Source organism: Sceloporus occidentalis, unplaced genomic scaffold (genome assembly GCF_023333645.1).
Source record: "Sceloporus occidentalis isolate IW3139 unplaced genomic scaffold, rSceOcc1.0.p SCAF_5, whole genome shotgun sequence".
Taxonomy (NCBI): Eukaryota; Metazoa; Chordata; class Lepidosauria; order Squamata; family Phrynosomatidae; genus Sceloporus; species Sceloporus occidentalis.
Window position 1 is genome coordinate 140,725,521 of NW_028316985.1, and position 278,355 is coordinate 141,003,875.

A 278,355-nucleotide genomic window follows, 5' to 3' on the forward strand; every position below is an offset into this window, starting at 1 on the left:
TTCAGTCTCAAATAGAAACCTTCCTAACCACACAGACAACTGTGTTGTTTTAAGGCGGTTAAGTAGCAGCTGTATACAAAAGTGGTTTCATTTACTGTCTGAAATCTGTAGAATTCAGGATCGATCTGGCATATAATTATTGTCAGCCATCTCATGGCAGTATAGCCTAGTGAACACATAGGTGTGCTTTCTCCCTCATAGGCTGCATGAGGCTCCCAAGACCATTTTGAGATCCACTGAAATTTCCTGGCACCCCACCATCACCACCACAACATTTTAAAATGTTTGCTAAAAATGTCCCTTTCTTGGTTTCAACTTCCATTTTACTTCCTGGTTGAAAAAAAGTGCTCTCCTGAGCGTAAAACAGATCAGGGAAACCAGAACTCATTGCCTCAGGAAGGATTTCTAGTGACACTTTAAAAACTTTTAAAAATCAGGGGCATGACAAGGGTGTGAGCCAGGGCCCAGTGGGAAGCCAGTGCCCCTCAGTGGTTGCCTATCCTCTTCTAGAACCTCAGATCGAAAGGCTTAAGATGAGGAGCAGAGTTCCTTTGAATGTAGTCTTGGGCAATGATACATCCCCAGTCCTTCTGGGGAATGATCTTCAAGCATCTGGTTTCAACATCAGAAATTGAAACCTGGCAGACTGGAAGAAAATAATTCTGACAAACAAACTACAAAGTTCAAAAGTAATTCTGATAAATGAACTTCTGACTGAAGAACTACAAAGAATTCATGTACTTCAAGGATGAAGAAAAAAGATGTCCTGGTCAAAGTGTGACATTTCCAGGAAAACGTTGGCCCTGACTGAATCTGTACACACACAGAGATACACTTTCTGAATCACCAAGACCTAGAAGGCGTCAATTCTCCCTTGAACAGGGATTTTTTAAAAAAACCTCACACTGAGTATATTAGCCTGTTCATTAGTACAAGTATTATCCCGCAGGAACGGTTGACAGGGTCATCTGTAACTAAGAAGATTATCACACTATCGGCTTTTTCCCATCCTGGGAACAGGCTGAGACCAGGCTGGGACCATGTCTTATTGCATGGCTCCATGCCCAGATCATTACCATCCCATCCTTCTCCTGTCCCTGGCTAAAAACATGTCTTTTCCATCAATGGGAGGCATTGGGGAACGGGATGGTAGTGATCTGGGCACGGAACTGTGCGATAGCACATGTTCTCTGCCCTGTCTCAGCCCATGTCCAGATTGGGAAAAGGGGGATGTGATTATCTCCTTAGTGTTGTAACGCAGGATAACACTTCATACACCATATGAAGTAAATAATAGCCTTTAAAAACATTTGCTGTAATAAATGTGTTAATCTTAACATGCTACAGGACTATTGGTTTTTGTTGCTGTTGTTGTTGTTGGTGGTGGTTGTTTTTTTTTGCAGTAAAACAGGTGTCCCTCTAGATTCTTAGAGACCAATGTTGTTTTAAATCCAGTTGTCAGTCCCAACTTGAGTAAACACATGTTGACTCACCATTCAACAATTGATTGAATATGTTCCAAACTCTAGTTTGGGCTAACCAACAAGCTATTGTTCACAGCCAGTGAAAACAGCTCAAAATCAAGTCATTTTGTATCCTAATGTTAATACTGGTGACAGATGGATTAGTGACCTTTGCAGCCTAAGCTGCTTCCTATATGTACTAGAATACTGTTTCCCTGACTAGCTCTCCTTCAACTTCCCTCTCTTTCCTCAGTTGTCTTCCTCTACGTAATACAGATTGTAGGCCTTCTGAGTAGGATGTATCCTCTTTAACACAGTAAGGTCCATTCATATTGGTGATACCATGATAGGAATCAAATTAGTCCTAGACACATGCTGCAAATCAGGGCCTGGAAAAGTAATGTTTGGGCAGTATAGCTTCCAGAAATGCCCCCTCTAAAAAACCTAGCAAGGCCACTAGACAGAGATGTCCAGGTCAGCAACCAGTCTGGCAGTAATAGCTAAAAAATGACTTGATATTTTACACTTCTGGGAAATCCTTGTCTGGCACTATCTGATTTGATATGGGCACCTAGCTGCCACCAAGGGGATAAAGACAAGAAACAGTCATGAACTCTCCAGTAAGCAGTCATCCTAGGGCCAAACCACACACTGTGCGAAATATATATCATAATTAAAACCTATACTTCAACTTTTTGGTGCTCAGAATGTAGTGGGTTATTCAGCTAGTTCAGTACACGCTCAAGGCAAATCAAGGGTTAGCACATAAGCCTAATTATTCAAGATAATCTCTGTTTATGTAATAACAATGACAATTAACTTCTTTAGCTATCAATATATAAAATATTAACAAACGGTAAGAAAGGGCCCGAACAGACAAGCCAAAATAAAGCTGCTTCGGGTCACTTTGGAGGTATGTTGTTTAAATGACACATCCATCTTAAGAGGCCAGAAGCTGCACCAAAGCTGCGCTACAGTCCTTAGGCTTGGAGCGTGGCTTTGGTGTGGTGTCCGGCCTCTTAGGATGCATGCATCATTTAAACAGCATACTCGACAGTGACTCGAAGCAGCTTTATTTTGGCTTGTATTCGTGCCCAAAGCTACCAGTGATGTAGTAGAGGTCCCTACATTTCCCTAAAGTCCAGGTTTTGAAAGCTTGCATGATGTATTTTTCGCATTTTGGTTGACCAATAAATAAAGGGATCGCTATGGACTTTTGTGGATTTTGATTTTGTTTTGTTTTTTCCTGCATGACCATTACAGCTATCCCTGAATATGTTTCCTGGATTTGAAGATATTGAATTTTCCTCCAATATGGGAAACTTTAACAAGAAGGAACAATGGACAGAGATGTAATTCTTAAAGCTTTTTACCTCCAACAAAGGTAAAACTCTCATTTGGACTGCAATTAGCAAGTCTGACCTATACATCACCTAAAAAAAAAAATCCAGATGTTGTAGTACAAGGGCATCTTGAGAAATTCAACATTCTCTTCCTAAGAAAGAAGCAGCTAGTTTCAGACAGGACAGGAGCAGCCTGGATTTAAGGAAAAGTTATTTTTCTGTTGCTAATGGAGTTGAAATTTTATTATCTATTTTTCATTGACCTTTGTCCCAGGTCCCCACATGGCCAAAAATGGCAGTGGACAGTTCCTGCATCGAGATTCTTAGATCATCTTAACTGACAACAGAAGTAACATCTGAGACAAAATGTAGGCCTGAGACTCTTAGATTACTACACATGTGATTAAAACCAGAAAAAAGCAGCTTTGGCAATACTTTTTGCACAATGATCCCTCCGGCCAGTAGCTATCTCCTAAGCACAGTTAAGATGTCCCTTTTCATTGATGAGGGCAACCCGTCAATGAGTTCACAACTGCGCTAGTTTCCAGGTGTGAAATGTCAATGCTGGGGCAGTTGCAATATTGTCATTCATGTGGTGTCCGTAACTCCTCCTCTCCCCCTTTCCACCTCCCCCTTAAAAAAAATCTCTTTTTTTACAACTTAAATTGCATTAGCAGAACTCCAGAATTGTGTGAAAAAATAAAAATAAAAAATACCGAAAGGCACATTTGATAGGGCATAGGGCAGGGAGGCAGCGTTATGGGGGAGTCCAGAAGAGATTGTGATGGCAGCAGCAACCGCAGTCATGATAGCCCTTGTGAATTGCAATTGTGAAGATGTGGAATAATGGCTGCTCTGGAACTGGTATGTTTCCTTTTTTAAAACTGAATGTGAGAAGGGGGCTCATGTGGTAACGCCCTAAGATCACTTTTTTCTCCTGCATGATTTTTAATATATGTGCCTGATGAAGACGACAGTGTAGCTTCAAAAACCTGCATGATATATTTTCTGCATTTTGTTGACCAATAAAGATATTGCTCTTTTGTGGATTTTGCTCTATGTAACTTAATCTTAATATATAGAAATGATTCTGTACCAGACTGAGTTTTGTTATCTCCTGCCACGATTGTTTTATTACTGTCCAAATTTGTTGTGGAGCTGGGAAGGGGAATACAGTAATAGGAACAATAATGACATATTAGTTAACATAAGCAGTTTGGGAAATTTCATTACTGATGCTATAATCATTATCATGGAAAATATTTCAGTGCCTGGGCCCTGTAACACTTGCATTTTAGATGTGGTTGATAAGAAGGTGAAATGTAAAGGAAACAATTCCATGCATTTGGTTGCGATAAAGTTGTCAGGAAGGCTATGATCTCAGGCTAGACAAACAGGCAAAGCTAACTTTGGATACTGACAGCTCCCTCTGTACAAACAAGGGCAGCCGGTGCAGAAAGAGGTGTGCCAAATGGGAAACCCATCTGAGTCACTCATAGGCTATTATTCCATCAAGCCCTCAGTAGATACTGGGTTGATGGAAACTGCATGGGAGAGATCCATTTTCTCTTACATAACTCTGCTGGTGGCTTTATATTAAATCATGTTGCTTTTTGTCCATATTACTCATGATGTACTGGACAGACTATGTGCTACATAAGAAAGTGAATAGAGACCACTCTTAAGCAGGCTCGCAACAAACAAGTGCAACCTAACTGGCACATCCTTAACAAAGACAAAGCACTATCTTCCATCTCAGAAACTCAAGGGAAAACTGGAAAGATGAATTTATAACCAGTCTCTGGAGGGTTGTTGTTGTGTACCTTCAAGTCACTTCTGACTTACGGCAACCCTAAGGCAATCCTATGTCTGGGTTTTCTTGGAAAGATTTGTTCTGAGGCTGAGAGGATGTGATTTGCCTAAAGTTGCCCAGTGGGTTTCCATGGCTGAGTGGGGATTTGAAGTCTGGTCTCAGAGTCGTATTCCTTTACTGAAACTATTATACTACACTGGCTCTGGAAGGTAGCACAGTTAAACTATTCCTCTACATCAGTAGTTTGAATCATGCAGCCTTCCACTTCTTGTTGGACTAGAACTTTAGCATTCTTCAGTTTTGGTTATTTTGGCTAGAGCTGCTGGTAGCTATAGTCCAACAACATTGGGGAGGTCAGCATAATTCCTGCTTCTGTTGTATGAAGAGCCTTCAGAGGAGAAGTGTCAAAAGTAGACACTAATATAAGAGACCTCACTATTATAACAAAACTAATATAAGAGACCTCACTATTATAACAAAAAATAATCTTTTCAGAGAAGAATTCAGTCTTCTTTAAGTAGCCTTTTCAGAGGGCTATCAGGAGAAGGTGGGGTAAGAAATTCAACCTATTCCAAAGCTTGGAGAAGTTACATTTTTGGATTATGATTCCCAGAGTCCACTCAGCCAGCACAGCCATACTGGTTGGGTGAGCCTGAAGACTACAGTCCAAAAAATAATTATTCCAAGCTCTAACCCTCCAGACCCATCATGTACATGGATCCAGCTCCATGTGTGTACAAATTCATACTCTTTTCTATTACATTTTAAACAATACAGCTATTCTTATGTGGAATGTAGTTTAAAATAATAGAAAATCCAAGTGACTGAATAAGTAATCTAAATAATCAAGTAATTTTTATTATTTTGATCAAGTAATCAAAATAATCAGGTACAGTGAAAGGTATAGCAATGGTGTGTTTGGATACACATATAAAAGAATTCATGTTGCTGCTCTGCTGTAATGGTGTATTTTTAGTGTTTGCCTTCAATAACACTCTGAACTCATGACCTATTTTGTTTTATGATGACAATAGCAGAACAAAAAAAGAATAAAGAAAAGAAACAATTTCATGCCTGGGAAGCAAAATTCTCATAGCAAAACTTAAATCTGTGTTATCGACAAGTGCACTTTTGGATCAAGTTCATAAAGCTAGATAAAGAAATGGAAGCCAGCCACAGAGGAGCGGAAATGGCAAGATTGTTATTCCATGGTGTAGGAGGGGTGAGAGGAAGAAATAGGAAGTTATCCCCTCCTTTCTTTGCTAGCCAAGTAGACACTACATGAGTTGTCTCCCCACTTGAGGAAACAATGTATTCTTTCATAAGATGCAGGTGTCTGATGGTGCAGAGAAAAGGCGCATTGTGAATGAAGCAAGACAGCGGTGGCTACATCGTTAAGAAGCCCTCCAGTTCCACATACAATGGCAAGTTGCTGAGAATATTGCTGTGGCTTGAATTATCACTGAAAGCGCCTCTCTCCCTCCCTCCTCCCCCTCTGGAATGAATGCAGTCATAAAAGAAGAATGAAATAGGATGTGACCAGCATATACACTACTGGTTACTTATGTAATCAGGACCAAGGGTTACTCTTAAACGTGATTCTCAAAGATGAGGCCCTAGAAGGAATCCTAAAGTAAGCAAGGGTCTTCAAGCAATAATGCCCCAAAATGACTGCTTGCCACATTCACACTTGATCTAGGCACGGGCGGGGGGTGGGATGGTGACAAAAAACAAATGCCAAGAACTCTTGCAACTCCATCCTAGAGGTACAAACTAAAAGAAATAAGGTTGCTAAAACAACCAGCCTCTACAATAATAATAATAATAATAATAATAATAATAAAGTTTATTTATATTTCCTGCCTCTCCCAAAGATCGAGGCAGGATTACATCATTAAAAATGATACAATAATACAAAATACAATCAATAAAACACTAATACTGAATTAACCAACATTCCTATTAGTTCTCTAAAATGACAATTCATCAATAGCCAACAATCATAGTCAGTAGTGGAGCAATTATCATAACCTTTTATATGGAGTCCGGTGGATAAGCCCGCCAGAAGAGATCCGTTTTGAGTTCCTTCTTAAAGGCCTCTAAGGTAGTGTTAAGACGGATCTCTTCTGGTAGGCTATTCCATAATGTTGGAACCGCAGTAGTAAATGCCCTATGGGAAGTTGTCATTAACCTAGTATTATGATGTTCCAATAAATACTTCCCAGATGTGGATTGTGTAGGGAGAGGTGTTCCCGCAAGTAACTCGGGCCCGAGCCATGTAGGGTTTTTAAGATAATAACCAACACCTTGTACTGCTCCCAGAAGCTAACTGGCAGCCAGTGAAGATATTTCAACACTGGTGTTATATGGTAAAACCTAGATGTACCGGCGACCAATCTGGCTGCCACATTTTGAACCAGTTGAAGCTTCCAAACTTGGTACAAGGGTAGCCCCAAGTAGAGTGCATTACAGAAATCTAAACGAGAGATTACCAGTACAAGTACCACTGCTTCAAGGTCCTTTCGGTTCAGGTAAGGACGCAGTTGGCGTATCAAGCGAAGTTGATACCAGGCACTCCTGGCCGTTACATCTATTTGAGATGACAACTGCAAAGACAGATCCAGGAGTACTCCAAAATTGTGAACCTTGTCCTTTAGGGGAAGTGTGACTCCATCCAGGACTGGTTGACAAAGATCCATCCCTGGACTTAGGGTACCTATCGCAAGTATCTCTGTTTTCTCTGGATTCAACCTGAGTTTTTTTTTATATACCGCTTTTCCACATTGATCAAAGCGGTGCACAAAAGCACCCCTCATCCAGCCCATTACCGGCCTTGCACTAAGCATTACCTTCTCTGAACCCAGAAGCAAAAGAGTAGAGATGGCAATTCTGTGTCTTTGCAGCAGACCCTCCATGTCTGTTTTAGATCCTAGATTCATACCTTGTCAAAGCAATTTCCCCATTGTCCTCTCCAACTATGTGGTCTTCCTCTCGCTTACCATATGGAGTCTGTGCATTCATCCATCTACAGCTTGAAAATATTACAAAAAAAATTAATACCAGTAAACAAACCTTGATTTTGCCATTTTATATAAGGGACACCATTTTACTATTCTTTTTAATGGGACTTGAGCATCCACAAATTTTGGTATTCAAGGGGCCTCTGGAACCAAACCCCAGCAGATACCAAAGACCTGCTGTAATTTTCTTTTGCATTTTTGACCCTTTGGGCTTTATCACATGATGGGTTGTTATTTGATCTTTCCTTATTACACAACATTGTGACACTCCTGTTATTGCATTACATTTCCATAATTATTGGATCACATCTTCTTATTGATGGGACATCCTCACAGTTAAAGTGATGTTCAAACTGCATTATTTCTGCAGGGCAGAGGCAGCCAACAAGTTGGGCACCTGGAAGACCAAGCAAAGAGAGAGCAGTATAATAGGCTGCCATACACCAGTCTTCATCTAACTAGTATTGATCACATTCACTGATAGCAATTCACCTGCCAGAGATCTTTCCTAGTCCTATCTAGAGATGTAGTTAGTGACTGAACCTGAATTTGTCTACGTGTGTAAAACCTGTGCTATTTCACTAAGCTATAGCTCTTCTCTATGAGTTCAGCCCCCATGTGAGAAAAAAGTACTCAAGGTTGCAGTCTACCAGGTTGGGAAAAAAAGGTTGGGGAATGTCTGGCCCTCATATTTGGCACAGCCACTGTGTCACTGCCATCATGGCAACACTTTCTAGGCCTAGTTGGAATTGCAATCTGTCAACTTGCTTCATGTCTGATATAATGTTATTATAGGGACCTAGAGCCTGAGAAAAAAAGGAGTACCATAATTGGCACTGCTAGACATTTCAAGCTGGTCCACTTGCTAACATCAGTCAGTCCTAACAAAGCCAAATTCAAGTATCACTGTCAAGTTAGTTTTTTTCCTCAGAACACTGACCTGTTTATCTCACATCAGCTCCCTTGCCTCACCCTAGCTCAGCCTAAAGCCTAATTGCTGGGAGTTAAATCATTAGCAGCAGTCAATTAATGGGACCCTTAATTTCTCGGCTGTTTTAGACGTGCCTTTGCTAGAGGAAAAGCTACAAACAAAATTTCCAGAAGTGTGAAGCTTCTGGCAACGATGGTGAATTGAGATATATTTTATTAAAATCCCAGCAGCTGTGAAGCTCCTCAGCCTAAGCAAATTAGACTGCTTATTAGATTATGGTTTCAGTGGAGATTTTGTTTCTTGCATGTGCTCAAAAGGCCATCTCTGCCTCATTCATTACCAAGGTGAGCTGAGACAGCAAAAAAGAACAAACACACACAGAGAGAAGAAAACCCTAGACACTGTTGTAACCTGCATCTGAGAGAACAAGTGTATGAGCAATTAATACCATTCCCTTACACTACTTCAAATTCATCCAACTTTATCCTTCATGGCCAATTATTCATGAAAGAGTTGCCCTACATGGATGAGTGAAAAATCAACCCCAAAGAAATTAAGACAATGATCTAAAAGTGATTAGCACAGATGTGCATTATCTGAACCACAAATGTTCAAGGTTTTTTTGGCGAGGGAAGGGATCTGCTCCTAACGTATGCTGGTATTACTGGCACCAGTTCAGCAGGCTCTATTTTTGCAATTTATGCAGTCAGCTGAATTGTAGCAACACTGTTTCTGTTTCCTGACACACTTTCTAAAATCAGTGGTGGAAATCATGTGGCCCTCTGGATGTTGCTGGACTGCAGGTCTCTCCACACTGGGCTGATTGGCAATATGTAAATACGTTCATCCCTCCACATTCGCTGGGGTTAGGAGCACAGGACCTCCGTGAATGTGGAAAAACCACAAATAAAACACTTTTTACATGAGAGAACATCTCTCTAGGAATCTCTAGGTTCTCCAGTACAACTCTGTGGTCAACATCTGCCAGACACTGACCATAGAATTGTGCTGGAGGAGATACAAATGCCTAATGTGGTGCGACGTTTGGTTAAAGCTGACCATAGAGTTGTGCTTAACAAGATATTCCTAGAGAGAAGATATTAATAAAATCCATGAATAATCAAATTCATGAAAGTCAAAGTGGCAAATATGGAGAGATGAGTGTATAGCACTATATTTCACTTCAGCTGCCACAGCAATACCCTGTGGAATCCTGCCATTTGCAGTTCTTAATTTTCTGGGAATTTTAAATGCCCCTCCCTAAACTGTCAATTTAATAGCATATAGGATATGGCAGTTAAAGTTTCTGTAGTGCTATAACTGTTTAGTGTGGATGGGCCCACTGGATATACTAAGGATGTGCAAGTTGCCCTCCGATAACATCTGGAGGGCTGCCTGATGCCAATTCCTGCTGTAAATTTAGATTGGTTTTCTTCCCCACATCATCAAAATTCTTGGAGAAAAGGTTCAGGTATTTTTCATTTTCACCATAAACCCACAGTTGGAAATAAACTATCCTATGAGCTATATGTGACCCAGAGATACATACTGCCGACAGAGGCTGCCACTGAAAAAGAGATCAGTCACATAAAGGAGAATTGCAACTCCTGGAACTTTTTAGGAATGGTTATTCTCATTTAAAATAAGGTTCAACCTCCCTAAACCTTGTTTTTCTCCCCAGCTCACCTGCAAGTGGTTTTTATACAACTGAAACTGGTCTTTAGATCATTTCAATTTTCATTATATTTGAAGGGTTATTATGGAGATGATGGAGCAAACCTATTTTCTGTTGGAGTCAGATCCAAAATGATACGAAATACCAAAAAAAATGTACAAAGTATAAACATAAACATATACCTAAGAGTAGAACAAAATTGTCTCAGAAAGGGATGGATTCTTTCCAGAGAATTTTAAGTAGATGATATATAACAAGAAAAGGGAGACAGGAGCTGAACCAGAACCCTGAATGCAACTGTTCAGTGACCACTGCATAAAGATAAAGAGAATTACTATAATAATCAATGTGGAGGAATTGGGAATGTGTCATTTAGACAACTCACGCACCCACTCTGGCAGAAAGCCATCATGAAGCCAGCCACCTGACCACATGCTTTGTGGCATGGTGCTTATATGCTGCATGCTGCAGGAGCACCACAAAGTCGCAGCAGCGGCAGAAAAGCCAGCTTTTTGCCTGCTCACAAAGGAATGCCTTTCTGCCGCTTCTTTTTGGACCGGCAAAAAGCTGGATCAGGGCCATGGCATGTAATGTTTTGTCCCTCAGTTGAGGCTGTGTACTTCAGTCACATCAAAGAGAAGGCAGGACTCACTAGAAAAGACAATAATGCTAGGAAAGGTGGAGGGTAGGAATACAGCATATCAGATGGATAGATTCAGTCAAAGAAGCCCTGGCCCTGAGCTTGCAGTCTCTGAACAGAGACTTGGAGGTGTCTCATTCACAGGGCTGCCATGAATCGAATTTGACTTGAAGGCAGTTAACAACAATATGACAGAGATGGTATTACAGGGTTTTTTTAAAACTCTACAATGAGACTGCATGACTTTTAGGAGCTTTGGCAATAAAGACGTTAATATTATTTGCACATTGAAATGTTTGCATGAGAATCACAGGTTATAGAAATAACTTGTTTTTGTAACTTGTGAAGTCCTTAGCTACTGGTGGTACTAACTTTGAGTACTTTGGGATTTATACACCCAAAAGTAACTTCTAAATGTTCTGATGAGAACGTCAGTTTACTCAAACTCACTGATAGATGTAGAGTACGTTTTTTAGGAGAATGATGGAGGGAGAGGATGTTTTTCAAAGTGCAGGCCAATTAATGCATTTCAGTCAGACCCACTTACTTCCCAGTTGTTGCAAATCACTACTTGAGGTTTGAATTCTGTCTACAAATAGATGGAAATGTTATTTTTGTGATGATAAATAATATGGGAAAGGAGTGACAGAGACAGAGATCATTGGCAGTTAACTCTTGTTTAAAGACAGCTTTCTGCTGATGCAAGACTGGGCCCAAAAATTGGGACTGGATATGGTTTTGCACACATCATGCCCAATGTATGCATTTAAGCCTTCTGTAGTAATTTCCACCATCGTTTTGCAGCTGCACGCATTATCTATCACTTCATGGGTGTGCATCCTACTTAGACAAATATGATAAGATCCTTGGCCTGGGGATCTTCCAGTCTAGTAACGACATGTAGCACAAGTGCAAACACCAAACCACAAACAGGGAGTGGGGACAAGTTAGGGGAGAACATGAAGAAATTATCTTTGGCTCATCAAAGAGCTGGAAGAAATCCATCAACGGAACCTTTAAGCTATTATCCATTTTAAGTAGCGAGATAAAATCATGAATAATTAGTTCCTGCACATGCATTGCTGAAATTGTAGTAGTGGGGATTTTAGGAACAACCTCCTTTCTGATGTTTCATGTCAAGAAACCAAGAGTTCCTAATGCAGGTTCACATTTCTGTACTTTTGTGTTGCACCAGAGCCCAAAAACGATTTGGAAGGGCAAATGTGCCAGCAGCAGCAGTCTTCCTTTGCATCCTGAGTTGCTCACTAACTTCCTGGATTCAATGGGATTTTTGAGTCAACAACATGCTTAGAATTGCACAGGGCAGCTTTCAGTTTTCCTGATAAGCTGTATGATCTTTGCACACATATGCACCAGGGAGCTCATTTAAAAGGTGAAAGTGTTTATCAACAGTGATGTTGACTAGACCAGCTATTGCTTACATCTGACCTAGACAATTTCACAAGTCTTGCAAACTGTGTACAGGAAGACCAGATATCCTCCTTTTCCAGGACATGCCATACATTTCAACCTTCTGTCCAGGAGGAATTCCAAAATGTCCTTCATGACTAAGAAGCATGAATTTACATTTATATCAGTGTTTTTAGCTTTTATTTTTGTAATAGACTACATTTTTCTCGAATGTCCTACATTCTGTGGTGCCTTGTTCTCCATTGTAGTCATGACATCTGGTCATTCTGACTGTGTAGAATTATGGAAACTACAGTATCTGCAATGAAGAACTAAGAGTTTTCACACATAAATAAAAAACCCTCTCCTTTGTCTTTTGTTACATTTGTACTCTTACCAAGGCTAAAGCTGCAATCACAGCAAGAGGAAAAAATCTCCAATTGTTCTAGCGAAATTACAGTCTGTGTACAACAACCTGGAATGAAATCTTTCTCTCTCACTCCTTTCCAAACTTCTGTTTCTCCATATTTTAAAAAAATTTTTTTGTCCTTCACTCTAAATACAGGTCACTTAAGAGTAATGTCAACAGTATGAAGGAGTATATTGCGTGCAGTACAAAATGAAAGGAGTGGAAGCGTGTCAAGAACCTACATGAAGCCGGAGTTCTTGATTAAACACAGGCAATACTTTTGCGTCATGATTTCTTCGTCAGTCTTTCTATGCAAACATGGCCTCACTGGCTTTTATCTTTTCACTTCTCAGCCGCAGGTGGGACTAGCCTCACCAAACATCTCTGCAGACTAATGGCACAAACCAGAATTTCATGAGGTTGAGGAGAAATAATACATTACATCCCATATAATGAGACAGAACTCAAAAAGAGACTAGCACTTGCAGTACAAAAAGGACTTTAAAGTAAAAGAATTTTAGAATTTCAAAGATATTTTATTTAAAGTTGAAAGCGATGGAGCAACAAATAATATGGAAACACTAGAGTAAAACAAGGAGCTAGTTTTAAAGCATGCTAGATACATAGCAAGTTTAGTAAAGGAAGCTTAGTTATAGTGCAGCAGGGAATGCAGATAAAGGTACTGGTTCTCTACAAAACAATTCAAAAAGAGAAACATGTTTTTCAAAGTTCTTTTGTACATTTACTGCAAATTGTCCCAATGCATTTCAGAAAAGAACATGCCTTCAAGAGCCCACCATAGCTAAAAATTAAAGACACTGAAAATAAATGATAGCTGGAATACTGAAGCATATTTCAGATCACAATACCTGAAGGCTTCATATATTACTATAGCATATGAAGCTCCATGCCAAAAACAATGTCTTCAAAATATGAATAGGTAAAAATAAAACATCCATTTAATTTACTGTAAATGAAAGCCTCTTACAAACCTTAGAAAATGTAGCTAAAGACTAAAACAAAACACCTACCCCCCCAAAAAAACCCTGCTAACCATGAAACTACCCTTTAGCCATATATACTATGAGTCTTTTGTCAACCTGATTTTAAAAAGCCTATGGAATGTCAAATAGTAAAGCCAAAATCTGCATGTGAAACTACTCATATTTGTTCTATTGATATACAGATATATGCTATCAAACTAATTCCGTGCATAGCTGGTCATATGAACTCATGAGTAAACTCTTCACACTAAAACTCATTATCCTAAAGCAAATGGAGATATAAACATTGACAAAGAGTAAAGAATGATATTCTAAATCCCCATTTAAACACCTAAGGGAAGAACTATTCTGTCTGAGAATACAGAATACCTTCCTTAACAAATGTTTTTCTTCCTTTTTGTTCACTTTCTGCACTGTCTTCAAAATTCAGTTGATTATTGTATGACTATATTTTTAAAAATACTTAACTGAAGGTACACCTATTTTTCCCCCTATGGTTGTTAGATTAATATCTGTCTTTTAAACAGTCTTGTGGCCTTGCCCACATATATATCCCCACAGGGACAATCAATTGCATAAGTAATCCATGTGCTGCTGCAGGCGGAAAAGTGGCAAATAGATAGAATGGATTTACATAGGCATGCTACAAAACTGTATTGTTGTGATACACATAATGGCTGCAAGTCTTTCTACTACTAGCTGAACAGTAGGCAGCTCAAAGACAGGCAAACCAACCTTAAAATGGGCTAACCCCTCCCATGACAACATGAAATGAATTAGCATCTATTCAATTTCTCACTGTGTGTACCAGACAATTATACACCTTCTATAATCACTGGATGCTCATCCAACACATAAGCAAATTGATACTTTCCAATTGTGTTAAGTTGAAAGTGAATGTTCTTAGTATAGCTTTGAGCAAGTCTAATGACTGGGCCCAGGTTTTTTGTATGAAAATAATTCTACCTGATTAGATTTCAAAGTTGAAAACCTGTCTGAATTCAAGAAACATGCATTACACTCCTCAGCTCCTAAGGGCAAAAGTTAGATGAGATGTCATTCCAGTCAGTATTTCTTGTTTTGTAAAACTTCATGACTAGAAAGGCAGGCAGGAAGGAAAAACCCTTCTGAAATGGGATAAAGTGTGGCTAAAGTTCCCCTGCTCCATAGTGTAGTTCTAATTCAACTGTCTACTTATTTTTTTATTTGCTACTTGGGTGGACAACATATCTTTAGCTAATGCATATTCTTCTTTAGCTGATTACTTCCTTTAACATAGGGGAATGAAGTACAATTTTGTAATTGTTGTTGTTAACTGCCCTCAAGTTGATTTTGACCCATGGCGACCCTGTGGATGAAACATCTCAAAGATTCCCTATCCTCCACTGCTCTGCTTAGTTCCTGCAAAGTCATACCATGACCTTCTTAATAGAGGCCATCCATCTAGCAAACAGCCTTCCTCTCTTTCTACTTCCCCTCACCTTTCCTAGCATTATTGTTTTTTCTTTTCTAATGAGTCATGTCTTCTTATGATGTGTCCAACATCAAATACAAGTACGACAGCCTCAGTTTTATCATCTTGACTTCCAGGGAGATTTCTCACTTGATCTGCTCTACGACCCATTTGTTCGTCTTTTTGGCTGTCCACGGAATCCTCTGCGGTTTTCTCTAGCACCACATCTGAAATGAAGAGGCCAAAATATTTCAGACACAAAAAGGGGGTTTGCATCATCAGGAACATTTTGGTGATGTAGATGGAGGTATCTGACTAATATCACCAATTGTTTGTTCTCCTGTTTGGTTTGTAACATCTTGCCTGATGAAGAAGCCCGTGGAGCTTTGAAAGTTTGCAACAAATGTATTGTGCATTTCGGTTGGCCTATGAAGGAATCACTGATGGATTTTTGCTTGTATTTGTTAAATGGTCAACACAGCCAACCTTGCATGTTTTCTGTATTGTGAGATACTGCATTGTAGCTGCAACAGGGGAACCATGTAGAGTAGCCTGTGGACTGGGTCTGCAACCAAGGTAAAAAAAAAATTCTTTAATTTGAACTGAATTTGCATGTTTTACCTCTACATCACCAAAATGTTCCTGATACAAAAACATGGAGACTTCTTGAGGAATCCATTGCTCTCTGCCTACAAAGAGGCCTGTGGCCTTACTGGAATGGAGACATATTGGATTGCAAAAGAGGGGTTTCTATCGACTTTAAATTTCCTGGACTTTGAAAATCTCCGTATTGCTGCATGGCCAGAAGGAAGAGGAGGCTGCCTGAAAAAGATATTCTCCCCATCATAATATCTTTACTAAGGACTGAAACAACATGCAGGCATCTGACTAACACCTCCAGTTGTTGTCGTCGTCTTCTTCTTCTTCTCCTCCTCCTCCTCCTGTTTGGTTTGTAACATCTTGCCTGATGAAGAGGCCCATGGAGCTTCGAAAGACTGCAATAAGTATATTGTGCATTTCGGTTGGCGAATAAAGGTATCACTGATGGATTTTTCTTTCTAAACTCTGTAAGCATTACCCAAACAGTCCTGACAACAACCTTGCAAGACAAGCCAAATTGTTGTCTCCGCCATCTCAACAAGCCAAGGCTACAAGAATGTAGCTGAACTGAGGCCACCCAGCTTGCCTGTGCTCTTAACTCTCCCTCTCACCCACCCCCAAGCTCCAGCTCTTTGAAAAAATGGAACAGAATAACTTAAGACCAAACAACAGATGCACCAGATAATCCTGCTGATCCTCCTGCCGGTGGTGGTAGTAGTAGTACAGTAACTAAATTGCCAGCTGATGGGGGTTGTGTGTGCCCTGTATCTGATGTGTTGGTGTATTGAAAGTATTTCAGGAGGGGTCAGTGTTTATGTCTGTTACATTAACTACTATGAATTTATACAATAATTGCTTGGATGCAAATGTAGGTGGTGATGCCCACACCCAAGTGTGTAATCCTGCCTCTAGCCTCCAGGTTTGAGCACGAATTACCTTAATTCACCCCTTTTATCATCCTAGCTAAGTGCTAATTAGAGGAGACTTCCAACGTCTTCATGCTAAAGTGTGGTACAGTGAATCACAATGTGCGGTTTAAGCAAATATAGCTTCAAGAAAGGCAGGAGTTGTGTTTTACCCCAATGCTGATTTTTCTTACTGTTAGGAAGGAAGGAAGGCTATGGCCAAAAATGTCCTACTGGTAGATTAAACTTTTTTGGCCAAACTACTAGAATTAGCTGGGCACAAAGAATTTGAATTGCCAAACATTCTTCCTCAGGTGGTTCCATGAAAACAAAAAGTATGTAACAGTTTGCTGTGTAAGGCAATAAATAAATAAATAAATAAAAAGATATCTTCATCCCCAGAATCCTCATGTACAAAAAGGGACTGGTCTAGCATTTGAAACTTAGGGCCCGAACAGACAGGCCAAAATAAAGCTGCTTTGGGGCACTGTGGAGATATGCTGTTTAAATGACATGCATATCTTAAGAGGCCAGAAGCTGCACCAAAGCTGTGCTCCAGTCCTTAGAACTGGAGCGTGGCTTTGGCGTGGCTTCCGGCCTTGAGGATGCATGCATCATTTAAACAGCATACCTCCAAAGTGACCCGAAGCAGCTTTATTTTGGCCTGTCTGTTCAGACCCTTAGCTAATGTGGTGCTGTATTCAAAGTGTTTTAGTACTGGAAATATTGGGAGCCATTTCATTCTACAAATTGATAGAGGTATGATTCCATTTAACTGCCATGGCAATAGCCTGCGGAATCCTGGGATTCATAGTTCAGTGAGCCAGAAGAGCATTCTAAATGTGTCTGTATCTGTACCTTCAAGCCAACTGTTGACGTATAGTAACCCTATGAGTTGCATAGGGTTTCCTTAGGCAAGGAATACTTAGAGGTGGTTTCCACAAGTTCTTCCTCTGAAATATAGGCTACGGCACCTGGTATTTGCTGGTGGTCTCCCATTCAAGTTGCCCATCCAAGTACTAACCAGGGCTGACCCTGCTTAGTTTCCAATATCATATGCATCTGGTGCCTTTAGGCCATTGAAGATTCTAAATACTCCTCCACACTTTCAAATCCATGGGATATGCCATGGGAGTTAAAAGTGGAATTGTAGATTATAACTGGTTAGCATAAAAGGGCCCCAGAGCTCAGGTCCTGAGTCTCAGGGCCTAGGCTCTCTTCTCTATTCCATGGGGTGATTGAGATAAATATCAGAGTGAAAGCACTGCTTTTCAAAGTGTGTGCATGTATATGTGCATATCTTCCTTGGTATTTTTATTTGAATGGCATACAGTGTACAAATGTGGTTGGTGCTTAATGTGTCATGTTTTAGCTTGTACATCTTTGGCAGAACCCACTGTTTTGGGTTGTTTTACTTATAAAATGCCATGTATGTTCATGGTTCTATTGAAATAAATGATGACAACAGTGAAGATAGTGAACAACAACAACAACAACAACGATGATGATGATGATAATATTTAATGGACTGATCAGGGGCTTCTCTTGTAATCTCACCTGGATCTGCCTTGTGATATCACAAGAGTATATCCCTAGATACCAGGTTCTGATGCTAAAACCTTAGGGCCTGGAGCAGTTCTGACTTGGAAACCAAAGGGGAGACCCACATTCAAATCTACAGTTGGACATGAAGTCCACTGGATAAGCTTTTGGTCAGCCCCTGTCTCCTAATCTAACCCTGTGAGGTATAACAGGGTTGTTGAGAAGACTAAAATGGAGACGAGAACAAAACACCACCTTTTGTTCGTTTGTTTTATTCAATTAATGTCTTGATATGAGAGCCAAGTTTGCTTACCCCATGATTAAAACAAATTGCATCTGAAAACTTGATGATGTGAAAAAAATTAAAAAATGAAACAAATTATTTAAATAAATGGGGAAATTTTTTTTACAAGTATTAAAACACCACTAATTTAAAACAGTATAAGTTCATTCAGAATACATAAGAATTAAAAAAGAAGAAGCACAGTACCCAGAACCCAGTTTGTTGCTGTCATTATGCACTGTTAAGTTGACTCTGTCTTATGGCAGCTTTATCAAAAGGTTTTCTTGGCAAGATTTGTCCAGCGGTGCTTTGCCATTGCCTTTCTCAGCTTGAAGAGCGTGAATTATCTAAGGTTAACCAGCTGGTTTTCATGGCTAAGTGAGGACTCAAACCCTGGTCTCCCAGAATACTGGTTGAAAATTCAAACCACTACACCATATTGGTTCTTACAACTCAGTTAAAAACCCTTCATCACCAAATACCTGTTTAAACAAAAGGGGTTTTACCTGCTGGTGGAAGATGAGCCTCCTGTGGGAGGGAGTTCCACAGCGTCCGTACAGCTCTAAGAAGACTCTTTTCCATTTTCTTACCAGATGGGGCCTTTGACAGTAGTAGGATTAAGCAAAAGCCCTCCAAGGATTTCTTAAGGCCTTAAGAATCAAGAAAGCTCATGTAGATCTTTTACTCTGAGCTCCTTGGAGGAATACTGAGATATAAAAGTAACAAAGTAAACATATACAATAATAATAACAACAACAACAACAACAACAACAACAACAACAACAACTATTTCACCATTGATGGCAGGATAGCATTCTCCATTGCAGCAGAGGTAGTGGATCTGCAGTCAACAGGGAATGACAAAGGCAAAGAACTAGACCAGCAAAGACACTGACTGGATAGTAGTACAATTATAACAGTCTTGTGGTCGTGGTTCCTATCTAATCCAGACAATAGCAGGACTCTTCTCTGGAGCTTGGGAAGTTTTAAAAAAAAAAGAATATGGCTCCTAGAATTCTCCAGCAAAACGTATTCTGGGACTTTTAGTCTGAAAAAGAAACCTTTCCAAATTCTGCTTTAGCAATTCTTGATTTGACTTGTTCTACCCCACCACATCAGTGTCTTGCTGCACTCAGGTTGGCCTTGCCCCCAGTTTCTTACCTCTTGACCAGGTAAGAAAAAGCAGATAGAGAAACCCAAAAGGAAAAGAGGAATTCCCATCTCAGCTCACTATTTGGCTGCACCTGTAAGTCCGTGAGAGCGCTGAGATTTATCCTGTGTCCCATGTACCAGCTCTGTGCATCATTCTGCACTGCAGTTTGGGACTAGAGTTATTGTGCACCCTTGCTTTCCTGTTTGAGTCACAGTTCATTCCATTTCTTTTGTATTGTTTTTGTTATTGCAGGTATGGCAGAAGAATCCTGTGGTTTACATCCAGTGCTCCCAATCCAGTTGTAAGTGAGGGCCTTCACACTTCTCATAATACAACTCTGTTAAAGAACAGAAGTAAATACTTGCATCTTCTGCTATTCACTATTTATTTAGTAATAGTGTGTGTGCATGCGTTCAAGTCGCCTGCTGACTTATAGAAACCCTATGAATCTTCTTAGGCAAGAATTACTCAGGGGAGGTTTTGCCAGTTCCTTCTTCAGAAATATAGCTTACAGCTCCTGGTAGACCAGGGATAGGCCCTTGCAATGTCACAGAAGCAGAGCAAGCTAGTATTGGCAGGCCAGCCAGAACTGCTTCTGAGGTCAGCTAGTTATGGAAACAGACATGAGAGCAAACTGGGTAAATGAGCCCAGAATTTGGATAAAACCCAGCTAACCAGATAATATTTTAAGCCAGAGCCAATAGTGTTTGGAGTTTTCTTTTGCAGGCTCTGTCCTACTGCTGTCAAGGCTTTTATAACAAGGCTGAGAAGCCATGCAGCAATTTAAAGTCCATTTGCATCTCAACAGGGACCCCTCTTTTGCAATCCAATATGTCTCCATTCCAGTGAGGTCACAAGTCAGTGAGTATATTGCCCAACAAAAGTATCATTGATGGATTTAGGTTGAGAAGCCACAGTGATGGGCTGCCTTGCTGCAAACATAATGACAGACCCAACTGCATGTACACTCCTGGCTTTTTGGTGCACCAACATTTACATAAGTTCATCATACATAGGATGTATCAATACCGCAGAATTAAAGCAGATTGACACCACTTCCTATCCTACAGACTCTATCCTACAGATTTCTGAGTTTTGTAATTTGGTGAGATATTCAGCTTGGTCTGTCAGACAGCTCTGATGCCTCATGAAATTAGAAATCCCAGGATTCTGCTGTTGGATTACAACTCTTATAATTTCACTAGGCTGAGGAAGGCTGATGTAAGGTAAAGATTTTATAACAGTGAAACAAAGAAGAATTATCTTTTAGTTTTAAGGGACTAATTGTTGTTGTTGTTGTTGTTGTTGTTGTTGTTAGCTGCTTTCCAGCTGACTTCGACCTATGGTGACCCTTTGAATGAGGGGCCTCAAGTTAACCTAGTCTCAACAGGCCTCTTCGGGTCTTGCAGACTCAGGAACTTGACTTCCTTGGTTGAGTCTATCCATCTGAAATTCAGTCTTCCTCTTTACCTACTGCTCTCTATCTTACCAGTCATGATAATGTTTTCTAGTGAATCATCAAAGTACAGTAGCCTTGGTTTAGTCATTTTGGCATCTACCTATGGAGAGTTCAGTCCTGATTTGCTCTAGGACCCATTTATTTGTCTTTTTAGCAGTCCAGGGTACCCAAAGAACTCTTCTCTAGCACCACATCTCAAATGAGTTGATTCTATTCCTATCCACTTTTCAGTGTTCAGCTTTCACAACCATACATGGAAACTGGAAATATAATGGTGAGGATAATCATAACTTTAGTATTCAATTGATATATCTTTACACTACAGGATCTTGTGTAGTTCCTTCATAGCTACCCTTCCAAGTTCTACTCTTCTGATTTATTATCTGCAGTCTCCATTCTGAGCCAACGTATGAAAAATCTTGAACTATTTCATATCTTTGTTGTCTACTTTAAAGTTATGCAATTAATCTGTGATCATTTTTTTCTTAACGTTCAGCTGTAAATCTGCCTTTGCACTTTCTTCCTTGACTTTCTTTTGTGATCCTTCCAAGTCTTTGCTATTTTCTGGTAGTAGTATGGTAGTATCTGCATATCGTGAATTGTTGATGTTGCTTCCTCCAATTTTCATGCCTCCTTCCCCCAAATATAATCCTGTATGAGATGTTCAGCGTACAAGTTAAACAGACAGGGTGATAAAATGTTGCCTTGCCTGACCTCCTTGCCAATTGGAAGTCTTTCCATTTCTCCGTATTCTGTCCTAATAGTAGCCTCTTGTCCTGAATACAGATTATGCATCAGGACAATCAAATGTTGTGGCATACCCATTTTTTAAAAGAGTGATCTATAGCTTTTTGTGATCTATGCAAGCAAAGGCTTTGCTATAGGAATTAAACATACTGGCAGCTTGGAGCAGCCAGAGGTCACTCCAGCCCCAATTGACCCCCTGATTGGTGTGGGACTGTAGCAACCAGATGCTGCAGTCCCGAGGCCAGTTGCTACCATGGTCTGGAATGGACTGTTGGCAAGGAGCAGTTTTCCCCTGCTCCTTTTGCAGTCGGGTTTGGCCTACATTAACTGGCCTTGATGTGGTTTGCGGCCAATCTGGGGGCAAACATCATCTGCATGCCATGCCCCCAGATTGGCCTGAAGGAGTCTATAAAGCACATGCCAATTTTATTTCAAAAATCTTTAGTGCCTTCCATTATCTAACCTATGTTTGCAATATGACTCCTAGTGCCTCTACCTTTCCTGAACCTAGCTTGGAACTCTGGTATTTCTCAAACACCTTTGTTGCAGAATTTTGAGCATCACTTTGCTTGCATGAGAAATTAATGCAAGGTTCCTGTGGTTACTGAAATTCCAGTGTCCCCCTTCCTGGGGTGTATATTGAGCATTTCCAATCTGTGGACCATTGTTTTATTTTCCATATTTGTTGACAGAGCTTAAGTTAGAACTAGAGTAGATTCTATCCCTGTAGACTGAAGCAGCTCTGTTGGTGTGCTAGATATTCCTGGTGATTTATTTCTCCCTAGTATTCTGAGTACAACTTCCACTTACTAAAACTGGATGTTCATCTTCATATGGTTCTTCCTCAAATGAATTTGTCATCGTTTCATCTCTTTTATATAGTTCTTCCATTTATTGTTTACACATCTTCTTATTTCTAATTGGTCATGTAATGACTCCTGCTGGTCACAAAGCATCGCCATTCTTGGTTTAATTTTCACTTTGATTTCTAGGATCTTGTGGAAGAGGTCTCTTGTTCTTCCTTTCTTGTTGTCAACTTCTGTTTCTCTGCATTGGTTATTATAATAGTTCTCTTTATCCCTGCACACAAATCATCACACAGTTCACAGTTGCAATCAGAATTCTGGCTCTATTTCTGTCATCTTTCACTTTTACTTCTCATCTGATCTTGCCTGCTTTAAGAGTTTCATCAGTCATCCATGGAGGCTTCTCTTTCTTTTTGGCTGCAGATAGTGTTTTTTACATTCCTCCCTGGCTTCAGTTCAGAGTTCTTCTGGCTCCATATCAATTAGGCTTAATAGTGCAGATCTATTTTTCACATTGTCTTTAAGTTTTATAGGGATGTTTTCTAGGTTGGATTTCAGCATGATTGTTGGTTTAGTGTTCTTCTTTTGCTTTACTCTTTTTGCTGTTAGTAGTTCATGGTTTGTGCCACAGTCCTGGCACAGACTTTGGTCTTGTTTTTGCAGAGAGAATGGAGCTTCTCCATCATCTGTTTCCAATTATGTAGTCTATTTGATTTCTGTACTGACCATCAGGTGATGTCCATGTATACAGTTGCTTCATGGGTTGCTTGAAGACTGTGTTTGCAGTGAACATCTTGAAGGCTTTGTGGGCCTCACAAAATTCTGTCAATCGGTCTCCTGCCTGATTTCTTGCTCCTAGGCCAAAGTTTTCTACAAGTTTTGATTCTGCTCTGTTTCTTATTTTTGCATTCCAGTTGTCTATGATTAAAAAGAAATCCTGATTTGGTGTGAGATCAGTTTGCTATTTAACCTTTGCATAGAATCATTCAGTTTCTTCTTCTTCTTCTGTGGTTGGAGCATAAACTTGGATTATGGTTCTATTAAGGGATTAGTACGTTTTCCCTGAAGTCTTAATCACATTAATAACAATTTGCAATTAGGGAAGCACCAACCTAGCAGGTTTTCTCAAGAAAGATATCAGGTTACAGGCATTACATCATTTATACCCTGATTGGCTGGATAAAAAACAGGAAAATCAAGAGGTGAGTAATTCTATTGGGAGATGCTGTCATCAGCTGCTTTAAACAAGTTAAAATTAAGATATGGCTTCCTCAATGAAATTATGTTGACAAGTAAATAACCCTTGACCAGCTTCTACATATTTTACCAACCTCTATCCACCACACAGATAACGAAATTATTTCAATTAACCTACATTGCAAATTTAGCCATCTTGAGGGCTTTGAGTTTGGGGAAAAGGTGAGGTATAGATGATGATGATGATGATGATGATGATGATGATGATGATGATGATGATGATGAGTACTTGTGTGTTCTCAGAATCAGGTTTAGTCTGGGTTTATGCTTTCAGTTATCATCATATAGACTGCTGATGTTCTTTCCCAAACAAAATAAAAGTTAGAATTGTCAGGTAAATTAGCTGTCTCATCTCCAGCTGACTGTACAATTCAGTCAGCTACATCACTTTGTCATCTAGCCATGATAAAATTCATGGCCTATCCATTGTGTCACTAATCAAAGTGATGAGCCTTTGTTCAGGACTAACCATGGATTTTTACACTTTGATTTTCCATTATAGAATCACTGAATGGTAGAGTTGGAAGAGACCACAAGGGCCATCCAGTCCAACCCCCTGCCATGCAGAAAATTTAAATCAAAGCATCCCCCAACAGATGGCCATCCAGCCTCTTTTTAAAGACCTCCAAAGAAGAAGACTCCACTACACTCCGAGGGAGTTTGTTCCACTGTTGAACAACCCTCACTGTCAGGAAGTTCCACCTAATGTTGAGGTGGAATCTCTTTTCCTGTAGCTTGCATCCATTGCTCCGGGTCCTAGTCTCTGGAGCAGCAGAAAACAAGCTTGTTCCCTCCTTAATATGACATCCCTTCAGATATTTAAACAGGGCTATCATATCACCTCGTAACCTTTTCTACTCCAGACTAAACTCTCCCAGCTCCCTGAGTCTTTCCTCATAGGGCATGGTTTCCAGACCCTTCACCATTTTAGTCACCCTCCTTTGGACACACTCTAGTTTCTCAATGTCCTTTTTTAATTGTGGTTCCCAGAACTGGACACAATATTCCAGATGAGGCCTGACCAAAGCAGAATACAGTGGCACTATTGCTTCCTTTGATCTAGACACTATACTTCTATTGATGCAGCCTAAAATTGCATTGGCCTTGTTAGCTGCCGCATCACACTGTTGACTCATGTTCAACTTGTGGTCTACTTGAACTCCTAGATCCCTTTCACATGTAGTCTCCTTAAGCCTGGTGTCCCCAACCTGCATTTCTTCTCTTCCCCATTTCACACTGGGGTTTGATAGAGTTTGTGCTTCATTCCCCTGCAGAGTAATTAACATTTATTTTGGTATAGACCAAAGTGTTTTTGTGCATTTTTAGAGAAAGCATTTTAACTTGTGAACATTTATTTTAATATAAATCAAAAAGGAGAAAAAATGAAGCCAAAAAAACTACTACTTTTGGTTTCTTCCCAATAGTGATAAACTGAAAGATATGCACATGCTTTTACTGACCATGAATTGGACAAATTCATCTTCTCAAAATCATTTAACATGAATTTGTCAGTCTGCTGCTGTTCCTTCACAATACTAAAGCAACTGTTCTCAACCTGATGCTCTCTACCTGTGTCGGACTATGATTCCCAGCCATACTTGCTGGGAATGATGGGAGCTGTAATCCAAAACATCTGGAGGGCATCTACTTGGACAAGACTGCTCCACAGGTTTGGAAGACTATCCCATCTTAAACATTACTGTGAGAGAAAGTGTCCCAACTTGGCTTTTGTCACAATGAATAATGCATTCTTGCAGGATTACATATAAATGTTTCCTTTTGGAATGGTGCTTGTTCCTGGCTGCTCACCCAGCTCTACATGTGACCTGGCACATGTTTCACCACCAAATGGTAATTATATCATCCTTCTAGTAGCCCAGGAAATCAGGCAAGTCTTCTCAAGCTTCAGTGAGTCACTCTGAATGTGCCTGGTGTGGTTCTGGCAAAGCAAACCACCCTATTACTCACCTTGCTGTTGACTAAACAAATGGATTTAAGATCAGGTTGGCAATGGAACAGGCTAGTTCAGAATGGTGTTTACCAAAACCAAGGCACTCCAAAACAACAATTAGCAAAAGAGCCCCATAATGCCTTCCTCTTTACCACATTGTTCCTCACCTCCCAGCACTGAAGATTCCCGAGATTTTGACCATCGACGTGGTAGTAAAGAGCCATAATAAGAAACCACATAATATCACCTGGTCAAGAATTGCAAGATTGCAGGAAGTCCTGACTACAGCCACATACATTGTTTCTGCAGAAGTGTTCATGTTGGATGACAGCACTCACAAAATAAGAACACCCAAGAAGTAACAAATGGCCAGTGTCTCATCACTGGGATCTGAATACTGAATATTGAGGAAACAAAAATAACAATTAGAAATCAAACATTAACATTAACATGGGTAATGAAGAAATTGAAATTGTTAATTTCTATAGATTTCCTATAACTTGGTTTACAGATTTTCAATACCTTGGCTTAGTCATTAATCAAAATGGATATTACAATCAAGAAATCAGAAGAATAAGGTGTCATCTACACTGTCCAGAATACTCCAGTCTTCTCCCAGAGTATTCTGGCCCCAGAGCTGCTGCAGATTCCCCCCCCCCCCGCTATCTGCACACTCCACAGTGACGCCAGGCAGCTGTTTATACATGCATCCCCTCTGTGTTACCCACCACAGCACTTGTTGTTGGCACAAGTAGTTCCCTCTGAGATCAGAAACAAGGCGCCCAGCGTTGATCACATGGCTGGGTGCCTTGCTGTGACCTCAGAGGGAGCAACCTGTGCCAACAGTGGTGGTGCCATGAGAAACAATAGGTATGCATGTGTAAACAGCCACCCACCATCAGTGTGAAGTGCCCCAAACTTTCCTGCAAAATCTAGAGCAAATAGTATGTTATTTTATACTGGTTTAAGGGAAGGAAAGGGCATATTCAGTGCAAAACTGGACTTCCATCATGAAAACAGTCCACAGTCAAATTGGGGATTTGGCCCTGCATCGTGTGGACAGGTCACCATGAAGATGTGGATAAACTGGTTTAATTGGCCAATGTAGACATGCCCTAAAACTTGGAAGAATTAGATAAAATCCTCCAGTGTAAAGCTATTTCATTAAATTCCAAAATTAGAATCCTCTGTGCAATAGTGTTTCTAAATTTTATGTATGGTTTTGAAAACTGGACAGTGAAGAAAGCTGACAGGAAGAAAATAAACTCATTTGAAATTTGGTGCTGGAGCAGAGTTCTTCAGATACCATGAACTGCTAAGAAGATAAACAAATGGGTCCTAGATCAGATCACACCTAATTTCTCAGTAGTAACTAAGTTGACTAAAGTGAGGTTATCATACTTTGGACTTATTATGAGACAAAATCACTCATTGGAGCATATGATAATGCTCAGTTTATTTAAAAGAGTAAGAGAGAGTGGTAAAAACATCCCTTTTGACAGATTTTTCCAGCTTGGAAAAAAGGACACTTTGCAACACTTGTATGACTCTCTCCCATGCTTTTATGACTGGAAGAGAATGAAAGTGCTTTAATGTCATGTGGAGACAGACAAGATAAACACGCTTCTCTCCGTTTGCTTGCTGGGTTTGTTTTAATGCTATAAGGCTTGAAGGGAAGTCAGAAGGGGAAAAAAGGCCTCACTAAAGTGGATTGATTCAACCAAGAAGGTTACAGCCCTGAGTTTACATGACCTGCCTGAACAGGGCAGTTGATAACCAGAGCTCTCAGACGTCCCTCCTTCATCAGTCATCATAAATCAAGATCAAATTGACAGCAAATAACACAACAAAACAAATGGCTGTCCAGATCAAGGACATTCTCAGAAAAGAGCCGAAGAGCATAAAAACAGCCTACTATAAGCAGTGACTTGGACTGTGATTTACAGACCCCTTTAACCAGCAATAAGGATTCTAGGAGTTGCAGTCCAAAAGAAGTCATCATTCCAAGCTGGGATCTAGGACAATATCCTGCTTCCTACAAAACCAGCCAGAAAAACCACAGTCAGGGCATCAACATCATCACGCTTTCTCACTGTTTCCCCACCCACCACTCCTTCTGCATCTTGTTCCTTATTGCCAGCATTCACAGACTACTGATTGTGGAGGCTTGATATTACCACTGTGACCAATACATTTAGCAATGGTTTCTCCTCCATGAATTTAGTTAATCCCCAAATTTATCTAATTCGCCAGTTCCATTTAGATGTGCCTAATCTAAACCTATTGACTATTGTGTCACACCTTGTGGCACTCCATTTTATTAATTATTTTGATTATGCAAAGAAAAGGGCTTGTTCATGTTACAAAAGTAAACACACATTACATTTAACGTGATGCTACTCTGGGACTTGTACTATTGTACTGATGCAAACAATTTTGCTACACATCCTCCACTCCATTTCCAAATGTAAGAATCAGGATTCCTTGGAAAAAAGCCAAGAGAGTTCAACAGTCTTACATCTGTGAAGCAGGCATATTGAGAAGGAAGGAGGGAGGCAGAAGGAAAATCAAAAGGGAGAGAGAAAATGATTCTGACACAAGGCAAGAGAGCTAGTATATATATAAAAAAATAAGTTTAAAATTGGTAGGATACTCTTTCAAGTCCTTTTATTTGGGGCTTCATCTGCACTGTAGAAATAATCCAGTTTGACACCACTTTAACTGCCATGGCTCAGTACTATGGAATTTTGGAAACTGTAGTTTTGTAACACATTTAGCCTTCACTACTGCAACAAATTTCATAGCATGGAATCACAGCAGTTAAAGCGGTATCAAACTGGATTATGTCTGCAATATGGATGCAGGCCAAAATTAATCTGGATAGCTCAAGGTTTCCCCTTAATGAGAACATGGGTTAAGACAATGAGTGACACAATCATCTTCATTAAAAAGATAATCACACATTAATAGTTTTGATACTCTTCTAGTGAGTGAATCCTGGCTATAAATCTTGGAGGGGGAGGGGGAGAGAAAAAAGACTGTCAGAAAGTGATATCATAAAGCAAAGACATAGAGGTATTGAGGTGTGTGTGGACATACATGATTCCTTCATGTATGCTCCCTGGAGAGGGAAAGGAAAAAAGGCAAACAGAGACTTAGCTCGCTTTCTAAACAGCCTGAGGTGGGGATTTTATTCTGACAGCTGTTGGGTTTGCTTGTTCCAGATTCTGCTGTCTTTGTTAATGTCATGGATTTTTCAACAAACAGAGTTTATGACAGATTTAGCCCACGTTCACTTGCTATGGATAGGGAGAGAGGGAAAGCTGGTAGACACAGTATGACATAAGTTTCAGTGACCAAATAACACTTATATGAGCCAGTAACTGAAGTTATTTTGCCTTAGCGCATTCTGTGTAGCATGTACATAGGCACTGTGCCTAAGTGGATAGACTAACAGAAACGTAATTTGCTAACGAGCATTTTAGCACATGCAGAATTTGATGTAGGCAGAAAACCAATCCGATAAATAATTATTACCTCTCTTTCTCTCTCTCACACACAGAGAAAGAATAATAGAATCATAGCAGTAGAAGAGACCTCAACGGCCATCCAGCCTGTTTAAAGTCCTCCAAAGAAGGAGACTCCACCACACTCTGAGGGAGTGTGTTCCACTGTCTAACTGCTCTTGCTGTCAGGAAGTTCCTCCTAATGTTTAGGTGGAATCTCTTTTCCTGTAGTTTGAATCCACTGCTCTGTGTCATGTTCTCTGGAGCAGCAGAAAACAAGCGTGCTCCAACTGAATATGACATCCCTTCAAATACTTAAATTGGGCTATCATATCATCTTTTATCCTTCTCTTCTCCAGACTAAACACGCAGTTCCCTAAGTTGCTCCTCATAGGGTACAGTTTCCAGACCCTTTTCAGTCCCTCCTCTTTCAACATCTTTTTTGAACTGTGGTGCCCAGACCTGGACACAGTACTCCAGGTAAGGCCTGACCAAAGTAATGATATTATTACTTCCTTAGATACTATAATTTTATTCATGTAGACTAGAATTGCATTGGCCTTTGTAGCTGCCATATCACACTGTTGACTCATGTTCAACTTGTGGTCTACTAGGATTCTTAGATCCCTTTCACATGTACTGTTGTCAAGTCAGTTGTCCCCCCTCCTATATCTGTCCGTTTCTTTTTTTTCCTGCCTATATGTAGTACCTTACATTTGTCCCTGTTGAAATTCATTTTGTTAGTTTTGGCCCAGTTTTCTAAACTATTAAAGTAATTTTGAACTTGGATAATATCCTCTGGGGTATTAGCTGTTCCTCCTAATTTGGTATCATCTGCAAATTTGATAAGCATGCCCTCTGTTCCTTCACTGAAGTCATTGATAAAGATGTTGAATCGCACTAGGCCCAAGACAGAATCCATGCCACCCCACTGGTCACTTGTCTCCAGGATACAGATGAACCATTGCTGAGCACCCTTTGGGTTCAGCCAGTGACCAATTAAAAATCCACCTAACAGTTGTTTTGTCTAGCTCACATTTGACTAGCTTGTTTGCAAGAATGTCATTCTTGGAGACCTTGTTGAAGGCCATAGTGAAATCAAGATATGCTACATCCACAGCATTCCCTTCATCTACCAAGATTGTAAGTGTGTGTGTGTGTGTGTGTGTGTGTGTGTGTGTGTAAGTCTGGCATGACTTGTTTTTGAGAAACCCATGTTGACTTTTTGTGATTATGGCATTCCTTTCTAAATGCTTACAGATTAGCTGCTCTAGAATCTTTTCTGTTATTGATGTCAGACTAACTGAGGGGGAGGGAGAGAGTTACTTACTTACTTACTTAGTTAGATAGTTAAATCCAGCTATGCTTATTTCAAATTTCTAAGTTCATCAGACCCACCAGGTCACACAGACAGTAAATATGACCCTATGGGTGTATCTACAGGAAGGGGCAAAATGAGGTTGTTGCCTCTCTAAATAAGAATACTGTCACACCCCCACAATCTCTAAATTTCCTTCAATAAAATTTTCCTTCAATCTCTAAATTTCTAGCACTGCAACAGCCTAAATTTTAGTTGAGGAAAGACAGTTTAGGCATCCAAAGTAAATGGGTAGGCAGAGTTACCAAAGGAATACAAAGACAGGTGTTAACAGCCTTCAGTGTCTCACTCTCTGCAAAGCTAGAAATTTGGGGGCTGAAATAAAATTTCATTTGGGGGAAAGAATTTTTATTTCAGGAGTAAGCATTTAATGTTAACCCCTCTCCCCCCAATAATGAGACCCCTGAGTGATCCCACAGTAGATTTTCTAAAAAATAAATACCGTCACAAATATCATTGGTACCACATTGATCAGGCTGTTTTGGTTTATTTGTTTTGGTTTACCACCATAAGGCAAGGCAGTTCAAGGGACATGATAAACACTGCTAGTCTTGACATTGCAAGAAACAGGAAAAGTGATAACACTAAATAAGCACTGGTTGCATTCAGTTGTGGTTGCCCAGATTTCTTCACAAATTGTAGTGGGAGGGAGTGTTGGCATGTATCTTGGGATAAGATAAGAAGTGACTGATGTGTTAAGAGCGATAGTGTATGTGAGTGGTCCATCATCTGATCTCCCAGGGTTCTTGACTGTGTATGTATGGAAGTAAAAGTAGCTGGGATGTGTGGATGTTAAATTGGGGCTGCAGCCCTGGGAGAATGAGCTACACTTCTATGCACTCATGTAAATCTTCTCTGATTAACTGGTATTAGCTGTGAGGAGTTGGAGGGACAGGTACCAATTTTCCCATATATTTATGTTTTTTTCAAAAAGATTTATTGCTTATACAACCCAGTTTATACTATATGGTGTTGCATAACAGTCACCACACAGCATTCTTGCACAGAGAAATGTTTCGGGTCCCACCTAAAATTGCATTTTGATCTTTCCTTGCATGCAGTGCGATTATCTCATAACATTTTATTATGGGAAGTATTCTATTTTTCGACTTCTTTTCCATTTTTCCCCCTGGGAAATATTGATGTATGAGTCTACCCAAGCTTTCAGATCTTCCCCTCCATCTCACAACCATCACAGGCACATTTGGTGAGAACATGGGAGCAATGACATAACTAGGATTGGCATCACCCGGTGCAGAAACTCATGGTGTCACCTGCACTGACCTGCCCCCATACCATAGAATCCTTAGTAATCCTTTTTGTATTGGTGTTACTCATAAATAGTAATTCACTGAATGTAATGGCAATTGTTGTGACATAAACTGCTAGCAAAGTTAAAATTATACCTTTAAATTGCAATATTATACACACAGGCTAAATGTATTTGTACAAAGTTTCAAATTGTGGCAAATGGAACTTTTAATTGGACGTGTTATGTTTCTATTCTATTATGTTTAAATGTGTTTTGAAAATTGCTTTTATTTTGTATTTTTAACTTATTTTTAAGTAGAAATCTGTTTTGAGTTCTATCTTTTATATTAATCATTTGTTGTTCTTGTGCTGTGCTTTTAACTGGTTGTATGTTGCCTTGAACCCCATGCTGAAAGAAAGGTGGGACAGAAAACAAATAAATATTTCACACTACTATCTTTAAGAACTTGTGGCTGTTTCACAGAAGATCAGTGTACAAAAGAACATTATATTGCAATAAGAGATTGAAAAATTACTTTTAGGGACTTCAGCTCCCAGAATCCTGGTCATGCTGGAGTTTTTTGGTGTCGTAACTTAAGGGGGGGGGGGACCCAAAGCTTTCCCACACAGTCTGACACCAATACTAGATTCATAAATCAAAGCACTGTCTTGAATTTGTAAACACTTTTAACAATTTTTTAAAAAAACATTTTCCTGCAATATATAAAAAGAAACCCAGCTGTGTGTTTTATTGCATTTTTAATCAATGGGATACAGTAGAAGGCTAAGGGTCCCCCTCAAGACACCATGGAGGGACACAGCTCCACTGCACCCATTTCCACAAAAAATATCACATTTTGCCCCCAATATGCCCCTGAACAGCTTCTAGAGAACATTCTCACCATGTCTGGAGCGCTTCTTAGGCTCCTAGAGGGCATTTTGGGTCATTTTGAAGCATGCGCACGCACACACGCACACACACACGAAAAATTCTACAAAATGTTTTTTAAAAAAACCTGAGGACTACTATATTAGCAGACTTGGTGGAAATGCCCTCCACATGCTCTAAAGGTCATTTTGGGACAGCTTGGAGCCACTTTTTAAAGCCCTGGGACCACAAAAACAGCTCTAGGAAACCACATGTGCTCTGTGGCCTACATTTTGCCCATCTCTGCTTCATACAGTGGACCCAAGCTTTATGCAGGGGATGTGTTCTGGAGCCCCTTGCATAAAGCAAATTCCATGCATGCTCAAGCCCCATTTAGATGAATGGGGTGGATTCCCTTGCACAGTGCATGCACCATTAATCTAAATAGTGCTTCCCATCTGCATGACCTCAAGGCTGCATATGGGAAACCCGCATATAGGGAGGGCCAGCTGTACTCTAGCTCTAGCAAAGTGTATCTGATTGCATATGTCTGATTGTATGGCACAGTTGTGGTTGTCCACAACTACAGATCAGTGGTATTTATGAAGATGTTATAAACCTGCACAGCTGTGCTTAAGGAATCTATAACAGAAATGAATGCAAAAGTGACCAAATAAAATTATGCACTTCACTTGGTGTAACCAAAGTTTACGAGGCAGGAGAAACAAAGAGAAGATGAGCAGTGGTGGGTGGGGAGGGGGAGCAAGTATAATTATACCGATCTGTAGCAAACCTTGAAGGAGCACTTGGTGGTCATGGTGAAAAAATGAAACCTCTGAGCCATTGCCAAAAACTTTGTTGAAGGCAAGGGTGCCATGTCAAGTGCCAGTAAGAAAAAGTAGGGAATTTTTAGTATGTATGTGATGGGACAGAAACACAGAAAGACTGAAAGAGTGTCTTTGGCAAATTTAACATTGGTTTAAAAAGCATATTTCAAAATATTTTACATTTTATAATACTCACAATAATCAGATATATGGGAATTCCTGGAAAGTATGGCTTGCCTCAAACACTTACCTAGATAAAGTTGCAAAACTCTTACTAGAGAATAAGGTACATTAAATCCAGTGAAATTTACGTACGTGTAAAGATGCTGAGAACCAGCATGGGGCAGTGGCTTGGCACCTTGGACTATGACTCTGGAGACCAGGGTTCAAATTCCAGTGAACCCACTGGATGACCCTGGGCAAGTTACAATCTCTCAGGCTCAGAACATGGCAATGCCAATCCCCCCCCCCCCAAAAAAAAAAAAAAAAAACTTTCCAGGAGCTACACTTTCCTGTCCTCCACTGTGTTTACAAGGTTGCACGCTGGGCCCTGCCTTGGTTGACAGAAACTTTGGAGTCCTGTTGGATGATTGTCCATCCCTTTATTGGGACAACTGCTAAGGCATATAATTTCCATCTTTTGAACATCTGTAGGATCCATAGGTTTTGACCATCAAGGCTGCCCATTTGTTTGTCCAGGCCTTGGTTGATTCACAACTGAACTTCAGTAGCCTACTGGCAGGTTTGCCTTCCTGCTCTCTTACTCCTCTGGTCTTAATCCAGAGCAGTGTTGTTCAGGTTGTCTTAAACCTCTCCAAATATTCACACATCTCTTCACCTTGTAGATTTCTCCACTGGCTATCAGTTCAGTTCAGGTCTCATGACAAGACTTTGATCCTAGTATTAAAGACCCTGCACTTTAATCTCTCTCAGTACTTGGTAGCTCGGCTAGCATGGTATGTCTCATCTAGAAATTTAAGATCTGAAGACAAAGGATTGGCTCTGTGAAGGCTGTGAGTCTTTCAGGATCTGGCTCTGCATTTCTGGAACAGTCTTCCTTTGCATCTTCAGCTGGAGGAGGATCTTACCCACTTTTGCAAAGCATTGAAGAACTTCCTCTTCAGTTTGCCCAGTTGCTGAGTTGTTGAGTGTGCCTACCGTTGCCAAGATGGCCACTAACTGATAGTGAGTTGTTTTAGTATATTAGCATGCTATTATAGCATTTTTATTGTCTGTTTTTGCTTATATATGTTTGATGTTCCGTCCTTTGGTGGAAAGAGCATTATAAATAAACATTGTTGTTTTGTTAAAACTACATGATAGGGTTGCCTTAGGGTTGCCATAAGTCAGAAGCAACTTGAGGGCACACAACAACAATAAAAAAATATGCTTGCTATGGCACTATGAGGTTCACTCTCTTTCTTCTGTTACCTTGCACACTTTTCCATTTATGTTTTTTTTTTTTTTTTTTTTTTTGGTATACTAAAGATTTGTCAAAACCAGCAAAGATTATTTCAGCTTCTATATTTCAAATTAAATACTTTGATAGCTGTCTCTAGGTACAGGGGGAAAAATGAATAAACATTGTCTATACACTTTACAACGAGCTAAGCCATGAAGGGAGCTATTAGATCCAAGAAAGCAGAACCACCTGTTCTCCAATATGGTAACAACAATTCCTTTCCAAGAGATCTATAACTATGACAGCTTTCCTTTCATCTGCTTCCTAGTCTATTTTCCAAAGTATGATGTCATTTCCAGATTTTGGAATATAATTTTTAAAATTATAACTATCACATTAGCATTTGGTGCTACCTATGCAAAATGGTGCACTGCTTCTTGTTTTAAGAGGAAGGTTGACAACATAATGCTAATGTATTGTTTTACAGTTATTGTTATTTTGGGGAAAATTTCTTGTAATTTACCCTCTGAAATGTTTTATAATAGGTAAATATTACTCACTGCACACAATGCTTGTCTCCATGCTTATTACTGGTTACTTTACAAAAAATAATGTTATTATTCCCTTAATGGGTTGCTACTTGTAGCACATCATTTAATGTACATGAAACCACTGTTTTAAATTTTCCAAGATACTTTGAGCTTTACATTTGGGGAGACTTGGGAAATAAACATAACAAAAACAACCTTCCTTTTAACCACTAAGGTTTTTTTTTTGTTACATTGCTGGAAAGGATAAACACCTAAAAGTAGCTGTCAGGCACTGCGATTTTTAAGGAGTCACAAGGCTGCAGGTTTGCTATGAAACTCAGGGATACATTGGCAATATTTATATAACTGTAAAATGAAAAACAGGACCAACTGGGTTACTAGCTATTTCCATGACAGCCAGTATTTTTAAAGAGCTCCGTCAAAGGGGGAACGTTCAGCCAATGAAGCTTTTCCTGTCACTGCATCTATGTGAGATAAAAAATTTGCATCTATGGAATTCCTCCCTGGGGAAGAATATCAGAGATAGGCTTGGTTCTCAAATATTTGACAAATAACATTTATCTTATTTTCTGCACGAGGAGTTTGATGGTGTCTATGTATGGGATATTTCTCCATTTAGTACTTTCCAGTAAGATGATAGTAAAGGAATGAGGTGGCAGATACAAACTGTAGGGAATTCCATATGGATGCCAATTTTCACCCATTTCACTCACGTCTCAAGTGTAATTTTCTCTTCAAGATGGTTCACTTTTGCCCCCCCCCCCAAATAGAGCAAACTTTGAAGTCCCTGTAGTCACATAAAAGTGCTGTTAGCACTTGCTTTAGCAACAAAACCCACCTTTTCTCTGTTCCATGTGCCATGGCAATTTTTGGGATACCATGTTCATTTTGGGGGGGATATAGTAGACAGTGGAAGGAGTGGAAACATAAAATCAAAAGAATGGTGGCCAGTGTGTAAAAACCACAGGCTCATTCCTTAAAAGACAGCTCACAGAAAGCACCTATCTTCTAGAGCAATGGTTCCTAAACTTTGGTCTTGAAGGTGTTTTGGACTTCAGCTCCCAGAAGCTGCAGCCGTAGAAGAATGTGCCAAGGAAAAAATGGCAAGGCACTGAGTGATGGCATGCTGAAGAACTCAGCATTCTACACAATTGTACACTACACAATTAAACACTACACAGTTATAGTGCTATGATTCCACATTCACAGCCATGGTTGCATCCTATGGAATCTTGGGAGAGAAGCAAGCAGGAGATGCCTACAGCCATGTGTTCCTCACACACATCACCAAACACTCCCTCAAAGGAGGGGGGAAATATTGTCCCACAACAAATACAACTTCATGATTATTTCTGAGTGTGGAGGGGAGAAATCCATGTAAGAATGGCAAATACCTCAGATCATGGGTTTTAACTGGATCACCTCAAAACCAGCTGCAATGTCTGATGCCCAACATCCCACAAAGTGAACTATAGTGAATTATTATATTTTTTTAAACAGGTGGTCAGTTTTAATATTGTAATAGTTTAATTCTATTTTAATGGTCACGTTTGTTATTTTTTTTGTACTGTGCTTTTAAATTATAAGCTGCTTTGAGTCCCAATTTTTTTCTGGGAAAGTGGGATATTAATAATAATAATAATAATAATAATAATAATAATAACAATAGACATCAGCATCCTCCCTCTATGTACCTGTTGTGCCATAAATTGTGTACATTCCCCCCTAAATGCCCCCCTCCTCTCCTCAAGGTGAGAAGATTTCAGTCAGTCTTATACATCTGAAAATAGGCTATGAGTATTTTAGTTCAAAACATGAAGTATTTCTGGTTATGTCAGCTGAGGGAAAGGGGGAGGCTGTGGGGTGACATGCAATGTTCCAATATGAACAAATAAAAGGTAGGTTACAGCAACACAGCTTTTGAAGGAAGGATGGGAGAGGGAAAGACAATATATGGAATGGGAGTGGGAGGAAACTGCCCTAGACACAGTTAACGGAAGGGTTGGAATAGCAGAAAAGCAAACCAAAATAATGGACGGGGGAAAAACTGTAAAGCTTTTATGTAAACAGTCTAAAAATACAGCTATAAACCTTATGAGTTTTATAATAAAATGTGAATAGTTTTCTTAACAATTTTGCTGTCAAAGAATTCAGCATTCATACAAGATAGTGAGCTTGTAGCAACTACTCTGAGAAACTTCACCAGTGTTTCCCACACTGCAGAACATAAGACTAATCCAGAGATCAATAAAAAGCTGCAAAATGCAAATTAGGTAAGATGTAACCAGTATACAAAAGTTTGCAGTTGCTATATGTAGCACCCCACACTTGTGTCAGACTAGATTTCCCATCATTCCAATTGGATGATGGGAATTGCAGTCCAATGCCTCTGGAGGGTGCAAGCTTGGGAAAACATGACATCTGAGTAATAAAAATTATAGTAATCCTCATAGTATTCCTAATTAATGATTTATTTAATATATTGCCTTTCTCCAGGTATGGGAACCAAAGTGGCACACAATATCTAAAAAAACACAATACCGTTTTTAAAACTCTTACTATAAAAGTTGAAATACAATTAAACTGAATAGTTTAAAAACACAAATTAAACTGCACTAAAAGGCATTTAAAACATTATGACATTTTAAAAAAATTACACCCTCCTCCCCATTAAAAGCTCTATCTGCTTTTAATGTTCTGATTAAATGGATTTGAAAGAATGTCCACTGGGATGGATTTTATTCATTCATCCCTAATGTTGTTTTTAGCTCTACCCAGGATACTTGAAAAGGCACTCAATGGCAGCAAAACTGCTGGAAGAGACTAGAAATGCCATCTTTATCTTGAGACTGGCAACTTTCTGCTGACAGTAGATCTGCAAGATGACCATCTGGACTGCTTTCAAAGGCAGGCTGCTACATAAAATTCCTCAACAATCCTGTGCAAATTATTGCAGTGATCATCTGCTTTAAGTATTGAACCTGAATCAGGCCTAGTACATCTTGAATCTATCAGCTTTCAATTAAGTTGGATAAACAAGGTGCACAAATAGCTGCTAGATCAGTGGTTCCCAACCTGTGGGTCGGGACCCCTTTGGGGGTCGAACGACCCTTTCACAGGGGTCGCCTAAGGCCATCAGAAAACACATATTTGCATGTAGCAATGAAAATAATTTTATGGCTGGGGGTCACAGCAACATGAGGAACTATATTAAAGTGTCGTGGCATTAGGAAGGTTGAGAACCACTGTGTTAGATTAATCTTTGCATTCAGAAGCACACATAGGGCTGGTGCTTGGTTTATGCATCTGAGACATGAGCTATGAGAATTAGCATATAGGTAGTCTGAGCCAATTTGGTGCAGTGGTTTGAACACTGAACTATATGACTCTGGAGACCAGGGTTCAAATCCCCACTCGGCCATGGCAACCCATTGTGTGACTTTAGGCAAGTCACATGCTTTTAGTTTCAGAGGATGGCAATGGAAAATACCATTGAAAAACTTGCCAGGAAAACTCCACGATAGCATCCCCTGGGGGGGTCACCATAAATCAGGTGATTTATATGCTGGCAACGATTTGGAAGGCACACAACAACAGCAACAACAACGTGTGTATCTAGATATGCAAGTTTTCTGGGCAGGGGTATTACACCAGGATAGTGAATTCACCACCATCATCATGGACTTGAGCTTAATTCCAGGGAACAAGGGCTGAAAAACTTCACAGAAAAGCTTGAGTCTGATTAAGGGTTTGAAGCAAGGGGTCCCAGGTGTCCTGAGAAGTAGGTCACATTATAAAAGATATTAAAAGGGAAAGCAACTGGATAAAGTAGGAGAATCATACTATTGCTGAGGCTGCTCTGTTTTGCTGTTTTCCCTTACCAGTACGCTGAAGGTATTGCTGATGTAGCTTTTTAGGTTGCCTGAATCAACCCTTAGCAATTAGGAAATATATGTAAATGGGATGAGGTGAGAATGCCAAATAAATCTTAAAATATGACAATTGCTCATGTCATTATGTTGGCTAAACTTAGTTTTACATTTCCTGTTCATGTTGCTGTTGTTGTGTGCTTTGAAGTCATTTCTGACTTACAGTGATCCTAAGGCAAACCTGTCACAAGGTTTTCTTGCAAAGATTTGTTCAGAGGGGGTTTGCCTTAGCTTTCCTCTCGGGCCAAGAGAGTGTGACTTGCCCAAGATCATTCAGTGGGTTTCCATGCTGAGCACAGAGTCAAATCCTCGTCTCCAGAGTCATAGTCCAACACTCAAACCACTACACTACACTGACTCCCAACTTGATACCCATGGTTTCCTTCCCTCTCCAGTTTAGAAGCAGCTTCCTAGGGATTCCCATATAGCAGGAGCCCAAATTTAGGAAAGGTCTCAGAAGCCATCTTTCATAGCAGATTTGATCACGTGCATGGATGGCACCAAAGCGAAGAGCTGGGCCAGGTGTAATTCTTATCCAACTGGATGATTTCCCACCAAACATACAATACACAGCTTGATTTTAGGCATGTTTACTTAGGAGTAAGCCCCTGTTCAACAGCTGGACTGCAAAGCAAGATTCAGCTCTTTGCTATAGATTTCTATGATGTACATGAAGACTCAATTCCACATATTTTTAAATAGTCTCATATCTCTACAGTTTCTGAGCAGAGATCGCAAGAGAAGAAAACTTGCAGGCTGTATACAAAATCCCATTGGGCCACATCCGGTCCATGACCAGAGGGAAATTTCCTCACTTTAGCAGTATAGGGTGTGAGAATGTCTAAGAGTGTCTTGTGTCTTCCCAGCTATTACTAGCTTTTGGAGGAAAAACTCTTCTCTTTGACCCAGCTATGAAAAAAGTAACTGGTTGGGTCAATAGGACACCCTTTGCATTTGCACCAGCATTATGGAATGCCTTAGTGCAAAGCTCCGTTTCTGGTTGCCTTTCAGAAGATTTTAAGTTTTAAGTTTTTGAAATTTAAAATCCCACGTTTGGCAAGCCACGTTGCTTTTAATGGAAAACCACTTTTAATGTGCTGTGTCTATCCTGATCAAATTTTCTTACACAGTGAGCCCTTGGTATCCACTGGAGTTTGGTTCCAGGACCTCATGTGGATACCAAAATTCATGGATGCTCAAGTCCCATTAAATACAATCATACTAAAGTGGTGCCCATTACATAAAATGGCAAAATCAAGATTTGCTTTTGGAATGTATACTGTATATTTTAAAAAAATATTTTCAAGCTGCGGATATGTGAATCCGTGGGTAAAGAATAGAGGGATGACTGTACTACATAATACAAATTGGAGATTGTGATGTCCTGCCAGGACTATTTGAATCTCCCCCTGCATTTTCTTTCGTGTTGGTTCAGGCCATAGAATATTTTAGTGTAGGAAAATTCATTGTTTTAGTTGTGGGAGGAGCTGTAGGATCCCCTGCATTTTTCCAGGTTTGGTTTGCCCTTTCCCAGCATGCTCTGCTTTAGCTAGAGGCTTTTTAGTTTGGAGCAGTCTTTTGGTGGCAAACAGGCCTAGACAGCCGGCAAGGGCATTTCTTACACTTTAGCCATTTTAGTTACCAAGAACAAGTTAGCCTTTTTAGTTACCAAGAACGTTAGCTGAATCAGTTACCAGGAGTTAGCCAAATCGGTTACCAGGAATTAGTTACCTATTTCAAGTCAAAGAATTCAGGAGCTGAAAGACCCTGCACCAGCTCCATTGAGTGAGGAGATCAAACCAAGATCAAACCCAGAGAGATGACACCTTGAAGATTGCTGAAACTCAAACTGTAAAGTATCTTTTATCTAGAGCTGGGGAAGAGAAAACTCTTTATTTTTGTTCTTTAAATTAAACTTCCCCCTTTTTTGAACTTTACATTCAGCATCAGAGCCTTTTTGGGTAGAAGAGTTTGATCTTACCAGGGTACCGGCGTTGCACACCCAAACCTGCCACCACCTTTAGTTGGGTGTGTCTTCACAGAGATTGTTACTCAAAGTCAGTGTGGTGTAGTGGTTTGTATGTTGGACTAGGACTCTGGGGACCAGAGTTTGATTATTTGGCCATAGAAACCCACTGAGTGATAGGATGAGTCACAAAATATCATTCCCAGAAAACCCCATGATACATTTGCCTTAGGGTCACCACAAATCAGAAATGACATGAAGGAATACAATAACAAACTCAGATTTTTGTATAAGATCTAGGTTTTTATTAAAATGTGACTTAAACAGATGCAAGCTGTCTACTACATCTATAGAAGAAATGCAGAATTTTTAAAAATAAAAATAGAACAACAAAAAAAAATTAGGCACTCTAGTGTGCTACTTCATTTAAGTGCAAATTAATCTATGCTTCTAAGAATGATAGACAGATTATTATGTGGTTGCTTTCTTAGCTACACTCTAGTGACTTTTTGGCTGGGATAGGAAACCTTCAGCTATTTTATGGACTACAATTTCTGTAATCCCTTCCATTGGCTATTCTGATCATGGTGAAACAGAGGTGTAACTAAAAATATCTCCATTGCCACAGTTGCCCTCCGATGGTTTATGACCTAGCTCCTACTGGTTTAATGATTGGGGCCATTCCACACTACACAGTTGTAGAGCTGATTCCACTTTAAATTCCATGGTTCTATTCTATAGTATACTGGGATTGGCAGTGTAGGATGGGGCATTTACAGTTGTTCACCTGAGAGGTCTCTCTCTCTCTGGCTTTGCTTCGCGAACGAAGATTCAGGAAGGACTCATCCCGCGCTTTGTACAAGCATGTTGGTGACTAGAAAGGCCAATCCGGGACAAACAGGTCTGGTTGCAGAAAGCACAGCAGAAAATCTCCTTAGGTGATGTTTCCGGGTTGCGGTTCTTTCTGCGTTGTCGTTTCTCTTCAAGATTCATTCGCTGTGAGCTTTCAAAAAAGGCTGCAGCATTGTGGATAGTGCATCTCCATGCCTCCTGATGCGAGGCCAGGGCAGACCATTGTTGGTGATCAATTTGGCCGAGCCTGAGATGTTGTTTCAGGGAGTCCTTGTATCTCTTCTTTGGGGCGCCCCTCTTACGCTGATCCGTGGCGAGTTCACCATAGAATACTATTTTTGGGAGGCGATGGTCTTTCATTCTAGAAACGTGTCATGCCCAGCGCAGCTGCGTCCTCAATAGCATGGCCTCAATGCTGGTGATCCCTGCTTGCTCAAGGACAGCAACATTTGTCACATAGTCAGTCCAGTGTATATTTAGAATTGTGCGTAAACAGTGCTGATGAAAGCGTTCGAGGAGTCGTAGGTGTTGGTGATAGGTGACCCATGTTTCAGACCCGTAGAGGAGAATAGACAGTACAATGGCTCTATACACACTGATTTTTGTGCTTCGCCTCAAGTGTTTGTTACTCCAGACTCTTTTGTGAAGCCTTCCGAATGCACTATATGCCTTTGCCAGTCTGTGATCAATCTCTTTATCAATCTTGGCATCTGAGGAGATGATGCTTCCCAGATAGGTGAACTGCTGGACGGACTTAAGCACAGATGTGCCTACAGTGATGTGGGGATGGTAGTGTTCTTCCTGAGGTGCCGGCTGGTAGAGAACTTCCGTTTTCTTCAGACTGACTTCCAGTCCAAAGAGCTCTGCAGCTCTTGCAAAACAAGATGTTAGGTGCTGCAGAGCTGCTTCCGCATGGGCAACAAGGGCAGCATCATCAGCAAAAGCAGCTCATGGACTAGATAGTTTAGAGTCTTAGTGGGGGCCCTCAGGCGGCTTAAGTAAAACAGGCTACCATCAGTATGGTAGTGTATATAAATGCCGTCTTCTTCTTTGAGATCTGCCATAGCCCTTTGGAGCATCATGCTGAAGAAGATTGTAAATAGAGTTGGAGCGAGAACACAACCTTGTTTCACACCATTAGTTATTAGAAAGGGCTCCGAGAGAGCATCACCATATCTGACTTGACCTTGCTGGCCTTCATGTAGCAGGATGATCATTTTGAGGAATTTCGGGGGGCATTCTAGTCGTTCCAGGATCTGCCACAGACCTTTTCTACTCACAGTGTCGAAGGCTTTGGTGAGGTCGACAAATGTTACATGGGCGGGTTATAGACTGCCCATTTGCGGCGGTCTGGACCCGCCCCTTTCCACGGAGTATCGGGGCTTCAGCGGCTACACCAGCAGCCGCTGAGGCCCCGATCCGCCGCTTTTCAGGCTGCGGGGAAGCAGCAAAATGCCGCTTCCCCGCAGCCTGAAAAGGGGTGTCCTTGGGGCTTGAAGCCCCAAGGACACCCCGCGGCGGCGGGGGTGTAGGGGGAGAAAGGGGCCGCTTGGCCCCTTTCTCCCTTGCTTCACTGGGTGCAGCCGTCTGAAGGCTGCACCCAGTGAAGCAAAACGGCGCCGCGGACCAGGAAGGAGCTCCGAAACGGAGCTCCTTCCTGGTCCGCGGAAAGGGCGCCCTAGGCGCCCTGCCGTGGATTGAGGACGTCACGTCCGCGCCGCCCCGTCTAGAGGTGGCGCAGCCGTGACGTCCTCACGGCGGCGGCCGTATGGAAGGGCCGCCGCCATTTAGTGTGTGACGGGCACACACTAGGGTTAACCAGTCTTTGGCGGGATACATACCGCCCTTTTGTAACCCTAGTGCGTGCTCGTCACGCACTAAAGTGCCGGTGTGTAACTGGCCATAGAGTCCTTTGTACTGCTCTCTACATTTCTCTTGCAGTTGTCTAAGGGCAAATGCCATGTCTGTAGTGCTCCTATTAGCTCTAAAGCCGCATTGGCTTTCAGGGAGAAGTTCTTCTGCAATAGCAGGGACTAATCTGTTCAGCATTATCCTTGCAAGGATTTTTCCAGCAATGGAGAGCAGTGTTATACCTCGATAGTTTGAGCAATCCGATTTTGCTCCTTTTTTCTTGTACAGGGTGATGATGACTGCATCTCGGAGATCTGATGGCAGTTCGCCTTTTCCCCAGCAACTCACAAGGAGCTTGTGGAGTTTAGCATGGAGTACATGACCTCCGTGTTTCCAAGCTTCAGGTGGAATTCCATCAATCCCAGCAGCCTTGCCATTTTTCATCTGTTGTATAGCCTTAACGGTTTCTTCCAAAGTGGGAACTATGTCCAATTCCTTCTTTATTGGTTGTTGTGTCGTATGTTGAATAGCTGAGTCTTGGACTACTCGGTTGGCACTAAAGAGGCTTTGGAAATGTTCAGCCCATCAGTTCAGAATGGAAGCTTTATCTGTGATTAGTGTTTGACCATCTGTACTGTATAGGGAGCTTTGGATCTGATATGTAGGTCCAAACACTGCTTTAAGAGCTTCATAAAATCCCCTGGAATCACCCAGATCTGCACAACGCTGTGTCTTTTCTGCTAAATTGATCCACCACTTGTTTTGAATGTCTCGGAGTTTTTGTTGGAGTTGACTACATGCGAGGCAAAAGGCTGCTTTTCTTACATGGCAAGATGGCTGGGCGAGGTGTGCCTGGTGAGCAGTTCTCTTCTTTGCCAACAGCTCCTGGATGTCTTGGTTGTTTTCATCAAACCAGTCTTTGGCGGGATACATACCGCCATATAGTACGTCTTCTATACGTACTAGGGTTAGGAAGGGGCGGTGCTTCCGCACCCCCCTAACCCTAGTACGTATAGAATACGTACAAGATGGCGGCGCCCCTTCCACATGGGCGCCGCCATCTTTGCGTATCGGACGCTGAGCGTCCATACGCGTCGCGCCGCTTGTGACGTAGCGAGCGCGCCCCTGGCGCCTCGCTACGTCGCAAACGCGACGAAAAAAGAAGCTCCATTTTGGAGCTTCTTTTTCGGTCCGCGCGGGAGTCGGGCCGTGTGAAGGCTCCGGCTCCCCCGCGGACCTACTGGCGGCGGCGGCAGAGCGCCGCAAAGTGGCGGTATGTACCCCGCCATAGTTTTTCTTGAGGGAAAACCCTAAGGATTCTTCCACAGATTGCAGGATGCTGTTTTTGATATGTTGCCAAAGCACTGTAGGAGAAGAGTCTACAGGATGGCCTTCAAGTTTTGTTTGCAAATTTGCCTGAAAGTTGTCTCTTATGGCAGCTTGTTGAAGATTGTTGACTTGGAGTCTCCTCTTTAGGATGCCACCCCTCTTAGGTTTGAACTGAAAATGAAGATTTAGTTTGCATCTTATGAGGCAATGATCTGTTTGACATTCTGCACTGGGCATCACTCGGGTATGACGGACATTGCAAATATTTCTCTGGCGCACTAGGATATAGTCAATGAGGTGCCAGTGTTTGGATCAGGGATGCATCCAGGTTGTCTTCAGGCTATCTTTCTGCTGAAAGATGGTGTTTGTAATAGTCAGCTGCTGTTCTGCACAAAACTCTAGCAGGAGGCGTCCGTTATCATTAGCTTCCAACACCATGCTTGCCTAAAACACCTTTCCAGGCTTCGAAGTTCTTTCCTACTCTGGCATTGAAGTCACCAAAGATAATGATTTTGTCTTCTGCAAGGACTTTTTGTATAAGGTGGCATAGGTCTGAGTAGAATTGTCTTTCTCCACAGGGTCGGCTTGCATAGTTGGGGCATATATACTGAAGAGAACAACATGTGGGAGGCGTAAGGAGATAATGCGATCAGAGTGTCCTGCTGGCAATGAGAGCTCTACTGCCTCACAAAACTGCAAACCACAGGATACCAGAGCATGCAGCCATGGCAGTTAAAGCAGAATCACTGTGCTATAACTGTGTAGCATGAAAGGGCCTCAAGGACTGATTTCTTCTACTTTTTCTTCAAACAGTGGGAAAGAGTGCAGAAGAAAATACAAACCATTATAGACACAACTGTGTTTATTCTGCCTGCCATTTTTATTGCGGTGTGATCCTTCCAGCTGCAATTATTGTAGCCTATTGCTGCTACACAGGCACCTCTACAATTTTGCTTTTACTTTCAGACACTTAGTTGCTACTTGCATTTATGTTCAAATCCAGCTAGCCATTTGAAAATAGCCTTCAGAGTGCTTAACGTCCTTAGAACAGGACAGGAAGAGACAATTTTGGACCTTGTGCAAAAATCCATAGCTGAATATGCAATGCCACATTTTCTAACAAAGCAATAAAGTTAACATGGAATTTTCCCACACTCTCAGATTGGTAGGAATTTCAATTGAGTTTTTGCAGTTCTGCTCCTGCAAATTCTGAACAAGGCCACTCTTGCTAAAAACTGATTCAAAGTTTTCAAGATCCCTCCCAACATGAGGTCACTATGCTAATAGTTATCTTTGCATTGAAATCCACAATCCAAATCACATGGAATGAGCAACAAAGGAAAGGAAGTTACCACTTTAGAAGGGGTGTTTTTCATTTTAAAGTTTCTTTGTTATAATCTGTTTCCCAAAGACAGTAAACATTTGACTTTTCTTCTTTTTACATCCAGATTAGGCAAATTGGCCAGAGATGCCAGTTTGACCATTAAAAGTTCCAGGAGCTAATGCAACAGTTTTCATTAAGTATTTCTAGTATATAAAAATCTCACTTGGAGAAGATTCTTCATATAAAATACAAGGGCCATTTGAAAACCAATATGCATCATTTGTAAAATGTTTAATTCTATTTTAAGGGAGGGAGGGTTGGGGGATATGATTTGTATCATTTTTAATGCTGTAAGCTGTTCCGATTGCCTAAGTGGAGATGGGGCTGGATATAAATAAATTTTATTATTATTTCATAGTACTGTTAACATTTTGATGTTAATTGCCATCAAGTTGGCTTCCACGTATGAACTGATGACTGAGAGACCTCCAAGGCCCGTTAGCCTCCAAGAATGCTGTTATTAACAGCCAGCTGCCGGGATTTCCTTGAAAACCATTTGCCTTTTTCAGAAACAGTCCTACCAGACGAGCATGCCCTCCAACATTTCATTCACAAATGAAAACCAGAAGACCTCTGGCCAAGCACCGGCAGAGTGTGGTAAAGATGACAAAAGTTATTAATGAGGAAGAACCAACAAGCTAGGAAACGCTGCCGCAATTTGCTTTTGCCTAAGCCAACTGGAAAGAACAAGATTCTGACCCTCCTCTCCTCCCCCTCCACTGACTTAATTGAGTGCAAACTACTTTTGCATTTTGAACTCAGTTTGCAGCAATCAAAGTAATCTGAGGCAAAAGTGGTAGGAGAGAGCAACTGAGACTGCATCCACACTGCAGAAATAAGGGATTAAATTAAATTAAGATTCAATAGGTCCAACATATGCAGATACTTCTAAACGTTTGGAAATCCCTAAAAGCCTTTTTAGAACTCTTAAACGCTGTGGCAGCTTAAAAACATGTGCACATTCACTTCTGTTTTTTCTTTTCTTTTAATGCTAACATGACAATAACATAAACATTTGAAGTGCACATCCATTTTATATCCTGTCCCCAACTTTCAACAATGGTTATATGCATATATTAACTGGAGACTAGGATACAGATTAAAAATAGCACTAGTACTGGTTGAAATCATTTACTGTTGTTTTGGTTGGCTGGGAAATCTTTGATTTTGTATGCCTGTCCTGGGTTCATGATCTTTCATTGTTACTTGCGTGTCATGGTAGGACTATGTGTAGACCTTTCACCTGATGCCTTTTGTTAAAGATGTGTTTGTTGCTGTTGGACTTTGGATTTCCTGGCATTTAGGCATTCAAAAGCAAACATTCACCTATGTCCTACTATATTTGGGTTTTTTTATATATAAAAAAAGACTGTTAGTAAAATATTAAGGTAGTTCATAAATGTATTTTAATTTTCAGGAAACCTTTTTAATCTAACAAAGATGATACATGCTTTTAACTAATAAACCATTCAGGAGTGTAACATATTAGGAAGAAACTGTCAAATTCCATAGCAAGGGAGACTTACTCCCTCCATCATTGCTCTTACCCTTCAGATACCAAGCTTAATAGGTTGCCTCCTATAAGGGAGCGTTTGGCTGTTTTAACATGTAACCTGACAGTGCTCAAACCACTACATCACAATGTGTGGTAGTTTGAGCATTGGACCACGACTCTGGAAACCAGGGTTTGAATTCTGGCTTGGCCATGAAAAATTAACTGGGTGACCTGGGCAAGTCACAGCCTCAGGGGAAGGCAATGGAAAACGTCCTCTGAACAAATCTTGCCAAGAAAACCCCATGATAGGTTGCCATAAATCCAAATGACTTGAAGGCACACAACACACACACACAATCTTAATGTGTTTCCCCTGCAATGGTTATGTATGTTTCTTCTGGTTCTATTGGTTTGTTGCCATGTTTACTGTGCAAGCGTGTGTGAGAGACAGCAAGATAAATGTTTTTAATCTGTATTTTGGACTATTTCCATTTTGAACCAAGTGACTGAATTAGTGCCACAAGCCTCTGCCACACCCTCCAAACAAGTGCATAATTCCCTGACAAACTCCTTCAAGCCGTGCAGCAAGATTTCCCAATAAGGTGTTCGAAGCTAATAAGAACAAATGCAACAGCAGATTCAGACTTGTTGGCTTTTAAATATTAAAAAGGCAAACTTAGCCAGGACCTAGGGGTGGAGGAAATGCCTTAGCCAGGCTGTTTATATATTATGCTTCAAAGAGCAGAGTATGATGTCTGGCATTCTTACAATCACAGCTTTTTTAAAAAAAGAAAGAAAGAAAGAAAGAAAGAAAGAAAATAAACGAGGGGAGCTCAAATTGCTATCTGTTCTGGTTATGGAGGAAAACGTGTGAAATGCCTCTGGAGATTATGGAATGTGACAATAGGTGACCTTAAAATTCAGAGTTCTAGCCACAGAACTACATTCCCCTGACCCTGAGGCTTAGTAAGCCACAAAGCACTCCTGTTTGCCCCATTTTATCCCTTTTGACTATTATTGGAAGAAAAAAACATGTAAATTTCAGATATTTTAAAAAAAGAAATCAAGTGCCATCTGTTTTAATTGGAGGGTCCTGCCATTTATTCATGGAATATTGACGTGATTTGCACTGACAAATCCTCATTCAGACAGTTTTCTTTTCACATACACACCCTGTTTTGTCTGAAGTTGCCATCTAATCTTGATAGAATTCAGGTCTTCCTGAATCACCTCAACAGTTAGCTGCTTGGTTCTAGGCTGCCTTATGCACACCTGTAATAAGCAGATCATGGTAGCCAGAAGGGCTTCTAGGGGCTATGGAGCCAATGAGACTAGATCAGCTCTGGGAGCATGAAGAGATGTGAAGCAGGTAGAGAAACCAGACATAATGGTGTGTTTCTGAGAAAACAAGCATACAGCATGTAATACTGATGGGTACTTTACTATTTTCTTGTCCTTTCATTTGATAAATAATTTGGGTATTTGGGGGGATATGCCCTACTTACTAGATATTATGGATGTTATGGTACGTCAGTGACCAGAGGTAGTATGACTGAATAATAGTTGTCAGAGAACTCTTTCTGGCCTGTGGGTTTCACAAAGGCATCTACTGGGCTGAATACTGGGAGGATCCACCAGGTTTACTCTTATTTTCTAATACAGTATTAAGGGTAAGAAAAGTGTGGCTCTCCAGACACTGTCAAACTTCAGTTCTCACCAGCTGTAGCCAGTTCTGAGAAATGCTGCGACTTATATTCTAACAACATGTGGAGGGCCACATGATTACCATCCATGTCTTAATGTTAGGTGATAGGTACATGCTGTTCCTCTTGGCATACCAAACATAGGCCTGTTACAGACTGCCAAAATAAAGCTGCTTCGGGTCTCTTTGGAGATATGCTATTTAAATGATGCATGGGTCCTAAGAGTCCAGAGGTTGCACCAAAGCCACACTCAATTCCTAAGCACTGGAGTGCAGCTTTTGGTGCAGCTTCCGGATTCTTAGGATGCATGCATCATTTAAACAGCATACCTCCAAAGAGACCCGAAGCAGCTTTATTTTGGCAGTCTGTAACAGGCCATAATTTCAGAAAGGTGGTCTACATGTGTTTGATCAACCAATATGTATTTGTTTCTTTTCTTAAGCATGTCTTTATTTCTTTAAAAAAAACCAAAACAAAACACCAAACTAAGAGTGCTCTGCTCCAGCATGGGGCCTCAGCCAGACTGTTAAATGACATTACAATGGAAGAATGAAAAATATAGCACAAACCCCATAAATGGGAACTTTATTAAACTAGCAAGGTAAACTCAGAAATGTATAAATTGGTCCTTTAAATACATCCAGTTCATTTTTACACATACTTATCATATAGAAATTTACTTACAGTTTCCAAACATGTAACATTTAAATTATTTTCTCTTTTCAAGCTTACTACCATCAAAAGGTAATAAAAATTCACCACCTGCTTTTGCAGATGAGCACACACAAAAAGGATACAGGCAGGGCCACATGGACAGAGTACAGTACTGCATTTAACTTATGGACATCTGATACAGTAACTCAAGAAGCTTGTAAAAAGGCAAAATTATTCCATTCAAAAGCTTATTACTATATGAAAGGTGCTAAGCCAACTATCCATCACACTGAGGTGGTCAATTGTTTAGTGGGCACAGGAAGCACTGTCATGTTGGTATACCTTCTAGGGAAGAGTTTTTGAAACTATTTCTAAAATAGAAAGAAAAAAAAAGATGAGGCTATGAACTGCAATAGTGAAATAACCCAGTTGATTTGAGTGGAAGTTTTTGATTCCATTGTCACATCTGGATCAGTGACCTGGTGTGACTGATACAGCAGTGTTAGATAAAAGAAAACAAAGTGGGCATGCTGAAGAAAAGATTTCGTAACTAACTCAGTATTATTTGCCCAAATATTTCCACGGCAAGATATTAAAAAAAATTCCTGTATGAATAAGATGGCAGCTATTTAAATAAAAAGACTAAAAGCCAACTGGTTTCCCTACCTACATATATTTACCTGGAAAGGGACCAAAGGGAAGGCAGAACACGCAGCAACAAGTTGTTCCTCATCTGTATTTCAGCCTGACCTTTCTGCAATGAATTATTTTTCAATTTTTTTAAAAAAAAGCTTATCAAAAAGTTTAAAAATAGTGTTAAAATCCACATCTGAAGCAAATTAAGCTAAATTAAAAAAAAAAAGGCTTCTATCATGCATAAAAGGAACCTGCATATTTCATGCCAACAGTTTTGACAAAGAAAGAAGGCAGCAGGAAAACCAAAGGCTTTTCCTAATTAGAGCCATAGCAGCATTTCAAGTCATTTGACAGTAGTTAGAAACCAGTGGAAACAAGAATCGGCAGGGAAAGTGCTCTATGAAAAGCTGCAGCCCTCACATGTTTCAAGCTGCATTATCTGTGGTGTGTATTATAAATATGGCACTTTTGTATACCAAAAGCTGGCAGGTATGCAGGTGAATGACCTGCAAGCCAAGTCACCTGTAGTTATTTTCCCTAAACTAATATTTGTGGTTTCGGAAAGCCATAACCTTCAGCTAACCCTACTAATTCCAGCACCAGTCATCCCACTGACTATTCTACTTTCACATGCAAAGCAGTTCTGCCACATTCATGGAGAAAAAAACATTCTGCCCAGCAGAGTTTCCCCTCCTTCCTACATACACACACAATTTAAAGACACACTGCAAATTCTTCAGATGAAATTAAAATCCCATCCTTCCACCAAACAGCAGTGTTTTGTTTTCCCATTTTGTGAGCCAGCGGTTCTGCATGCCCAGCTGCCAGCAACAGACTCTGCAAGAGACACAACTTATTCTTGGACTCAAAAAATTTAAATGATCCACATCAACTTCTCATACTTTTCCAAAAAGCAGCTCATTTTGCATTTTCAGAAAAGAGTAGTCATTCAATAACTGGCCTTATCCACTAGCTCTGTTTTCCTTTCTTTTTGCTAGATTAAAAACATTATTTTAGTGCAGTCTTCTCCATCCTGGATTTCTGGACTACATCCCTTATTCATCTCAAGCTAGCACAGAAGCCACGCTGGCTGGAGATGATGGCGGTTGAGCCACCACATCAACAAAGAGGGAACTCCAGGCTGAGGAAGACTTGCCTTAAATTTGTAACATTCATGTAGAAGAACTATCATCCAAAAGCAAGGAAACTTTGTTACAGCTATCCCATCACAGTAGTTTTGAATACATTCAGTTCAGACCTACAGCAGGATCCACACAATGTACCTTAACTTGTATGTAATGCTATTAATACATTACTGTCTGGATATTCCACAAAAGAAATATTCAGTGTTGAAAAAGTTTGTTTTCACATTCTATATTGCCAAACAGCACAACCCCCTTTATTTTCAAAAGTGATTCAGTAGTTTTCCTATTGAAGTTTGGTTTCCATCTTTACATTTAAGGGATGCTGATCTTTCCATTGTTATTTGTTCCCTTGGCATGGGCTCTGCTTTAACACTTAGAAGTTCACTGTTGTCAGTGTTCCTTTTGATAATTCTAGCACTATTTGCTCTTTTCAGTGTGCTTCCACCATTTTCCTTTGGATTAGCATCATCAGAGGCTGCTGTTATTCTCATCCTTGGCAGCCTTTGAGACAAAGATCTTGTGAGGGTTGGAGTTTTGGAAGTAGAAGGCATATCCACCTTTGCACATTTTGAAGAAGAGGCCACTGTGTTTCTTGCAAAGCTTGGAATGGGAGCTGGTGTCTTGGGAACAGTGACTGTTGTGCTTTTGTTAGTATCTGTAGGTGACTGGGGTTTGGGCAAAGAGCGGCACATTTTGGTTTCATCATTTTTTGACTTTGGAACATATCTGACCGGTTTAGAGCTTGGCTTTTTGAAGGAGCCTTTCTGCTGAAGTGGCTCCCTCTCAAAGTGGCCACTGCTAGAAGCTGCTGTTCCTCGCTGGAATTTTGGCTCCTCTACAGATACGCTCTGCCTATACTGAGGTTTTGGCATGGCATCGGTGATACCCCTGATGGAGTTGCGCCGTGACAGCCGCGTTTCAGCTATACTAGTGTCCCGAGGTGCTGGCTTAGGTTCTGGCTTTTTTGTACAAGTGGGGGGTGCTGCTTTAGTTGACCTGGAAATAGGTACTACTTTTCTCATGCTTGCATTCTCTGATATATTCAGAGTTCTGACAGGTCTTGGGTGATTTGAAGGACCAGTGGTGGGTTTTGTAGTACCTGAAGATTTCTCTTTCAAAGAATTTCTTTTTGGCCCAAAGGCATCTTTGCTTCTTCCTGATTTTTCCTTCAGAAGACCAGGCTTGCCACCAGAGTCTTCTTTATCATTAGAAAATGAGCTCAGACCTAAAAGGGTACCATCATCTGTTTGCAGGTCACTCATAAGGTGGGCCATGGAACCATCTTTCCTGTTTACTTTGTTGACACCTAGCTTCTGATTATTTTCTTCTGACAGATCAAGTGTCAAAGAGCATTCAGATATATCTGAAACACAGAACATTGGCCTTTGTGCCTTAATTTCTGAAACATTACCATCTGAAGAGGTAGGACTATGAAGGCTGAGCCCTGGAGCTTCATTAGCATGACCTGCCCCCTTGGTAGCATGTTCATCCTTATAAGGAGCTTCTTTTGACTTTCTACATGCTGGTATTGGACGAGTTACTATGCCAAGAGAGTATAAGCTTGAGTCACCCAGTGTCTCCATATCTCCTACACCAGCCTCAAAATTAACTTCAGATGTATCATCCATATTATTTCCTTCATGGAAGTCAAATTTCTGCAGCCCTGGAACAAGATCACTGTCTTCATAAGATACATCCCAGGGGGCTGTACCTGTGGCTTCCATACAAGGCACGCTGAAAGTGTAGTTGTCATTGCCAGCACTGTCTTCGTTATTACCGAAGTTAGCATGGTCATCATCTAATGCCTCAAGGTCATCTATGTGATCAGACTGAGATGGAGGCAATGGGAAGTAACTGCATTCCATGCCTTCTTCAGGTGCCTGATTCAAGTGCAAGTCAGTCAAACCTAGATCTCCAGGCTCTTTAGATTCAGTCCAGGCTACAGTGGGCCTTGCTTGACAAGCATGTGCACGAGGAAGACTGTTGGATTTGTGTGCCTCGTCACCTTTTGAGGTCTCTAGGAAAGTCAAGAGCTCCCGGTCTGCAGTGACTCCCAAAGAATGCCGAGAGCGCCTGGTGCTGGCATTTCTGTAAGAAGGGCTCTGTGGTCTATGCTGTAAGAAGGGTAGAAATTCTTCTAGTCCTCTCTTTGTCAGTGTCCCAACGTCATTTTCACTGCTGCTTCTGCCAAAAGCTCCAAGCTCACCAGCAACCGATGACCGACGTTTTTCCTCCAACTCCTTTAATCGCTGTAGCTGCTGAAACTCATGGGCCTCTCTATCCTTATTCTCCTGTTTCAAGACAAAGAAGAAAAGCACACCACATTTTAAATTATGGAATTATTAGCATTTAAAAAAATAGAAACAAAAAATCCCTACACACTTCTATATCCATCCTCTACGCTCTTCTGTGTGTGGCTCTTGAGTATGAATTGCCATGGCAACCCTTTTCTGGTATCATACCAGATGAGTGTTTAACTAAGGCACTGGGATTACAGGGTTTGAATCCCCACATGGCCATGAAAACCTACTGGGTGATATCTGGGAACAATTAAGCGTCTCAGACTCTACTAGATACTTCTCTCCTCAACAGAGAGAACAATTTGGAATATAAAAAATCTGAAAGCTATTTTAGGAATTTAATTTGTTCAGTTTGTTGCATTTTTATTTGGGGAAGCAACACTTATTTCATTCCCCAAAATTTACATTAGGTACCCCTGCTTCATAGAGCTGTTCACACACGTGACCTTTTGGATTAAAGGAGCCAACACTCTTCAGTACACAAATCTGTCTCCAGGCACTTTTGCCTATTGTCACTGTAAAAGCATGACAAAGATTACAATGTTTGCATGCCACAGGCACAGAGGTTAAGCATGCAATCACCTGCAGTCTATTTCAGGAGGAGGGTTGGTGGAACCTCTTTCTGACCCCCCAAATGTAAGTGGAACTGCTTAGAAAATGGATCTAATAATTTCCTCCCCTTACTTAAACACAATACAATTTAAACAAGATGTGTCAATATTTTTTAGGGAAAGCAAGAGGAAGCCCTAAACTGATTCCAGCAAAGAGTCCAGTTCAATACTTATAATTTAGTAAAATATTTGTAGAAGCAAAACCTTTTGCCTTGAAACTGGAAAAAGGCAGCTTTTTTAAAAAATTTAGAGTGGAAAATGTCCCAAAAATATGTAGCCTTATTCCACTGTATCATAGAGGTAAAAAGGGATTAACACTAAAAAATGAAATTATAGTAAACCAGCTTAATTGTCTAACAACTGATATATGTCCCTGGCTCTTCAAGGAAACATATTCTTACCTTAACTGCTTTGCTGAACCTTAGGCAAAAATCCCTGAATATCTGAAAGCACTCCTCCATTTTCATAGTTTCCTTATCTTCACACAAGAAATCCATAAGCGCATGGGCCTCCTTCAACAAGTCGCGCTTCCAGTGTTCCAACTCTTTAAGTTCTTTTCCAGCAAACTTAAAATAAAGGCAAAATACATTTTAGAGCCAAAAGATTGACAAATGCCTTGTTTTCAACATACTATATACACAGTGCTAATTTCAGCATCAGTGAAATCCAAGATTAAAATAACTGTGGCTAGAGACCACAGAACTGTGGCACTGAAACTGGTATTACACAAGCTTAGCTGCCATTGCTGTACATAGGCTCCTTTATCCGTCCAGTCCATCAGGTTTTGCAGGGTTTTTTGTTATGGAAACACTTCATAAACCTGCAAGGCCAGTTGATTACAAGCAATAATGGCATACACTGCTCAATTAATAATGTTTCTATACTTCCATCTCCATTAACAAAATCCAAATATATTTGTGATAAGGTGGAAAGCTCTACATACTAAAATGTATGATTCAGGAGCAGCTAGGTCAGACTGTGCCACAATCTATTGGCAAATGCAGAAAGGGAGCATTTAACAACACCTTAACCTAATTTCTTGGATAATACTGGAGAATTTTAATTTTCTTAAGCATATACAACTAGTTTTCCAAAAGTTTTTTCCTAGTTAGAATGTTAAAGTAACAGGATGCAAAAACCTAAAAAACAATCTGTTACAAATTCCTTTGCCTTGCAGGATAATAAGACACATAAATAAAAAGGCACATAATGTGTGGAATAAAGGGAGCTAATGGAAGTTTTAAATAAATCAAAAGAAGTGAAATAATAATATGAAGAAGCAGTTAGCATCAGAATAGTTCCTTCCATTAGAACCAATGATTATTCTACCACAAACTACCATCCTATAGCTTTTGGGGGAAGTTGTGAATGATCAAGAAACATGACACTGATATTCAAAATTACAGAGATGTACACTTTGGATCTTCACTTTTTCACAGCTATAGCTGGAATTCCAAATGCTCAGAAGACATTCAGCTCTGGAAATTTTTCAGAGCACCCTACATACATCTTTAAGACAGACAGAAAATGCCAATGCAAGACATTTTCAGACTGAAAAGTGACTTGTGAGAATTCACTCTTATATTTACCATTACAATTGTACTGCCTTTTAAACAAGAGCCATTGTGGTGTCATGATTTGACTATGACTATGGAGTCAACGGTTTAAATCCCCACTCAGCCATGGAAACCCACTGGGTGACCTTGGGTACATCACACTCTCTCAGCTTCAGAGGAAGCAAAGGCAAGCTCCCTCTGAACAAATCTTGCCAAGGTTTGCCTTAGGGTCACCATTAAGTCAGAAATGATTTGAAAGCACACCACCACCACCACCACCACCACCACCACAACCCTTTTTAAAAGGTATGGGGAAAGTCTACCCAGAAGCCCTTAGTGGTAGGTGGCCTTGTGAAAGAAAAAGAATAGTACGCTTTCAGTTTTGGGCAGAAGCTAGTTTGGATCTGCATCATTTACTCAAGAGTCCAGGCCAATCATGGGTTAATTCAATATAGTTTTATGTTTTTTTTAAAATCAAGATGTTCCTCTGTGTTCAACTGATAAATAATATTAGTTGAACACATTTATGCTGATTTCACTATTCAAAAAACAAGAGCATAGGGAGGTACCTGATTACCACTTGCCTCAATTGTACATTCAGCCTGGTATTGTCAACAGTGACAGGCAGCAAAAGAGTCTTCCCTTAGAGATACCAAGCTTTGAACCCAGGACCTTCTATTTCCAAACTATTCTATTTGCAAACGATGCACTTTACAGTGAACTACAGCAGTATAGAGAAACACATCAGAATCTGCTTTAGAGTTTGTATAACCACTTAAAAACAGTTTGAAACTCAAATTCAATTTGAAATTTGACAAATACAGTTCAAGTAACAATTGTTTGATCAAGATTAGAAGCTGCAGCCATAGGTCTTAAGAAGATTAAACTGGTTATTTTCCTATTCCTCTTTGCTCATAAAAAGCATTCATAGGGGGACTTAGAGAAACAAACAAGATGCCTTTAGCATTTTCTTGCATTTAATAAAAGAGCATTCTTTGCAAATGAAAAAAGTCAGTGCCAGAGATGTATTAGGCTTTGTTTTCTTGGTGGCTTCTCTTACAAAGCAAGAACTCAACTGGAGAGCCTAGGGGTTTTAGACTGGGTGGGGGTATGTAAATGCTGCCTTCAGAAGAAGAGATAATCTTAGCTTTGTCAGTCATCCAAAAAGAAAAAAAAGTAGCATCAATCCTAGCTGTGTCAGTCATCCTAAAAGAAAAAAGTAGCATCACTCAACAAAGCAGTTATAAAGTTTAGCTAACTAAGGAACATGAAAAAATGGCTCCACCTTTTATATTAGTAGCTTATTCATGTGGATGAGAGAAGCCAGTTTTTAAGTCAGGTACTCACTATTTTGAGGAAAGAAACATATGATGTGTACCTTGCAAAATGGACTAGAAGATATATTTGGAATTAACTCCAAATCAAGTTTGTTTAAAAAGAGAGAGCACATGCACAGAGAAGCTAGAAGAACCTAAATGTGCCCCAGCACTGCAAATGTGATGACAAAAGAGAGAATACAATAGTTGTGGTAATTACTGTAAGCAAAATACAGAAGCTATCTATTTGATGAAGGCTAAATACAGTTCGTTGTACCTAATTCTGGTTAGGAATGACTCAGCTTATCACTGTTCTGGGATGTAAACCATAACACTACAGTTATAACTATCAACACAAGTTTTTAATTACATTATTACATGAAATCAGTTATTAAATATATCTTTCAGTGAGAAGTAACAGATTTAATCCAGGCTCTGTTAGTCACATTTTTGAGTCCAACTGAAATCAGTGGAACTAATGTTGATCATAACTTTAAGAAAAAAAAGACAAATCCAGTCCAGATCTAGCCCCAAAATCTGTAAGTACAGGAGTCAGAGTGCTCACTGTCCCAATGCAGAGAAATACAATGTAGACATGTCCCAATGTAGTGGGTCATCGGTAACCTCTGGGATTTGTTTCCAGGAAACCTTTCTCCCACTCTGCCACAATACTCATTATAAACAATGGTGCACTTAAAGGATGGCCTTATATAAAATGGCAAAATCAAGGTTTGCTTTTGGGGTTTAAAAATATATATATACATATGTCCCTCCACATTTGCTGGGGTTAGGGGCACAGGACCCCCATGAATGTGTGGAAAAACCACAAATAACAAAAACATTATGTTTTTACCTGAGAGAACACCATTCTAGGATTCTCTAGGTTCTTCAGTGCAACTTTTGGTGAAAGCTGACCATACAGTTGTGCTGGAGGACCTAGATATTGCTATTAATAAAATCTATGAATAATCAAATCTGCAAAAGTCAAAGCCACAAATGTGGTGGAACGAGTGTATTTCCAACTATGGCTGGTTGAATCTATGGATGCAGAATTCTAGGATATAGAGGGCCAACGGTAATGATAAGCCATGGACATATTTAATTTAACAATGGCGGGATACAAACGGGCAGGGGAAGACGTCTTGGAGGTGTATTCTGCTGAATACGGAGCCTCCAGACCGCCCGCCCCGGGGGCGTGGCTCAGGAGATGGGGCTTCCACATGGGGGGCAGTGAAGACGCCTCACCTGGGGCCATTTCTGACCCGCAGTTTCCAAACCGCCACCTCGGAGGACGCTGCAAAGAGAGAGGCAGCTTCCTCACGGACGGCCAAAAACGGGGCTTTTTTTTTTCCTTTGCCGGCTGGCGGATGCGCAGCTGCAGCGCTAAGCAGCGGCGGCAGAAAGCCTATGGGCACATTTAAAGTGCCCAAGCCCCTTTAAAACTTTTTTCCCCGCTCTGCCCAAGAACAATGGTGGTCTCCTGCCAGCTGGTGATCAACTGGTGTTGGCATCCTTGTCCGCTTGCACTTTGCCAGTGTCACCAGCATCATAGATGCCTCCTCTCCTTTGGTCCCCGCGCTCCTGCTGAATCTGCAATGCACAGCCACAGCTGTCTCCGCTGCCACCGCTGTCCCCCTGCCATCCCCCATCACCTCCCTTGTATATATGTAAATATTTACAGTTTTAGCGGTTTTTATTGTTAGGTGAAAATGGCACAGGAATGTGTGTAGGGGCTCACTTTAAAGTCCAAACTTTCCAAGCAGCGCATGCGTACATGTTGCTCTAGGGTTAGGGTTAGGGTTAGGGTTATGGTTAGGGTTACGAGTCTTAAAATGCGCTGCAACTGTGCTGCAGCTTCCACACCTGCATGGCAGCTGATGCTGCAATTAAAGCCTGACTGCAAACTGCGCATGTTCCAGGACCCCGACTCATTATGCGACGCAGCAGACATGGAGCTTTTAAATGGGCAACTTAAATTCTGACGTACCGGTGCAGCAGCTTACAGACAGAGCTGCGCAGCTGCGCATCAAACGGAAAAGAAGCGGAGAAAAGCAGCACCTTTTTAATGCCGCCTCTTCCCGCTTGGGGCGTGCGGGGGGCGTGTTCATAGCGGCCTTCAGGTAAGGCCCGTCTGAAGGCTCTACCTTCATGACGTCATGAATACACCCCTTTTTGCCCGTCTGTATCCCGCCAATGTGTTGCATTCAGTGGTCCATCTGAATTCTGAATGTGAACACAAAACAGCACCCAAAACTACTGCTTCAACTGAGCCTAGAGACTCCAGGTTGTGATAACCATGTTTATATATTGCATCTGCACTAAGCAAACCAACCCTAAGATAGTTTCCAGATTCTACAGTCCTTTACCTTGCAGGGTAATAAGCACATCTTGCTCTCATCTCCATAAACTGAACTATGGGTTTGACAGCATGTTTTGAATTTGAACCAGGTTGTGGTAATAAAACATAGTTAAAAGTTGTCACTATATGCTAGGACATTGCAAATATAGTTTGCAAGCCCACTTCCAATGTCACAACAGAAGACAAAAATACACTAGCCACTTCTGCATACTGTCAAAACTAATGCTTCTGCAACTGTCATTAGTAAACCATGCACTATAATTGAAGTTTACTCTGTGTTCTCAGCCACCACAGACATGGTGACAGTCAAATATTCTTCACCATAGAAAGTTTAATTCTGCTACACCATCAGGAATAGAATGAGGCAAGCTATGAAAATGTTGAACCAATAAGCCAATAGAGTTTGATCTATTAAAAGCACAATATATTTAAGCAGGTAACAATAGCTGATTTGAGATGTTGTCACTTCTAAAGGGACCAAATTCCATCCAATCTTAGAAGCTAAGCAGAGTCAGCCCTGGTTAGCACTTGGTTGGGAGACTGCCAGTTAATATACCAGGTGCTATATGCTGTATTTCAGAGGAAGGAATCACAAAATCACCTCTATGTATTCCTTGCCTTAAAAAAACCTATGAAATTCATAGGGTTACCATAAATCAACAGGCAACCACCACACCATGCTAGGAGAGTAATTATTACTGTCCCAGGACATAGACACAAGGGGGATTGACTGCTATCCTAACCACTCTGTATCAAGCATTTTATTAAGAAACAAAAAGCAACCAGTCTATTTCTTTGTAAAACTGGGAAAACTACAACTTTGTTTCTCTACAAATGAAAGGTGGGAAGTTAACTGAGCCCCAGGACAGCAAGCAAGAAGCTAAAACATATTACTCACAGGAGAGCGCTTATGTTGCAAAGCCATGTTGCCAACTGAGATGTTTATGAAATTAAATATTTTCAAATTTATCAAAGCCATTTACAAAGCAGAGTCAAAAAGCAACACAGAAGGAGGTATATGTGGTAGACAAAAGGTTTTTTTTAATTATTTGCTTTCTAGGAAGAGAAAAATAGCTTACATCTCTTATATTAAGATGCAATACATTCAAATGTTTATACCTTCCTACCAATTTGTCATCAAAGCATTCACAAAAATGAAAAAGGGATCTGTCAGAACCTGACTTATTACTTTGTTTTTACAAAACTTAATTTCTTTTAAACAATCCACCTATCTTCCGCTAGTGGAATATGAGGAAGCTAACTTGATTTTTTTTTTTAAAAAAAAGATACAACTAAAACACATTTTTAAAAAGTATAGGGTTTTTTCAGAAGCATACACACACAGTCAGAGTTACTTTGACTTTTCCACATTTATTGTTTTACAGCCTGGAATTGAAATTTTTAATTAGCATTGTTACCAAAAGACGTACATAAGGTACTCGGCACTGTGAAAAGTGGAAAATATTTTTAATTCTGGCACAAAAGGCTAAGTAAACAAAAACAAATGGACACTTCTTGATTATGTAAGTATTCACCTCCCTGAGTCAACAGGTGAAAAAATCACCTTTGAGAAGCAACTATACCTGCAACTCTCCATGAGTAAATTTCTATCTGTTTGTGCATCTGGGTCTTGCAGTTTCTGACCATTCTGGAAAAAGTCAAAGGGGGTGTGAATACCTCTTCAAACTACTGTAAGTGTCCATCACTCACATGCATTTTAAATGTTTCTAGGTGTCTGTCGTGGTGTTGAGGTGTTCCTTCAAGTTATTTCCAATTTTTGGCGACCCTAAGGTGAACTGGTCACTGAGTTTTCTGGGGCTGAGATTGTATGACTAGCCAAAGGTCACCCAGTAGCTTTTCCATGGATGGGAAACTGAACCCTGTTCTTCAGAGTCGTAGTCCAACACTCAAACCACTACACTACATTTTAAACAGCAGCATGTGTGTAACTGTAGTACTATTTTAAGGTAAACAAGAATAGTGTGGCCTTTTTAGTACCATGAACATTCAATTGAGCAAGGCAGGTATAAAGAAGAATAAAAATGACAAGAATTGCAACAAACCTGGAGGAAGCCTTCCATCTGGTGATAGAGTTCTGAGTCCCTTCGAATATTCTCTTTAAGAGATTTTGTTTTGGTTGAGAGTGAATGTAGCTCAGCTTCTATACTTTCAAGAGATATCCTATAAGAGGGGGAAAAGCAATAATTTAAAGCCATTTTTTTAGAAAAGAACCATTCAGTTCTGTAATATCTTAATTTTTAAAAACCTGACTTCTTGTAACAAACTACCACTGGACATGCCTACATAATACATCTTCCTTTCCACTGTAGCAGTTGTAGCCTAATAACTTCCCATCCCTCCAGCTTTTATTTTCAGTGATCAAGGTTTCTGCCTTTATTTGCCAAAGCAATTTCATCACTATGTTACAGCAACTGATTTAGTCCACAGGACAATTGTTATCCTAGGTTATCAATCATGTCCTATGAGGAACGACTTAGGGAGCTGGGAATGTTTAGCCTGGAGAAAAAAAGGTTAAGAGGTCATATGATAGCCCTGTTTAAATATTTGAAGGGATGTCATATTGAGGAAAGAGCAAGCTTGTTTTCTGGTGCTCCAGAGAACAGGACCCAGAACAATGGATGCAAGCTACAAGAAAAGAGATTCCACCTCAACATTAGGAAGAACTTCCTGACAGTAAGGGCTGTTCGACAGTGGAACACACTCCCTCAGAGTGTGGTGGAGTCTCCTTCCTTAGAGGTCTTTAAACAGAGGCTGGATGGCCATCTGTCAGATATGCTTTGATTGAGATTTCCTGCATGGCAGGGGTTGGACTGGATGGCCCTTGTGGTCTCTTCCAACTCTATGATTCTATGATTAAATGTTTTGAGATTTTTAAATTATGAGATTTGTGCACACAGATGCCTTCATGATAATTCTGGGTACAGAGTACCATTCTTTGTATAAAAATAAACAAAAAAGTGAAACAATCATAATCAACAACTATCTTAACAATAGTCATGGGAACACTACCAAGACACCCCCTCTTATCTTGGTAATGTTTCCATGACTATTGTTAAGATAGTTGTTGTTGATGGTTATTTCACTTTTTTGTTTATTTTATATAAAGAATGGTACCCCCCCTCCAGACACACACACCAGTTAAGGCATCCCATCATTTGCCTAGTCTTCTCCTTGAAAAGATTCAGATCTTCCAATTGGCAATGAAGAAAGAAGAAAGGCAAAGGAACAGATATATTGCTCCCTTCCCCTCAGCAGCCAGATCAGAAGCCTTCTCTGGCTCATAGGACTATCTGCTCTCAATTCTATCATCTCTCAATCTGGCTAACAAGACTATCCCCTCTCAAATCCAGACTGAATGAGCAGAAATATCCTAGTATGTGCAACATGACTTTGAGTTTTAGTATTCCATTTGTACAATTTAGAATTTCATACCAAATAATGGTGATAGCTCTCCAATTAAATGGGTTATTCAAGGGACACAGTTAAATCACCAACCATGTAATTATCCCCTGTTAATACTGATACTTACCATTTGATCTATCAAGAAAATTATGTATACACTAACAGCCTCTAACAAGTTAGCAGTCATGCTAACCTCTCTTAAAGATTAACTCATTAGATCTCCCCACATGAACAAATGCTGCAGGCCTCCTTCTGTTTGCAGTGAAAATGAAACCCCTGAGTCTATAGTAAACACTAGTCAAGATCTCAGTTTTCACATTGAAACTCTGCACATGCATTTAAGTGCTTCACAAAGAAGTTCCCAATGTTCTCAGTTTTCGTGCTCACCTGGCTGCCTCATGGACGTGCTTCAATTTCTCTGAAAAGTTCAAAAGAACTCTGTCCTTCTTCTGGGCTTCCTGAAACAAACAAAATGTCCCCATAACATTCCACTCCCAGGCTGTACTCTATGGCACATCAAATGAGGTCTTTTTGAAATAGCAATTAAAAGGTTTCTGCTTTAAACCACCATGTTTACTTTTAGAAAAAACTCTTTAAAAGGCTGGGAAGGATCTAATTTAACAGGTTAAAACGACAATTTCTATTTCAGAGACTCTGAGCCTTAGGGAGTCTCTCTACTGAATACAATCAGGATGCACTAACGAAGCCCATTAAGCAAAAGCAATGTACTAATGCCTTTTGTGCAAAGCTAATACAACATTTCCTTGTTAATCTTAACCTAATATCCATTCTTCCCCCTGCCTCCCACCTTTCCTACAGCTCACGGATTAACTCTTAAACCATTTGACACATGGGGATGGGAGAGGGGGGGAAGTGCATAAAGTCACAGAAATGAATGCTACATTTTACATTCTTTGGAAAAGAGCAACCTAGATAAATATTAAAAGTCATCAGTATCAAGTTCACTTAATTGCAAGTTGAGAATTACACAGGTGAGGAAAGAAATCTCATCTATGCAACCAGTTTCAAAAATAAATAATAAAAGGCCACACACACCCCCCATTAAATATTCAGAGAAAGCCACCCCTCCAAAGTAGTACAATTAGTTTTGACAGCTTCTGTACAAGCACTAACTGGAGACTAGACTACCTAGGTAGACAAATATTCTGGAACTGGAGAGTTTAAATACAGTACTAGAAAATATAGGAGTCTGAACTGTATGCTTTCTCACCTTACAAGTATACAAATCTAAACATTACAAACATACATTAATGAAGAGAAGAACAAAGGCAGTGAAAGCTGAAAGGATTCCATTTTGTTCTTCAATTCTACAGCATGTATCTCTCCTACAAGATCCTATCAATCACCTGTTCCTACTGCTTAGATGTCTCTGTTCTCTTATCTTGGAAATGGCTGTTATTTACATACCAAAGCAACAAAATGAAGCAGATTCATCCCAGGCTTGTTTGCTTTTGTATCTGCCAACTTGAGTAATGAGGATAGCTTAAAGCCCACGGCATTGCCAGCATAGCCTCCCTATAGAGATGGAGGAGGAAAAGCAGAAGAGCTATAAGATGCTACTAGTTCACAACCCTGGAAATTCTGCCCCCCCCCCCCCGCCCCTTGAAGCTCATCCACTTACCGCATTCATAATATTCCCAGCTTGAAGGACCAAATGCAATATGGAATGTAGCTCTTCACAGCACATTAGCTCTGTAAAGACATAAGAATCTAAATCCATTGGTTATTTGTTCAGCATGCAAACATTTCTAGCACCACTTTCAAACTGATTCAACACAAGACTTTATTGAGATTGACTCCAAGCAAATAAAAAGTAGTGTAAAGGTTATTTAGGATATGAAATTAAAATTGAAATATCCAAGGAAGTGGAAGTAGGAGCCACAAACCAAATGACAAGCTTTGTTCATAAGAATAAGTTGGATCCAAAGAAAAGTGTGCAGATGTGAGATGGCAGAAGTTGCTGCTTTCCCCAACTGCTCTGCCTACACTTGCTTGGCCCTCTCCTATTATTTTGGTTTTTTTAAAATTTATATACCACTATTCCAAAGATCATAGTGGTGAACAGCAAGTAAGCTAATTAGCAAATAAGCTAATTTGCCCCCAACAGTCTGGGTACTCATTTTAGCGACCTTGGAAGGATGCAAGCCTGAGTTGAGCTTGGGCCCTTTTGCTGGTCTTGAACTCGCAACCTTGTGGTTTTGAGTGAATGGCTGCAGTACAGGCATTTAACCACTGCGCCACCAGGGCTCCTCTGAAATTTCTCTTCTGTAACTTGGGAGACCCTAGTGAATGGGGTAGGGTGCAGTATAGGAAGCTGAAGAGCCAAGGGATCACCCCCCCCCCAAAAAAAAAACCCAACAATCAGGTAACTCCACTCTCCCATTTTCCATATGCTACAGCTCATCCTACTGAATAGAATCCATGAGAGATATTTTAGAGTGCTGGGAGGCATGGTGGGTGAAAGAGAAGATTGGGAACTGTTTATTCCCAGGCTCATTATGCACACCTTTCTTTAGATCCATCCCTGTTTCCAAGACATGCATCAGTGGCACAATGGATATATTAGAACCAATTCTACTAAGACAGTCCAGTGATTAAAGAGCAATCACTTACAGCTATCTACAAACCAGAACAGCATCAGGTGCTTGACATTATCGATAACACAAGTATACCCTTATAGAGGCTCCAGACTATAAGCATCTTACACACTATTTTATTCATTTGTGCAGCAGATGACTGATACAAAATCTGGGAGATTATTTCTTGTTCACTACTAGGACCAGTTCACAGAAAAATGCCAGTGGTTAATTCGGACATAGGAGATTTGTAAAGGGAGTTGTAATTGTAGTACCACAAGCAAAAAATAAGCTATATGCAATTTTTAAAAAAGCATGCCAGAAGTTTTTTTTTAACATGCTGTTTATGTAAGTATTGCCAAATATTTTCTGATACTCTCTTCTCCTTCAAGACTCCTTCCCTAAAGCCACTTGCTCCTCAATCCCTGAACTATTCTCTTTTTGTCATTATACAAACACCCCTTCTCTTGCACTTGGCAAGTAGCTAGCATTAACAACCAAACAGCTCAGCATATAAAGCAGATTTAAGACAAACTGGGCACTACTTCCTACCAAAAGTGGCAGGAGATACTCAGTATGGGGATAAGACGCAAGGTATTAAGAGACATAATGTGTGTGCATCTATACAGCATAATGGCCTTCATTTGGTAGGTTTGGGGCTGTAGTATATGGTAAGTCACAGAAGCAACATTAACACTACAAAAATATATGGTTTAAAAGAAATAAAATATAACTTTATGATTTGATATCTGAAAAGACTAAAGACTACTGGAATGTTCCCATTAATTCAGAAAGGAGAAATGATTTCAAATTAGATGATGTGATGGAAAGAAGGCTGCTGAACATACATAAAAAGCAGGAAGATCAGGAAAAGAACACCAACAACTTGGTTCTGAGAGTAGAGCAAGAAACACAACACAGTAAGACACCAGACTGATAACACACATGCACACCCTTATGGAATGTGTCAGAGCTGGCTTGCTTCCTTTAAATAGCTAACAGGTACCTGAAATTCCAGATCTCATCTCTCTAGGTAGGCTGATTAACCTGCTAAGAAAAACAAGAGCCTAATGCATGCTGAAGCATGTTTAATTACCCTTTGTAGCCATTCTTATAATTGTCATGTCTTTCTGCAGAGCAGAACAAGATGGGGAGAATTCTTTTTTTAACACCATGGCTTCAAGTCGGAGTGAATAGCTGAAAACAAACAAAATAAGCTTTAGAATTAGCATACTAGAATGTATTAGTTTATGGTGAAAAGGATGGGGTTAGAATTTCCTTACTTTGGCACCTGGATTAGCAAGTACATAAAAGAATCTGCTTGACACAGTTTTGATATGTCTCCACTGAAATCCTTTAATTTCTTTACCTGTGGGGAAGGAGAGGAGAGAAACATTCACATACCTTGGATATATCAGTCAAAGACTGAGCATATATTATTTTTTTTTGTTCTTAAGCATTTACCACAGCTATTTAATACTGCATCAGATGGCTACATCATACATTGCAATGCACCTTGTATTCCACCCAACTTCCCCTTTCCCAGTTGTTCAGTACATGTCACACATTTTATCCTCTACCAGTTTACTTGCTTGTTATTACTTGCCAAGATGGAAAAACTAAGCATGACATCATGCCTACATTTAGTACATCTAGAAGTTTCCAGCAAAGCAGGGAAAGTAAAGAAGTGGTTCCTGTTTCCTCCAGTAGCCTTTCATCCACTGTAACATCTTATTGAAGCCCAAGATTTGTTGGAAGTCATTTCTGACTTAGGTCAATCCAACGGCAAACCTCTAAAAGGTTTTTCTCAGCAAGGTTTGTTCAGAGGTTTGTTTGCCTTTGCCTTCCTCTGAAACTCAGAATGTGTGACTTGCCCAAGAGTGGGTTTCCATGGCTGGGCAGGGATTTTAACCCTAGTCTCTAGAGCCACAATCCAGGGCTCAAACCACTACACCAAACTAACAGAAGCTTGAAGCCCAAGATAATTTAACTAAAATATTCATATTCTTGCAAAGTATGACAACATACATGTACAGCAATCTTCCCTCCCAAAGTTGTGACCTAGAGTTCCCAACAGCTCTGTTACACAAGCCAATGGTGACAGATCAAAGGATATGATGTCCAAAACTGGAAGGCACCTCGTTGGGGAGGTTGTTCCCCAGATACAATAAATATGTCAGTTCCCCCTGCTTTCTGTCTTGTTTGCTTTGGGGTAACAGAAAAAAGTGTAAATGAGCAAGCGTACTAGGAAAAATAGAGATTTGGTTTCCATAAGAATCCCCCCCCCCAAGATGACAGCTTGTTGTCCTTTAAGTGTTCTGTCTGACAAGTGTCAGGACTTTAAAATACTGTAAGATCAATCTCCATGTTGTCACAAATCTGGCAGAAATGCACACACACCTGGTAGTTAATAGCACTCAGTAGTAAAAGGCAGCATGAGACAGCCTGCCAACTCATTAGCAAGGAAGAGGTAAAAACAAGTTGTGTCTCATTTTCTCTCTCTTTCTGCATATCTCCTTTAGGGGGACAATTTTGCACATTCTTGGCCTCTGCTCAAATGGGGATACGTTCCTTTCATTATTTTTGGAGCATGTAAGCCTCTTCATTCAAATATTTTACAGTCTGACACCAGTTTACAAGAATGTGAGATGAAAATTAAAAAGAAAAATAACATAAAACAACAATCCAAAATGATAGAACTCTGCAATGGCTTTCCATAAAAGAGTATTGTTAGTCATTCAAAAATCTAGGATCAAGATTCTAGTCATTCTAGAATCTACATTTTCCAAAGATCAAAATGTGTGTTGCATATATCATACCCTGAAACACATTACTAAATATGCAGCACATTAAAAAAAAGAATAACCTGTGCATAAAAAGAACAAACTGATAAAAGTAACAATTGCTGTAGTAGGAGACAAAATCACTCCTACTCAGTATATGCAAACTATCAAAAGTAAGATGTGTTGTTTATGGCTTCATCTGTTTTTAGTCTTTCAGAGACAGACTGTGGAGGCTGCAAGTACACAGACTCCCTATGCATATGGTACTTTAATAGATAAATAAAAGTTGTAGACAAGTGAAGACGATATCTTTCCAAAATATTACTGGAACATCTTGTTCTTGTTGTGTGCCTTCAAATCATTTCTGACTTATACCAACCCTAAGGCAATCCTATCATGTTTTTTTTCTTGGCAAGATTTGTTCAGAGACGATTTGCCATTGCCTTCCTCTGGGGCTGAGAGTATGTGACTTGCTCAAGATCACCCAATGGTTACTAGATAAGAAGTACCAGGACAAAAATACTTTCTAAAGTGTGACGAACACGCATAAAATCAGCGCGATAGCCAGCTGCATCCTCCTCCACCTCCTGTTACACAAGCCAATCTAGTCTCAGCTCATCCCAACCCTTTCACACACCTGGTGCTGTTTTCTAAAATTGCAGGTGCCAGGCCTGCCAAGCCTGTCAATAAGCCAGCCCTTCCCAACCTGGGGCCTTCCAAATATATTAGAGTTCATCCCTCTTCCAGGGGTATTGCAGTGCAACATCTGAATACGCACACCCACCCTCAGGCTTCCCTTTCTACTGAGGTTATTAACTGTAGTATGGGAAATAAAGTGTATGATATCGGTACCTAGATATCACATCAGACATTACTTCTGATGGTAGGAAAATGTTGTGTGGGGGAACTATGCTCCATAAGCTACATATGGCCCCTGAACACCATTATTTTTGCAGCTTTAGAAGCCCCCTGAAACCCATCTCCCCATGTTTTTTTTTATCACACCCACTCAGATTATTTTCTCTGTCGAGATTCTCCCAAATCACCAGAACTGTAAGCTAATGCTGCAGTCTGCCTTCCTCTGAACAGCTTGTGAACACATTCTTTCAGGTGAAAATGGCAGCCAGAGGTGACAGGACCTGATTTCTGGTGCATTACACTGATGAGGTTTGCAGGGGAAAGAATTAAAATTGGCCCACATTCCTTGTACACTTCTCTATTTCTGCACTACAGAGACCATCTATTTGATGAGAGGCATGTTACAAACAGAATGACCTAGGTCTTTGCAAGTTATTATGTCCACCATCCATTTAATTGATCAGAATGTTTTCAAAGCAGAAATGATGACAGAAAGTAGGAGCAAGAGTCAGTAGTGTGTGTGGTGGAGTGCAGGAAGCAAGAGAGGGATGTGTTGTAAGTGTGAGGCAAGTCAGGCAAGGGAGGATGCAGGAGGGAAGGGAAAGTGACCAGTAAAAGCAGTGAAGCGCAAGGAGCTATGGGGGTACATTGTCAACTGCAAGGTGAGGAAGAAAGTAGAATGGAAGGATGAGTAAGCAGCATGAATGGCACAGTGCAAGATGCAAGGGAGGTGCACTGCAAGGACAATAGAACTGAGTAGAGGGAAGGGGAAAAGAGGGAAGACAGGTGAGAGGTGCAGTGGAGAAGTGCAAAGAGTAGGATGCATTAAAAGTGTGGTAAATTCTATGCAAAATTCCATGACCAAGGAGAGATTTGGAGTTGAATCTCCCTGTTTCAAGTCCAGCACTTTCAATATTACTCTCTGGTAATATTACTGGATCTCTCAGTTGTAAGTGTAAAAATGTTATGAAGGTTGAATCACATAGAAGAAAGAAATGCAACTACAGTATTAATACCTGTATTCCCAGCCTTTTTCATGCCAGTTTAAGACAAACTTCAAGACCACTGGTACCCTTCCTGCCAATCTCACAAGCCACTGACAAATTAAAACTGTTCCTGAGCTGCTTGAGAGGTCATAAAATAGTGTGTTTCTCCTTAAGAAGTTGTTAACTACTAAGGCTGAGATATGTATTTTGGCAAATAAACTGCATAAGCATTGGAAAAATTGTGGGGGCTGTCATCTTTAATGAAGTCCAGAGACTTGACTAATTTTGAATCAATGTAAGATTAGCTCTAACAAAATGTAAAGGAGATCTGAATAAACTTGAGTCCACAAACTCAGTTACTATGGGAACTACCTGTTCTCCTGCCAATCAGCCCTTGTCTACACCTCCAACTACTTTTGCTTCAAAAAGCAGGTAACTCCCTGCCTCTTTCTGGAAACTGGAACTTAGTTGGTAGTAGCCAAGCTTTGCTATATTTCAATTCAACTTGAATATTGAAGACATTTTGAGTGCTTCTGAATTACATTATGAAGTCAGGTTCTGAGATTCCCTCTTCTCTGTCTTCTGAGAATTAGTGAGAGACACAAAATCTGTAAATATTTCTAGGGTCATGCTAGTCTGCTACAGCAAACAACTAAGTGTCTAAAGGCAACTTGTAGACTTAAGTAGGATTTGGCATAAACTACTGTAGATTGCTCAGACATAGGCGCCTGAGTTTAAAATATTCCAATACTTTATACAAACAAAGGCAGATTGAAGGATACCAAAGATTCACTTCTCTCACTTTCCAAAATACCTTTATATTAGAAAAGATAGCAAACCAAAATGTTTAAAGCTTAAATGTTTTATGATTCACTTTGTATCCAGTACTGTAGTTTGCACATATTTGTGGCACAGAGTCAGACTGTTTTATCACACTAGGGGGCAAACAGGATTTAAACAAGAGTTAAACTAGAGAAAACCAGGAAATGTCGTGTGATAAACATCAGGCATTTCCTGGTTTTCTCTAGTTTAACTTTAATTTAAATCCTGTTTGCCCCTTAGCATGATAAAGCAGTTAGGGATGTTAAGATCTATTCTATGCATAGTCTTTGTTGCAATTTTAGCCTGCTTGTTAACATGCTAGACCCCAGCATGCTCAATCATTAATTAAGACTTAACACTTCAGCGAAAAGCTAGCTTGTGGTAGGGAGAAACCTGTGAATATTTTAATATTTCTACAGTACAGCAATATGGTGCTCAAGTCAAAGCATACTACTATCTAGTTAAGTAGAAAGCATCCATGATGTGACAATGTCCTGTCTAGTAGGGTGCTTTTTGTCCCTTGTTCCCTGGATTTGTAGTTTTCCCCCTTCTTGCCCTTGCCAACACACTTGGTCCCATCTGGTGGTCATCACCTTCAGCAATCCCTCTCTTTAAGGGAACAGCAGAAGCCTTTATAATCTCTCTGTGTATATGTGCCTTCAAGTCGCCTGTTGATTTATGGTGACCCCACAAATTTCATAGGGTTTTATTAGGCAAGGAAATCTCAGAGGTTGTTTTGCCAGTTCCTTCCTCTGAAATATAGCCTATAGCACCTGGTATTTATTGGTGATCTCCCATTTACGTACTAAGCAAAGCTGACCCTGCTTAGCTTCCAAGATCAGACAGGATCTGGTGCCCTCAGGATAGTTAGGAAAGGCTGTTTATAACTTATTGCTTTCATTATACAGTTTCAGGAAACTCCCATTCCCATGGCTTCTCCTACACAAAGTGTATTCTTAACATTCCATACTTCCTTCAGACCCATCATCTTTTCCTTTCCTTTCCTTAAGAAAAGGAGGAGGATTAAATCTCTCTCCCTGTATGCTTGTCCTTGCAACCCAAACTGAGTATGGAAATCTTGGCTGAAATGTCCTCATTAAAAAGCATGTAAACACACACAATCCCTGTTAAACCATCATTAGAGAAGTTTATTTTTCTTTGTTTCCAAACATGCCACCATGGCAACATGTTTAACTCCACCCATTCTTTCTCTGCTCAAAACACAAGCTATAGGAAAAAATCTTTTATTTTTACATCCTCCATCCTCCACCCAGGTATTTCAAAGGTATTTCACCTTTTTTTCTGTTTTGTATCTCACTGATGAATAGTTCATCCCATTCTTAGAACAGCAAGCAGCCTCCTCCTCTCTGGTCTCTCCTGAAGTGCTCTCTCCCACCCCTCAGTTATCTTTGCTGATCACTGAAATGTTCAAGGAGCATAATTTAAAATTATATAAGTATAGTTTCTCCATATGAAGGGGGAATTCTGATGTGAGGTTGCTAAAAAGCAATTCAATGCAAGAAAGAAGAGCCACAGGACTCATGTTCCATTGGAGAAGGCCTTTTCTCATATTCATATTCAATGTCCAATGTTCTCCTTATCAGCTTCAGGCTTCTGCCCTTACACTGAAGGCCTTCCACCATTCCTCATCTATTTCCTGCTAGATCTTTTCCCTATATTAATATATCAGCATTTTCAAGCCCTTCTGTCACATTTTTATCGATGAAGTGTATCACAATGGAGGCAAAGTGCCCAAATCCTGTGAATAAACGGGGATTAAATTCGGGACTATCCCACAAAAGTAGGATTATTTTCAGATGATGTTCCCAAATGTTGCTATTATCCTGGACTTAACCCATGATTAAAGTGGCCAAAATGTACCTCTTTTTACTTTGGGATTTCCCCAAAAGTAGAAAGTGGCTAAAAGTGGACAAAACCTGCACTTTAATAATGGTGACATCAGGGGATGTCATCTGAAAACAATCCTGCTTTTGTAGGATATTCCCAAATTTAACCTCCATTTATCCATGGGATTTGAACACTTCTCTTCCATGTGATAAACTTGTTATGTTGCTCTTATGATTGGAATAGCCCTCCATTTCTACTCATCAGGCTCCCTGAGCTATTTTCATTTCCTCTTTTTTGCCTAGCAGCCCTCCCTGATCTGTTTACCTGCAACTTGCTGGCTATTGCCTTGCTCCTCCTAGGTGTAGCCTTTTTCTTGGCCTTCAGCAGTGTTTTGTCACACACACCACAAACCTACTAAGCAGGACTGAATGCTTAATCAAAAGGTGTTTCCAAAAGATGTTCAAGAGCACAACAGGAAAGAATTAACAAAGCACCCCAATGTATATTGATAGCTCCTTTACAAATATTTACAACAAGACTGCCTAAATACTACTTACCAATTTTAGTATTGCTGCAAGGCTGTTGTAATGTTATATTTTGTGATGTCAGAACAGCATGCCCCAAGCTAAGCACTGTATTTTGGTACAAGATTACACATTGGCCAATAGCAGAAGTCCAAGGATACAGTACTATTTGTAGTAGGTACAAATGACAGCTCTTTGTGTCTGCTCATCTTATACATAGTTATCACATGACTCCCTTCCTCCTTACCTCTTCTGTTTCTGGCAGTAATTTGAGAAGTTCACGTAGGATCTCACAGCTATAGAGATCACTTCTTCCTGAGTGAAGATCGTCAATTATGGATTCAAAAGATCTTGGCAGGGAGGTAATGTAAACAAAATACACTTTAGTCTAGGAAAGGTTTAATTTTACAGACAAAAACATTGCAGTGCTTTCACCTCCAAATGCAACCAAGTCATTCTGTGTCAAATACCATGATATTTAATTATGAAAATATTTATATCCCACTGAGTAGCAAAGATCTCAAGCAGGCATACAATAAAATCAAAGTAAAAAATTTAAAGTGAAATCAGTAAGAGATAATTTATTGTCTAAAAGCATATTAAGCTATGCAACACATTGAAAACAATCCAATCAGTTGTTTATAAGTTAAAACCAGTATAGGTAAAAATACAATCATTAGATCCTTAAAACTTTAATAAAAAGCCACAGTGCCTACCCGAAACTGACACTGGTGCCAAATGGACCTCTAATGGGAAGCATTTCCATAATGGAGAGCTCTGAAGGTCCTTCCCATACAATTTGTTGTCCCCACTGGTGGATCATAATGGAAGACCCACTTCAGCAGGCCTCAGTACTCAGGTAGGCATGTATAGCAAGACCTGCTCCCTAATGCAATATTAATAGGGAGCATGGCCTATTTAGATGCTGCCTATCTAGGTTCAACTCAGAATTAGACAGATAACCTATACTGTACTTTTAATGTTTAAGAAGCATAGTGCAGTCTTGCACCATCTTCACGTATGGAATAATATTTTCTTTTAGAAAAATGGAAAACCAGTTTAAAAGATTACAGCCATCTAGCCCTGGACAGAAGTTATAAATATAATTTTCAGGTTAGTTCAGATTTGGTTGTGGAATGCTCAGCATTGCAAATCCAGTGCTGAGAACTGCAAGATTACTATCGTATCAGTGATGGTGAACCTTTTAGCGGCCAAGTGCCCAAACTGCAACCCAAAACCTACTTATATATTGCAAAGTGCCGTGTCCCTTTGGCTTTCTAGTAACAAACTGGCAAACTCTGTGCTGGGGTGACCACAGAGAGGGCTCTGCGTGCCACCTCTGGCATGCGTGCCATAGGTTCACCATCACTGGTATATGCACTAGGAACTAGGGGGCCAGTCACACTTACATTTTTTTCAGAGAGATTCACTGTTTCCACTCTGTTTTAAGGCAGAAAATCTCTCTGTAGCATTTAAATCAGATCTGAAGTTCCCATTCACAACTGTTCTGGATCAAAATTCATTACCTGAATGGTGGCTGCATGATCTGAATTGATCTGACAGCTTACTCACACTATCGGAGATGCAGGTCATTGCGGTTCTTTAAAAAAGAACCACTAAAGGATCTGGTGACAAATGCACTGGTTTAAATGGGCTTTTCAGTTGTCCCCCCCCCCCCCGCCCCCGAGGACAATCAGTGCAAGTCTGAACGACATGGAAATAACCTGGTTTCCAAACTGGGTTATTTTGTAGTGTGAATGGAGCCTAAGACTACAAATCAAAGTGACAAATTTCTACTCTATTTCTATTGAGTATGTCTCCTTCCCTGCTATATATATTTACCATTTTCAATAACAATAAGGTATCTTACTTTTTAAACTGCTTGAGGAATATCCCAATATTCATACTTCTTTTGGCATCCAAAATATTAATCTGAAAAAAGACAGCAAAGCATATTGAAAGGCTTGTTTAAACAGAATACTCTTATCAGGTTAGATTACTTTGTTCACATTTTCTGCCATAATAGAAGTTCTAGCTGAACGGATGAAAGTATGCATGTTATCCCAAATAATATGCAGACATTCACACACCATTCAAAGTTTACAATTATAATCATTTCAAGCATGTTTCTATATTTATATCCAACCTAGTATTGTAACATAAACTTTCATTTGGATTATAGCAATGAGTTCTATGCAGAGCTGCCTTTGAAGACAGTTTGGAAAACTCAAGTGGTCCAAATATAGTAGTAAGTTGTTAACTGCAATTATTACGCCAATATTATGTCATATATAAATATCTCAAAGATATATTGGCCCTGAACAGTTTTGGCAATCAGACTGTTTCTTTTTAGTGTAGTGTGTACACACAAGTCTAATACTATATGTACAAGTGAATGAGAAGAAGCATGGCTGAAATTGCAGGAAAGTAGTCATATGGGCTGAAGTCTGTTTAGACAAATGCTCCCTTTTAAAAGGTTTCTAGACTTGTTTTTATTCACCTGCTTAACCATATGAATGTATGAATATACTTAAGTCTTTTCGAAACTGACAGGTTACAAACCCGAATATGAAATAAATCAGTCCTCATGGCAATACTGATTATAAACAAGAAGGAATGGATAAAGGAAGATGTGTGGAGCTTTATTCTGCAAGGTTGCTGCAATGGTTTTCTATCTAAATGTTTTGCTATAGGTATTTAATCATAGATAGAGATGTAAGGATTCTAAAAGTAACATCTCCCAATTTTTGAACATGGATTCATTGTTTTAAAAAATCCTACAAGTTAATCACTGTAACTAAAAACAGTAGTAGTAATTTGTTCACATTCCATACTGGAAACTCAGAAATTAAAAGCAATCCTCTGGAATGACACCACTTTGTGTTGTTGGGTTAAAATTTTACAGCAGTAACTTTGTCTTCATTGATACTCAACCATCATGTTATATATTAGCAGCAAAAGAGAACTGTTTCATGATAGCCATCACTTTTGGAACACCATCAGAACTAACATCTCTGTCTGGAAACGGTATAACCATATACACACTGTGATTAACCTAGGAGTCCTTGGTTCAGCCAAACATACTGTACATAGAATAGGTTTAAACTGAAATGTACTAGACTGTAGCTTGCCTAAAATCTTTGAGATAAAGTGGGGAATAAAACCTAAATTAATAAAAAATACATTTGTCTAACTCTTGCATAATCAGTCACAAACTAGTCATTTCATTGCTACAACACTGACCAAAGGAATGACTTCAGACCTGCTTTCTAGAAAAGGTTATGATGGGAAAAGGCGGAACATGAAAACTGAAGGTAAGGTGAGGAAAAAAATATGTAATGGATTGATCAAGTGATTGATAAAACAGATGAGATTTGCCTGCTAAACTGAGTTTACACTGAGTTTATACATGTGGTGTGTGAATTATTAGAGCCCTGGTGGTGCAGTGATTAAATGCCTATACTGCAGCCATTCACTCACAAACCATAAGGTTTTGAGTTCAAAAGCAGCCAGGGGCTCAGGGTCAGCTCAGCCTTCCATTCTTCCTAGGTCACTAAAATGAGTACCCAGCTTGTTGAGGTCAATTGTCTTAGACATTGTAAACTGCTTAGGGAGTGCTTAAGTGCATGATAAGTGGTATAGAAATGTACAGTCCGCCCTTATTATACATGGATTTTTTAATACATGGATTTAAGCATCCACTGTTTGAAAATGTTCCAAAAAAGTATAAATTTCAAATATCAAACCTTGATTTTCCATTTTTCATTAGGGACACCATTTTGCTATGTCATTATATTTAATGGGACTTTAGCATACACGGATTTTGTTATACACGGGGGATCTTGGAACCAAACCCCAGCATATAACAAGGGTCCACTGTACTTGCTATTGCTATATATTTGAAAAATGCTAACATTAACAGCCTCTTCTTCTCAGTATATGCATTTTTACTCACGTAAGTTACACATATACCGTATATACTTGACTATAAGTAGAGAAATTTTTGCCCAAAAAGTGACCCCAAAAACCCTGGGTGGACTTATATACGGGGCAATACGGTAATAGGCTTGCCCCTCAAGCTTCTTCCACAGCCTGGCTATCTCTCGAAGGGACAGCTGGGCTGGGGAAAATCCTGGAGGCAGAGGCTTCCTCCCTCCTTTTCCCCAGTCCCTGTGTCCTGCAGAGGCTGGAGGATGCTGGGATTGGGGAAAGTCCTGGGGGCAGAGGCTTCCCCCCTCCTTTTCCCCAGTCCTCTGAAGGGGCAGCCGAGCTGCAGAGAAGGAGGAAGAGCGAGTGCTAGCCTCTGAAGCTTCCTCCCCAGCTCGGCTGTCTCCCAAAGGGACAGCTGGGCTGCGGAGGGGAAGGAAGGGTACTGAGACCCAAATTATACCCTCAACTTATCTAGGCATCATATCAAAATCCCTGACTTTGGGCCCAAAACCTGTCCTCAATTTATGCATGGCGTTGACTTATACATGAGTACATACAGTAATCTATACTTTTCCCCCTTCAAACATCTACAGACTCTGTAAACAGCAACTGCTTCCCAGTAACACCTGAGAAGGCATGTCTCATTAGAAAAAGTAATAATGCTAGGAAACAGAGAAGGCAGTAGAAAGAAAGGAAGACTGCATACAAGATGGATAGACTCAGTCAGGAAGGCCATGAGCCTGAATCTATAGGACCAGAGCAGAGCAGCTGAAGATAGGGGATGTCTCATTCACAGGACAGCCATGAGTAAAAGGCAACTCGAAGGCAGTTAACAACAACAACAGAGCACATACTAAAAGCTGATGTACCCAACACATTTTGAACTGTTTAATTCAAGGCTGGATTTAATCTGTACTTAGATGTTTTCTTGAATGCACTCTCACTAGCCCCTGAACCTGTAATTCCACTGATCATTTGGAAAACCCAAATTAGGAATGACTTGAGATAGCACTGCATGTAAGAGAATGCTTCCAACACAACAACAACAGTTATTCCTACCTACCTCTCCCTGAGAATCAAGATGGGAAAAACAATAACACAATACATCACATAACAGTTAAAAGAGCATATAGAACTGATACTATCCATCAATAAATACCTTAAAACCATGATTTAAAAATAATCTCAATAGACCTGCTATAAGAAACTGGTCTTTACTGCTGATTTAAACTGAGATAGCATCTTGAGCTGACAAATCACTTTCAAATCTATTCCACAATTTGGGGGTGGCCAAAGAATATTTCATCTGAGTTATAGTCAGTCTAGTTTTGGCTAAATGAAGTAAATGTCTCCTAAAGGATCAAGATACAGAAGAAGATGATCCTGTAGGTAATGTGGATCCAAACAATGTAAGACTTTAAAGGTGATAGCCAACACTTTGTATTTAGTCTGGAAACTAATTGGCAGCCAGTGGAGTGGTTTTAATATTGGTGCCATATGATCTCTCCTAGATGTACGTACTCATAAACAATTTGGCTGCCATATTTTAAACTAACTGAAGTTTCTGAACTTTGGTACAGAGGTAGCCCAACGTACAGCACATTGCAGAGGTCCCTTGAGGTTACCTGTGCATGCACACTATTTAGATCCTTCAATTCTAGAAAAAGGTGCAGATGGAATAACAACTGAAGCTGATAATAAGCACTCCTGACTGTTGCATCTAACTAGGTTGACATTTGGAAGAACAGATCCAGGGGCATCTACCTGGGTTGACATTTGGAAGGATGGATCCACAAGCTGTGAACAGTCTTTTGGGGGAGTGTGACCTAATCCAGAACTGGCTGACACACCTCCAAACCCAGGTTAGGACCCTTAATAGGAAGCACTTCCATCTTGTCTGGATTCCATTTCAGTTTTTCCCCCCTCATCCAAACCATTACTTCCTCCAGACATTTATTCAGAGGAGGTACGCTATTCTTAGATAATGCTATTACTAAAGACATAAATCTATTTGGGTGTCATAAGCATACTGACAGCATCCTGCTCAATGTCTCTGGATGATCTCTCCTGGTGCTTTCATGTAGATGCTGAATAGCATTGGGGATAGAATCACACACCCCTTTTTTTTTCTTTGAGGAGTAGCTATCTCCAAACACCATATTCTGGAATCTGCCTGACAGATAGGACCAGAAACACAGTGCCTCTGACTCCCAAATCCCAAATCCCAATGCTCAGGTGAAAAACATCCACTAAGGCAACCACAGCAGTCTGAACTTTGGGTCCTGCTATGAAGCCAGTTTGAAATAGATCTAGATAACTTACACCATCCAAGACTTATACTTACGCTACTTAGATCTTTTCTCAAGAAATGTCAAGACATGAAATCTGTGTAAACTGGATGTGGAATTTTACGTTTTAAAGTTAGCATGTGAAATTGACACAAGACAGTTATGCACACCCAGGGAAGCATACATACAGTAGATACTTGGGTTAAAAATATTTTGAAGCATATTTTCTTCTTATCAAGCCTACCCCTACAAGCAACTTCTTCATGAATCTGCTATGAGTAGACTCTTGGTTTGCATTCTGTAGTACCATCCTGAAGAAGATGCAACATAGTATATGGGAAAGGAAAAGAAATCTATTTGCTTGGGCCACCATGAGTCAGAAACAACCTGAAGACACACAACAACAACAACAACAACAACAACAACAACAACAACCTGACATTTTCTACAGTTGTTCTACCAAGTTACATTTTAATCACTTACTAATCCACACATGCCATTTCCTCAATTTTTCACCTCTCAACACATATCCTACCTAAAACATTCACAGTGGGTATTTAAGCAGGAAGACTGAGAAAGACAAGCACTGAAAACCTAATAAGCACCCACCTGATGAAAACATGGAAAAACTGAGTACAAGCACAGTGAAAAGTTTAAACCTGTCTAAGTGTTGTTTAGTACATAGTAATTAAAATCCATGCTTTTACATGTAAATGTTGCATTTTATCACTCTTAAATCCTGTTTAGCATTCCTGTCAGCTTTCATTTCATTCTAGCTACATTCTTGTTTAAAGTTATGGCAATTTGAAGTTGTGCATGATTATTCTCTGGTCCTAAGACTAGAAATTGCCCAAAACCTAAGAGCAATCATGATCAAATGATTGTGACAAAAAGTAAACTAACACTCAATGCATTATTTAAGCATCATTTCTATTAAGGAAAGGGGTAAATTGTAATTTGGGTTAACCTGCAAACTAATTCACTAGTCCTTTTGTCTGCCTTCCCATCCAGTCTTGCAGAGACGTTACAATGGCTGAAAGCTCCATCTATGTTTTATTACTCATGGATTCTGGAAACTAAGGCACATTACAGATGCGCCGAAGGGGCGTACTAGGATTAGGAAGGGGCGTCACTTCCTGACACCCCTAACCCTAGTACGGACTGTACAAAATGGCGGTGCCCTATGCACACGGGCACCGCCATGGGGACGTCACCACCGTGTCGCCTCCAAACGGGGTGGCGCAGAAGTGACATCCTCGCACCGCATGAGGGCGCCTGGGGCGCTCTTTCAGCGGTCCCGGAAGGAGCTCCATTTCGGAGCTCCTTCCACTATTTGCATTGCTGGCGCAGCCTGTACATGGCTGCGCCAGCGACACAAATGAGAAAGGGGCCGAGTGGCCCCTTTCTCTGCGTCCCCGCCGCCGTCGGGTGTCCTTGGGGCATGAAGCCCCAAGGACACCTCTTTCCAGGCCGTGGGGAAGCAGCCTTTTGCCGCTTCCCTGCAGCCTGGAAAGCGGCGGATCGGGGCCTCAGAGGCTGCCGCTGTGGCAGCTGAGGCCCCGATCCAGCAGAGAAAGGGCTGGATACAGGCTGCCCCAAACAGGCAGTCTGTAACGCGCCTAAGACTCAAGGCTCATGTTTATTTTGTCAATAAATATCCAGTCTTTTCCCCAGAACCAAGATACAAGGTACCTTAGAACGTAATGAATCCTTCCTTCTCATGGCATGTCCAAAATACAACAACTTCAGTTTAATCATCATGGCTTCCAGGGAGAATTCGGGCTTTATCTGTTTTTAGGACCCATTTATTTATCTTTTCTGGCCATCCACACCATCCTCAGCACTCTTCTCCAGCACCTCGTCTCAAACAAGTTGCCTTTCTTTTTGTCTGCTTTTTTAACTGACCAGCTCTCCCATTTTTACATGGGGATGGGGAATACAATAATTTGGACAATCCTAACCTTAGCAGCCAGTGTTATGTCTTTTCACTTTGGAATCTTTTCTAGTTGTTTCACAGCTACACTTTCACATCTGCTCTTTCCAGTCTTCTTCTGATCTCCTGACCATAGTCTCTATTCTCATCAATGTTTGATCCAGGGTATGGGATCAAACAAGCCATATGGTAAGTTATGAATATTAAAATACAATTAAACAAGGTATCATATTAAAACACAAATGAAGTTAAAAGCTCTTACCAAAATCAAGGCTGAATAGATATGTCTTTTCCTGCTGTCGGAGGAACAATAGGCAAGAAGTCAGCCTTGCCTCTTTCAGAAGGAAGTTTTATAGTCTTGGAGTAGACACAAATAATGCCTTCTCTCTTCTCCTTACTATATGAACCTCTGAGGATGGTGAGACCAGAATAAGAGGCTGTGTGTTGTAGATCTCAAAGCCAAGAGAGGCTTTAAATGGCATAACACAGTCTTTCAGATGGTCCTAAACCAAGTCATGGAGGGCTTTATAGGTCAAAACCAGAACTGTAAATGTATCTGCAAATAGCAGAGTTGTTGTAATAAGGTAGTTATACACTCACAGTAATCAGTATTGGGCAACAATTTGGCTGTTAATTTCAGACCAGTTGAAGTTTCTGAGCACTCTTCAAAGTCAGCCCCACTTGTGTTACAATAATCCAACTAACTAAATTTTCCAAGGCCAGATTACACATCTCTAGAAAGAGATGCAGTTGGCACACTAGATTTAATTTACATTCCTGGGTCAGCACAGAAGCCCAGGCCTCTAGATTCAGGATTGAATCCTGGGAAAACATCCAGATTCTAAACCTGTATCTGAGAATGAGGGTAAACCCCATCCAATACAGACTGAATATCTAATCCCTGTTTGAGCACTTCTGTTTGGTCTGGATTAAGCTTCAGTCATTTCACACTCAGCTAGTCCATTACAGATGTCAGGGTTTGGTTTAGAACTGAGCTTCTACACATTTAGATGCAAACAAATAACAAACTTGGATTTTACCAGCATATTGGTGGCACCAAATCAAAACTCTCCAGAGATCCCCCCCCCCCGCTGTAATTCCCTATAAATATTAAATATCATGGCAGACATGACAGAGCTCAATGAAACTCCACAGACCAACAACCAAAGTTACAAACAGGAATCTTTCATCACTGCCTTTTGACCCATCCCTCCAGGAAGAATCAAAACCACTCTAGATCAGTCCTTCTAAGTCCCATCTCAAGAAAGAAAGCCCATAAGAATACATTACTGTATTTCTTTTGACCATTACTCTCAAGTATAGCATCTGACAGTTTCTTTCCTATTCTTTTATTCATACAGAATTGCCATCTTCATGTCTCTTGGGGATTTTTTTAAAGCTACTGGTCTGTATACCCCTGCCTCACAAATTTTAAGTGTGTGTGTGTGTGGGGGGGGGAGATCCATAGCTAACTGCATTCTTGTTTTTCTTTGAGAATATAAAGAAATGTGGCTTTTAAAGGGGTAAATAATCTATGAGCAGCACTTTATTTTCCTTGCTTCTACTTCACATAACTTGACTGAAATAAGCATAGATGATCTCTACATGTACAGTGGGACCTTGGTATCCACTGGGGTTTGGTTTCAGGATGGACCCCATGTATACCAAAATCTGTGGATGGAGCTAGTACCATTATATACAGTGGGACAGTAAAATGGTATCCCTTGTATAAAATGGTAACATCAATGTTTGGTTTTTTTGGAATTTATATATTTTTGAGTATTTTCAAGCCATGGATGGTTGATTCCATGCATAAGGAGAACCAATTACATTCCTAAAAGCAGAAATAAAATCTTGAATCATAACCCATTTTCAGTTTTGCATTAGGCTAGATCCAGATTTATACAAGACTAACTAGATTGGCAGAAGTGGACCTATCTACCCCTTCTTCCCTACATCAGTCTTTCTAGCCCCATCATACACTGGGGATTGAGGGACCCTGCTGAATAGGATATTAAACTGTAGTGCAAGAGAAGCGGGGGCACCTGCCCACCTATCTATAGGAGGTGCTTTATTCAATTTTCTGCATACCCCTTTTCCTGCAGAGTCTTCAATGATGGGGATCTGGTATACAAATAAGAGTGTAAATGAGCATCCTTTTCTGCCAACTCACTTTTACACTAATAAATCTGGATATAGTCCACTCTCCAATTCTGGAGAGACAGCATGGTGTAGTGGTTTGAGTGACCTCAAAGTTGCACTGGAGGACCTAGAGATTCCTAGAGAGGTGTTCTCTCAGGTTAAAACATAGTGTTTTTGTTATCTGAGATTTTTCCACACTCACAGGAGTCCTGGGCCCCATAACCCCAGTGTATGTGGAGGAATGAGTGTACTTTATTTACCACTGAGTTATGGGCAAGTAAATAGCCATTTTTAAAGCAATTGTAACTATAACATTAACTAGTTTGGATCTTGCTACCATAACTAATTACTTTAAGAGTAATTTTCTAAACGCCGTACTTCACACTTTTTCACACATGTTGAACATTAAAGATTTACAAAGATGTGCCGCAATTCAAGTAAATAATTTTGCAATTGCTTTCCAATTTATCTTATCTTCCCTGATAAAGTTCTTACAAACTCTGCAAACCACCTCTGTCCATCTACCTCACTTGTGCTATGTAAATTGTGAATTCATCTGTACTTTGTGTGCATCTGTCTTTCACTTTCTTCTTGAACAGCACTCACAATTTCTTTGTAACTTGCAAGTTACAATCTGCTAGTCTAACTTTCTGCCTTTGACTCTGTTTTCATCTGAAACAGCTAATCTTTAAAACAACAACAACAGTAAATATATTTCTGAATCAGATCTGGCAGATGAATACTTTCACAGCACGAATTTTCACTGACTGCTGATTTAGCAGCCTGAAATCAAGTGAAGGATCTCAACAGCTCAGCTTTAAAGACACAACACTGTGGAGCTCACAGAGACTCTCATACACAGACAAAGGTGACATTGGGAGCAAGCCCCCCCCCCCTTTCCTGATATTATTGGTTTGCCCAGAAAGATTAACGGTTTTTTTTTACCTGAAAGCCCCAATCCTGAATCGGCTGCAGCACTTGCAAGCCTGGAAGAGTGTACCTGGCTTTCTCTTCCCTGGGAAGTAAAAGGAATGGGAAAGCAGAATCCCTCTCTCCCAAGTCTCCTCTGTGTGCTGGGATTGCTCAGAAACTAAAGGATCAGTGGCAGGTATGAAGTAATAGCTAGCTGCCAGGACAAGCCAACATCTGTGACCCGTGGTCTTTGTCAGCTGTTGTTCTACTTTATTCACCACTCAGGCCACTACAACTCTGGTCTGAATCAACCAGTTTTCAAAATGATGAACGTGGTGCGACATGGTGACCTTTTTGTATTCCTTCCTCAAAGTACCAGTTGCCAGTACTTCAAATAAACATTCTGTCAGAACTGTTTAGTCACCATCTCTACATGGACAAATATCATCTGTCAGCTTCTATGTCTACATAATATAAGAGTGCCTGGGTAAATAGGTCTGAAAAGGTTAGGAGAATAAGGAGGCTGAAGGAAATGCGAGATGGCCAACTTTCCATGGCACTGAAAACTAGTGGGGAAATGCAGTCTTAAAGATGCTGTTGGACTTCAACTGGCATCACACCTAGCCAACATAACCAATGGAGAAGAATCCTGGGAATGATAGTCCAGCAAGATGTGATGGGCCCACTTTGCCTGCCCTGCTATATACTTCATGACAGATGTTATTTGGAGTATGGCAAGACAGATACAGTACTGCAGTTTACTATGACGACAGGTGTAGTACAAGAGAAGACAGAGTGGTTCCTCACACATTTAACCAAGAAGGAGTTTGGTTTTGTGCTTTCCATGATATACGTGTCAAGAAATCAAATGTTGGTTCAGACAAGCATTCTGTGGCCATTCACAATCTACACTCAGCTGTAATGCTTTTTCTGGGGGTGTTTGAGAAGGAGGAAGGTTCATGATCAGATCTAGTCAGATTATATAGTCAAATTTCCAAATGGTTTAGATTATATAAATTGGACCATCAGATGGCTGTTTACCTAGGCAAGCTTACATTCCCAAAGCTTAGGCAGGCTTTTACAGCTCTTCATTTTCAAACAATGCCTTAAGCCATGATTGATGCAGATATTCACACACACCTAAGGATTCCCGCTTATGTATTTGTGGAGCTCCAGAAATCGAGGATTTGCCTCATTATCTGCTTTATTGCTCACTATATACTGATCCAAGAACTAAATTTATGGGATCTATTCTGTCCAATTTACAGTCTAATACCACTTCTGAAAAGATTTTTTTATCTCCTGTCTGATATTGATTCTAAGGTAACTTATAATGTTTTACTGTTTGCCTCAGCAGCAATCAAAATTCGGGCAAGGGTAATAGCAGACATTGCAGTTGACTGTCATGGAGATGATCTTATCTAAACTTTGAAGTTGTTTTTAATGTTGTTTTATTTAATTGTCTGGAATTTTATTATGTTTGATGTATCAAATTTGGATGTTAGTTATTTGATGGAGCATTTTCTAATTCTGAATTTCTGTCATCGGTTTTACATTTTAATCATGCGAATGGCCTTTGGCTTAAGCATTAATAAAACTGAATTGAATTGAATATAGTCAAATTCTAAAAAAAAATTCAGAGCTCGACATTGGCAAGGAAGACTTACATCTTTGTTAAATATGGCAGGATCCTTCTCAGCTAACCCTGAAGCCTAAATATCATGTTGTTTTTTTCCCTATTGGCCTCTGTATGATGAAATTTTCAGATATCTGCATTGCGCAGTGGGTCAACTTTACATATTCTGCCACAGATTCACTTCGTCTTTACTGAACGTTTACCTTGTTTAACAAGACCATTAACCTAATCTACACCAGTGATTCCCAAACTTTAATCCTCCAGCTGTCTGGGGCCTAAAACGTCCAGAAGCACCAGCAAGCTTGGCCAAGAGTCAGGGATTGTGGGAGATGAAGTCCAAAACATCTGGAAGACCAAAGTTTGGGAACCCTTGTTTCCTCTTGAATTCCAAGCCTATTCTGAAATAGAGCAGTAGGAGTGAACCTAGGTGACCAAGAACATGAAGGAACATTTCAAATATATACACAGCTATGATTCATATAGTTAAGTATACTTATACACCCAGTTCCCTCCCTTTCAATTCTACCCTAAATGTGTACGCTTTTAGTCATGCCAACGCCTTTACCTGCTTGTAACATTCAGTAGTCAGGAAAAATGATGCTTCCCAGCAATTTTTCTAAATTTACTTGTAGAATTACCAAGGTCTTCTGGTTTACTTTATTATGCATTAACATCTTTTCAATATACTCCATCTGAATCCCGCACCATTTTCTTCTATTTATGCTTGCACCTTCTCTGTAAAATCTCTGTAAAAACCCCTCCCAGTAAACCTAGATGCCAGTCTTAGCAAAACCTAGCATTAACAGTATTCCTGAAATCTACATGTACACTAAAGCAGCACTACTGCACTGAAAATGCAAATAGTAAAACCTAAAAATGCCCTATATTATTCAATGGCAGTGATGTTAATATGGATATGCTGAAATGTGTGCCTTCACATCACCATTAAATAATATGGGGTACAATAATTTGTGTTTTTTCACATCTGCAAGGGGCACCCAAGAACCAAATCCCAAGGATCTGAAGGGCCAACTGTACTGTCTTGTAAAAACTGAAAAAATCACTTGTATGAATGTTAGATAAGCAATGTAACTGCGCATGGTATGTATAAGATCATGTCAGGGGTTTTTATGCAACATATTTGATAAATATTTATACAGCTGGCCCTTCTTATACACGGATTTTTTATACACTGATTCAAACATCCATGGTTTGAGAATGTTAAAAAAAAGTATAAATTTCAAATACCAAACCTTGATTTTCCATTTTTTATAAGGGACACCATTTTGCTATGTCATTACTGTATATTTAATGGGACTTGAGCATCCACGGATTTTGTTATCCACGGGGGATCTTGGAACCAAACCCCAGCATATAACAAGGGTCCACTGTACAAGGAAATTCCCACTAAAGTGCAGTGTTTCTTTTATGGATTTAGTCTTTTACATTTATAATCTTGTCTATTATGCTGTCTTAGATATACTTGCTGACACAAATTAATGATTTTTAAGTTTTTAAAGGAATCTCTGCTTTAAGCATAAGGGGATTATGTATGTAGGGGTTTTGTAGCACTTGCTGAAGAGGATAGGCATATTTGAATCAGCAACAGAAAAGAAAGCTCAGGGAAAAACATGATCTCGATTATCCTGGATTAAGTGGGAGGTTTTGCAGTCTCCCCCCCGCCACACAAAAAAACCCACCCTTAATTGGGTGCATTAAGGATGCATTTGAACAATGGAGAGTCAACCCAGATTCATCCTGGATTATTTTCACCATTTGAACAACCCCTGAATCTCCCAACAGCAAATTTTAGAGCAAGCAGTGGGCATCCCTGAACTGAGACACCATCCAAACATTCCAATAATCAATCTGCAATCATAGAGGCTACAAATTTCACTTTTTAAAGAGACATAGATATATTCAAGTTTCTAAATATATACTGGAATAGCTCATTTAACAAAGCCTCTGACAAAGAAGCTCCTGTTTGCAAAGTCTTTTTAGGCCAGGCCAGCCCCATCCCTTGTCCTTCTTGATGCATTTGGAAGAATGGTCAAGAAAAACTGGAGAAAAATAGAAGCATGTCTGCAGTAAAAAGCACAACAAAACAATGAGATTTTACTCTGGTCAATTCTTCCACTTTGAATCCCATGTGAGAGAACATAAGAATTAGTAAGGATATAAATCAAATAAATAAATAAATATTGCTGTTGCTTTATGCCTGCCTACAACAGACAAAGTAAACAGTATCTGCCTCCCGAATCCCTTACTAAATAAGGATGAACAGCAAATGGAGAAAGGGGGCAAGCTGATAAGCCTGCCTTATCAGCTGCTTCTAACAAAGTCTGGCCACCAAAATGAAAATTATAAGAAAAATGGAGGCCGATGAAAGAAAAAACAACATCTCTGCATTGTGGAAGAGGTTTTCAAGTGCTCTCTGGAAGATTAGAAATTGTTTTTTTTCCTTATATGTCCAACAGCTCTTCTTTTTTGTGGTGTAGGAACCTAACCCTATTCTCCCCATGTTATTTTTACCTCTGGTACCAAATTCTGTTAAAGAAATCATGTTCAGGAACACTTGTACAGTCTTTTGTTTAGTTGAAACCTATAAATATAGCACCAACAAGATTATAGGGACTATAATGCTATGACAAATCCAACACATGGTTCTTCAAATGCCTTGCTGCAGCTTGGAGTAAATTAATTACTATTTTAGTATTTGCTATGTGAAGGCAGTCTATGGTAATTTTATGATAAAGTTGAGTAAATATTTTGAAAAGTGTAAATTTATGATGTAAATTTCTTACCACTGGTTACTCAAGTAACTTCTTACTACTGGTTACTCAGTTCAGGAAAACATTGGCTTGAATCCAGATTTAGACACATATCACTGGGATCCAGAAGCAGACTTTCCTGCCTATCTCTTCCATTGTCTGCCTCTCCAGATTGAAAAAAAAATGCTATAGAGAGCATTGAGAGTAGTAGACTATGAGTCAAGGTAATGAGGGCATCTCTGAAGATTAAGTGGAACCATGTTTTCTGAAGATTATTTGGTTCATGAAAGGTGTCTCTGCTTGATTGATAAGGATCTTTCCATTCCTGAACCATACCCTGACTCATTCAGCAGGGTATTTTGACCTTCTGTGCAGCATTTTGTGGGCAGTAGTAGAGTTAGGAGAAGGTGGTGAGGAAGTTACTTCTTCCATCCAAGTTCTGCATGCCTAATCTAAATTCATATGATAAATTTTATACACTTTTTTCTCTGAATGTGTGTATTTAAGTATTTTGAATTTAGCATTTATTTTCATAATATTACAGTATGAATGCAATATACAAAACTTCTCCACATTTTCTACTCCAATAATCACAAAGAGAATAGACAATTTCAAATTACAGTTCTGCCTCATAATATGAAAAATTTTGATAAATGGTGAACTCAGGATACTACTGACACTTTAAATTTGTACTTTACCTAAAAATAAATGATGAAGGCTTTTAATACTACCACAGAACACAACAGGGAGCATAGAAAAAGATGGTAAATGATTAAAGCTAACAACTAACAAATAGGAGCTTAATTTTATAAAGATCACATAGTTGCTTCGCTCCATGCTCATGCTTACCTCTTGTTTGGTGTCTTTAAATGACCTCCGTGAAGCTCTGCTTCTTGATTCCAAAGGTACTGTTCCTTCCGGCTGGCCAAAAAATTCCTCAATTGTCTTTGTGTCAATTTGGTAATTCTGCTTAGCACCAATAGTCCAGATGTTATTTTTACCACGAACTTGTTCTTCGGGGATAGTTTTCCAGAAGAAACTACGTATTCGCTTCTTCTTGCTTAAGTGGCCATGCCCGTTGACCAACTGCGACAATGAAGGTCTGCTCAGGGACAGAGGTGGAGGCGGTGGCGGTGGTGGTACGCCTGCTGGTGAAGAAAATCCAACATCTGTTGTTAGACATGGTGGAGGGGGCGGAAGTGGTGGAGGCGGAGGTGGTTGAGGCAGTTGCTCTTCTGGGTCTGTTGTATCTCCAATCATTAATCCAGCTTCAACTGAAATAGCTCCATTTTCTTTATCATTCACCAAGGAGACACAATTCATAACATGCATCTTACAGTCTCTCTCTAGAAGGAGAGAGAGACTTAATTCCCTGGGTATGCATGTAACATCAAGCAGCTGGGCAGCAGCTAATATCTTGCACACCTATTTTTAAGTCTATCGTCAGCAAAGGCAATTTGGAAGATCATGCATTATTCGGAAATCTACAATGAAATAAAGAAAGAAATAAGGGGTTAGGAAAACAATACATTTGATACTGGTAGAAGAAGGAGCATGTCTCAAACAACAATGTGTATGCTATGTACAAATAAAATTGCCAAGCAAGGCACAGCCATTACTAGCTCCACCTTAGGGGTGCTGGATTGTAGCAGACTCTAGTGTGGTGTTCATAATCAACATGGTTAGATGCCATTGTGTGTGCGCATGCACACTTTGAAGTCAACTGCTGGCTTATGACAACCCAGGAATTTCATGGAATTTTCTTAGACAAGGAATGCTCAGAAGTGGTTTTGCTAGTTCCCTCCTCTGAAATGTAGCCTACAATACCCGGTATTCATTGGTGGGGTCGCATCCAAGTATTAACCAGACCTGACCCCACTTAGTTTCCAAGATCAGATGGAATCTGGTGCCTTTAGGGTATTTTAGGTCTTAGAAGCCATCATATACAACCTTAATGTCAGAGGCTTATCCATCATTTCAGTACATAGACTGGGATCCGAATGAAGATGATATGGATAAGACAGATATCACAGGCACAGCCAACAGTTTAGTTTGCTCCCTGATTTTATTCCATGACCAAATGCTGGTCTGCATATTAAAAATAACTGTAATGCAATCAAGAACTTTGCAAGGGAAGGTGGAGTCTCAAGCATGAGACAACATGGATATTCAAGAAGATACACACAGGAAGTTATTTTGCAAGATAGGAAAATACTAAGACATTTAGAGCTACTTTCTCATCTTCTCGGAGCATAAGATGTAAATATGAAACTATGCATTATCTATATATGCAGATTTTAAAAGGACAACGCACATGTACATGTTCAAACTTGTTAGCTGATACTTTAAAAAGATCAAACTAAAGTGTAGTTTTACATCAATAGCACAGTGGGAAATACAGGAGGGGGAAGCACAGGCGAAAATTATACATATTCTTTTTAAAGCTGAACTACCTTGCTCTAATGATAATTTAATCACTGAAAACATAATGAGATCCACTTAATGTAAAAGACACACCCCGTCTAGGCTCTGTGAATAAATATCAGAACTGAAACCTTATTCATACTGTCCAAAAAAAAACAAAAAAAAAAACCCTACCACTTTAGATCTCATGACTGGATTACTTATAATTAAGATGGTTTGCATATCATGTTGTTAATTGCTGTCAAATTGACTTTGACCTATACCAAACCTATGAGTGAGAGAATCTCTACCAGATGTTGTTGTTAACTCAGGTCTTGCAAACTCAGGGCCATGGTTTCTTCAATGGAATTTATTTTCCTATAATGCTGTCTTCCTCTTTTCCTACTGCCTTTACCAAGCATTATTTTCAAATACATAGCCAGCTTATCCAAAAAAGCCTGTTGTAGGAATTTGATAAATAAAACAATGTCTTAAAGAAAACATTTCAAATCACTTGAGATTTTTAGGAAGTTTACCACTTTCACAGAGTTTCTACAATTGCAGGGGTAATTCACCACATGTTATTTGAAAAAGAATCTTGCACTAGGGTAGCTCTTGCACTAGGGTAGATCAGTTATTACCCATTACTGTCAGATCAGTAAGTTCAAGTCAACTTGAACAAAAATTGTATTTGGATAGCCCACTATAAGCTGGGTGCCTTCACCTAATGTTCAAGATTTTCTTTCTCCACATACCAACAGGCCATTCCAATAATCAGGATCCTATTATCCTCTCAGTAGCATTTTTCATGATATGGGGGATGCCTTGAGGGGAAAATGGATGAGAAAGTTTGTTTCCATCACACACACACCCAGGCGTTGGTGTATTACACTACTGGTGTACTATACTATCAATTGTAACTACATCAGGATCACACAGCAGTGACATGAGAAGGCAAGCAAAATCTGCAAGCAAAAACAGTCAATTTCTCCAATCCTTCACATCCTTTCCCTTCCTGCCTGGTAGCACCAGCATAAGCTATGCACTGCATCAACAGGACTGCAGCCAAAATCTAGATCTACCTCTATGTTTTTTTTCCCCAGAGTAACATCACAATTTATTATCTTGAACTGAGTGTGCTGGTCAAGGCTTCTTTTTATTTTCTATGGAAATGTTCAATGCATATATATGATACCACAACTGCCTTCTCAAATAATATGAAACCCTAGTGAATCATCAGCTGCCATGGTTAGACAATGGAATAATGGATCAGAGTTTCACCAAAGTGTTTTAGTAATTTTAAGGTACCAATTGAGTTCACATGTCAGGTTTTCTGTTTCCCAGCTATATTCACAGAAGGAGCCACAATACTAGGAAGTCTTTTTAAAATTCATTTTTAGAAAATGGTATTCCACCAACAACTTCTCCCTTCTTAGAAAAAATGCTCTCTATAATGAAACAGATAAAAAATCTATGTTTAAATCAATTCTGTGTTGCCAATGATTGTTCCAAATATATATTTTAAATTAGTTATTTATGAAAAATAAAAAAGATGACATATTAATTTAAAAATAAATAAATGTACAAATAAAACTTATCTACAAAACTCACTAGTTCATCTCTCTTTGTCAACCGAGCAGTCATAAAATTTAAATAAACAAATCACAAATCTTTGTTCCTTGTTTTTTTATCATGACATCTGAACCCCACCAGACATTAGGTTGTTTTTTTCATTTCCAACAAGCCAGAGCATTAGTTCCTGCCAGATCAGAATAAACAAACTAGGGACCAAAAGCCCATGGCTTATTTAGACACATCTACCTGAAGTCTAAATCAACCCAGACAATGAGGAAATTGAAATAGCTAAAGAGTTCCTGTACCTTGGATCAACATCGATCAGAACAGAGACTGCAATCAAGAAATAAGACTAGTAATAGGAAGAGCAGCTATGAAAGAACTAGACAAGATCTTAAGATCTTGTCCTAAAAGATATATAACCAAAACTAGAATTGTCCAAACCATTGTATTCCCTATCACTGTGTATGGATGTGACAGCTGGACAGTGAAAAAAGGAGATAGAAAGAGTATCAACTCATTTGACATGTGGTGTTGAAGAAGAGTGCTGATACTGTGGATGGACAAAAAGACAAACAAATGGATCCTTGAACAGATCAAGCCTGAAATCTCCTTGGAAACCAAGATGATCAAACTGAGGATGTCATTACTGTGGCCACATCATGAAAAGGCATGACTCATTAGAAAAGATAATAATGCTAGGAAAGGTTAGAAGGTAGTAGAAAAAGAGGAGGATGGATAGACTCAATCAGAGAGGTGGACCTGAATTTGTAGGATCTAAGCAGAGAAGTGGAGGATAGGTGGGCTTGGAGGTTGACCTGAAGGCAGTTAATAACAACAACTTCACGTGAAGGCAATTAACAAAAGGAGGCAATGGGACTATGGTTTATTGTTGTTTTTAAACACATGTACAGGGTTCACATAGTGCACTATACTTTAAATAAGATATTGATAAGAATTCCCCAAACTGCATTTCATTTGTAATAGACTGAGTTTCTGCCATTCTGCAGAATTAATGCAGTTTGACACAATTTTAACTGCTATGGCTCGATGTAACATTTATTCTAAGAGCACTAAAGGTTTTTAGTCTGTTGCTACAATCTCCGTAAATGATGCAAAAAGGAAGACGCACAGCTTAAACTATATATGTGCAGAACTAAATATTTACATAGGCAAACCTGTATGTCCAGATTGTCTCATACTAGGGTAACTGGCATTTTAAAAGCTAGGACAACAACGACATAATTGTACTATCATGATCCAACAAGTAAAGGCAGAATAGGCAGCAACTATTTTAAAGTTTATTTGTTTCTGAGATTCAGTTTTCAAAACCACAAGACAAAAATATGTGAATTCATTTGGATCATACTCCTTGTGATGATTTCACAACTGCTTCCATCAAACTCCAATTAAATTAAAAGGACCCTGTAAGATTTGGGACGTAATCACAGATGTGGGTCTAGATGTTCATAGCCACAATATATAAACATTGCAGCTTTAAAAACAGTGCATAGAAAAATTGAGTTCCAGTGTGGTGTGGTGGTTTGAGCACTGAACTACAGCTCTGGAGACCATAGGTCAATTTCCCACTTGACCATGCAAACCCACTGAGTGACCTTGGGCAAGTTATATACTCTCAGCCACAGAAAACTCCGTGATAATCTTACCAAGAAAAGGCCATAATATGTTTGCCACAGGGTCACCATAAGTCAAAAATGACTTAAAGGCATACCACAACAAGAACAGAAAATCTAAAACATTAAGTTCTGTTTCCTTTCTTATAGCAGAAGTTATAGAAAGAGATCTGAAGAACCAAACCATGATCAATGCAATTGTAAAAAAAACAGAAGTGTTAGCGTTCAGCTCCTCCTTTGAATTTTCAAAACATGTGTGGATATGCATCCAAAAACTGATCATCCAAAAACAGATCAAGATTTGCCTGTTTAAACATGTGGATGAAGTATCAGGCTCCATTGTGGTAAAAAGTGATATATGTTTTGGGTGCATCTGACTAAGCATGTGATAAGACATAAAAGTGAGAAATAAAGCAAGTTCTGCTTTAAGGTAGGAAAAGCTAACAAGGAAATGAAAGAATATTGAACCTAACACTGCCTGGAAAAGACATAAATCCCAACAGAGAGAGAGACTTTAAACAAGTTACCTAAAAATGTCTTCCTTAGCTGAACTTTTCATTCCATAAAATGGGAACAACTAATCAGTTAAGTTATTGACAAACTGAGGTCTAATCTGCACTGCAAAAATAATCCAGTTTGACACCACTTTAACTGCCATGACTCAATGCTATGGAATCCTACGGTTTGTCAATTATTGTGGAACTAGAGTGCTCTGACAGAGAAGGCTAAACATATCACTAAACTACAAACCTCAAAATTCTGTAGCATTGAGCCATGGCAGTTAAAGTGGTGTTAAACTGCATTATTTTTGCAGCGCAAATTACACTTGAGCAAACCTTTTTGTTTTGTTTAACTGCCCTCAAGTTGATCTTGACCCATGACAACCCTGTGTATGAGACATCTCCAAGACCCCCTGTCCTCCACTCCCCTGCTTAGGTCCTGTAAACCTATACCCATGGATATAGCCTTGTCCGACCCCTTTGCCAACTGGGTACCATTATGTTTCTCCGTGTTCTGTTCTGACAGTAGCCTCTTGTCCTGAGTACAGATTCTTCATCAAGACTATCAGATGTGTTGGCACTCCCATGTGTTTAAGGGTGTTTCATAGCCTTTTGTGACCTATGCTGCTGAAGGTTTTGCTATAGTCTATGAAGAACATGCTGGTTTTCTTTTGGAATTCCCTGGTGCACTCCATTAGCCATTGTATGTTTGCAGTGTGGTCCCTAGTGCCTTTCCCTTTCCCAAACTCTCCTTGTACTTCTGGGATATCTTTCTCCATGTATGGTTGGGAGTCTATGTTGCAACATTTTGAGCATATTTTGCTTTCATGGTCCAGTTCACTGCTATGGTCCTATAGTTGCTGCAGTCTTTTGTATCTCCTTTTTGTGGATAGGGATGTATATTGACCACTTCCAATCTGGCTTGTGTTTTGTTTTCCATATCTGTGGACATATGTTGGTTAGAGTTGACTGTCAGTGTGGATTACAGCTATTCATACTTAATTAGTATGACACATACACACACACACACACACACACACACAAATACAATTTTGGACACGAGTCATACAGATTTAGCCATTAGGGCCTAAAGGTAGAGAGGTCTGCTAAGTATTTAGAAACACATCTCACACTTCAGTGCATTTTGGATGCATTACTGCAAATATTTACTACACATAAAAGTGTGAATTAACCCTAGCATTACCACAGAGCTTTCTTGAGTAACTCCCTTTTTAGGACATAAAACCAATTATGATGATGATTGGACCAAAATCCTACCCAGTCCAGCATTCTATTCCAATTACAGCCAAAGTGAGGCTTTTTCACACTTCAGAATCATAGCACTATTATTCTACATTAACAACCATGGTTCCATCCCATGGAATCCTGAGGTTTGTAATTTGGTGTGACACTAGAGCCCTCTGATAAAGAATTCTAAATACCAATCTGTAATTCTGTAATGTGAATCACTGCCAAAAGTCACTGGGAAGCACACAAACAAGATGTGAATATAAGAACACCAGAGGGAAATACAGTTATATTAAAATGCACAAAAGTAATGTTATCTTAAAATTCTTCAGACAATATTCCTGTTTCTATTTTTAAAAAAGTTTTGTGTTTAATTAAACATATTCTTCTGTTTTGATAGACTAGTATTTTATCATTCCTCTACTACATTAATGTATGGCCCCTCAAACAAACATGCTGGGTCTGTTGCTCAGTGGTAAAGCACATGCTTGGTACTCTGGATATCCCAGGTTCAATCCCTGCCATTAACAGGTGAGGCTGGGAAGAAATCATCCCTGAAATCCCAGGAAAACACTATCAGGCAGTGATTATTATAATGGGCTAAAAAGAGCAAAGGTTTGTTTCAGTATTAAGGCAGCTCACTATAAAATACTAAAGATGCAAAAGAGCAGAACTTATTATTTGCTTCAACTTATAATATATATCCAGGTTGAAGAGAGACAATGTGGTGTAGTGGTTTGAGTGTTGGACTATGACTCTGGAGATCAGGGTTTGATTCCTTCTCAGCCATGGAAACCTACTGGGTGACTTTGGATGAGTCACATACTCTCAGCCTCAGAAAACCCTGTGATAGGTCTTAGGGCTACTATGGCGCGTTACAGATTGCCCTCAAGTGGCCATTTTCCCGCTGCCGCCATTCGCTGCGGAGGGAAGCCCCAGCGGCCAGACCGTGAGGCTTCCCGGCGCAGCGAAAAAGGAGCCCTGAAATGGCGCTCCTTTTCAAAACGTGGAAGTGGCGCCACGAGGGGCGAAGCGCGCCCTCGCGGCATCACTTCTGCTGCGACATGTCTGGACGCTATGCGTCCAAGATGTCAAAATGGCAGCGCCCATGTGGATGGGCGCTGCCATTTACGACACGCTCTGCGCGTACTACAGAGAAGGGCCATGAGGAAGGTAAGACCCTTCCTAACCCTAATATGGCCCTTCCTAACTCTAGTACGCACGGAGCGCGTACTTTATGGCGGTCTGTAACCCGCCTATAAATCAGAATTGAGTTGAAGGGATACAACAACAACAATCCAGGTTGAAAGTGACCAGAAACCATTTTAAATATAAGTAGAATCTTTATTCTGTCTTTAATATGGCTAAAAATTCAACAGTAAAAAAAGAAAAAGAAATAAGGATGATATTGATGATTGGGACGGAATACATCTGGAGAAATAATGCAACTAGCAATGTATGAAAAGTGGCTTTACTATATTGTGTGTAATGGACAAAGGTGGTAATAAAGATCACAAGCAAGACTTGAAGTGGAAAGAACACTATTGCCAATTGGCTTGATCACAACAATGTAGCCCTTTGTTACAAAAATACTGAAAGAATGGGAAACCTTCCTGGGTAGGGTAAAAAGAAAAGATGGATTAAGGTTAAATACACCTTATACAAAAAAACCCACCATCCATAGAAACAAGGGGAGAGTGAGATTTATTGTAAGTTACTAAGAAAATGGGTTTCACTCTCCAGATTTTGTAATTACAATAAAAAGAAAAAGTAGTACAGTACATTGTTGGTATGATAAGCAAATGCTACATAAAAATTAAAGAAACCAACAGAAAAATGCCTCTTCAGTTATTCTTCATAGCCACAGCCCACCTTTCCTGTTCCAAATTCAATGAGGTCTTATGCCATCCCTATTTACTGTAATGAAACTTTCTCAGGTAATATTTCAGGTGGATTGTGCCCAATTGTTGAAGGATTTTGGCATTTGATAGCAAGAGAACTGCCAATTCTGAAAAAATGGTTTACATAATCTAGCTGGGTTTTTAAGGCTAAAGCTTACTGCCATTACATTGGATTTGTTTCTTTGATCTACAATAAATTGAGTTCAGAAATACTTTTAGCAAAGCAGCAGGAATCTTTTGTAACATGTTGCTTAATCAAGAAATTAAACCACAATGGTTAAGAATCAAAGATCTAACATAGGGCAAGGACAGCGATTTGTTGCAATAGGAATAAATCAGCAAAAATTGAACAAATGAATTTATCTTCTACTAACCAAACCAGTTTTTAAAGGTGATGTGCACCTTGTAAATGACAATTCTAAATGTATCACATTCATGCACAACATTCACAGAAGCCCTAGTAATCCCAAATTGTATCTTATGTCCAAGGTAAGCATGAAGGCTACAAGTTAGTCTCTGTTCTGCTCATTATCTAAGGAAGCAGGTGATGAATGACCCAAGAGGAAATGATTAACGCAACCTCTTAAGTGGCACTGATGGAGGACAATGACAAAAGAGATTCCTCCATAATAAAAGGCAATTCTGTACAGAACAGGAACAATCCTTCTCAATAGCATCATAATAAAAAGAAGAAGGAAAAGAAGTAGAAGCTAGTATGTCTATTAGCTCCATCCAATACATTGCTTATATTTTACTGATTTTAGGGCCAAAAGAGACAGGCCAAAATAAAGCTACTTCATGTCACTTTGGAAGTGTGCTGTTTAAATGACGCATGTGTCCTAAGAGGCCGGAAGCCATGCCAAAGCCACGCTCCAGTTCTAAGGACTGGAGTGCAACTTTGGCGCAGTTTTTGACCTCTAAAGATGCATGTGTCATTTAAACAGCATACCTCCAAAGTGACCCAAAGCAACTTTATTTTGGCCTGTCTGTTCCGGCCCTTAGTTAAAAGTGCTTTCTGTATAGATTTAGGAAAGCATTCTGTTTAGAGTCAATACAGTTGTGTATCCAAAGTTGTCTCTTAGGGAGGATACAAAGCACCAGATGCCTGTGGGGAGTAGAGAACAAGATGTGCAGTTGGGTGGGTCTTCACATCACCTATCAACATATGGCAATCCCATGAATTTCATAGGGTTTTCTTAGGCAAGGAATACTCAGAGGTCATTTTGATAGTACCTTCTTTTTATCACTTGTATGTCTTATCATATGGTTGATCTAATGTACCCAAAACATAAATCTGGTAATGTTCTATTTCTTCAGCATTATTTCAGCCTACAGCACTGGTATTCTTTGGTGGTTTCCCATTCAAATACTAACCAGAGCTGACCCTGCTTAGGTAGAGATACACAAAAAAGGCAGTTATGAATATGACACTTCTCCTCTGATCTCCAGCAGCGTGAGAAAAAGGAAAACCATACCACAATATCTTCAAAGTTATTTAAGGAAGATATTATGAAAAGTGCTTCATGGGTTTCTTTTAAGAGGGGTATCACAGTTTCTCTTTGCTGAACTATGAGTCCAAACATTTTTTTTAAGTCCAGCAAGGCGATCACACCAGTTGGTGTCCACACCTAGTTTGCTCTGTCCTCTCTAAAGATATTTCGCAGCAGTAATGCATTGTTATGAGCTTTCCCCAGTTGATTCCCAGCTCCACCATTAAACCCACTGGGTGACCTTGGGCAAGTCACATGCTCTCAGCCTCAGAAGAAGCCAATGGCAAACCTCTTCTGAACAAGTCCTCCTAATAAAAACCCATGATAGCATCACCTTAAAGTCACCATATGTCAGACATGACTTGAAGGCACTCAACAACAAATTCCCTATTGTTAATTGACAATACTATGGGATAGTCTGATATTCAGTGGTCAAAACACATTATACTTGTCCCTTCATATTTGCGGCTTTGATTTTTGTGTCTTTGATTATTCATGGATTATATGAATATATTTTCTAGGCATATCTAGGTCCTCCAGCACAGTGCAATGGTCAAGTTTAACCAAAAGTTACACTGAAGGACCTAGAGAGTCCTAGAGAAAACACTCCACTGGGCATTCGTAGTGCCTCCAGTGCAATTCTATAGTCAATGTCTGACAGATATTGACCACAGAGTTGCACTGGAGGACCTAGAGATTCCTAGAAAGGTGTTCTCTCAGGTAAAAATACAGCATTTTTGTTATTTGCAGTTTTTCCACATTCACAGGTTCTGTGCCCCTAACCCCAGTGAATGTGGAGGGACAAGTGTAGCTCTACAAAATAAATGTTCCTGTGGAGATGGAAACTGATAGAAATAGGTGAAAGAAAAGAGACAGACAGATCACAATCAACACAGCCACCTGCATTTTTAGACTCTCCTTGAGGATCATTATAGTAGATAATGTTGAAGGTGTGCACTTCACATATGACCACTCCTTTACTACATGAGAACAAGAGTCCTACTGAATTAGATAAAAGGGCTATCTCTTTCAGCCTTTTGTTTCCACAGTGGCTATCCAGATATCTGCTTGAATACAAAACTATCTTCCAGAAGTAGTTTCCTCTCAGCTGCTCAATCCGCAGAGAATTTTGTCAGCCTAGATTCTGTTTATGGCTATCACTGGTATGCAGCTAGGAATAATCGGTCATACTTCTAATGAATGCTTCCTTTAAACAATATCAGTACAATGCAAAAAATGACTACTGAGACAATTTTTAAAGTCATACTGGTGTTTACAGAACATTTAAAGCCACAATTATACATTTGTGGCCCACCCCAGTTTCTCATGCCGTGTAAACAATAGAAACATCAAGTTAAAACTAGTTTTAAAACTTTGTTAAAAACCAGAAAGGTTAAGGTGACTCACATGGAAATCTGGAGATGAATAATAGTGACCTTTGCATTTCAATTCAGATTTATTTGGAAGAAAGGTGAGATATAAATGGAAATAAATAAACTAACAATTAAAATAGTTGCCTGCCTTAAAATAAAATGCCTATCTCTGATCATGCTGCATCTGATAAAACTTTACACAGAACCATCAAAATTCAGTAGAAAACCTCAATATTCCACAATTTCAGAGAGGAAGATGGGTGTGCCGTAACAATTGATAATCCTGATGTGTATAAGGGCCAGTGTGGTGAAGTGGTTTGAGCACTGGACTATGACTTTGGAGACTAGGGCGGGATACAGACGGGCAAAAAGGGGTGTATTCATGACGTCATGAAGGTAGAGCCTTCAGACGGGCCTTACCTGAAGGCCGCTATGAACACGCCCCCCGCACGCCCCAAGCGGGAAGAGGCGGCATTAAAAAGGTGCTGCTTTTCTCCGCTTCTTTTCCGTTTGATGCACAGCTGCGCAGCTCCGTCTGTAAGCTGCTGCACCGGTACGCCAGAATTGCTACGCCGCTAATTTAAGTTGCCCATTTAAAAGCTCCGTGTCTGCTGCGTCACATAATGAGTCGGGGTCCTGGAACATGCGCAGTTTGCCGTCAGGCTTTAATTGCAGCGTCAGCTGCCATGCAGGTGTGGAAGCTGCAGCACAGCTGCAGCGCATTTTAAGACTCGTAACCCTAACCCTAACCCTAACCCTAGAGCAACATGTACGCATGCGCTGCTTGGAAAGTTTGGACTTTAAAGTGAGCCCCTACACACATTCCTGTGCCATTTTCACCTAACAATAAAAACCCCTAAAACTGTAAATATTTACATATGTACAAGGGAGGTGATGGGGGATGGCAGGGGGACAGCGGTGGCAGCGGCGACAGCTGTGGCTGTGCATTGCAGATTCAGCAGGAGCGCGGGGACCAAAGGAGAGGAGGCATCCATGATGCTGGTGACACTGGCAAAGTGCAAGCGGGCAAGGATGCCAACACCAGCTGATCACCAGCTGGCAGGAGACCACCATTGTTCTTTGGCAGAGCGGGGAAAAAAGTTTTAAAGGGGCTTGGGCACTTTAAATGTGCCCATAGGCTTTCTGCCGCCGCTGCTTAGCCCTGCAGCTGCGCAGCTGCGCATCCGCCAGCCGGCAAAGGAAAAAAAAAAGCCCCATTTTTGGCCGCCCGTGAGGAAGCTGCCTCTCTCTTTGCAGCGTCCTCCGAGGTGGCGGTTTGGAAACTGCGGGTCAGAAACGGCCCCAGGTGAGGCGTCTTCACTGCCCCCCATGTGGAAGCCCCATCTCCTGAGCCATGCCCCCGGGGTGGGCGGTCTGGAGGCTCCGTATTCAGCAGAATACACCTCCAAGACGTCTTCCCCTGCCCGTTTGTATCCCGCCTAGGGTTCAAATCCCCTCTTGAGCATAAAAAAACCTCACACTGGGGTCCAAGAAACACTGCGGAAATAACCCAGTTTGAGTCCACTTTAACTGCCCTGGCTCAAAGCTAGGGAATTCTGGAAACTGTAGTTTTGTGAGATGTTAAGCCTTCTCTATCAGAGACCTCTGGTGCCACAATAAACTACAGTTCCCAGGATTCCCCAGCACTCAGCCAGGACAGTTAAAGTGGTCTCAAACTGGATTATTTCTGCAGTGTGTTTTAGATCTGGGTGACCCTGAACAAATCACAATCTCTCAGCCTCAGAGGATGGCAATGACAACAACACCACCCCTAGAAACTCACCAAGAAAACCCAATGATAAGTTTGCCTTAGGGTCACGGTAAATCAAAAATGACTTGGAGGCACACAACAACAGGAACAACAACAACCTGTACTAAGGGCAAGAGGTTACTGTTAGGACAGAATATGGAGAAACAGAATGGTTTCCAATTGGCGAGGGGCTGCATTTTTCACCCCATTTGCTTAACTTGTATGCCAAAAATATCATACATAAAGCAGGTTTAGATTCAAAGGAAGGAGGAAGGAACATCAATAATTTAAGATATGGAGACAATACCACACTACTAGCAGAAAATAGCCAAGATTTGGAATGATTACGGAAGAAAGTCTAAGAAGAAAGTGCACAATAGTTGAACATTAACAAAAATAATGTCCACAGATGATTTCCATTTATGTAAACTACTTTAAAGTTGATAATGAAGACATTTAAATAATTCAAGATTTTCCACTGTTTTTGTTTTGTACCGTGAAGTCATTTCCAACTTATGGCAACCCTATGGCAAATCTACTGGGGCTGAAAGTATATAACTTGCCAAGGTGTATTTCCATGCCTCAGTGGGGAATTTAACTCTGATCTCTAGGACTCTCTAGGTCCTTCAGTGTAAACTCAAACCACTATACCACTCTAGTATAGCCAAGGTATAGTGTTCCATATCTTGGCTCAATCATTAATCAAAGTGAAGTCTGTAGTCAAGAAATCAGAAGACTAGGACTTGGAAGGGCAGCTATGAAGGTACTAGACCAGATCTTAATGTAGAGATATATCTGAATATTAAAGTTAGGATTATCCATGCCATCATATTTCCAGACCACATTCCAGAAGGGTAGACTCAAAGAAGCCACAGCCCTGACTCTGAAACATCTCAGCAGGTCTGTTGAGGGCAGGGTAACTTGGAGGTCTTTCATTCGAAGGGGTCACCATAACTCAAAGTCGACTTCAAGACAGCAAGATGTCCAGAAATTTATTTGAACTTATATGAAAGGAAGGATACACGAACAAATATTTTGGTTCAGTTCACTTAGTTAGCAATAGCAGTAGCAAGTACATTTCTATACTGTTTATCGATGTACTAAGCTGTTTACAAAGTATAAGCTAATTGCCCCCAACAAGCTGGGTACTCATTTTAGCGACCTACGGAAGGATGCCAGGCTGAGTCGATCCAGAGCCCCCGGCTGGAATTGAACTCATAATCTTGTAGTTTATGAGTGAGTGGCTGCAGTACAGGTATTTAACCACTACATCACCAGGGCTTCCCTATTTTTAAGTTTCTTTATTTTGTTGAGCATTCAGTTTAGGCAAGACACCTTTTTTCTTTATTGGATTTTAAAACCCATTCTTGTAATCTGTTGTTTCTGCTATAGACAATATATCTCATCATGGCAAAGCATGGGAACCCAAGGGGGAGGGGGGATGATTTTTTTTCATACTGTTGTTTCACCCAAGCAAGGGCATCACTACCAGGGTGGAATGGGTATGGAATGCACCAGGTGACACCCTAAGAGGGGGTGACACCACTGCTCCCGAAACATCTGTTTTGGGCAATATGGGCTGTGGTGTTCGCCTGTGTCCCTTCAAAACAATGAAAATATGGTATAAGCATGGGAAGGCTCAGTGGGAGGAGAAAGGAGAGGTCCTAGGTTCTAAAAAATTATAACATTATAAATTAAAAACAAAATTTAAAAAACATTGCATCTTATCAAATTTTCACTTTTGCCAAAATAAATTATGTACATGTCAATACATTCAGGCTTTGTGTAAGATACTGTAATTTAAAGGTATACTTTAATTTTGCTAGTTGATTCAGTGATATACGGGAATTTTGATTTATGAGTAACATCAGTACAAAAAGTTACTAAGGATTCTTATTGGTATGATATGGGAGGACACCAATGGGGGCAGGGTGTGTGACACTATGAGTTATCGCACCAGGTGACGCCAACCCTAGTAACACCACTGCATCCAAGGTCTATTCAACATACCTTCTTTAGAAATTAGGGGATAAAAAAACATGTTAAGAAATATGCTGTTAAATGCTGCATATCAAAATACATAACAACCTGAAAATCTATTGCACAATTTATTTCAGCAGATGTCTCCTACCTATAACTGAATGCAAGAATAAAACTGGAGGCTATTGCCACACACTTTGCTGGATGTGGGATAACACCCTGAACAACCAGTCTGAAGGGAACTGGATTTCCAATTCTAAGCGGTCTTAGGGCCGGTTCCCACACAACTCAGGTGTTCAGGTTACACATGAGGTGGGGTGCGGCAGTGAGTCTCATAGAGGCCCTGGTTTATATTACAGGGTGTGAGTGAGTGCTGGGGGGATGTGTATGCCTGAGGCTCACTCTCACAGACCCATCACATGTATCATCGGCGCAACAGTGTTGTGCACAAACTGATAGTTACATCTGCTTTGCATGTAAAACCCAATATGCTAGCATAATGCTCTAGTGGGGAAAGCAAAAATGTCACTACAAAGGAGCTGCACAAGAACACCTTTAGCATTATACAAGAAGCACAAGAGTTTTTACAGTGTCTTCTTGCTGTTGGCCTTCAACTTTTTTCCAACTTATGGTAACCCATAATATGGTGAACATATTATGGAACTTTTCTTGGCCAGATTTGTTCAGAGGGGGTTTCCATGCTCTTCCTCTGAGACTGAGAGAGTGTGACTTTCCCAAGAGCAGAGATTCAAATCCTGATCTCCCAGAGTCCTAGTCTGACACTCCAACCACTATGTCATACAGGTTCTCTTGCACTGTCATAGAATATTTTTATTTTAACTTATTTTTATTTCAAAAAGAAAACCCAAAAATTGTAAGGAAAGAAGAGTAATGAGCATACATGTATCTTTTGCATCACATCTAAACTAGGTTTTTCCCAGTCTGGCTCCCTCCAGATGCTTTGAACTCCAACTCTAACTCTAATAAGCCCCTTAACCAGCAAAGTGAGGTATTTGGGGAGTTTATTCCAAAGTATCTGTAGAGGGCATCAACTTTGGGAAGGCTAATCTAAAATTTAGAACTTAAAAGCAAACACCACTACAAATGTAATGTTGAACTGAAAATGATTCATTCATTCACCAGACTCTCTGATGCCATATTCAATGATACCATCATATAGGGCAGCAAATAAATGTTTTAATAAAATAATAATGGTATAATTGTAAGCAATAATAACAGTATTTTTTAAAATCTGCAGGCTGTATAGCAAGTGGAGATATTGCCAGAAGTAAATTTTGGTTTGCCTTTGTCTTGCTATTTTTATGCTTATAAGATTAATTAGCTTGATTCACACTATAAGAATATTCACTCCCAATCTCTGTGTATAGTAATAAATGGTTTTGCTCAAGATAATAAAAGTGAACCCCACAGAGATCTCAACAAAGGCAACGGATACAGAGCAATTTGAAGTTAATGCTGTAAGAAATGCTTCCATATCAGGAGAACCATGATACTTTAAGCTTTGTGCACCACAAAGTTTCAACTCAATGAACCAATGCCAGAAAGTCAACAATACCTATATGAAAAGGTAAACTGAGTAATTAACCACTGACAGGGCAGTAGAAAATACTGCTGTGTATAAGAAAGCCAGAATGGTGTAATAATTTGAGTGCTGTACTATGGCTCTGGAGACTAGGGTTCAATTCCCAGTTTGGCCATGAAACCCCCTGGGTAACCTTGGGAAAGTCACATGCTCTCAGTCTCAGGAGAAGGCAAGGGGCAATCCTCCTCTGAACAAATCTTGCCAAGAAATCCCCCTGATAAGATCGGCTTAGGGTCACCATAAGTCAGAAATGACTTCAAGGCACACAACACACACAAACATCAGGAACACAATGAATGTAATTTAGAAGTGATTTTTCCTTCTTTAAAGAAGAATAAACCTATTTCCTTAGTTAAAACATGTACTACTCATCCTGAGAGACATGGTGTAATGGCTTGAATATTGGACTACGATTGTAGAAATCAGGGTTTCAATTCCCTGCTCAACCACAGAAACCCACTGGGTGACCTTGGGCAAGTCACATACTCTCAGCCCCAGAAAAGCCTGTGATAAAGCCTGCTTTAGAGTTGTCATAAGTCAGAAACAATGTGAAGATATTGAGATTGTATAACACTCATCCTGAACATATGCACTAAGAAGCAAGTCCAGATTATTCCAAAAGGAAAGGCTGGAATTCTGCTCTCCCACACCAAATGCAGAACATGGCTAGTCTCTGAAGATGCCAGCCACAGATGCCGGCCAAAAGTCAGGAAGAAACTCTGCTAGAACATGGCCAAATAGCCTGAAAAACCCACAAAAAACTAGGGATGCCGGCCATGAAAGCCTTCGACTTCACATGGCTAGTGGCTTTCCTTCAAAAATCCACATGATGTTCTAACTTCAACAATAAATCCATTACTGGGCAGTAAGGAGGATTTTTCCCCATAATCTGAATAATCTCTTCAGAAACAATCATTGCCACCTACACCTCTTATAAAAGTGTTCTCCAGGGATAAATCAGACTCACCACCACATTTGTATTTGCTTCAGCAATGAAGCCAAGTGCCCCTTTTGCTAGCTACTAACATGCACTTTATGTTACTGGAGTTCTGATAGGATACAATTCTCAGCCTTAATTCACTATAAATTCTCTTTGCATTCTAGTTTACACTTTCCAAACCAAGAGTCTTGTCCCCCTGAACTAATGAAATGGGGGGGGGGGGGAGGGAAGCACATGTAAATTCAAAAGAATGGAGTTGTCTTGTTTTAAAGAGACCACCCAGGAGGGGTTTAACAAGTGGAAAAGTGTCACCGCGAGTTGATCATTAAAAACATCAAACTGCAATTGCCCTTTCTCTATTTGATTCAGGATCGCTGCACAAGAGAAAAAATTAGAATTAGAAATGTCACTATTAGCAACTAGTTCTGTTCTGTGTTCTGACTACAGTGTTTTGTGACTCAAAACTCAAGGGAAATATTAAAACTCAAGGGAAGGAGTATTCCTTTGGGAAAGACCCCCAAACGCACAAACATGCCAACAGCAACAAAAGGGTAAAATGCCTTACCTCATCCTCACTCTCCCAGGCTTTTTTTAATTGCTTGTTTTATGTCTGGGTGGATCCTGAAGGGGAAAAGAAAAGACCAATTAAACATCATCCTTCTACTGTCAGACAGAGATCAACTCGGACTGCAATGGTAACACAACAGCGTTAAAGAGCGAACCCTCTCCACACACCATATATTCTGCCACACACATACACATAGAAGTTGCATCCACACTGCAGAAATATTCCAGTTTGGCATCACTTTGGCTGCCATGGTTCCATGTTATGTAATTCTGGGAATTGTTATTTGTTTGCTCTGGTGACACAACAAACAACAATTGCCAGATTTCCATAGCATGGAGCCATGGCAGCCAAAGTGATGCCAAACTGGAATATTTCTGCAGTGCAGGTGCAACCAAAGACAGAAATGCATTTCTCAGCTCCATGGGAGCCCAATCCCCAAAGGCATCCCCTCAAAGCATCTGCACTGTAGAAATAATCCAGCTTGACACCGCTTAAACTGCCACAGCTCCATGCTATGGAATCTTGGGCATTGCAGTTTCATGAGATATTTCTCTTTCTCTGTCAGAGAGTGCTGATGCCATAGCAAAATACAATGCCTAGGATTCCATAGGATTGGAGTCACGGCAGTTCAAGCTGTATCAACCTGGATTATTTCCACAGTGCAGATACAATTGGGCTGTGAACGCTGAAGGAGCAGGTGTCCTTACTGCCAAGGAAGAGAAGGCACCGCAAAATGTAGGACATTCAAGAAAAGCTAAATACACCCACAGAAATATAAACTCATGCTTCTTAGTCATGCTCCAAATGGAGGACACTTTGGAAACCCTCCTGAACAGAAAGTTGAAATGGAGAACATGTCCTGGAAAAGGAGGACATGTGGTCACCTTCCTCCTCTGAGGAACCTCATTCTTTCCCTCAGCTGTTCTCTCAAACCAGGGACCCGTTGTAGTAATTATAGCAATAACATGTACTTATAATACCCTTTCCATAAAATGGTGGAATATCAAACGTATATAATCAAAAACAGACAATATAACACAAGATTATAAAATGCCAAAATGCTAAAATATTAAAATAATATAATATGCTAACATACTAAAAGAAAAAAATCCCTTATCAGGCAGCAACCGAGCTAATTGAAGAGGAAGATCTTCAGCCAGACCAGAGGCCCTTATAACCGTAAGGGAGGACAAAGTACCGCAAAATGTAGGACCTTGAAGACAAACGGAGGATGTACCTGAAGAAAAGCTAAAAAATAAATACACTCTTAGAACTGTAAATCCATGTTTCTTAGTCATGCTCCGAATGGAGGGCGTTTTGGAATTCCTCCTGGGCCAAAAGCTGAAATGGAGGGCATGGCTTGGAAAAGGAGGACCTTTGGTCACCCTGACCTTTCTGTCCTCTCCCTCACCTTCTCCTCATGAAGAGAAGAAGCCCTCCTCAGAGGCATCTTGCTTGGGGGGCCTTCCAGAAAAGGAAAGGCAGTGGTGACCAAGGTGGCCTCTGCTCCAAGGTGGACAACCACTCCAAGGTGGCCTCAATTTTTTGCAACTAGACTTTCTCCATTTCCCACCAAGTGGGGGGAAAAGCTGGTGGAGAAGGGTTGAGGGCAAAGCTCTGTGTAGGTTACCATGCCAAGTCCTTCTCCCCTCAATTCCTCTCCTCCAACTTTAGTAGTTTGAGGTTGGTCTCAGAGTGACCAGGCGTCCTCCTTTTCCAGGGCGTGCCCTCCATTTACACCTTCTGTCCAGGAGGGATTCCAACAAGTCCTCCATTTGGAACCTGAATTTACATTTCTAGGAGTGTTTCTAGCTTTTCTTGGGTCACATCCTCCATTTTTCTCCTTGAAAGTCCTACATTTCGTGGTGCCTGGTCCTCCCTTGCAGTGGTCGCCCTCGTTGTCTGGGAAAGCAAGGTTCAAAGCCCAGTTTGGCCGAGAAAACTCACTGGGTGACCTTGGGCAAGTCACACTCTCTCAACCTCTGAGGAAGGCAAACCCCCTCTGAACAAACCTTGACAAGAAACCCCCTTGATTGTCATATAAGTCAGAAACGACTTGAAGACACACAACAACAACAGACTTTAGGGTCCCCCTGAGAGAAACTGGGTCGCCGGCTTAGTTATGGGGGGACTATTTGAAAGGTTTGAGAGGGAAGAGGAGAGAAAACAGGGGTCTTTCCACTCTCCTCCTGCTTCCCCTCTCAGCTCATGTTATAATGGAGATGTTGAGGGTCAGGAAAAAAGCAATTTTCTAAGGCACCTCAGCCAAACTAAGACCCAAACTATGACATTTAAAAAGGAAACTTTAAAACAGAGAAAGCAAGCAAGGTGGGGATTGAGAAGCATCTTAGGGAGGAGAAGGCGGGAAGTTTTAAGGTTTGGGGTTTTTTCTCCCCTCCCTAAGGGGGAAAACCCAGGAGAGGAAGAGAAGGTTAGAGTAACTAACTAGGGAGCTGTAGTAGAGGTTTTAAGGTGGCTGTAGAAACTCACTGGGGGCTGACCTTGGGCAAGTTACACTCTCTCAGCCTCAGGGGAAGGCTAGGGTAAGTCCCCTCTGAAGAAACCTATGCAGGAAAACCCCAGGATTGGGTCGCCCCCAGTCAGACACAAGAAGAAGAAGAAAAGGAGCATCTCATGGCCAAGTCTTTTACTCTCTCTCTCTCTCTGTGTGTGTGTGTGTGTGTGTGTGTGTGTAGATACATAGATACATGCATACATATATATATATATACACACACATACATATATACACATAATTACTTGTGTGTGTATAAATGGATACATATATATATATATACACACACACACACATATATACATATTTACGTGTGTATATACATAGATACATACATACATATATATAAACACACACATTTATATTCATAACTATGTGTATGTGTATACACAGATATATACACAGACATATATACATATCTACATGTGTGTATACACAGATACATATATATATATATACACACACAGACACATACATATATATACACTGTACATATTTATATGTCTGTATATATAGACACACACACACACACACACACGTATATATACACACACACACACACACACATAAGAGCCCCAAAGGCAGCCTGCTCCTCCTCGACCCCCAGCGCCTCCATCCTTGCCTGGGCTTCCCTCACAGGTCCTAATCGCCAAGGAGGACAAGGCATGGCAGAATGGAGGACATTCGAGGAAAAATGGAGGACTTTACAAGCCAAAGGCACGCATAGAAATGTAACTTCACGCTTCAGGAAAAATGGAGGACCTGCCCAAATGCAAAGCTAAAAGCACTCTTCGAAATGTAAATTCCTGCTTCAGGAACAATGGAAGACACTGCAAGGTATGAAAGCTACAAACACTCCCAGAAAGGAAAAGGGTATGGTTCAAGGGGGGAAATGGGGGACACGGCCAAAGAGAACCCCCCAAATGGAGGACACGATCCCATAAAAGCTAAAAACACTCCCAGAAATATAAACTCGTGGTTCAAGGAAACGTGGAGGACCTGGCCAAATAAATGCTAAAAACACTCCCAGAAATATAAGGCCATGCTCCTTGGTAGCCCTACTCAACACAGAGGACATTTGGGAATCCCTCCTGGAGAGAAAAGGCTGGAATGGAGGACAGGTCCTAGAAAAGGAGGACCCTTTGGTCGTGCTCAACATGGAGGACATTTGGGAGTCGCTCCTGGACAGAAGGCTGAAAAGGAGGGCAAGTCCTAGAAAAGGAGGAGCACTGGTCACCTTGGTCATGCTCAAAATGGAGGACATTTGGGAATCCCTCCTGGAGAGAAAAGGAGGGCAGGTCCTGGAAAAGGAGGACCACAGTGGAGGGGAATTAGGAAGGCTGAAATGTAGGACGGGTCCTGGAGCAGGAGGAGGTGCGGAGAGGGATGCGATGGAGCCCAAGGATGTCGAGCCAAAGGCAGGAGAGGAAGCGAGTGCCAGGCTTTCGAGGCAGCAGGACCCAAAGAGCCCCCTCCTCTCTCCTTGGCAAGGGAAAAGGGGGCCATCCTGCTCCTCCATCTTCTCACAAAGACCCCCCTGGCCTTACCTAGGAGTCCACGAGAAGCCCCTCTGCTTTTCTGGATGCTCCACGGACCTCTCTCCTTGCAGGGAACAAACCTCTGCTGGTGCTTGCTTTGCCTGCTGCTGCTGCTGCCCTTGCTAGCCCCGCCTGGCTGCCTGGCTCCTCCACCTCTTCTTTGCTCCCTCTGCAACCAGGACCCAGCTGCACCGGCCAAGGAGCAGCAGCAGCAGGAGGAGGAGGCTCTGCGCAGGCGCAGAGCTAGGCAAGGCTCTGCCAGGTAACCCTAATGACTCTTGGAGAGCAGGGCTCCCCAACCTTGGCTCCTCCAGGTCTGCTGGACCTCAGTTCCTAGAAGCCTCAGCCACCATGGCCACAAGCCAAGGATGCTGGCAGCCTAACTGATAAAATAAATAAAATAAGAAATAAGAAAACTTTAATTTATATCCCGCTTTTTGTTACCACAATCAAAGTGGCATACAACCTTTAAATAATACAATATATACACACCCCCCCCCTTTCTTGGAGTTGACGTCCAGAGCAGATTAAAGTTTGGGAACCACAGTTTGGACTAGGACTCTGGAGACCCCACTCTGCCATGAAACCAGTTGGGTGGCCTTGGGCAAGTCACACTGTGTCAGCCTCAGGGGAAGGCAATGGCAAACCTCCTCTGAACAAATCTTGCTACAAAAACTCCGGGATAGGTTTGCCTTAGGGTTGTCATAAGTCAGACATGACTTGAAAGCACACAACAACAACACAGCAGTAACAGTAGTAGTTGTAGCAGCAGTATCCTAAGTACTATTACTACTTAGTAGAAGACTCAAGGCGGTTTACAAAAGTTAAAACAGATAACTACAAAAATTCATACCATACAAAAGTTAAACATATGATTAAACAAATAATAGAATCAAAAGCAATTAAAACATAGCAATTAAAAAATGAAGAACATGGCATATTCTGAAAGGCCCTTTGCCCCAAGCAATAAAACTTTAAAGGTCTACTGAAAGAAAAACAAAACTTTGCTGGCCTACAAAGGGAAAGTGGGGAAGGTGTCAGTTTGTAACAACTCCAGGAAAGGAGTTCCAGAGCTCAGGACCAACCACCAAGAAGCCCCTGTCCTATGTTTCCAGCAGATATATCTGTGAAAGTGATGGGATAGAGAGAAGGGCCTGAAGACATAGGCAGGCTTATATGGGGGAATATAGTCCTTCAGATAACATGAACTGAAGGCATAAAAGGCTTTGCAGGTCACAACCATGCACCCTAAGTCCATGCTTAGCTTAAAGCCTGAGGCTTGTCTCCATGGTGAAAACACCATACTTACCCTGAAGCTGGTGCTATTACTTCTGATGACATAGGGCTACTTCTGAGGAAGTTCTGCATTTTTATGCCCTTAATCCAACTTTCTCCTAAACTAAGCAAAGTCAGGGTCTGGAAACCTTGGAGTGAAGTTGCATTCTTTTGGCATGTAGACAGCTGGATTGGGTCTGATTTAGCCTCATCCAATTGCCCACATGCCAAGAGCTGTGCCATCTCCCCTCCTCATGCTGAGAAGCACAGGGAAAAAATATGGCCTCTTTTTGGAGACACTGCTCACTAGCAAGAGCACCATGTTGCCACTGTGTCTGAAGATAGAAAGGGGTGCCTGACATGTGATTAACAAGGAGCCCAGGACACCCCTTTCTGTTCTCAGCAAAAGTGGTGGCATGCTGGGCAGGCTTTACATGGAGCTCCTGCCTGTGAAGAAGTGGCAGAGGCAGCTCCAAAACCAGGAGATGGGCCACCACAGCCAATGGAGTATCAGCCTGGCTGGTCTGTGTGCACAACAGTGCAGCATCACACCAGATTTGGCTTGGCATGTGTAGTTGCCATCATGGTTGGTCCAGATCCAGTCCAGGGCATAATGCTTTGGAATGTCCCTGGATTAAGTGGTTGGCATAGATGCATCTTTGGTTTAAGGTGGTTGAAGGGCAAGAAACTACCCCTATGTTTACTTCCATATTCATGGGCCAGTATAATTAAAAGGTGAAAGTTAATAAGTAACTCACTGAGGTGGAGATCCCAGTAATTTAGAGCACTATTCTGTCTATGTAGGTATGCACAATGTGATTGGAGATAACAGGTAGAACTCCCCTTCTGCTCCCCTACCAGTTAGGTGAATGAGAAAGCAGTGGTGGAAGCCTCCTAGTATCTTTGATCCGTAATTGGATCAGTAAATAGAAATGGTCTTCCACAGAGCTCTCAGGTGAGCCTCATTGGGAGGAGATTCCTTTCCCTTAGGTACTCTGTGGAGCATTGAATCTAGTGGCTGCTGCCCTTACAGGGGAAAAATATATCAATGTTAAATTGTTTTTTAAATTGTTTTAACCAACCTGTTTTCTGTTTTCTGTATTGTTTCATATATGAGTAGTTGGCTTGAGTCTTGGATTGTTGCTTTTGCTGTTTTATAGAAGGAAGAAAAGTTCTTATATTGATTCTTGTGATTATTCTGTGGTAATGGTCTGCAAAGCATTATATAAAGCTAAGGGGAGGAACCTATGGTAGAATGGAGCTCAAAAAGTTCCCCCCTTCTTTCTCCAAGTGCTGTCACAGAGACCGTAAAGTTTAGATTCTACGTCTGTGTGGAAGAGTTTCTCAGATATCAGCAGCAAAGTCAAAGAAAGGGACCCAGGACTAAGGAAACTTTGTATCCACAATTAATACTGACATGCAAGTTAAGAACAAAGATTGTGGATGGTTAGCCCTTTCAGTATGAATCACTGGGGTCCACTCTTGCTGGAAACCCACTGACTAGTTTTCCTTGCTTTTCTGTTTCATTAAAAATTCCACCTGTGTCAAAAAGGACTAGCTAGTACTCATTATAATTGTAACACACCTGTGCCACTGGGAGTACAGCCACAGCAAACAATTTACACCCTAGTGGCTGAGGGGGGCGGGTATGTGAAATGCAATACAATGATTCCATTTAATCTACATACTTCTTAGATGCCTGTAGCATTGGACAGAATGCATTTTGTGAAGCCACAGGCTATTACCGTACACAGCTATAACTACTTGGCTGAGGGTGGCTTTGACTTTTCCTATTATCTATGCCGGTCCATAGGAAGCTGTGAGTTGCTGTGCCAGATCCTTACCTCAGAAAAGAAAAATTTGAAGAAGACACGTATCTGGATGGAATGCATTCTGGGCAGGATCCAGCAGGTGCATCTGTCAGTGGGACCTAGAAACTGTAATTGCAGGGTCTCCCCAAAACTAGTTCCAAAGGACTAGGTTTGCCTCTCCAGATGTTTATTTCTTTCTTTATTTTGGTGCAGGTTGTTCATATGTTCTCAAGTAGGGGGAATAAGATTATGTTACACCAGGGTTAGCACAGGCCTCTGTTAATCATTCCACCAGAGAAGCGGTAGAGGGTTATTTCAGTGGTTCTGAATTGTAAACAGTAGGGGCAGATCAGCATGCAAAGGGATCTTGTAGCACCTTTGAGACAAAATCCTACAAGATCCCTTTGCATACTGATTTTGGCTATGTCTTTGAATTTTACCAATAGGAGCAGATGGAATTCATATGCAAAAAAGTAGACAGTGAGAATTACCTTAATAGCAGCCATTAACAGAACTGTAGTTGGTAGAGACATAGACATCTTTGCATTGTTGAGTGATTAGAAGAAAACACACCTTTGTTCAAGCCACAGAAGATAAGAGTTGAATCTTTAGGTGCATTCTTGTCCAGCTGTTTCACTTTGACATCTGTCTTTGAAGTCTGTTTGATCAAAAAGAGCTATTTTGAAGTCAGTGACTGAGTGTCCAGGGAAGCTGCAGCTGTTTTGCCAATAAGTATTTCAGTACTGACTTTTTGGATAACAGTCCATTTATTCTGTGTAGAGACTGGTTTGTTTGTTCCATATAGGATGCTAGAGAGCTGCAATGCATTTCTAAACAGTGATGGCATATAATTAAACTGTGCCGCAAAACTCTTTGTTGTTGTTAATGAGAAAGAGAGGGTTAAAAATTATGACATAATGTGAAGGAAATAAATACCTTCGTGTACCTAACTGCTTGATGGTTAAATAATAATTAAAATTCCAATTAACATGCATTCCTAACATTCCACAACTTGTGCTCAACCATCCTGATACTTAAATTTAAATAATTCCTATGGGATATATGGCCTATTCACAAAAGGATAGGTTGACTTATCAGACAGTCTTGACAACCAGAGCCCAACTCCCTGCAAAAGCAGCATTTCATGTTACAGTTAGTACCCACAGAAACTTGCTAATCTCCTGAAAATGTCTAAGCAAGGAGATTTCACAAGATCCATTCCTGGGTAATGAGCTTTTATTGTCTTTCCCAGTCTGCTTCATCTCACTTCTTTTTGGTTTTCCTGTAAGTGAAATATGGTTAGTTCCTTCAAAACAAAATCAGTAGCCAAAATAGTAGATGGTGTTACTGTTAAAACAGAACAATCTATTTCTCCCTGCTTTTATTTTATTTTTATTTTTTATTTTTATTTTTCTTGTTGATCTTTGGGAGATTGTGATCTGTCACTAGTTCATTTGATCTTTGACCCTTCGTTGCTGATTAAGAAAGCCAGTGAGAATTTTGTTGAATGGTTAAAGAAAGGTGCAATTTTATCCTTTTATCTCTTACCACTGGATCCTATGCAACAGGATAGTATATAATGGTACAGAAGAAATAATAACATTATCAATGCCCCGCTCTCTCTCAGGCTGCACCCACACTGCAGAAATAATGCACTTTGACACCACATTAACTGCCGTGGCTCAATGCTATAGAATCCTGGGATTTATAGTTTGTTGTGGCACCAGAGCTCTCTGACAGACAAGGCTAAATGTCTCACAAAACTACATTTCCCAGAATTTCATAGCAGTTAAAGTGGTGTCACACTGAATTATTTCAGCAGCGTGAATGCATCCTTTACTTTTGAGTGAGAGCCTTATTGAGAATGGTAGATTTGAGATGAGTCAGAATTATCAAGATTCTTTAACATCCATTCATGTCTTAATTCCAGGGTTCTGAAACATCCAAATATGCCATCTTCCATAGCACTGGAGCAGGGTCTGAATGAAATCTTGTGGTTGCTACACATCTGATTTCAGCCCGGCTTCTCTATTGCTCCTGGGACTGAGACAATGATTGCCTTGGCAGAAAATTGCATCTTCTTCAGATGGCGTCTCACCTGTCAATGACTGTCTTAAAGCAGTAATGGATTGGATGAGAGAAAACAAATTGAAGCTGAATCCAGACAAAACGGAGGTACTTACGGTATCGGCTCCAAACCCAGGCATCGGGATACAACATCCAGTCCTAGAAGGGGTCACACTCTCCTCAAAGGACTGTGTTCACAGTCTGGGGGTGCTCCTAGATTTGACGCTTCACATGACAAATCAGGAGAATGCAACGGTCAGGAGTGCCTGTTATCAGCTTCAACTGATACGCCAGCTGCGCCCCTTCCTGGAAGTCAGGGACCTTGAGACTGTAGTACATGCACTGGTAACCTCACGCCTTGATTTCTGCAATGCACTCTACATGGGGCTACCCTCATGCTTGGTCCAGAAACTTCAATTAGTTCAGAACACGGCAGCTAGACTGGTCTCTGGTACATCTAGAAGAGAGCATATAACACCAATCTTAAGATCACTCCACTGGCTGCCCATGAGTTTCCGGGCCCAGTACAAGGTGTTGGTGATCACCTTTAAAGCCCTCAATGGCTTGGGTCCAACGTGTCTTCAGGACCGCCTCCTTCCATATAAGCCTCCCCGCACACTTAGATACTCAGGGAAAAATCTGTTACAGCCTTGTAAAACAAGGCTGTCCATGACCTCCCAGAGGACCTTTACAGCTGTAGCTCCCAGATTGTGGAATGGCCTGCCGGACGAGATCCGTCATATTACCACTCTAAGCAGCTTTAAGAAAGCTATAAAGACGGATCTCTTCCAGCAGGCCTTTCCTGAATAGTTCTCCGGCTATCAGAAGGAAAATCTAATTGCTGACCTCTGACTTCACCAGAGTTATTGTATTGTTTTTAAGTATGTTTCATGTTTTAAATTCTACACTGTTTAATTGAATTTTAAGGGGTGGGTGGGTTGAGGGTTTGGACTGTATATTTTAATTTTGTAAGCTGCCTCAATTGCATTTTGTAGTGAGGCAGGATATAAATATTATTATTATTATTATTATTATTATTATTATTATTATTATTATTAAAATATATGCCATGTGGGATGTATGTGATACTGATTGACTTAAGTAGGACAATCTTATCATGATTTTGTCCTTCCATATTCTCAAGAATCAGTTTCAGAAAGTGATGCTGAGGGACACCTGTTTGTTAGTTTGATCACTGGTGCATTGTCAGAGGTAGATTTTGTCCTCTGTGTCATCTAAATTAGACTGCTGGGAGATATTTTTTTCCCACTGTGGGTTTGCATTGTGTTGCTGTCAAATGGAGTTCTAGTTTTTCTTTTTATCTGAGTGTGAGATGATTTAATGATTTGAGTCAATTTCTTGGGATGCTTAACAACTGACCAAAAGCTAGTAAATTAAAGCTTAATCAAGGAAAGAGAGAGATTCTCCTGGAGGAGGAGGAGACTGGAGTGGGGATTTTATTTTGGTTGGAGCATTACTTTCCTTTAAGCATCACGTTCACATTTTGGGGGTGCTTCTGGACTCAGCTATGCATCTGGATGATCAAGTGATGGCACTAAGGGGTTGCTGTGCCAGTACATTTAATCTGACCTGACAAATTAAGAGCAAGATAGAGCTGGTTTTGGATTTGCAATGATATACAGCAAGAAGCACAAACCTTTGGGAGTTTTCCAAAATCATCTTGGGTTTCAGACCTTCACTGAAGTGGACTGATTCGAATCAGCTCAAGTCAAAGTTTGCCATCGTCCACACACTGAATCAGAGCCTGGACTGAATTTTGTGGTCACTGCTCATTCTTAATGACAGTCCTAATTCCAAATGACATCCTGTTTAGAGTAGGCCTGTTAAATCAATGGGATTTATGTGTTGATTTACCATTTAGATGTTGATTCAATGGGTCTACTCAGGAGATGTAAAATTTCCAGAAATGCTGAAAGAAATGAAGGGGGCTTTTTAAAGGGGGGAAATTGAATTGGAGGGGGGGGCATTTTCAGAAATATTTGGGGGGGGGGGGAGTGTGAGATACTAATCCTTTATAGACTGGGAAAGTCTAAGGAAAGCCCTATCAGATCCTTCTCCGCACCCAAAAAAGGCAAAACAACAACAACAAATGCCCCACCCCACAAAACAACAACAACAACAACCCACTGGGTTACTTAGAATATATAAATGGTCTTGCTCAACAGGAACTGCATTTTTAGCTTCCATTCTCTCTTTTAGTTTGTTTTCTCTTTTGTATCAACAGTGAGGAAAGCCCTGCTCCATAAACAGCAAACCGATCTGTGTAGGTTGGCTAGGCTGGGGTGCCAATTAAAGCTGGAGATAGCAATAAAGAAAAACATGCTATACTGGATTCAAAATGGGAGGAGAGCAATTCATATTGATTCCACCTTTGTAAACAAACTACTACAACCCTATAGTTTAGAAAGACTTATATTCAGTCACCCTTGAAATCTTATCATAGTTGTGACTTCTGCAATGTACTCCTCCCCAAGGGAATGGATATACACACACACGCATGCATGCATGCATATGCGCACATGCACACCACAAGGCTTTTCTATGCATTTATCTGAATGGAATTGCCCTTCTAGTCATATGACTATTGCAATTTTTTCAGACATGCAGAAGGCATCACTGCATTATCAGCTGTAGTACTGAAGGTTGGGTGACAGAATGGAAACTGAAGTAAGAAACAGAGAGCCTATTTTATTCCTAGTCTATGATGTGGAAATAAGAATGGGAAATTGGAACAGGTAGAATCTGCAACAAAACATTTTTTGAGTGGCGTTTAGACCCTTGCCCTCTTCCATAACACTCCATTCTATCCCTGCTTTTCTATTTTTCAGGCTTCATCTACACTGCAGAATTAAGTTTGACAGCACTTTAACTGTCATGGCTTAGTGCTGTGGAATTCTGGGATTTGTCATTTTTTAAACTGTTTAGCCTTCTCTGTCAGAGAGCTCTGCACTGGTGCCACAACAAACTTCAAAGCTCAGGATTTCCATATGATGGAGAAAGGCAGTCAAAGTAGTATTAAATTGCATTAATTCTGGAGTGCAGATGCAGCCTTAATATGAATTATTCTGGTTTGTTTGTTTTTTTTAAAAAAACTTGTGGTTGTTGTTGTGTGCCTTTAAGTCATTTCTGACTTATGGCAGCCCTAAGGCTACCCTATTATGGGGTTTTCATGGCAAGATTTGTTCAGAGAAGGTTTGCCATTGTTTACCCCAAGGCATGTGCCTTGCCCAAGAAGTGAGTTTCGTGGCTGAGCAGAGAATTGAACTCTGGTCTTCAGAGATGTAATCCAACACTCAAACCACTATGACATGCTGGCTCTCATTTTTTTTCCAACCTAAGCTAGAACGTAAAGCATCTTTTCCCCCAATGAAGCTTAGTGTCATTTTGAGACCATTTTCTGAGGCATAACAGTGGGGAGGGCGGGTTAGTATTCTTCATTTATGTTACTTCCAGACCTGACATCCTCACTAGGGTTTTTCAATGGAAGCAGCAGCAAGTGTGACAGGCAGCAATGAACATCAGGGAGGTGGGGAGGAGCAGGAAGAGGAAGCTCACACCACAAGGCCCTTGGGTGGAAATATATGCACAAGAGGGAGGAAAGGCCTTGTTATGCAGAATGTGAGAGCAGGGGAGGGTAGACACATGACAGGTGACAGAAAGTGGGGGTGGTGGAGGAAAGATATGTGTTGGAAAGGCTGGGTGGTTAGGATCAAATGAGACTAGAGGCCCACAGAGGAGTGGAACACAAAATGGGAAAAAGACAAAACTGGGCACCTTGGTCTTAGACAACCATCCTTTTCCAGAAGCAGAGGGCACTGGATGCTGGAGAAAGACATCAGTGTGAAGGCACATGGACAATAGAAGAATCAGTGGAGAGGATAAAGAATTTGACACAACTAAGTGAAAGATCAGCAGGAGAGAAGGTTTGGTTCAAAAATGGCCTGCCAAAAATGTGTAACTGGGTTAATAAAAGGGCAATTTCATGCGCAATAATATATTCCCAATGTTTCAGTAAATATACTGTTGGCCAAACTGATAGTGCTGCATAACACTATTTCTTACAGTTTTGGAGAGAGATGCTCAACTTGTAAAATAAATGCATGTACATTTTCTAAGGAATTTAAGTGTGATGACTACTATGAAATGAAGTTTCTACAGGGGTTGTGAGGGATTTCAATTCAGTATTAATTATACCAAAAATAGGTCAACCACCCTTCCCTCCTTCCAAATGGGGATTAAAATTTTTAGATTCACTGAAGTAATTATACTTTCATGTGAATGTATTTTTAAAAAATCAGTTATTTAGTAAGTGCGAGTGGATACAGAAATGTCGGCTTACTTTAGGAAATGACTGGATTATGATTATTTATGATTTTATAGTCTAAGGTTTTTGTTTCCTGCAGCCTTCCTCTCTCTCTAGGTATTCCTTTTTTACCCACTCACTCACTCACTCAAATCAGGTTTTCCAAAAGGGATGCATCTCTTTCCTTCTGTCTCAAGCTCAAACCAGGGACAAGGAAAGGGGAATGAAATCATGGATGGCTTTCTTTCATACGTTCTGCTAGAACTGTTAGCGTCGTATAAATTGAAATGCCAAGTTTGAATCAATGTAATTAAAATAATTCCTTTTCAATGCAAATGTAATTAATTTAAATTTATCTTTAGTGAAAAATGCCACATTGTAGGAGTTTCTCACTAACTTGCCTATCCCTGATCTCCACTCGGCTGCGACAATTCAGTGTGAAGCTGGAAGTGACCCCTCTGCACAATGAGATGGTTCTCTACATCCTTAAAAATGTCCTGTCTCTTCCTCCACCCTCAATTACTAGTTGCTTCATTTCATTTTCCACCCACCTTCACCTGTCAGTCACCATTCTGTGCCCACTGAGCATGCTTGGTTTTCTATACAGCATTTACATCCTGTCCCCTCTCCAACCTAATTTTTCCAGTGTGTTTTTGCATTTCTGCAAACCTCAGTGTTCTACATATTTCCTGATGCCTGGAATATGACCAGAATATAAACAAATATGTGGGCCAAATTATGCTAAAGACACCAGATCCCATCTGATCTTGCAAGCTAAGCAGGTTCAGCTGTGGTTAGTGATTGCATGGGAGACTGCCAATGAGTAACAGATTTTGTGTGCCTTCAAGTTGATTCTGACTTAGGTGACCCTAAGGTGAACCTATTGCGGGGTTTTCTGGCAAGTTTCTTCAATGGTTTGCCATTGCCATCCTCCGAGGCTGAAAGAGTGTGAGTTGCCCAAGTTCATCCAGTGGTTTTCCATGGCTGAGCTGGGATGTGAACCCTAGTTTCCAGAGTCCTAGTCCAGCGCTAAAACCACTATGCCACACTGGCTCTCATTACCATACCAGCTGCTGTAGGCTATATTTCAGAGGAAGGAACTGGCAAAACCACCTCTGAGTATTCCTTGACTAAGAAAGCCCTATGAAATTCATAGGGTCATTATTAGATGACTGGCAACATGAAGGCACACACACACACATAAACAAAGAGAAATATATAAAAATAGAAATATTAAAATGAAAAGCTCTTATATAACCAGTGGCTAGCGAAGGAGTAAAGGCATGTTCTTTTTTTTTTTTTTTTTTTTTTTTTTACTATTGGAGGATTTACATTGATGAGTTAGTCTGGAGAAGAAAAAAACTAGAAAATATAAGACTGTTTCTTTGGCCACTGAGGAAGACCATTGTTTGAAATATGTCTATTGCATTAAAAACCTGTGAAGACCTTACTTTATGGACCTTTGCACTTAACTGGTATTTATGGAATCTATATTTCTCCTTTATGAATGACTTATTATTTAACATATTTGTATCTTTAGTAATACATTATTTGTTCATATCCTGACTATTTGGTCTTTATTTTTAAAGAAATCAGGTGCTTTATTTTGTTGTGCTTGTGCTGTTGTGGCTACACAAGGGAGAGCAGTCTTCACTGGGAAACAGAAACAGAATAAATTCTCTTTAGTATTTATTCCTACAGTATGTTGTATCCTAAAAATCCACACCTATGAGTTAATCACATTTAACATTAAGATTCTGCATTTCCAAGAACCTGAAATCAACACAGCATTTTGATGGAAATAAACTTTGGGAGAAGAGATTCCTGAGTAGCCATAACTCCTCACTAGGTCAGCCCAAAGTGTTTTACTGTAAGCTTCTCAGCTATATAAGTGGCACACAAGGATTGAGGCCATTGATAATGCAATTTGCACATTAATAATGTCCCCAAGAATAATGGGTGACCTACGTCAAACCTAGAATTGGTAGAGTTCATCACCTGTTCTTGCTGTTATGGTCCATTAAGTTGCTTCTGACTTATTGTGACCCCAAGGCGAGCCTATCATGTGCTTTCTTGGCAAGTTTTTTCAGAAGGGGTTTGCCTTTGCCATCCTCTAAGGCTGAGAGAGTGTTACTTGCCCAAGGTCATTGAGTGGGTTTACATGGCTGAGCTGGGATTTGAACCCTCGTCTCCAGAGTCCTAGTTCAATGCTCAAACCACTACACCATGCTGGCTCTTGTTCAACAGAGTTCATCATCAGTGGCATGAAAACAGTCTAAGAAAGAAAGGAAATTATGGAGTGGCGAGACAAGTAAAAGAAACAAAAACTTTGCACATGCTGTTTCTTCCTCCCTTCTGGTGGAAGTCTAACAGGTCTGAGGGTTTTGAAGGCTTCAGAATAAGAACTCCCTCACTTAATCCATGAGATTGATTTGTAAAGCTGTATACCTGTATCTTCTTACTTAGATGGAGGTAGGCAGCATTGCAGTGAAGCAGCTTCGTGGAAATCAGTGTGACTTACTTCTGAATAGGTGTGTACCAGGTTTGTGCGTTGTCACTGGCTTCCTTAAGAGGAATCTGGGATGTTGGAATGGTGATATAATTGTTCTCTTTATGGGAGCTTTGCATTTAATGAATATTTACATCTACACCAGCCAATTTGTTCTCTTAGTTAGATCCTTTGTTGTGACTGAATAACATTTGCAAGTCAAACAAAGAGTTTCAAAATGTTGCCTTTTTGGTCCACAACACCTTGAACCCACCAGAGATTATGGAAACTGCAGTCTTAAAAAATGCAACCTTTTCCATCTCTAGTGAAAAGCTGCACCCATTCCAACTCTTCTTTCATGCACATCTTTGTTATCAGCAACAATCTGTGATGCTACCAACCAGGAACATGTTAGTAATACCTACACATTTCCTAAGTATCTTTCTAAAAACATGTAAAGGTTAAATTCATAGCATCCACTAGATATTATCAATAATATTTTATAAACTTTAGTCAATTCAGTGCTCTGCAAATTACAGTTGTATGAAAGAGGTATAATATAAAAGACACTTGTGTCAGCTAATTCAGTAAAATATGTGGATTATATGTTGGTAGAAAGTTCAGCAAGGGAAAAGATGGAGAAAGTGGTTAGGCATGCATTTTTAAAATCTCTGATATCATATAATTAAATTGCTTAAGGTTTTGCGTTCCCCCCCCCCTTTCATTATGTGATTCTGAAAATATTTTGCTCTGTACAGTAAACTTTTAAAATGAAAGAATAAATGAACAATGGAGTTACACCACTTATCTACAGATGTACAGATCGAAATAAAATGTTTTGAATTGATTTATCTAGAGGGCATGGGTGTAGATCTAGTTGTGTATCTACTAAATGTAAAGGTTAATAAAGTAAAAGGAGAATGATAGGCATGGCTGCCTATCATTTTGCAATTATTTTGCTTCAATTTTCCAACTGTCTTGCCCCTCCCTTTCTTCAGGAAATTTGCTTCTTTCACCATAGCCTAAGCCACTGCATACTGCCCCCATTACTGTATCTCAACAATTTCTGGATTATCAGACTACACTAGAGGAGAAAGAATAATATGATGAATATATAAAGCACAGGTTTTCAAACAATGTGAGGAACGATTGCTTGGATCAGCTCTTCCCATATATATTTGTCTCAACCTTTATTTTGGAGGCCACCTTTGGGTGCCTCTATTAAATCAGTGAGGCAGGTGACTATTGTAGGGAGACTTTTTCCAGTGCTGATAGCCAGGTTACAAAAAAGCTTCTGGTGTGGTATTTTCAATGCCAGATGGAACCCTTTTAACTTTCCCACTTTTCTCTTTTTGCTTTTTAACTGTGCTCTTGCTTTACATATTTAATTTACAGTATTTGCATCTTGCCTTTCTTCTAAAGTAGGACCCAAAGGAGCTTAAGTTAAGATCCCTAAAACAATATATAGTGTACAAATTTAGAAAGCATGAGACAAATATGCTGCTGTATGTAAACAACTGCATTTTGTTCTGGTTATATTTTGTGTCTACTTTTACTTTTATTATCAGTAGGTACAACTTTTATGCTATGATGTACTTTTACATTTTATAATTTTACCACTGTTTTGTGAACCACCCAGAAAGCTCCAGCAATGAGACAGTATGGAAATGCAAATACAGTCAGCCCTAAACATTTGCAACTTTGACTTTTGCAGATTTTATTACAGGTACGTGCAGATTGGATTAATGTTTTTTTTTCCAGGAATCTTTAGGTCCTCCAGCATGATCTATGCCCATGTTCCATTGGATATCATGCTGGAACACCTAGAGATTCCTAGAGGGAACACTTCTCTGGACATTTTTTAGGTCCTCCAACATAATTCTATGGTCAGCATCCAGCAGATGTTAATCGTAGTAGATTTGCACTGGAGGACTCAGAGATTTTTAGAGAAGTGTTCTCACAAGTTAAAAAAAACAGTGGTTTTTTATTTGCAGTTTTTACACTTTCATGGGGGTCCTGTGCCCCTAACCTCAGCAAATGTGGAGGGCCTACTATACACATAACAGAAATCCCTGGGTCCTCCAGTGCAAATCTATGATGGTGGAATTACTCATGCTGTTTCCAAGCAGGAGACTGCTCAAAATGAAGAGAGGTAGCTAGTCACCCAGCTCACCCTTGTTTGCCTGATATTAGGAAACACTGGCACAGTAGGGCTTTTGCAAAGAAGCATGCTGAGAAAATAAAAAGGGGGATGGGATACTCCAGCTTAGCACTTTGTTTTGACCCAGCCATACAGAAAGAAAAGGAAGTGCCTTGAGGGGCAAAGTGTTAGGACTGAGGGAGGGGAGGGTTTGGCTAAGGCCTTGTATTGTAAATCCTTCATTTTAGGTATGAACACAGACAGTATAGAAACATAAATAAATCTAGAGATTAAATTACTACAAAGGGATGTATTCTTAAGTGCCTCATAGGCAGGAAGTGGGGCACCACTATTTGCCCTGTGACCTTTTCATAATTCTCTTTATAATAGGAGATGATTATGGATATATGCAAGTAGCCATGCAATACATAGGGAATAGTCCAAGTTAAGTATGTTAAGTCTCATTGGCTCAACAAGGTAGGTGTTTAAATCTCTCTTGTTGCAATCAAATGAGCTTTAAAAGCACTTAAAATTCATCTGGGACAGTCTATATTTTACAATCAAATCCTACAATTGATTGAATGTATTCAGCCAGCAACTTGCTCTAGCTGTTTTTCATCAGCCCCTATGGCAATGCAGCACTGAAGGGGTCAGAATGAAATACCTTGGAGATCACAAGAAAATAAGGTCAGGATTAAGGGTAATCAGAAAACCTTCTATTTACATATTGCAGCTGTTGTGTCAGAAATACGTAATTTAATAAACTGAGGCAAAAACAAGGGGGGAAATATACCAAGATAGAGCAAATGTTTAAAGTTTCCACTTGGTTGGAAGGTTTTGGATGGTGGTTAGACATTATAAAGCACTCATTTCTTAGCAGGCACCATCCTGTCCTTCTGCTCACTTGGAATATTATCTTCAGTGCCACAAACTCGGAGGATAATAGATATGTGAAGGCTTTCAATTATCATGTAGACCAATATCAAAACTCCACCATCAGCAGCAAACAAACAAACAAAAAAGTTCAATAGTCCACCACTGTGCCAAAGACAGCAATACTGATGCTGAAACACTTACATCACCCACGAATTACTGAGTGGTTTTGGATAAAATGTGCCTAGCTATGGAAAAGCAGCAGCATATTACTAATTTATTTCCAAAGAATAATCTGCAACATTTTTATTCTTAACTCCTACATGCCACTTGGTACGTGAAATGCAGTCCTTTCATAAAAAGAAATGAATGGTGGCATTTTGCAATCAATACACAAAATGTTTTAATGTATGGATTTGCTAAATAATTGGTACACCATTTTACTTTAAAGAGGAAATGGGAAAAATCAATATGCCTGTGGTTTTCCTTATAACATTCGAATCAAGTATTTCAAGTCCCATTAGATAACCTCTTTCCCCTCATTAAAAAGAATATCCCAGAAGATATATTTTGGAAAATGGATCCAGCCAATAGTATAGCTTGCTGGTACAGAATAAAGATTACTGGTATTACAAAACAGAAACGCTTCATAAAGAAAAAGCATCCCACCCAGAGCCAGTGTGGCACATAGTGCTTTAAGTGCTGTACTAGGGCTCTGGGAGACCAGGGTTAATACTCCTGCTTAACCATGCAATCCCATTGGGTGACCTTAGGCAAGTCGCATTCTCTCAGCCTCAGAGGAAGGCAATGACAAACCTCCTCTAAATAAAATCTTGCCAAAAAATCCTCATGATTAAAATCACCTTAAAGTTGCCCTGAGTCAGAAAAAAGTTGAAGGCACACAACAGAACTATAACTGAGAGCCAAATTATTGTAGAAATGCTCACAAAAGGGGATTATACTATATATTTTGTCAGCCTTTGCCACATCACGATGCTTTTGAAATTTGCAGCATAAGGGATGATATGCTAAAAAATATATCCAAAACGTCCATGGCCATATGAAGTAAGCTGCAGAGTTCTTAGGAGACTGAACAGTATTTTCATGGGAGAAAAATCTACCTAGTATAAATGAGGTCTAACACAACTACAGAGCTAACACAGAATTTCAGTTCAGACATTAATCTCTTTGCTCAGTCAGAAACATGGGAAAACTGCTAATGACAATTATGTTGCTGCATTAGATGTGGAAGCACTGTTTTTATTTGAACTTTGATAATTATAAATGCTTTGCATTTATTGAATCACCTTTAAATTAATGTGATCAGTTTTAACATAGTAGAACACAAACTCTTCCCATATTGTTGTAAAAATCAGATTAAAGTGTTTATTCATTTTCTATAAAATAGCAAAGGCTTGTCAAGCCAACCCCACAGAAACCCTCTCACCTCCCCCGTTTCCTAAGACACTTACTTTACTATATCACAAGCTTACAAGCTGCAGTCATTTAAAAAAAAAAATCAAAGTACAGCATCCTTTGAAATCATCTGTTTTACTGTCCAAATCAGGCTGTTTGATCTGTGCTCCCTGGTCTTTGATCTAGTAATAAAGAGCTATGCCTACAACGAAGAGTTTAAACAAACTGGAGTTATTAGAAAGTATTTTACCAGAACAACCCAACAAAATCAGGAAAACTGCACCAGAATAATGATGCTATATAATGCATTCATATTAGGGTTGCTTATTCCTCTCATCTCTAAGTGAAAGATGGAGAACATTGATCCTTATTTTCTTTATTTCATTTGTTGGTATTCTGGACCTCTTCCTTTCTTACAGAAGCTGGCAATGCAACCCTTTGGAAACCTATCAAAAGTGTAGGCCATTGCCCACAGCTCAAATTATAATTTACACAATTCCATCAGTTTACATAAGAATAGTTAAACCACAGTTCACTGTTTTAACCACAATTTTCTTCTTGGTAGTGAAAGAAGCCGTTGTGGATAAACAAAAATGAAGAAAAAGTTTCCAACTCCTCCTTATAAGTGCACAAAGGAAGTGGACTAGTCAAAGATGAACTGCAGCTCATGTCACAGTAAATGCAGGGAGGAGGTAATGCCTAATCTCTGCTTACTTATCAAGTTTAGAAGCACTTCCAAGAGGAAGGGAAAGAAAAATGGCCTGTGAAATTCGCCTTTGCATCCCAGTGGCCTGTGACAGTTTTCTGAAATATCCTAAGCCCCCCTCTCTTTAGTAAAACATGATTTTCAGGCTACCTTCTGTCTGAAAATCACACCAGATCACCCCAAATAGGAAAGGGTAATGAGAACACACAGAGAGATGTAAAAGTACTAGATGGATGTGTTAGGAATAGGAGCGACGGTTGGGGAAAACTGGTGAGAATACAGTAATAGAAGAAAGAAGAGATGGATGGCATAATGTGCTGGTAAAAGGAGTGCCCAGGGGAGGCAGAAAACACCGAGGAGTTAAGAAAAGATAAATTTAATACATTCTCCTGAGATCTGAATTGTCTAGTACTCTCCTAATATGTGAAGGAGTTGCTTTGACTCCTTCCCTGAATGTTCAAAGCCTCCACTGAATTTTTTTTCTAGTTCTTTCATTTATGTATATGTGTGTGTCTCCATATATGCAATACTCCATATATGCAATATCAACAGATTCTTAATCCATGGATTCAACCATCTGTGGCTTGAAAATATTTTTTAAAAAATATAAATACAAGAAAACAAACCTTGATTTTACCATTTTATATAAGGGACACCATTTTACCAGTTTATTTAATGAGACTTGAGCAGCCATAGATTTTGGCATCCATGCGTTTCCCAGAAAAAAACCTCAGTGGATAGTAAGGGCCCACTGTACTCAGCAGAGAGAAAACTTAATTCATGCATCTCACCAGCTAGTATGAAAATAGAGAAGATTTTAAGATTAGTTAGCAAGTTTTGAAATCATAAAAAAGGTAATGTATGGGGTGTCCAGCAACTCTTGTGAGTTGGATTAGTTTCAATTGGCGAGTACTGCTGATGTGGACAAGCTGCCGGGGCAAGTAAGGAAGACAACTTGTTTTTTCGATCCTCATCCCTCTTGGCTGGTTGCTCAGGGAGGAGATGCAATTAGATTTCAAATGCAACATATTAACGGATTTCTCAGGGAGGGGAATTATCCATCTTGTCTAAAAGAAGCACTTCTGGAAAAGCCCTCCCTGGATCCTCTGGACGTTAATAATTATAAGCCAGTTTCCAATCTTCCTTTCTGGGACAATGTAATCAAAAGGGCAATTTCTGTCCAACTCCAAGCAGTTTTGGATGACATACACTTCCTTGACCCATTTCAAACTGGCTTCAGAGGAGGATATGGCACTGAGATTGCTATGGCCACCTTAGTGGATGATCTTGGTCTTAGCACTGAGAGGAGGAATATGTCCCTGTTGGTGCTTTCAAACCTCTCATCGACCATGGTCATCTTCTGGAATGCCTGTGGGGGCTGGATTCAGAGGCACTGTGTTGCAGTAGTTCCAGTCTTACCTCTCAGACAGATAGCAAATGGTGGTGCTTGGGGATAGTTGCTCCTAAAAAAAGTTGTTATATTTCATACCACAAGGTGCCATTCCATCCCCAATGCTTTTAAACATATACATGAAACTGCTGGGAGAGATCATCTGGAGACATGGGGCAGGGTGCAATAAGTACTCTGAAGATACCCAAATATATTTCTCCATATCTTCAAAAACAGCCTCAGCTAAGGATAGTGTCTCCTCTCTGAATGAATGCCTGGAGGAGATAATGGTCTGGATGAAGAAAAGCAAATCGAATCTGAATCCAGACAAGATAGAGGTGGTTACTATTAAGGGTCCTAATTTGGGGTTGGAGGTATGTCAACCAGTTCTAGTTGGAGTTACCCCCCCCCCCCCAAAATCTGTTTTCATAGTTTGGGAGTGCTTCCTCCAATGTCAGCCCAGATAGATGCAACAGGCAGGAGTGCTTATTATCATCTTTGGCTCATACACGAGCTGCTCCCCTTTCTACCAAGTTCAGGAACTTCAGCTAGTTCAAAAATGGTTAATTGGTTACTGATACAACTACGAATGAGCATATCACACTAATATTAACATCACTCCATTGGCTACCAGTTAGTTTCCCGGCAAGGTACAAAGTGTTGGTTATTACCTTTAAAGCCCTACATGGTTTAAATCCAGGTTAGCTATGGAACTGCCTGCTCCCATGTAATCTGCCCTGTACACTCAGATCCTGTGGGGGACATTTACTTCAACCAGCCAGGACTAGACTGGCAACTGTCACCCAGAGGATATTTTCATTAAACACCCCTAAAATGTAGAATGAGCTGCTGGGACAGATTTGACACCTGAATACATTGTCTGAATTTAAAACACCATTAAAGGCTCATCTCTTCCAGTAGGCCTACCCAGTTGATTTTAAACTATGAATTTTAAAATGGTATATTTTTAATTTCGTATGGGATGATTTATTTTATGTTTATGTGTTTTCCCTTAAATGTGTTTAAATGGTTTTATGTGTTACCCTGCCTCAAGCCTTGGGGTAAGAAATATATTATTATTATTATTATTATTATTATTATTATTAGCATTAGCTTTTAAAGTTTTGCTTTTTACATTGATTTGGATGTTTTATAGTAATGCTTTTGTCCTACCACCAAGTTCTTTGGTAAGACTTACACAAGTCCAAGTGATATGAGAACCAGTGATATGCTGCTTGTGAACAAGTGAGCAAAGAAAAGAAGAATTAATTTTTATGTGCTCCACTGCCACTTTCTTATGAACACGTTTCTTTTCCCATTAGCTAGCACTACTAGAGAAGAAAATGAACACGATTTCATTCAATAAATTAGTGCGTGACACCATGTTTCCCAGTGTTAATAACTGGATTTTGTTTTAATTTTTTTGTAAGTTGTATTGAGTCCCAATTTTGGAGAAAAGGCATGATATGAATGAATGAATGAATGAATGAATGAATGAATAATAATAATAATAATAATAATTTCTATTGTTAGATGGGAAAAACAGAAAGCTAATACCAATTTTAATCTACAAATCTGATGAAATAAAGAAAACAAACTGCTGCAGCAAACATCTTTAACATGAATACAATTCATAATGGATACACATTCTGAAGAATGGTAACAAAATTAACTGCAACAGAGAAAAGCTAACAGCAAAAATAACTCAAGGCTCACACAAGGGAATAATGAGGAATGATTTAAGATGTACTTGACAAATGCTTTACGTTAAGACTAAACATAACAATTTCAAGAAGCAACCAAATCTATTTCAACATATAATACATAATCATACAATCCATATAAGCTATGATAAGTTACTTCATGTACTTCATTTATATAAACACAAAAAGCAGGAAAATGTGCAAAAGAGATGATCCAGAACAGTGAATTTTAAAAAGGCTATGAAAAGAGAGGGGGGGGAGTGTATTTAGTAACTACTGATTAGAAAAACAAGAGATTCCACTAGTCAACTGACATGTTCTCAAGTTCAAACAAAAGCATACACGGTCCAGACTGGCCTTAGTCTATCTATCTCTTTATGAAGAGATCAATCCAAACAGGGCTTCCTACAGATTATGTATACTGTGTAGAAAGAACTGCAAAAGGCACTTTTGAATTTAAGGCAAGTAAAGGTATGATTTTTTTAAAATAGAAAGTTAAGAATTAAATCAGTAGAGCAAAGCTCTGCTTTCTTTCTTAGTATATTATCTTTACAATGTTAAATGTGTGTTAAAAGGTTCAGACCAAGATGGTATTTCAAAATTTAGTGTTTCTGAACATGCAAATGGAAAGACCCAACATTTTTAAAAAAGGTATTTGCTCCAATTCCACATATCAGCCAGGCACTGAGTTTGTGGGTGTTGTTTGATGGCCCTGTATTATTACGCTAAAATATTTGTTCTTTAAATACAATTACATGAAAAAGGAATCTTTAGAGATGTTTAATACATTTATATAAAATATCAGATGTTGATACAAATCATAGGCATCAATCTCCCTTTGGAAAATTTCTCATATAGCCACCACAATTACCAGAAATCACAAACATATTTGTCAGTGCAAATCTATATTTCACTAATACAGAAAACCATCCACCCTCAAATACAAAACGTTGTTACTAAAATGACAAATTACATTTGGTTATATCCACCTTCCCAAATTACTACAGTATTCATTATCAAGGGGGGAGAAATTAAAGCTGCTTGTGCAAATATCATTACAAACAGTCCTCCTTTGTAAGTTCCTTGATTCTCATTAGCCATACAAGATCTTCAGTTGATAGAGAGATCTTTGTGCCCAGTTCTCTTACTGATCTTCAAGCCAGGATGGAGCATCTACTCCAGGCGTTTTCAATTTGATATGGAATAGCTTAAGTGTCTGTTCAAGCTGCTTCTGATTTCCTGCAAAATATGCTGCAATGGCATTGTGGAACAGAACAAGCTGATTGTGCAATACTTTGACCTGCAGACAAGGACAACAAAAGTTAAAGAAAAAACAATACTGAAGCTAAGGATCAGGTATTTACTTACATGTTTTAATATCACCCTTCCCTTACATTCTACATTTTGACCAACACTACTCCAAATGAAGACCCTCAATCCCTATAGAGGCAGAGCTGTGTTCAAGAGCTTTCATTGTTAGGAGATAAACAAGAGCACTCTCACTAGTAGCGAAGATGACCAAACTAAGGCTGCTGTACTTGGGACAAATCATAATTATGATGAGACTCAGTGAAAAAGATGATAATGCTTGGTAAAGTGTAATGCAGTAGGAAAAGAGGAAGAACAACTAAAACTACAAGAGGACTGATTCAATGAAAAAAGCCATGATCCTGAATTTGTAAGATTTGAGCAAGGCAGTTGATTCATTCATTTAGGTTATAGACAAATATAAAAATAAAAGGCATAAAATATATAAAAGTACACAAAACCTGCACTAAATATTAATATCTAACAGTTTCCATGTAATACCCCCAAAATTAAAATCTCATTGCTATCACGTACACTTAAATGTCTAACAAGATTTCTGTATTATAATTTCTCCCCTAATATTTGTCTCTGAGTAGTAATAGTACAGGGACATAATCTAGCAACCTTCTCAGTAATTTTAGAGTCTAAGTCCCAAAGCAAGAGGGTGAGATAAAATCTTTCTTTTCTCCCTTTGAATTTTTGTAAAACTGCAGTGATTATTCTAGAATTAGTATATTGATAAACTGAACAATACAACAGAACATGATCAAGCTAGATTTAAACATGGGCATGTACTCTTGCCATGTTATTGTTTTTTAATATTTACCTTCCAAAATGGTTGATGGCAGAACGTTATGATGTGCCACAGTAAAAGCAAATCTAAATTTATAGATTATTAAATTAGTAAAATATATGGGATGGGCAAATGATACTTCTATATTACCCAGTTTATAAATGTTCCTAGCTAAACAACAATGATTTTTTGGATCAATGTCCTATATACACTGCCCCAGAGCTGATCTGGCCCTCATATATCTCATTTGTCATAAGACATTTTGTGAGAAACCGCATAAGAATATTTTTTTTGTTTACCATCTGTTTCCAAGAAAAGAGGTAATTATCTGCTATTGTCAATGGAGCTAAACCACAGGGTATAAACATAAACTCCAGCCAATAATTGTACATAAGAATCCAAGCCCTAGCCTCAACACAAATTAGGCCTGCCTCAAGTTGTATGGCTGCATTAGAAACACAATATAAGACTGCAAAAATACTTCTCAAAAATTTTGTTTAATGACCTCATCCGGCTGCTTCTCCGTGGCCCAGAAAAGGGGTATCTCCTTGGGGCTTCATGCCACCGGCACTAAAGAGGAGAAAGGGGCAGCTCTGCATCATCGGCGCGGCCGTTTGGTTGCCGCGCCGATGCGCGCACCCAAAAGGAGCTCCTTTTCGTGCCACTGGTAAGTCGCGATAAGTGCCCTCCAGTGGTGCGGCGACGTGTCCTGTGCAATGTGCCATTCGGATACATCACACAGGGCACGTCATGGATGTGCCCCCTGTGTGGGCGGGGCTGCGCAATCATGGTGGCGCCCACATGGGCTTTTGTTCGGGAGCATGTAGTTATTGCGCACTCCAGAACCCTAGTATTGCACGCCACATTTGGGCCATCTGTCTCAGCCCTAAGTCTACAAATAAATGAATAATAGTTACTGAGCGTTCTTCAGTGTTCTTCAAACTGCTGTTGTTGAAAAGCAATTCAGTCACTATTCCATACTAACTTTTCAAAAAGAAGGAATCACGTCCTAGTTATAAAACAATAACAATGCATTTTAATCAAAAATGTCCTTAGGAGTACAGGACCTATAAGTGTTAGTGTTTCTTGAAAGGAATATAAAACGCTGAAGGAGATTAATAAAATTAAGTTGTGAAAAAAGAGAATGACAACTTGTCACATACATCTTCACAACTTTGATCCACGGTCGGCTAACTACTGTATTCTTAACATGTAGCTGAACTATTAGCCAATGATAGAGGATAAAGCGTCCCCCTATTAATTTATTGCATTTTAACATAACTGGAAAATCAGTTACTACATAAATGTTCTTAATGCCAGTTAAACATCATGTTTGAAACTTTCTTCTGTAGCTTTTAATGCTGAACTCTACATGCCACCCCTCCTCTAAATAGCTCAGGTTATTCTTCCAGCCTCCCTCTATAAGGCATAGTGAGTTATTTGTGAAAAACCTCCAGGTGCATCATCTGTCACAGAACTCAAAACCTCTAAGTGAAACATAATTTGAAATTTAAGGCTTTCATGGCCGGCATCCATAGTTTTTTGTGGGTTTTTTGGGCTATGTGGCCATGTTCTAGAAGAGTTTCTTTCTGACATTTCACCAGCATCTGTGGCTGGCATTTTCAGAGATGCCAGTCACAGATGCTGGCGAAACCTCAGGAAGAAACTCTTCTAGAACATGGCCACATAGCCCGAAATACCCACAAAAAACTATGAAACCTATTTGCTAACATATAAATAAAATACACCATCTGATGTGGTCAGAAATCAACTTCTGCTCATTTCCACAGCTAGAAGAACATCTGCTATCACAATAACATCAAATGTATACAACCTCAAAAAAAACCAGAAACAGTATGATATGAATAGGCAATATGTGACTAGTCTGCTCATGAGAAACAGGTAGAATTTGCTTATAAACAATGCATCTTTACTAATTATATCAATGGACCACTTTTAATATTCAAGCCAGTTTAAGGTTTAATCAGAGAAGGCCTAAGGGAGAGGGGGAATGAAACTGAGGAAAGTAGCAGGCATCAGGAGATCTTAATGCTGCAACCATGAGCATATTTACTTGGATTTAAGCTCTGTGTCACTTAGGTATTCCTAAGCAAACAGTGTTTAAAATTCAATGCTGGATTTCAGATTTATATAATTTATTTCATAAAAAGAGCATGAAATTTAAAAGCTTACATTGAGAATTCATTAACACTAGGCTTTAAATCATAGCAAGGTCATTGCTATAGGACATTACTTCCTTTGTAAGAAGTCTATAAGTGAAATACAAAACTCCAAAGTAGGGATTTGGGGAGCTTGTCTTGTGAACTATAGAAGCCAAAAGGTCACCAGCGGGGGATGTGACTTGACAATCAACCTTTTCCCTCCAAGAACACAGGCCCAACTGAGTAAGATAAATGGGAACTAAACTCTCAGTCATTAATCAGTTCTGTATAGTGTTTGAAGTAATTTCCAAGCAAGCATTGTATAAAAGATTTAAAGTGCACTAAGTGTGCTATATCTGAAGAAGAACTATGCTTTTGAGGTGAAATTTTTTAACCACGTTTTTGGACTCCCCTCTTTACAAAAAACATGTACTGGGAAACAATTAGGAAAGTTATTATAAATGATATATTCCGAAATGGTGAAAAACAAAACTGAAGTATGAATCAGAGAAATAAGGGGCAAGTGTATGTTCAGCCATACCAAGATGTGTCTTCCACAATTTTTGGCCACTTCCTCTCTGTGTGTGTGTCTGTATACGTGCATTGTACAACTAAGGAGATGCATCTATACAAAATGATTTCTACTATAGAAAAAATTCAACAAGGTATTTGACCTCCCTGTTTGGCATTTTGTTTTGTTCTTTCTCCTCCACCTCCATATATAAAGAGTGATGAACTTCAGGTATCTAGAACATTAAATCAAGTGCATGGCATATATTTTAAGTCTACAGAGGTGCCACCGCACTGTATTTGTTTCTGCTGCAGCAGACCAAGATAACTAGCACACTGAAAATCTGCTACATCAGTTCTTACATCCATTGTGGCCACAAGGTAAATACAGATTTTAGCCAATGTTCCCCTGGAGATGCCAAAGCGGATGGTAGAAATCTTGCAACACAGCAAAATAAAAGCAATTGTGAAAAACACAAAAAGTGCTGTAAGGCAATAATTAGTTTAAAGTCCACAACCACTTCCTCTGCTTTCTTAACTATTCCTAGTCTTTTGAGCATTTTTAACCAAAGGCTGGGAAAGTATGTTTGTGTGTGAACTATGTGGGATGGACAACTTAAAAATAATTTGAACATCTGATTACAGTACTCAGACAGCAAACCTAGGCAACATTACTATGTCTTCCTGATTGAATACTATTGTGAATTAGATGTATGTATTAGCTTATAGCACACTATGTATTTAATGACATACTGTAATAGTCTTGGCAATACTCTTACATACCAATAGAACAACAAATAAAAGGTAGAAGATGCTCAAAAGCCCAGACAGGTTTCACAGAGTCAACTTTTAGCCAGCCAAAGAACTGGTGGCTCCACACAATATTAGGTGAGTGATGATAAAAGATTAAAGGTACTGTTATTAAGACAGATTTAAAATAAGATACATTTTACAGACATATTACACTCCCAGTTCTAATTGCTCTAGCACTTCTGTATCTTTTTTGCTTCTGTTTTGAGCTCAAATATTGTCCAAGGCATTCAGTTTCCAATGTCTTCCTCAGTGTCTCCTCTGCCAATAAAAGCTCCTTTTTCTCTTCTGATACTATAAGCTGATTATATGCTCAGGAAAAGCAGATGACAAGCCTACTAAGACTCTGCCACATGATAATACAAGTGGAGGTGTGAGTGTGAGAAAAATACTAAAGTATGTGCCCAGTCAGCTTCTCCATATAAATAACAGAACTTTTGGGGCAGACAAGGATATTCATTTATAAGGGCATGGTCTGTACACTTATTTCTCATAGGGAATTCTATTAGCCCTGCAGGCTTCAGTTTGAGAGAAAAGGTACATTTAACAGCAAACAGGAATAATAAGGTATGGTTGCTTAATCTGTGAGTTACATACTAAAACCACATCTACAAAACTAATTTTTCCAAGCATATGGAACAGACTAAATCTAAAAATATCTTCAGATATGCTTTTGAGTGCAGTAGATTTATGGTGTCAAGGTTTTTTTTAGCAAAAAATCCATCAGAAGACTGCAAAGATTTTTAAATGGCAAGTTCGGTTGAACTTGTAGCAGCAACTGAAATAAATGTGTGCATGCATACGGGTTATCTGTGACAAAAATCATGTGTAAGTCTCATTGTTTTCAATATCTAACACTTTAAAACCACCATCCTTCAGAAAATACAAAGCTTAGTATAAATTCAGCATATTAAGGAAGGAAACTATATGCACCATCATCCCCTGCCAGCCACCTAAGATCAACACAGAGCAAAAACAGGATATTGCAAAACAATCCACTCTCTTTGATCCTCCCAAAGGGTAAGTAAACTACCCTGCACTGCACTGTCTGTAATAAAATATAGTTAAGGACAAAGTTTTGCAATCTAGAAACCCGTGAAATTATTTTCAGGTAATTTTTTATATTCATCCTCTTTTGTTTTCTCACCAAACAGGGTCAGACATAATGTTAAAGGATGATTTAGTATTCTGACTATTATATAAAAATAATTTCATTGACTTCTAGATTGCAAAACTTTGTCATTTACTGTATGTTATTGAATACAAAACAGTGCAAAATGCTTCTATATACCTATATGATTGAATTTTCAAATATCAATTATTCCTTCTTCTATTCTTGCAAATTACCAAACCCCTCCCACGTCTTCAGCCTTCCCCGACAGCCCCCAACTTTTGAAAAAATATGGAACAGCATTCAATCATATGTATGCTACATTCAGACCATGGTGCCATGGTACAAACACAGAGGACTCAATCCAATGCAACAACTCACAGGAGCACTGGTACTTTTTTTCTCCTTCCCTCAACACCTTGTAGTGCTGAAAAGTTGTCCTGGTTGAGAAATTCCCTGACAGCAGGTTTCAAGGCCCACAGAAAGGCTGTGGGAGCAAACAGCAATTGCTTAAAATTTCCTCTACTATCATTCTGTGACATATAAAGGATCCCACCAGCATATTCTCAAATATCCACACTACATTCAAGCTGGAGCATGAATTGGGTTATATTCCATTTTATATTTCTGTGATTAGTCATAGAAATGAGTTGTGAAAGCACTAAATTCCATGGGAGCAACTTACTATGGGTAGAGATTCCAACTAGCATAGAGACTTTAGTAGATGGAAACAATTTGCTTGTTTGGTCATCTATGCACTCAGATTGCCACTTCCTGTCCCTCAGGTATTCATCCTCTTTTGTGTTCTCTCTGAACTGAGTCAGAGATAATGTTAAAGGAAGGCTTAGCATTATAGTTATGATTCTTCACGTATTTGCCTATGTATTCTCATTCATATAATTTAGTTCTAATACTTTGATACTAATTAGTTTTAATAAACAATGTTAAAACAATTCAAAATTCAGAAATTGTAAACTGCAAGTTTATTGTTATTTCTATTGTTGTTGTTATTCCTTAGGTGGTAATTGGGTGTTGAGAGGATATTACTTTTTTAAAGACAAAAAAAAAATAAAAATCCTTTAACACACTTTAAAATAACATTCCAGGCTTTGGGAGTAGTTTTCTTTTTCTTTTCTTTTTTGAGGTATGTGTGTGTGGAGGGACACCAGTTTGTGTGCCAGCAGCGCATGTATACTTTGTGGGCTCTCTCCAAACCTAGCAGGATCTTCCAGAACTGCCACAGATTGCCTCACTTGAAAATTTATACCAAACGTTTGGAATATAGTCATTTTAGAATCTCTCATGCTTGCTGCTGCAAATTTGCTGAGATCTGCAAATGTGCAGATATGGGTGGTTACATTTAATGAAGCACAATCTGTGCAAATACACACTAGGCCAGTATAACAGGTAGTTCTACCAACTTTGAAGAGCTCTTGACAACTTGCAGACACTTACTTGTGTGCTATTTCACTACAGTTTTTTATTCATTGTTAAGGGAGCAAAGATATCAACTTATCTTAATATCTGAAGAGTTGACAAACCACCTTTCCCCCAGGGGACCTATGAAGTCATTGTGACAGAAGTCAAAAGAAAATCAACTTTAGAATAGCTGAAACTCAAATTTCTATTTGCTGAAAATGAAGTGAAGGAGATGTGTTGCATTTTATGGTAACAGATGACCATTTGCAAAATAGGGAAATCATGATTATTTGCCATGACAAGGTTTCAAAATGTTCCTTCTTTTTCTTCCTCCCTTCAACCCCACATATCAGTTGTGGCTTCTATACAGTCTCTGCACATGTACTGTGCCATGATTTAATACAAACATGTGGCCCCATGAAAAAGTTATCTGGATGGTTAATAATAAACAAAAACAGTTTAAATAAAAAATAGACCTTAAAATGATAAAATTAAAGGAAACATAAAATGCAAGTACAAATAGTTTCACAGCAATTCCCTGATAAAGAGCAAATATTTAAAAGCAAGGAGCCCAGAGTAAATGAATGTAAAGGGTCTGGGTGAACTGCAAGATCTTCATCCGGTACACAACAGACTACAGTGATTGTGTCTGGCAAACCTTTACCAGGAAGTACAAAAGCTGCAGCAGGGTCATTAGACATAGCAGGCAAAAGTCACATATGGTCTAATAATCATCCTCTATAAGGTTATTATACCATATAAAAAGGTAAGGTTTTCCCTTGACAAGATTGTCTAGCCATGTCCAACTGTAGGGGCCGATGATCATCTCTGTTATTAAGCCGAAAAGCCAGTGTTGTCAAAGACAACTCTGTGATCATGCTAATTATCCTCTAATAAAACAACTGGATGAAAAAATAACCCCTGACTGCAAACTGATTCTTCAGGGGACTATGATTTCATTTGACCATCATGCATCACATGTATGAACCACTAACCAAAACATGTGTCTGGACTGACTGAACAGACTTCCTCTGTCATCATCTAGTCTATTACCATTACAAAAGCACAGGCAGCCATGTCTGTGTCGAACTATCATATGACACAAACCTGGGTGTTATCTGCATTCAGGTTACATCTCAAGACAAAATCTCTATATGACCTCTCCCAGAAACAGCCTGTTGTACAATCTCAAAGCATTAATGGTGAACGTTGAGCAGTAACCTCCCAGCACCATCTTTTGAAATGGTCATCTAAGAAGTAGCAGAATCACTGCCAAGTGGTGTCTTTCGCAACCAACCAAAATAGCCTACCCAGAAGGGTACAGTGATTAATAGCATTAAAAGCTTCTTAGGTGTCCAGGAAAATCAACAGGGTCACACTCCCCTTATTGTGACACTTTGTAAGATGACCAAGACAATTTGCCCTCAAACCAGTTCTGAATCCAAAAACAAATTGAGGGCTTATAGTAATTAGTTTCTGCTAAGAGTGAGGGGATTTGAGCAGTCATCACATGTTGTTAATGTAGACTGGGTTCATCATAGCTTTAAAAAAATATAGAAGAATATTCTCACATTCAGTGGGACATTTCTATTGAGGCTGCTATCCCCTCTGTGATAAACTGAAGAAGATATGAATGGCACAGTTGGCTGGATTTGATGAAGTATTGTATATATTCGACTATACACCGACCTCATGTATAAGTTGAAGGCAGGTTTTGGGGCCCAAATTATGTATTTTGGTATGACCCGTAGATAAATTGAAGATAAAATTTAAGGACATGTAACAAAGGATGTAAAGGATGAAGCCAAGGAAAGCGATTCCAAATTTACAAAATGCCAGCAGGCATAAATTTTTCTGCTTACCCTAAAGGCTGGATGGATAAGGAGGAAACTACTACCATCATTTTCCAGCCAGAAGTGATGCCACATTAGAGAAAGTAGAGGCGGTTGATGCTTCTTTTATGGACTATGCTCTCACGTTTTGCTACTTTACTCAGAGAAGGGGATGGTGCCTTTTTTGATAATGAGTTAACATACAGTACTTACATTGACCCATGGATAAGCTGACCCAGGTTTTTGGGGGTCAATTTTGTGACTAAAATTTCTATACATGAGTATATACAGTAAATTGTATTTTCTTTAGGCTTCATTAATTTAAGATCATCTAACGCAATGCGATTGTAGGCTGCATCAATAGAAATATAGTGTTTAGATCAAGGGAAGTAATAGTGCCATTGTATCCTGCTTTGGTCAGGCCCCAACTGGAATACTGTGTCCCGTTCTGGGCACCACAATTCAAAAAGGATGTTGAGAAACTGGAGCATGTCCAAAGGAGGGTGACTAAAATAGTAAAGGGTATGGAAACCATGCCCTATAAGGAATGACTTGGGGAGCTGGGGATGTTTAGCCTGGATAAGAGAAGGTTAAAAGGTGATATAATAGCCCTGTTTAAATAATTGATGGGATGTCATAATGAGTAGGGAGGAAGCTTGTTTTCTGCTGTCCCAGAGAACAGGACCCGGAACAATGGATGCAAGCTACAAGAGAAGAGATTCCACCTCAACATTAGGAAGAACTTCTTTACTGTAAGGGCTGTTCGATAGTGGGACACACTCCCTCCGAGACTGGTGGAATCTCCTTCCTTGGAGGTATTTAAACAGAGGCTGGATGGTCATCTGTTGGGTATGCTTTGATTGAGAGTTTCTGCATGGCTGGTGGCTGGACTGGATAGCCCTTGTGGTCTCTTCCAACTCTATATGTCTGTTGCATAACACATATTTAGACAAAATACTCTTATTTGGTTAGAAAAGTGTCTCCAACAGCAGTAGAACTGGAATGTAATAATGGTAACCCATGTACATGGACCAATTTTCTTAAACTGAAGGCTCTGATTTCTTAGTACACCCTATGCCAGAAAAGGAAATCTTAAATTATGTTTTGGGCTATACTGTACACACTGAAATGAATCAAGTAGAATTACAACCCCTTTCTCCTTATTTCATCAGACAAAATGATTGCTCTGGAATCTACTATCCATGTTTCTGCCTCACTTTCCTTTGCAGTACTATTATTGATAGCTTTGGTGAACTATCATTACAATTTTGATAGACTGTTATCTATGGCAGAAGCGAAAACTTTTGCCTTTGAATCTGCAGCTTAGCACCCCAAATTACTTGCAGTATTCCAGGTTTTCCCTTTCCTAAATTGTGAATTTCTACATTTCTTCAGTCCTTTCATATGAACTCAAAAGGATCCTTATGAATAGCAGGGTGCATTATCAATTCCTACTTCTATTTTGCTAAATATAATACTGTAACCGTTTTTGTACAGCACACCAAAGGGGGAAAAACACATTGTGGATTAAAAGAAACAATCAGCCTACTGAAATCAGTGGGAAGTAAGTTAATCACAGCAAAAGAAGTCTCCCTGATTTCAAAACATTACTTAGGCCCCATTCTCACTAGCCCATTTGCTCTGGATAGAACTGGGTAGATCTGGATGCCTCCATACCGAATCAGCCCAGTTACAAGTGCCCACTACCCTTTACCTTGTTCGGGGCAATTTGCCACTCTGAAGTTCACATTTGCAGTACCACTTTAAAATGGAGCCTCCTTTGTTGTCAATCAAATTCACTTCCGCTATCGTCAAAGGTGACATATCCTACAGCCATTGGCCAACCGAATGGGTGTTTTCCCCCCTCCTTTAAAAAAAAAAAAACTGGCAGCAGTGTGCGCACATTCTGTCAATTTGTCAAATTTAAAAACCTCCAGGTGTGTTGTGTGTATTTGGGTCATTACAGATTATGGCACCCCTAAATCCTGGGATTTTCTTGGCAAGATTGGTTCTGAGGAGATTTGCCATTGCCTTTACCCTGAGGTTGAGTGTGTGTGACTCCCCCAAAGTCATGGGTTTCCACAGCCTTCCTCTAGCTTCTCCTTTGCTTCCAGCCCAGCATTTCCTCCTCTTTGGAACCTCTTTCCTTCCCTTCGCTTCCAGCCCAATGCCATTTCCGAAGCCCTTGCCTCCTCCCCGGACGCCAGCCTCTTCCCTTCCCTTCCATCCCAAAGCATTCGCATAATCTGTCACAATAATAATAATAACAAATGTCGCTTGCAGGAGAGGCCACCTGAATGCCATCTCTGCATCCTCTTTCTTTGCTTTCCCTCTGATTGCCACCCCAGAATGCCGTCTCTCCTTACATACACATATGTAGCAAAAGCAGTCACACATTGTATCAGTTTGCCAAATTGAAAGGAAATATTTGTAACATTTGTATTGTAGCATTTGCATATTCTGTCACACACACAAAAAATAATTTTTTAAAAAATGCCACTTGCAAAGTGACCTGCTGTGCCGGCAGCAAGCAAACGAAAGGGAAATGTAGCACAAGCAGACACGTTCTATCAATATGTATCAACCTGTAGTACAAGCATTCGCATAATCTGTCAAAAATAAAATTACAAAAAAGAGAGAGAGAGAGAGAGAGAGAGAGAGAGAGAGAGAGAAAGCTGCCTGCGAGAGGGGAGGCATGTTCCATTCTCTGCCCTCCCTCTGACCTAAATCCATCCCCTGAACCTGACCAGATCATGACCAGGGCCAAGTTCACATTTGCTGGTAGCAGGGAAGAAATGGGTTTTCCTAAAAGACACGGAAAATAATCCACTTTCGGAAAAACCGCTCTAAGGGGGATTTGACCTGGATTAGGTGTGCAAAACCCTAATTCTGATGTGTTTAAACCAGTGCCAATGGGAACTTCCGACTTTTAATCTGGGTTACAATTTGGTACAAAAGGTAGTCTGAATGGCCCCTTAGTTCTCACCACAATTCAAGTAGTGTTAAAAAAAATAAGCATGATAGATTTCTTGTTACCTAAAAATCAAATTAGATTACACAATGAATTTTACCTCAAGTTGAATTTTGAGCAGCCAATAAGTTATACAACATATATGAAGATGCAGGTCCTTACCTTGTTCTCCTCCAAAAACTTCAATTTAACTGATACATCACTACGCATTTTGTCATATTTCTCTTTATGAATCTGGAATAACTGTTGTGATTGCTCAATCTTTGGTAAGGTATTTGCATCACGTGGGCCAAGATTCAGTTCTTCTAGATCAGTGCGATAAGCATCATATTCAATCCTTAGAAGAAAGAGTTAATACAATCTGTAGAGAGCCATGGCAACACCTAGCCTAAGCATATACTTTATAACAATACCTTACTGTTTTTAAAAGCTAGAGGTAATACCCTAATCTGAGTACACAATAGGGACTGAAATAGTCATGTAAGTACCAGGCTAATTTGGAAAGGACCAACTGAATTTCCAAAGTTGAACTATTCCGATCTAAATATAATTATGGAGAAAAGGATCACCCCTCCTTCTTGACCCCTTCTATTCTAAATCTGAGTCTCTTATGGATATTTGACATAGAAAGGAGGACAGGAGTAGTAAGATACATTTCCACCATGGTTAAAATAGTTAGATAAGCAAACCAAAATATTTCCACTCCTGTGCTTCGCAAAAATTGGCCACTATGTTGGAAGCCTCAACAATAGAGTTCATGTAATAGTCTGTTTGTAAAAGAACAGACAGTGGGCTCCTTCCTGTCTCTTTTTGCACAGAGAATGTCTAGAACATGACTGCTACAGACTTCATTCAATAGTTGAATAAACCAAGATTCACATTTTTAAAACTCATCTCAGCCACCTCATTGCCACAAAAATTCTTTCAGCATTATTAAAACTGTTAATAATTTAACAAATAGTTATTATTAAAATAATATCCCTATTTTGTACCACAGATCTCTACCTTCTCCTTCAAATGTGAGTATCTTCACTTTCGTGTATACAGTAGCACTGTAGGGTACAACTGAACCATTTTAACCTACGATAATCAATTCAATGTTCAAGCCAATAGATAAAATTGAATATACTCTGTTGTAAACCATATGATTTCAAACTCCCTATTGTAAACTTGAAATGTTTAGTTTAATCACCATCAGAATGTAAAAAGCTAATGGTAACATTGTGTATAAGCCATCTACATAAAAGTAATTTATTTCACAGGAAGAACGTTCTTTGCAGTTCTCACATCAGCTGCCATTCTCAAAGAGAAAAGCCACTTTAATAATGAACAGAAGATTGCTGATTCAATAATAGGAAGAGACCTGCCACAGCAGAGGAGGGAACCATGTGGCCCACCAGAGATTATACAAATAAAATGACTATCATCCACAGCTAAAACAGGAAATGATAGAAAATGCTGGGAGCTGCCATGCAACAACATCTGAAGGGTAGCATGATTCTCACTCCTATACTGCAGGGAACTCTAGGTTCCCTGATTCCCTCATTCCTCCCGTGGCCCCATCTTAGTGATGGTTGAGGATCAACAGAGGGATATCAGGGTTTTTAGTTTTAATTGCTGTTTTTATGCTTGATATTGTGTTTTTAATATGTTATACTATTTAATATTGTCTTAAGGGGGGGAGGGATAAAGGGTTTTTAATTGTCATATTTTATATTTTACTGTTGTTAACCGCCCGGATTGGTTTGCCAGAGGGCGGTATACAAATAAATATTATTATTATTATTATTAGGAAAAAAGCTTTGGTTCCATAACATGGGTCCCTCATATGGTTCTAAATATAACTGTTAGGATTATAGCATTTATATGTAGGATTTAAATCTGTCTTTGTAGACAATGGGCTTGATCCAGATTAATCACACTTACAACAGAACCATCCAAGTCCATTTGATTTTATTTAATCTTGGATATTAATGGATCTGTTCCAATTATGGTTATATCTGAAACCAAGCATATGTCTGCATGTGATCTAAACTGAAATTTCAACAAGTGATAAGGTTATTTCTCAAAGCTATATACTTTTAAAAGATAGTAAACAGTGGCTACATCATTACCTGGCACTTTCATACTGCTTCACAGTCAGTAATGTGTCTTCGATAGTCTTATTTACCAAAGTGTTCACACTGGCAATAAAAAAATTAATTGCTCCAAGGAGAGTTTCACCATTTTTAGCAAGAAGTTTCTGAGTATCTGCATTGTATCCAAATTCCTCCTGTTAAACAGAATGGAAATACAATTGTTACTGAGTGTCAACCCACTATAGTAACACAATTACGCTCACCTTAAAACTGCCAGTGCAAATAACTTGATCTTCAATCAGTTGCGCTCAAAGTGTCTTCACCATTTAAAAGGCTTGCAACAGCACCTTTCCACATACATGATTTTAAGTATAGCATACATATTTTTTCTTTGATATAAGATGTACAGAACCATCTCCTTGCTTTGGAAAAACAACACTCCTAAAAGGAATACTATACAATCTGCCCTTGCCTTACGCAGGGAATCCGCTCTGGACACCCCCCCATGTAATGCAAAAAGCATGTATGCTTGAGCCCCATTAGATATAATGGGGTTTTTATGCTGCGGGTGCACGCGCCATTCCCCCATCCTCCCAGCAGCTTCTGTGTAAGGTGGCAGCCACCTATAATGAGCCCGCATATGGGGCAGGCTCACTGTATATACTCATGTATAAGTCTAGAAATTTTAACCAAAAAATTAACCCCAAAAAACTAAGCTGACTTATCTACGAGTTAATGTAAGTACACTGTACTTTGACTCTTATAAAAAAGGAATCATTTCCTGCTGAAAGGCAAAAGTGTTAACTTTCCTGGAAGCACTGACCCCTCTCTACTCCCTCATCCATCCAGCCTTTGGTGTGAGCACAAACAGTTATGCCTACTGGAATTTTGTAATTTTTTTTGACATTGTTTTCTTTTGTTTCATCCTTTAGATCCTTTGTTACATGAGTCTAAATTTATCCTCAGGTCATATCAAAATCCCCAATTTTGACTCCGGAATCTGCCCTCGACTTATACATGAGGTTGACTTATAGTCTAGTATATATGGTATATTCAGTCCTATACTAACAATATTACAAGTATTAAAACTGGCAGAGATTAACTAATGTTAGTGTTCAAATGCAAGCCAAGAACTCAATCCTGTTATATTTTGATAATTCTACCAGACATTTCCAATACAATTTTAGCCATTTTCACTGTGACGATTTCCAATGAACCTGTAAACAGACTATTTTTCTAATGCAAACAAAGTCTTACATGGAGTTCTAGTGATTTCAAACTCAGGTCTGCAAATGCATCTCCAAGCTGTCGTTGGGTATGCACCATCTGGAAAAGCTGAGTTGACAAGGTCTGTGCCAGCTTCAAGACATTCTCATACTTTTTTTTGTTATCCCGTAGAATTTCAATTTGTGCTTCCAATTCTAGATCTACTGTTCGTGAGCCTCGGCCAAGTTTTTCAGAGATAATTTGACGAGTACACTGCATAGTGTGCAAAACAAAATTTAAAATGATTAAGATTACAATTAAGTGTATGTTCCTTGTACTCAGTACAGCATATAATGATACTGTAATGTCCACCAGTTAAAATATACTAAATTTACCTGCTTGGCATCTTCAAACACCTTTCCAAATACTGACTATTTCAGTGAGGAGATTAATTTGTGCTCAAAAAGAAGTTGTGTGGTCAAAATCATACTGATATAATACTGACAGCAGTTTTTATTATTACTCACAAAGAAGTCTTAAAACTACCTTTATTCTGTTTGAAATATAATGAAGTGTTTGACTATGAAAGAGCAAAATGTTGTGGAATTAAGATCCCTACTAAAATCAAGTCCAAACATGAAAGGGGAGAAAGTGAAGCCCCTTCTCTGAGGAAAAAGAATTGGGTCCCAGGAATGGACAGTCCTGACTGTACTCTAAGGCACAGCTTACTGTATGTTATTTGATATGGTGGACCACCAAACCCTGCTCCGTCATGCCACAGACCCTGTACCATATTTATGCCATGTTATTATGGCATTTGTTTCATTTTTTGGAAACTGACAGCAGGACCAGAAGCTTATGGTACTGGCCTGCACACCACCCCTTCATGTAACACTGCTCAAAAGCCATCTCCATGACAAATATTTTAGCATAAAAGATTCATTTTACATTTAAAATATGCTTAGGGATGGGGTGGACTCACTACAGCGAATACAGTCAAGCCCAAATTCTCTTCCCCAACAAGATTCTAGGCTTCTTGCTTTCCCTTTGCCTCTCCTTCCCTTCCCATCCCAGCTGACAGAGGAGTTGTGCTGACATCTCCTAACCCACTTTCCCAGTCTGTGACTCTAGAAGAGTGGTGCAGATTGTCCTGTTCCAGGTGCTATCTATAACCCTCCATTCCTGGACTTCTCCCTACTTGAGGACCCAGGGATAGCTGTGTATAGACATCCTCTTTTAAAAATCATGTTTTGCTTAATTAGACTGTATTCTAGAAGAATGGTTCAAAACTCACCTTTAGCAAAACAAGCAAACAAAAAACAACCTGCAATGTTAAACACAAGTATGTACAGTTGCCCCTCCTTCCTTGCAGACTTGAGATCCGTGTTCTTGATTATACACAGAGGGACAACCTCCATTATCCTCAATGGGGCACGCCCCCGTGGCACACGCCCTGCACATGCTTGCGGGGGCACACCCAATTCAAGTCTACGGGGCTTGGATAAGTGTGAGTCTCCATTTTTGCAGGGAGTGCGGAATGGATCCCCAGCAAAAACAGAGGGATAACTGTATTTTGAATAATAGAGCTCAGATTTCAGTTGCTATTACAATGAAGCAGGCTATGAAAATGCTTTGCAGTGGTGGTTGTGAGCAGAATCTGGAGCTATACATGGTAATCTGAATGGAATAACATTTTAAGGAACAAGCTATTAACTTAGTAAGCATGTGACTGAAGATTTACATCATAAATAACAATTACTTTTTCCTATTTGTGAAAATAATCCTTTTAGCAAGCAAAATGGGTCTTTCCTACAAAAGAGAACAAGTGTATTTTCCTGGCTAAAGGGAAAATGTCATTTTGGGTTATTTCTGCTATGTAGAGGTTTCGGGGGGGGGGGGGGGGGAAGGAGCTCATTAAAAAGATTAACTCATCCTGAAAAATGGAGAACAGATGACTTTAGTGTTAGTCCCTTTTTAAGAGCACTTTAAGTCAGAATGCTGTAACAAAGCTGATCAGTATTCTAAAGAGCCAAGCAGATACCAGAAAGAATGCACAAAGATTTCTTGTTCCTCACTTGCACAGCTAACCCTCTTCAAAAGCTAAAAGCTGCTTGATTCATGTAATAGCTAATGTAATGCTCCTCATGTTCAGGAAAGAAGAGATAAATATAAACCTATTCCTCTCACATGAGTGGACATAGTTGTCCCCAATCTCCTCCCTCTTCAACTGCTTCTTGCTTATGGAAGAAATGCAATCTGTGAGAAATGCAATCCCTATCTAGTGCCAGTGTAATGGTAACTTTACTTATATGCAGTCTCATTTTCATAGATGCTAGAACCTGCCCATGCTTCAGAATGACAGTTAGGTTACCACCCTAATCCTTTCTTGCCTTGACACGTGGGTATGAGCAAAAGCACATGCCATATGAATTTCTTACCCTAACAAGCTAAGCATTTGCCTCTCCAATAATAACGTCTTATTTTTTATTTGTACAGCCTAAATATGTGAATAGGATTACTGGTGCAGTACAGCATATGTACACTAGATCCTTATCCTTTGAGGCTAATTAAAATGGCCCCAAAAGGGTGTAGTCAATGTCCCCTTATAAGGCAGAGCTTCAACATACTTAAAGGAAACAGCTGTAAGACCTCTGTTAAAAACCCGTCCTTGAATCCATGTTGTTTAACTTTTGGCCAGTGTTCAACATTTTGGGGCAATGTACTGGAATGGGTAGTGGCCCCAGCTCCAATCTATTTCAATCTTTTAGGTCTGGTTGTGGGATGGAGACAGCTTTCATCATCTCAGTAAATGATCTTCACTGGAAATTGAATAAGGCAAGTGTGTCCCTGTTGGACCTCTTACCAGTTTTTGCTTTCTGGGCTGCCTTTCTGGGGTGGGACTTAGAAGCACTTTTACAGTGGCTCCATTCCTTCCTGGAGGGGATGAACCCGAAAGATGTGGAGAGAATTCCCATGTGACTTTTTGTCTGTTGGACAAGACAAAGTACTCCCTGAAGGTTCTATCTTGTCTCCCATGCACATGAAAGCACTGGTAGAGGCTGTCTGGAAGTTAGGGGTTCAGTTCCACTAGTATTCAGACGATTCCTAACTTTGTTTTTCCTTTATACTAAGCTTTAGTGAAGTTGTTTTGATTTTAAATCAATAATGGACTGGAAAGGGACAAACAAATTGAAGGTTAACCTAGATAAGACAGAGGTTGAAACAGATACATGAACACATAGAGATTCAGTCAATGCTGGAGGAAATTAACTCTCTCCTCCTGACACACATTTACTGTTTGGATGTACTCATGGATTCAGTCTTGAGCCTGGAGTCCCAGTTTTTTGTGATTACTAGGAATACTTTTGCACAGTTAAAGCTAACATGCTAACTATGCCTGATGTCAGATCTGGTCATAGTGATAAATGCCTTAATTACGTCCCCTTTGGATTACTGAAACATGCTTTGAGATGCCTTTGAAAATTGTTTGGAAATATCAACTGGTCTAAAGAGCATACAACTTCCTTGTTACACAGCTACAAAGGCTACTTGTTTGTTTCTGGGCAAAATCTGAAGCACAGTTTATTACAAAGCTATATACAGCTTGCGTCCAGGATATCTGACAGATCACATTTTCCCACATGAGTCTGGGCTTTGAGATTTTCAGGAGATAACGCTCTCTCCATCTCATTGTCTTCATAAGCATGTCTATTGGAGACATAAGACAAGGCTTTCTCAGTGGCTACCCCTAGATTCTGGAGCTCCCTTTCAGTGGAGATTAGAACAGCCCCCTAATTGCTTTCCTTACACCAGTTGGCAAAGACTTTTTTATTCCAATAGGTTTTCAAGAAATAAGTGTGTGTAGGTTTTTTGTGGGTTTTTTGGACTATGAGGTCGTGTTCTAGAAGAGTTTATTCCTGACATTTTGCCAGCAGCTATGGCTGACATCTTTAAAGAATGCTGGAATTTCACAGATGCCGGCCATGAAAGGCTTCGATTTCACATTGGACATCTCTATGGGGAGAAACTATTCCAAGACACCCAGAGACTGGAAAAACTTTGGAACAGGAGAGCACATCTACTCTGCTCACTAGCCTTCCTGCTATGCTGCAGAGACACAGATACCATACCATACTTTCTCACAGCAAAAAGGACCTTAAAATCCCCACAGGCCAACCGTATCTACAACCGAATGGAACATGCACTGTTATGGGAAAGAATACACACCACCCACAAAGAACTGGCAAACACAGAAAAGGAGATGCTATCATTCCACCTCAGCATCAGTCAAAAAATGAACATCCAAGCCTGGGACAAAATTGGCAGCCTCACCTACAGAAAAATGGAAAAAGATATGGCAGACCACACTGAAAGACAGAAACAAAAATTCAACAAGTGTCACAAGCATCAGCTGAAACCCTCACTGGACACATCAAGAATCATTATCGATCTGACAGAGTGGCAACTTTCAAAAGAAAAAACATCCATTCTGGCCAAAAGAGGCAACTTTGCAGTTACCATCACCAGTTGAGGACATCATTGCCCAGGTTGAATCCACCCTCCACCATCTCCCAGAGGAGGAAACGGAAGAGATAGGAGAAACAGCAACGGGAAACCACCATCCATTAACATAACCAAAAAAGAAAAAGAAAAAACCATCAAGGACCTCAATTCACACCCAGAAATCATCATTCTCCCAGCACACAAAGGCAATGCCACAGTAATCACTGAAACAGAACAATATAAACAAAAAATCAAGGAACTCCTGGATCTTGCAATATACAAAAAATTGAAACAAGACCTGACCAACAAAATCACCAGGAAAATGAACACCTTGATCAAAAACTCCTAATTCCGAAAAACCACATGCCAAAATTTATCCAAATCTGAGGCTCTCCCTCCAAGATTGTATGGACTTCCCAAGATCCACAAGGATTCCATTCCACTCATTAAATAAATGGATGCCCTGTAGGCCTTGCCATCCAACAACAAGACAATACACAGATTAACATGCACATCGCCTCCTTTCAACCAGTCAGCTACAGCTGCTGGTGAAATGTCAGGAATAAACTCTTCTAGATCTCAGCATCATACCCTGAAAATATCCCCCCCCCCAAAAAAAAAAAACTTCATGCCGGCCATGAAAGCCTTCAACTTCACAATAAATATGTGCTTTTTAAAATAAGGGAATGAATCTAATCATATGAAATCCGAATTCTGGTGGCACACTGGTTAAATACCGGCACTGCAACCAAAACATTGTGAGTTCAGTCCTGCAGGGCTCCAGGTTGACTCAACTTTCAATCCTTTTGTAGGTCCATAAAATGAGTACCCAGCTTGTTGGGGCCAATTAGCCAATACATTGTAAACCGTTCACAGAGTGCTCAGCACTATAAAGTGACATAGAAATACAAGTGTCATTGCTATTGCTAACTACAAAGGTTTTATTGTGATATTAAAAATTGATTTAATCCAGTGATACTCTGACATGGCTCTCAGTCACGTATGCACTATGAAATGTAGACAGACTGCACGATTATTCATAGCATACTGCTTTGACTCTTTACAGTGTACTTGCATTTATTCAATATAACCTTTCCCTCATTCGTTGTTGAAACAGGAACTAAATTGCACCAATCTAATATAAGTGTGTTGAAGTAAGCATGTAGCTTGTTCTCCCATGATATGTCAGTTGCTATATGGGAGGCACATAGGGTTGAAGACAAAACAAACTGAATCTGTTCCATGACATATTTGTGAATGGTGTGGAAAAGCCTGTTTAGTTTCTCCATGCGAGTGTATACGGTATATACTCGTCTATAAGTTGAAAAATGAATACCAAAATATTGACCTCCAAATCCAATATACAGCTCAATACGATAATCCTGCTCAGAAAGTTCCTAAAAGAAGTCCCACCGACCACTCCAATTTCCTTATTTTGGCAGCGCTGCCCAGTCAAGAAGAGTCTGTGTGTGTGTGTTTGTTGCTGGTTTGCTAGAGAGATTCAAAAGTCCTGCTGCATTCGCAAGGAAAGGAGGTGTGTTTGTTTGTTTGTGTGTGTGTGTGTGTGTGTGTGTGTGTGTGTTGCTGGTTTGCTAGGGAGATTCAAAGGTCCTGCTGGATTTGCACAGAAAGGAGCCGCGTTTCTGTATAGTGCGTGTGTTTGTTGCTGGTTTGCTAGAGAGATTCCAAAGACCCACTGCACTTGCAAGGAGAGAGTGTGCATGTGATGACTGGTGCTTCACTGATGCTCTTGCTTTGTCCTTTATATCCTTTGTTACATGCCCCTAAATTGCACCCTCGATTTATCCATGGATCATATAAAAATTCATAATTTTGGCCACAAAACCTGACCTCGACTTATATGTGAGGTTGACTTATACACGAGTATATATGCTATATATGAGATATGACTCCTTGCCATGAGAAAGGTGTATCTTGTTAACTACCATAGGTATCTGAACAAGAAATTCACTGGTGGCTAGCTATACAGTATATTCTTGAGTTTTTCTATTTTCCAGGTTGAAACTGACATGGTCACTGTTTATGGAATACAGAAAATAATTATACCAGATAAGCAAAATATCATTCAGAAGTTTTTTGTATTTTTAATTACAGGTATATATGCAGTTGTAGGAGCAATCTGAACGAGTGAGGGATTCTTGTCACAGTAAGGAATGATTTTTTTCCTGATTAAGGGAGTGGCATTAACCTTGCTGAGAACCTGCTGCAAGATGACATGAAAATCTCCACCCTGATCACAAAGCAGCTCCATAGACAAACAAATTACCTCTTGGCTTGCAATCTGAAATCCTGACTATAAGACATACCATAAACAGAAATAACTATGAAACTCAATTAGTGATGCAAATTCTCACCAAATTCAGCAGTTCTGTTAGGAGACAACCATTTTGAATGTCTCCACTGTTGTTTTTATCTACTTAGTTTCAGTACAGTTATATGGGTGCATGAAAACATATGTCCTATGGGTAGCTTAAAGAAATCACAGCATTAGTGAATATCCCACTTTAAGGCAATCAAGCTCACCCAGTACTCAAAATAAGCTTAGAGAAATAAACTTGAAAAAACATTATGTTCCTTATCACTGTTTCAAAAACCTCTCTTTCCCCACCCCCAAAAGTCATTGTGACAAAAGATTAAGTTTTTAAAACCCATGCCAGTCTCTCAGCCTTCAAATTCTGGTAAAATGCCAAATCCTTTTACATGTGATATACCACAACTACAACAATGAAGCCAATACAAACCTTGTAAGTGTTCAGACTCCATCTTCTTACAAGCTCTAGTTTTTCCATTGCTGGATTCTTTGTCTCCTCTGCTAGAACAACTGGTCCACTTTTTTGTTGCATTCCTACATTGCCTGTTTAAGCCATATGTAAGAAATCAAGTCCAAACATTAAGTAGCTGACTTCAGCAGCTGAATTAAACAAAAGGCTATGAATAAAAGTATTTTCAGTTTAACTCTAAAAGGTATAGCTCATTCATCTTTGTGTTACTATTATACTAATGATTGTTCAGGCATTTGTTTTTAAGTTAGTATTACTAATAATTTGGAGCTCTTAATTAAATAGCTTTAAAATATTCTGATTCTCTTGAACTAGCAGGTTGGTAGAAAATTCTATAGAGCCGACCCAATTCATTAATGCATTTGACAGGTAATTATTCACAGTATAAAACTGGAAAAATTGTTCCAATACACAATTTACCAAAACTGAATGGGATAAAACACAGGTAGGATTTTCCCAGACATTATTATATTTTATATCTATATTTATAAAAAATCCCAGGAATATGTTTCACTAGTATTCACATGAATAGTAACCCTTTCAAATCTCACCACAACAACCACAGCTGCAAACCTAAGCATATTTAATTGGGAGCAAATGCTATCAAGCTCAGTGGGAGTTGCTTCACAATTAAGAGGCATTGTATCAATTTGCAAGAGTACTTCTGCCTGTTTTATCTAGCAACATCTTCTCATTTAGGAAAAAAAAGTTCCATCAGGAATGAGAACAGACTTCCCCATGACTAAGACACAATGAAGGGTAGAAATAGATCCACCTGACTATTAATTACTATTTTTGCAGTTAACTATTGCAGTAAGTGCAAAGTCTACCTCATAGATGCTTTATGCTGTCAATGGAACAGTGGCATTTCTCACTCTCCAATCCCATCTTACTTCTACAGCACCTCACTCACAATTTCAGAAAGAGGTTACTCAGGAAACTTCAAATTTATTAAAAATGAGAATTCTTTTTAATATCTCTGCAGTTGCCAGTGTTAAACCTTTTAAATATGAAGCAGGCACCTACTAAATCTCACAACATGACATGCTGGGAACTTGCAATTGTGTCAGATGCCTACGTTATGCCTACTATGTGTTTTATGTACATTATTCATCTCCCCTTTCAGGTGCTCTTACGTGTAGTAAGGTATATGTGAAGTAGTCCTGAGTAAGCCCACAGAGCTTCAGAAAGTGGGGACTTTTCTTCTGGCCCAAGGAATCACATGTCAAAGATAGACATCACTTTTGAATGTGAATAGGTTAATAGTAAATGGCCACCCTCTTCTCTTACTCACACATTCACACAAAACAGAAATAGGGACTAAAACGTCACCAGTACAACCTTCCCTACAGTTGCACTCCCATGCAAGGTTGGAAACAGTGAAATACTTCTTTCAAAAAAGAGTCTTGTGGCCTCATTTGATCTTCCCCACCCACTGATCCCTATGATGAAATTTATATTTGAAACACGTCTTTGATGTCAATGAAATACATTTAATTCTATTAATGCTAAACCTGGTATTATGAGAGAATCAGAATACTTTAAGTAAGGGAAGCAGAGCTCAGCCGGGGAGGTTCCATAGGCCTGAGGTTCCCAGCTAATTTTAGTGACTACTGCAAAGACACAGCAATGCATAGAAGAGAGAAAAACTGCATTCAGATCAACCAGAAAGCTTTTTCAGAGATCATATAGTCATCATTCTTTAGGGTGTTCAAAAGTAATATGTTTCAGTGTAGCCTACCACCACAAAAATTAAGACTCTTAATACATTTCAAAAATTAAGACCCTCAAATCAAGAGATAAAGTGGAATCCATTCATGTAAACAGGTTAGTAGAAGAATCTCAAACAAAACAATGAATTCAAAATGGCCACCATTACCATGCTGTAATTAGTTCACATATATGTAGGGAATTCTTCCCTCACTTTTTCAAGTTCATTCTTATTACAAATATCCATTAGATTCTAATGGTTCTCAAACTTCCTAATGCTGTGACTCTTTAATATAGTTCCTCGTGTTGTGGTGACCCCCGCAACCATAAAATTCGGTTCTTAAAACCATCAGAAATATCTGTTTTCCTATGGTCTTAGGCGACCCCTGTGAAAGGGTCATTCAAACCCCAAAAGGAATTGCGACCCACAGGTTGTGAACTGCTGCATTAGAAAGATCCAGAAAAAGGCAAAACACTGAAGCCTGAGTTGATTGTTGCAGTGTTGCAGAGTCTACCTAAATGGCCAATTCCTCTCCCCTGAAGGCATTGGGACGGGGTGGTGGTGTTGCTATTCCTCTACCCTTGGCAGCTTCTTGCTATGGAATTTCACAGAGTGCTCTTCTATCTTCTATGCTATTTGATATCTGCATGAAGCTCCTAGGAGAGGTTGTAAAGAGATCTCACCAATATGTGCATGACACCCAGAAACTTCTCTCCTGTTCATCAAAGCCAAGTGAGGCACTGGCTGTTATGAATCAGTGCCTGGGTGTGGTAATGGACTGAATGGCCAGAAAACTGAGACTTAATCCAGACAAGAGGAAAGTACGGTACTGTATTGTTAATGGGTGGATTCTTTGCCCAGCTGAATAAGGTCTGACCTCTTTTGTAAGGGATGCACTCTTTTTAAAGCTGGCTCACTCACTCTGATTCTCCCCAGATATTTTAGAGTACAACTTCTGTCTTTCCAGGACACTGGCCATTCTAGTTGGATCTGATGCATATATAGGACACCAAGTTGGAGAAAGCTACCCTAAAAGAAAATGTTTTTAGCTGGGAAGTACTCTTGGATTTAGCATTTACTGGGGATATAGGTGGTCATGGTGATTTGGAGTGCCTATTAGCTTAGACTGATATGCTAAGTATGACCTGTGTAAAAAGAGATAACCAAGAAAAGATTGGATAAGTGAAAAATGTTAAAACTGAGACTATCTTTGAAAACACTTGGAAATTTTCTTAGTCCAAGATAAGGCAGCAAAACGGTTGACAGAATCTGACTGACAGAATACTTATTTTAAGAAATCCATTTTAGATCCAAAGACAAAATGTGGACATTAACTTTCAAAGGCCTGAACAGCATGGAGTCAAGTTACTCAAAATATCACTTCTGTCCACGTATATCCATGTAAAGCCTAAGATCTACAGTACTTGGTTCCCCTGGCCAAAGTAGGAATAGTGCATGGATTCTAGGGTTTTTCACTATTTACCTTTTGATTTGCTCTTGGCTTACCTGGGGTTTTATATATATTTTTAGTCCCAATGCTTTCAAATAAAACTAGTTCTAAACTATTTTAAAAATTAACAGATGTATTACTTGTTACTGGGTTTGTTTGAGATTTAATTTTTCTTGTACTTTCAAAATTTTATGGTTTTATACTTTTTAATTTAATTTTGGTGGGTAAACTACCTACTTGAAAATCACATTAGGAAGCGACTTGAGGGCGCACCATCATCAGAACAACTTGTGGTCTCTTCCAACTCTATGAACAAAGCCACTTGCTAAACTGTCATTAGTGAACAGTAATAAAATGTTTTAAATAAATAACAAGTAATGTTAAAAACAAACAAACTGCAGAATATCTCTGAAACATACAGTGGGTCCTTACCCATGAGGGTTTGGTTCTGGAGGCCCTTGCAGGGAGAAAAACACAAGAGCTCAAGCCTATATTAGTCAATAGATGGCGATGGGCACATACTGTCATTGGTTATATATAGGACAGGGCAACCTGCAGAAGCTTTAATCTGTGGGTGGTTAACCCATCAATATATGAGGTCCATTGTATTTGTGATCCATGATGTTCTACTTCACAACAATGCTTGAAACAATGCTTGTTAACATCAGAATTAATTGGCAGTATTAATTCTTGCTTGTGAGATCATTTTTATATGCTGGATACATCTTATTAAAAAGCATGCTAACCTATAATTTAAATTTTTCAAATGTTTTCTAAGTACTATGAAATAACTCAATAAAGTTACAATTTCACTATAATCAAAGCATGAACAATTTTTTTAAAAAACCCATCATTTTACAGTGCGCCCTTCTTTTACACGGGGATCCATTCTGGACCCCCACCACGTAAGGAAAACTTGCGTAAGCTCGAGCCCCATTAGAAGTAATGGGATTTGTGCCTGCGGTGCGCCCCATTATTTCTTCCGGGGTGCGCCAGGGTTTTTTCCGACACAGCTTTCAGCGTATGATGGAAATTGCATAAGGTGCACCCGCATATGATGCGGGCACACTGTATTTCCAAATATGCAGACTTTGAATGGCTGCAAAGTATAATCTTTTTATATCAAGCAGCTAGCACAACAGTTCAGTGCACAACGTTGTATGACCTTTGACAATATCTTTACCATTCTAGCCATGCAAGATAGATACAGTTTAAAACCTCAGGTGCATTCAGAAGTTTTTTACAATGCTGACTGCTGACAACTTCTATAAATATCGCCATATGTGATGTCTGGAAAAGAGCTATGCAAGTGACCAAGGAAATACTCAATATTTTGAGAGTAACAGGCACCTAGATGGGACTGTTTTGCTCAGTTTCCAGTAACCCTTTCGTAGTTTCATCAAAAAAAATATATCCAGTTAAAACAGGGTATTAAATGTGATTATTACTTAGTAAGATACCAAGGTTAAATACAAATTTAATGTCTGATTTGTAATTTTTTATATTTTATTTTCTTGATGAGGATATTGATTAGACCATGCTTAATATAGGAGGAAGACAGTATGCAGAACGAAAAAGACATCCATTACTTTGCCAAGCGACAGGACCATGAAAAAGCTGATGCTATACTTAGTCACAGAAAGGAAAGTAATCACAAGTCAAGTAACTGTATGCCAACTTGTTAGTATTATATTAGCAAGGGTGTTATCTGCTTCAACCTCCGAATACCTTTCGGAATAATTAAATCACTCCCTTGTCCAGCCAGTCTGCTAGCTGCTGCATTGCTGGGTGATATAACAGGTGATATAGGTAGTGATGAGGGACCTGAAAATGGGACATACACCATGAACATACATCTTTATAGAACCAATACATTTCCTACCTATAAAATATTTGAGGAACCAGAATGAAAACTTGTATGCATGTTTATGGCTGCTTCGAACAAAGGCTATTGCCACCAAATAGAGGCTGTTATTTGTAAAGATGGGAAGGCCCAGAATTTTTTTTAAAAAAGCTCTTTAAAAAACAGGAAAAAATTCTGACAAAAATGGGAAAAAAAGTTTCTCCCATTTTTTTCCCCAGGCCTTCACAGCTCTTCTTTGTAACAAACCACTTTGTTTATACTGACTAAATCCCAACTATTGTTTTCCACAAAATAGCCTTAGAACTCTGCTGTTTATCATAAAAAAATTTAGTGAAAGACTTGCCAATGCACGCATTCTTTTGTTGAAGTAATTGTTTACACATCACTAACAACAATGTATGTTATATAGAATCCTTTATCAAACAGTAACATATTTTTTTTAGTAATATGCAATGTTCATGATTAAATTTTATTACCTTGAAAAGGTCCAGCTTCAATGATGCCCTCTTTAGTACTGTCAAAGCCATGTGATGTAATCTGAGTTTCAGACAAACCAAGTCCAGCTGGTAGGGACCGCTTCAAGTCCTTAGAAATATTGGAATAAAATGGAATATTCATGTAAAGATCCCAGATGAGGGAACATTTAGGCATAACTACAATCCTTCAAACTCATCTTGAACAATGCATTCTATTTCCTAGAATCTACTTTATGGTGTCATAATGTTCTGTTTTGATGACTTCACAGAATATATTTTTGCAGGTTGCACTACAGGCTTCGCGTACACTGGTGAACCAGACACTAATTTGAGAAAGAGCATTGTAAGTTAGAAAACACTTGCAAACGTAATTCCTTCTTTCTATGGCTTTTCCATAAAAACTAAGTTGGATCATAACAATAATGAGTAGACACTCAAAGCAATAATTCATAGTGGGAACTCTTCTGTTGTCCTTGTCCTAATCAGTAAATACTGAGCAATATTATTTATTTTGGCATATTATCGATCATATATATCATATGTTTTTCAGTGTTAGTGTGGGAGTGAACAACATGATGGGGAAATGCAGGGCCCATCATTTTCCAGTATTTGCTATTCTGGCTATTAATTATGGTGTCTGCAGTCTAATAATACATGCAGGATTACCTATTGCCCACCTCTGAGCCTCAGAGTCCTGAGGAGTGCTGCGAAGTTGTATGATTTCCACAACTGGCATTAAAGAAGCTTGCCAAAACAACATAAAAATAAGCAGCATGCTAGCAAAACTGGTATGAAGTACAATTAATAATTATTCAACACTCTAGCACCCAACTCAGAATGGCCAATTGTAATAAGGCCAGAATTAAATGGAGCTTTAGAAAAGATTCAAATTGGGTCCTATCAGCACATCTGAGGTTTCCCTACCATCCCCCCACCCCTTGAGTAAGTAAAGGGACAGTATCAGCGGCCTCAAAAGACTTCACATATTGCCATGGAAGTATCCAGCATTTTCAAGGCCTCTATTATCCAACCTTTCCATTATTTACCTCCTTTTTAAAGGTAAGGGTATGGAAACCAAGATTACTGTCAATGAGCTGAGCATTCTCAAGTTAAACCTAGAGTTCAGGGATCTGGACCCATTTCAAAATGCGTTCAATGGCAAACAGGTTGCCTTTTCAATCACTAGTGCTGCAATCTAAGCTCTGCCATTACTTTGACTTCTTAACACTATTACAAACAATGTTTTCGGTTTGGTTTTTGCTTTTCTTTGGGTTTTTTTTTTTTTTGTTTTGTTTTTGTTTTTTTGCAATGTACTGGTTTGTTGTTACCCACAGGAGCCTTAAAATTTAAATGCTTCCTCTTCGCTCCCTACATTTTCCTATTTCCAATTCAAGTTTGCAGCACCACTTACTTCTAACAGTTCTTCCATACAATTAAACAATAATTCCTAGTTTCCCGAAGGTGGAATCAAGCGAAGTTTGGAGACAAGGCCAAGCACAACCAAAAAGGATCAGAAGTAGAGAATTACTAAGTGAGGTAAGAGAAGGAAGGCATGAGCCTTAGGGCCCTCTAGGCTTGTTTATATATACAATACCAAATAGTTGTTTAGTACTAAATTTGAATAGGCCCTAAGGGTCAATCCAGATCATCACACCAAACCACTGCTAATTAAATGAAACTATACATTAGTACAATGACTTCTTGAAACAACAATATGGCTTGCAATTGACTTACAAGCCATAATAGAAAGCTAGCTTGAAATGGTTATGCCAAACCATGGCTTAGTAAAGGGGAAATTTAGAGCATCATCATCTCTACAACAGGACTGACTGTAGTTTAACAAGCTCAAATAACAGCTTGGCATATTTGCATTTCTGATGCATATATCTTTCTTAGAAATGCTTCTCTCACTAAGATTATGGATACCACACCAAACCAAAACAAGAGTTTATAATTCAATATAATAGTAGCATGCATTGTATTAAACCAACAGAGCTGACATCAAGGGCACGCTTCATCCTACTATATTCAACTTTAAAAAAATAAAACAGTATACATGGGACCCTTCCCACCCATGGGCATTTGGTTCCAGGGGCCCCTGCAGATAAGGAAAAAACATGAACGGTCGTACCCCATATTATTCAACAGGCAGTGACACGTGCACATCCGTGTCAATTAAATAATCATTAAATAATATAGGCATAGAGCTCTGCAGGCAGTTAAATCCACAGATCACTAGCTTACAGAAAAGAGGAAAACTATAAAGACAGTATTTTTCCCAATTGCTCAGCAAATAGTAACCTGTTTCTGTCATGAAACATTTTGGCTCTTTGAAAAGAAACTGATGATGTTAAGAGAACCAGTCATGTCCTGCCTCTTTTCCAACTACTGCATATACTGACTGAAGAAGTGGTAAGATTTCTAAATTTATGAATTTTTGCCCTAACTAGTAAGGTGGGCACTGACCTCCTTTTTTGTTATTTCAACAGACATCAAGAACTGGTGCTTGTTTCAGCCAATACATAACATATGTGTGATGCAGTGAAGGCTGATTTATGATGTCCTCCACAGTAGGAAATCACCTTAGACAAGTTTGCCTACTCTTCACTTTCCTGAATTTATTTGCCCTTTCCACAAATGTTCTGTAAGGCTGCTTTCTATTGGATATCTGCACATCCACCCACTCCTCACATTCACTCTCATCCCCGTTCCACACCCAAATTCTGGCAGTTCTGGAACATTTTTTTGTTATGCATTAAGTGCCAAAGTTTTGTAGCAATGAACAATCACCAGGGATTAAAACTTTAATCTCTAATCAAGAGAGTCAGTTTTTATTGAGAAGGGCTGTCAGCTTTAGTTTCAAAACCACAATGTTAATGACCATAATAGGCACAAAAGCATGACAGAGTCTACCTACAAGTTAATTTAGCACTCAACTCAATGTTTTTAACTATTACACTGAATTTTAACTTTGTATTGAAATGTTTTTATAAATTTTGTAAGCCGCCCTGATCATATCCTTGGAAGGGCGGGGTAGAAATAAAATTTATTATTATTTATTATTATTATTAACTGTTTCAAAGGTTTGAAAAGCATGTACAGTTTCTCCAAGATTTTCTTAAGGCCTGTTTGGAATGAAACACTTGCTCTACAGAAAACTGATTTGCCTTTACACTTCCCCTTTTAAAAACAATTCATTGGCAAGTCTCTGGAGTTTACTGTTGAAAATTGCCAAAATTTAGAAACATGAAACTGAATGAACCTGCTCTCAACTACTATTGATCTTATCAGAACTCTACAGCCATTACCACATATTATTGATTTGAGTGAACAACACATTTCAAGAGAGAATATATTACTAAAAATGACACCCATTTTTAAGGGCCATACACTGTCTTTGAATATTATTTGTTATATTTGTTGGTTATAACCTATAAAGCCCTAAATGGCTTGGGCCCAGGATACCTAGAGGACCGCCTCTCCCCATATAATCCGCCCCGCACACTCAGAACATCTGGGCAGCAGCTATTGAGGGTCCCAGGGGCAAGACTGGCCTCCACATCTAGGAGGACCTTCACCACCTCGGCCCCGACGCTCTGGAATTCGCTGCCCGGAAAGCTCCGTTCGGCCACATCCCTGGCCCAGTTCAAGAAGGAACTAAAGACCTTCTTGTTCAAAATAGCATTCCTGGACACAGGCTCCAGTTAGCCTTCCCCCCTCTGACAGCAGTGGCAAACTGGCCAGAATTGGTTTTTAATGTGATTTTAATTGTAAATGTTTTATGGTATGTGCTATGTGTTATGTTTTCTATATTGCTGTACACCGCCCTGATTGCAAGAAGGGCGGTATAAAAATAAAACTTTTATTTATTTATTTATTATATATTTAAGTCCCATCTTTCATCCAAGTAGCTCTAAATCGTGCAGCAGTGCTTATTTCTTGCTGCAGCATCATATTGTATTTCTCCATCCTTGCCAGCCAACAATGTAATACAGATAATATGAGAAAGTGGGCTTGGCAATACAATGGATGAAAGTACATTGATATATAATACTGCATGTTAGACCCAGCATGTTGGTTTGTGTGTCAGACTAGAATTCTAAGAGACCTGGGTTTGAATCCCCGATGGCCATGGAAATCCCACACACTCTCAGACCTCAATTCAACATCCCTTCACCGTATTGTAAAGATATGCATATGGACCCTATGCTATACTGAACCATATCCCTCCTCCCTACTTACTCTGAAGTCCTGAAGCTACTCACACAGATGTTTTACACTTCAACATGAGCAAGCAGTATTGGAAAAGGTCTGGCTACTCCACTCCATTTACCAATCAGAGATCTATCATTGGATCCCTAACCAAGTCACTGGGTACTGAACAGGGTCTTTATATTATCCTCTAGAAAGTTATGGAAGTAGACTTCATGATACTGTACTTTAGGGGGAGAACACACCACTCTGGTCTTTTTCTTGCCTCAAGAAAACAGGGTTAGAAGAAAGTTAGCAGTTCAGAAAGTGTGTTCATGCAGCAAAACCAGTACATGGCACACACTGCAGTACATACTTCATTCTCTCTGCGTCACCAAGTACCTGTAGGAAATAGTCTGCATGAGGTGATTCTTACACATTTGCAACAACATATAGAGGATGGTGACAAGCAAAAGCAATTTTCTCATGATACGTCTTAAGAGAGCAGACAAGCTCTGGATTCCAGAGATCAAACAGAAACTTTTGTTTGTGGTTATTTTGTTAAATATATGCAATTTCCCTAGATTCCCTTTTTTTGTGTGTGTGTGAAAACAGTTAATTTAGGAAATGTTATGGATCCACGTGCTATTCCAAGAATACATTATTTAAATTACAAAAGCTAAATTCCCAACACTATTCATACTGCACAAAGAAGTAAGTTTGTGTAGCAGTAGTGTGGAATAGTGGACTAAGACACTATGAGGTAGAGGTAAAGGTTTCTCCTTTGACATGATTGTCTAGTCATGTCCAACTGTAGAGGGTGGTGCTCATCTCCATTACTAAGCCGAGGAAGCCAGTGTTGTCAGGCAACCTCCATGGTCATGTGGCCTGCATGACTGCATGGAATGTTGTTATCTTGCCACAGAAGTGGCACCTATGTATCTACTTGCACTTTTACATGTTTTCGGACTGCTAGGTTGGCAGAAACTGGAACTAGTGATGGGAGTGCAACCCATCACGGCACTTGGGTCTCGAACTGCCGATCTTGTGGTTGTCAGAGTTGGCATCTTAATGGCTAAGCCACTACATCCCTTACACTGGGAGACCAGGGTTCAAATTCCTGCTCATCCATGGAAACCTACTGGCTAACCTTGGGCAAGTCACACTCTCTCAGCTTCAGAGGAAAGCAAAGGCAAACTCCCTTTGAACATATTTTGCCAAGAAAACCCTGTGATAGTGTCATCTTATGATCACCATAAGTCAACAACAACAGTAAAGTGATTCAGTCTGCTGGATTTCCTTTACTAAGCAGAAGTAAGGAGGAACCTTCCAGTCAGCCACCCAATTTAATGCTTCTACCAGTAATGACATTAGAAATGCCACATACCTTTCTGCATCTGAATTATTACAATTAATGTGATAGCTATTGAGTAATGCTGAACAGACATGCATAACAACAAGCCTACTAGCTTCCAATTTGATAATCAAATAAGGAATAAGATAAAGATGATCAAAAGCATTAGAAGAACACATTATTAAACCTTTCAGTATCTTAGATTTTCAAGTGTGCTATCTGAATAGTTGTATAATCTTCATCATATCAGTCTTGAACAGCTACTTGATGTTTTAATACAAGCTTTCTGCACCCTGTCCCCAAATGTTTGAGGAGCTCAGTTACTACTTTTGCTATTCAAATAACTCAGCAACAGTGAAGAGTGGCATGTAGGAAATCCTTCAGAAACAAACCTAATGAAGTGCATGCTCCACCTGCTAGGCCTCTGGGCATAACTTCTAGCAAGAGAAGAAGATGGGCCTCAAACATATGTATGGGTAACAAAGACTGAAGTTCCTATTTCCCTTGTATAACCATCATTTTGATATAATTAATAGCTGAGACCAGGAATTTGGTTTTGCTTTAAACATTAGGGAATGGACCAACACAGCTCAACCCATTCAGCAGTGTCCCCACCCTTCGGTACAACATTTTCAGCAAACTGGAGAGACAACTGTAGGGTAAAGGGAAGCAGAAAATCTTACTTCTTGTCAGCTCAGTTACACATGTTTAAATCTAGATACGATCGATTATTTAGTTTATTCATCAATTCATTAAAATATCAAAATACTATCATTATCATATATTCCAGTGTCACCCAACACAAACGGAATTTGCAGAAGTAATTAATGCTATTGATTAAGCTACCTTCCTTTTTGTAATTTCAGCAGAACACTTAGCAGGTGGGAAAGCACAAAAGCTTGCACAACTATTTTTGCACTTGACATGGTGACCCAGCAAAATTTCAGCCTATATGTTTCCATGTTTTAAATATCTATGATTGCCTGCAAGAACATTTACTACATGTGGTAAAGGGGAATTATTTCCTTAAATACAACAGTATTTTTTGCATCATCAGTCCCACAAGTCAGAATGTGAATGACTTTAGAAAGAGTTGGTGATGTGGTGCAGGGTCAATTCATTATGATACAAATCTCCCGTGATTATAGTAGTAAATTAGATCAATCTATTATCAATACCCAATCCATAATTTATAATAAATGGTGCTGGCTATCACTTCTCTAAGTATGACAAACTCAGAAGATCATTTTTGCTCATCCCATAAAGTTATACAGATTACAGTAGATATCACACTTGAATATTTGACCAGATTAACAACTAACAGTAGCACCCAGCATTACTTAAGAGAATCATTAAAACTCAGCATTTACAGGTAGTATGGTAACAAATGGACGGCATGAATTAGAACTGGAACAAAGTATGTGTCTATATGGGGATGGAGGCACAATCAAGTACTAATTTTCAGAGGGCAAGGTGTTCAAAATTACACAAGAAAATAATGCAAGGTTTCCCAGCTTATTTCCTTTAGCTAAAGTGTTTGCCATGAATTCAAGGAGAGTCAATCAACAACCAGATGGGAATTATGCTACATCACAAGACTTTTTCCTGGGGCCTTCTGTGGAAAATAAGATGGTTACATCGCATCATTCTCAGTAAAATTTTCTGTAAACATCTTAACAACATGGGACTGATTGTTACAGCTCCTCTACTGCCTGAAGTGGTGGCAATACATTTTATGGTAGAAGAAAAAAATCAGAAAACTCCCTGTTACCTTCTCTCATAATATTAAAACCTTAAGTTTTGGAAGCAGGCTTTGCACTTTCTCTAAAAAATAAAATAAAATAAAAAGAGGAGGCCAAATAATACTTATAAGCCTGGAGTTACATTTTTACAACCTGAAAACATATATTCACCCAGACCTTGCCTATATTTTTGCAGGTGAGAGAAACAGAACTTTGGGTTTACCCTTTGTGCTAGAGCACACTCTAGTGGACATTGTTGTTATTTTACCATTCTATTAACATAGTTACATTTTACAATTGTAATCTCTATCTAAAATACATATTCAACTGAGACACTTCAATGGCAATAGCAACATTTAATTACATGTGTAGCCAATATTTAATGAATCTTTGAAGGCTAAAAACAGAAACTAGATTAAAAAAGAAACTGCATTGAGTTATTTAAGTTTTTAGATTCTAGGTAATGCTAATTCAGTCCATATTTTTCTGCAAGATTTATTAATAACTCTGGATATTTAGATTTTCTTATTCCCTTATTAATCAGAATATATTACATTTTAAAGAAATAAAGAAAACAAACAAACAAAAAAGAACCTAAATGGCAAATAATTGCAATCTTATAGCCTTCCAGCTTCCCAATATGCATTTTAGTTTTAAAATTTTTGTTGCTTTTATTAAATTATTAAGATGTTTATTTATTACCAGTAACCATGTTTTTCCAAGCAGAAGGAGGTTTGACTGTTAAATATATAATTGCTGAAGCATTAATCCAAATGGACTATCAACTGGCAATTTAGGGGATTTAATTAGTAGTAATATTCTAAAGGCAACAGATCGTGTCTAATCTTGGAAGCTAAACATGGTCAGCCTTGATTATTATTTGGATGAGAGACAGGTAAGGAAGGAATTGGCAAACCACCTCTGAGTATTCCCTGCCTTAAAAACCCCTATGAAATTCAGGGAGTCACCACAGGTTGATAGGCATCTTCAAGACAAACACACACACATACAATTCATACCCTATTAAAGTTGTGCTCCTGTGTATCCTCAAGTTCTCCATTGCTCGTCACAGAGATCTCTGCTGCTGAATTTTTTGGAGATTCCTGCGCCATTGAGCACTCCTACAATATGAAAAGAGATGTTAATGTTCTCCAAATGTTATTAATATGTAGCTTTTGGAGAAAGTTTGAGGAAAAGATCCCAAGACCTCTGATGAGCATATGTTTATACCCCCACATAACAATTTCATGAAACACAGTTTATTCATTTATTGATTCCTCCAGCACCCCATGTTGTATATACCCTTCATCTGATTTATCAAGGCCCATCTTCCAATGCTGTTCAGCAACTGAAGCCTCCTTGAAGTTAATAGACTGCAACTCAAACCATCCCTCACCCTCACCACTGGCTATACTATCCACAACCAACAGGATCACAGGTCAGCAACATCTGGAAGGCCACAGTTGTTCACCCTCACTGTAAATGGTTAAAGTAATTTCTAACCTATATAATAACCTGGGCCTCGTAGTTACTGTACAAAGGGCAGTCTTGGCAGTTAACTTTACTGGACAAAAATATTCCTGGGTTACAAATGATCACTTCTGTAAACGAGAGATAATCTCAGAAGAATGTAAGGTTAACACACCAGATACAACCCATCTGATACTGATTGTACAGCCTCAATAATTAATGCCTGGAAGGCAGATAAGTGCATCCACTCAAGCAAATAATTGATTGTCACAATGCCAGGTGGAAATATGATTTGTCCCAATTCTCCTTAGACGCATACACAGAGCCAAAAAACATCCACTTCTTTTCTTTTACTGCCAATGCTTTTCTCATACACACCTTAAGGGTCTTGTAGTATGTCTGATACTGTTGCTTAATCTGAACAGATGTAAATTTTTGATATTGTACTTCAAACAGATTAATTATTGGTTTATTGACAAATCATTTCCTCTGTCACTTAACACCTGCTGATTGTGTGAGTCAGACTCAAGTAAGTATGGTGTCGGTTTTTACAGGTTACAGAACACAGGTCAAACCCCTAATCACATAGCTTTAAACTAATATAAAAGTAATACATCATTACAGTACTATCTTGACTTATTTTATTGTTATTATATCTATATATCACCTTTCTACCCGAGTGGCCCAAGGTGGATTCCAAACAGAATGAGTTAAAATCCTTATCAGTAAAATTTTTCATTAAAAATCCCATCATTAAATAATATAAAATAATTTTAAAACCAATCAAAAGTTAAAAAACAAAACACGCATCCCAATAAGAACCTTCTCTGCTGCTTACACAAAAAACAAATTTTGCTTAAACAAAAAAGTGAAAGGAAAGCCTCCCATAGTAGTGAGTTCCAAAGGGTGGGAGCAGCCACTGAGAAGGCTCTCTCTCATTATCTACACAAAATTTGCATGTCGCATGCATCACTGCAGATCCCTCTGCCTTCTTGATTTTATTGGTTTAAGGGAGAACCTAAAGAACAATCCTTCCTGGCAGAAGGAAACTTTCCTGCTCCCCACTTCCTACCATTGCTCTCCCTTCTCAATGCTATACAGGGAGCTAGGCAGCCATTTTGAATGAGGTGGGCTGTGTTGTGGGTGTGAGGAAGATGAGGCTGTGATGTTGGGTGTATGCGTGAGGAGGAAGAGTGTGTCCAAAAGAGGGTGACCAAAATGGTGACGGGTCTGGAAACCATGCCTTATGAGGAGAGACTTAGAGAGCTGGGTGTGTTTAGCTTGGAGAGGAAATGGTTAAGAGGTGATATGATAGCCCTGTGTAGGTATTTGAAGGGGTGTCCTATTGAGGATGCAGCAAGCTTGTTTTCTGCTGCTCTGGAGAATAGGACACAGAACAATGGATGCAAGTTACAGGAAAAGAGAGTCCACTAAACATTAGGAGGAACTTCTTGATACTAAGAGCTGTTTGACAATGGAAAACGTTCCCTCAGAGTGTGGTGGAGTCTCCTTCTCTGGGTTTTTTTAAAAAGAGGCTCCATGGCTATCTGTTGGGGATGCTTTTAGTGTGAATTTCTGCATGGCAGGGAGTTGGACTGGATGGCCCTTGGGGTCTCTCCCAACTCTATGATGCTATGATTATACGATTCTCAGTGGCTAGAAAAAACAGTTGCCAGCAGGACTTCCATTCTTGGCAACTACTTTTGCCTGATTTATGGACACATCATCTCTCCTTTAGCCCCCTGTGCCACAGCTCATCCTTTTCAAAAGGACCCCCTGTGCAGCATTTTTGCTATAATGGAAAGCAGAGTACAAGGAAGCCTACTATATGCTACAAAAGCAAATATTTTCTACCCTGTTTTGTTGGTATTGTATTAAATATAAACATGTATTTGCCTAAAAATAGAGCACACTTACAAAAGCGGGATGTATCCTAGCTGACCAAATCCATTGTAGGTGTTTGCCAATCCTGTCAAGTAAAAAGGAAGGGGGTGCTTTCTACTAGAAGATAAATCTATTTGGTTTGAACAGCTAGTATGGCAAGCTATAAATCTGGAATAAGTACTTGCTCTAACAAGCCAGTTATGGCATGGTTGCACTTACTTAACATCTGTTCACAAACATTTCAGTGCTGTTTAGTTAATCTAGTATTTATGAAAGCACTTAACTTTCACCCCCCCCCTCCCCCCCAATGTAAAAAATTTAAATTCTCCTGAACTTTACCAACAACTTAATCTGGGATTTTTTCGGGGGGGGGGGGGGGGAGAGATCTTTGCTTTTTGCGTAGCTCACATTAATAGTAAATATTAATACAACATTTTAAAGGAATTTCTGGGCAGCTCCTTACTCAGGTTTTAAGGCAGTCCACAAAGATAAAACCAAAATTAACAATATAACACAATAAATCTTATGATATAAAATCAAGAGAGATGGAACTCTTCAATCATCTGAAAACTTGAAAACTTACATTATGTTGGTGATACAGTGCCCTCAAGTGGCAACACTTATGTTTTGTGAGCATTTTCAGTTTAATGTAATTGGCATAAATACCCCAAAACCACCAGATCCAATCTGATCTTGGAAGCTAAGCAGGGTCAGCCCTGTTTAGTACTTGGATGGGAGACCACCAATTAATAACCGGTGCTATAGGATATATTTCAGAGGAAGGAAATGGAAAACCACATCTGAGTATTTCTGTCCTAAGAAAACTGTATGAATTAATGGGGTCACCAAAAGTCAACAGATGACTTAAGCAGCATACACAAACAATTTTCATTTTGCTTCTCCTAGATATTCTTTAACTATATATTCTCAGCTTCCAGTGGAATATTAACACAGACAAATCCCACATGGGTAAATCTGAATCTGTGCTGGAATTAAGGAACATGAATAAGGAGGCTTCATTAATATATAATTACCAGGAAACGTGTACAGATTGAGTCTCCTTTTTCCAAAATGTTTGGGACCAGAAGTATTTGGATTTCTGTTTTGTTTTGTTGTTGTTGTTGTTTCAGATGTTGGAACACCAGTTTTGGACATGGGGCCCAAGTCAAAACACAAAATTCATTTATGTTTTATATGCATCTTATATACATAGCCAGAAGGTAATTTTAAACAACATCTTTAATAATTTTGTGAGTGAAACAAAGTTTTTGTACACTGAACCAACACAAAGCAAAGATGTCACTATCCCAGATATTTTGGATTTCAGAATTCCAGATAAGGAAGATTCAACCTGTATTCATATTTCAACTCTGACATACCTTTGTATCATACTTGCAAAATAATGATAAAGACAAGTTTAATCCACAGATCATTACTGATGATGTACTTTAAAAAAGAAAAGAAAACTACATGCCTTATCTATGCAGAATTTAGTGTTGTGTTTATATACTTCTACTAAAGGAATAGAAATTTATTGTAATTTTTCACACAGCCAGCATCTCTGACACTGCTAATTCACTTTATCCAAGACAATATGACAGAAGACCACAACAGAAGAATAAGAAGCCACAGGAGAATACCAGTTCTACCTTAATAATACATTATTATTTTCAGGGATGAAAGAACATTTCAGCAAGTTAGATGAAACAAAGAAATACCAAAATGGCATTAACCCACACTATAAACAAACAATTGGCAGTTACATTATCAAGTATGCCTTCTATATTTTTTTTTTGTTTAAGATCAGATGTAAACTTCACTGCCACAGTATTCTATTTACTTATTTATTTCATTTATATGAAATTCTCCCGTATGGGACCCAAGGTGGCTCACAGATATCTGTAAACATTACCATATACACTACATAAAATATCTCAAAGAGCCAAACTAAAATCAGAAATAATTAGTTCTACAAATTTCTTATACAAACCCTACTTAAGAACAGAAGATACTTTCATTCGCTTGAGACTCCAGTTTTGTGAGTCACAATTCAATCAAAGAAAACCATAGCTGAAACTGAAAGAGACTAACATGCTGAACTAGTATAGCATTTCACCTCCCATTGTTTTTAGCTCAAACAAAATATTAACACCCAAGATTTATTCCGCTATGAATGTTTACTCCAGAACAAGTTCCAGCAAGATGTGCTTCTGAATAAACAGGCAAAAAACTAGACTTCAATTACAATATCTGAACCAATACATTTCACAAAAGGAAAATTAACTTTCACCCACTCTGTAAGGTTTAAGAGTAAATTCACAAAGTAAGGTTTCTTAATTTGTTCTCCCTTCTCTCACAGCAACTGCTTAAACCTTATCAAGTATAGAACAGTGAGTATTAGCTTTCCTCCTACCTCAAAACAGCAGACTGTGCCTGGTTTCTGGTAAAAAACCCCAGAAGCAATACATTTATTCTCATACAGTGGTCATATTTAACCACCAATTCCACATAAGAAAGCCAGTCATTGCTTGCATTTACACAAAATATTAAACCATGGTTTAGCTAACATTATAAATATAAGTCTGTGCATGCCCAGGGCTTGCACACACAAACCTCCATTGCCACAGCTATGAGGAATTAATTTTTTAAAGAACAATGGCTTAGTATAACAACTTTTAAAAACCTTTTTGAAGTTCTAAACATCACCAGGGGTGCTTCAAGGGTTGCAAAATTCTGTGTAGAATTTGCATGCATCCCATAGGCTATAGTTTATCCACCCCAGCCTTAAACATATGTCCAAACACAGAAAAAATGGGGTTAGTCTTAACTATATTTTATGAAAGATAACTTTGGTAAAGCTGTGCATCCTGGAGCAACCTTTCCCAACCTGATACTGAGAAGCTATTGAAGTGCAATTCCTATCATGCCCAGTCAGTATGTCTATTGGATTGATTTGAATTTGGAATGAAAACGGGTAACACTTTCCACTCAAAACTACAGCCCACAATAATCATTAATGATTCATCAATGCCAATTAATCATCAATGTCAATATTTTTTTTAAATGATTCAGTGCCTTCCCTTTTATATGTAAAGATTTAGAACAGAAATTGCCTGAAAATGTTTTTTCCAGTCTGAGCCTGTCACTGGATTGGTTGATTTTCAAATAGCCACAACCACATCTATCACCCAATCACCTCAGAGTCAGACTGGACTTCTTCGGGAGCCTGATGAGGTCCATCAACAGTTGTGGAATTCTCGCTGTGTTCTGACATACCTGGAAATGAAACAAGTTGAGCATGCATTAAAATTATCCCAACTAAATAATTTGTTTTAAAGACAAACAATTTGTTTTAAGATTTCTTCAAAATCTTGAAAACCTTTGCCAAACTGACATACACGGAGACAGATAGACAGACACACACATTACAATGTCCGTCAATCAGAAGATGCAACTTCAAAATATGTTACCACGTACAGTTCTTTCACATCAGCACAAACTGAAGAAGGAAACAGTCACCTGCTGTAGCACTTTCAAACACATAAACATTCTTCAGCTATGGAAACCCACTGGATGACCTAGGGAGAGTCAAAAACTCTCAGCCCCAGAAAACTTTGTGATAAGTTCAACTAAGGGTTGCCATAAATGGGAAACAACTTGAAGGCACACAACAACCACAACAAAGTAGTTAAATTAATTATTTAAAATTAGCTACTAAAAACAAAACTACAAGTTCTACTTCTACTATTTCTAATCAACAACCGCAGACAAATGGAAGCACCACAAAGTCAAAATACTCTATACCAGCAGCTGAAATAATTTAAGTACAAACCAGAGATTGAGTATCTTTTATCCAAAGTGCTTGGGAGCAGAAGTGTTTCAGATCTTGGATTTTTTTTATTTTTATTGGACTTTGGAATACCTGTATTTGCATATATGTACATAATGAGATATCTTAGAGATGGGATCAAGCGTAAACACAAAATTTGTTTCTTTCATATACATCTTATACTCATAACCAAAAAGATAATTTTATACAATATTTAAAAATATTTTGTGCATTAAACAAGGTTTGTATACAGTGAAAAAGCAAAGGTGTCATTATCTCAGACACCCATGAAAAAAGTTTTGGTTTTGGAGTATATCTTATTTTTGAATTCCAGAAAAGGCTGACTCAACCTGTATGATATTTTAGGCGGAGTACTAACTGCCCAAAAAGGGCGGTTTACCCATGCCTTGTTTTGCTGCGCGAGGAAGCTGCAGCGGACAAACCGTGTGGCTTCCTCGCGCAGCAAAGAGAACCCACAAAAAGCAGGTTCTTTTTGTGGCACCATAATGACACCGCAGTGCGCCAATAGTGCACTTGTGATGTCATTATAGCGCCACGACATGCGGATGCTAAGTGTCCGTTGCGTCAAAATGGCTCCGCACATCTGTGCAGGGTGCCGCCATTTTGACACCCTCATCACGTGCGAGGGGCATCTGAAAGCGTCGCCCCTCGCACGTGACGAGGGTGCCCTATCGCGCCGTCCGACCCGCACTTTAGATATTTAAATTTTCAGACTTACCATATGACTGATACTTCATTTCATTTTTACAAGTACAGTCAGACCTCCATATCTCCAAGGCATCCATCCCGGAACCGCCCATAGATACCCAAATCTGTGCATGCTCAACTCTCATTTTTCTTACTGGTGGCACAGCGTGTGCACACCTGTTAGCACAGCCACTACTATTAAGAAAAACAGATGCTTACCATCCGCAAATTGTTAAATCTGTGGGTAGCAATTCCACTGATATGAACACAGGCTGTACTGTCTAATATAAATGTTTCTTCTATTAAAATATATGCTGCCAATTTAACTCCACTTAGTGCAGTCAGCTGTACAAACTGGCGAAGAAAGAAATACATTATTCCCAACATTATGGTAATTTCTGACACCAAGAAATGCTATTTTACACACTCTTAACACCTCCAAAACATGAGTAGTTCCCTGCCATAACTTTGAAAGCAAAACAAGACTACCAAAAAAATTATCACAAGTAGTGAAGTAGTGTATACCCATGTTAGTACACTGAATATTCCTGCATCACCCCTTATGAAACTCTGATATCAAACTCTATATAAGAAGAGATGGCAACCATGGAAGGGTGCCCCAGTGAAATGAAATAGTCTGCTTACACAAAGACATTGGCCCTAGGGAATGTAAGCAGAAAAATGCATCATTTGAAATTGATTTTTTATTTTATTATTAGGGGAGTGTAGTGATGGGGAAAATGTGCCTGACAGTTCCAAAGGGGTGGAAATCAAAGGATATTAGCATCCAGAGGTAATACCTTTGATTTAAGATGTTGCATCTCTTGTCTGGTTTCACACCTTTCTGACTATTCTTTCCCCTGGAAAACATAAGTAAAATTCTTGAGAATAAACTTTTACTCTACATAAATGATCATTTCTGCCATTCCAATTTCACAGTTGAAATCAGGCACACACACTGTTGGATTTCTGCTAGACATCTCAGTATCGCTGAGGCAACTTGCATCCCAGGTAGTGATCTGAGTCCAATCCACTCTCCAGCTATTCCCCAACTGGAGCCTGGCCTCTGAAACTGGTAATGTATAGCTTATCCCTCTGAATTGCCATCCAGCTCCCACCTTTCACATCATTAGTTCGTGCATGTGTGTGTATGTTGCTGTGTGAAATCTTTTTACTGTATAAGTAAAACTACATTTGGTTCTACTGGTTTGGAACCAATATACATAGGCTGAGGGTCGTGGCTTTTAATGCTGCCCAAAAGCCCTCTCGTTGCTCCTTATTGGGCTAAATAAATTTCCCTATTAAAATCAATTTTAGTGCAATTTGGTAACATCCAGGAGAACATCTTAGATACATAGAAGACTATTTGGTAGTAAATTAAAAGAAACAGAATATCTCAAAGTTGTTCCAAGGGGGTGTGCTCTTTTGAATATATGGCAGAGAACAATTGAGGCAGAGAAAGAAAATAAAAAAGAGAAAGGGAAATCTGCCCACTTGAGCTCTTGAGTATTTACAATATCCTAAAATTAGTATTCATTAGAAGGATTAAAGCCAAGGAAATGTTTGCTGTAAGGTTTTAAAAAGCCCTCTTTTCTATGCTATAGAGAGAAGTTTCAGGATGAGAAAAAGACATTACCGTATATACTTGTGTACAAGTCGACTTCATGTGTAAGTCAAGGGAAGGTTTCAGGGTCAAAATTATAGATTTTGATAAGACTTGTGGATAAGTCAAGGGTAAAACTTAGGGGGCTTCTGCACCTCCTTCTCCTTCTCTGGACCTCTCCCGACCACCCAACACCCATTCCCAGGTGATGAAGGAGAGGTTTTAACATCAGATTGAAAAGGGAAGCAAGTGGAGTTAAAAGGGGGTTTATTTGATGAAAAGAGAGGGCTTGCAAATCGGATTAGGAAGGGAAGGAAGTGGTGTTAAATGAAGTGTTTATTCCATGGAAAGAGAAGCCTTGCAGATGGGACTGGGAAAGGAAGCAAGTGGTGTTAAATGGGAGTTTCTTCCATCGAAAGAGAAGCCTTGCTGATCGGACTGAGAAAGAGGAGAGAGAGAGAGAGAGAGAGAAACATGTCCCCCAGGGGAATCAGGCTTGCTTGTTTCAGGACTTTTCTAAGTAGTATTAGTGTATTGACCCATATATAAGTTGACCCAGGATTTTAGGGTCACTTTTAAGCCATAAATTTCTCAACTTATAGTTGAGTATATATGGTATTCCTTTCTGCTCGCTTTCTCCAGTAACCTTCTAACCAATCCCCAATTGTCCTATCTAATTTCAAGTACTTTAACCTGTATTGTTGGCCCTGTTTCTAGTGTAATTTTGTAGTACTTTGCTATCAACTAAAATGCACCATTTTTTCATAAAGCAGTACAGTAACATAAACAAAACAGTACAAGGATGGTGAATTTTGTTTCTAGCAACTTTTACGACTTCCTCATGACACTTGGGATCATTTATTTAAACTTGCAAGTTCAAATTATCTGAACAATACCTTAATGTCAGTCAAGCCTTTATTAGAGTTAACAATAAGGCAAAACAGCAATACAACAACAACAAAACCAAACAAAACACCACAACAGTTATAAACATCTTAAACACTCCTTCTTCGAAAATATGCACAAACCATATTAAAGTAAAACAGTGTGTAAGGGGTATAATTAAGTGCAAATAAATACATTTTAAAAACAGCTTAGTAAAATGTGTTTAAAATTCATTACAAAACAGATACTATTAAAACAGATAAAATATTTTACCTAAATATCTTGTAAAATTTTAAAACTACTTGTTTAAACTCAAAGGAATTTGCATCAATTCAAGAACTGTGCTGTTCAGACCAACAAAATTCAGACTGGACACTGATTTAGCTCAACCTGATTCAGATGTCTTACATCTGACTTTGCATCTAAATCTGTTTGGATTTAAATTTGTTTGGAAATCCAAGGTTTTGCTCCAAATACTATTATTATAAATCAGTACAGGGTTATTAATTGTTTTTTGTTTATCTGTTTATGAAACTTGCATGCCTAGTACCCTCTTATGACTGAATTATGCCCACAGAACAGCAGACAAATAAGTTTCAGGATTTGGGGCTATACAGTATTTAAATAAATTAAACTACCATGAACTTCTTTTCTCAACAGAAATGGATGAAATTCACAATTATGATGGCTATTTCTGAAGGGATAAAGTCTTCCTCCACATCTTAAATGAAGAGGAACAGGATGTTTATGCAATACAAATCTTTGCAGTTTGAAGCTTGTTTTTTTTTAAAGGGATATATTCATCACTCTACTGTTATGAAAATAAAATAAAGATTACCCTGTTTAAGAAACCTGCAGATTCCAGAAGTGTAGTTGTTCTGGTTTTAGTTGTACCAATTTTGCTGGAAAGGATGGTTCAAACTGGATGGGAGCAGTTTTCTTCCCCCCTCCCTTTTCCCCAATGTGCATGTAAGTGGCAAAAAATCCAAAGTCTGCAAAGTCAAAACCCACATCAGAATTACAGAAAGCCCATCAAGAGTTGGGTAAAAAATAACCATGGATTATACAGAGGTCAAAAGACAACCATACTTCAAACACCCCTGCCCTGTAAGACAGAACTAGCAAAAGCAATAACCTTCTCCCATAGAATTGGGACTGCAGAGCTCTTATAAAGTATTTACTATTATTACAGTAATAAAACAACATCCCTTCATTTTCCTCTCGCTCTAGTATTCTCCTTATATAGAGTTTGAGAGAAAGCAATCAGTTATGGGAAATGCACTGCCAACAGCTCAGCTCTGCATCTTCCCAAATCAAAACTGTCTGTGAAGTTGAAGGCTTTCATGGCCGGCATCCATGGATTTTTGTGGGGTTTTTGGGCTATGTGGCCATGTTCTAGAAAATTTTCTAGAACATGGCCACATAGCCTGAAAAACCCACAAAAAACATGTTAACAAGTCTTCAGAAATGCCCAGATTTTGATTCATTCTGTTTCAGAGACCCTTGTTTCAATTTGGACTTCTTGCAAATCTGCCTAAATTATGGGTCATTTCTGTTCTGGATCCAAATCTAAAGCACACTTCTATATAATACAAATCATTTTGTGCATTTAGCCCCTACCTTTTAGGATAACCACCTCAAAACTTAATTTCTCTTTTCCACAAGAGACTGAAGACCGAACAACTATTCTAGACCACTAGAAAAAGTAGAGAACCATCGGCCTTAAACTGAAATTTCTCCAAATGTATATAGAGTCATCTTGCTGTTTTCACAGAGCAAAAACAGAGTTTCACATATATTCAAGCCCCATTGGCTTGAATATAAATGTGCAGCTGTGGGAGAGAGTGTGCACACGCCTCAGGCACGCGCCCCAATAGTTCCCGCTCCATTTGTCCCTCGCACATAAGCAATGAACACAGATTCCAAAGCCACGAGAACAGAGGGAGGACTGTATACTTACATATAAGTAGATACAGTAGGCCCTTCCCTTACATGGGGGATCCTTTCCACGTATGCTCACACCCTAATGCAAACAATGGGATGCATGCACGCGGTGAATGTACCATGGGCACACACACCATTTATTTAATTGTCGTGTAGTATCAGCATAAGCTTGAAGCCACGTATAGTGTGCCCGTGTATGGCACAGACACACTGTATTTTTGTCCAACCACCTCCTTTAAGTAGAAATATGTGGAAGGTAAAGAGATTACAACTGTTCAAAACTTTCAGAATGCATTTACATTTGAACATATGAGATCTAGGATAGCTCCAAGTCTGAACACTTAGATTTCATATGCCTTCAGCACACAAAGTTAAGGATTACACAAGTAAAATATTTTAAGCTTTTAATTTTTAATTGCATTTTGTAGAGGAACAGAAACATTAATGTCAAAATTTTACAAAACATTCTAAATTATTATATTGGATCTAATAAAGAGTATTTCTGTCGCACTGTGCATGTTATCTACACAAGATAACATCCTTTACAACTGACATGATGAAACTGAATCACATGTATTACATTACACTGAGCAACATCTTGTTGCCTTGCGTTAGGAAAGAAAATGAATGCAGCTTACACTTGTTGAACTCTTGCGAAGTCACTGCCAGTCCTAATGCTACATAAACCCAATCTCTTATAAAAGAATTAACTTTGGTACATAAAAAAATTAATAATCATGTCAGTTGCAATCATTCTTCCCAGTGGATTAATAGTGGCTAAGGGCTCTCTGTTCTTAACCTCATACTGATTTCTATATGAGAAAATGTTACTCAAAATGTCAGCATTCCGAGAGGACACCCACAATTAATAATCAATAAGGGAATTCTATTACCTCAGTTAAATCACCCGAAAGGGCTTGGGCATCTCAAAGTGGTGATTAAGCATGTGTATATCAGTTCTGAGAAACAGAACTCCAGAGTGCACATTCCAAAAGTAGTTTTATTTATGATCCCAAACAAATAACCATTCACACAAAGACACACACATCTGAGAAATAACTAAATGGAAGGTGGTAGCAGATAATGACTTAAGGGGTTGTAGAGGGCAATACTGTACCAATTACAGCTGGGCAGCCCCAGTTCAAAAGAAAAGTGGCTCTGCAAGCTGTCTGGGGATTGTGGCATGGCTAGCAACGCTGAGGAGTCAACAAGATACGAACACAGTGTATGTCTGACCTCAGGCGAGACCAAATTGCTGATGCTTAAACAGGCATATTTATAACTGTCCCAAGGCAGAATTTGGGATTAAGGAGTAACTTTCAGGAGAGGAGAATGAAAAGGCAAGTTGTGAATGGCAGAACAATCAATGCAAATGTCCTTGGACAAAGTATTGCTCCCAGAGTAGGGTTGCCATAAGCCGGCTGGGGGCGGGACAATCCCGGGTTTTGACCACTAGGGGGCGTCCCTGCACGGTTTCCTCCTTGTCCCGGGTGGATGAGGTTGCCTTTGCTGGCCCTTGCAGAGCTGCACGCAGGGCTAATGAGGAGGACTTCCTCCTCCTGAGGCTGGGCTCTCCAGGCCTGAGCCTGTGAGGGCTGGCAGGGGGCGGGGCTGTTCCAGCCCCAGTCTGCCCCCATTGGCCAGCCAGACTCAGGAGGAGGAGTTCCTCCTCTGTTGGGCTGGGCTGCAGCCAGAGGGGAAAGGAAAGGGCCATTTCCTTTGCCCTTTTTTGGTGCCAGGGAGGAGGAGGATGAAGAGGAGGAGAAGGAGGAAGTACTGTATGTGTTTTTTAAACTGTATTTTTAAAGTGCATTTTAAGCTGTATTTTTTAAACTGTATTTTAAAGTGCATTTTAAAGCTGTATTTTTAAAGTGTATTTTTAAACTGTATTTTAAAGTGCATTTTAAGCTGTATTTTTAAAGTACATTTTAAGCTGTATTTTTAAACTATATTTTTAAAGTGCATTTTTAAGCTGTATTTTTAAACTGTATTTTTAAAGTGCATTTTAAGCTGTATTTTTAAGCTGTATTTTTAAAGTACATTTTAAGCTGTATTTTTAAACTATATTTTTAAAGTGCATTTTTAAGCTGTATTTTTAAACTGTATTTTTAAAGTGCATTTTAAGCTGTATTTTTTAAACTGTATTTTAAAGTGCATTTTAAAGCTGTATTTTTAAAGTGCATTTTTAAGGTGTATTTTTTAAACTGTATTTTAAAGTGCATTTTAAAGCTGTATTTTTAAAGTGCATTTTAAGCTGTATTTTTTAAACTGTATTTTTAAAGTGCATTTTTAAGCTGTATTTTTTAAACTGTATTTTTAAAGTGCATTTTAAAGTGCCTTTTCTGTGTATTTTTGATGCTTTTAATGCTAACAATTGTCCCTTGCTTCGACAAGGATAGTGTGGTGATGATGTGATTTGAGTCAGCTTCTGAAGTTGAGAGAGTGTCACCTTCCAAAGTGTGGTTTTGGTGTATTTTTTGTGCTTTTAATGCTAACAAGTCTCCCTTGTTGTGACAATGATGGTGATGATGGTGATGGTGATATTGATATCAGCAAGCCTCTCAGGCATGGCCAATGTTAGCTGCTCTGATTTTTACAAACTCATGTGCAGTGAAAAAAAATCAAAGTCCCTTGACTAAGTACACACTTCTGAGAAGTAGAGTTGGTGCAAGAAACCTGAAACGGCAAATCCACTTCTTGTGAAACCACCTTGACATGTTCAATATGCATAGCCATGTTAAACCATGCTAAGTGTTAAACTCAAGGGGTTTGATTATGGAATAAGCCTCTGAACTATGCAAGAGGCCATGTTAAGTAAAGCCACGGGAAGTGCCCAAATGTGCTGTTGTGTGTGTTTTGGAATGGAGGGGGTTGGTTTGGGCAGAAAAGGAAGTCCATTTCTGCCATCTGACTAGGAATAATGCCCAAATGTCCTCCATTTTGATCATGCCTAAGAAACATGCATTTATATTAACATTTTTAAAAAGCATCAATTTTTTCCGCATGTCCTCCATTTTTATAAAATGTGCCCTACATTTGAAAAGGTTGTCCTACATTTGCCCTACATTTGTCCCGGTTTGGAGGTCCTGACTTATGGCAACCCTATCCCAGAGGGAAGTGTACTTAAATTTCTCTTCACTTGTAAGCACCATTATGCAGATTATGATCTTGACTGATCTATCCTTAACTACATGCCATGCTGAGATTCCCACATATTCTTATATAGTAAGGTTATTTTTCCTGCCCTCAAAGCTACATGCCTGAAGAACAGTTTCAGAATTATGTTTTAAAATCAGAGTTGGAAGGGACCACAAGGGCCACCCTGGCATACAGGAACACAAAATCAAGTCACTCCCGATAGATGGCCATCCAGCCTTTGTTTAAAAATCTCCAAATAAGGAGACACTACCGCATTCCAAGGCAGTGTATTCCACTCTTGAACAGCTCTTACAGCCAGGAAATTCTTCCTAATGTTTAGGTGGAATCTCTATTCATGTAATTTGAATCTATTGCTCCATGTACTGGTCTCTGGAGTAGCAGACAACAAGCTTGTTCCATCTTCAATATGACAGTCTTTCAAAATTTTAAACATGGCTATCACGCCACCTCCTACCAATATCCCTAGAAAGCTCCTAATAGGCATGGTTTCCAACTACTAGAAACCTCTGTTTTCCTCAGACAGGAAGAAAATAGATCAGTTGCAAAAAAGCAAAGGATGCATGTACTATTTCATAAGGGGGGGAAAACTATAGCTAGTTTAAAAAAATCAAAAATACCTCAACTAATCCAAAGGTCAGAGTGTTATGAAGAGTTCTGGATTCTCCACAACACTTCATCAACCTGGATGATACACAAACCCAAGAGTAAAGTGGACAGACAAGAGCTGGCTTTATGTTGTAGCTATTAGCCACCCAAAATAGTTACCGTGGCATCTAGCCTGATGAGAAGCTCTGGAAAACCCAGAGGAGTTTGTTCACTACAGTATTCAGCAATGTTTAGTTGGGTCTAATAAATATTTTATCTGGGTACGAAGCTGGGTCAGACACATCATGTTAATTACATGTAATTTCCCCATGATCCTAATAAAAATTCCCCCAACCTGTCCATGGAAGTTTCCATCCTATGATTAACCGAGGGAGGAGGAGTTTTTTCATTGGGATCTTGAAAGAATTAGACCTGTGGTTCTCAAATGGTGGGGCAAGACTCCCAGGAGGGGCACAAGACTTGCAGGCTTTGATCCCTCCTACTCTTTCTTTTCCCAAACTTTATTTATGTGTAAAATTTACACATGCTTTGAATTCAATAATGAATTTGTTTAAATAAAATGTTCTAACTTGATGTTATGTCCTTGTAAATGTTAAAATATGGATATACTGTACATTAATGTGCAAGTGAAAATATACACATGCTAAACAAAATATTTTATTCATATACAGTTACAGTTGGCCTTCCTTATCCACTGAGTTTTTATCCAAAGATTCAAATATCTTTAGTTGCATAGAAATGGCAAGCATTTTCCAAAAATGTAGTAACTACTAGCACACTTTGTTCCTCCTAGAAGTCAGGAAGTTAAGCAACCTTACATTGCAAATTGCACATTTCACAGTGATTGTGGTTTTCCATGATTCTATGCATCTCTGACTTACCAAGATTAAGGTTCCACAAATATAGTCACTAATGGGAAACAGAAATTTAAGCTGGCAGCCAGCAAGGAAAACCAGTTTTTTCTCCATTATACAAGAATTGTATAGAAGCAATTCATCTGAAATTGATGTCAGGCTACATCTTATGGTGTAATGTAGCATCAGTATTCTCAACTGAATGCACATGTAAGTAAAGTAAGGTATTTTCTGACACAGTTTTAACCATATTGTGCACATTCAAGTAGCCACCTTCAAATCTCTATCCCACCTATAACAAGGTGGAAGCAGCCACCTCTAAATCTCTAAGCAGCCACCTCTAAATCTCTATTCCACCTATATATCTCACCTAGCAACCAAGTCATCAGTTGACACAGATCACAGTTCTTATTTTTACCATAAATTTTTACTTCCACCTTGTTATAGGTGGGATAGAGATTTAAAGGTGACTACTATGCAGGGCTATGAAACATGAGAATCTTATCTGCCAGTCCATCTTGTTCTGTATAAGGCAGGATGTATGCCCCATTACTTCCACTTTACACTATTTCTAATATCTTAAGAAACAAATATAAATACTGAAAGTACAGAGATCATGTGTCAGAGCCAGTGTTCAGCCTCACTGCCAAATTATAACCATTATGTTTCATGTATTCCTTTCTATTTTTCTTCTCACTTGATACCTCATGTGCAGCTATCAGAGACTTCTACTAACTGTTTACAGCAAAATGATTTGTCATGCAACCCAAAAGGGCAAACTATGAGTTGAACCTAGATTGTGTTTTAGTAAGTTCTATTCACACTGGAAGGAGAGATCTCTCTCAACTTTCTCTTACCTTGCATCCACTAAAAAGCTACTCTGGCGATTTGAGGGAACACAGCAGAATGAGAGACAGCTGAGAGGAGGGGGAGAGGAATCTGCAAATATCATCTCCATTGCTTTCCTCAGGGGAAGCCTCTGCTAGATCCCAGTAGCTTCTGTTCACAAAATGGATCACAGGATCATAGAGTTGGAAGAGACCACTAGGGCCTTCCAGTCAAGCTCCCTGCCATGCAGAAACTGACAATCAAAGCACCCCGACAAATGACCATCCAGCCTCTGTTTAAAAAACCTCCAAAAAAGGAGACTCAACCACTCTCCAAGGCAGCGTGTTCCACTGTCAAATAGCTCTTACTGTCATGTTTTTTTAAGGTGGAATCTCTTTTCCTGTAGTTTGAATCCATTACTCCAGGTACTATTCTCTGGAGCAGCAGAAAACAAGCTTGCTCCAACCTCAATATAACACCTCTTCAAATATTTAAACAGGGCTATCACATCATCTCTTAACCTTCTCTTCCCCAGGCTAAACATACCCAGGTCTCTAAGTCTCTCTTCATAGGGCATGGTTTCCACATCCTTCACAATACTGAATGCCCTCCTCTGAACACACCCCGGCTTGTCGACATCCTTTTTGAATTGTGCTGCCCAGAACTGGACACAGTATTCCAGGTGAAGCGTGACCAAAGCAGAATAGAGTGGCACTGTTAGTTCTCTTGATCTAGGGACTATACCTCTATTGATGCTGCTTAAAATCGCATTGGCTTTTTTAGCTGCCGCATCACACTATTGACTCATGTTCAATTTCTCATCTACTAGGACTTCTAGATCCCATGTAGCTTGTTAAGCCAGGTGTCCCCCATTCTAAATCTATGGATTTTATTTTTTCTGCCTAAGTGCAGTTCCTTACATTTCTCCCTGAAGTTCATTTTGTTAGTTTTGGCCCAGCTTTCTAATCTCTTAAGGTCATTTTGAATTTTGATCCTCTCCTCTGGGGTATTAGCTACTCCTAATTTGGTGTTATCTGCAAATTTGATAAGCATGCCCTCTAATCTTTCATTCAAGTCATTGATAAAGATGTTGAATAACATTGGGCCCAGGACATAACTCTGTGGCACCCCACTGGTCACTTCTCTCCAGAATGAAGAGGAACTATTGCTGAGCACCCTTTGAGTTCAGCTGGTCAACCAATTACTGATCCATCTAACAGTTGCACTGTCTAGCACACATTTTACTAGCTTCTTTACAAGAAAATCATAAAGGACCTTCTCAAAGACCTTACTGAAATCAAGATATGCTATAACCACAGAACTTTCTTCACGTACCTAGCTGGTAATTTTTATCAAAAAAGAGGTTACATTAGTCTGGCATGACTTGTTTCTCAGAAACCATGTTGACTTTTTGTGATTATAGCATTCCCTTCCAAATGTTTGCAGACTCTGTTTAATGAGCTGCTCTAAAATCTTTCCTGGAATTGATGTCAGGCTAACTGGGCAATACTTGTTTGGTTCCTCTTTTTTCCCTTTTTGAAGATGGGGACAACATTTGCCCTCCTCCAGGCTGGTGGTACTTCTCCTGTTCTCCAGGAGTTCTTAAAGATTATTGCCAGTGGTTCCGAGATTACTTCTGCCAGTTCTTTTAACATCCTTCTATGTTGTTCATCTGGTCTTGGAGACTTAAATTCATTAGGGGCCAAAACAGACATCTCTGAAGGGGCAGCTTGATGCTGCCCCTTTGAATGTTGGATTGGGGCTGTGGCAACCGCATGCCACAGCCCCAAATCCAGCTATTTGCTGGCTCAGAGAAGTGGCAGAAAGTTGCTCCTCTTTGAGCCGGCAAAAAACTAGTTTTTCCACCGTGGCAGTGGCCTTTCAGCACTCCTTCAATGCAGTGTATAAACGCCATGCTGCTGGAGCACTACAATGGTGCCTGCTATGTGGGTGGGCGGGCGGCATGATGCTGGCTTGGGGGCAGCTTTAGGGCATGTGTTGTCTGAACACCACATCCCCATGCCACCCTGAAGCCAACCTATTGTGCCAGTCTGCTTCACCCTTTAGATTGACCAGGTATTCCTGTACTACCTCTTTACTTATTCTGTGATGTATTTCCCCTACTACATCATCTGCTCCATGTTCCTCAGGTTGAACACCCTTTTCCTTTTGTAAGAAGACTGAGGCAAAGAAGGTGTTGAGTATTTCTGTCTTTTCTCTGTCCCGTTAGCATTTTGCCATCATCTCCACGTAATCATCTTGTCAGGCTCACAAACCACTAATCCCGTACTCCTCAGTAAAGAGTGCCCTACCACCTCCACATGCCTCTCCAAGGCTTAGCAGCAGCTGTTCCCTGTAGTAATACTCCCAAGATCCCCTGTGCTTCCCCTAATAACTGGCCCTGCTGCTCTTCCTCATCATCCCTGATAAGGGAAAGAACTTCAAATCAATTATGTAGCTGCAAGCTCCCAGAACAATCCCTGGTTTCTCTACTTCTACTTGCCATGTTCCTCCAACTGTCTACTTCCTATGTATGTGAACTGACCTCCTCTCCAGAAACTTCCTTTTTGTGTCCCATCCAGGACCGTCCATTCTATTCTGTCCAGGAAAACCTTTCGCTCCCTGATATGCTGAAGTGTACTTACCCAGGCCTCTAGCTGCTGGACCTTCTCTTTCAATAAGGATACCACCTTGCACTTGGTGCAGGTGAGGTTATCCATATCCACAGGCAAAAATATAAACATACCACAACTGTTGCAGGTGACTGCAGCAGCTCCCTCACTGTCCATATTTACCTCGCTCCAACTCCACGATTTGTAATTGGTTTATAAGATGGCAAATTATAATTGGGTGAAAGTAAGAAGTTTCAAAATACAGTGTATGGAGAAGGGATCACAAGGATCATCAGAGCTTTTTCTCATGTATAAACACATTCAGTAGTTCTACACTAAATCTATCCTCAAGCAATCATTATTTAGCAAGGTAACATTTAAGTGGAACATGTAAAATAAGCCTTAAGATGGAAAACTCTACTACCCTCTTGGGGGGGGGTGTACAGTAGTTACATCAATGTGTACAAATTCTTAAAATTATTTGGCTGCATAATAAAATAGACAGCTCATCACTAGTCAGCATCAGGAAATTTTGCACAACAGTTACAGATCATTTCTGTCAGTCTAGAACCTATGACTATTTCATGTGACTTCTAGCTGATATGCAACAGAGCAGGGATGGGGATAATCCAGCCCATCAGAAATTATACAATTATAACTCCCAGATGACATAGGCAGTATAGTCAATTGTGAGGAAGCCTGGGAGGTTCAGTCCTACAATGTGGAGGACTGCACAATACCTGTTGCAACAGAAAGGAACTAATATGAATTTGCAGATCATAAGCACTTGCTCCAACATTACAAAATGTAAGCTTTACACAACTTAACATTTTCTGCTTTGGTTGGTTATTAACAGGCAGGGATAGGTCTCTCTCACATTTAAACCATTTTCTAAAGACTACTGTCAGATAAAATGATTTTACAGTCACTTGAAGGTCTGAAGAAAGATTACAAGTAGGTGGTATTATAATAGTATTACACAAACACCAATGATATAATTGTAATAATAATGACAAAATATAATAATGATGATGATGATTTAAAAACTTACACAGTATTGCTTCATTTTTAGTTTTGGCTGTAAACCTGCTTTGCATGTACATGTTACATAGTGCAATCCCTAGCATCAAAATTCTAACAATGTAGGAAAGCAGAAAGCCACATCATCCCAGCACCATACAGACAGAACAAACTTAGTATTCAAGCTAGTGAAAGATGATAGTCTAAAAAGCATGAGAAGTGACGAAAGTGCATTCCACATCAATGTGTTAGCCACTCTTTTGTATCACTAGTACAAAGCATATTTCTCATGACACACAGGACAATCAACACACACACACACACACACACACACAGTCCATGTAATCTATTCTGGTTATCAGTTTCACCTTCTGAGTGAAGAGAGGGCATAGCATTCTACTGATGTTTACAAACTGTTTCACTGTTAACTTTCTCCATATCCATGGATTTTTTTATCCACAGATTCAACCATCCACAGCTTGAAAATATTCTAAAAATTCAAAATCCAAAAAGCAAACCTGAGTTTGCCATTTTATGTAAGGGAAACCATTTTACTATGTCACTGTATTCAATGGGACTTGAGCAATTTTGGTATCCATGGGCCCTGGAATCAAAGCCCAGCAAAGCAAGGGAGCACTGTATTTAGGTCTAAATTCCAAACAATGCTGAACTGCAAGTAGTATCTGGCAACGAGTGACAAGAGCTACTGTTGTACATCAGAAACATTACAAACTTTAAAAATCTATCTATGGCACGGTACAGACCGCGCAAATGTGCCGTGCTGACACCAGTTTTAGGGTTAGGGACCGCGCAGCAACTGCACGGTCCCTAACCCTAGCACGACATGGTGCTGTAACAATGGTGGGTCCCGTGTACGCAGGCGCTGCCATTGTTACGTACGTGTCATGTGTCATCCACACATTGCCAGTGGCGCACTCGTTACGTTGGTCTTGTGGTGCAAAAAGTTCCTGTTTTTTCCAGGTTCTTTTTCCTCTGGAGGGAAGCTGAGTGGTTTGGTGGCTGCGGCTTCCCTTTGGAGGAAATTAGGCCGCCGGCAGGCCACCCTTTGCGAGCGGTCTGTCCTGCACCTATAACTCACACAGGTAATGGCTGGTGGTCATGGAGCCTGAAAAGCTGGAAGAAAAGGAGAACGATATCTCTACAGGAAATCAGTATGCAAAGGGTACTGCAAAGTAGCATCTTTGAGACTGAAAGAAAGAAGCTGGTAGCATGAACTTTCATAGACAAGCCTATTTCCTCAGATGCAAGTAGGCTCAAATCTATTACAGTTCATACTACCAGCTTCTTTCTATCAGTTAATCTCAAAGGTGCTAGAATGCCCCTTTGCATACTGATTTTTCAGACTAACACATCAATGTCTCTGAATATAACACACACATCCTCAGTTTCCCATCTGAAAAATCTAACTCAACTGTCTGAGCAACAAGCAAATTAAAGAAACAAACAAAGGATAACAGAAAAAGAGAAAACAAAGGGAAGTACTTTAACGAGAGGGAGCCAGCATGGCATAGTGGACTACAACTCTGGAGATTAGAATTTGATTCCCAGCTTGGCCAAGAAACCCACTGGGTGACCCTGGGTAAGTCACAGTCTCAGTCTCAGGGGATGGCAATGGCCACCCCCCCTCTGAACAAATCCTGCCAAGAAAACCCCATGATAGGGTCGTCATAAGTCAGAAATGACTTGATAGTATATAGCAACAACAAACTTTAACATGAAAAGAGATCTTGTAACACTTTTGAGACTAACTGAAAGAAAGACGTTGGCAGCATGAGCTTTTGTAGGCTTGAGCCTACTGCCTCAGATGCATTTGGTGGAGCAGAAAGGCAGGGACAGATTTATATATGACACTAATGGCATGGTCTGTCCCTGGCTTTCTACTCCACTCCACCAAATGTATCTGAAGAGATTATCGCACTACACTTTTAAAGTGTTGCTGTTCCACTTTAACTGCTCTGGTTGGCTCATGTTGCATTCTAGGATTTGCAGTTTAAGGAAGGGGCATTTAGAGCTCTTAGGCCTCACTGAACTACAAAACCCAAAATGCAACAGGAGGCAGTCACAGCAGTTAAGGTGGAATAGCAGTGCTTTAAGAGAGTAGTGCAATAACCTCCGTTGTTATCAATGCTTCTGATAAGTTATTATCAATGTAAGGGCCTGCATTCAAAGATATAGCTGTGTTAATCTGTAGAATCAGTATGCTGAGAGATTTTATAGCACCTTTGAGAGTAACAGAAAGAACGATCTTGGCAGCATGAGTTTTCGCAGACTTCTGTCTACTTCCTCAGATACATTTGGTGGAGGGGAAAGCCAGTGACAGACATATATGCTACTGATGTGTGAAAATGTCAATTCAAATTCATAGTCTATGAAAGCTCATGCTGCCAACTTCTTTCTTCCAGTTAATCTCAAAGGTCTACAAGATCCCTCTACATACTGATTCTACAGACTAACATGACTGTATCTTTGAATTTCAACATGAAAAGTTATATTCTTCTGCTGGGCACAGCACTTCCTGCTGCTCCCCATTTGACACATACAGCCATCTATTGCCCCACCTGCCTCATGACAAGTTACAAAGCAGGTGTGCCCCAGGGTTGTCTCTTTTCTTCCTGGCAAGTTTCCCAGCCATCTTTATAGCTGCTGCATGGCAGGTGCTTTGAGATGGAACAAGTCTTCCGCTTCCTTTCTTTGCACCATCATGCTGGGAGGAGAAGCACCACCTGTTGAGCTCCGGCCTGTCAGGAAAACCAAAGCTGGGGAAAGGGGAGGGGAGAGGACTATGCCACCCCCTTTTCATATGGGGCTGAGGTCCTCCAGTGTCATCACTAGAGGGGTGCAGAAGGGGCGGATTGCACCAGGAGACACCTTAAGGGAGGGCTACACCACTGCTCCTCAAACATCTGTGTTTTGGTAGAAACAGGCTGTGGTATTCACCCGTATCTCTTTAAAATGCTGAAGAGATGCTGTGAGTGAGGTGAGGGTCAGCGGGAGGCAAGAGGACCCAGGGTTTTAAAAAAAAAACATTAACATTTCAAAATTTAATTTTTAGTTTTTAAAAAAAAATTAAAAAATTAAAATTTTCTTTAAAAACATCACATTTTACCAAATTTTATTTATTATTTATTCTTTTTCCAGGATTTGTATTTTCCATATTTGTATTTCCATTTCAACCACATGAAACTATGTATACGTACACACATTTTATTCTGTGCATATAATATTGTAATTTAAAGATCATTTTAATTTTGCTGGTTGTTTATGTCACAACTCTTACGATTAGTTTCATTAATATACGGGAACTACGATTTATGAGTAAATTAGTGCAAAATAACATTACTAAGGATCCTGTACGGGCGTCGTATGGGAGGAGATCCATGGCGAGGGCGACACCATGAGTTACCGTGTCTGTAAGCCGTTCCGAGAGCCTTTAGGGCTGAAGAGCGGGGTATAAATACTGTAAATGAATAACCCTACTGATGCCATTGAGGTCCATCCTCTATCCCTCCCTCCAGCTTCAGAGGCTGGAGCAGAATATAGGCCAGAGGTCCAGCCAGCCTGCCATTCCTGTGTTTGTATTGTGTGTCTTCAGGATATTTCCGACTTATGGTGAAACCTCTTGGCAAGTTTCTTCAGAGGAGGGTTTGCCTTTGCCTCCCATTGAGGCTGAGAGAGTGTGCCTTGACCAAGGCTGGCCCCACCCAAATTCTGCTCCAGTCTGGCCTGTTCCTTAAAACATTAAAAAGAAAGGAAAGGAAAGCCACAGACATAATTTTCTCCATCCTTGCAGATCCGTGGCTTACCTCTCTTGCTCTGAGAAAAGGGCAGGAGAGAGGCCTGTCATTCATTTGAGGCTGAGAGAGTGTGACTCGGCCAAGGAAAAAAACCTTTCTGAAGAAACTTATCAAAAACAAACAAACAAACCACAAACAAACTATGACAGACAAATGCCTTAGTGTTGCCATTTATATTTATTATAAAATGTATTATTATTATTATTTGCTTTATGTATTTTATATGTTTATTTATGTAAACTGTAAATATGTATTTACATATTTGTTTATGGAATCTTGATTGGAAAAGCAGTATATAAATGAATTATTATTATTATTATTATTAAATATATATTATAGTGTTAATACATTATTACTGAAATTTATTACTAATTATTATTATTTATCGTGAGCTGCTCTGGGTCCCAACTTGGAGAGAAAGAAGGGATAAAAATAAAATAAATAAATAAAGTCAAAACGACTCGAAGAAGGCACACAACAACAACAACAACAACAACAACAACTAGAGAGCAGGAGAGGGGCAGTTAACCAAAGCCAAGCAACTGATACTAAACAGAAGCGAGAACGCTGTGTGTGTGTTAGGTTTAAGCTTAGGTTTAGGCTTGCCTTAGATGGCCCTCGTGGCTCCTTCCAGTTCTAAGATGCTATGCCTTGGAAAAGAGGGGAGCAGTCTGCGCTGGAACAGCGTAAGGCAGGTTTATGGGTGCAGTTTGCACAGGCAGCGCAGGATTCGAACCCAGAGTCATAGCCCAGCGCTGAAACCACTGAGAGAGGAGAGTAAGAGGAAGCAGGTGCCTCACCTGAGGGACAGGTAAGGAGGCACACTCCCTCAGCCCTTTCTCGCCCTCCCGCCGCCGCCTCAGCTCCTCTACCTGCCGCTGCTCCAACACCAGCCTCGGAGGGAGAAAAGGGCTGCCGCCGTTCCTCGTCTTCGCCTCCTTCTCCTTCTTCACACTTTCCCCACTTTCCCTCCCTCCAGCCCCAGCACCAACCGGAACTGCCTGGCCGGAAGTAGAGCGTCGGATTGACACTCTATGGTCACTTCACACTTTCCCCCTCCAGCTCCGGCACCAACCGGAAGTGCATGGCCGGAAGTAGAGCGTCGGGTTGACACTCTATGGTCCTGGCGCCGTATCTTGACGGAGGGAGGGAGGGAGGGACGGCAATGCCAGGCCCAGTGTATGTGTGTGTCACTTCCACGTAGCTGTTACCATAGTAACAACATCCGGGTCTTCCCGCCTCGGCCTTCCTTTCTTCCTGCCCACCTCTACTAATAGGGAGTAGGGACTAATAGAAATTGCAACACTACATTCCTCTTTAAGGGCTCTGGCTGCCTCCTCCTCCAGTTGCATTCTGGGATTTGTAGTTTAAGGAAGGGGGCATTTAGAATTCTCAGCCAGAGAGCTCTTAGGCCGAATGCAACAGGAGGCAGCCAGAGCAGTAAAAGTGGAATAAAAGTACTATAAGAGTGGTAATCAACATAGTCTAATATCTTCTGTTGCATTCTGGGGTTTGTAGTTCAGTGACGCCTAAGAGCTCTCTGGCTGAGAAGACTTCTTAATGTCCTCCTCCTTAAACTGCAAATCCAATGCATCAGTTAAAGTGGAATAGAAGCACTATAAGAGTGTAGTGCAGTAATCTCCTATGTAGATTATTGCTCTTATAATACTACTCTGGCTGCCCCCTGTTGCATTCTGGGTTTTGTAGTTCAGTGAGGCCTAAGAGCTCTCTGAGAATTCTAAATGCCCCTCCTTAAACTGCAAATCCCAGAATGCAACAAGAGGCAGCCATAGTAGTTAAAGTAGAACAATAGCACTGTAACAGCGTAGTGTGTGTGATACTCAGCTCAGTCTACAGGAGCATTCACACTGCACAAATTATCTAGCTTGACACCAATTTAACTGCCATGGCTCAATGCTATGGAAAGGAAGCTGCTGCTAAGAGCAATGACAAGACCAACATCTCAAGTCCATGTCTTTTAGATTGTAAGCCTGAGGGTAGGGAACCGTCTGAATCTGTAATTCGCTCTGAGAGCCTTTAGGGCTGAAGAGAGGGGTATCATAAATACCATAAGTAAATAAAAAATAAACCACATAGCACACAAGCACCACTTTTCTGTTCCAATAGAAATCCATCAGCAAAGAGAGGCTAATATTAAAGTATTAGGTGGGGCAGAGCCCAGAAGAGACAGAACTGGGGGAAATAACAAGGGCTAGTGCTTAATTTCTTCCACACCTCCGATAACAAAGTATAAATGAGGAGAGCAACAAGGAGTACAGATCTCTCATCAAACAGCCACTCTCCTGCTGCCAGGATTCATCACCTCTGCAACCCCAGGATGTTTCAGAGCCAGGCTCCCTCAGTCCTTAGGGCTGGGGGAAGAATCTCAGGATGAGAGTGCTGTTTTGAAAGATTTGTGTATACAACATATATTTGGCTCATTGGGTGATACGTTTTATTTGAACGGCATACTTTGTGGAAAGAGCCAGCATGATATAGTGGTTTGAGTGTAGGGCTAGGACTCTGGAGATCAAAGAAAACCAATCCAATGTTATAACTCTAAACTTTCTCGTTTAGGTGAATATAACTGTAAATACTCAATGTGAAATTATTTAATTAATGTTGGCATATTTTTAAAAATTATTTATAAAATCTTGATGTGTTTTCTCCTACACCGAAAGCCAACTGGAATATTTAACCCCATCAAACTCATCCTTTTTTCACATCAGTGGTGTCAAACATCAAAGTTAAAGTGATATTACGTACACTGTTGCAGCAGTATTGCAAGGTGTCCTCAGCTGGAACTGGCTGTAATTCCAGGCCTCTCAAAAGACTTTGGTATTGAAAACTGACACACATCGCTTCTGCTCTATTGGTAATAATATAGTAGGTCGATTCTGTAGCAGTGAATGTATTCCAGGCCTTTAGCTGATGGGCTCCAGCATCTCCACATAACAAATGGTAAAACTGGATCACTAAACAACTGATTCTAACACAAATTATTCTATAGCCTACACTCCAGGTCACTATAACGGTGTAGAGGATTTGTGATTTCAAGGGTAATACATTCCCAGGCAAGACCTATAGAAGATGGATTCCCAAGGTTCATACAGTGCAGAATTGAACAAAGGAATTCAATGTGCGCCACTGTGACCCATCTCCCATCCTAATAGCTATCAGGACTATCAGGGGGTTTTTTCCAGCTTTTAAATCTTGTTTTTGCACTGGATTTCCCCCGTGTGATAAACTCCAATGGCTGCCCTCCAAAGTTTTGGTAGAGATCTTGTCTTCAGCCAACAGTCTCCCAATTTGGCAGGGACAGTTAATCCCCTGTTATTCACCTTTTTCAGCTCCTTTTAAAACGTCCCAGTTTTTCTCTGTGTGTCCATTTTCTTTCTTCATCCTCATTTTACTTTATTTGCAACAAAATGAGTTCAAAATGCAAAAGTAATTTTCACTCAGCCTGGTTGGGGGAAGAGGGCACTGTAGGGGCAGAATCCCTTCTCTGTAGATTGAGGCAAAAGCAAACTGCTGCAGCTTTTCCTAGCTTGTGTGTAATTCCACATTTGGCTATCTTGACCACACTGGGATGTTCCTTGGCTGCATGTGTCCTGGCTTTCATCTGTGAAATGTTGGAGGGTATGCAGTTATAACTCAAAGGCAGGCTTACACTGGTAAAAAGAGAAACACACACTGGGTAGGGTGCCAGAGATACATTTTAAAATGGAGCTAGGGTAACAAATAGAACATCAGTCAACTGAACTCTGAAAATAAAACAGCAATATTAAAAACTTTTTCAAATAATATAGCTTTTATTCTGATAGGAGGTTGCAGAAGTATTACTAAATTACTGTAAAAGCATGCTTGAGATTACCTTGGAGAATTTAATAAATTATTCTTATTAGGCAACAATGCTAGAAGATCATATTTCTGTGTACTTATGATATGCAAAAACATATTAATGGCACTGCCAGTCTAACAGTGTGACGTGTATTTATTTTAGTGTGACTCCAGCACGCTGACTTGAAAGTCAATCTAATTAAAGCCATTGGTGATAGCAAGGTGACCAAGCAAATGTATCTGTATGCATTTGAGCCTTCCCAAGAGTTCTGACTATAGGATGGCAGAGCCTTCAGATGTTCCTACTCTTTCACCTGTGGCAAGAAAGAAGACAAGTTTAACAATCCAGGACAAAATTGCCATAATAACCACCATAGAAAATGGCAAGAAGAAGACAGAGATTGCAGAAAAATATGGCATAAAGAGAAACTCCTTGTATTCCATTATGAAGAACAAAGATAACATTTTAGAAGCATTTGAATCTTTGCCATTTGACCCTAAAAGAAAAAGGTTAAGGATGGCACATTATACTGATCTGGAAGAAGCTTTGGTGAAGTGGTACCAAATGGCTCAGTGTTCAAATGTGCGAATAAATGGACCCTTGCTACGCATCAAAGCCAATTATTTTGCAGAGAAACTTGGACATCATGATTTCAAATGCAGCAATGGCTGGCTAGATCGCTTTAAATCAAGGTATGGATTAGCATTCAGATCTCAGTCAGTAGTAGCTAATGCAACTACTCTGACCACTGTTACTACAGTGGATGCAGTAACAGTTTGGCATCAAAGTATTCTGCCTTACTATTTAAAGATATATCAGCCAAATGATATATTTAACATGAAAGAGACAAGATTGTTTTATCAGATGGTACCTAGTCATACATTTGTATTTAAAGGAGAAACATGCTCCGTGGGAAAAGTGAGCAAGGAAAAGATAACTCTTGTGGTTGGTACAAACATGGATGCCTCCGAGAAACTTCCTTTGCTTGTCATTGGAAAAAACAAAACTCCCTGTAACTTTCAGAGTACAAAATCACCTCTTGTAGAATACCAGTCCAGTGCTATGCCATGGAAGACTTCAGATATGTTTGAACAATGGCTGAGCAAGCTTGATATGAAGTTTCAAACACAGAAGCGTCACGTCGTTATTTTTGTGGACCCTTTCCCAGATTTTCCAGAGGTAAAGAATTTAAAGTGTATCAGACTTGTATGCTTTCCTTCTTGTTCCCCTTCTAGATTTGCAGCTACAAAACATGGGATTATTAAGAGTCTGAAAATCAAATATCGATCTCTTCTTTTCAAGAAATTTATAGACTGTGTAGACAGTGGCAAGGAATTCTCAGTGACTCTGCTTAATGCCCTTGATATGTTGCAGCTTTGTTGGAGGGCTGTATCTTCAGGGACAATTATTAACAGTTACATTGAAGCGGGGTTTAAATCAGGCTCTGGGGAAAAGGCTGATGTAGATGCAGAAGTTGAAATTAGCTTCAGTTTGACTGCGTACGCGCTGGCTGCAGGAGTACAATTTCCAACAGTCTTATCTTTGGAAGAATATGCAGCTTTGGATGATGACTTGATAACCTGTGAAATGACTCCTAACAGTGAGATACAATGTAACCAAAAATTTATTTCAAGTCAAATTTGTGGAGAACATGAAGGCAGTGGGTTTCCTGAACCCCCATCACAAAACACAAGGCCTGGTCTATTTTAGATACTCTTTAAAAAATTATCACAAAATGTCAATTGAATTAATATCATCATAATTACCTAGCAGTCTTAGAAATTTTATAATAGCCATATAAGCATTCAGATGGAATATTTTAATTGACTGGTACGTTTTAAAGATGGCCATACGGTGCAGACCTCAGTTCAGAGCTATACCCACCAACCCCAGCTATCAAAGGAGGCACATGAAGGTCCCAGTAATCCTTTAGATTTTGCTGTCTACAGGGACAGAAGCATTATCAGCTCCTGATATTTTGATGCCTGAGGTGAAATACAAGATGCCCCCACCCCTACTCCAGTCCATGGACAGAAGCTGTCTGGACCTTTGTCTTGTTCGGGTCTCAGCAAGAACAGATCCTCAGAAAGGGAGTGGAGGAAGCTATGGAGCCCTAAGGAAACAGAGGGAAAAGGGTGGCCCACCACCAAGGAAGTGAAAGCAGCAAAGTCAGTTCAACCAAGTCATACACAGCCCAGCAATAAATCCAACAGGCCAATGGGAGATCCAAGAGCGTAGTCAATAAACAAAGCAAGGCAGCATGAACAGGAACATGAGGCATGACTGTTGCTTCAACCATGGAGGGCAGTTGCCAGAAGCAATTTCCTGAGGGAGGTGCTGGGATAGTTATGGTCTGGCAGAGTCCCACAGGTGCTGTTTGATTGCTGAGCATTTTAGATGTAAACTCTCAGAGTGTCTCCACCCCTCCATCTCTCAATGACACTCTGCTGGGATAGGTTTTGCTAGGTCTGTATCTCTGCCTGTGTTCACAACAGAAAGCTGTGGCTGCTGAGGAGTCTCACCCTCTGTCTCAGGCACTGGCAGGTCTCCCTGTCGGCTTGTCTCTCTGAGTACTCATTGTATGTGTCAGAGTCTGCACTGGGGTCTTGGAGGCAGGACACGACAACTTTGATAACAGCAGTGGATCTAGAAAAGATGTGTTCTGCACACAGATATATTATCCATGAGAGAACAACAGCTGGAAAGTTTATAAGCAACAGACAGGAGACTGCCACCACTACTGCCTCCATGCTGCATGAGGCAGTTGTCTCAGTCTGTCTAATGCTGGGGCCAGCCCTGATTGTCAAGTGCTTTCCACACCAGAGTATATGGCTAAGGTGGACTAAGGCTGAATTCACATCTGGGAAGTAAGTCATCCTTACCTCAGTCCCAGTCCTGTTTGAATACGCAACATTTCTCTTGTTTTGAAATGAAAGCGCTTCTTTTGTACTCCCCTTAGGAGGTAACAAGTTGAACAGGCCTTGTCTCCTATATATGATATAAAATTCTGTGACTTGTGTTGCAAAGTTAGTATCTCATTATCTAATTTCTATGCTACTCTATACAGTGTTGCTCCAAAATGTTTTTGATTGCTACAGAATGGGCTAATAAACTTCCTTAAATAAAAGTAAATACAGGTGCATGCTATTCTGCCTCTCTGTTTGGTTGTTTTCTCTTCAAAAGGTTACCAATGAGCACCAGATCACTTCCAAAAATATACAGTGGGCTCATTCGGATATTGTAACAGTTGATAAATAATCTATGGAAAGTGATCCCCAGCATGTGCTGTAGACTAGGTCCACCCTGTCCAGCATTGTTTGCAAGAATCTCAGGAATTGACAGGTGTTTGGTTGCTGCTTAATGAATTCTCTTCCTTCTGGTGTAGTTGCATGGAAACTTCCACTTACTATGTCAATTGTAAAGTTATTACTGTCTAGCTAAATAGTACTGACTCCCTCTTTCCAATGCCTGCACTTTATATCAGGACTGGGTAACTTGTGGCCTTCCAGATGTTGCTAAATGTCAACTGTAGGCAGCATAGCCAATGTAGAGGGATGATGGGAATTGCAGTCTGGAAGGCCAGTAGTTGCCTATCACTTGTTTATAGGATGGAGTTCTCGTGTTTTCTCCACAGACATTATGTGGAAGATGCTCTTTATATGTGTTTGACTACATCCCCTGGCATTTCAGGTAACACAGAATGTTGACTGGGAATGATGGGAGCTATAGTCCAGAATGGAGGATGGCAGTTTGGGAAAAGCTGGTCTATAGGTACTATTAAAAACAGATAAAGATTGTGGCAGTTACTTTTTGGACTATAACTCCCAGCCCCCCCTGCCCACTTGCCTATGGCCATGCTAGCTGGGAGATTTTTGTAGTCTAAAAAAATTAACTTTCTCAAGCTCTGAAAGCAGGTATACTCTATCCTGCTCTAACCTCAACTATTACCTTAAGATTTCTGCTCATGTTTGAATGTGGTATGTGAGGAGAAAATATCTACGCAGCTGTTTCCTGAAGACTCTGGTCATAACTACAGCAGTGGGGAAGTACTGTGAAAAATGAGAGTAAATTGTTCTGCATTATTTGCATTTGTGACTGAAGGGGAAGTAACTGACAGTGCTTCAACTACCGGAATTAAGCCATAAACTGCTCTCTTTTCATGATCACACACCTAACTTCACTGACAACAATCTGATAGTTGGGATAGACAATGATGTTTTCTCACTGGTGCAGAAGTTGTGCACATACATCTTGTGCCCTCCATGTCCACGGATTCTGCATCCCTGGATTCAACCATCCACAACTTGAAAATATTCCAAAATATATAAATTCCAAAAAGCAAATCTTGATTTTGCCATTTTCTATAAGGGATTCCATTTTATTGTGCCATTATATAGAATGAGACTTGAGCATCCAGAGATGTTGGTATCCATGGGGGTATTGGAACCAAACCCTAGTGGGTACCAAGAGCCCACTGTACTAGTATAAGCCCATTGATTTAAATCCACACTTTACAGGCTGATGTATGTGAATTGTGATAGGAACCTTCTAAGTCTTTAAAAAAATTACTTTGGATTGCAAGTTCTCAATTCTGAACTTTTTCCTGTCAGTTCTTTAAAATGATTGACTTCAGCTGACATCTTTCAGTTCATTATGTTTCCTTCCATAGACACTGGACAGGACTTATGTAATGTGAAGATCAGAAGCTAAGGAATTTTATGGACACGTGTAAAAAAAAAGTTCTATCCTCCTGCATAAGTGCATTTTGTAAACTACCCACATGTTCAGACTTAGATAGTAAAATGGGTCTGGTGGGAGCAATACTTAGCAGCAAGTAACATAAGTTGCTTCTCAGACAATCTCTAAGGTCACTGCACAATTATAGGACTTTGATAATACTTTACCTGCCCTGGCTCCATACCAGTGACATCACTAGGGTTGGTGTCACCCAGTTCGGTAACTCTGAGAGGTGGCATCAGCTCTCAAAGCCTGGGAGCTGCTTGCAAAATGGATGCATTGGGAGGGAGAGGGGTGGAAGTGAGGATACCCCCTGCAAAAGAAGTGGTGCTTCAGGGGGGCTTCCTTCTCCTGTTTCAGCTCTTCAATGGCAGCAGTAGCCTTGTGGCTCATACATAAGGCAGCAGGCAGACAGACAGGCAGGGAGACTCCTGCTGCTGCCTGCCTGTCTCTGCACTGCCTGGCCAAGGTGCCATGCTGCCACCACCACTGAAGATCTGGAGGAGGAAGAGTTGCTGGCCAGATGAGAGAAGGGAAAGACGCCCCTTCCTGCCCAGTCAGCAAAGACGCCAGACCTAGAACTTTGGCACCCTCCCACTAGCACACTGTATGACACCCCCCTTTGAGATATAACCTGGTGTGGTCAGTACCTCTCCACGCACCCCCATAGTGATGCCCATGCTCCCTACTTAGAATTTGTACTTTTGTGAGATAAATAAAATTCTCTGCCATGGAGCTCAAGTATCTCACCAAACAATAGAGAAATCTATCACAGGGATTTCTTTACAAGGATCTTCAGAGAGGGTTTGCCATTGCCAGCATCTGAGGCTGAGAGAGTGTGAATTGCCCAGGGTCACCCAGTGGATTTATAAGACCAAGCTGGGATTCAAACCCTGATCTCCAGAGACATAGTCCAACGTTCAAACCACTACACCATATGATACTATATTACTAACACCAAAAACCTTCATGTAGATTGAAAGGACACTGTGTTCAATAGAATTCTAATTCAGTCTGATGAAACATCTATACTGTATTGGCTTTAAGTACTGCTGGGGAAAAAATAGATGAAAACAATTAATTAGGGGACAAAGAAATGGGACAGATGTACTAACAGTGGTATAACTATTTAAATGCATCTTTTGTTTTATCCAGTAATAACAAGGTAAGAAATTATGTGGTCATGAGCAGAACATGCACAGTTTGCTTGCTGCAGGTCTGAGTTTGTGTATGGTTCCATGTGAAAAATTATAGGTAAATGTCAGGCATATTTAAGCAGGTCCCAGTTACAAATACAGTCAGACCTGCATATCAACGGATTCTTTATCGATGGATTCAACCATCCATGGCTTGAAACTATTCCAAAAAGCAAACTTAGATTTTGCTATTTTATATAGGGGACTCCATTTCACTATGCCTTTGTATTTAATGGGATTTGAGCACCCACAGATTTGGGTATCTACTGGGCATCCTAGAACCAATCCCCAGCAGATCCCAAGAGCCCACTGTATACCTCAGTTAACAAAGCAGATGTATTCTTTCTTTAACTGAAAATTTGATACCAGAAGTAAAAATAACATGGAAAGAATAGGGATAGGATCCAGCATGACAGAAATGAAGAGCAGTTCAACATATTTCAGCTATTTTTTATCCAAAACATGTGCATATGTAATTATATGTCCATGTGAAATGAAACAAATCAGGTAAGGCTTGCATAAGTGAACAAAAACATATTGAACCTTTCAGAGGCTACATGAAACCAGAGTGACCAGAAGTCCTAATCGCAGAGGAAGACAAGGGATTGCAAAATGTAGAACATTTAAGAAAAATGTAGGATATTACAAAAGAAAAAGCTAGTAGTAGAAAAACACTAATAGAAATGTAAAATTCATGCTTCTTAGTCATGCTCAAAACAGAGGACATTTTGAAATTCCTCCTGGACAGAAGGTTGAAATGTAGGACTCTGGTCACCCTGCTTGAAATCTTCTTTAAAAATCCAGGAGTGACTTCTTATTTTAATAGCCTCTACTTTTCTTAGGATTCAAATATGCTTCTTTAACATGCTTGGGAATAGCTGATGAGGTAAGATTATGAGCTTTCTGTCATTTTCTCTTTGGTTGCCCTTCATGCATGTTTAATAAGGGATTCTGGAGGCAGCTGCTGTTTACCATACCTGTTTAGGTGGCCACACACTATTACAGTAGGATCTGCTAGAGTAAAATTTCAATATTTCCCAGCCCAAGCTCTATAGCATTGTTTCCAGCAAATACACTGCTGCAATCTGACTTCCAAAGTCTGTGATTTATTCAGTCCTCCTTCACTCTCCTCCCAGTGCTGATGCTGTTGGAAAACATCCAGCTAGAGCTAGACAGAAGACAGACAGCAAGGAGAGAAAGGGGAGCTGGATGTAAAGGCAGAAATAGCTATAGAGCAGTGATTCCTAAACTTTGGTCTTCCAGATGTTTTGAACGTCAACGCCCTGAATTCCTGATCATTGGCCATGCAGAGTGGGGCTTCTGGGATTTGAAGTCCAAAACTTCTGGAGAACCAAAGTTTGGGAACCACTGCTACACACAGAATCACATTTTGCTCACCCCTGGGTTAAACAGAGGGGCTTTGGAGATAAGAAGCTTTGTGTTTGTAAATCTATATTTAACATTTTATTTGTTAAAATATTTAAACCCCACTGAATATCAAAAACATGCCAGGGCTGAAAAAGTGGGACAACAGAAGATTAACTGAGACTGTCCTTGCCAAACTGTGACAGTTGGACAGTATGCTATGGGATTCTGGGAACTGTAATCCAAAAAAAGAACATTTCCCAGCTCTGGTACTATTTATACAGGTGAAGGGCCATTTTTTACACTACCAGTGCCTAGTCATACAACAAATCATTTCTTTCTTGTTTTATCATTGCACTTGGAAAATTAAAATCTTACTTTTTCAGAGAACACCTTTGTTTTTATAAATGAAAGAACCATTCATCTTCAGTAGCTGGCAGACTCTCAGTCACTAATAATGTACAGCCACACACTGATGTGAATTATATCCCAGCATTTAATCTGGAACTACCTGTGAAAAAGATTTATAATTTAAAAAGACAAGCAATTTTAAGATTTATCACTTGTCAATGAAATTAAGGGTGCTACAATTTTTTTCCTTCAAAATCAAATTATGTTTTGTAAGAGTTTATGATCCATAGGTGCTAAATATGTTTATCTTTTTTAAAAAGGATATCATTCCTAAATATTTTGGCTGAAGCTGGGCTTTGATTATTAAAATGCAAGCCCAAATATACCATCAGGGATATAATCTTACTTACACTTATTAAGGAGTCTGATCTATTGAGCATAGAGGGACGCGCGTATTTCCAAATAAACATGTATAGGATTGCAGCAAGAGAGACTTAAACTAGAGCAATGGTATTCTTGCAAGTTTGCACAGAAGCTGGATCAGCATGACTGTAGTGTTAAGCCTTACAAACATTTAAAAGTAATGCCGATTCACATTTTAAAAGGATAGCACTAGTTTATCTGTGACAGTTGTTTCCTTATAATTCTGAAGACTGAGACCTATTCTCCCCCTGGCAATTACAAGAACTAAGTTCAGTTTTCAGAACAATCGTAATGCAAAGCTCCAAGCCCATGTGCTGAATATCTGTCATTGCACCCTTAAATGCTCTCCATAAATTGAAGCAGGGCAGACAGAGCACTAGAGGCCGCTGTTAAAGCAGTAATCAAATATGTTAACATAACAGTACTGTCAGAAAACCTGACTATCCAGCCCTCAGTTAATGACAATACTGGGGCTTCAGTTTAAATAAAGTTGCTTCCTGTTCAGTCTTAAGTTAATTTTAACATTCAGTTTATTTCATTTCATTTAATGTGTTAAATTATATGGGTGAAGTATCTTCCATTAAGTTCCAGTAGCAGTACCAAAACAAATTCCAGTTTATATTTCTATGATTTTGTTTATAACCCTTATCACCTCTTAGAGGAGTTTATCACATAGAGGGTGAATTGGTAAAATCCCATGCAGAAACAAGATTTTAAAATCTGTGTGTTGTTTGTCAGATGAAATGACACGAAAATAACTGAAACAGAAAGGTCATTTGAACTTTCAGAATTTAGCGAAAGTAAAAAGGAGCTGGTTTTGAAGACTTTGCATTTGGGTTATTTTCATGTTATTTCTCTTTCATGCAAACGTCATCTGAAAAAAATCCTGCAAATGCAGGTTTTTCAACACATTGCAGAAATAATCCAGTTTGAGACTGTCTTCGCTGCCCTGGCTCAATGCTAGGGAATTCTGGGGAATACAGTTTTGTGAGACATTTAGCCTTCTCTGTCAGAAAGCTGTGGTGCCACAGGAATCTATAATTACCAAGGTCATTCCCACTGGGAAAGGCCTTGAATCCTGATTCAATGTATGTGCCCCTGGTTCCCACTGGAAATCAATCCCAGTCCTCATTGGATTGATTCCGATGGAAAAAACGCGGGGCAAAGACCGACAGCCCAGGGTATTTTGGTAGCCGGATTTTGGTGGTTCTTTTGGCAAAAATCGATTCTGACGCGACTCCTAACAGTAGGAACACCAGATCAGAATCGATTTTTTTAAAAAAGGAGGGACAAATGGCAGGGGGGGGGTCGTCCATCCCCAGAGATGTCATACACATTGTCAGTGCCGCCTTTTTGGGTCTTTTTTTAAAAAAAAAAATAATAAAACTAAGCGTAAAAGCGTTAGATTGACAAAGAAACAAGTAGCTGCTATGTCATTCTATCAATTTTGAAATTAGGGTTGTTTTTTTTAAAAAAAGTCTCCCCTATCCTCCTCCTCCCAGCTCCATTCTTCGGTGTCTGCACTCCCCCCTCCCGGCCTTGCCTCCGTCCTCCTCCTTTTCCTCCTCTCCGTTTGGTGGTGATTCAGGCGGGGAGGGATGGAGGGAGCGACTGGCAGAGCCGGTGGCAGGCACCATCTCTGCCCTCCAGGGTGCCTCCTCCTTCTCCTCTGAGCCACTCACCTCCCTTGGGCAAGTCACACTCTCTCCGCCTCAGACCCAACCAGGGAAGGATCCAAAGCAAGCACGGAAGGAGCCATGGGTGGGCCGGGGGAGGGAGCGGTAGGCCAGGGGAGGGGCCAAGGCTAGGCTGGCGAGCAGGTGGGGACGAAGGTCTGTGCAAAAAAACAGTGATTCTAAAAGGTCCCCATTGATATGTGGACGACGGATCTTTTGGAATCGATTTGGCATAGCGGAGCAGAGCCGGATCGAGATTTGGATCTTTCAGTAAGTGGGAATGACCCCCCCAGATTTACCTAGCATTGAACCAGGGCAGTGAAAACAATCTCAAATTGGATTATTTCTGCAGTCCATTTTGGACCTCTCTCTCTTCCTCCCACTTGCCCCACTTTGTCCTCAGCTGATTTCAATTCAGAAATTGAATTGAATTCAGAAATTGAATTTACTTGAGTTGAAATTGAATTGAGAAGGGCAAGACTTCATCCTCTCCTCTCCTTTCTGCTGATTAGTTGAGTACAAACTATTTTTTCACTATGAACTCACTGTGAACTCTGATGTTGCTCAGCCATGTGCATCCTGGTTTTCATTTGTGAAATGTTGGAGGGTATGTTCTTATGATCCTCACTAATTAGCATATGTGACTACCTTTAAGTTGCCTGTTGACTTATGGTGACCCCATGAATTTAATATGGTTTACTTAGCCAAGAAATACTCAGAGAACTTTATCACATGGGGGAAATTGGGGGTTTAAAAAGGCATTTTCCCGGGACATTTGCATGATTGCGGGAAAGATTTTCCCATGCAGTCATGATTAAAGAGGACTTATCCTAGGAAGAACCAGGAATGAAAGAAACTACGAAATCCCATGAATGATTTGTTGCTGGAGCATTCCTGGTTCTTCCTGGGATAAGTCCTCTTTAATTGTGATGTGTGGGAAAATCTTTCCCGCAGTCATGCAAATATCCTGGGAACATGCCTTTTAACCCCCCAATTTCCTCCCGTGTGATAAAGTCCAGAGGTGATGTTGCCAGTTCCTTCCTCTGCACCTGGAATTCATTTGTAGTCTCTCACCCAAGTACTCACCAGAACTGACCCTGCTTAGCTTCCAAGATCTGGTGTTTACAGTGTATGTACTATTCTGAAACTAATAAATAAATAAATAAAAATCTTATAGCTTATCCATAAAATGGATGCTGAAGCAAAAAAGAAAATATATATATATATATATATATATATAGAGAGAGAGAGAGAGAGAGAGAGAGAGAGAGCGCGAGCATGCTAGGAGCTAAGCAGCTAAAATAGTGCTTTCCTTGGTCAACTGCCATATGATGATACCCTCCCCCCAATCTAATCTTCCATATGTTATTCAGGTGCAGTTCTTAGGAGCAGACTATTAGTTCATTTAATCCTGTCTGCCAGGAGATACAGATGGCAATATGTAACAAGGACCATATACACTTATTTCAGTCAATTCCTGGTTTCTGCTGCTTGGTCATGCTCAGTTGCTAATGTAGTATCCATGCTCATCTAAGAAACATACACCAGAGCACCATGTCAATTTAGGCAATTACAAATAAAGTCAGAATTGTGCACCAAGGTATCTCAGATGTAGTGCTGAGTAAAGCTGGACTATGTAACCTGCATTAAAAATTAAAAATAAATGTGTGCAATTCCCTCCTTTTCACATAACTGATTCTTCCATTTTGATTGGTCTGTGTATCAGAGAAACTTGTTTACTGCACAAGTAAATGCAGAGTAAATACAACAAACTCAGTGGGGTCATTCCCACTGGCAGGATGAATCACTTCCTGATTTGCTTCTGCCCCAGTTTTGAAAGCGATTATAAAAGGTCCCCAGTCCCCACTATGAAAGGGGATCTTTTCCTTACCCCAGTCCAAGAGATTTAATTTGCCCCGATTGTCATCCCCATTGGCAGTGCCGCTTCAGAATCCTCCATCAATCATCCGTGATGTAAGCAGCTGGGAAATTGGGGGGGGGGGGAGTTGGATGCTGAGAGAGTGTGACCTGAGGCTGAGAGAGTGTGATCTGAGGCTTTCCCCACACCTCCTCATTTCCTAGAAGGAGCCAAGCCAAGGAGGAGCCAAGACAAGGAGCCTGGCGCATGCCACCCACCCCTGTCCAGCTGAGGAACCCTTCCCCAGAGACCCTGGTCCAGGCCCACCACTCCTCTGCCCAGACTCTGGAAGCTCTGGCTCCAGAGGGAGGCAGTGGACCAGGAGCCCACCCTGCCCAGCCTCCCTTGCACCGGTGCTGGAGTCAAGCTGCATTCTGGCTAGACTGGGACCCGGGTGGGAAAGAAGGGAGGGTGTGGGCATGAGCTCCAGCTTGAGCCCAACCAGGAAGAGGGGAGGCGTCGAGCTCCTCAGCAGTGGAGGGTCCAGCGGGGCAGAAGGCGGCATGGTGCTGGTACTGGAGGTGTGGGTGCTGGGGGGGTGCGGGTGGGAGTGGGATGCTGGGGTGGCGGAGAGCTCTCTGGCCCTGGCTGGTGAAGGAGGAAGGCAAGAAGGGACCCAGGAGGAGGACGATGATGGGGACACAGCAGCATGGGTTTTTTTCTTGAAAAAACCCCAATTCATCGATGAATTGTTAGAATGGCTTAACAATTACCTGCCTTGTCAAGTAGCTGTTAAGATATTTTAACAATTTACCGATGAATTGTATTTTAAAAAAAACCTGCGCAAACACCCCTGTCACACCAGTAAATGCAGCACTGGGGGGGGGGGGGGGTAGTGACATCTCCAAAAATCTGAGGAGGGATGGCAAACACCCCTCATCCCTCCCCTCCAGCCATTTGATCCTCCCCTCCAACATGAATTGATTCTCATCTGGCATTCCCACTTGTTGAAATCACATCAGAATCAATTCTGTGGAAAAGAACCTCTGAGAAATTAGTGTCAGGGTAGCCCAGATTTTTTACGTTTGCTCCACTTTTCCCCCACTGGAGTCAATCAAATGAGGATCGGATTAGTTTTCCAGTGGGAACAAGGGTCATATACCCTGAATCAGGATTTGGAACTTATCGTAATGGGAACAACCACAGAGTTTGAAAAAGTCATTTTGGGGCATTGCATCTCCAAAAAATCAGCATGGCCAGTGCCTCCTGATAGCTGGAAAGTTCCTCAGAACTACAGTCTGAAAAGTAACTTTTCTACACTCTGCAAGGAAAACAGAAAGCCCCCCACTTCCCTGATCAGTAGAAATATTCTATAGCCATTTCTGATCTCTGAGCCTCCAGTAAACAGTGCCTAAACTCTTGAAAATCTAGAGCTACAATGGACAGGATATTAAACTTTAGCCAAGGAAACCCAAGTTCAAATCTTGTCTCAGGCACAGAGATTTTTCCCTTTGGGACTAACTTAACCTAACCTTGCCCTGAAGGATACTTGTAAAAGAAACAGGAAATAAAAGAGCCATGAGCTTAGAATGTAATAAGAAGAATGTGCTTTTTAAAAAAAGTTAAATAAAGAAAACATAAGAAGAAAAGCATTTTAAAAAAATAAAAATTTATTTGAGTGTCCAAATACTACATTGTATGGAATAATGCCTGCATGCTGAATATATCGCTGTATAACTAAGTGATCAGAAAATATTTGCTGAGAAGCATTGCCTTCTCATGAAATAGGTTTCTGTTTCCTGTTGTCTTGTGTTTTGATAGACTGATATTGGAGTATTTTCTCCCTCATATGCAAGCATTACCCTGGGACACCATGTCCTTGTTTACATCTGTTTACATGTGTTTTCATCTGTGTGGGAAATGATCTTTAAAAACACCTAATTTGCTTTAATTCTCCCAATGCCTTCTTTTTTACTGTACTGCTAGGAATGAACTGCAGTTGGGTCAGTTACTATGGGAGAAAAATGGCTTTGTGCCATTCAAGCAAGAAAAAAAATATGCATCCAACAACTCATGCATTTATGGCCTACAGTGCAACAAGACGACAAAGCTTAACCTCAGCTCAAACCATATGCTTTGCCACTCATAGTTGCTGCCACTGAGGCACCTGAGCAGGTTGCTCTATAAGCATATTGTTGCTGAGTGTCAAGAGTGACATGCCAATGCTCAGCATGGTTTTCCAGCATGCTTTTGTTTTGTGTACCTAAGGGCTGTCCAGGGTATTATTAAGAAATCAAAAGACTGAATTAGCTACTTCACTGTTTGGCCTGGAGCCCATCAAGACCTGGCAAAGGTTCTATACAGCTGAATTCTGAAAAGTTATATAGGGTAGATATTTAATGTTGTATGGAGACTTCCAGAACCCGAGTTTATACTTTGAGTGTATGTGCAGTGCTCTGTGCCATATACTGTACAGTATACTGGAGCAAATGATGAGGAATCAAAAAGGGAGCTATCTTAGCAACATGGAAAAGTTGCTTTTTTAGGAACATGACTCACATAATTCCTCAGCAACATGCTCACTGCCCTTTCTGGGCTGCCTACAGAATTCTGGAAGTTATAGACTAACCTTTCCCAGCAATAACTTATTTGTTATTTATATCAAACCCATTCTTCACAGTACTAAGGGTAAGGTAGTTGAGGTTTCTCTATTTTGTCTTCTCAACAATCTGGTAAGCTAAGAAAGACTAACCATTTGCCCAAGCTCACCAAGTGAATTGAACAGTTGAGGTGTGACTGGAATTCACAGCCAATCCAGACTGCATTTACTTGTGAGTAAAAACAAAGGAATTGAATTTATCTTCACACTATACATTTATTGTAGCATGTTGTAGTGTTTGAGCATTGAACTCTGACTCTGGAGACGAAGAAGGTTTGAATTGTCCACTCAGTCATGGAAACCTAATGGGTGATTTTGGGCAAGTCACATTCTCTCAAGGCAAAGACAAACCCCCTCTGAACAAATTTTGCCAAGAACCCCTGTGGGTAGGTTCACTTTAGGATTGCCATCAGTCAAAAATGAAGACACACAACAACAGCAGGTCAAATGTTTAAAACATTATAAACATTTAAATCTTTTCCCACAGAACATGGTTCTAACTCCATGATCATTCTGATTGATCCCTTCTGTCCCCTTTCCACCTTTAGGGCATGCTATTTTGTGATAGGTACACTGTACAGAGCATAAACTGAAGAGCTGGCAACAGCACATGGTAGATTATGTTCTTTTCTGTATAATTCTTGTTACCATTTGCTAAGCAGCTGTTATCATTTTATTCACAAAATATGAATAAGCAATTCATGATGGGTGAACCATGAATCATCATGAGGTATTACCATGAACCACCCATATACTCACACTTATCTATATGTAGTGATACTATTGGCTGCATATTTCCCATCCCTATGCCCTAGTTCTGGAAGTAACCATGCAAATCCAGCCAATGGAGGTAGAGGCTGGTTGTGTGGCAATGTCAGAGAATTGACATGTTTAACTTCATATTTAGCCAGGGCTCCCAAGGTCAAAGCACTGAGACTTTCTGAATAGCAGGGCTGAAGCTGGTCTTCCCTAAACTGTCCTCTTCCCTCTAACCCCAGCTTCACACCACAATGTAGTTTGGAGAACAATGGATTTTCCCACCAACAGTATAGTATTATGAGCTATCTCTATTGTAATGTTAGGTATCTTGTGGAGATTTGGTCATGAATGCAAAATGAAGACAATTAAAGTGTAGATAAAAATGCTAAAACTGGTTTGTTGATATAGATCAAGACAGCTGCCTTCACTGTGGATTCTCCCTGAAGGTGTGGCTCTGGGGACTGTCACAGTGAGTACTTGTGCTTCAAAATTTAATGCCATAACACTGTACTTATTACAGTGGGAAAGAACTTGACATTCTTCCTAACATTTTTTGGAACCAGTACTATTCTTAGTCATACTGATTAATCAGAAACAACATAAAGGCACACAACAGCCAAGTGATTGCTTAATGTTGGCAGTTTTGGTATGTAATTATACACCCCAAAACTACCAACATTAAACATTCACTTTGTTGTTGTGTGCCTTCATGTTATTCTGATTTATGACGACCCTAAAGCAAACCTATCATGTGGTTTTCTTGGCAAGATTTGTTCAGAGGAGGTTTGCCATTCCCCTCCCTTGAGGCTGAGAGCATGTGACTTGCCCAAGGTTACCCAGTGGGTTTCATTGCTGAGCAGAGAATCACGCATGCTCTCAGACACTCACTATAAGTACCAAAAAATTAAACTGACAGACAACATGCATCTCTGACTCAGGCCATTCTTTTATCTCATTCAAATAGTTGTGTGGGGAGCAATACTGTACAGAAGGGAGGGGGGAGAGGAAAGAAAATCTATCAGCATGTTTTATTCTATTTGTTGTTTCAAATATAAAGCAGCCTGTATTCTGGGTTTTGAGAAATAGTAATACAGTACCATGAAGTACAAATCTCCATGGTATGATATTGTTCTTGAGATGCTTTGTGATGAGTAATGGGAGGTACATAGGAGCCTTACCTTGCAGAGAGAAACAGCTGCCAAGTCAACCAACCTCTCCTGAGATTTTGTGTTGTTGTGACTCATACTCTTCTGTTACTTGAATTCTCTCTCTGTCTAGGTGTGGTGCAGCCTAGAGTTAAGGATGGAGAATTGCCTGTTCTCACACTCATCTGCCAGGGTGGAGACTCAACCCCATATATGTAGGAGAGTGTATCTATCAGATAGAAGTTGATCTGCAGCCTAGTTGCCATTGTGATGAACACTTCCAACACCTTAGACCACTCCTTTAAAGTTCAGACTAGAATACAGAGTAGATTCACCACCCCACCATTCGTCAGTGGAAATTTCTGGGGATCAGCAGCCATATTAGCATGTACACCATGCAAACATACACATATCCCTGTTGAATTTACCACACTTTATTTATAAGTAGAATAATGCTTCCTATAGTGTAAGTCACATAGGGAGCATGTATCTTGCTGTGAATAAAGGCTTTAAACATGTTGGTGGCTGCATTGTGCACATGGGCGTATGTGCAAACAGAGCTGGAGGGCTAAATGGAGACAATGGATGGTGTGTTACTTACCTGTGCTGTATGGGCCTGTGATGCAGCCAACTACCTTGCTGAAGCTAAGGAGGTTTGCCCAGTAGCTGGATAGCAGACATCCTGGGAAGCCCAGGTAAGTCACCTTGCATTCTAAGATGGAAGAAAGGTGGGATATCAATATCCTAAATAAATGTATTTCTATAACCGCTACAACTGCTCCAAAGTTTCACAGATGAAAAACAGGGACATGACTATGGATGAGGGCATGGTATTAGCTAAACTAAACTTGAGGTGTTGCAAGAAGAAAGTAGGAAGTTATTGAGCCTGTAAACTGAGGGCCTTGGATAAAAAAAGAAAAACATCAAAAACAAAAAGAAAAGCAGTGAGGTAAGACACACATTTAGGCAAGTCAAATAATATATCTATATACAGTCATAGGAATTTTAGAGGGCATTAATCGCATTTTACAAACAAAGGACATTGACACAGTAAGTGAGCAGCCCAAGATGAGTCAGGGAATCTATACAGCTGATAATTCTTAAGCAGGAATACATATACCTTTATATGCATATATGTGTGTAGATAGATAGGAAGTAAATCTCAACACATACAAATTACTTTTCTTTTCCTGCTCCATAATGCATGACTCCACCCTTTCCATGATCAGCAACTAAATTATCTTAAAGTAGAGATGAGTCGCTTGTCACTTTCCAGATCCTTTTGGATTGCAACCCCCATTTGCCTTAGCCCCAGCTTAAGCCAATGGTCAGAGAGTATGGGAGGCTAAAACCAAGAAAACATCAAGCTGCCCGTCCCTGTCCTAAAGGAATACAATTTGTGTGAGCTTGTTGCTGCCACAGTGAAATTTTTGAAATCAAGAATTCCAGTCAATCATAAAAAGGAGTTGTGAAAATAGCGTTTATATACAATTGCAGTAGGCAATTTTCTATAATATTTACTTTGGGCGTCAACCATCAGTTTTAAACCCATGGGCCTCTGGGAGGGATGCTGCTTGTCCTTATCCTGCTTTCTAGCTTTTCTATCTCTGAAGAGGCCTGGCTGCCTTTCCTTTTGCTTGCTGTTGAGTCCCTAAATCCTCATTCCAGGACTCTGACTTGTCTGCACCTACCTCTCCCACTAGATGCAACCTCCAGTGTTACTGCTGCTTTAGACCCTGCTCCACCCTGACTCAGGTCCCAGTCTTGCTGGAACTTGTACCTTCAGCAATCTGTCTGCTCAACCCTGACATATGAAAGATGAGCTGAAGTGCACACATGTTTGGAATTTGAATTTCAAGGAGAAGGCCAGAGGGCTGATGTTGAAAATGATGCTGCTTTTTCACTTACTGCTGTGCTCCCATCAGACATGCAGCTCGCTAAGTAATTTTAGACCCCTAAGCTATGGGGATCCCTTTGAGATGGTCATGGGTAACTCTTCATTTGCAAAACACACGACTCTATTCCCACTCTGCCCTTTTCATGCTTTCCAACTCCAGCTCCTGGTATGTCACAGCAGCAAACCAAGAACAGAAACAGGAACCCCATTCTCCCAACAATATTTTTGGTTTTTTTAAAAAAGAATTTGAGCATATGCTGTTTTGCATTTTGAACTCATTTACTTCATAGTAGAGTCAATAATGCATTAACAAAAATAGTAGCTTCCTTCTATTAACACAAGATTAATATGTTTTCTTTGGAATAAACATAAGTTTGTTTTGGAAAATAAATAAATTATTTATTTACATGTATATACTGTCTTTCTATAAATATAGTTGGTCTCCACATTTGCAGCTTTGACTTTAGCAGATTTGATTATTTGCAGATTTGATTAATATGTTCTCTCTAGCAATGTCTAGGTCCTCTAGTGCAAGTCCACCAGAAGTTGACCATAGAGAAATGCTGGAAGATCTAGAAATTCTTAGAGAAAACACTTCTCTAGGTATTTGCATGTACTCAAAAGTGATTCTATGGTCTAACCTCCACCTGATGCTGACCACAGAGTTGTGCTGGAGGACCTAGAGTTTCCCAGAGTGGTGTATCCTCAGGTGAAAAAATACAGGGTTTTTATTTGCAGGTGTTTTTTACTTTCATGGGGGTCCTGCACCCCAACCTCAGCAAATGCTGAGAGCCCACTGTACACCCAAGGTAAAATAGCCAACAAGAGAAATCAACAAAATGAATAAAGCCATGTAAAATAGTTTTAAGGGTCTATTTTAAAATATATGTTTAATGCCATTCCTAAAAGCCATGAAAATGGTGGCGGGGGGGGGGGAATCATTATAATTTTGAAAGGAGTGCACTTCACAGTGAGGGAGCAACAAGAAGGAAGCCCTTTCTCACAGGTTGATCAACTAGACCAGGGGTAGGCAACCTTTTTGAGCTGGGGGCCGGGTTGCTGTCACTCAGACAACTGGGGGGCCGAAGCCAAAAAATAAATAATTAAATAATTTAAAATATATATATATATAAATAAACCAGGACAAAATTTTCAAATGTAAGACACTTTTTTTAAAAAAATGGAGGACACGCGAAAACATTTGCTGATTTTTTAAAAAAATGTTAATATAAATGCATGTTTCTGAGGCTTCTATAGACAATTGCCCCCCCAAAGGCCCCGGCGGCAATCAGCAGCAGGACCGGGCTGGGGCTGGTCCCAAGGCCTCGCCGGGCCGCATCCGGCCCGCGGGCCGCAGGTTGCCTACCCCTGAACTAGACCTCTGCAGTTTTTCTAAATTTTTGAAACTGGATGAGTTCATGATGAGTTAGGCTGCCCTTAAGCCAAGGACTCTGTCTCAGCAGTTAAGAGTTAAGATTCATGCAACAGTATTGAAGACCTAATGAGATTCTCTTTCCATCCTACATCATCTAGTAAAGGTTTTTGTTTTTTTGAAGTTGAGGATTGTGTTACAGACCCCTGTGATGCCACATCTAATTACATCTCAGTCAGGGAAGGCATTCCATGTATACTCAGTAGAGGCTGGTGACGTCAGGGTTAGTGGGATGGTGAAGCTGCTCCAGCATTTAGACTGAGCTTTACAGAAGAGGGCCAAAATCCTCAAAGTATGTTGGGGGGGGGGGGATACAATTCAATACCTTGGACAGCTCCTTTAAATTTTGATTAAAATCTGGACTGGATTCTCCACCCCACTGAGATAGAAGCTGCCAGTCACCACTATACACAGTTGTCTCTCCACATTTGCAGCTTGGACTTTTATGGATTTGATGAATATATTCCCTCTAGAAATTTCTAGGTTCTCCAGCATCACTCTGTGGTCAACGTCTGCCAGAGGTCATGCTGGAGGACCTAGAGAGAACACTTCTGGGAGCATTTGTAGGTGCAGTGCAATTGTGGCAAATGTTGACCATAGAGCTGCACTGAGGGACCTAAAGATTCATACAAAGATGTTTTTTATTTGCATTTTTCCATTTTCATGGGGGTCTTGCACCTCTAACCCCAATGAAAGTGGAGGGCCCACTAGTGTTCATGTACATATTCCTGGGCGCAGAAATGCTGGCAATGGGATCTTTGTGAAGCTACAGATTAAGCCCTGGCCAAGTTCTTGCTTTCTTCATTACTTATCTCTTAGAGAAAGTGTGGGTTTATCAGCTTTAAACAGCATGGTCTGGGACAATTGGTTTGCTAGCCAATTCTGCCAGCCAACAAAAATGTATTTACTTGGAAATTAATTCAATGGAGATCAGGACTGCTTACTACTGAGTAAACATGTTTAGGACTGAACTATCATTTAAATCCCTCTTGTAAGAGTTCCTTTTTCTCTCCCATTACTGCCTAGCATGGCTCTTCATTGCAATACTGTCAACTTAAAACACCCTGATATACACGGCCACTAATAAACAAACAACAACTGGCTCAGTTATGAGCTAGCAGATTAATACTAGCATTGTAAATCCATTAACAAGCTAGCCAGTAAATGAATCATTGACCTATTTCTCAGAGATAATAGCTGAGAAACTGTAACTGATGACCTATAAAAGAGGCAATGTTTTAAGAAAGATTAATCGCCACAGCAGCCAAGCCAAGAAAGATTAGCCACCTCCTGAGTTTCTACCAATCAGAAAACAAGGCTCTGCAGACTGTGCTTTCTAACTCTTTGCTGAGCAACACATTTTGTCTCAGTCTGAGGATATGTACATTGCAAATTTGTGTTTCATGCTCTGATAACCCAGGATATGCCTGGCATTGTTGGGAGTTCAACTCATTGACAGTCCCTGTTTCTAGACATAAACAGCTCTTCAGATTGTTTTCAGTGTGTGACTACATTTGTGGATATATTGGGCAAATGGTTCATGAACATATCTTGCTTCCAGAGCTGTAGGGAATAAGGAACTCTGAAGTGGATTTTAGACAGAAAACAATAAATGTTCACACTATGATAAAATGGTTAAAGATGTCACATAAGTCTTCATAGGTTACCACAAAAGAGCCAACTGCAAGGACTGGGAACATTTAGGTATAACTGCACACTCAGGTGTGGAGTTCATTGGGAAACATTGGGCCTGTCCCTTTCTTTCATCTTAACCTACCTCACAGAGTTGCTGTGGGAATAAAATGAGTAGGAAACAACTACATACCATGGGTTCATTGGAGAAAATTGAGATTAAAATGTATATAAAAGAAATACCTACCTACTGGAAGATGGGAGATTTAACAATGGAAAAATAGTGGACTAGAGTGTGGAATACATGGTTAGTTGAACAATGTTTCTACACCATCAATTCTTGTAATGGACAAAACAAATCACAGTTGTTTTCCGAAGACTGGTAAACTCTTATTATGTTACTGTTACCTCACATTTGCCCAAACCACCGCCAGGAATTATGGAGACACACTTTCTGCTTGAACCCAAGTGCATCATGAAAGGCTCCCTCCATTAACTTTTGTGTTCATCCTAATCATACAATGCCATCCAGATAACTACCCTAATGGAATTGTCCCTTAAGCGTCCCTTATATGTGTTTTTCTGCTAACTCATATCCTAATGTTTGAACATTTTGTTGTTGATGATTTAGTACTCTTTGTGGAACTGAAATAAATAAAAATCTAAAAAATGCATGTAAAGAAATGCATAAGATCTATTCCAGATAAATCAGCTTTCTACAGAGGTTATCTCAAAAGAATTTTTAAAAATGTAAATAAATAATGTAAACTATCTTCAAGAAACACCTGAGTGGGGAATGAGATTCCATGACAATTTTTAATTCAAAAGAGACCCCTTATGGACTTACATGAATTGTCATAAGTTGATCTTACCCTTCCCAGTATCCACAAGCAAAGCATCCCATGGGAAGAAATGGCTAATTGTTATATCCTAGGGAATGCTTGTTTTCTTTTCAAATGGGTATGTTAATTGGCTGTGTGAATGTGGAAGAGAGAAGGATTAAGAACCACGTTTTACTAATGGGGATTACCATTTCAAAGAACCCTCCCAATATCCAGAATATGACTGACATTTTCACAGATATCAACATGCAAGATACTGTGGACTATGCACAGAATTTGTGTTATTTCCTGGCCAATTTTTTAAAAAAGATTCAGGATTAGAAAAGAGTATAGCAACATTCCCTAATCACCTGAATTTTTCTGATAGTTACTCCCTATAAGAATCACCTTCATCATCTGTTAGCTGTTTCAGAGACAGTAATTTGATATGCCAGGGGGTACCTAGCACTTCTGACAATTTATTTTCAATTTTTGTTTCCTTTTCCATTCTTTAGGGCACATCTTATTGTGAAGGGAGGCGAAGCAGTCTCTGTCAGAAATTGCTTTCTAAGGCAGCCTCGCTAATTCCTTTGCTCTTTATCTAATTTAAAAATAACAACAGCAATATGATGAACAAAGTGTGAAATTGTCTAAAACTGGCACTGTTTTAAAAAAAATCAATATGCATCACCACACAGTTTCTCACATCTTCTCCCCTGGATATCATGCTGCCCTAAAGGATCACTTTTCATCACTTATGTTTAGCCATATGGTGACAACGAGTCCCTGACAAGTGCATGGGATATGCTAAAAACAACCCTGCCTTTTGGCATTGTGTGAAATGTCTGAAACCTTGGAAACTACATGCTTTCATAGGAGAGCTTTCTTCAATCTTATGCACACACGTAGAACTGTTCCCATGCAATGATGCAGGCCTGTTTTGGCAAATATGAGTTGTATAATATTAAGATGGGAAGCTGCCATTGAAACAAAGAAGCCTAGAAAGCTATTTTATAGTGGATCAGACTTTTGGTCCATCTGTTTCAATGGCTGTCTGCACTATGGGCCTATAGCACACTGATGCCACTTTAACTGCCCTGACTCCATCCAACACAGTTCTAGCATTTGTAGTTTCTTGGCGTACTTAGACGTCTCTGTGAGAGAACTCTCGGGTAGTTTGGATTTCAGAGTCCCAAATCCCTCAGCATTAGCCATACTGACAAAAACTTCTAGAAATTGTCTCTGTGTGTTGTCTTTTCGATAGGCAGCAACTCCCCAAGGTATTGGGCAAGCTGTATCACTCAGTCTATTCCAACTGCTACCTGCTATATGCTCCCATAGTCCTAACATTGAATAATAATGCTGACAGTGGTTGCTAAGCATTCATTGTGTATGCAACGGCTGAGGAATGTGTGGTGCTCCCCTGTTATTGGGCTGTAATTCCCACCAGCTCTAATCAGCAGCTAATGGTGATCATGGCAGATGCAGTCCAACTACTTATTGCCCTGTCCCTCAAAGTACTTGGAGCACATGAACGTGTAGTATAAACTATTAGCAAGATTAAACTGGGATATATGAAAGATCAAATGAGCCTGCCTTGATTTTGGGATATTCAAGGGAAATGTCATAAGTATGTCTAGGGAGAATCTGGGAGAGGACCTTCTCAGTGGCAGCTCCCAGTTTTTGGAACTCGCTTTCTTTTGAGGTTAGACTGGTCCACTCCATGGTGTACTTCTGATAGCACCTTTTGTTTTTGTTTGTTTGTTTCAACCAGCTTTGGGGAACTGAATGTTAATGGAGACTCAATAATGTGCCACGTTGCCCATATTTCTTGCTTTGTAATGGACATGTTTTAAAATTATGTTTAATTCTATTGGGAGCTTAATTATGCAAATTTAATACTTGAAATTTTTTAGTGGTGTAAGCATTTATGTTTCATTTCTGTAAACTGTCTTAAATCCCAGTGCTGAGGAAATATGTGCTATATAAATAACTAATAGTTGAAGTGGCAGGATTTATGCATGTAAAGAATACTGCTACAATCAGAAAACAGCAAAGACTTGGAAAGATTACTGAAGTGAAGGAAGAAAGTACAAAGCCAGGTTTACAGTGAAACATTAAGAAAACAAACAAACAAACCAACAAACAAAAACCACAGATGATTTACATAACTTTAAGGCAGATGATAAACACATTGAAATAGTTCAAGATTTTTTATTAATCAGAATGGTGACTGAAGTCAAGAAGTCAGAAGGCTAAGACTTGGAAGGGAGTTTCTAAACAAGATCCTGAAGTGTAAAGATATATAACTGAATACTAAAGTTGGGATTGTCCATGCCATCATATTTCCCATTATTATGTATGACTGGAAAAGCTGGACAGTGAAGAAAGCTGATAGGAAGAAAATCAATTCATTTCAAATGTAGTATTGGAAAAAAATTCTATGGATACCACAGACTACTATAAAGACATATAAATGGCTCATGGAGTAAATCAAACCTAAACTTGCTCTATAAGCCAGGATGGCTCAACTGAGACTGTTCTACTTTGGATATATCATGGGAAGACATGAATCAAGACACCAGTGCCTGGAGAGATAGATGGCAGTAGGAAAAGAAAAAGACTACAGATGAATGGACTCAAAGCAATGAAGCCATGGCCCTGAATCTGTGGGACCTCAGCAGGCTGTTGATGACAGGGTGACATAGAGGTCTCTCATTCATAGACATGCCATAAATTGATGTCAAGTTAATGAATTGAGGGCAGTTAGCAACAACAACAGCACCTTTTAGGACAAAGATCTAAGGTCGCTTACAAAAATTGGTTTGAACAATATAATGATATAAATGAAGAAGATGGAAGCCCAATGGGAATACATGCCCTTAAAAGATTTTCTTGAAAATTGGTTTGGGTGAGGAGGTATGAACACAAACACACACAGGTACATGTGCAATAGGACTTCTGAGATCTCAACTTCAGTGTATCATATCTGAAGCAATCCATTACTACCACACTATGAAAATGTATTTTCCTTTCTGTTGTGTGTATGTGCCTTCAAATTAGCTGTCAACTTTTGGTAACCCCATGAGTTCCATTAAGTTTTCTTAGGCTAGGAATACTCAGATGTGTTTTTCTGTCAGTTCCTTCCTCTGAAATATACCCTACTCTACCTGGTATTTCTTGGCAGTCTCCCATCTAAGTATTAACCAAAATCTACAGTGCTTAGCTTTTGAGATCAAATTATGTCCAGTGCCTTTAGGGTATTTAGGCAGTGAAGGAAAATTGTTTGTGATGTTGTGATCTGGCTGGGAAAGTGCCAGGTTCTTGAAAACAGGATTGCAAGATTATTTCTCACACAGAGATCTCCTTGGTGTTTTTCAGCTGAGTCAGTACTTTGCGAACAACCTTTTGCAATCCGTGTTCCTTTGACAGGCCCAAACTGAATTACATCACTTCCTAAAAACAATCAAATGTAGTGCATCTCCTTAAGGCATCTTGCATATCCACCACAAAGGCCGGAAACAGGAAATTCACATGTTCTGAAAAGCTAAGGGAGAATGAAAGCAGTGTTTTACCTGGTCACTGAGAAGGTAACATGAAGAAATACAAGTTTGTGTTGTCCTTATTTCTGTTGCTGAGTGAAAGACCTCTCTGCTATGGTAAGTAGCAACATGCTCTTTTCATTGCTGAGAAGAAGAAGAAAAAACCAGACACACTTTATGCCTTGGGGCTGTAGAACTGTTTTGAAGTGTCACACCCAGAAGAGTTGGTCCTTGTTAAGACAGTTTGTACAAACTTGCACTGTTTCTTTCAGCTTTGCTTTCCAACTTTTTGCTGGTTTTTATTTCCATGGAACCAATTTTGTCTAAAGATCTTGTGGTGTGTTAAGATATATATGTTGCTTTTTTTCCTGACCCATTGATAGTTGTGTGATATCATTTCAAGCTTCCTCCTCCTGGTGTATCCTGTGTCTTAAAGGTTGTACTTCTACACACACTTACTTTAAGCAAGCTCAACAGAACCCAGTGTGGCTTGATTCTAACTGTATGTTACACAGAGTACATAGTACTCATAGTATAGTACATGGGAACCAGCATGGTATAGTTGTTTGAGTGTTAGACTAGGACTCTGGAAACCAGGATTCAAATCCTGGTTTTGCCATGTAAACCAACTGGGTGACCTTGGGCAAGTCACACACTGTCAGCCTCAGAGGATGGCAATTGTAAATCCTCTCTGAAGAAATTTGCCAAGAAAACCCCATCATAGGTTTGCCTTAGGGTTGGAAATGACTTGAAGAAATACAACAACAACAACAACAACAACAACAACAACATGTATAGTCATGCCTTCTCATGATGTGGTCAAAATACAACAGCCTCAATTTAGGCCCAGAACAGAATGGCATTTTGCACTGGCCTAGGGCTGATTTTAGGGTCTTCACACTCCCGTACATATGGGGCATGTAGTGGTGACATGCAGTACCCAAACAGCACCATGCTGTGCAGATGTCATCAGTGCACGCAAGTGCACCAATGGTGCACTCTGCGCATCCTAAAAAAATCTGTTGGGAGCTCCCAGAGGACGTGCCATTTAGTTTCTGCTGCCTCCATTGGGGTAGAAAGGGGCGGTGTCTCGCCACCCATTTATCCCCATCTATCAAGGCTCTTAATCAGGGGTAGGCAACCTTTTTGAGCCGGGGGCCGGGTTGCTGTCCCCCAGACAACAGGGAGGCCGAAGCCAAAAAATGAATAATTAAATAATTTTTTTTAAAAAATTAAATATATAAATAAACCAGGACAAATGTAGGACAACATTTTCAAATGAAAGACACTTTTTTTAAAAAAAAATGGAGGACACGCGAAAAAATTTGCTGATTTTTAAAAAAATGTTAATATAAATGCATGTTTCGGAGGCTTCTATAGACAATTGCCCCCCAAAGGCCCCGGCGGCAATTGGCGGCAGGACCAGGCTGGGGCTGGTCCCAAGGCCTTGCCGGGCCGCATCCAGCCCGAGGGCCGCAGGTTGCCTACCCCTGCTCTTAATCATCTTGGTTTCTAGGGAGAGTTCAGGCTTGATCTCTTCTAGGACCCATTTGTTTGTCTTTTTGGTCATCTACAGTATCCTCAACACTCTTCTCCAGTATCACATCTCAAATGAGTTGATCTTCTTTTTATCTGCTTTCTTTTCTGTCCAATTCTCACATCTGTACATGGTGATGGAGGATATCATGGCTTGGACAAGCCTACCTTTAGTGTTCAGTTGTATATCTTTTGCATTTTAGGATCTAGTTCTTTCATAGCTGCCCTTCCCATTCCTTATCTTCTGCTTCTTTGACTGCAGTTTCTGTCCTGATCAATGATTGAGCCAAGATATGGGAAATCTTTAACTATTCTAAATTCTGCATTATCTAGGTTGAATTTATGTAAATCCTCTGTGGTCATTATTTCTGTTTTCTTTATGTTCAGCAGTAAGCCTGATTTGCACTTTCTTCTTGAACTTTCTTTAGTAATTGTTCCAAGCATTGGTTGTTTTCTGCTAGAATTATGGTGTCATATGCAGATCTTAGATTGTTCATATTCCTTTCTCTTATCTTTATTCCTCCTCCTTCTGACTCTAAACCTGCTCTTCATATGATATTTTCGGTATACAAATTTAACAAATAGGGTGATAGAATTCAGCCATGCCTTACTGCTTTGCCAATTAAGAACCATTCTATTTCTCCATATTCTGTTTTAACAGTAACCTTTTGAGTACAGGTTTCTCACCAGGACAGTCAAATGTAGTGGCACTCCCATGTCTTTAAGAGCATTCCATAGCTTTTCATAATTGATACAGTCAAAGGTTTTCCTGTAGACTAAACAAAACATACTGATTTTCTTTTGGAATTCCTTGGTGCACTCAATTATCCAAAACATGTTTCTGATGTGGTCTCTAGTGCCTCTTCTTTTCCTGAACCTCACTGGCACCTCTAGGATTTCTTGCTCCATATACAGTAGAAGTCTATGCTGTAGAATTTTGAGCACAGCTTTGCTTGTATAGGAAATTAATGCAATGCAATCTTTTGTGTCTCCCTCTTTGTAGATGGGAAAGTATATTGATTACCTGATCTGCATTTTCATCTACCAAGAACACCTTTCTTTAGAGAACTATGCCATACAAATGTTGTAGAATATAGCAGGCAGACTTCTATTTAGACCTGACCAGCCTGAAGATAGTGGTCCAGCCAATGTCTCTGCTGAATAAGATGTGATGTGTGGCTACTTTACTTTGGTGATATGTGCTCAGGTGGTTTTGCTCATTCTGGTTATTTAATCTAAGTTTTATAATGTACTGTTTTATTCATTGTTTCATTTTTTGTCTATTTTAAATTTTCATGTAGATCATGCAGAAAACTTGAGTTACTGAGTGATCAAAAACTGCATTAATTAAGTTACACAAATAAGTAAATAATTGTACCTGCTACTAGTTTGTTTTCCATACTCATTTAAGCTGATGATCCTGTCTTTTAAAATCCCCAAATCTCCTAGCACTTGAATATTTGATATATGCAAATCTACTGCTAAATGATACCTGCGCCAGAAGACATGCTAGTCAGACTGATGGCTACTTTAAAAAGGGTCTTTTCAGTGGTAGCATCTAAGTGTAGGATTCTTTTCCTAGACAAGTGCACTTGGCACTTTAAAGAAGACAGTGAAAAGTATTATTTATACAACAAGCAAATACCACCCTATCCTCCTATGCTTTTAATAACTTTTAACACATGTCTCAGACACTTTATACTATCCTCCCCAACCTGGTTATTATTCTTACTGTTAATGGTATTTTTTCTACTACTTGGTCTCATTGTTTTCTTTTAGTATTATTTACTATTGATTCTTTCACCTAACCATTTATCTTTCTGGTACTAGCACCTGCAAAGAAGCTTATAACAAAGAGATATTACTTGCATGGGGTGTGTGTGAACGTCTGGAGCTATAAAGTGCATGCTATCACCATATTCTTGCAAAAGACACAATGGAGCTTCTAAACTTTAAAAACTCTCAGAGGAAGTTCTTGTGAAAGAGAAGTTCTAAAGAAAAATGAAAGTATTAAAAGAGTTCTTGCTCAAACAAGTTCCACAGGAGATAAACATGAATATTTAAAGCATATGAACTTTGAAATATACCTCAAATTAGAGCCATGCAAGCTTAGGTTTCTGGATAAAATGCACAAACTTTTTGGATAAAGACAGTCTTTCAGAAATGAAAGTTGCTTCACATTTTGAAATAAGTAATAGAACTCCTGACAAACTGACCCCATAGTCTAGTGGCTGCAATACTGAAAAATGTTTCTCCTTGCCTGAATAAGTATCAAAATTTATCGTGGTTATTAGAAAAACACAGTTATTTGAATTATCTCAAAATACATGATTACGAAGGGATTGAAGAGCATTCATAATAAATTAGAAGTCTTCAAAATACTTAAGAATAGAATTTGCCAGTATTAATTATGGCATACAAATCCCATCAGTCCCATTTCCGAGCATGTCTAATGCTAAGGGACTATAAGAGTTATAAACCAAAATATCTGAATGGTCTAAGGTTTCGTACTCATACAATGCAGAATGTTTACAGTAAAACTGTGACAAAATCCACATGTATCTGCTTTAAATATAGTGGCTTACAGCCTACCTTTCCCCATGATGGTGCAACAGAATTTATGTTATCCTTACCCACTAGGGCTCCAGGTTGGGAAATTCTTGTTTACATTCACAGAATTAGGTTTTCCTACCATCTGTTTCCTCTACAACACCAGTCCTCCCCACAAAAATCTGTGCCTATGGACTACAGATATAATATGAAAGGTGGAAGATGAAGAGGAAGTTGGTGGCACTGGTAGGGATCCATGCTTAAGGGGAAATGGTATGGGAGAGTTCTCCTTCACATTACACAATTATAGTACTTTGATACCATTTTAACAGCTGCAAAGGAGACTTGTGATTTATAGTCTGGTTAGCCACTTGAGTTCTCTGGCAAAAAATTCTAGATACCTCAAAAAACTACAAATCTTAAGAGACACCATAGGATGGAGACATAACAGTTGAAGTTGCATCAAAGTACTATAATTGTGTAGTGCAGTGGTTCTCAAACTGTGGGGCAGGATCCTCACGTGTCCTGATTCACCAAACATCTACACAGGCTGGCTGGGAGGGAACCATCAACTTCAGGAAGAGGCAGTAAATTACCAGCAGATAGAAAGCGTCCTTGTCTCAGTGGCCTCACTGGAAGGGGGGAGGGTTGCAATGGTGTGGAGTGCACCGGGTGACACCCCAGAAAACACAGTCAGCCCTTCTTATCCACGGATTTATACACAGATTCAAGCATCCACAATTTGAAAATGTTCCAAAAAAGTATAAATTTCAAATATCAAACCTTGATTTTCCATTTTATATAAGGGACACCATTTGCTATATCATTATATTTTATGGGACTTGAGCATCCTCGGATTTTGTTATCCATGGAGGATGTTGGAACCAAACCCCAGTGTATAACAAGGGTCCACTGTACACTAAATAAACAGAATATTTTTATTCATATACTATGTCAAATTTGGGGGGAGGGAATGAGCTCCACTCGTAGATGTAAATGGTATCCAAGGGTAAAAGTTGTGGGTATCATTGGTGTAGTGTGAGAGAAATTTATTAAATATGTCTTCTCCAAATGGGACATCTGAAGTGGCCACTAGCAAGGAAGCTGAGGGCAAGATACGGTTTACCTCAATTAAGGCAGCAAAATGATATCATAAAAGAACACCTTGGCCTTTTAGGTTGGAGCAGGACAAGAGCTCACAAAAGAATCTCAGAGTCAGAACCCATTTGCTGTATTAAAAATCATTTGATTTCTTAGGGAATGAGACACTTAATGGCTCAGTCAATTTGGGTGTTCAGTCTGCCGAGTCAAATTACTACACAGCTTGTTATGACCTGCAATATGGAAATACTTTTGAGAAATGATATTTCCACCGTGAGATACAAGAGATATGCAGAAGAAAGTAGAAAATACTGGACATCTATAGAAAAAGATTAGAATGAACAGTTTGGAAAAAAGTTCCTTTTTGTTGTTAAATAATTGGCCATGCCAGCTGGAGATTCTGGGAAGTGGCATCAAAATAGTAACTGTCTCTATAGACATTGTATGTAGCTGATGATGAATGTAACTAAATGATATTTGACTTCTGTATGGTTTTAAGTGTTATATTTTTTTAAAATAGTAATTGCTTGAAGCTCTGGAAATTAGCAAATTACTAACCAGACAGAAAGAGTCACTTTGGACATTGGTACTCGTGATTGGACCAAAAGGCAGAACTCACTAGAAAGAAGCTGGAGGAAATGGGTATGCATAAAAATAGTCAGAATTGAAGTATGTCTGTGAAAGTGCAAATAAAGGAGGGCCGCATCTCATCCCTCCTGTTTCCTGTAGCTGTGCACATTGCAGGCCTGGGCTTGTTCTGTAAGAGCTACTGCACTAGTCTGTCTAAGAGCTTGAGAGACACTCTCTGCAGACCTCAGAATGGCTGGCAGCAGCTTTACTAACCTGCTCCCCATCTCCTTCCAAGGGCTTGGAAGTAACAAGTTACAAATAATTAACAAAGGTATTGTTTAAATTATATTGTAATTGTAACTTGATGTGGGATGAGTTCACTTTGCAGTGTGACTATAATCTCTTTCACACTGTACATCTATAGCACTTTGATTCCACTTTTAACTGCCATGGCTGAATCTTGTGGAATCTGGGCTTACAGTCTGGGGTGGGACTAGAGGTCTTTGGCACTGAGAAATAAACTACTCATGAAACTGTGAATTGTAGGATTCCACAGAATGCAGCCATGGTAAAGTGGTTTACAAAGTGCTATAATTGTGTAATGTGCAAGAGATCTATAGCTTTTTAGTTACTTCTCTAGTTACACGAGCATGTGACATTGAATGTGGAGGGAAGGATGTCACATTGGTCAAGTGCTGGCTCTTGCAGGGTCTCACACCCCTTGCTCCATTGTGAGTGTTGAGGCAAGGAGATTGTGTTTTGTAGCTCAGTCCAGCCAACTGTAACAAATAACTGTATTGGTATGTAGAGAGATCTTGTAGTACCTTTGAGACTAATTGAATGAAAAGTTGGCAGCATGAGCACCTTTGTGTATGGAAATGAAGTAGCAAGTCCAGTTTTAATGATGGTCATTAGTGAACAAATGTATGAAATGAAGAGGCAATACCAGCCCTACATCAGACAAACAGGCCAGTCCCTGTGCCAGAGGATAAATGGACATAAATCAGACATTAAGAATGGAAATACACAAAAACTCATGGCAGAATATTTCAATCTCCCTGATGTTCCACCTCAGACCTCAGAACAGTGGTCCTTGAACAAAAGAATTACAAAGGCAGATTGGAAAGAGAAACGGCAGAACTGAAATTCATCCATAAACTACAGTCCCTCAGCAATGGATTGAATAGGGATAATGGCTTCCTGGCTCACTATATACATTTCAACACTCCCTGACCCATCTGCAGTGGGGCATCCTATACTCATCTATTCTCCCCACCTACAGGCTAGTTTCCAAAGCCATACTGTTCTTGCCTCTTCATTTCCATGCACATTGGCTGGTTCCCAATGTCTTTGTTCACTAATGACCATAGTTAAAACTCGACTTGCTACTTCATTTCCATATATAAATGATTTGAATTTGAATTGACGTTCTCACATACCAATGGCATATATATGGACCTTATCACATGGTTTAAAAAAAGCAACTTACCACTTTCAGGATACATTTGCTTATGGGATGCAGTCGGGAATTAACACATGATTAGGGAGAGTTGTAAGGGGGCTGCATCCATATTTAACATCACAATGTACACAACAAAATGTTGAAGGGTTTTTTTTATAAATGTTTGGGCAGGAAAGTGACAAGATAGATCAAGAATCATCAAGTACAGTTAAGTTGTGCAATGTAAATATTTTGACGTTTGCAGATTTGATTATTTGCAGATCCCATTAATATGTTCTCTTTAGGAATGTCTTGGTCCTCCAGCACAACTCTGCTGGAAATTGACCACAGAGTTACACTGAAGAACTTGGAGATTACTAGAGAAAATACTTCTCTAGGCATTTGTAGGCCCTCCAGGATGATTGTATGGTCAGCTTCTAGCAGATGTTGACCATAGAGTTGCACTGGAAAACCTAGAGATTCCTAGAGAGATGTTCTCTCAGGTAAAAACATAAGGCCCATTCACACTACAGAAATAATCTGATGTGAAACTAGGTTATTTCCTCTACGTTCACACTGTCCCCAAATACACCCAGTGCAGTTTGTGGAGGGGGCAGTGAAAAACCCATTCAAAGCGGTGCATTTTGCACTGGGCACCTAACTGCATCTCTTTTTTAGGGCCAGAGTGATCCGGATCTTCGGTAGTGTGAATGTGCTACCAAATTGATTCGGATTGCTGGGATCATTCCTAGCCATGAGGTGCCACTATGCTGAGGCAAAGCAGCCCCAGGGTGAATGCCAGACTAGGGCCTGTTACAGACTGCCAAAATAAAGCTGCTTCGGGTCTCTTTGCATGTATGCTGTTTAAATGATACGTGCATCCTAAGAATCCGGAAGCTGCACCAAAGCTGCACTCCAGTGCTTAGGAATGGAGTGTGGCTTTGGTGCGACCTCCGGACTCTTAGGACCCATGCATCATGTAAATAGCATACCTCCAAAGAGACCCGAAGCAGCTTTATTTTGGCAGTCTGTAACAGGCCTAGGTTAAAATGTCTTGGAGAGGTCAGGTCACAGTAAACATAGTGGAAACAGTGATTTGATATCAATGCGGAGTTCTGCATGTCCTTGGTACAAAAAAGTAACTGTGAATGCCCCCCAAGTGTATTTTTATTTACAGTTCTCCCATTTTCACCGGGATCTTGTGCCCCTAACCCCAGCGAATGTGGCGGACCAACCGTAAATGCAAATCACCAGTCTGGGTGAAGCCCAACTACTTTCTGGGATAATGGAACTTTTAACTGTAACTAATTACTTGTTAAAGAAACTTCCCAAGCTGTGCCTCTTTTCTGCTACTGAATACAAGCCCTTGATGGTGCCTACAAAGGCATAATTTAAGAAAGTTAATTTTGTAGAATATAAAATGCACAACACAGGGAACTTCTGCAGATCAACAGCCCGTTGTGCTGACACAAAATACCTCAGAACCCAATCTTGCCCTGCCCTGAAAATGCACAGCAGGCCACATAATCCAGTAGCCCTTTGGCACTGTTTCAGCTTTATAACATAAATGAAACAGACACGCTTGAAGCTTAATTGGTTCAACTGAAGATATAGAAAAATCTGCAGGATTAAAGCTGAAATACAATACACATTTTCCTGAGAGTAAACCTTACGGCATACAATGAGACCAAACAGCATGTGTAGAGGATTGTGATGTGAATGTGTAAACAGCTAGAATTGGTTCATTTATAGAGCAAGTTAGTATGTACCGGGCAGGACTGCTGGACTTATGACTCTCTAGGTATTGTCAAACTGCTGCTCCCCTTTGCTCTGACCCTGTCTATGCAGGCCACAGTTGTGTTTCAACAACATCTAGAAGACAGCATGTCCCCTGCCCTTAGTTCAGAGGATTTAAGCTGTCATTTATATAGTTGGGTTTTATTGCATTTTACTGCACTGACTCCTCCAGCAAAGGGCCTGTAGTGCAAATGCTGTTAAATTGCTTCTTTTAGGCTTCTTGGTGACCCCATTTGACACAATGGCATCACTGTCAAGTAGAGATGGAGAAAGGTAGCAGCCTAGGCATGCAGACTACAGATTTCTGATCTCTTCAGCCATAGTACTGGTATGCTGCAGTAGCCAACTGTTGCTTATTTTTATCTCTCCTCCCCATCCCTCCCTAGGAGTCTGGCAGCACAACTGGGGGAATGAAATGGCTTAGACTGAAGTTATTTTGAGAGCAATTAATTTATAAAACATCTGAAGTATGTGCTGCTCTTGAAGGCAGGAACAAATATTTACATCTTGCCAACCATAACACCAAGCTTTCAGAATGCCTTCTGAATTTGATACTGGGGAAGGAATGATTTATTATCACTGGTCTCCCATGGCTAGTACATGTAAACACAGAAGAAAGATTTACCTCCTTTTCAGTAAAATAATTCACTTTCTCAAGGGCTGTAGGTTTCAATTTTTTTATACCTATGATGGGCTTTCTGCCATGACACCAAGCCCCTTTTCTGAACAGTTCCAACAGATTCAGAAATTATGTGTCTCTTTATAGTCAGGATTATAGTTGTCAATAATAGTTGTTGATGTTTTTTAAAAACAAATAGAGAAATGAATGAATGACCTTCATTAGTTCTTTCACTGTTACAGGAACCAATAATGAGAAGTCATAATAACAGTAGCAGTAATAAAATGAATAATATTGTTATTATTAATAATAAAAACTAAACATTGCCCAATATTTTAGTCATATAAAAGAGAGAAACATTATCCAGTTTTCCCAAAATTTGGCAGATCTCATGTTCAAGGGAAGAATGGTGTACCGGTGGCAGAAGTAGAATCAAAGATCTTCAAATATTGCCTTGGGTTTTTCACCAGTTGTTACTTGTTGGCATTGCCAGTCTCCATCCCTGCAGTCTCTGGAATATATGGAGGGTTTGCCAGAGAAGCAGATGCTTTTCTTCTTTGTGGAGGCTCAAAAGAAGGCAAGAAACAGTGAAGCTGCTCCCACTGCTTGAAAGATAATCTTATTGTTTCTTACCTGCTTAAACAGTGTAGTGGGAATGAAGCCTAAGCAATAAGGATCTAGATGGGTCTGGGACCAGATTCAAGTTGGTTTGCTGCATCTGCCATAGATGGTAGCCGGGGGGGGGGGGAGGGGGGAGATGGTGGATGATGTGGCCATGAAAGCAGCAAAGCATTGGAGGAATAGGTTATTCAGACTGGCAGACTGTGTTTGCATTCTGTCACCTGGTTAAAAGTATGCAAAAAGATCTTGAAGCACCTTTGAGACTAAGATGTTTATCACACTATACTCTTAAAGTGCTACTATTCCACTTTGACTCCTCTAGCTGCCTCCTGTTGCATTCTGGGATTTGCAGTTTTAAGGAGGGGTATTTAGAATTCTCAGGCAGAGAACTAAGACTGAAAGAAAGAAGTTGGTAGCACAAGCTTTCATAGACTTCACCCTACTTCCTCAGTTAAAAGTGTAACCATTAGCATAATAACGCCTTAGGGAGCTGGGTATGTTTAGCCTGGAGAAAAGAAGGTTAAGAGGTGATATGATAGCCCTGTTTAAATATTTGAAAGGTTGTCATGTTGAAGAGGGAGCAAGCTTGTTTTCTGCTGCTCCAGAGAACAGGACCCAGAACAATGGATGCAAGCTACAGGAAAAGAGATTCCACCTGAACATTAGGAGGAACTTCCTGACAGTAAGGGCTGTTCGACAGTGGAATGCACTCCCTCGGAGGGTGATAGAGTCTCCTTCCTTCGAGGTCTTTAAACAGAGGCTGGATGGCCATCTGTCGGGGATGCTTTGATTGTGATTTCCTGCATGGCAGGGGGTTGGACTGGATGGCCCTTGCGGTCTCTTCTATGATTCTATGATTCTATCATAATACACTTCCAGCCTCAGTATCGTGCTCACTAGAGGTCAGGAATACTTGCCTCTGGTGACCCACAAGCTCACCAGAAATAGGTATCCCTGACCTCTGGAGAGCTGGCTAGGGGATTTGTGGAAGCCTGAGCAGAATGCGTCATGTCTTACATTTTGGATGGAAAGTGTGGAAGTTACATGCAGCAAAAGAATGAGAGAGTTTTTCATTACAATGAATGGAATGAATCAAAGAGATGTAATTATAACAAATTAAAATTAGATTAATGAAAACAAGATAATTTGTCTCTCATTTGTAATATAAACTGCCTTGTTCTTATTTTACTGAGAATCTCTCAGTCTGTCTGCCAATTAATCTCCAAGACATAACTGCACTACTGCATTCAATAACTCAGTACATATTGCTTTTTACTATTCTCTTAATTGTTTTTTAGTTATTTGAAAACTGGATGTTTCCTGAAACACCCTTGTTTCAGATCATTTTCATGCAACTTTACAGCTCACTGGCCATAATGACTCATTCTGGAAACCATTATCAACCCAAAGGGGAATCATGAGTTGTCATATAATCAGGAGAAGGGAGTAGCCAGAGAAAATCAAGACATTGATTCAGTTGCCACTTAAGAGTTCTTTGAAAGATTAGAGATACTATTTGGTGTCTCATTGTAAGAGAAATGATGGAAAGATCAGTTTCTAAACTGCACATGCGAAGAATAATGTTCACTTTCAATCATCCAGGTAAAAGTGACAAGTACTCCCTGTTTCTTTCCATCCCTAATTTGGCAGGCTCTGCAGATGCAGTGGAAGGCGAGGAGGCTTCAGGGGATAATCCAACATTATCTACTATCACGGTAATAGCAGATACCACCACATCTGCTGTATTTTTGACAAGTGACCAGGATCTGCAAGCTGCTACCATGCTAACAGAAACTGAGAATTCTGAAATGGGAAGCACTTCCACTACACAAATAACTGATTTGGAACCAGAAAGTCTACATCCTGCTGTAATATTTGGAGTCCCTGCAGCACTGCTGCTAGTCCTATTGATTTTGCTGGTCATCTTTATTGTAAGACGCCACAAGCAAAAGCAATTGAAACAAGGTAAGTGTTTAGTGCTCCTTGCCCACTGTGATATGGACCTGTAGAATATATTTGGGAAAATGGACTCTTGTGCTACAAAGGCACAATTTAAGAAAGTTACTTTTGTAGACTATAAAATGCTGGCTGAGGAATTCTGTGAGTTGCAGTACCCAAAAATATTTTTTCCAAACTTTGTGCAAAGGTTGCATTTGAATAGGAGCCAACTTTTGTACAATCATTTTAGGGTTTCCATGAGCATGCGAAGAGGGAGCAAGATTATGCTAGCTTGCTCCAATACTCTCCTGGAATTGAAGTGTAAGGAATGTACCCAATAAACTCACAGCTGCTTGCATGTAGGGCTTATATATCTGACTGGAAGCCATGGTTGCACTGGGGCTCCTAATTATGAAGACCCGAGGAACGTACTGGTGTGTGTAGATAAAGTCAGTTCTTACCTTGTTTATTTTAAGAAGGCTATAGGAAAGACCTGTGGACACAAAGAACTTAGGAATGGGGTGGGCTGGCAAAATCCTGTTCCTCCTCCATGTATTCACTGAGCAATAGGAGAACTTCAGGCCTGGGTAACTATTCACCTGCAGCACAGCTCAGCTAAATGTGGGAAGAAATGTTAGCATCCCTGCAAGGCCCATACTCCATATCAGTCAGGCATTGAGAAATGTTGGGTTGTTTGCATGCCCATCCAAATCCCCCTCTCTAACATAGGCCTCTAGTATGTCCTGGCCTGTAGCAGCCACACACAAAGTGTTGAGGTGGACAGAATGTTGCAAAACTTCAAGTGAGCAACTTGCTCCAGTTAGGTCTGATGCTTAGCTAAGGCCTCCCATTTGCTCCTCTTATTCCAGACTATATCTGTCCAGCTCCACTCCATCTCACAAAGTGGGAAGCTTGTAATGGGACAGGCCTTTGAAATGTTGCACTTCTCCATCTCTCCAAAAATTCATGGCTAGCACATTGTCAGAACACTGGATCTTCAGATTATAGAACTCTAGGAAAAAGCTGTGCTTCCCTGGAGGGCAATTTTGGAGGCTGCCAAAACTGAGCTGCCGTCATAGGTCTCAAGCCTTTCATGGGACTCTCTGTCCTATGCTCTAGTCAGCAAGTGTTCCAAGAACCAGATGGTTAAAATACAAGCAACTAATTTACTAGGTCCGTCACAGAGTATCCAGCAGGATGAAGGGAAAAGCAAGAGAGAATCAGCTGGTTCAGAGGTTCTGTTAGATTGTCGCTGTTCCTTCCTCCTATCTTTACTCCTTTATCAGTAGTCCAGAAAAACAAATCCAGCAAGAGGTGAAACATGGTAGTAAATCATAGCCAGTTGAAGGTCACAAAACATTAACACCAGAAAGTACTGCTACTCACCAAAAAAGGAGGGTTGAAAGCAACATGCTGCCAGGGAGTAACTGGGAGATTTATAGGCAGGTGCCTCCAGACCCCAGGTGCCTAATTAGGTTAGCATCTCTAACTCAATAACCTCTGGGAGTGGCACAATCTTGCTTTCTCTTGTTGTTGCTCAATGAATGATGGCAATAGAATTCCACCATCTGCAGCCCCCTACTGAGGAGCAGGGGCCCCCTCTGCATCAACCCCCAGTTCCTTGGAGTCAGATAAAGCCTCACTGCAGATTCCTGGCAAACTGCCTCCTCTTCACTGCCTGATTTGTTTAACTCTAGAGGGTGAGTCCCAACTCTGATGGGACTTAAGTGTCTCAAGATCTCCAAAGTTATTGGAGCCAGTGGTCTTTTCTGCTGGCACCCTCTGATTCTGCATTCATGCTATTGTTGGACTGCTGGGCCATGACAGCCTCACATGTTCTAAGGAGACATTTCCATGAGACTTATGTCTTTGAACTATCTCTTTTTCCCCCAATGAACAGATAGATTATCTGTTCTTAAAATAGTATCCTTCCTCACAGATTCTTGTACTGTTGTTATTGAAACATATTTTCTTTCAGCATACATCTAGAGACAGTACATGTCTGTGCCATGGATAGTATTAACTTTATTGATTCCTAGAATAAAACAGACTGTATGAACATAAATCTTACTAGTAGAAAAAAGTCTCAGACAGCTTAAAATCTCAAGTTTATAGATCTCAATGAGCCAAATTTCCTCTTTTGCTCTGTTCTCTTACAACTGACATAGTGTTTGTACTTTCTAGATGCCACCACCAGATGTCATATAGGGATTTTTTAAAAAGACAAAACCTGTAGCAACTTGTCCTCCTTACTCATTCTGATAGTCTTGTTGGTGTCTGCTGACCTTAAAACTTGGGCAGAAATCCTGTGTTTGGGTTCCTATTTGAATCTCAACAAGCAAAAATAAGAAATAAAAACACCTCTTTCAATTGCTCCCCCACCAGACATCTGAATTTGAAGTAGGCAAGTCTTGGATTAGCAGAAGAAATATCTGAAGAAAATTCAGAACTGAGAAATGAAGAAAATTTTGTAAATAAGCAAGAAATAGGTTTTTAAATGTTTGGCAAATTCACAAAGATTAATCTTGCAGGTATATGTTGAAAATCCAGAAATATTTTCTTTGGATACAATCCTGTAATGAAGGAGAAAAAGTCTTCTATCCACCCAAAATTTGGAAAAGTATCCCCCCCCCACAACTTCCAGAATCGTCTATCCAGCATAATCAGCAGCCATGCTGGCTAGGGTATCTTGGAATCTGTAGTGCATAAATCACAAAAAGCTATAGATCGCTCTTAAAGACATGGGTATGCACTACATCTGATAGTCTTGATGAGAAAGCTGATAGTCCTGATGAAAAAGCTGTAACTAAGCCAAAAGACTACTGTAAGAACATAATATGGAGAAAAAGAATGGTTCACAATTGGCAAAGGGTTCAGACAAGGCTGCATTTTATCATCCTATCTGTTCAACTTGTATGCAGAAAATATCATCCAAAGAGCAGGATTAGACTTGGTAGGAGGAGGAGTAAAGATAGGAGGAAGGAACATCAACAGTCTAAGATATGCAGACAACTATGCCCTTGGTATTCACTGGGGTTTGGTTCTAGGGCACCCCCACTCCCATGGATACCAAAATCTGTGGATACTCAAGTCCCATTAAATGCAATGGCATAGTAAAATGGTGTCCCTTGTATAAAATGGTGACATCAGGGTTTTCTTGTTGGACATTATATGTGTGTGCGTGTGTGTGCGTGTGTGCGTGTGCATGTATTTTCAAGCCATGGATAGTTGAAATCATGGATTAAAAAATCTGTGGATATAGAGGGCTGACTCTCTTACTAGCAGAGAACAACGAAGGCTTAGAAATTACTAAGGAAAGTTAAAGAAGAAAATGCAAAGGTAGGCTTACTGCTGAACGGAGGATTTACATAATTTAACCTAGATAATGAGGAAATCAAAACAGTTAAAGATTTCCCATATCTTGGATCAGACATTGATCAGAACAGAGTCTGCAGTCAAGGAAGCAGAAGGCTAGGAATAGAAAGGGCAGAAAGAACTAAATCCTAAAATGCAAAGACATACAACTGAACTTTAAAGTTAGGATCATCCAAGCCATTGTATTCCCTATCACCATGTACAGGTGCAAGAGCTGGACAGTGAAGAAAGCAGATACCAAGAAAAATAAATTCATGTGAGATGTGGTGCTGGAGAAGAGTGTTGAGGATACCATGGACCACCAAAAAGACAAACAAATGAGTCCTTGAACATAACAAGCCCAAAATCTCTGTGGAAGCCAAAATGATCAAATTGAAGCTATCATACTTTGGCCACATCATGAGAAAGCATGACTCATTAAAGTGACACTAATGCTAGGAAAGGTGGAGGGAAGTAGAAAAAGAGGAAGACTGCACGCTAGATGGATAGTTTCAATCAGGGAGGTCACAGGTCTGAATTTTTAGGACCTAAGCATAACAGTGGTGGACAGGGGGTCTTGGAGGTGTCTCATCCATGGAGTCACTATGAGTTGCAGGCCATTAACAAGAAGTAGTCTAAATAGTAAAAAAAATTGTAGTCCAAAATAGTATTTTTTTCCAAACTTTTACACACCATAATAGGAAGGAGAAAGGAGCAAAACCCACTACTAGCAAGGGATGACTATTGGTGCTCCAAGTCTCTGACTGAGCTCAGTATTCTTTCATGAATCATAGTAGTGCCTTGTAGATTATATGCTGACCAGTTTGGTTGAAACCAAGCACATTTCATAATTCTTCCATTGTTTGGCTAAACACAATAGCAATATTATAAGAAATCCTACTTTATGTAATCTGACTGCTTCTTCTCTCTTCTAGGTAGGATGGCTATAGTGTGATTATTCCCCCCTCCCCCCCCAGGATTTATCTTAATGCTATTTAGCTACAGATAAAGTTGACAGATGGTAGAAGTACTTCAGGAGTGAAGGCACCTGAAGCTTTTCAGATTTAGTTGGACTTGTTTGTTGGTGGATCCCAACCCAGCATCCCCAATTATCAAAGGTGATGGTAATGAAATCAGACAATATCTGATGGTGTGAATTTCCTTTTCCCACCTTTGGTCTACCCCCTAAGTAGATGTATGCAGATCTTGTTCAGATAAGGAAGAAAGAGAATGAACAACTTTTTCAAGAATTAACAATATCACTAACATTTTCAAACAAAACTCCAGCAGGGGCAGCTGTGGGAATTTGCTGTTTCCACTTGCTAATGTCAAATCACATTATAGAAGAATCTTGTGACTGTGGCATCTGTAATTTACTCAAAGAATAAAGCAATCCAGGAAACCACATGCCATATGATGTAACAGAAAGGAAATACATGCAGAGCATTTAGCAGGAGTGTAGCTATGGAGTGGTGGATGAAGGCATTGGTCCCCTAAATAAGAATTTTGGAACCAATAAAGTTTTCTTTCAGTCTCCAAATTACTAGCATAACAGACAGTGAGGCATGGACAATCATTCACATCTAGATCTCGTATTTCCTTTGTTTGCATCCTCTGGTTGGCTTTGCCTTCTCCTTTTCTATAGCTGCATACCCTCTGTTTCTAAATGCTCAACTGAAGTTTTAAGTTACTAAGGTGCTAGAATTTGATTACTAAAGGAGAATTTCACATGGAGGTAGAAATCATATTTGGATAGACATTGCCCTCATTCCATCCCATCCCCCATCCCAGCTCTAACCTCAGCCTTCAGAAAGTATACTGTAAAATGTTGAGGATCAGTATACAAGGGAAAGGATTTTCACTGGTCACTGGTAAATGGAAACATGCACAAGTACAACCATTAAATAAAGTGTGATGGCTTATGGGACTTTGGCCTTTTGCAGGCTGACCAGATATCCTCTTTTCCCATGACATGTTCTATATTTCAAACTTCTATCCAGGAAGAATGCCAAAATGTCCTCCATTTTAAGCAGGACACAGACACCCATTAAATAGCACCATGTGTGCTGTTTCTCTTTGAGAAATGTATCTACTTGGTAGCCTGTTCTCACTACAAATAAGAGGATAGCATGGATTCTTCTAAAGTTCTTTTTTCCTAGGAGCAACAGCAAACAAGACTTGCACTCAGAGTTCAGGGTGTGTTTGTTTTTCAGAGGATAAGGGTAAAGAACAGCCAATGTATTAGGCAATGGGCTGCTTGAGGACACAATGCAAATGTTGAAAGGAGTTTTTCCTTAATTTCAGCACAGTGGACAAATGAATGGAATAATTGAAATGAAGATTCAGTCATGGGTTTGTTGCTAGTAAAGTACAATTTTATTTATTTGTCTTGCTCAGAGTTCTGTAAATATATTGCAAGCCAACAAGGCATTTTAATGAAAGTAAGTTCTTCAGAAAAACACATAATACATAATAAAATAGGTTTGCCTAGGATTACCATAAGTCAAAAATAACATGGAGGCACACAACAACAAAAACCTAATAAAGTACAGCATATGTATATAGCTATAAATAAACCATATGAAACGAATGTATACTTATAGTAGTGTTTTTAGAAAATGCGTAATACAATTGTACCTCCATATTCATGATTTTTTTTATCTACGGATTCAACCACCCACTGAATGAAAACAATTTTAAAAAAAGAATTCCCAAACAAACCTTGATTTTGCCATTTTATATAAGGGACACCATTTTACTGTGCTATTGTATACAATAGGACTTGAGCAATAGGACTTTTGATATCCATGGGGAATCCTGGAACCGAACCCCAGCAGATACCAAGGACCCATTGTATCCTCATATCTTGGGCATTTGTTTTTTTCCTGTGCTGATCCTGATTATGGTCTTGAGAAGACATCACCTGCTTTTAACAGGGCTTTAAAGAATAGAGTGTAGGGAAGGTTGTGGCATCTGCTGTACTGAAGACTCAGTGGCTCAGCTGGCTAATTTAGGTCCTAGACGTCATGGTCCTACAAGGACTTCTCTTTATATGACTAATGGTACTATTTCAGTTGTAAACACATAGCTCCAATGCTGGGGAATATTATTTCTTTGGATTGCAGGTTTCCAGATCTCCTAACCAGTGTGGCCACTGGGAATTCTGAGTGTTGTACTGCACAAAGTAGTGTTTCCAAGCTGTTTCCCATCCCAAGGCTGTGCTTAACAATTGCTTCTGCATTCCTGATATGTTAGACACTAAAAAAACTACAAATGGAACTGGCTTTGCAATCCCTGTAGAAAGAGCATAGTAGCATGTGAGGGTGCATCCATACTGGCTGCTTAATTAAAGCCCAGTGCTGAGCATTATACCCAGGTTGGTCCTAGATTGACCACAACAGCAACCAGATGCACTAGCCCAAATCTGATATGATGCCAGATGTACACAGGCCAGCTAAATTAACACTTCATCGGTCCAACTGGGCCATCCCCTGTTTTTTGGAGCAGCTGCTGCCATTTCCTTATGAGCAGGAGCTCTGTGTAAAGTCTGCCTGGCATGCCACCACTTCTGTTGAGGGCAGAAATGAATGCCCAGACATATGATCAACAAGGAGGCTGGGTACCTATTTCTATCCTCAGCAGAAGCAGAAGTATGCTGGACAAGCTTTACATGGAACTTTACATGCGAAGAAGTGATGGTGGTGGCTCCAAAAACAGGCCGCCCTCTTTCCCTGCACTGCTCAGCACAGGGAAGGGGGATGGTGCATCTCTTGGCATGTGGACAAGTGGACTGGGCCAAATCAGAGCAGATCCAGCTGTCTACAAATCAAAAGAACCTAAGGTCACTCTGAGGTTTCTGAGAAACACTGGAATTTTCCCTGACTTTGCTTAGTTAGGAGCAAAGTCAAGTTAAGGACAACACCCCACAGTTCCTTGCTGGACATAGTCATATGTCATTAGGAATGCCAGCACCAGCTTCAAGGTGAGTATGGAATAGACTGGTGTAGACAAGCCCCTAGACATTAATAGACTGCAAACTAAAGAAACATTTGCCTCCAGATGAGGGGCTGTCACTCTAAGAAATCACACTCCTCAATCAGGTGGTTGTGCAGCCCAGGAGAGATCACCTGAAGGATTGTAATACCTCAGTCAACCTTAATCACAAATAACTAATTATATCCAAGCCACAAAGGAATAAATTGCTATTAAATTTTGGTGGAAATTTTAGCAGAGTTTCAGGTGTTGGTTATAACTCTGTTTGTTCTTTTCAAGTATTGTAACAACAAGAAAGCCATGTAGTGGTTTGACTATGGCTCTGGCAATCAGGGTTCAAATTCCTGCTCCACCATTTAAACCCACTAGGTGACCTTGGGCAAGTCACACTCTCCTAGCCTCAGAGCATGGCAATGGCAAAGCCTCTCTGAAGAAACTCGCCAAGAAAACCCTATGAACCCTATGAACTTATAAGGTTCACCTTAGGGTCTCCATAAGTCAGAAATGACTAGAAGGCACTCAACAACAGCAACAATCAACATGTGAGGCAAGAAGTTTCTCTCTCTGTCATTTTGAGCACTCAGTTCACATGACAAGGGTGACAAGTTCTGAAGAGTAAGAGATGCTTTTCCACATGAATTGGAATCCTCAAAAAAAATCAAGGTTTTGGCTCATGTAGAAAGCACCACAGAAAGTAGAGGAACTCCGCTTCTGTCTTACTGCACTCTATGTGTAGGAAGACAACAAAACTGAGGACAGAGGGATGCTCAGCTAGGGTGCGCCCTCCTCATGTGCTGATATAATGTTAAATGAACAAATTAGCAGGTCTAATGAAATACCTTTCAAGCCACAGGTGTTTCAGCTGGGAAAAGATGTATCAAATCCTTTATTGTAAAACAACAACAGCAACAACAACAACAACAACAAAAAACCCCAACAGACTCCTTCTGTTCTCTGATACCCTGTTAGGTATAAAATACATACCTCTCTTCTGTTGCTCCAGAGGTAGTTTCTTTTCTAATACCACCTACCAGACTCCAATGGATGTGTTTTTCTGTCTCTATCCTGTCTGGTGTTTTTTTCCATCTATGCCATTCTTAGCAATTATTCTATATCCAGTTTATTTTCCTTTGTTGATCTGTGATTTCAAATGCTTTTCTCAATCCCCTCCAGGTTTGAGGTGTTTGTGTATTTTTTAAAAATAGGCCCCTTATCTGTAATCTCTGACAGCTTCTGTGTTCATAAAACAGATGCTCATATACTATATTAGGCAGTGTTGAAGTAAACAATTTTTATGGCAGTTGTTGACTTCTCATTATGTTGCTCTCACTGTTTGAACCTGCTAGCCTCAAGGAATTCATTGCTTCCAGTCTCATTTTCTCTGCTAGACTATGTGCTGAATATTAATGCATTTAAGGCAATGCAGTCAATGCCTTAAACTCACCTCAGCTACTAATATCTGCTTGGACTTAAAAATCTTTTTTATTTCTCTCCACAGTCTTGCAGGCTTCCAGTTCATAAGTCAATTTTTTATTGCTTTATGCATTATCATCATACATAAGGATGAGGGGTGTCATACCTGTCCAATTTTCCTTTAAGAACAGATGCAGCATCTGTATGCAGAGAAATCATATAAGACTGACTACAGCCTTGTTTTCTTGCTCAATAGATTCTGCAGTCTGCGGCAAAATTGTTTCCCTTCCCATTCCATACCCAGAAGCTAACAGGTTGTGGAATAGTGGCCCCCGAACAAAATTCTCCACTGTATCTAAAGCACAAGCTAGAGTTCAGGGTAGGCTGCATGCCATACAGAGTTCTAAAACTCTACCATTGCTCTACCCCTTCCCCCAGAATCTGCTACTCCAAGTGTGTAATGGTAGGGCTGATTCTGGCTGCCACCATGTGAATATATCAGTGTGCACAACAGCAGAAAGCTGAAAACATTGCAGGAAATGAGAAGCTTGTGTGTGGCTCACTTACACCCATCCAGCCCTCCTCTCTGCACCACAAATAACTCCTACTACTGAGTTCAAGTAACTTGCAAAGCACAGAGTCAAAGGGAAGGATGGGTGGGAGCAGAGGAGGTTTGCATTTACCTCCTATTCCCAATAAAAATATTCCCCTGCAATGCAACACATGTGCTTGTGTTAGAGGAGAGACGGGGGAAAAAGACCTGTGAAATAAATCTGGCAGGGAAGAGCCTAGAAATCTTGCTGCCTTAGACAGCGGACACTGGACACAGAAGCCAGCAGAGCTGATCATAAAATCCTACTTCAGCGCTGCAGGTGGAATAATCTATTATACCACACTCAAGGTAGCAGGCTAGGTTAGGGGACGAGGACTGGTTGTGCAGGGTACAGAGGAAAAGAGCCAGGAAATTCAGGAAAATAGCTGGAGCCTCCTTCCACTCCCTCTCTGTAGTATCTGGGGTTGCCAGACCAAAAACTGAAGATGATTTTTGAGTATATAACAAGCAAACCCTGCTGAAATTCCCTCTTCTACACATCCATTTCAGGAGCCATTTCTAGTTTTCAGTCAGGCAACAGAGAGCCAGTGTGGTGTAGTGGTTTGAATGCAGGACTATGACTCCGGAGGTCAGGGTTCAAATCCCTGCTTGGCCACAGAAACCCACTGAGTGACCATGGGCAAGCCACACTCTCTCAACTTCAGAGGAAGGCAAAAGCAAACCCCCTCTGAACAAATTTTGTCAAGAAATACCTGTGATAGGTTTGCCTTAAGGTTGTCATAAATTGGAATTGACTTGAAGGCACACAGCAACAATTCCTCTACAGGTATTTGCTGTTTAAAGCAATGATATCATTCTGTCTAATGACAGAGCTGGCCCTCAGTGCTGGTTTATTTAATCTGGCCCATTATTTCTTAGTTGGATATGGTGCAGAGTTATACAAAAAATAACTATTACAGAGTAGCGAGACACAGGAGTCAAGCCATGGGCACAAGTAATACATTACTTCAAATGGAAAAGTGGTTTTCAAACTCAGTGAGGGAGAGTGGCATATATGATGCTTTGGGGCTTGTTATTTCCGGGCTAAAGACAGGATACCTTGGAAGAATACGTGTACTGAGGCTTTTGGAAGTCTCCCCCCTCCCCTTACTAGTTACCAGTAATGCTAGATAAGTTATGTAGCTGTGTCCTTTATGCTTTATGTTGTCCTTCAGTACATTTCATTTTATTTCAGATGAACTAGGAAGTGAAAACTGCAAAAGGTAAGAGATTTACAGAGATTACGCCTTGTTCTTGAGTATATGATACGTTTGTTTGTCTGTTGAGCTATTATTATGGATGAGTGCTACATAGACTTCAGGATGACAGAACTACAAATTACCCCATCGTAGTGTGTGTGTGGGAGGGGGGAATGGATGTACTATAGTAGCAATTTCCACATATACTAGATTCATAATGCCACCAATTTATTTCACTGTCTGTGAAGATGATACTGAATAACTCCTTCTAGCCCAGCTCCATTCATACTTCTCAAAGAAGTACTAAAACAACTTTACAGTCCTTCATTCCTGCCTTCTTGTTGCAATTCCATGATTATTTTAAAGTCACTAATGGTTTATAAAAGGCATAATTTAAAGTATATCTTTTGGTCAAATCAGTCAGTTTCCTGGATAATTGTTTAACCTGGAAGTAAAAGTGGAGTTGCCATCAAAAATGGAAGGGAAGAGATTGTGGCAGTGGGATGAGGAGTTCCCCACTTCTCCCCCCTGCACCATGTCACATATTTTGTTACCCTCTTGGGTGTATGGAGAGGATAGTTGTGTGGGGAGCAGGACGTAGCCAAGGGGGGGTCCTTGAGGTCCAGATCCCCTCTTCCGTTAGATAAAATGAATCGTGTGTGCCGCCATGCTGCCGCTCCCAAGCCCTATTATATGTAATGGGGGCACTTAGTCTGGACCGCCCCTTCCCAAAATCATGGCTACATCCCTGTGGGGAGGAAAGACAACAGAGCCAGAAAGGGTGGAGGAGATTTGAGTTGCCTATCTGCGAAGGTTGATAACTGGTAATAAACTTCACCTTTTCAGGAATGGAGACATTGGAGTTTGGGGAGCATCTCTTGTTAACAAGTAACAAAGAAGAGCTTGGAAAAGTTACTTTTTAAACACATGTCTCTCAGAACCTGGCCTACAATTATTTGTGCTGGCTGAGGAATTGTGGGGGCTGTAATTTTCTTTTCTTTTTAAAGCTCCCCTGAGCTCTGTGACAACGTGGTGCCAGAGCTTAAGAAATGACAGTCTTTTGTACCACTGAGAATCTACAGAATGGGCTTTTCCCTGTGTTTAGAGGCTGAGTGGGCAGCTATGTCCATGACTCATATAGGATGCCACTTTGGATACTAGCAGCAGCTTGCATTCCATGGATAAACCAAGGAATAAAGTTTGTCTGCTTTATTGTTAGGTTAAGAAACAATGTCCATTCATTCAATGACACACATGTGTGCGTCTCTAAAATAGACTCACTGACAGGTGAAGATAGGTTAACACATGTCTGATATAAAAATGGCAATGCAAATCTCTGTCTGGATGAAAGCAATTCAAAACAGCACGGTTCAAAATATGTTTTTGTTTTCTTATTCAGTCCTATCTTTGAAGAAGACACACCCTCTGTAATGGAAATAGAGATGGAAGAGCTTGATAAATGGATGAACAGTTTAAAGCGAAATGGTTTGTATTTATCCCAGCCTATTTTCAGAACTTTTTATTTTCTAATGAATCTATGTCTGTCCCCTATCCTTTGTCTTGGCTAAATATTAAAACATATATTTATTAATATTCTGAAATACTAAAACAGTAGTAGAAGCATATACCAGGAAAAGCATTGATCTTTATATAGGGTGGAAATCCTTATTTTGAAATAATGATGGTGTCTGTTTCTAGGATCAAGTTTTTATTTAGAAAAGTAAATGTTTGCAATACCGTATTTTAATTGTTCCAAGTGCACACTCAAGGCCCATTTGTATTTTAATATTAAGAGGATGTGGAGGTTGGTTTTGCTTTGTAATATATCACTGTTGACTCACGTCTCCTAGCACTTTTTATTCAATGCTGCCTCCAGGATCATCTTGCAGTCGTGTTGCTATGACCACATCATTCCCTTCCTGCTGTCATTTTCGGTTGGCTTCTACCCTCTGTTACCTGGAATAAACATCATTGTTTCCTTCTTAAGCAGATGGCTAGTTGTGATTATTGTCCAATCTGGAAAAGAACTGAGCACATCCAATTATTCTTATAGCTGTGCCTCTTGGCTCCTCATTGTAATGAGCAATGCTTGTTTGCTTCAGTTGTGTTAGAGCAAACTCTTTGGCATGAGGGATGTGTTTTCCTTGGGCCAAGAGGGTCACAAAATGTTGAGTATTTGGGGGAAAGAAGATACAGAAGTCAGAAAGGGGTTGAAATCACCCAAAGTTCTAAGTCATGAATTTACTGTAAAGTTGATGTACAGTACAGGAGTAAGAAACGTGTGGCCCCTTAGGTGCTATGGGACTCCCATCAGTGTTAGCCAGCATAGCCAATGGCAAGGAATTGTGGGATTTGCAGATCCAGGAAAAACATGCATATCTGTGGCCTGCTTGGCAGTGTACACAAAAAAGATTAATTGTACGAGAGGAAAATGTAACCAGTTGTAAAAAATATCAGATACAGCTATGTGTCTGCATCGTTCCCTCTGTAACATTTATTTATTAAAATATTTGTATACTTTCCTTTAAAAGAAGTTGTAGCATAGGCTTTCGTAGACTTGGTGAATGAGAGTAGACCTAATTTCCCAGTATGTGATGTCTGCTAAAGACCTTGCCAGTGGTCTTCAAAGCTGGGCAAGCCATACTAGTTTGACAACACATGATAGGTGCTACCCAGCAACAGCACTAAAAGCATAACAACACCCAAACTCACCAGCTGGAGTAATCCAGAAGAAGAGCAGATGTGACAATAAATGATTGTATGATGGATACTTTATTATTACCCACTTTATTTTTAGCTTCTGACAAAGGGAAAGTGTTAGAGATGAGCGCTGTTCATATATCTATATATATAGAATGCATTGAAATAGATAAAGCAAAGGTTACTATGGCTTCCGACATATTCATGAGGATTTTAAAATGGGCTAATGGCTGCAGACATAATATTAAAAATAAATAAAAAATGATGTCCATGTCCTACAGAAGTCTACAGTGTAGTCATTGCTATGCAAATTGAACACATGTTTCAAAAATTCCTTAGGCTAATAGTTTCACTGTCTCCAATCTTTTCTTAGCGGAAAGTGAATATTTGCCTCCTGTGAAGGAAGAGAAAGACTGCAATGCCAATCCAAGGTATTTGTAATTTTCCCTTTATAATTCTGAAAGGGACTGTCACATTCAGTAGATCTGAAACTGAACAATGCCCTCTCTTTCTCCTTCCCCCCCTCAATTGACACCAAGAGTTAGCTTGCTATTTTAGACTGAAGAACATCATTCTTGTTTTCTGAATAGAACAGAGCCAGGCAATCTTCAGCCTCCCCTCCAGATGTTTTGGACTATACTCTCTATGTGCCCCAATCATCACAATGGTCATGGGTGATGGGACTTGTAGTCCCAAACACTTGGCCTGCTTGCCTACCCCTGGAAGGCATTTGCTAGCCAACTTCCATTCCAACACAAAGAGAAAAGGTTTTATTACTTTGAAGAGAAAAGGTTCTATTACTTTGGTGAGACTAACGTAGAACTTCACCTTGTGAATTATCCAATGTAAATTCAATATCTTGTCAGATCCCCCCCCCCTTAGGATGACTTGTATTTCTGCATACTTCAATGAATTTGTGTGCACAGTTATCATAAACAGATTAAATACACCTATGAATAGATTATGCAGGCTAAACATACAGGGCCCTTTCACACTACACAGTCATAGTGCTATGAGGCTAGTTCAACTACCATAGTTCCATCCCATGGAATCCTGGGATTTGCAGTTTAGGGAGGGACAGTTAAATTTTTTGCTATAGAGCTACAGTGCCTCAGCAAACTACAGATCCCAGGATTCCATAGGATGCAGCCATGACACTTAAAATAGAATACAATTTTAGTGCTGTAACAATGCAATGTGAAAGAGTCCACCATTCCTTTGCTTTAAAACTGGTGGAAAACTTTAATCCTCCAGATGTTTTTGGTCCACAGCATCTATCAGCTCAACCTGGTGTGATCAATGATACATAATGGGAGTTGTAGTTCACAACACCAGAGAGCATTAAGAGTCAATAGTGTGACTCTAATTAATAAGCACCACTATATTTATTATGGTGTGCATTTTAAAAGAGGAAAGAAAGAATCATAACAAATCACTTTTAAAGAAAAATGTTCCTTTTCCATTTCTTCTTGAATGGGTCTGTGGACAGACTACGGGACTTTCCTTTCCAAATTATTCCCATGTGAATTCTATCCTTGACTAACATATCTGTCACAAACAAGCCACCAAAATGCTCATAATATCACTGTGTTCTAGGCAAAGAGCAAATATTTGACTTCCCCCTTTCGTTTTGGCTGCAGTATTTCAAGAAGCCAGCACTGAATGAGTAGAGGGACCATTGAGCTGTGTAGGTTAAAGAGCAGTGGACACAGGGGAAGGGAAGGAAGGAAAATGGTTGTTACCACTAGGTGGCTGTACTTAATTATAAATGGTGACAGTAGTATAGACCTATAGTGTAACTTACATCTAATGTAAGTCTTGAAACTAATACACCATTTACCTTGGCAAAACACACAGAGAAAGTTTGAGATGAAAATGAACACCTTTGGGAGAATTTCAATATGAGATGGGAGGACAAAGATCTCTAAATCTAAACTGTCTTCAGAGACAATTCCCTAACCACTGGCTCTGGTGTAGCCACACTTAAGTCCTGTGTAAGCAGTCAGTACTTTTTGATCATGGGAATGTTTTACTGGAACAGCAAATTTTACAGATATAGAATCACACGAAAAGGAAGCTTTTGAAAAGTACTTTCCTACACTACAACTTGCATAGGGATCCTGGGAGTTGTAGTCCAAAATAGTAATTTTCCCAAGATACTATCGGACAGTTAGGGTCTGCTCTAAATTGTGACAGGACTGTATTTTTAAAGTAGGGTGATTATGTTTATTGTGTAGGTGACTATGGCAAATCTAGGGGCTGCTTGGAGACCTTCTGGGGGGCCACAAGGACTGCCAAAAATACCAAAAAGGAGATACTTTTTTAAACATTACGTAGTATATGAAATGTAGTTGAGGGAAAACAGGGGATACTTTTTAATGTCATGTAAAACAGTATATTTCCCATGTTATGGTACGGGGCTGAGATATATGATGGAGTTTTGGGAATGCCTTGTGAAAAGATGTTCTACCCCTCAGTTGTTATAAATCAGAACCAGGCAAAATCCGGCCCTCCAGATATTGTAGAATGCTTCATGCTGTATTAGCCAGTACTCGCAATGATGATGAATGGAGGAAGTTAAAATCAAGCAACTTCAGGAGGGCTGCTTGTTGCCCAAACCTGGTGTAAAATGTAAGCTGAAAATATACACATATATGCATATGTTGCTGATGTGGGAAAGTAGCTGCCTCATGTTGCTGATGGTGGACTAGAAAGGGGCATGTAGTTAAAGAAACCAATGAAGAAAATAACAAATTGAGGAAGTAAACTACAATGAAAAGGCCTCTTGTCATTCTGAACTGAACACAAGATAACAGCAGCTCTCCTATCCAGGCAATGCAATCTTCAAGAAGATGTCACTTACAAGAATTGTGCATTGATTCCACTCTTATTTAGTAGAGTTCTGTACTTTTCACACTGGCCCATAATCAATCTCTTGGTTATTAGCAAAGCTAATAAGCTATTTGGAGAAAAAAGACCAGGGTATTGGGATTTCTTTCATTGTAATATAAGCATACCTGACTCTCAGTTCAGTCTTGCCTTAGTTACAAAACTTCTATCCTATGCGGAAAATTATTAATGTGACTTCTGTGTAATTCAAACAGTTTTAAGCATTTACACTATTAGAAGTTGTCTAGTAACAACACAGAGTTTCTCTTTCTTATTTTGCACAAGTGACATGACATTGGAATTTTCTATTCCCTTGACTTCATTATTAGCCAGGCATAGGGAAACTGTGGCCTGTGTGCTTCAAGCATATATTTTCCAACATTCCACAAATGACAACAATGAAGTATGTGTCCAAGCAACATCAGAGTGTGATGAGGTTGGCAATAACAGGCTGCAGCACTTTGTTTTTGTACCTTAGTTGAGTGCAAGCTACTTTTGCACTTTTAATTCAGCTTGCAGCAATTGAAGTGAGCTAAAAACAAAAGAGGAAAATGGGAGGATGAGAGGTAACTGGGACATTTTAAAAGCAGCTGAAAAAATGGGAGGACAAAAGATTAATGAGGATTTTCCCTGCCAAATCAGGACAGTTGGAGACCCCCAATGCACATTCTGAGGCCACATTTTTAAAACTAAAAATGCTAATCATACCCCAGAAGGAGCACAGGCAGCCATTTTACCATGTTTTTGCCCCCCTCTGGTTTGTTTTACACCCAAGAGGATTTTCTTAAAAAAAATCTGGAAATAAAGCTAGGAATACTTGTGATAAAAAGGCCTCTCCACAACTGAGGGGGATGACAAAAAGATGATAAAATTACCCCAGTCTTCTCTAGTAAGCATAGTATTTTGAACTTACATTTAAATTAAGGTGATAGTACCCCTTTACAGCCAGTGTGACAGTGGTTATAGTGTTGGATTGAGACTCTGGAGACCAGGGTTCCATTCCCCACTTGACAATGAAACCCATTGGATAATCTTGGTCAAGTCATATGCTCTCAGCCTCAGAGGAAGACAATGGCAAACCTCCTCTGAACAAATCTTGCCACGAAAACCTCATGATAGGGTTGCCTTAGGGCCACCATAAGTCAGAAATGACTTGAAAGCACAGAAAAACAACAATAACAGCCCCTCTACAATGGGGTCAATGTAGCCACCTCAGCCACAAGTAGTTGTTTGGATGTAAACCAAAGGTAGACCACAAGAGTGAAGTCTTAACTAACTGAATGTATTGGAAGAAAGTGTATGAGGAATCAGTGCTCAATTGCTGAAAAACAAGTTAATTAATTTGTTAAATAATGTTTACACAGTGACTGCGAATCTTGAGGTCAAGACGGCATTATATGGATTAATGGAAGAGATAAATGAATCTTACAGATCTTGAGATCCTGGGCAATCTGCATATGAATCTCCTTCATCTCAAATAGTAAAGGGTAACAGTGCATCATGTCCTTTCCTGCTGTATTGTTCTATATCGTGACAACTTCAGTTCTGCAAAACAAAAACCCTGGAATTAATATTTATTGTTGTGAAATTCAGGAGTGCAGAGAGAACAATTGCCTTTTAGCTTTTTCTCAGAGCAATTTGTTTCTTCCCTTGATCAATCATAAGAGTATGGTATATCTCTTTTTTCCCTCTGTAAGATTGTCCATTACACTAATATTCCCAAGTAGTAAGGTCACGGTGCCCTTGATTCTGAATTTCTTTTCTCTGGTGTGCTTAAATCACAGTTGTGAAATATAAGGCATGCCAGTGGCATTTCATTTTCTTTTCTCGCAGTGATGGTGATACCTCTCTCAGATTTGTACTGATGAGAGCTGCAGAGAATGTGCAGTGATTCTAGACAAGAATGTAGCATGGACAGCATTTCAAATAGCCAGGAGAAGCCAGAGGAGTTGGGATGAGGAGAGAGTCAGGAGAGTTTCCAAGGCTTATATCGTGTTTGTGTAGAATGGATCATTATATATTTTAGAAGGTGCTAGTTGTAGCTGAGTGGAATTACTAATTGACTGTCATTGTCTGGTTTGTTTTTAAGAAGCCAGAATCAGGTGTGATGAGATGCCTGAGAAGGCTGTGAAGAAGCAATACAATATGAACAAGCATGTGCTTGTGAGATACTCCAACTTTCATTTCCAGCATATACTGCTGCTTTTAAACTCCTACTGATACTTTGTGTATTTGTAACACTGCATCATCTTTTAACATGCACCAGGCAAGAATACTAGATTTAATAAAGTTGATCATGTGCCTTAATAACACTAGTCACAAGTCAGTTTTAAGATTACTTGTGCTACAGGACATAAATGATCACCTACTGATCAGAATAGGGAAGTACTTATTTAAAAATTCAGTTCACAGAATAAGCCAACAAAAATATCTATGCTAGTATGCCCCATCCTAACTATTTTCCTATGAGCACAACACATTTGAGAATTATTCACTAATACTGAATAATTAGTGATGCATGAAGCATGAGAATGACATACAGTGGACCCTTGTTATACGCTGGGGTTTGGTTCCAAGATCCCCCGTGTATAACAAAATCCATGTATGCTCAAGTCCCATAATGGCATAGCAAAATGGTGTCTTTTATAAAAATGGAAAATCAAGGTTTGATATTTGAAATTTATATATTTTTTTTACATTTTCAAACCGTGGATGCTTGAATCCATGTATAAGAAGGGCCAACTGTATTTTGGAAAATCTGTAATAACCTGTATGATTTCTTTTCAGTTTAACATGTCACTAAACCTTTTTATAACACTCAGTTTAGTGATTTGTTCACATTATTGTTAGCATCAGTGTAATTTATGGTTTGGGGATGGTAAGCAAACTTTTATGGAAGCCTATCTCAACCTGGCATCCTCCAGATATTTTGATTGCAAGTGCCATCATCCCCAGCTAGGAAGATTAATGAGTGTGCTAGTAGGGATACCAGGGATCATAATCCAGAACATCTGGAGGGTACCAGTTTGGGGAAGGAAAATGTATGACTTGAAACACAGACAGGGTTATAAATTCTATAAGTAATTACTGGTGCAAAACAGTGTGTTCAAACCCATTGGATTCCTCCATATTATAGTTAAAAGAATTGTTCTATTTGTACCTTTTGTGTTCTATCTCTGGATTTTAGACAGAGATAGAGCACAATATATGGATATACACTTTCTAAGATGAGCTCTTTAACTGTCCTATATAAATAAAGAAATATGTTATACTCCCCCTTACAACAAATGTAATAACAGCAAACTGAATAGAGTAAATGACAAAATATCCATCTTTCCATATTACCTGTAAGTATTTATGTCACACGTGTGCATTATTGAATGTATAATGAAAGAGATGGTCAAAAATATGTTACTGAAATAGCATGGATGCTTTAAAAATATATTTTGTTAAAATGGCTTAATTTCTGCATCTGTGGTATAGATTAGAGATGGGAATTATAGATGTGGATGTAATTGAATTGTAATTCCTAGCCACTCTTGGTCAGCATACTGTGTGGCAAAGAATGCTGGGAGCTACAGACCAACAAAATCTGGAGGGCAATGTAATTCCCACTGCTGATTTAAATAAATTTGTTATTTAGGTTGACATGATGACCTAGGGCCCATAGGACTGATCAGGTCACCCCCTGCCCCAAGCTCAGAAAGATATCTGCAGTGTAAAGATAGCTGTACTCTTAGGGCCCATACAGACAGGCCAAAGTAAAGCTGCTTCAGGTCACTTTGGAGGTATGCTGTTTAAATGATCCATGCATCCTAAGAGGCCAGAAGCTGTGCCAAAGTTGTGGTCCAGTCCTTAGGACTGGAACGTGGCTTTGGCATGGCTTCTGGCCCCTTAGGACACATGCATACCCGAAGCAGTTTTATTTTGGCCTGTCTATACAGGTCCTTAGAGAAATAGATCAGATTTGCCCCTCCCCTCCCCTGCCCTATCCTTGTGGGCACTTTGCCCCTAATATTGAAGAAGCCAGAGGAAGAGAGGTTGGTACAAGGGTTGTGGACAGACTGAAGCCTGCCAGCCCCAACCACACCTGCAATCCTGAGTATGCCAATATGAAATATTTCCTTTCCAGTGGGAGAGGAGTGGTGATAGAAAAGGAGAGTCAAGAATCTCTTTCCTTCCTCTCTTCCAGCATTAGCCTGACCAGAGCTTGACTATTTTAGAGACCTTTGTGAAAGAACCCATTGCCCCACCTAAATTTGTAGGTCCAAGATACAGAATACAAGATCATAAAACTCATAGGTTTTGAAACTAATAAAGATCCATAGAAAATATATTTTCAGTTTTGTTTTCTGTTTTGGGTTTTCATTCTGTGTCTTTAAACAAAATAAAACATTCTGTCTTTGTCAGCAAATATGTTGATGTAGGAAAATTTTCAGATGATCTTCAGGGTTTTCAGGCTGTGAATATAATTTTGTGTGTGTGGTGAACTGGGTAATGAAATGTTTCTTAAAATTTAATGTATTTTATAAATATTTTGGAATAAAGTTGAAAACTTTGCACATTGTTGTAACTTTTTGGGAAAAATCTTTCTCATATTGCTTGCTTAATTGTGTCACTTTATTTTTGTGTATTCAGTTGTGTGGTCATAATTCCCATGCATTAAGGCTATGTACCTTACAAAACGTTTGGGGGGTGGTGGAGAGGAGTAGCAAGCTGCTGCCAGTCAAAGTTGACAGTACTTAGCTAGTACTCAACAAGAGTATAGTGTCCAGATCAAGAGATGTAGAAGTTGCACTCCATTCTGCTTTGGCCAGGCTTCACCTGGAACACTCTGTAGGGTTCTGGGCACCCCAGTTCAAAAAGGATATTGCCAAGGTGGAAAGTATCCAGGGAAGGGAGACCAAGATGATCAAAGGTCTGAAAACCAAACCTTATGAGGAAATACTTGGGGATCTGGGTGTGTTTAGTGGTTTAGGAGAAGAGAAAATTGAGTGATGAGATGATGTGTGTGTGTTGTGTGCCTTCAAGTAGTTTCCAAGTTATGGCAACCCTATGGTGAGCCTATAATGAGATCTTCTTGGCAAGATTTGTTCACAGCAGATTTGCCATTGCCTTCCCCTGAGGTTTAGAGAGTATGTGACCCAGTGGGTTTCATGGCTAAGCTGGGAATTGAACCCTGGTCTCCAACACTCAAACCATTACACTACGGTGGCTCATGATGAGAAGATACCTATCTTTAAATAAGTGAAAAGATGTCATGTAGAAGATGGGGTGAGCTTGTTTTCTGCTGTTCCAGAGGCTAGTATACAATCCAATGTGTTATAGTTTAGGTGGAGAGGGTCCACCAAAGTGTTAGAAAGAACTGCAAACTGCTTGGAAATAGAACAGACTGCCTTGGAAGATGGATCCTCCATCTTTGGAACTCTTTGGGTTAGAAGGCCATGCCTTAGGAGTAGTTTAGTTGTATGTTCCTGCAAGGCAGGGGGTTGCATTAGCTGGCCCTTGTGGCTCCTTCCAGTTGGAAGATACTATGATTTGGTAAACATATGAGCAGTCTGAGCTGGTACAGTATAAGCCAGATTTATGTGTTCAGCTTATACAAACAGCACAGCTTCCCCAACCAGGGTCAAGAACAACCCAAGAGCTTGGAAGTAATTACCTGAAGTTACTAACTTGCTCCTTGAAAGAAAGAAAAAAACATGAGTGTAGTTTTAAAATATGTAAAAACAAAGCTAAGTGGACATGAGATATCTTGGACATATCTTTCCAGAAATGCCAAGGAAAAAAGGTACCTATGAACTGTTTGTGTCAGTCACTGCGCAGTAGCATATATGACTTTAATGGATGACAGTGCCATGGCACTTTGTTATTTTTATTCCAATGAATGAATGAATAAATAAATAAATAATTCAATGTGTAACATCTGCCACAACATACAGGCATCTTGCTTGACTACCATCTGGTACTGTTTGTTGAAACAGAATTAATTGTGGCATATGTGATTTAAATTTTGTTCCATTTACATCTCACTTCTGAAATAAACTGATTTGTTTCAGCAGTGTTATTTTTAATAGCATAATCACATGAAAAGGCAGCATAATTAAGATTACAACATTCCCCACTGCCACCAATTTCTTTGTCAGGAACATTATATTAAAAGAAAGCAGTCTTTTCTGTATAGTAACGTAGGGAAAACTGCAACATGCCTATATTTAAAATATTTACCCCTAGAAATGAAACATTCCCAAATATTATACATATACTATGGAACACTTTTTTGTTCAGTTGATTGCTTATTGCAGGGGGAAATCCCTCAGTGGAAATTGGTATATTGGAAACATCTCCTCCTGCGTTTGGAATGAGACATCCCTTTGAAAGTAGGGAACACATGGAGCCAGTTTTGCCACTTGAATTTGAAGGAAAAAGAAGGGGAAAAGAAGTTGGATTAAGATGAAGCGCCTTCAAATGGAGGGTATCTTTTCAGCTAAATTTGGGGCCCTTGCTCATTGCAGTCGGTTCTCTGTATCCTCAGATTCTTTATCCATGGATTCAACCATCCACAGTTGGAAAATATTTTTAAAAAATAGATTCCAAAAAGCAAACTTTTGATTTTGCCATTTTATATAAGAGATACTATTTTACTACACCATTGTATTTAATGGAATTTGAGCATCCATGGATTTTGGTATCTATTGGGGGATCCTGGAACAAAACCCCAGCAAATACCAAGGGCTCACTGTATACAGTTATGGCACCATGATTCCACTTTAACTACCATGGTTCCATTCTATGGAACCCTGGGAATTGTCGTTTAGAGAGGGCTCCTTAGAATTCTCAGCTAGAGAGCTTTAGTGCCTCAGAAAACAGCAAATCCCAGAATTCCATAGGATCTAGCCATCATAGTTAAAGTGGAATCATAGTGCTTTAACTGTGGAGATCCTTAGTCATGCTTGCCAATGCACTGCCAGCTATAGGTATATCTATCTGGATTAAGTATTTTACTGTGGCCATCATGTCCCCACTTCTCCCCACACTCCTTGAGTTTGGAAAACAGATGTTTGGACTACAACTCTTACAATTTCCCAGCTAGCATATGGAGAATTCCTGGAACTGTTATCCCAAAATCAATTGTCCAAACTTTGCAACACCTTGTCTTTTCTTCTAGGATAAACACCAAGTTCCCTCTACCTTTCCTTCTAAGCTCTCTTTTTCCTTTTTCCTGCAAAACTAAAAAGAAAGCTTCAGTAGATATACAGCATACATTAAGAGGCCAACGTGTCTACACTAAATCTTAGGAAAAACAACTTAGCTATGCATGTTGAAAAGAACATAAAATTGAGTCTGAATGTAAAGTATCCAAAGGTCAACTTCTGAAAGAGAAAGATGGTGTAATCAGTAGCTGATTTATGTTTTTTAGCAAAAGGCAAAAAGCATTTAGAAATATTTAGTGGTGTTCACAGTCTGTCATGAGAAATCTCTAAAGATTACCAAATTGTTGGAAAGTGGAGAAGAACCTTGCCTATTTAAATAAGAAATGTAGATCATTATAAAATTACGGAAGGAAGGATTCAGCTCCCTCTTTCACTAGATGGGACTCCTTTCCAGCACATACCTTATTCTGAGGTGAAGAAATGCTAGCCTGTGAGCTAGACTAAGCCCCCGCTCAGTCCACTGAGCCCTTGACTGGCTTCCCTTACTAAAAAAGAACTCCTGTTTTATTAATGAATGGGCACCCCAAGGGAGAGGCATTCTGTATACTCCTGACCATTTCGTCTGGGAAAAGTGAAGCCACTGCTTTAAAGGCATGGCAAGTGTTCCATGGCATAGTGGTTTGAGAGTTGCACTACAACTCTGGAAACCAGGGTTTGATTCTCAGGTCGGCCATGAAACGCACTGGATGACCTTGGGCAAGACACATGCTCTCATCCTCAGGAGAAGGCAATGGCAAACCTCCTCTGAACAAATCTTGTCATGAAAACCCCATAATAGGTTCACTTTAGGGTCACCATAAGTTGGAAATGACTTGAAGGCACATGACAACAACAACAACTAACTTGCAGTAGGCAAAGGGGAAGTTGCTCAAGCTGTGGGTGCCAGTTTGTATGGTATGTAAGGTATAACCACTTTAGACTCCAGTCACACCGACAACTATGCCCCACTGAAATTTTCCTGGTTGGCAGATCAGCCACTCATCTTATGCACAGATTCCAACTCTTAAGATTTTATTCTGAACAGGCAGATGCAGGAAAGTAAAGGCATGGTTGTCTTTTCTTTTCTCCACTCAGCACAGTTATCATACATTGAACATTTCCATTCATTAAATGGGGGCTGGATAGCAAGCTATTGCTTTTCAGTTAATTCTACTCAGTCCAAACCATGACAGGAGAATGCTTTGAAGGAGACTGCAATTTTGCATTGCAGCATGGATGCAGGGGTCACTGAAAAATTCAAAGCCCCTGCCTTGGACATATTCGGGCCTGAACAGACAGGTCAAAATAATGCTGCTTTGGGTCACTTTGGAGATAATGCTGTTTAAATGCTGCATGCGTCCTAAGAGGCTGGAAGCCATGCCAAAACCATGCTCCAGTTCTAAGGATTGGAGTGCAGCTTTGGCACAGCTTCTGGCCTCTTAAGATGCCTGTGGCATTTAAACAGCATACCTCCAAAGTGACCCAAAGCAGCTTTATTCTGGCCTGTCTGGTTTGGCCCATTCAACCACAAAGTCCATAAAAAGACACAGTACACTTTAAGAACATCTGTTGTGTTGCTTAACTTTTGATGCCTCTGTATGGGAGATATAGGTGCTCCAGAGGAAGAATCATATGCCATAGAGATGCTAATTGGTGCTTAAGGATGTAGTTGCTAAGAAACCTGTGCAGTTGCTATGGATGTAGAGGTAGTAGGTAGCATTCTGTTGGGATGTTACATTCTCTTATCTCTCCTTTGACACTGGTTGGGAAGGGCAACCATTAAACAAGTTACTTACTTGAAGGACTCAGGTAGAGAGTGCTGAGACAGCCATACTGGACTGATCACGAAGCTGGGATCTGTATGATATGGCATACTCCTGGAGTCAGTCGCTCAGTAGCTCTCTCTCTCTCTCTCTGTATTTACTAACACATATTTAGATATTACTTAATGTCTGTCCAAACTATCGCAAAAAAGCAAGATCTCTTGCTATAGAAAACCTCACTAATTACCAGTTGGGACTTTCTAGAAAACAGTTTTCAATACACACAGAACTGTCCGGCTGGGGTGGTGGCAGGGAGGGGAGGAAGATTAAGGCAGGTGGGTAGGCAATTTGGCCATTAAACATTCAGATTTCATAATATTATAGAAAAATGACCAAATGGAGATTTCTTTTTGAGTTTTTTCTCACTATTGGTGAGACCTATATTTTAAAAAAAATCTTACTGTCCTCACATCCCATCAGCAAAAGGGACAGCTGAATGCCCTTTATTTGAAATTAAATAACCATACTTGTTTTAAAATGTATTTTTGTTGCAGCTTTTTTCCTGGAATAAAAAGAACTCAACTTCTAGGTATGAAACTGGGTTTGTCCTGGAATTTACATCTGGATGCCTGTGGCTCCTCTGCTTTCCTTGCAGGGGTTTGGGCCCACTCTGTCATGGGGATGCATTTGCCATAAACACATTCACCACACCAGCAGTTTGTTTGTGCTTTATCTTTTATGATGGTAAGTGATAAGTTTCCAAGTACAAAGCAAAGGGGGGAGATGACTGTAAGACAACACCATAGGTAATACAGAGGACAGTTCTCAGGTGCAGTGGCATCACTAAGGTTGGTGTGGCCCGGTGTGGTAACTCCTGGTATCACCCCCTCCATTGACAGTCTCACATTTCACAGCATACAGAATCCTTAGTAATGCTTTTTTGCACTAATATTACTCATAAATCGTAATCCCCATATACCACTGAATGAAATGCTAAGAGTTGTGACATAAACAACTAGCAAAATTAAAATTATACCATCAAATTACAATTTCATACACAGAACCTAAATGTATTTACATATACATAGTAAAAATTTGGTTAAAAATTTCATTTTTTAAATTTTTTAAAAAAATTAAAATGTTGACATTTGGAAAGTTGAATTTTAAAAAATTCTGGTTCCTCTCCTTTCTTCTCCCATTGATCTTCACCCCACTCCCATCATCTCTTAAACCATTTTAAAGGGAAGCAGATAAATGCCACAGCCCACATCTGGCAAAAGGTAGGTGTTTGAGGAGAAGTGGTGTCACACACACACCTTTAAGGTGTCACCTGGTGTGGTCTGCAACCCCCTAGTGATGCCACTTCTCAGGTGCCAACTTCCATCTTCAGGTCCTGGTCTCTTCCATTTCCACAAATGCTTCCATCAATACTACTGTGGTGTCCAAATGTTTGGCTGATTGCACTTTACCCAATTCCAGGGTAAATTCTTGCAGGGTGTTCTGGTCCTGGAACTGTCCTACAAGTCCCCCCATTACCTGGGTACACTGAAGTGATGGTGGGTGGTTGTTCATATGCATGTCCTCTTAAGCCACCTGCTTATGGCAGCAGTGGTGAGAGTCACTCCTGAAGCTGAAAATGAGGTCTTCAGCATCTGTCACATGGCTGGGTGCTTCATTCTTTCCTCAGAGATAGCAATGCAAGACAGCAATGGTAGATGGGAATATTGTAAGCAGCCATTTTGCATTACTCCAGTGGGCTGTGGATTTTCAGGGAAGATCTGGAGGAAAACATGACTTTTTAAAATTTGGTTTAAGGGTGGTATACCATGTGTTCAATGCTGAAATGACTGTTCGTTATCAGGACAGTTTGCACTACAATGGAGGATTGAGCCCTGAGCTGTCTGAACAGACTGCCATGAGGAGGGGGGGGGGGGACACAATGTTTTATTTGACCTGTATGGGCACACCCTTGGTAGAGTGTGAAACTTTTAATAATAACATGTATCACCAACTGTAGTTTACTGACCACTCGAAAGGGCAGCCAAACATGGCATGCATTGCAACAGTCCAGCTTTGAAACTACCAGTGCCTAGACCATTGTAGAGAATCTATTCCTGTCCAAGAAAAGCCAATAAATGGTGTATTAACTGAAACAAGCCGATGAAGTTACTTGACTCTCAAGTGACCCAGATGGATCCAGCCAAGCTGTGTACTTGATCTTTCAGAAGACGTGCACCTCATCTTCCTGTCTCCCAGACTTGAAAAACTCTCATTCACAAGACTTGCTGTGAGATGACCTTATATTAAACAACAATGTCAGCACCCCTGCATACTCTATATTATTTTGATGTACAAGTATTTTGTTATCTTTTATTACACTAGTAGTTACAGATAGGCCATAATCATGTACCTGGAAAGGTCAGATGACCTTTAAGTGAACTTCTGACTGGTCACAGCCCTGAAGACATGTAGAAAGAGCCCCTGTAACTTTATGACTGTGGATACTGCTGCTTCCCCCACCTCCTGTAGTGTGCATTTCCTCTTGAAGGTCACAGACAAGGTTTGTCAGCCTTAAGCATTACGCCAATCTTTCTGGTAGCACCCATTGTACTTTTCCCACCCCTGCTACTATCCAAACTCTCTGGGGTTGTCCTGATCTTATTACTTCTTTATTAAATCAATGTCACTGCCATCAACCAAAAATATTCTTTTGTAACTCTGAAGTTAAATCCATCAGCCAGGTGGGAAACCCATTGGGTGGAAAATCCACCCAACTGTCTCAAGACTCTATAAAAAGCCTGTCTTGGCACTCACACATTGGTTCAGTCTGAAATCAGACAAGGATACTGCCAGGTTTCATACTGACCCCTCAACACAGGTTGGCCGCCCTCCTCCCACATTTTAGGCAACTTGGTTGACCCACTGTTACTTCCATCACCCCTAACTAGAGTTCTGTTTCTGGACTGGCAAGGCATTGCTTTCCCTTAACTTTGCTTCAAGCTGCTACCTTTTAAAAATATTGTTAGTTCACATGTGTGTGTGTGTGAATGCTATTGGGTGAATGGTGATTTTCCTTTTGCTGTTAATAAAACTGAATTGTATTTACCACTCTGGGGTTCTAGTTTTTTGGAATTGGCATACAAAGGCTTGTGTCCCAATCAGTGTTACCCTGGCCTTCTCACTACTATTCATCTGAACTATTAAAATAACTCTATTTATATAATAATTTGTGAGTGTCATCTCAATAATCTGGGTAACAACACTGTATGGCTAATGCCAAATGAGGCTGGTTCTTTTAGGGTATGGGGCAATAAATTCACCAGTGGGTTAAAGAAATAACAGCTTTATTAAATAGCAGGCAAAAGTTACAGATACAGTCAGTCAGTCTTTGGTATCCGTGTGGGATCTGTTCCATGGATACTCAAGCCCATGTTGTCCCCAATGGCAGCACATTCATGCGGCTGCACTGCCATTAGGGGCAGCCCCTGTTGTCCTGTGGTGAAGTGTGCACACAACCATGTCGCCATTGGGGACAATGGAATTTAATCGCAGTGGCACGCACCACCACAGGACCACAAATCTTTGTTGTCACTTTGTGGAACTGTATGTGATTTGTTGTAATAGAAGTATGTAGCTTCTACATTTTATTTGTAATTTTAACAGAAGGAGGGAAGGTTAGGAGATTAGGGAATATTTTATTGCTGTTTTTGTAATTGTTATATTGGCTTGTTGTTACCCGCCTCAAACCTTGAAAGGGAGAGGTGGGATATAAATTTTTATTATTATTATTATTATTATTATTATTATTACTAACAGGGGCTGTCCCTGATGGCGTCATGGCTGTGTCCACACACTGCTATTGGGGCAATGCAGGCTTGCCATCAGCAGATGCTTGAATCCGTGGATGGCACATCCACAGATACCAAGGGCTGACCATATTAAATAAAACAAATTCTCTACCTAAAGTAAACTTCTCCAGAGCAACTCATATCTCCAATCAGCTATTAGGAGCTCAGAGAAGCAACAGTAGAAATAACATAGGCAGATGGTGTGCATCACTTTGCAGTGTGGTCTGTGCTGAGTTCTCTCAGGTCAGTTCTACAGGTGTTTTTATAGACAACATCCCCTCTGGACTACACTTTTGCACTCCCTATCAATAACACCTGTCATCTGCTGGGCAGGTGCTTCTGATTAATGACTCCTGCATCTAATGTGCACCTCTACACAAACTAATAATGCTTATTCTGACAGCTGATTATCTATATTTATGGCTTAACAGGTTAGGAATGTGTCTGAACAGGTGGTTGGTACAAGTTCCTCCCCACATTCCAAGCCCTTACTGAACATGAGGTGATGATAAGCATAGTCAGATGTCAAGTTTATAGAAGTTTAACACCAGTGAAGGCCAGGAGTTACCATCAGTTGAAGCTGCAGAGGCCTCTGGGAGCAATAAGCAAAGCAAGTTAACATAACAAGCCAAGAAGGTTAGCATAATGGGACATTCTGCACATGCCATCCAAATTTTTTCCATTTTCCCCACTACAGAGGACATGGTGGTAGACAGTGGGAAGGGCCAGAGAAGGAAATGGTACATAAACATATGTTCACCTGTCTCTCATGATGACATTGCAATTGCCACTTTTAGCTCTTATCACTTGATTATAAGCATCTCCTTCCAACACTATACAGGTTGCATTTCCCTTAAGAGGAATTCAGACTACTGAAAGACCAAAACATTTTCATGGGTAGCTGACATAGTGACACCTTTGTTTTCTGATGTTTCAATGTACACAAATTTTGTTTCATGCACAAAATTATTAAAAATATTGTATAAAATTACCTTCAGGCTATGTGGATAAGGTGTATATGAAATGTAAAATAATTTTGTGTTTAGACTTGGGTCCTATCTCTAAGACATTTCATTATGTTTATATATTCAAATACAGGTATTCCAAAATTTAAAAAAATCCCAAAGCCAAAATGGTTCTGGTCCCAAGCATTTTATGAAGTCTACACTACCATTGTGGCACATTCAGACACTGTACACATGTAATCACACAAAATACAGACATCTTATTATAGATAGTAAAACACATAATACATCAACATTAAACAAACACAAAGAAGCACATGAAAAATGAAGTAGCCCTCACAGTTGTTGCAGATGTTTTTCATGCTGTTGCCTTCAAGCTGATTCTGGGTGTAGCCACACTGCAGAATTAAAGCAGTTTGATGCCACTTTAACTGCCATTACTATATCCTACAGAGTTCTGGGATTCGTAGTTTGTTAAGGATCCAGACAGAGGTCTCTGACAGATCAGGCTCAATGCCTCCCCAAATGACAAATCCCAGGATAGTGTAGAATAGAGTCATGTCAATTAAAATGGTGTCGGTCTGCTTTAATTCTGCAGTGTGGCTACACCTTCCAGCTTAAATCTTCTTGACAAGATTTATTCAAAAGTGGTCATCCATGGTGTGAGAGATGTGTAAATTGCCCAAGGTAAGCCAGTGGGATTCTATGACTGAGCAGAATTAAAACCCCAGTGTTCCAGAATCCTAGTTCAACACTCAAATCAGTACACCATTGTGGCTCTGTCTTTAAAGTAGCCCCTGTCAAAGGACTTTCCAGAAGTTATGGAAAGCTGAGAAGGCAGAAAAGCTCCGTCTTATATGCTGGCCAAAGTTTTCAGCTAGAAACATTTGTTTCTCTCAGAGTTGTTTCAATGATACTCTCAGCTTCTGCTTCTGATGGTGATGAGTACTGGCCTGAAGTAGCTGCTACCAGAAGTTCTGCTCCAAAGAAGCTTCCAGACAGGGTGGGACCTAAAATTATTTAAAACAGAGGTTGGAAAAATCTGGCCTTCAGATGTTGCTGGACTGTAAATCCTATTACTTCCCCCTCTACCTGTGCCAGATTGGGGCTGTTGGGAGGACAGCACCAAAACAATTGGATGGTCATACGTATTTGTTTAATTAATTAATATGCCAGTCTTCTCCTGGTATGGGACCCAAGCTGGTTCACAGATGGAAATCAACCAAAATCTACCCATGCAATGAAAAAAAAAACAATTAAAATCATCACAATTAAAACAATATACAATTGTTTAAAAACATACAAGAGTTGAAAAATAAAACACACACTCCAATTTTAAAAATCCCCCTGGTGCAGTTACATATTAAAAGCTTGCTTAAAGAGAAATGTTTTTGCCTGCTGGCTAAAGGAAAACAGGGAGGGGACCAGCTTAGTCTCCCGTGGAAGGGATTTCCAGAGGGTGGGAACAGCCACTGAGAAGGCTGTGCCTTGTGTCCCTACTAAGCAGGTCTATGATGGTGGTGGTGTTACCCATGCTGCTTCATATAAATTTTGGTATAAATGATAACCCTTAATGACCCCTAGATGAACTCTGTCCACCATTGCCAGCAAGGCACAAGGACATGTACCACACCCCTGAGGGGTACCCACATCATCATATCTAGAGAGTCGCATAAGAGGATTATCATATGACCAGGAAGAGCAAATGTTTGCCTTGCCTGAGGCTCTTACCCCCTCCCCAGGTCTGTTGTCCGAGCAGCTTAAGACCACTAAGACAATCAGACAGGGATATCCAGGTGAAAAGCAAGTAATTAAACACCTTTGTTCTCACCATCAAGCACCTTTGCCAGAAGCAAGATTTTGCCTATAAATACTCTCAGATTTGCCTGTTCACTGGGCCAGTCTGGATTTCAGGGGGAAGCTCTGTCCCCTTGAACCCTGACCTGGCTCCTGGCTCCTGGCTCCTGGCCAGTCTTTCCATGGCTGAGCCTCATGCCATCCTCATCATATTCCATCTGGATTCCTGGAGGGAGTCTACATTCTGGTACGTATCACCCCAGTGATGCCTAAAATCCTATTCCATGCTAACCTATGCTTTTCCTGAGCCTTGTATGTGTGTGTGTATGCTAGTGAATTGCATGTGTTTTTCCCCTTATAAATAAATTGGTTATTAATTCTAGAAATCTGTCTCAGCTTCAGTTATTGGGAGGCCCTGGTCTACTCCGTATACATATCGGGAGACGATCTTGGTGGGCTCTTGTAGCCAGCCCCCTCTTGCAATATTTGGACTAATAACATCATAATAAAATTCCCCTACGGACCCTTGGCTACAGTGGGGTCAAGAGAAAGCCTTCCTGAAGATCATAGAGTTCTTGCAGGTTTGTATGGAGACAAAATCTTCAACTCATTAGGCCTTGGCTGTGGTATTGATCAGCCTAAAGAGATTCTTTCAACATAAACTTTATTCCAGAATTGAGAAAGTTAATTTTTCACAACGTAACCCTATGAAGACTCAAGGATTCTTGAAGCTTCAGCTTAAAAGGTAACTTTTCCAGCTCTGCTTTAGTCCTCATTGTGCAACACTTACAAAGGAAATAATGGAAACATTAACAACAGAAGCCATAATTCGTGTGGATCTTGCATTACAGCACAATGTTTTTCATGCTAATTCTTCATTGATATTCCTCTATGAAGGGAAAACACACAGAGAGAGACACAGGCACAGACACGCAGTCTTAATTGCAACATTTGATCATTCCAGCTTTTCCAATTAAGCCACTGGAATTTTTATTTCCCCAAAACCTTACAAAAAACTGTAGGCGGTATTTCCGTTTGAAAACCACTTCTTCAATATCGTCCTCTAATATTTATTGAATTAATTCATCAAAACACTGTAGCAATTATTAACATCATTATATCCTTTACTAGCTGTTAAAAGCTATTGTGTTATATTTCAAAGCACAATTTAAAAGCAAAAACAAAACAAAACCAATATGATTTTTAATATTTGTAGTGTGTATGTACAAACACAATCCCTATTGGTCGATATGGAAAATTATTCCATCCAGCTACTTGTTCATACTTTTCATTACCATATAAAATCTCTGAATATAAAATGTTATAACCAATAGGTGTGAACTGCACTTGAATGCTTTTTTCAAGTGAGATCCTTCCAACAGTGAAGAATGGCAAATTTTAATCCTTGGATCACTGCACTGGATTTAACAGTTCAGTGTAGCCAGATGCTGCCATATCCTCTTTTTGTACCCTGTCTTATCTGGCAGGAAACTCCTTTTCCTTAGCAATCAAAACTCTGTACACGCCTGTACTGATACACAAGGATCCTGAGACTCTTCATAGGGATAAGAAGCAGCAAATAGTAATTATTATGCCAGAGAAGATGTAAATAAAGAAACCTCTGTCACATGCCATGGTCTCCCTCCCTATGCCTGGAATCTGGGAGTGTCAAATCTGGCATGTGTTCTTACTTACATTTTACTTCTTTTTTTCACTTCAGAAGTAAGTCTTGCTGAAATCAATGGACTTGCTCCCAGACAGTATATACTCTATTATAAACATGTTCATTCTTGAATAAGCTCTATTGACCATATGGTGGTTTACTTTTAAGATGACATGCATATACTTGTACTAATTATTGTTTTCTTACTGGTTGTTTACAGAGGAAAAGATACCAGGATTACATTTTATAGTGTTAGAAAAGTCAGTAAACAACTCAGAGAGAAAACTGGATAGGGCTTGGCCTGCTCTCCACTTGTTCAGTCAAGAGGACTGTGGTCTAAAATGTGAGGCATTTGTAGTTCAATATTTCTGATTTGACTGCTTGAACTCCTTCACACTGCGGATGAAGTATTTGTTGGTATTTAGATACCATTCTAGAACCAGTGACATATTGGCCTGTTACAGACAGCCAAAATAAAGCTGCTTCGAGTCACAGTGGAGGTATGGTGTTTCACTGATGCATGCGTCCTAAGAGTCCAGACGCCACACCAAAGCCACGCTCCAGTCCTTAGGGCTGGAGCGTGGCTTTGGTGCGACTTCTGGACTCTTAGGACGCATGCATCATTGAAACACCATACCTCCACTGTGACTCGAAGCAGCTTTATTTTGGCTGTCTGTAACAGGCCATTGTGACACATTGAATGGCAATCAGTATATCAACAAAATAATGGAATGTAGGAGCTTGGAACTAAAACATGGAGAAATGGGTTTATATTAACAGAAATACTGTAGTTGATTCAGGACTGTTATTCTGGTTATTCTTCTTCCTTCATTTGCTACATTGCTATTCCTCCTTTACTCAAATGATGTCAGTGTCAGATGTAGATATTATTCTCCATTTTATTCTTATGACAACCCTGCAAAGTAGGTCAGATTGAGAAAGAAAGACTAGCCCAAGGTCATCCAGTTTGTGTCATAGGACAGTGAGGACTAGAATGAGGATCTACCACTCCCAGAGTACATCTATACTGCACAATTAGAGCAGTTTGATGCCCCTTTAATTCCCATTCCTCCATCCTATGGAATCTTGAGATTTGTTGCTTCATCAGAATTCTGAGCTTAAAGTTTAAAGAAATGCAAGCTCTCCCTGATAATACAAATCTCTGCATTCTGTCAGATGGCATCATGGCACTTAAATGTGGCTTCAAACTGTTATAATGTGTTGTGTTGATATATTTCTCATTCTGACACTGAAATAGCATTATACCACACTGGATAACTGAGAATGATTTCACAGGTGCTTTTGTTTAGCTATGCATCCTTCCTAGTCCAGCTCATTCCTGCCCAAGCCACTGTTCACTGTCTGGGGATTCCAAATTCGGCAGTCAGTACATTCCTGAGGTAATGACAAGCATTTTGTTTGCAAGGTCATTTATGTAACAAGACACAAAGAGCTGTTGAGGTCTTATAGTCATTCAACAGTTTGCTTCTTGTTTTCAGCCTCTGATGAAGCCAGGGGCCACTCCACAAAAGCTTGTTTGGGGATGGAAAAGAGAGGGAAAGGGCCATTATTAAGGGAGCAAGCCCTAAACACCCTAAAGGCCCCAGATTCCATAGGACCTTGGCAGCTAAACAAGATCAGCCATTGTTAATTCTTGGATGGGAGACCGCCACTGAATACCAATTCCTGTATTTAGAGGAAGGAAGTGGGAAAACCACATCTGGGTATTCCTTGCCTAAGAAAACCCTATTAAATTTATGGGGTTGCCATAAGGTGACAGGGATCCTGAAGGCACATACAAGAATGTAATCCATTGTGGTACAGAAGTGGCATCACTAGGGGGCACGGGGAGTGCAGTCCACACAGCGTGACATCTCAGAGGAGAGGTAACACCTGGTCAGGCCCTCCTCCCATCCCTCCTGCCTTCTCTGGTGCCATGGTTCTCTCCAACAAGAGAAACAAGGCACCAGAGAAAGAGGGGAGAGCACGCCCATGTCCTCCCACCTTCTCTGCTGCCGTTTGGATGAGAGAGCCAAGACACTGGAGAAAGGGAGGCAGCACACTTCCCTTCTGTCCCCTCCCTCAAATTCACTTGCCCAGCTGCCTGCCCAGCCCTCAGCAGCCCTGGGTGGGTATCTGTACAGGTTACTGGCCAGGGAGAGGGGCAGGGCAGGGCAGGCCACCCTCCCCCCACAATGCCCTTCCAGGTATCTGCACCAAGTGACACCAATGCTAGAGTATGTGTGGTGTAGTGATTTGAGTTTTGACCAGGACACTAGGCAGGGTTCAAATCCCTACTCAGCCATAGAAACCTATGGAGTGGCTTTGAGCACGTCACAACCTCAGAGAACAGATTCTGCCAGGAAAACCCTATAATAGATTTGCCTTAGGGTCACCATGAGTCAAAAATGAATTGAAGGCAACAACAATCTATACAGCCCTGTGCGTATGTGTGTGTATGCATGTGCACACATACACACACTCTGATAAAAAGCTGCAAAGAGTGAATAAGGTGGTGAATAAATATTTTAAGAGAGCACCCACTTGGAATCAGAAGAGGACAAACAAATCAGACAACAAAATGAACGTAAGGGTTTCATTTGGGGGGAAACATGTCATATAAAGATATCCAAAAAGGTAACAGAGTGCTATTCTTTGTGTTTTGAAAAAGCAAAGTAGTTGCTGTTAACAGAGATTGAAAATGTTGTTTGTGTTGTTGTTGATAACTGCGTTCAAGTTTATTTTGACTCATGGTGAACCCATGAATGAGTCACCTCCCAGACTTCTGTCCTCAACTGCTCTGCTCTGGTCCTGCAGGCTCAGGGTTGTGGCTTAACTGAGTCCATCCATCTGGCGTGTAGATTTCCTCTCTTTCTACTGCCTTCTGCCTTTCCTAGCATTGTTGCCTTTTCTAGTTAGTCATGCCTTTTCATGATGTTGCCATAGTACAACAGCTTCTAGGGAGAGTTCAGATTTGATCTGTTTTAGAATTCATTTGTTTGTCCATAGTATCCTCAGCACTCATCTCCAACATAACATTTCAAATTAGTTGATTTCCTTTCTATTAGCTTTCTTCACTGTCCTGCTCTTGCATCCATACACAGTGGTGGGAAATACTATGGTATGGATGATTCTAAGTTTAGTATAGTATTCTGTTTTATATCTTTGCACTTTGGAATTTTGTCCCATTCTTTTATAGCTGCCATTACCAGTCCTAGGCCCTTATCACTCGAGGCACTTACCATGCTGGAATTGTGGCCCAAATGCTTCAGATGCATGGAGGTGGGATCACTGGTCACACTTCTCAAATGTCATGGAGGCATTTCAGTGTTCTTCTATTGTCAAAGTGTTTGTGGAGCAACCATTTTTTGCATAATGGAAGATTCCATTATTACAGAAATTACTGCTCTGCAAACAATTCGTCAACAGGAAAAGAGTGGGACGCGCTTCAGTGACGCTTCAGAAGTGTGACCAGCAATCCCACCTCCACGTTTCTGAAGTGTTTGGACCGTGATTCCAGAGCGGTAAGTGCCTTGTGTGATAAGGTCCCTAGTCTTTTTCTGATTTCTTGACTGCAATCTCTGTTCTGATCAATGATTGATTTAAGGTACTGAAAGTCTTTAATGTTTCAATTTCCTTGTCATCTATATTGAATTTATGTCAGTCGTCCACGGTCATTATTTTTGTTTTTTTAATGTTCAACATTAAGCCTACCTTATCAGTGGTAGATCAACACTGAAAATGTTACTTGGTGGAACTACAGTTAGCCATGCTGCCTGGGGGATTCTGGGAGCTGAAGTGCCCAAAATAATTTACCAAGCTCTGGCTATAATGTAGAAACAACAGCTATTTAGGAAATTTGGAGAAAACTGAGAGTAGCCACCTATTTACTGTACTATAAACTTTTGCTAGTTGTCTCAGGGGAAGTGAGCAGCATGAAGGGGTCGGTAACATTGTTCAGAATCATAACTTGCAACGATGTGACAGAAGACATTGACTCAGATGCCTTTCTTTTCTGTTGTTGTTGTTAAATTTTTAACAAGCCGGAACAATGCAAGCCCAGCATCTGAAGTAACCACAGCCACAGAATAATTATGAAACCTATCAATAATTCAGCATTTCTTAGAAAACCTCCAGCTACCCTTTGGGAAAGGAAAACAGCTCTGTATCTGGAATTCATTGCTAAGCGGGGTGGGAAGGGGATCCAAACCAAAATTTCTGAGCCGGTTTTCATGAAACACAGGAGAGCTCATTTGTGACTCAGAATTTAGTAACATGAACCACACTCCTTGGAATGGAATACATGATTACATTGACCCAGCTGTTGTAAGTGCCCTGCAAAGCCAAATATGTTCCTTCATGCTCTCTTGCTGTTTTATAATTTATAAAGGATACACAACATTGTACCCACTACATTGCATTTAAATAACTCTGGTTCAGATCCTTGCTAGCATTTCTTTCTTTCTCTCTTTCTTTCGCCTGGACTGTGTGGGCTCGGTTAACAGACTTGGCATGTGTATCATACACCTTATATGTGACACATCAGGGAAAAATGGCCTTTTGGACTACAAATCCCAGAATGCCCAAGCTAGCAATTATGGGATTTGTAAACCCCCAAAGTAACTACTACTTTTAATTATTTCATTCTTATTAAACACGACTAGCACGACAACAACACACAAAATTCTCTCTCTCTCTCTGACTAAAAACTACCATACAAAAACTACAAAAAACAAATACAATCCTAATATAAATGAATAAGAACTAACAGACACTCTGACTTCCTTCATCCTCCACAATCCAATCCTTCAAGTTGATCTCTACTCATGTGGATGAGACACCTCCAAGAACCTGTGTCTTCCACTTTTCTGCTTAGTTTCTGCAAGCCCATGCTCGTGTCCCTCCTAATTGAGTCTATTCATCTGGCATGCGGTCTTCCTCTCCTTCTTCTAGTCTCTACCTTTCCTAGCATTATTGTCTTTTCCAGTGATCCGTGCCTTGTCATTATATGGCCGAAGTACATCAGCCTCAGTTTAATCATCTTTGGCGTGGGACAGACTGTCCAAAAAGGACGGTCTCCCGGCACCTAGTTTTGGTCTGCAGGGAAGCCACAGCCTCCAGACTATGGGGCTTCCCTGCAGACCAAAAAGAACCTGCAAAAAGCAGGTTCTTCTTGCAACACCATTACAATGTCACAGTGCGCCAATGGTGCACTTGTAACGTCATAATGGTGCCGTGTCATGTGGACACTATGTGTCCGGCACGTCATAATGGTGGTGCCTGTCTGTACAGGGAGCTGCCATTTTGACGCCCTCGTCATGTACGACGGGCAAAGGGCATCTAGAAGCGCCACCCCGAGGCACCCCTCACACGTGATGGCATCCTTTTCAGCCCGTCTGGACTGGGTCTATGCTTCTTGGGAGATCTCTGGCTTGCTCTGTTCCCAGATCCATCTTTTTGGCTGTCTGTGGTATCCTAAGCACTGTTCTCCAGCACCACATTTCAAATGAATTGCTTTTCCTTTTGTTTGCTTCCTTTACTGTCCAGCTGTCATATCAGTACATGATGATGGGGAATACAATGGCCTGGACAATTCTAACTTTTGTGTTCAGTTGTACATCTTTACTCTTCAGGAGCTTTTCTAGTTCTTGCATAGTTGCCCTTCCCATTCCCAATCTTCTTCTTATTTCTTGACTGCAGTCACTATTCCAGTCAATATTTTTTTTAAAAAAATTTAGTCAATATTTGATCCTAAATACAGGAATTCTTTATTTTGACTTCCTCATTTGGAGAGTGAGGCTGTGATGGCTGGGAAAATGTGGGTCATGCCAGCCCTTTAAAGTAGCTCAGGCTGCATCCACACTGCAGAAATAATATGGGTTGACACTGCTTTAACTGCCTTGCCTCAAAGTTATGGAATTCTGGGAACTGTAGTTTGTTATGGCAGCAGAGCTATGGCAGTGGTGTCAAACCGGATTATTTCTGCAGTGTGGATGAAACTTCAGAAAGCTTATTTTGCTCTCTAAGTCCTAAAAACTACAACAGCATACACCTGGAGATTACTGGACCAATCTCCAGGTGTATGCTGTTGTAGTTTTTAGGAAAAATATAAGGCACAGCAATGAATTAAGGAGTGGAGGAGATGAAGGGAGCATGAGAAAAATAATACTTTTCTAACATAGCAATATAGGGTTTATTTTTTGTTATTGACATGTTGTTTTTTGTCATCAAAAACAGTAGAAAAAGTATTATAAAAGTTAAGATTTAAAGCAGGATTTCAATGATTTCTAGTTCTGTAATTCTTTCAGTCTCTGCTTGCATGTGTTGGCATAATTGCCAGTCTGTTCAAATAACATATCAATAGAGAGGGAAAACTTAATAAAACAGTTAATTAAAAAGATTAACTGATAGGGAAAGCCTTGTTTTTTATCACTATATTATGCAGCCATTAAATCTGTCTGTCTGTTACCTTTGGATCCACCATACTTCTGAAAAGCTCAGGATGAGATAATCAAATATTAACAAAACAGGAACTTTCTCCTTGCTAACACATACATTTGTTAGAATTAGAGAAAGAAAGGAGAAAACAGAAAAAGGAGGAAGATACATTATGTGCAAGCTATTAAAACCGTCTTAATCTTTACATTTCCCACTGATGCTTGTTATCATGTGTGCAAATCTTTTAAGTGGGTTGTGTACCTTCTGTAGATTGAGTGATAAACTGGGGGCAGACTCTGTAAAGAAAATTCAGATTGTTTTAGATTTTATTCTTCTGGGCTTGGGGCCGTGTGAAAAATAATATTGCCCTCTATCATGCTGATTTGATGTGAAGGTACATCAGTTACACAAAGGATGTTTATTTCACTTTCAGGAGGAATGCTGTGAATACCAAATTCTCGTTTCCTTCCTTTCCCTTATGCTGTCCCCCTTTCTTGTCTCCAGACAAAATGGTCATAAACATTTCTTCACTAGTAAGCCTAGGAAATAAACTTCCTGTACACAGTAATTTTCTCTGTTGAATTGTTAATAGAGCAGGCAACACCTTTGAGCAAACCTTTTTAGTATGTTAATTAAATGGTAACAAGTTCAGATATTGCCAAGCAGTCTGCAAAACGAAGATAAAGTTCATGGGTTGGAGCTCATTAGACAATAGCAAGATTAAACATCCATCAGCATAAATACATCTGGCAAAATTAGCATTGGTTTGGGTGTGCCGTTAGATTTGTGGTATTTCCATCCAAATGAGTATATTTTTATTTAACAGCTATGAAATATTAAGTCTTGTTGGGTACTAAGTCAAAGAATTCATTCTGAAGAGGTTTCAACAAAGGATTCTTCCACAGTTTTGTTGGAAGCTGGCTTCAGTGGTAGCGGAGAACAGAACAACCTCTTTTGTACCCAATATATTGATTTATCTGCTTGACATTAAATGTCTGTGACTGCAATCTTTCACTCACTTTTTGAGAAGTTCCGTGTTGTGCAGTAGGATTTACTCTGAGTAAACATTAGAATTTGTCATCCAGCAGTCATTCCTCTAGAAGAGTGATAAAAGGAAAGTAAGGCCACCATATGTTCTCCTGCGAAGCCAGCTCCTTTGGGCTATGCCTCTTTCTCAGCTGTCACTTGCCTTTCAGCTGTCCCAGTTAGTTACTTCTCTGTTGTCCCATGTTTTCAACTGCTTGTAAAAGATTCTAGATTATTTCTCCTCCTCTTGCTTTCCCAATATCTCTTCAAATTATTGTATATACTCAACTATAAATTGACCTAATGTATAACTGGAGGACAGGTTTGAGGACCAGAATTATGGGTTTTGTTATGACCCATGGAGTATAAATTTCTAGACTTATACATGAGTATATATAGTACTCCAGTTGCTGAAAACTTAGTTCAAGTGCACTCAGTTAACACAGCAGGGCTGGGGAGGAGGGGCAGAACTTTGCATTTCATTGTAGACTCAGAGAAAAGCAAACTGCTGCAGCTCATAATTTGTGTGTTCTTCCTCATCAATAACATTTGCCATATTGACTATACTCTGATATTGCTTGGCCACATTGTCCCACTTCACATCTGTTAAGTGCTGGAGGTTATGCTGTCATCCAAAAGCCATTCCACCATGTTGAGGTATCACATAACATTAAGAATGTGTGACTGTTTTCTTGTTTTACTTGTCCCACCCCACTACTTCTCGTTCCCCATCCTATTCTCCTTTTTTTAGAGTGGGGCGGACAAGGTAAAGCCCTCCAGAGGATAAAAAAATGGAAATGTGAAGAAGGATAATTAAGATTAACTGATTTATTTTATAATGACTTTTGTGGGTTTCAATGCACTTCTTCTGGTGGGGTACAAAATTAAAGCCATAGGTATACTGGCAGTTACATAGTTGCAGGAGTGGGACTGTGGGATCAAAGTGAAACTAGATACAGAAAGAGGACATCCGGAGGGCCATATCTTTCCTTCCTCTGCTGTGCCAGCTCATGGCAGCCAGGGCTAAACATGTGCAGCTGTGACGAGCAGTAGATTTTCTAGGCTTGTCAGTCTGAAGGATACTAGTATTTTCTATCTTCTCTCCCCTT

General features: G+C 39.9%; 4 protein-coding genes across 11 annotated transcripts; 2 read left to right on the forward strand and 2 right to left on the reverse strand.

The window, feature by feature from the left end:
- Positions 1–50,748: 50,748 nt before the first annotated feature.
- Positions 50,749–113,284, reverse strand: FHDC1 (FH2 domain containing 1). Its single transcript, XM_089525668.1, has 13 exons — positions 113,214–113,284; positions 109,149–109,204; positions 91,036–91,670; positions 76,445–76,506; positions 74,822–74,924; positions 68,037–68,122; positions 67,850–67,950; positions 65,799–65,869; positions 65,585–65,692; positions 64,544–64,614; positions 62,797–62,914; positions 55,904–56,068; positions 50,749–54,882 (listed from the first exon to the last, which is right to left on the reverse strand). The coding sequence occupies exons 3-13, from the start codon at positions 91,516–91,518 to the stop codon at positions 52,852–52,854; spliced, it is 3,399 nt and encodes a 1,132-aa protein (XP_089381794.1). The 5' UTR covers positions 91,519–91,670; positions 109,149–109,204; positions 113,214–113,284; the 3' UTR covers positions 50,749–52,851.
- Positions 113,285–133,233: 19,949 nt separating this feature from the next.
- On the reverse strand, positions 133,234–195,898 carry ARFIP1 (ARF interacting protein 1). Of its 8 annotated transcripts, XM_089525670.1 has the most exons (11): positions 195,779–195,898; positions 178,381–178,440; positions 176,240–176,319; positions 170,709–170,810; positions 162,403–162,511; positions 161,791–161,886; positions 156,863–156,975; positions 149,649–149,870; positions 148,428–148,585; positions 146,476–146,650; positions 133,234–134,697 (listed from the first exon to the last, which is right to left on the reverse strand). In XM_089525670.1, the coding sequence occupies exons 3-11, from the start codon at positions 176,315–176,317 to the stop codon at positions 134,542–134,544; spliced, it is 1,209 nt and encodes a 402-aa protein (XP_089381796.1). In that variant the 5' UTR covers positions 176,318–176,319; positions 178,381–178,440; positions 195,779–195,898; the 3' UTR covers positions 133,234–134,541. The 8 variants fall into 8 exon arrangements, with proteins under 8 accessions (XP_089381796.1, XP_089381797.1, XP_089381795.1 ...); XM_089525671.1 differs by lacking the exon at positions 178,381–178,440; XM_089525669.1 differs by lacking the exon at positions 178,381–178,440 and having other exon boundaries at positions 195,707–195,898.
- A 3,056-nt stretch (positions 195,899–198,954) lies between these two features.
- TIGD4 (tigger transposable element derived 4) lies at positions 198,955–201,717 on the forward strand. The gene has a single exon (XM_089527027.1). It carries the CDS (start codon positions 198,991–198,993, stop codon positions 200,455–200,457), a length of 1,467 nt encoding a protein of 488 aa, XP_089383153.1. The 5' UTR covers positions 198,955–198,990; the 3' UTR covers positions 200,458–201,717.
- Positions 201,718–236,013: 34,296 nt separating this feature from the next.
- On the forward strand, positions 236,014–254,005 carry TMEM154 (transmembrane protein 154). The gene is made up of 5 exons (XM_089527235.1): positions 236,014–236,440; positions 246,961–246,988; positions 248,364–248,449; positions 250,038–250,095; positions 253,918–254,005. The coding sequence occupies exons 1-5, from the start codon at positions 236,014–236,016 to the stop codon at positions 253,931–253,933; spliced, it is 615 nt and encodes a 204-aa protein (XP_089383361.1). The 3' UTR covers positions 253,934–254,005.
- The last annotated feature ends 24,350 nt before the right edge of the window (positions 254,006–278,355 follow it).

Bases quoted from the DNA above. Each gene is read 5' to 3' on its own strand.
- FHDC1 (XM_089525668.1), bottom strand. From the start codon at position 91,518: ATGCATGTTATGAATTGTGTCTCCTTGGTGAATGATAAAGAAAATGGA. The intron at 74,925-76,444 runs GTAAGATACCTT...CTCCCTGCCAAG, and splicing joins TTCCTCAAGCAGTTTAAAAA to ATCTTTTGAATCCATAATTG. The intron at 56,069-62,796 runs GTTTGTTGCAAT...CTTTATTTTAAG, and splicing joins AGATGGAAGGCTTCCTCCAG to TTTGCTGGAAAAGAACTTAA.
- ARFIP1 (XM_089525671.1), bottom strand. From the start codon at position 176,317: ATGTCAGAACACAGCGAGAATTCCACAACTGTTGATGGACCTCATCAG. The intron at 156,976-161,790 runs GTATTCGGAGGT...TGGCTTAAACAG, and splicing joins TGATTTAATTATTCCGAAAG to GCAATGTAGGAATGCAACAA. The intron at 148,586-149,648 runs GTAAGACTTTGT...TCTGTTTAACAG, and splicing joins TGAAATCACTAGAACTCCAT to GAGGAATTTGGATACAATGC.
- TIGD4 (XM_089527027.1), top strand. From the start codon at position 198,991: ATGCATTTGAGCCTTCCCAAGAGTTCTGACTATAGGATGGCAGAGCCT.
- TMEM154 (XM_089527235.1), top strand. From the start codon at position 236,014: ATGATGGAAAGATCAGTTTCTAAACTGCACATGCGAAGAATAATGTTC. The intron at 236,441-246,960 runs GTAAGTGTTTAG...ATTTTATTTCAG, and splicing joins GCAAAAGCAATTGAAACAAG to ATGAACTAGGAAGTGAAAAC. The intron at 246,989-248,363 runs GTAAGAGATTTA...TTTCTTATTCAG, and splicing joins GGAAGTGAAAACTGCAAAAG to TCCTATCTTTGAAGAAGACA.